Source organism: Corvus moneduloides, chromosome 4 (assembly GCF_009650955.1).
Source record: "Corvus moneduloides isolate bCorMon1 chromosome 4, bCorMon1.pri, whole genome shotgun sequence".
In the NCBI taxonomy this organism is placed as follows: Eukaryota; Metazoa; Chordata; class Aves; order Passeriformes; family Corvidae; genus Corvus; species Corvus moneduloides.
The window spans coordinates 38,649,807-38,938,164 of record NC_045479.1 but is presented as its reverse complement, the minus strand read 5'-3'; the positions used below and the strand labels follow the sequence as shown (position 1 = coordinate 38,938,164).

General features: G+C 38.4%; 4 protein-coding genes across 14 annotated transcripts; 2 read left to right on the top strand and 2 right to left on the bottom strand.

Moving 5' to 3' along the window:
• Positions 1–10,418: 10,418 nt before the first annotated feature.
• Positions 10,419–28,045, bottom strand: TSPAN8 (tetraspanin 8). The gene is made up of 9 exons (XM_032107822.1): positions 27,964–28,045; positions 27,538–27,724; positions 22,057–22,116; positions 19,362–19,484; positions 18,656–18,730; positions 18,463–18,570; positions 16,613–16,759; positions 13,250–13,333; positions 10,419–10,692 (listed from the first exon to the last, which is right to left on the bottom strand). The coding sequence occupies exons 2-9, from the start codon at positions 27,595–27,597 to the stop codon at positions 10,639–10,641; spliced, it is 711 nt and encodes a 236-aa protein (XP_031963713.1). The 5' UTR covers positions 27,598–27,724; positions 27,964–28,045; the 3' UTR covers positions 10,419–10,638.
• An 82,786-nt stretch (positions 28,046–110,831) lies between these two features.
• LGR5 (leucine rich repeat containing G protein-coupled receptor 5) lies at positions 110,832–201,147 on the top strand. The gene is made up of 18 exons (XM_032107285.1): positions 110,832–111,234; positions 148,774–148,845; positions 162,436–162,507; positions 164,074–164,145; positions 175,059–175,274; positions 177,617–177,688; positions 180,059–180,127; positions 182,379–182,450; positions 183,267–183,338; positions 183,446–183,514; positions 183,647–183,718; positions 186,630–186,695; positions 186,892–186,963; positions 187,838–187,909; positions 189,801–189,926; positions 194,799–194,944; positions 196,549–196,632; positions 197,152–201,147. Exons 1-18 carry the CDS (start codon positions 111,011–111,013, stop codon positions 198,240–198,242), a joined length of 2,739 nt encoding a protein of 912 aa, XP_031963176.1. The 5' UTR covers positions 110,832–111,010; the 3' UTR covers positions 198,243–201,147.
• Positions 201,148–217,987: 16,840 nt separating this feature from the next.
• On the bottom strand, positions 217,988–259,608 carry ZFC3H1 (zinc finger C3H1-type containing). 6 transcript variants are annotated; one of them, XM_032105453.1, is made up of 35 exons: positions 258,971–259,608; positions 254,174–254,593; positions 251,027–251,091; positions 250,568–250,766; positions 250,156–250,382; positions 248,453–248,576; positions 246,755–246,852; positions 245,610–245,813; positions 244,808–244,972; positions 243,081–243,218; positions 242,558–242,676; positions 242,070–242,216; positions 240,978–241,152; positions 240,627–240,758; positions 239,385–239,933; positions 239,192–239,301; positions 237,859–237,990; positions 236,764–236,885; positions 236,108–236,209; positions 235,619–235,735; positions 234,558–234,741; positions 232,613–232,799; positions 232,004–232,195; positions 229,868–230,105; positions 228,590–228,695; positions 228,297–228,495; positions 227,730–227,824; positions 226,723–226,833; positions 224,373–224,477; positions 224,109–224,274; positions 223,344–223,444; positions 222,062–222,163; positions 221,422–221,461; positions 218,964–219,026; positions 217,988–218,838 (listed from the first exon to the last, which is right to left on the bottom strand). In XM_032105453.1, the coding sequence occupies exons 1-35, from the start codon at positions 259,548–259,550 to the stop codon at positions 218,701–218,703; spliced, it is 5,952 nt and encodes a 1,983-aa protein (XP_031961344.1). In that variant the 5' UTR covers positions 259,551–259,608; the 3' UTR covers positions 217,988–218,700. The 6 variants fall into 6 exon arrangements, with proteins under 6 accessions (XP_031961344.1, XP_031961348.1, XP_031961345.1 ...); XM_032105457.1 differs by having other exon boundaries at positions 246,755–246,840; XM_032105454.1 differs by having other exon boundaries at positions 250,568–250,763.
• Positions 259,609–266,833: 7,225 nt separating this feature from the next.
• On the top strand, positions 266,834–288,102 carry TMEM19 (transmembrane protein 19). 6 transcript variants are annotated; one of them, XM_032106682.1, is made up of 8 exons: positions 266,834–267,241; positions 273,546–273,590; positions 276,725–276,875; positions 279,608–279,721; positions 281,151–281,288; positions 281,582–281,836; positions 282,900–283,109; positions 286,317–288,102. In XM_032106682.1, exons 3-8 carry the CDS (start codon positions 276,746–276,748, stop codon positions 286,478–286,480), a joined length of 1,011 nt encoding a protein of 336 aa, XP_031962573.1. In that variant the 5' UTR covers positions 266,834–267,241; positions 273,546–273,590; positions 276,725–276,745; the 3' UTR covers positions 286,481–288,102. The 6 variants fall into 6 exon arrangements, with proteins under 6 accessions (XP_031962573.1, XP_031962572.1, XP_031962574.1 ...); XM_032106681.1 differs by having other exon boundaries at positions 266,867–267,241; positions 276,722–276,875; XM_032106683.1 differs by lacking the exons at positions 266,834–267,241; positions 273,546–273,590 and adding an exon at positions 276,389–276,486.
• The last annotated feature ends 256 nt before the right edge of the window (positions 288,103–288,358 follow it).

Sequence of the window (288,358 nt, the reverse complement as noted above, 5' to 3'; positions counted from 1 at the left end):
TTAGCTTAAGTGCATTTTTATTTTTTCAGCAAAATGGGTCATTGGCGTAACCTGTGAACATTTCTTGGTTTGCCATGGTTTGATGAAAATTAGACATATTCCATTAAACTCATGTGATGAATATGCAAAATTGTTTGAAACAGAAAGGAAAAAAACGTATTTGAGCAGACTTTTTGCAACAAGATTTAAACTATACACAACTTCAGTCAGAAAACTTGGAAGGCAGCTTAATTTCTTTGAGCTATGAGACGACACAAGGGCAAAGCCCTCAGCTCAAGTAAATTGCTATTTCTCCACAAAACACATTGAAGCCATGCTAATGTCAAAGGAATCATGCTGATTGACATCAGATGAGGATTTGGCCCCGTTTTGTCTCCTGGGTAAATGAGATTTTTGGCATTAAAGAGAACATTATTACTCCACAAATGACACAGCACTGTTGCCCTAAACACCAACTTTCTTTTGTAATCTGTTGCTTCCCAATGATTCCTTAGTCTAAATCAGGGTAAAGAGAACAATACCGTTTTCTGTTTTCTAAGATTTTGATGTGGTGCTCTTTGTTGCTACTCTGAGCTTGCACAAATTCACCATATCTGCTTGAGCGTTGACTCCTGTCTGTGAATGTTGTCTGGTCACCAGCCTGATACTCTTCAATTTTTGTTAGAAAAAATAGAAATATTTTTCAGAAACTTGGTGGTTTAGCAATTTAAGTGTTTACAATTAACAAGTACCATCCTCTGCAGAATTCTGCAGTTTCAGCATAGAATAACAAGGTGGTTTAAAATTAAAGCATGGTTTGAAAATCTGTGAAAGCATACTGTTATCTGATTAATTCACTGTTGTTCTGCAAATCCACTTCATCTGCTAGCACGTCACCTGTCCCCAGTGTCCCTAATGTGTAGTTCTGCTCTCTAATATTTGCAAAATCCTACAGAAAAGTAAAAAAGATAAATTATAAACTGACTGTGAAAACTTATTTTCCATTCACTGTGCTAATCCATACTCGAGTGGGGTGGACACTTCTTGGCTGCAGGCAAATGCTAAACTTTAAAGCGTGGCTCAGGTGCTGAGCTGTGTCTTGTGCCTGACAGCAGGCTGCCAACAGAGAGGCTGCTGTGACCCATATCCCTAGTCATGCCTTGCATGCTTTTCAGGCATCTGGGCCTTAATAACTGTATATATCCTTGCTAGAATTTGTCACATTCTAGGCTATGTGTGACCCCTGAGCTCTGCAAAATGTGTAGCCACACATTGGCCAGAGTAATAAGACACATATGACATACAAAATATAAGCTAAACATACTCGCTGGAGAGGCAATGGAAAGTAGTATCCTGGGGCCACAATTTTTGTGTGTTCTGCAGTTCTAAAGCCTGAGAAAACTGTCCTCAGCATGTTGACAAGCCTCAGGACAACCCATGAACATTAATTAAGGTAGTGCTTGCTGCCTTGCTTTCTACTATCACCTGTTTCAAACTGCCCAACATTTTCCATGCCAATATAACTTTGCTCCCAGGTGCATGATGAAGTCTCGGAAGAGGAAGTGTAACTGAGTTGCACTTTGCAACCTTAAAACATTTTAGTTATTCCCTTCCTTGCAGCCTTCTTTTCCTTTCTGCTGCCTATGAAATTAATTTATTCCTAATGCCTGTGGCTTTACTGATTGCATGTCACTCCTTCATGTGAACAAAACACTAAGTCCACAAGGTCCACAAGAGCTTTTCTGTGTCTTTTCCTTCTCGCAGTCAGATCAGCTACTTCAGAGCGCAGGCTTTATTCCTTGTCTTATTTCCAGCACACTGTGAAGTCACTGTAGCCCCATTAGCATTCCTAACAGCCGGCTACCTGGGTATCTAGCCCATAGCAGCATTTTGACACATTCATTCTCTTTCAAGCGTACACCAAACTTTTCTAGACTTCTGCTTTTTCCATGTAAGCAGCCTGTTGCAACAACCTTCATAACTGGTAGTCAAGTGATAGAAAATATTTTCTAGGGAGACAGAGATTGAATCAAGAGTGTTAAAGTAAATTGTCTCACTTTAGTTCCGCTAAGGTGGAGAAGAAACCCGTGGAGGGCTGCCAGGTGTAACACAGGACAGAGAATATACATGGTCTCATCAAGCAGCAGTGAGAGCCCAAGCAAAAGCCATAGAAGTCTAAAAGACACAAAATGCATTGTTAGGTGACTGAATCCCCCTTAATTTTCCAATCTAAATTTGATAAACAGATCTACTGAAATTCAGATCAGATAAGAGAACTTCTGTATTTTCTCTTTGTGGAGACTTTAGCATGTTTGTGATGGGATGGTCAGGATATGTAATATGCAGTAGTACATGAAGTGTGCTACCCTGTGAAATACTCTCTAAATATTCAGTCTGGTGGCTTGCATTTCTTGAGAAAATGTCAATATTAATTTCTGTTTTCATCTCTTTGTGCACATTTTTAATTTCTGCCTACATAGTTCCAGGCTCTCTAATACATTTCTATTCCAATATAACTCAAAGTGATAGCCATCAGACAATAGGCATAAATTCATATCATGAATCTACAAGAACAGAAGGTTTATACTAACTTTCTCACCTATTGTTTCAAGCTTCAGGAATGGCTGCCATATGACCAGAAATAACTCAAGTGTTCCTCTTGGAAGATATAAAATGCGCTCCACCTGCAAACAAAATTCTCCACACAGTAAGAAATTCATGGCAGTTGTTCCTTTGACATAATATTGTTGCGGTTATCACAGTTAAAGCCACACATTATTAGAATGGGCTTGCATTATTAATATCAACCTATGGTCACTACCATCCAAAGAAAATTAGTCTTTCAAGAATATTTGAAGCAGAGCCAATTCCAGCTTGACAAAACTGCCCTTGAAGTCTTTTGTCCACAGCTTTTCTCATCTGTAGCACATCTCTTATGTTAAAGCCACAGGCAATTCTTTTTCTCAGATGGTTTATGTATTTCTTTGTGTATATACTTTAAAAATTACATTTAAACAAGTTCATCACAATGAAATCTAAAATGGCCTCTTTATTCTATTGATTCAAATCCTTTTTCTATTGGCTGAAAGACTGAGGAATGAGAATATGAGGAATATGAGAAAGGTAATAGCAGGAAGTTCCCCATGTCAGTAACAGTCCATGTGTAGAATGAGAGCAGAATCTTAAATCACAAGCAGAAGGTAACTCATCATAATTGTGTTACAGAGTGTTAAGCATATCAGCGATAGCACATCTGGATATTTTGTACCTCAACCACAGTACTCAAACCCATATCTGACAGACAATTTCCTGTACTTAATGTGACGAATCCTTTTACAATCTAGAATATCTCATAGAGCAGAGGACCTTTTTGAAATCCTGTAAAACAAATCTTTATTTCCTTCATCTTTCAGCACACTTTGTTGTGTTCAGTAGTCTGTAATTCCTCATTTATGCTGACAAACATCCCAGTCCTTGATCAGTTGGCAAGAGGCTGCAGGGATCCATCAGACTTCCAATCAGGTTGGGTTGTAAACTTCTGTCTTGTCACTCCGATTGCACCCCAGTTCATGTTATACACATTGTGGCTCTCTGAATTCCTCTCAGAGTTGCAATTAATTATGCTATAGAATCACTGCATAATAGAAGCATAAAATCATTTAGGTTGGAAAATATCTTTAAGATCATCGAGTCCAGTGATAAACTCATACTGCCAAGTCCATCCCCACTAAACATTGTCCCTGAGTCTACTTGTCTTTTAAATATCTTCAGGGATGATGACTCAGCCACTTCCCTGGAAAGACTCTTGTTGCTTGACAACACTTTCCATGAGTGTTTCCTAATATCCAATCTAAATGACCCCTGGCACAACTTGAGGCCATTCCTTCTTGTCCCAAAATATCTCAGCTTTGTGTCTCACCTGCCCCTTTCACCTACTGTTGTTCTCATTCACTTTAGTTTCTGATGTTCTGAGCCTTGTTTCCACATGATCCTTAGTCTTTGCCCCATTTGTTTGAAGCCAGGATACCAAGGCAGTGTGCTCCGAACTCCTTTTCTACAGCAGTGGGAGAAGAGATTGCAATTCCCTTCCTACACATCAATGCAGTGCTGGTATATGGCTTTGGTATATCCATTTCTGTTCCTGTTCACACCATTGCTATATACTATCTAGTAAACAACTTCCTCAGTCACTGGCTTTTCTTGAAAAAGTCTATTTTAATCCTGTTCCAGAGGATCTCAACAGTCTTTGCAGCAGTAGGCACTTGTCCAAGCAGGAAGCAGAAGTAAATACTGCAGGCACCAATGAACAGGAAACATTCATTTCCATGGCTCTACTTCCTAATAATTGTTACACTTAGTACACTCCTAAACAATGACAGAGATACTAAGCTTTGAAAAGCTATGTTATCAATGGTTTTGACAGAAATTTTTGGACAAAACCAAATACATTCTAAAAGATATTTTTTTAACAGAGACAGTAGTAAGTACATTCAATTTATTTCTCTTCCCCAACAAATCAAATCTACAAAAGATCCTCCCTGGTCTGAATTAACTGTAATAGTAAAGAACTTAATGTCAGGTTGAATAATGATAGACTTAATGTTTCAGAGAGTTGCTGCTAATTTAACTCATGAGTATCACGAAATAGGGTTTAGGAAACGTTTGTATTAAAGCAAAGTAATATATTCAGCTGAAACTTTAGCAAGAAAATGCATTACAGCAGTGAAATAGTCAGTACTCATATATCAACCTGGGTTTAGCTGATCTGACAAATCTTTTAGATAACAAAAACATAAAAGCACAGTTTGAAATAGTTTAGAAACACATTATGTTCACAATGGCAGACGTGAAACAGTATGCTGACACTTTGGGCCTTTTAATACAACCCCTGTAAACCACTAATTAATCTTCTTACATAAGCAAGGTCACAGACTACCAGTGTGATTTCATTTCAGCTGATGCACTGAAATGCCTTGAGATTGTTTTATGAAGCTGTCTGAGAATGCCCTTGTGTTTGTCCATAGTTTTTGTCTGGTTGTTTTAACCAGTTTCTTCCATAGCCTTGTGTGTGCAAATCCATTAGCACAATTTACTTTAATTTTCGTGAAAAAATAGGGCAAACAGTCTTTTCCAGTCTTTCACAGGTTAATGCAGGTGAAGAAACTGCAGTCTCTCTAGTGACCTATATTAGCTGAATTTGAGCTCCTCACAGATCAGGAAAGAAGAGTATTATATATCTCTTATGCCTCTTAATGCACAAGGACCTCGTTTGCCTCTTATTCCTCCATGCCTTTTCTGTGTCTCTTTTTCCTGTCTTTTAAAGAATTCTGGACTGCTCAAGAAAATTTTATAAAATCTAGGAACAAGTGGAGACTTTTATTTCTCTACAAAGAGAAAAAAAAATTGTAAGTGGATTTGAGAAAGAAAGGAAGAGGAATGATTTTTCCATTCCTCCCCAGTGTCCAAGTTCAGATAGATAAAGGATTATCACGTGGTGAATGACATCACCCCTCTATCTCCCCAAGAAACCCAAGCTAGCTGAGCATTTTGCAAAACACACCAAGGGGTCAGCTTTCAGTTCAAAAAAGAAATACTTGAAAAGAACAAAAACGAATTTAATCCAAACCACTGCACAAAAAAGAGTCTTTCAGTGAAAGGATGAGAATATTGCAATTGACAGGGGTGGGGAGAAAACTTGCCAGTTTACTTGATATTAAGAATAATCAAATTGCCATGAATGAAGCCAGAAGAGATCCAAGCCTCCCTTTGGTCCCTGAATGAAGTCCTGATGTAACATTTCCCCTTATCAGGACATCCCAGTTCCCTCGTGGAGGAGAAATGTCCAGGCAACTTCACCAGCCTGAATCTTTGCAGGGGTAGGTTTTGCTTCTGGCCTGGAGCAACATTAGATGTCTGCTCTCTAACTGAGCTCCCCAAACAAACAAAAGTCAAACATCCCCTCAGCTGAGGAGGGCTGAATCCAGTCTAAATCAGTTGAGTTTCTCCCATTCCAGAAAACCTTGGGCTAAGCAGTTAAGATAGGTCTTTCAGCAGAGCCAAAGAACTGGTTTTTAGTTTTGTAGTTTCAATCCTATTTCAAAATCTAAACTGATAACCCTCCATATTAATTTAAAAATAAATCCTTCTACCTCACTCAATCATGTCTCTAAAAATACTTTGGCCAGATCCAGTGTTCTGGTGTCCTTTCCAGAGGGAAAGCCAGCTGTTTCACCTCCTCGGTTTCATTCTCCAGGCATTCCCAGAGGCCATAAACTAGCACAGCTGTCTCTTGGTGTACCTTTTGGCTACCAGCTATGCTCTGATGAGCCCCAGCTTCTCAGAGGTCCAGATAGCCAGACAGATTGGGGGCAGATTTAGCACTGATTTAAGAATATGTTGAATTTGATTTCAACATGGCATCCAGGCCACAAAGGTGGATTGGGACCAAATTCACCTCATGATGAGTTGAGTGCAGCAAGTTCTTGGATCTTGATAATATTTAATTTTTTTCTTTCTTTTAAGTTGACCTGTCCTGTTTTGCTTTGTTCTTCTTTCAGTTTTTCAAAATCTTTTTTTTTTATATATCTGCCTTTGTCTTTTTCTTCCTTAATTTTTATTTCCAATAATAGACTTATTAATGTTCCCTTTATTGTTCCTGACATTGCTTTAATGACTCATATTTTGCCATAATTTTTTTTTTCTTTTTCTATTTGGGCTACATTTCCCCCCAGATACAATCCTTTCTGAGAGCAACGCTTTTCCCCCCCAAATCCCTTAAATGACATAACAAATCCTTCAGAGAAATTTTGACCCAGGTGGGATGTCTTATCTGTTGCCATTAAATAGATGTTTGGTTTTGACATGATAAATCACCAGTGTGTTTTAAATAGACTTGGTTTTAAGGTGGAATTTAGCTCCACTGGCAAAGGCAGGGGACACATGTCTTTCTTCCTACCACTCTTTTTTTTATACTATTTAAGACTATAATGATAAATGCTTTTTCTCCCTTTACTATTTTAAAGAACTAAGATCTTGGACATGTGTCTTTCCTCTGTATGCTCGATTTTATTAGGTAACCTTGAGATGATGAGATGGTTGTGAAAAAACAAAAACAACCTTCCCCAACACTCCACAAAAGAAAACCCTTATGGTTTTATTGTCCTGTCAAGGATTTATTGTAAAATTCCATTTCAGCAATTCCAGACTTCATGATTAAAAAGTGTTTGTGGACTTAGAAAAGTGTCCCATTGCTATTTTGAGTCAATAGCTTACTATAAATGTTCTTTGATAAGAATACCAAGAGGACATGAAGGAATGGTGCTAGGATCTCTGTTAGATCATTGTGCACACCAGATGAATCTTATCCTACCAGCCTAGAGAGTAGATGGGGGTCATTTCCTAGCAGGCTGGGTTACAACTGAGCAAAAATATCAATGAATCAATGAATAATCAATGCACCTTCATGGAATATTAAACTAATGCTCTTTCCTGACTGATCAGTGCTTCTAATGTTTTTAACAAGTTCAGTATTGTAGGGTGGGTTTCTTTCACTCCAGTTTCACCTATTTGCAATGAAAATCACTCACCTAACCTTTTGGACATCTATTTTAAAATGAGATGGCTCAAATCCTAGATGTGTTTTTTCTCTTCATTTATTATAGGGAGAGTTCAAACTGGTAGCTCAGATATGGCAGTGGGGGTGGACTAGATGGTCTTTAAAGGTATCTTCCAATCCAAACCATTTCATAATTCAGTGATACGAGTCTCTACTCCATTGTTTTGCATGTGGCCAGATTAATCTTATCCAGACAGATTTCTTTTTGTTTTTATTCTTTGCATTTTGCTGTTTCCATTGAAAAAAATGAGGGAGGAAAACTTCAAGAGGCTACAGAATATTAGAAGTAAATAATTTTTTGCAACATCAAAGGCAATGGACATGTTTTTAGTGGCAAACCCACTTCACCAGCAAGCTGATAATATTCTGAATTACTTCATTGGCTCAATCCCATTAAACAGTCATGGTAGCATATAATCACAGTGCTTTAGTTTTATTTCTTAGAGCTTTAGGTAATAGAGACAAATTGCCTAAATAAACAGAGGAACTGTTCACCTTAGCTCCAGATAAAATGCCTGTGTCGAAGTACCTCACTGAAGACGTTTTCATGCTGATTTTAATGTTTAATATAAACAGTTTTAACTGGTTTTAACAAAAAGTCTGATGTATCAATACATCATTATTTTGATGCAAGCAAAGATTATTTTGAGGATTATATCCAAAACCAGGCAGTAGACAACCAAAATTTAGGTGTATTAACAGCTTGGTTTTACACATCTGGATCCCCCAGAGCAGCTTACAGGACCAGACTGGTGTCTGAGCCAGCGTACATTGTCAGTCTCTTGTCAACGTTCATTACAAATCCATGCTGGTAATACTCAAGTTTACAGCTGCCCGAAGTTGACTCCTCCTGGCAGCACAGGTGAGCTGTAATTTCCCCTTCATGTCCATCCATTAGGCATCCACAGCTCTAAGACCCCTTTCTGTGGGAGTCCCTCTGGTGCCTCATTCAAATAAGAGACTAATCCTCCTGATGGGAAGGAGGAGGAAGAAGAGGAATGTGCAATTCTCTCTCCATGCTGCCCTTATATTCCCCAATTTTTTTTCTGTAGTGATAATCCAGGACTCTAGGTGCCATACCATGATCTGGGTGATTCAGGCTCAGCTCCCAGGACTTCAGATCATGGATAAGATATGCAAAGAAAAAAACACTCTGGGGAGGAGAAGGAACTAGAAGCCAGCATTTCTTTTTCCAGTTAGTACAGCTGGGTTATGGAGTCATGGTTTTTTTCTGGTCCAACAAAGTTTGAATTTTTCTGGCACAGCTTCTGAGGTTCAGCAGAGGGAAGGACAAGTGCCAGAACTGTCTGGTAGCTAGATGACTTTCCTGGGAGACACATGAATTACTGAAAGCAGGAATCACTGCCTGGCCTAATGGTCTGAGTGCTAGGGAAGGTTGGGAGATGGGACAGAAATTTCCTCCGGTTGAGTTTTAAAAAAATTCTGGTTGCTGCAGATTAATTTTACCTGAACCAGTTCTGTTGGAATAAGGCATGGACAAGGTCTCTGATCTAGGAAAGCTTTTAATGCATTTGTAAGCAACAGTTGCATTGCTCTGTCAGGATGGGAAGCAGTCAGGGTGTGCTTTGAGATGGTTGAGGGCACCTGAGGGGTCTTTAACTAGAGGAACATGATACATGGTTTTCTCTTAAGAGCAGCTGTGTGAGGTGTTTATCATTGCTCCTAATATGAAGATGGGGGTCCAGTGGAGCTGAATAAATCAGTTAATCCCACACACACCAGGGAGGCCACCAGCCTGCTGTTGTAAAAACCTCAGCAGGTCCCTGTGGGCATCATTAGACCCTCCCATACGTTAAAATCTTGTCCCTGATGCCATCTACTTTTTGTTAGAGGGTAACCTACGCCAGCAGCTCCCCAGGGGCTGGGACCACATGGGGTCCGCTGGGGTGGCAAGGCAGAGTCTGGCCCATCCCTCCATCCCAGTCAGAAGTGGGGCAGTGCAGGGCACCAGGGCAGCCCCAGTCCCTGGCATCAGGCACTTCCTGGGCATGGGCTGAGGCCACACCAGGACACATGGGTGGGCCCATCTTGGTGGGACTCCATGACCAGGCAGGGGAGCTGGAGATCAGCCCTATTGTGACATTGGTGGGGCAGGGACCAACTGGCCCAGGAGGCTGATGTGGTGTCCTTGCCATGGGCAGTGTGCAGAGTACCCCAGGCAGCTGGGCAGGAACAATCAGGGCTGTCAGTACCTCAGGGCCCAAACACTTGCATGCAGTGGTCAGTCCAAAGGTAGGCAGGCTTTATGTGGCTGCTGCTGTGCTGCCGGCCATGCCCTGTGTTTGTCCACCCACTTGCCTCAGCCGCCCTGGGCAAAGCCTTACCTGCATGACTTCTGTGTATGCTTTGCCTCCACATGGTCTTGGATTCTACCACTGATGCTTATTTGCAAAACATATACTACTACATCCAGCTTATTTATGCAACCTAAGCATCATTTGGGCCAGACAGCGACCATCTCAGCTGCCAGGATACTGATTTAAACATCCCTGAAAGGAGCTGTGGCTTTCCTATTTGGACACGACGCAAGTTAGTCCCTGCCCTTTTCATAGGTAACAAAACCCTGACCACATCAAGTGTCAAACTGACCCACAACTCTCTTAATGAAAACACCCTGCTCCACAAGCAGAGGTGCCCAGGGGCCTGAGTTCCCTGGAGCAGTCAGCCACTGCATGATGGTTTGCAGCTGTTTATGGTGACTCTGGCTGTGGGTGGTTCAACACTCATGAGGGCACACCACATGGTGAAATCAGACTCTCAGCATGACATTATTGCTGTCTTCAGACAAAATAAACACCTCAGAAACATAAACAAAGATGTTTATTGCAAATAAAAAAATCATATTCACATCATTAAGTCTTATGAATGATAAAGACATCATGTGGACAAGGGCTGCTGTTTTCATCAGAACAGCTGCCTGGGACATGCATATATTTGTCTGAATGTGCCAAACCAAATCTCTAGCCTTCTATCTAGAAAGGTCTTGATTTGACTGGTGACATCATTCTGACACTTTGACAGTTTCATTTTCTCCTGATCTGGCAGTAGAGGGTCATAGAAAACACCAAACCAAGAATCTGGAAAACAAAGATATTTCTGGTATTACTTGGCAGTGCTGGAAATCCCAAGATACAACTGATACACAATGGGAATATTTTGTTTGAAAATGTCTTGGATTCACATGCGGGCTAAATCTGCTATGCAGAAGATTTTTTCCAATGTGGCTCTTACAGAGTACAACTCCAGAATAGAGACATTTTAATGAAGTCAGTATATACCACAGGTAAGACTGCAGACATCATGGAGAAGTTTCATTTGTTTAAAGATGGATTGCCTCTGTGGATGGGGAACCCCATACCTCTGGGTGTTTAAAATGCAGTTGTTAGCTGTAATGGAGCAGTAATTACTGACAAGTTCAAGGAATTTGGACAAAAATTGAGCATTTCCTTTTCTGATAAAGTTAGAGGGATGTTCACTGTGTATTCTAAGGGTTGTCTCCCTTTGAAATCTTCTTTTCTAGTGTCACTCTCTTTTGTGTAACTATATGTGTGAAGCGTATGTATACAGGTATACACATACGTGTGCATACTGTATACAGGTATACATCTGTACACGTACCTCACTGTTTTGAGTTGCAAATGATCATGCAACAAGTATTTTAAATTTATCATTTATGGACTTGGGTTAGAAACAATAGTGAGTTCACTGAAGAAGCTGTTACTTGAAATAGAAAATTCGGTAGGATCACCTTCTGTATTGGGAATTACTGGGTAAAATTCCATGAATTGTGGCAGACAGCTGGTGAGATCAGATCAGAAAGCTTCCTTCTGGATTTAAAACTAACCAGTCTGTGAAGGTGTTCCACAAAAATGGAAAGCACCCAACTGACACCTTTGAAGCCATAAACACTGGAATACTTTATTTACTTAAAATAGAGACAGAGAAGAGCATATGTAACACAGAGCTAAGACAAAGGGATGGACTCACTGCTAGAATAAACTGACAGGGCTTCCCTGACATACCATGCCCACATTTGTCCTTGCACCCACATGAAACTGGGCCCTTCTTATCTGTATAGTTTTCACTAGTAGGGTGAGCTGAAAGCAGTAGCAGCCCACAAGTGGTATAATGAAGCAGGCAGAGGAAGGAAGACCACTTCTTTTTATTTGGGATTTTCTGGAGCAGAGAGGTGGTTAAGCAAGAGGCCAGTTGCTTGAGTTAATATGGAAAGGCCAAATGTTTATCAAGTGTAAATAACCATCTCACAGTTTGTGCTATCTGAGTCTCATATTGTTTATTCTTTTTTTTTTCTAATCCTTTTATGATTGGGAGAGGCAGCCACCACAGAAAATGCAGCTGGAAACAGGAAAGAATGATGGCCAATGAACTAAAGGCTACAGCTCACATAACTGCAGTAACTAGAGCAAAGTGACTTATAATTTGCCTTAGGGATACAGAAGCAATTTTACACTTCTTTTATATTTTTAAGGCCATTTAATATTGGTGTATTTCACCTATTTTCCCCTCAAAGTAAACATATGGGTGAGAGATCTGACCCCCCACATATAGCTTCTTAAATACCACAAAGCCTGTGCTGAGTAAGAAGTTGGTGGCCTGTCCTCTTCCAGTGCTGCAGCTACATAGTTCTTCCCCACTTACTACTATTTTCCTGGAAACACAGTTTTCCAGTTTTCCTGGAAACACAGAGTTGGGGCTCTTGTCCACTCTTCTACCACGAGGAGCAATCCTCTGCCAATGATGTTAAGAAGTTTTTGCTTTGAGTAACAGACTGAACTTTCCACAGCAATCTTTGTCATTTCTTTTTTTCCCTCAAACATCCATTGGTGGAGAGTGAGGGTGGAGGAAAAAGAAGGAGGAAGAGTGAAAAGAAAAAAAAATGACTGAAGAAAGCATCATGATGAAATTCCCTGTTTCTTTATCATTTTCTCCTATTCAAATCAAAATCAAGTAGCTGACTGGTTAGCCTCACTTCTTTTCCACCTCTCTTCAGAGAAAATCTTGCATGTTATTCTTCAGTGTATGGTGAGGAAATTAAAATAAACAGTTCACATACTCTGTGGTGGTTTACACACAGGAATATATGGAGCATCACATGTGTGCACTCAGACACATTCATGCAGGATCTTGATGCTTAAAGTTTTAATGCCTCAGCATTATAATTTTGCATCAAAACTTCTCAATGATAGGAATACGTACTTTAGGGGCTAAGTTTTCTTAGGAGTTGACTTTTTCCTCAAGCAAAGATGAGGAAGAGGAGGAAAAGTCTGGCTATTCTCCCTCATGTCTTCTTGTGCTGTTTATTCGCACACGTCTCTGTACACAGGGCCTCAGTGTCAGGGCACAGCGTGGCCTCAGGACTGGCAATTTTTTTGAAGAAAATGTCCCATGTGATACACTTGTACTGGCAGCAGGGTGGTCTGGTCCCACCTGAAGTTTGCATCTCAGCAGCCATATACTGTTTATATGTAATAACAGTAAGGTTATAGCTGAGAGGTGGTTTTCCCTTGTCTATTTATTGAGCAAGCCATGTGTTTTAATCCCATTCCCAATGTATTTCCAAGTAGAACATATTTCCTGTCAGCTACTAAATATTTTAACAGTGTACATTGGTACCTCAATAACAGCCAGTCCAAAGGAGATCCCCATAATTATGGCCAGATTGTCTTTTAGTATTTTCATAATCACTTCTCCACAAGGCTGAAAAATAAAACAAAATTATTAATTATAGGTAAGCAACATTATTCTATGGTTATATAGGAAAGAATCTTCTAAATAAACTCTCTCAAACTCTCTCTTTCTCTTTAACTCTGTGCTAAAGAAAGGCTATTTGAATTTACTCTGGCTTGTTGCTAATGAACACAGAAAGCGCATGTGTACTTTATGCTCTGCGAAAGTCTTTGCCTTCCCAAGCATGAAGATTTAGTAGCTGACCATAAAAAGTTACTGTTTCAAAGGAAGACATACAGCTGTAATGCCTAATGTTTGCATAATTTTCAGTTAACAAGGAAAGAAGTGTTTTTTTCTTACTTTCCCTTGATGATCATTCACTACTAGGAAAGAGCCAAGGCAGCCATGACCAGATCTGAAAGGGAACTTCAGTTTCCCACCAATCTAATCTTTGGATTTGAAACTTCAAGGTTTATTATTAGACTTTGGATAAACTAAAAATATTTGGTTATAAAACCTAGCTTAAAAATTAATTTTGTCAAATGTTTGGTGTTCTTAGACTGGGGCTGGATGTAAGAGAGTGATCAGCATGGCTTCATGAGGGGAAAGTCCTGCTTGTTGAACTTGATTTCCTTCTATGACAGGATAACCCATCGAGCTGATCTTGGAAAGCTGGTAGATGTAATCTTTCTGGACTTCAGCAAAGATTTTGATGCTGTCTCACAGTATCCTTCTGGACAAAATGCCCAGCATACAGCTAAATAACCATGTTATGCCATGGGTGAGCAACTGGCTCATGGGTCAGGCACAAAGAATTATAGTAAGGGGGGGTAACATCAGGCTGGAGTCTGGTTAGTAGAGGGATTCTGCAGGGCTCCCTCCTTGGTCCAGTCTCTTCAACATGTTCCTTTAACAACTTGGATGCAGGACTCAAAGGAATATTAAGTAAGTTTGCCAACAGCACTAAACTAGGAGGAGCTGTTGACTCCCTTGAGGGCAGAAAGGCCCTAGAGAGAGAGCTCGGCAAAACAGAGGGATGGGCAACCACCAATTATATGAGGTTTAACAAGGTCAAGTGCCGGATTTTGCAACCCTGGTTATGTTGTGATTAGACTGGCGAATGAGATGCTGGAGAGCAGTGCCATGGGAAAAGGACCTGGGGATCTGGTTGGTGTCAAGTTGAACATGAGTCAGCAGTGCCCTGTCAGCCAGGATGGCCATCCCTGTCCTGGAGTGCATCAGGCACAGCATCACCAGCTGGGCAAGGGAGGGGATTGTCCTGCTCTGCTCTGCACTGGGGCGACCTCACCTCGAGTGTTGGGGGCAGTTTTGGGCATCATAATATATGAAAGATATAAAGCTGTTAGAGATTGTCCAAAGGAGGGTTGTGAGGACAGTGAAGAGCCTTGACGGGGGAGCCGTATGAGGAGTGGCTGAGGGCACTTGCTCTATTCAACCTGGAGAAGAGGAGACTGGGAGCAGAGACATCTGGGTCTTCAGCATCCTCATGAGAGGAAGCAGAGGGGTAGGTACTGACTTCTTCACTCTCATGAACAGTGACAGGACTCAAGGAAAGGTCATGAAGCTAAGTCAGGGGAGGTTTAGGTTGGATATCAGGAAAAGGTTCTTCACTCAGAGGGTAGCTGGGCACTGGAAGAGTCTCCCCAGGGCAGTGGTCACAGCACCAAGCCTGACAGAGCTCAAGAAGTGTTTGGACAACGCTCTCATGCACATGGTGTGATTCTTGGGGCTGTCCTGTGCAGAGCCAGGAACTGGATTCAATGGTCCTGATGGGTCCCTTCCAACTCAGCTTATTCTATGATTCTACTACTGAAGTTCTGAGCAGACTACTCTCCTTTTGCATATATGCATACATCTGTTCTTACAGTGACTACATTTTCTCCAGGCACTGACAATCCTCGTTCTGCAAACTGGAGGGAAAGTCAAGTACAGCTTAAATCCATCAAAATTACATTGCTGTTACAACACTATGACTGTCTTCCCTCCAAATGTAGTTGTATTTTTTCACCACATTTCCTCTCTCACAATAAACACATGGGTCTTCTAGTTCTTCCAAAAAACCTCTCATTTAAGCTGACTCATAACTGCACTGAATTTCAAATCTTTTTTCCCATATCAGAAGAGTTGGATATCTCTATTAGAATCTCATACCACCAGAAATCTGTGATATCTTGCACCTGCAGTAATTTCACAGATGGCTTCTCATGTGTCCTTTGAGGGCTTGCCTGAGGCCAAAAAGATACTAAAGTGTGGCCAAAACAGCCTCTTTGTATACATCTTATTTCCAGATTGGGTTCTGGCATCCTCTACTTAACCAGACTGTTTCTTTTCTTCGAAATAGTATTTGCTTCTGTGGGATTACATGGGGAGGAACTTACTGCTCAGGCAGGACCTGACTAAGCACCTGTGCAATTGGAGAATTATACAACCAGAATGGACATTTGCTAAAACCTGCTTGGTGCTAGGTGCACACTGGCAAACTTTGCACCACCTGCATTGTAAAACTTCAATTATTTTTTGCTATTCAATTATTTTGCGCACTTATTTTTTCATATTTTTTTTCATACCCATGGAGTCCAGATTTACTCATAAGGAGACAGGCAAACCATGAAATTTATTAATTGGGATCTCTACTGTCTACTAGATGGTACTCTCCTGAGTGTGTTTTCTTGTTGCCTGTCACCAGATATTTTGCCTTATTATTATATTAATTGTTTTAAGATTTTCAAAAGGCTGTAGTTGTAAGAAATCACTCTTTGAGTATTCTGCCATGAATCCTACAATATACAAGATTTCTTTCCAGCAGGTCCTGCAAAACGAGTGTGGGTTTTTTATTAAAGGATTATAAAACCCCAAAGGTCTTGAATTTATTGTATTTGATTTTCAGTATACCTTAGGATTTTGAAATTCTCTAAGTCAACATTTCTACTACCACAATGAGCCTGAGTGGGAACATAACCTTCTGGGAGGGGAATGAGGGCCAAAGGGTAGCTGGTGTGCAGCTCTGACCCAGAGGCATACCCTGACCCCAAAGTCATGATTATTTTCATCAATAGTAACCGTGCAGATTGCTAAGGGCCTAAACTGGAAGCATCTCAGGAAGAGGAAGGAGCAAAATTATGAACAGTCATTTCTTAACACATGGCACAGGGGTAATTCTGGCTAACAAAGAGAATGCAAAACCTTCCCTTTTCAGAGAGATGCAGAACTGCTGACTTCGCCAGTCACCAAAGATAACCTTGGGTTAAAACTTGGCTCTTTGGAAAGAAGAGTAAACATTTTTCTCACCTTTTTATAGATGTATCTGCCTTGATATTTGGTGCAGAGGTCTGAACTAGAGGGGTTCTCTAGTTCACACTCACAGATTTTTGAGGCAGGTTTGTTAAAATTTTTTCCCCAGTCTTCAGCTCCATTCAGCAATCCACAGCATTGGTTCTGCAAGAAAGGAGTAAATGGGGAGAAGAGTTAAAAAAGAGGTGATTTTCAGTTTGAAGAGAGTAGGTGAGGGAGCTGAGAGGAACAACAAAACCCAAATTTTATCTCATCTTTTTCCATGTGGAAGTTGTCCCAAATTGGTATGTCTCAAACACCCTTTACATTTCCATACCACTTTTAAGAATGTAAGTGCACAAGTCAAAAAAAAAAAAAAAAAAAAAGAAAGAAGAGATAGGGGGAAAAAAGACCAAATTTTCAGTATAAAGTGCTCAATAAACATTTACATACTATAAAGCTAGTAATTATCAATGCCAGAATGGAACTGGAACACTGGGTGTAGCATGTTTTGAGAATCAAGACTTCTTTCTGTCGGTTATACTTGCAGAAGGTAAGTTGCTGGCTCCAGTATCATCCACATTTCACATCTTGAAAAGCCAGGCTGGAAATGTAAAATTCAGGCACATAAAACTCCAAAATCTAGAAAAATAACCACTTTGAATGATGGTTATCCCTTTAAATTAGAAATGAACTGAGGAGACCAGGGCTCCATTTGGGGTTTGTGAAACCTAAACCAGGTGCAGTTTCACTTCATGCTCCACTATATTGAAGCCACTAAAGCTCAGGGGTGCAAAGTTGGGTTTGAGGTTCTCCCTCTATTAAAAACCAGCTGGAAATGTTCACATAATTTTGTATAAAAAGCAAAGGCTGTGGGACATAATATAGCAGTTCTGGTACATTTAAAAATTAGTGCAGTAATGATGGTATTTTTCATTTTGCTCATCTCTCCAGAGAGTTGCTTATTATATCAGAAGAAATAAGCTGTCTCAGAAGCAGAGGACAAGGCTGGAAGTGGAATGGGAAGGAGAAGTGGAGGTAACATAAGACACCTAAATATTGTTCCTTGTTTCATTTTCTTTCATACAGCAGTCTTTAAAAGCATAAGAATTAACTTTAAGCCTATCCATCAAAGTCATCACCCATCAGGGACTAAAAAACACAGAAGAGCAGGCATTCCATCAATGTACAGGCCCAGGTACTTGTGGGAGGGGAAGGGGTGTGTGCTGTCAATTATATCAATGAGATTCCAGGGAATTCTCTGCATGATACCCTGGAGCAAGCTCACACTAAGTGTCGACCATCTGGCATCTTGCAGGGTGGGGGCGCCAGGAAAAGTATAAACAGAACAAAAATAAACTTCTCATCATATTTTCTTCCCACTTGTCACACAGTAAAGCATGACATTTAATGACTTTATAGCAGTCGGATATTCCAAATTAAATACACTCCTGTGTTTTCCTCATCCCTGGGGTTATCTTTCCTTAAAAGTACTGGAGTGTTCTTATTTGAGATATGGTGAAGGATTAATGTTCCTTCAGAAGGAAAAGCTGTAAGAAAGGGCCATGCAGTCCTCTCATGAAAGAGCTTAGCTAACTGTCAATTTCACTTGCATGTGGTGTGTCCTTGCTTCATTGCTCTTACAGACAACACTATTGCACAAAGAAATCATCACAGGAAGACCATGTCCTATCAAGACAACAGAAGCTCCTTCTGTGGTATTTCAACTTGCCTTTAAGTCAAACCCTTCCCTATCCCCAGGGAATGAAATTCAAGTCTGTGACAGAGTAGTCTTGAAATGAAGCAGAGACAGATGCTAGAGATGAAAGAGATAACAACCCTTTCATTTTTTTTTACTGTTTAATTACCTCTCTCTCAAACTTCTGGAATGTCTCTTGATACTCTTTCTCTGCTCCTGTAGTGCTTTGCAGTGCTTCCATATTTGCCGTTAGAGTAAGGTTAAGGGCTAATTCCACCTGCAAGTTAAAATATATTATTAATTTTTTGGGAAGAAACAAAACTATATGAAGACATCAATGAAAATCTTGAATAATACTGTACCTGAGATTTGTACACTGCTCCTAAAATACCTCCTGTGACCTGAAGAATCACAATCAGAAGTAGTCCAATGAAAAACTGGAAAGAAAACAGAAGGGGTAGAAAACTATATTACTTTTGACCAAGGTGATAGAATTTCTTCTAAGTTAACATTTCTCTTTCATGTGCTTGAATAACCATGTAGGTAGAATGATGTTCCAGTCAGAGCTGCTCCAATTATTTCTTCTTTAATGATGAGAAAAAGTGGTGCTTGAGACAGAGTGTGCTCAGCTGGTGATCAAAACAAGGCGCACACCAGAATAGTGGCATGATAACAGTGTGTAGGTGGGAGTTGGGCAGGAGGACAGGGAGGACATTCTAGGTGGACCAGCAAAGGGAGCAACTGGGAATTTATAAAATTAAATAAGATAGGTAATGGGGGAAAGTTGATAGAGGGAACTTTGATGGTGTCTGGATAGAAGAAAAGCTAGTGACATGCCCAGGTCTCTCTGGACCTTGTCTTCTTGCTGATGAGACCAACCATCATTTTTACCACAATAGAATTCAGAAGGGGCCCAAAATCAAGGTAAGAAATGAAAACACAGGATCATAATCATGCATTTGGTTAAATTAAAAGGTTCTCATTCTTGTTTCATAATACTTGCAAGGACTCTATCCATCAAATGAAGCTGTGGCCTGTTAAAGGCAGACAAATGGGTTTTTTTCCTACCAACATCAGCATGCACCGGCTCTCCCTTACAGCACCGCAACATCCCAGGAACCCAAGGACCATAATGATGGAGCCCACGGCTATTAGTAGATTAACTCCTGCAAGCATGCCGCTGTCCATCCCCTGAAAAGAGAGGGAAAAAAAATCTTCCAGCTACAAGAAGGTCCTCCTAAAAACATCCGTATTACCCAAAACAAGATAATTATTTTGTAACTGATAAATATACTGAGTAACAACTATGGACAAATTCTGATCCATAAATAAACAAAGCTCTAATGCTCCCTTCTCAAATGTTTTGGTGGAGAGCTTTGTAAAATCTGTTTTTTCACAATCTTTGTTTCTGCACAAGATGAAAGTCAATTTTACAAAGTAAATGAATAAAGATCTTCTGTCTTTAAAGGGGCTTTCAGTTGGTTTTCAGTCAATGAATCTTTGCCTTTTACTGGAAGTAGGAGACTTGATTATCTCAAAACCTCTTCTACATTAACCAAATGTTAAAGAAAAAAACTCTCTGTTTGTCATTAGAAGGCCAGGAATATACTCTGTGACTGTTCCTGAGAGAACACTTCTCAGAGCGATGCTGGATATATTAGAGAAATAGTTAGATGTATTTTCCAAGGCAGCTTTCTTTTTTTTTTTTTTTCTTTTTTTTTTTTTCCCCAGGCTTGCTCTCCAATATTACCCTCAGAGATAATAACTTTATTTTGATGTGTGGGACATTCAACTAAACAACTCATATACCTCAATATTATTAAATATCAAATTATTCAGTTCCCACAGGACTGACTAAGGCCAAAGGCCAAAATAGAGAAAAGTGTTCAAAGAATATTTTCCAGTGTGACTGGTGCCAAGATTAGCAAAAATGTCTGGAAGTTGTCACATGTATCTTCTGATGGAAATTGCAAAGGTATATAGACAAGTATAATTTGAAGAACGTGTTGTTCTTTCCCTTTCCAAGTTGGACTGAACCTCCTGTTATTTATTCTTAGAAAGCTCTATTCATCTACAGCCAAATCCTTATGCTCTGCTCAGTTATTACTGAGGTGAAACATACATTGGTTTTGAATGGGAACTTTGCCTGCCTTGAGGCAAAAATGTGAGAAAATGCTTTCAGTTTTTGTCCTGACTCTTAATTCTAGGTTTTTGGGGAGTACTAAGTGTCGTTTCAGGAAAGCAGTTTGTCACACATTTAAATATTCCTTTCTGAATAGGAAATCTCTCAAAAAAATAAGATATGGTAGTAGTTGTGGTTGTCCAAGCTCCATTGTATCGTTTGAGGCATCATACTACAGGTTGTTAACTATCAAGTATGGCAGTTTTAGCTTCTAGTAAAATGTTGATTGAGGAGGGAAAGTTGTGATTCTTCCTATTCCACAGAAGAGAATGGCAGAACTCTCCACCATGACCTAATTTACCCGATGACACAGTGTCATCCTGAACAGAGTTCACTTGCATCCATGCTCTGCCAGATGAGACATCTGAGACTGGCTAAGGGAAACAGTGTCATCAGCCAAATGGCAGGAAATATACAAAGCTATCTTCTTACCTCCACCATCTTTTTATTTCCAGGTGGGAAAATACTGGCTTAAAAATTATTGTTCTTAACTGACAGACTGTGCTAGAGCAACAGGGGAGTTATCTGAAGAACTGCAACTTGATCTATACTAAAGGCTCAATCTGAAAGTTGAAAAAAAAATGCTTCCATGACACACCTGGCCATTTTTTCACTTCTATGGCCAAAAACGTCTTTTTGAAAATAGAAGAATTCAAATTAAGCTTTCAAATTAATTTGCATTTCTATGGCCAAAATTCATTTGAAGAAATGTACTGCTTAAACCTTAGAGTCAGTGCCATTCGGTACACTCTGGGCAAAAGGGCCTACAGGACCATGGGGTCTTTGCAACAACAGGACCAACCTCTGCTGCATGTCTGCAAGATTAAGAGCTCCTCAAAACTGTATTTTCCCTAGCTTTGCAGAAAATAAAAGTCATAATATCCAAAGTAATTTAATAACCCATACAAAAATCCAGGCGGGCAATTCAGGGTCTTTCTTCTACCCTCCAGGAGGACTTTTAGGACATTGTAATGCTAGACTCTTGAGCATCTAAGACTCTTTATATATAAATATGAGGGGAAAAGGATAAGGTGTTTTTAAGGAGCTGTTGAAAATTCAAGGGAAAAATCCTTTCTCCCTTTCAAAGTTATAGTTACTAGGGAAATAAGAGTTGTGTTATTGAATATAGTGAGAAAGATAAAATATTCCCTAAAAACATACGAAGTAACCCTAGGAATAAATATGAATGTACTATTTTAATAGGGAAAAACATTGAAAAGTCTATGAGCTGCATGGCTCCACATTATTCTCTCTAACACCAAAATCATTAACAAAACCATAATTATTTTTCACTAGAGGTGAGAGACACATTTTCAGACAGAAATCTGTGTGCATCTGCATGAAACTACATTAATAACACTAGCAGCTACTTCTCATAGTCACCTATCTCTGCTTGCATCAATCACTTTATCTGACTACCTGCACCATGATATTTAATCTTAACGCCATAAAATGCATTCCTCTTCACCCACACAAACCACCTCAACAAAAACATAGCAAATTTGTGCAAATGAACATGGGAAATTAAAGTGTATGCAGAGGTTTCCACCTTTTGCGTGGTGCTGGTATGACTGCATTTACCTGCTGAGCACCGCTAACACGTATCCATATAGAGACTCCCAGAATAATGGAACCACACACCTGTGGGAGAAAATAAAGACAAGTAAGAAGGGTCAGCAACTTTTTTACTAACATTCAGTATCCAAATTGCACCATATGCCGTCCAAACTTCTGAAATCATTTGTCTGGCAAAGCAAAAGAAACATGAATTGCTGGAGCAGAGAATATTGATTCATTTCCAGGAAAATTCATAAGTGTAGTTAAATCTTCAGGTATGCACCAAATCCCTGATGTTTCTACCTCAGAGGACTATGAATTTTCATGATGATTTATACATGTGTTTGGGAAGCACACAGAAATTCTGTCAGGTGAGAGAGTAATATAAATTGCTATTGTATGTGTAAAAGGTGTCTGTAAAGAATGTTGTTTCTTGTATAATGGAAACATGATATTTGATAAGGGATGTTTGCATAATTGTTGTTTCTAGATTTATTCAGGACACATATCTGGAGACATTCTCTAGGATAAAGCTATCAGGAAAAGTTCTAAATAAATTCTTTCTGCTGTTTCAAATGCAGCAATATCTGACCATCTCCAATCCTTAGAATAGTCCTCATAAAATGCCTAGAGTAATTGTTTCCATTATATTTTTATAGAAAACAGCCAAGTACAACTTGGTCTTGTACATGAGAATGTTTGGCCAGGATGACTTGCCTTAAGATGTTGAAGTCAGGGAAGATGAATCCCAGGTCCAGACACATTCCCTCATCCCTAGTTGTGCTCCTATTTCATCGATCATTGAGGTACCATTCCCCTGTGTGCCAGTCACTCTATTCCTAACCTTGGTGCTGATGATTCTTGCACAGAATTTCTCTTTATTAAGTGTTGGACATAGGTAACCAAGAGACTACTCAGGTGTAAGGTTTGTGTCTACTGAGATGACTGGTAGGAAAGAGACATCACTGAGGACCAGGGACTAATCAGATTTAGAATTATCTCAGTCTGCCACTAATACTCAAGTCATAAATGGCCCTGAAATGTTGTTATGAATTTCCCTTGAAGACTGGGACTATTGAAATTAAAATAGTTATTTTTATATCTTTTAGATATTTTTTCTTAAAAATACTTCCCTTACAGAAGTTTTCACATAATATTCAGCGTCAATGACTTTAGCAGATTATTGAATATGGAATAGAGCCAGCACTCAGACATGGGTACCACACATTTTCCTGATCTAAGTAAAGCTCCTATAGGCACATTTTAAACCTGAAAAGGAAAGTCGTACAGTCAATGACAACTATAGCATGTTATCAGATTTAACTAGAACTCCCCACTGAAACCTTTTGAATCCTGCTGAATCTGCCTAGAAACTGATGGTATCATATGACTGTACATTTTGGTCTTGTTCAGCAGCACTGTGTGAGTGGTGTGGCTATTCACTAGATAACATGGGCTTGCTAATGTGAAAATTTCCACCGAAGAGTCTACAGGTACAAATCCAAAGAGAGTTTGTCACACTGTCTTTTTTATTACATAGCACCTCCCATAAAAGTACAGCAGAGTAGTAGAAGAAAATTTAGCTAAATGTACAGGAACTCATCAATCAGATGCAAATGTTACACTATTTCCTCCACGTAAAAATAGACACATCATTTATAAATCAAAATTTTAGTAAGATGTGCACATATTTTAATTTTTAAAATAGAGTTTTTAGGTTGGTAAAAAATGCTCCATTTCAGTAAAATCTTAATGGTTTGTTTCTGATTATTTTCATAGTATACAAAGTGTACAAAAACACACAACGAAAAGCAAATAAATATTTTATTTGCTATTGTGAAATAGCAAATAAAAATGGTCTGTTCCCAAAGAGCCCAAGCGGAACATGTCAAATTTGCTGGAATACTCCATCTTAATTTTTGAGTTTTCTTAAAATAAAGTTTCAAGTAAATAAACTTCATTTCAGGAAATTTCATTTTTAATGAACCACCAGTGTTTTCCAATGGAATAAAATTAGCTTATTTGAAAATGTCTTCACCCATTTTCCCAAAACTAGATGGCTATGGTATTTTTGCCTTAACCCTTGATAAAGAATCACTGGTCTTATCTCAGTCTCATAAACTGAACAGCAATAGTACTGCTTCCCTCAAATTTGGTAGGTCCTCCTCAAGCTTTCAGTTTTGGTGTGATGAGGAAATACAGCCTAGTTAGTTAAATCAATATCACCTCAGATGAGCCTGACATAGTGCTGAACCAACAGTATATTAAGACTCTGCAATTCTCATACACACAAATACCAAATTTATGGGGAATTTCCTCCATTGGCACACCCTTTTCAAACATTCAGTTCGAGGATATCAGGAGGAACTTGTACAAGGTTGCTTCTGTTAAAGAAAACATTCGACTGGAACACTTCCTTGAGACACCTGAAATTACAGCTCTAGGAAGGTCCTACAGAGAATGTGGTCTCTGGCTCAGCAAACCTGCTAAGCATGCGTTGCTACTTCAGGGATTGAGATGTTCACATCAAGGTTCGGGGAAGGGGCCACTTTGTTTGTAGCTGGGACTGCAAGTCTGGTATTAACAACTGATCAAAGATGCTCCGTCACTAACTATGTTGCTTCAAACTAGTGTCAGACATCAGTATTCGGTGGGAAAAAAAAGGTAGTTCTACAATTTTGCATGATGTGGAGTAGCAGAAGTTGACACAATGAGGACAGCAGGTAAGACTGGATATCCTGCGAACTCCAAAGAAGGGAAAGAAGAAAAATCTGACGTGTTAGAACTAACAAGGGTTAATTTAAGGACTGTTAGAAATTCCATATAGGCACCTAGTTCCAAAGCACAGGTCTTTAAAAGCCTAGTCAGCTATTTTTCACCAAACTAGGAAGATGAAAAATTCTATTTGTGTGCTGGAGCCCAACATGGGGCTCGTGGGTATGTAGATGCCCAGGGCACACATGTTATGTAGTGAAGCCAAAGTCAATTTGCAGAGCTATCTTAGGCTATTCCAGGGCTTGCACATTTAGTGTGATGCTGCATGAGCTGCTTAGAAAAAGTAATCAGAAGGCTAGGAAGACCATTCCTGAGTCTTCTAAGAGGGGCCACTCCCTGATAGATTGCAAAGGGCATAAAATGAAAGGACACCAGGTAAATAGGCAGCCGTCATTCTTATCTATTAAGGTTAATGTCACCCTCATTTCCCAGTATCAATAATTTTCCACTTGTCAACTGCCTTGTACACTAGAGAAAGCAGCTGTGGGACAAGTGGCTGAAAAATCATCTCTGTTCCCTCTACCTTACTATTGCAGTTTAATGATTTCCAGGAATTAGAGACAGGACTGTGAACCAAAAAATTCAGTTTTGTCAGCCCATACGTCTGTTCTTCCTGATCTTGATCATGCTAAACTTAACATCTTCCTAAAAATAATTAACTATAGCTGCATTCCTGTCCTTCTCTGTTTCATTCTTCCCTATCTTAATAGTGCTAAACAGCTTCCTTTAAAAGAGTTAACTACAGTTGAATTCCTGTCCTTCTCTGTTCCATTCAGGCAGTCACATGCACAGCGAATACTCTCAGCATTCTCTTACTCAGAATACAGTATGGGTTTTCCAACTTTGGTATAAAAATAGGAAGTTTGTTTCACACATGCTTGTTTCAAGGCTCCCCCAGGATCCCACCCCTTTTTTTACCCTAGGAAATCCATACTGTCTCTGGGGGCACGGGACATTACTCCAGTGTTCGTTCTAGAAGTAGTTTGGAGCTTTTCTGATGCTAGTCTGAGACATTTCCCCATGTTTTAGCTTACAGTAAACACAGATGAATGTGAACAGGTGTGCTGGTTTTGGCTGGGGTAATTTTCTTCACAGTGGCTGGTATAGGGCTGTGTTTTGGATTTGTGCTGAACACAGGGTTCATAATATAGAGAAGTTTTTGTTATTGCTGAGCAGGGCTTACATCGAGTTTTCTTTCTCCTTTCATACTGCTACTCTGGTGAGGGGACTGGGGGTGCGTGGGAAGTTGGGAGGAGACACACCCTGGACAGAATACCATAGCTGACCACAGGAATGTTCCAAACCATTTGACATCATGCTCAGTAGATAAATCTGGGAGGAAGAAGGAGAAAGGAAGAGGATGTTTGAAGTGATGACATTTGTGTTCACAAGTAAACATTTCACTTTATGGGGCCCTGCCATCCCAGAGATGGCTGAACATCTGCCTGCCCATGTGAAGCAGGGAATTAATTCCTTGGGCTTTTTTGCTTGCATGTATGGCTTTTGCTTTCCCTATTAAACTGTCTTTATGTCAACTCATGAATTTTCCAGCTTTTAAACCTCCAATTCTGTCTCCGATCCTGCTGGTGGGGGAGTGAGTGAGCATCTGCGTGGTACTTGGTTTCTCATTGGGGTCAAACCACAAAAACAGGAAAAACTTCCTGAGGAACAGGAATTCAAATTCAGAAGCTTATAGATTCTTGTAAGTATTGTTGCATAAAAACTTCAACACAAATGTCAAAAATCTTCAATCTGCCTTGATAGAAGTGGAGGAAGAAACTGGGGGACACAGTCCAAACCATCGCTGGTCTGTCAGGAATTTCTTTGTGAGGTTCATAAGCAACCAAAGAATTTGGTCTAGCCACAGATTTTCCAAGGCTACTGTTTGTGGTCCCTTTTGAATGGTATCACCTTTTCACTTGAAAAAAATCCCTTGAGGCAAAGCCCATAATGTGTCTAGTAGTTCCTCTTCTGGTTTCAGTGAACCCCTGGTGAACCTGAAAAATCTCTGTCAGGAAATCTGACAGTGAGGTTGAACCATGAGAGAAACGTTCTTTAACTCAAACCTTTCCAGAGCTTCCAGGACCTGAAATTCTTGCAACCCAGATAAGATGTGATAAATAAACAAATATGGTTCAAATAACACCCAGAAACCTGCCTGCTGTATTGGCCTGTGCTGTGCAGTATCGGCCTTGGTACAGCTGTTGGCAGTACTGCCAGCTCATACATTCTTACAAACATTTACTGCCCACCATCAGAAACTAATTATGCACTGAATGTAACGCAAAGAACCACAAAGAAGGATATGAAAACCGTTTATCAATTAGGAGGCTAAAAATTCAAGTGAATTTTCCATATTTTCTGTTGCAACTACATATTCAGGATCTTGCATGCCAACAGCAGCAATAAAAGGATGAGAACTGTGCATTGTTATTGGAGAGTCTCTTACATTCTGACTGAGATGAGTGATGTCCTTTAACATGGGAGGCACAAGATGAGCAGGGAGACAGACTTGTGGCTTGTCTACTTTTGAATGCAGAGGGAAAAGTGTTTAGATGAAAAAAGACAAAGAGAAGGGCAAAAGTTAAATATATTCTCCCCTCCCTGATTTAGAATCGTACTCTGGTTCCACTTATGCTCTATTTTCCTTACAATTCTTTTAACTACAGCATTCAGACAATGGGAAACACATTTCATGCATTACTAATAACAGTTTAAACGCTAACTTACCCAAAATAAGAAGTTGAAGACAAACATGGAGTACTTAATGCAGCTGCTTACACCCGCCATTTTCGACAAGCTGAGACAAAAACAAGTGCCGCAGAAGAAGCTTTCCTAAGAGTTTGACCTTGATATAAAAGTTGTTCTTGTGTCTTCAGAAAACCTCTCAAACCACGTCAAATTACACCGTGCTCTGCTACCGAAAGCAAAAATTATGACCGAGTTATCCACAATTGCTTAAGTAGTTGCTTTACCACAGGTAAACATTAACCAAGCATTGGGGAAGCACTACAAGTTGTTATCACCACAGGCTCTTACTGTGTCTTGTGATTTGTACTTCTCTGTAATAATCCTATTACTTACCCTACACCTCAAAAGTAAATAATGAAGCAAAAGCTATAGTTCGGCAAGTGATCATAAAAATATTTTACAGACCTGCTTTTAAGAGGAGGTTGAAATGATTGCAGTTCTTTACATTGCAGGGTTTACTCTTTCACTGCCTTGTGTTCACTGCCAGCATTCATTCAGTTGTGTTCACACTTCCGCTTCAGATATTCAACCGGCATAAAGGGATGGGTCTGGTTTATCCTAGCAGAGGTGGGGCAAGGCATCTGCCAACATTTTCTCCCTCTATCTACTTCAGATCCTTTTCCCCTTCCTCACCAAGTCAGGACCTCAGGACTCTAAGCATTGTGCACAAAATGTCCGACTGTGCAGGTTTCCAGAAGTGTTTTGAACCCCAGCGTGGTAATCCTAGTTCTGGCATTAGATGCAGGATACCTCTCAGAAATAGGAACTAGACTCATTCCAGAAGGCAAGGCAATAAGCTTATTTCATTCAGTTTGGGCTTTGTCTTGTTTGTTTTCTTCTGTGTCCCTCCAACTAGGAATCTTGAGGGAAAAATAAAGGTATATTTGTTGGTCTTTTTAATCAGCCTATTTTCTGAAGAAGCCTCATAGAGCAGTGCTTGTAGGAATGAGGGTCAGACACAGGTTTCTCTGAGTTTGTCACAAAATAAAGAAGCTTTAATTTTGGAGGTGGACACAGTGTGAGAGATTATGGGCACACTGATCTGAACGGTTTTATCAAGTCCACTCAGCCCAAACCCTGTTTTCAATGTCAATTCCTGTTCCTCGGTTCTGCTCTCTGTATTTGAAAAAAAAATGGGAAGTGTTAGTATATAACACACCTACAGATGGTGACAAAAAGATGTAACTTAGAATCTGGCTTCTGTAGGACCCACAATAAAATCACCAGTACTCTACACTTAAAACAACTCCCTCCAGCTGCTCTCTTAACTAGCTTTCCCATTTTCAGGAGTGGATCTATACCTGCCTATGACTTCCTGTGCTCCTTTCTGGAGTAATACTCTTCGTTATAACTCTAGGATATCAACTGTCTTACTACCTGATTTCAAGTGTTCACCCTAATTCTGAGAATGTTCCTAAAAATAATTGCTCTCATGAAATACAGATTTTGTAAGGATTGGGAGAAACAACTGTGTGGTACAGTTTAGATCTAACACACTCCACAAATACGTAAATTGAGAAATGTGGGTGACTTTACGGAGGGATGCCGTAGTCACAGATGAATAATGAGAAAAGTTTAAACGGCCGTATAAAAATGTATCAAAAGGACCATGAAAGGTTGTAAGGGAATCACAGATGATACAGGATTTGAAAAGATAAGTCTGCAATCAGACCATACAATTGCAATAAAATAAGTTTATTTTAAGTGTAGTTCAGAAATGACATTGTGTACCACAAACTACGCTGCAGTAAATCTTCACACAGAGTAGATACTGATCAAGGAAGGCTTGAGATGCAGCACTGTTGGCTAGGAGGTGCTTAGCCCAGACATTTAGTCAGAGATGTCTGAGGGAAAATGTGCTAGAGCAATAATAATATAGGAGGCAAGCATGAGCATTCCCACTGGCTCTTCAAAAAAGGACAGTGTGCAAGGACCTTTCACACACAAATGCCCAGAACTTCTGCTGTTTCTTGGTTTTGGTTTTAGTGGGTTTGGGGGGTTTTCTTGGCATGGGTTGGGGGTTTTGGGGTTTTTAGGGGGTTTTTTTGGGGTTGGTTTTTTTTTAATAAGCCTATTGAACATAACAACAAGCAAATTCTGGTAAGATCCCAGTTTACAACATTCTAAATTACAGCTGCGGAGTAGAAACTCAGTTTCTATCTGTCTTTCCTACAATTCCTACATCTTTCATATATATATTTAATGGTACCTAAAGTAAAAATATGCCATCTAAGTTTAGAAACAAGCAAGCAGTTTACAATAAGTGACAGGACAGATTTTCAGCTTAAGTCTTCCATATGATTGCCTATTTCTTATTTCCTGGCTACACAGCGCTTTTTTATGCCTTGGAGAAGGGAAAGGCTATGGTTATGGCACAGATTACATTCTTAGTTGTACCTACAAGTATGAAGGTCATGCAAATAATTGCAGAGGCTTATAAATCACAGGAATGGCATGAGAAATTTTGCTGCTATTTGTCTGCATATGAAATTGCTTCCACTACCCCTCCACTAACTGTTTAGATAATCAGCTATACCCTACCAATAACAAAGCCTGTGCCACAAAGTGCTCAAAAGCTTTTCCCAGCAAAGAATTTGTGAAAACTCATTTACTTGCTGCTCCTCTACAGATTAGATGAGGAGGGTTATCGGTGCAAAACCTGGGTGCAGCACAGGGCGGAGCCTGTGACACAGTACACACAGCTTCCTCCACGACAAGGGACCTCTGACGACATGCTCACACAAGACACTGGAAAGAGGGAGGTATATTTTGGCAAAAAAAGAGTAAGCCAGTACGTCTGTAATGAACCTGGATGAACCAAAGTTTCTCCTCTTTGACACATACCAAGCAGCTACAGTTGGTTTTACAATGTTTTTTATCTTCCTTCACCTCTGAGTCTTTTTCATCTTATTTTATAACGTCCCTTTTCTCTTGTGAGGTGCCTCCACAACGTCAGGCTGTGAACAAAGCCCCATATCAGATGATTCACTGCACAGACAGAGCCCTATAGCAGATGATTCACTGCACAGCCAGTCATACATTCAGGTTCAGACTTGAAAATTTGTTTAGTCCTGGGTAGCAGTGAAGTCCTTGAATGGTGGGGTGTGAATAGTGGAGAATAAATGGGGTTTTGCCTATCAGAATTTCTGCTCAGTTCAGTGGTAAATACACAACAGAGAAGATTGGGAAGAACTATATTCAGAGTGGAGTGTGAAGCTTCAAAGGGATCAGTAGATCTCAGGATCTGCTGAATCAGCAGAGTCAGCTTACATAAGGTGTGCAGGGATTTCAGGCTGTCACTGCATCTGTCTTTCAGCCAAACGGATGCATCACCTCTTGCAAACTCACTTGTTGCTCTTAGGTCTCTACTCAATACAAGTTTCTGCATTTCCTGACTAAGCTCCTGTCTAAACAGAAGTGAAAATTATAACATCCTTTTCATGCTTTCACAGCAAGTTGCCTACCCATAATGCCAGGTGAAGCAAATGTTGAGTGTCATTAGCCTTGTCAGCATTTCAACCCCCACCTAAATGGGGTGTGCTGCCTAACAAAGGCATGTTTGCAGTGCAAACAGTAGGACAAACACTTTCAAAGCAGGGCAAAATTTTAGTATCTGTTCTTGTCCTTGACTGTACTTGCAAGGCGAGGTCTGACTAAGCTTGTCCTTAGTCTACTACAACTCAAGATTTGAGTTACAACCTTAGCAATTAGATCTTACTGCAATATTATAAAAGCTCATAATACTTCAATTGTAAAACTGAATACTCCTATGTCTGATTCTTAGCAAAATAGTGCAATGTCCTAACAGATCTTATTTTTGATATGTGGCGCTGCCATGACAGCTGAGTTTATAATCAAATCCCACAGTCAAACAATTACGACTCCCTGCCTCCATTTTAAACTATCCTTTGATTTAAGCCTTGAAATGAAGGATAAGAGGGGAAAACATAACAAAAATATACCCAAAAACTCCAAAGGCTGAATAAAAACTGGAAGAAAGAAGACAGCAGTATTGCATTTAATCATGTTTCTTAAACCATTTTCATGATTTTGGGTAGCTGATTTGTGATTTACAATACTATGAGCACCTAAACTTTTTGGAAACTTCCATGTCTCACAGGGTTTAGATAGCTATGGTTGAGTCCACGGCTGGTACTGCAACTGACCACATGAAAAGCAGTAGGAGTGTTTTCAACCAGTGTTGGGCATGTATATGGGTGGCTGTATCAGCTGTCTAGCATGCCTTCACAGCTTCTTCCAAGGAGTGGAGACTGCTAAGGAGTGATTAAGCTTATCCTAAAATAGGCCTGAAAACAGGACAGGTGAACTGTGCCCTTGAATGGCCTGTTTCTTCCCACTGACCAAAAAGTGATTCCACAAATCTGAAGACATTTGAGATGGATTCCACACCAGAGTTCCCTCAATGGGACAGCACTCTGTTCCACAGCAGACATTTTTTGCTCTTAAAGTGCTATAAAGGAAGAGTGTGTGTCTCTCACTTGTAGAACTTCTTTGTTCTGTTAAAGTGATGCAAAAAGTGGGGAAAAAAGACAACAGGAAATGAGGATCTGGTCTTAGTTACATTACACTGTGGGCATGTCTGCAGAAGTTTTGCCATGAGATAGATTTGCCCTGACCCAAAGCTGTGTAGTTGCTGTAGCAAGGTGTGTAGCCCAAAGCTGCAAGCCCATTCTTTCAGAGGCACTGACTGACTACAGCTCAGCGGTGCTCTGACCCCAGCCCCAACCCAGTAACAGCTCAGAACAAGCTGTAATCTACCCAGAAAGCTCTCTGGTGTGACCCCTGCCAAATACTGTTACTGACTTTCTTCCTTTCTTGTCCTCTGTTCTACCACACCCTGAACTGTTACAACGATGAGCAGAGTTGTGTCTCGGAACAGGATCTGAAGTCTCTCCATTTCCTATAGGCTACAAGAGTGAACTGGGCTCCTGTTAGTGTCCTACTGGGAGCTGATTTCTTGCCTGTTAGGGTTTTTACTTTCAGTTTTAAATAACAGGTGGTTGTAGCCATTGGCAATGTAAACACTACTTTCATGATGACTGTTCTTCTGCACTCCAGCCAAGAGATACACAAATGCTTTATATAAAAGATACAGCCCAAACTAAGTTGGTGAACAACCCAGCTCACAAGAGGCAGTGGCCTGATCATCAAAACAAACCTGGATGTCCAGGACATGTCCATACACACAGGAGCAGGCAAATCCTATTGTGTGCCTTGCCAGCCCCAGCTCTGGGCTGGGAAATGTAGAGCTGGGTTACCCTGGTGCTCTCCTCTCCTCAGAGGCCCAGAGAAAGGCAGTATGGATGTACAATACCCCTCATACCCAAACAGGCCCTCAGAGGGCACAGGCATTTCTGTGGACCAGGTGAGTTTGTTGGCCATCAGGGTGCTGGTCGGAGGTGTGTCACACCTTCCCTCTGACCACACTTTTCACATTAGCCATGTAAATCTTGTCCTCAGGGAGAGAGTTTAAATGGGAATATGTCTTCACAAAAAGTTCCTATTCTGACAAAAGTTTCATCAGAAAAGCCCCATCCAGCTCTGTGCTAAACTCTTACCCAGGCACTCCATGGCCTGGCGCCAACAACGCTCATATGTTCCTGTTTTAGCAAGGTCTAGTGTCTCAAACACTCTCACTTCCCCTAAAGTAACAACTCTTCCAGAAAACAAACCTCAAGCAGCCGATGATCTGCTCTCCCTCCCAAAGGGAGCAGCCTTCTCTTCCCATACAAAACCAGTTTTCTTCTGAGCCTTTCATCTGAAAACTCTCTGAAATACATGTCTTTAAGCTTTGAGTGATACTTGGCTAGTGTTAAAATAAAATAAGTCCTTAAATATGAATAAACTCACATACCTAATCCACATATTTCTCTTTACACCCTCCCTGCCTCTCCAGACCTTCTTGTTTACTGCTAGCTTTCTTGGCTGCTTTACATAATTTAGCTCATTTTTGTACTTCATGAACTAAGCTCTTCTTTTATGTCAGAACTTATGTCAGGGATTTCCTATTTCCCAGCACCTGGTCAGGATTCATTTAAACTGTATGTCTCCAAGTTTAAAATGTTTTGGAGGTTTCAAATTTAATTCATCACAGATTAACATGATAATCAGTGTCAGCAAGGGCTTCACTATCTAGCCTGGAGGTATATTACTAACTTCGTCAAAGAAAAAAATTCTTGCTTAAGAACCCATACTGAAAAGGTTTCTTGTAGGTTTGTGTTATGTAGTCAGGGCTTCACGTACAGGAGCTGTGACTAAAATAAGGGGTGGTATTACTGACATTTTCAGCATATCTTGAAATTGGTTGTATCATGAGGTACAGATCTCTGTGAAGAAAGACGCCTTAAAAATGCAGAGAACAGCCTGTGTCAATGAAGAATCAAAAGGTTTCATACGCATCTTTAGAATATTGTCTTCTTTTTCAAGCAGGGGGGAGCTGATCTAGGAGTGTTTTTCCTGGAGAAGACATGAATATTTCATATTTGGGTCTAAACACCAGGAAATAATTGTAATTTTGCTTATGCCTTTGTAAAGCAAAAGAAGTTTATAAGGCAAGTCACTGTGAGCGCAAATTCAAAATAATATATCTAACCATTCTCCTGCCATATTTTTTCCAAGGAAAAAGAATAAACCTGTTAGAGAAACATGACACTTTCTCTCTCAATTTTCCCTGCTGCCTTCCAGCCATGGGTGGAAAGTGTCCCAATGATATGAGGCCCAGACAAGTATACAGTCATTTTGTGATCCAAAACCAGATACTTACTGGTAAGAAAATGAGAACAAGGTCATTCTGTTGTTGTTTTATAGACATGAGTTATGCAACTATAATTATATTATTCCCTATAAAGATGCTTTCTTAATGCTTTATATTAAAATTCTACATAATACAGGCAGGCAGGCAATGTGCTCACCAGTTATGTTTAGAGTTAGTACACAGGAAGTCCATAACATCTGCCATGAAATTTTGCTCAAAAAATGCAGGTTTGATATTTATGTTGACAAGTGTATTTCTTCCATTTCAGGATAATATGACACTCAATCCCCTCTTTCAGTGAGGCATACCTCTGTTTGGCAAAGTAAGTAAGTACTAAACACATTAAAAAAAATTATAAACTAATACAAGTAAGCAAACTTTAGCTCTCAACATTATTAATTCCATAAGTTTCATTTGAGGTAAAACATCCATGCTCTGAAAGTTGAATGGGAGCTTCTTTATTTTCTATGGTTTCTGTAGACAAAGTGATGCTATCAAAATAACACAGCACAGCAAGTGAGCTTTGCAACCCCCTGGAATTCAGAGATCCTCTGGGAGTATTCTACCAGATGTGTATGGTCTTTTCACAGTACAGAGAAGAGTTTCCATCAACCCTCATCTGCTCACTGACCTTCGCAATCCCGCTGACATTAAACTCTGCTTCTCTGGAGCACTTTGTGGGCACTGGGGTCTTTTCTGATTCAGATAGTTGTACTGCTTTTTCAGTTTAATCCCCTCACACACAAAACTCTCATTTCTACCCGAGTGCTGTTTTTTACAAAACTTGACCATGAAAATTCTGTCATTTGCAGACTATAAACAGTTGTTGAAAAAACTCCTATTTCAATTTCCATTCATCTTTGTCCCGCAAGTGCTATTCATCTATCCCCTCTATACATAAAAAGATTATTTTCTTTCCAAATGTTTTTTCTGTAGCTGAAAGGACAGGAAGAGAACTGAAGAGTATTACTGAAAACTTTATAGTAACTACCAAATAGCAGAGTTAGAGATTTTACCTACTGGCAATGACCCAGAATTATAACTTGCACATGTGCAATTTACATTTGCACTAAAAACTAATTTCCTTCTGAAGCCATTGAAGAAAGATGCTGTAAGGAGCCGTTCCTCCTCAGAAAAGCTAAGAAGCCCATGCTGAGGGACTACTGGCCTCTCAAACTTGTAATCAGAGCTGAGAGTGGTGAAATTTCCATTCAGAGGAATCTCAGAACCATCCAGCGCTAAGCTTCAAATGTTAACCCCTACTGTAAAAATAGTTCCTCTTTTTTTTCCTCTTTCACAAATTGTCTGGGATTACCTCCCTCTGATCAGACAAACACAGGAAACTGGGATAGTCCTAGCTGTTGCATAAAGATGAGTCTGTTCAGTGCTACAAGAGGTGTCCAAGACCTTCTTTTACTGAGATAGAAAAAAAAAAAAAGCTGGAATAATCCTGGGGCTTTTGCAGCTGTAAAAGTTCTTAGGGACCAGCTCAGGCTTTTGTAGGATATGATGTGCTTCCTCACTTGCTGTCTGATCCCCTTGACTCAATTCTGTGACAAACACTATGATAACACAAAGGAGGAGCTTCTGAAGATGAGCCTTTGATTGATGCCATCCATGAAGGATTTCAAAGCTCTGCACACAGTTGGTTTTAGACCTGACTCTGAAAATTTAAAATCGCCCTCTGCAGGGCCAGGCAAGACAAGCCTTAGAGTCTCTGCCGCAGAGTATCTGTCCTGGGTAGGTGCTGGAATGGCAGAGACCTCTCTGTCAGTTAGAGAGTTAATGTAACAAAAGCCAAAATTCAGTTCGTATACTCCTTATTTTACGTTATCTGAGTTGCTACAAGAACCACTTGCCCCTTTGAAGGTACTTGGCCAAAGCCAAATCTTGAGGAACCATGTTTATATACATGGCATGAGCCAGAGGAACTTGAAGCAAGTGTGAACTAAAAGAAAGGCAAGTGATGAAACTTTAGTTTTAATTTAAAATAGAATCTTTTTCACAGACAACATTTAAAACAGAGGTGACAATAGCAAAAGGAAAGGGACAAAACTTCACAACTAAAAGTCAAACAGGATCATTTTCATGTCATACCTCCTTGGAACACAGTTGCTGCAGTTAAGATAATAAAAGACACTCTTCCATTAAGCTGTAGGCTTCCCATCAGCTTAAAGTTGGCTTTGTGTCTTCTCTTTGCTAAACCATTTACTCTCTCAAAGTGAAGAATTTCTTCCTTTTCCGTGTCCATAGATGAGATTAACAAGCATATACACTTTATACACTTCATTGATCCTTGTGATGATTCATGCACATGGGGGTCAGACTCTAATCCAAGTCAGACCTCTGAAAACACTTGACCTCCAGATGTCTGTGCTGACTGCTGTAGCTAAGAGCAGAGTTTGGACACATTGTCTTTCTTTTCATAGCACCATAGTACAGATTAATCATATTCAAACTATCCTGACAAAAGACATACTTAACAGTGTGCTGCTGATACCTAAAAAGAAAGGACATTTAGGCAAGGATTTTGATTTTGGTTTTAGTTCAAAACCTGGCATCAAAGCAATTTTCCTTTTGAAAGAGTCTTTGGGTACTAAAAGTAAGGCATAACCACAGTGCTGCACACAATAAGCTTGTTGCTAAAGATGTCAGCCATCGTGGGAGCATCCTCCAGGGCGCAGCCTGTTGGGTGCACAGGACTGTGCTTCAGGGTGCCCGAGACCTCTAGAACAGGTGTCAGGGAAATACTACAACCAAACAGAAATGTTGCAAGAGAAGAATAACCATGATTCTAATCACTATTTAACTATGCTTGGATTTAGCTCCATTCTTGGGTTTTGAGGTGCACAGTTCTTCACGAGTCAAATTTATTCACAGATCTGAAAGGCTTTTTCTCCTGTCCTTTAATCCAATCACACAGAAATCAGATGTCTGCTTGCATCTGAGTACTGCTATGTTGGTTGGTTTAGTCTTACTGCTGCACTACTCCAAATTTATTCTGTGACAGCCACTCAGAACACCCTGTCATGAGGATATTTCTTTTCCATACTTTTAAAATATGATCCCTTTCATTTAATGGCAGCCACTTAAAAGTTAGTTTTCTAACCTGAAGGTGATCCATTCTGTGTATATAAAACAGGTGAGATGGCTTACTGTTGGCAAGAATATCTTTTTTGTTAGAGATAAATGTCTTAGACTGAATTTAAAGGGTTATCTCAGATTATATGCCAAATTTAAGAAGCTAATATTAAAGGAAATAGGTATTACCCTAAAAGCTTTCTCTCTGTGCAAGAATTTAAATGTTGTGCATTACACAAATCATACCATAAACCAAAGTCTGCTGGCTTTACTCAGAGATAAGATATATAGATATAACTATATATAAGATATATGTATGATATATAGCTTACAAATAAGGTATTTTCCATCCTGTTGCATTACTTAGAAAATATTTACTCATCTCGGTAAGTCTGTTAATCATGTGCATAAAGGATCATATTTTTACCTGGTATAAATGGGAATAACTTCACTGATGTTAAAATTGGTCTTAGTAGCAGAAGAAACATACCACAGGCCATTAACTCCTGAAAATATTGAAAAGGAGTTCATCAGATCAGTATAGATGTAGGAAGTTTAATATCTTCCACAACCATCCGTCTGATGTATTTCCTCATAAAGCCTGTCAACAATGGCAAAAAAAGAAAAAAATCACAAAGGTCAAAAGCTCTTCTCTCAAACCATCTGCATTGCAGTTTCAATAGAGGTTGCTGTTAAATGTGGTGGTTTCTACTTCACTTGAAGCACTTAAATTAAATCTGAATACCTTTCTGAAAAGATGTGCTATAGATCAAAGAGAGGCACTGAGCCTGGAGCGAAAAGGAATGAGTAGGTTTTTATGGGCTGCATTACATTAAATTTCAGAATAGATGATCTTAATGCTCTCTCCTCACCTGAACATATGAATCCAGTCTCATTTAGCTAGATTGTACTTCACTGAGACAACTATGATGATTTCATTAGCTATAAAAATATAATTTTTAATTTAAGAAATTGGCCTTTGAGCACAGTAATACTCTTGAGTCACACAAAGCATTGTCTTGTCAATGCAGATATCATATTATATCCTTTTTTATTATTTTCCATTTTAGCAGTTTGTTTTCTTCACTTCCTCTGCTCCTGTTGCTATCCTGGTTAGGAATGGTCTTCTAATTTCCATTCTAAACGTGCACATGGCCAGTTTACATTTATATACTTGATTTCTCTCTTTTCTTACAACTACGTCTTTTAGCCTAAATACATATATTCCTTCTGTACCACCTTTATGAACTGAAAGACTGCTTTGTCCAAAAGATGCCACATTCTCCTAGTTTCTCCTCACAAGATGCTGAACCTTACCCTGTCTCTCTGCATCACTGCCGTTTGAGTTCGTCTTTGCTGAATAAGGGACCTCCACAAAGGATATGGAATTCCAAATGAGGTCTGAAAAATAGCAATAGCCATCCCTCTTTCTACATGTAATTGCTCTTCTGACCAGAGCTGTCTTTCTTGTCTGTATCACAGCAATAATACACACTTATCCTGGTAAATAATATACCCAAGTTCCCATCCTCAGATATTACCAGATTAATTTCTGGTTTACAACACAAGGTTTTTTCTTATCACTGTCCAAGCTAAATACCTGACATTTTATTTTGCAGAAATTAATCCCATTCTAATCCCCCAGACCTCAGGCCATTCAGCTTTTTCTCTGTATTCTTGATTGTTCATATCTTGATCATCTCTCAAACCTTTGTGTCACTGTCATTTCCCATCAGGTTCTCTCATTCTCCACACTACGGGAGAAATATTAAAAAATAAAGATCCCAAGTCTGCTCCTTTGCTTCTGCTCTGCTCCTCTATAAAATAATTTGCTTCAATGACAGCATCTTCCTTTTCAGCACTATCTGATTATATCTCTACTTTAAGCATCTCCCTACCCACCACAGAGTGCTTCTATTGATCTCCATCTTCACTGATTTAACAGATATTCCCCTGCGCAGCATCCCATCACGTGCTTTATAGAGATGGGATAGAAAAGAGCTCTTGCATTTCTGCATTTATTCTGCAACTTATCTGGAAGTACAGCCTTGAGATTGCTTTATGCAGCAGGTATCTGCAAATTCTGAGTTTTCTGTGAAACATTTTATCTACCATATCTTCTAATATCCATCTGTACTCTTGCACCAGTTGATTGTACAGTCTATTGATCATTTCTTGGAGCTCTGTTATGCTTAATGCATGTGATCAGATATACATTCTGTAATCAGATATACATCCTAAATTAATGAAAAACATGAAGTGTCTCCCCTAACTAGCTCTACTTCTTCTATAATTCTTTGCATTTCTTCTCCTAGTAGTCTCCTAGCCACCATTGTCTCCTCCAAGTAGTCACTGCTTTTAAAGGCAAAAATAAATAATGTTTTTTAAGAAAGAAAAAAAGAGCTATATAAAATTAGCATTTCACTACTTTTTATTTGTTCCTGCAATAACTCATTTTTGATTACTGGAATGTAACATCTGGCTGTGATCTCTCAGCATCAAACTAGACTTTCATAACCAACTATTGTGTTTCCAGGCAATGTGTCTCCCAAATTATGACAACATACCAATATAGACAAAATGTGTTTATGAGCCTTCAACTGCAGTGGAGGATGTGAGATCATTGGACTGAGTTCTTAACCACATTAGGCTTGTTTGGGCGTCACTGCAGATTTCATGAGAAAACTTAAAGGCAGTTAAAGAGCAATCCCAGTGTACTTGGTGCACAGAAGAATCCTCTACTTTTGCCAAATTGGTATAACTACTTTGGCTCCAGCTCTGGTTACAGAAAGTCTTTTGGGGCACAGCCAAGCAATACCGACCCTGACTGCTGCACTCAAAGCAGGCTTTTGCAATCCGACACTTCTCCAAAACCAAATGCTCGGCTCCAGTATCAGGAGTAGGGGAGAGAATAGGGCAAAGAGTCAAGGACAGGGAAATACTGGGGAAATCAGGGGAAGGAATAATATCGTGGGCTACTCAGGGCAAGGGAAATCAAGAGAGATGGGGGCTATACATGGACTGTGCTGCACAGTAAACTGTTAGCAACAGAGAACAGAGACAGATAAATTAAACACAGCTTTAGATAAACATTCACACCCCTCAGTTTGTGAGTCATGTAACCTGAAGTTAAGCAAAAGAAATCCTAGTTTGAAACTGCACCCAATCTTTCTCCTTCCTTATTCTGTTAATAAATAATTTTGGTAGATAACAATAACTGGTATGTGAAACTCATGTAATGATGGAGACTTTGCTCACATATGCATTACACATTATCTACTAACACACCTTGAGGGATGATAAGAACTTGTGTGTGATGATGTGTAACTGTTGGTGCCTGGCACATTACTGTTAAATTAAAATATGGTGTGTACTGTAATGCACACATTTGCTGATGAAACAGGAAGGAAAAGGTACACTGCAGCAAACAAAATGTTCCTTTACTAAACTCTCTTTTTTCAGCATATGCTCAGCTTCTTTACTAGGGTGAAATTGATACTGCATCTTTTAGCAAATTTTAGTAAGATAGTATTGTTCCAGAAATTTTAAGCTAAATATAACTTTTTCATAATGCTTTACACCTTTTAATTAATTTCTTGGAGGCTTTTTGTCTGTTGAATATATCTTATTCTTCAGCATATAAATAGCATCATTTTACTTGTGTCTTTTCATTACTTCAAACTTTGGCCCTGTGCTATGTCAGAGCCCTGCTTAACTCCCAGTGACCAGCGCTGTATGCAAAGCTTTGCTTGGAAAGGTTCATTGACACCTGGGCTGTTTGGGCAGCCAGGTACAATAAACCCTACATCTTACTCAGAACTGCACAGAGACTGCCCCCAACCACACACACACACACACAAAAAAAAAAAAAAAAAAAAAAAAAAAAAAAAAAGCAAATAATGGATATAGTGAATATTTGTACTCATAAGCAAGGGAAAAAAACCTTACAGGTTAAGAACGCCCAGAAAGATTTGGTCAAGTAAATTGTTTTCTGTTAAAATAAATTACAGTACAACCACAAGAAAAAAAATTCCAAAACCTCTCTGTATTTTGAGATCTTAATCAAGGTTTACTTAGCTTTTTTTGTCTCCACTCTTATGACAAAATTAATGTGCCAATGTTAATTAGATGTGCTTAACAACACATGAAAGTAACCCCAAGCAGAACTGGAAAAAAGGTCAACTTTTTTACTTAAGCTAAACATTTGCGGTGAGAAGAATTTTATTGAAAACCTTAGCACAGCAAAATCACACACACAAATAAGCTGTAGTCTGTAAAAGTCACAACCATTCATAAAATGTAGTACACAAGGTGTTAGAAAGAGCTAAGAGAAAGACCTTTCTATTCCAAAACAAACTTACAGTCAAAAACTAAACAAAGACTGGTGGAAGGTAAGAGAAAGCAGAACAGAAAGCATTAATTATTTTGTGAAGGACAAAAATGTAACAAAAGAAGGGAAATGAGAAGCAGCATTTTGCCAGGAAAGCCGTCATTTGAGCTTTTAGAAGCAGTTGTTCATAGAAATTGGCAGGGAAGGAACTCCCACGTCCATAGCTCCAAGCCAGAGGTGAATGGGGTTTTAACCTTACACTTCTGGGACAATATTTGTAAAGAGACAAGAAAGAGACACATCCAGGGCCAAAATGAGATGAGGAAAAACATATGAGAAAACAGAACTCAGTTTCTCGAGAAAAAACAGAAAATAACTGAACTCCTCCTTCTCAGGTAGTGCTGTATCTTAGACCCAAATTGCTGGAACATAAATTGGTAGCTGTCACTGTTATTTTTGTTTAAATGCCAGCAGTAAATGCCTCACAGAGTATACATGTAAATATAGCCTGTAGCTGAGGTTTTCTCAAAAGGTGAAAACGTTACTTACAAACTGATAAGAAAACAAATGCAGCAGAATGCCAATGCAAAACCTGGATCCTGTGAGATAGCTAGCAATAGGGTGGATGGATACAGCAGAAAGTAAATAATGCCCTTTTCATTTATGCAAAATATTTTTCAAATATTCATAACCCACCCAGCTATGACAGGCACTAACGTGTACTGAAGTGGGGGCAGTGTTGGGAGGTATCGCCTTATCCCATACTGAATGCCATTGTTCACTCTGAAAGTCTAAAAGGAAGCGGAGCAAAGGAAGGTCATTTTTGTTACAAGGAAGCAAAACATCTGAGCATCTACAGGAGTGCGCAGCCGTTTACTAACAGTGTGAAAGTAGATGGTTTCTTGCTTTCTTCTGTGAATGCCCTCTTGGTTGTCTTGCAAAAATGCTGAGCACCTTACCTCATTGGGATGGATGATGCTCCTTCCTCGACAGGAGTGGGGACAGTTAGCACCACAAGCTCAAGGTGAAAAAACCTCACAGAAAAACCTTTTCTCTTATATTTGTGAGCTATTCTCTTAATGCATATGTTCAGACAGGGTTGCCTAAAAGCACTTTAGAGCATTACTCCCATAATGCATAATTACTATTGTAAACAGGTTATTTTCCACTTTTTCCTGATGTATGACTGTGATCAGATCATCTAACCTCGAGCAAAAGCCCAGGTCCTGCTGCCTCAGACCAAAGACCTGTGCGTGAGGCTGAGCCGTTTGTTCCCAGCTCGCAATACTGCGAAGGGGCAGAAGATGGCAGAAGGAAGCCCTGAATTGGCATCCCACCAGTCTGGCGGGAAAGCCCTGCTGGGAGCTACTCATCAGAGGACGAAATAGCCACGTCTGACCTCCGTGTGAGGATGGCTTTTCATCTCGGAATTTTGGAGTGTTTTCTTTGTCTTTGTGTATTATCCTTCATTAGCAGGGATGAATGATTAAAGGAACAGGAAACCCCGCATTATCAATGAATGGCTTAAGGGATGGCGCAATCAGTGGCATTTCTGGGTTTTTTGTTCATGGGACAAGCTGAAAACCAAGTGGGAGCATAAAATACCTAATCCAGTAATAATCTGGGTGTGAATTTCTCTTTTCACCCTGGTATTTTGTTCTGCTTTTGTAACTATTGCTGGGATCAGATTCTGGTCTTTTATGGCACCCTTTGGAGAGTCATGTTCCAAAGGACAACTATCCTCTGAATTGTCAAAAACTGATGAAACACCAGTTTTGGATCTCTTGAACAGCTCAGTTTGAATGTTTTAGCCAGGTACTTTGTTTAATGAGACCTTCATGCACTTTCTGCTTGCAAGGGTTCATTTGCAAACTGGTCCAAACACACCATCAGAGAGAACACCAGCGCAGTGCCAGTGCCAGTCCTGCCTGCCTTCATTCAGTGTTAAGCAACCTGTCAAAGGCAATGGTCCTCCCTTTCAAGTGAAAATTTAATGAAACCACAAAACCTTTTCATCCACGTGGAACTTTAAAGGAGAAGTTACTGGATTTTGACAAAACTGTAGAGATGAAGACAGAAGTATTATTTGAGCCATGAACATTGGCTGATTTCTTGCCAGTCTCCTCACTTGATCAAATACGTTAAAATGAGAGTCAGCAGCTAAACTAATCTGTTCTGGAACAGATCCTACAGGCAATGCCCAAGTGAGCAATGACCACAGATAAGTCTCCAGAAGTAGCTGTAGGTTGCAGCACAGAACTATTGCAGAGTGGATTGACTAGGAAACTCTCCTTTACCTGCTTCTCTGCTCTTTTCTTTCTCCCTGCTTCAATCTACCTGGAGAGCCCAGTACTCTGACTGACTGTCATCACTGCTTTTCTGGCAAGCTCTTCTTTGCACCCTTATTGGCTCACATATGGAGAGGACACGGAGCAGGAGACTTTTACTGGCTGCCTCTTATGGTGTGCCTGCTGCCTGCAGCACCCCAAGCTTATGGCAAATACAGGCAGCCTCTGCCCTCAGGGCTCTTCATGGAGCTCTGCATCACTGCAAACAGACCCATGCTCATAACAGCAGTAAGAACTGAAAACAGAGGTGCTCAAACTTAGTGGCACTTACCCCAAATCCCCTTCGCACAATCTGATTGGTGTTAACCTGACTGCACAGGCTAAGACGAAGGTTACGCTGGTTTTAATTAATTTTGTTCAAGAAGGAGCAGCAAGTAGCTAATCACATTTTTAAAGGAACTGAACCTCTTTAATGTGTCTGTCCTCCCTTCCAGGTCCAGGTAACCAAAACAAGAACTGCATTGCCTTGGTGCCCTCTCAAAGGCCAGCCTAAGCCCAGCACCACAAAGCAGCAGTCCCCTGGTGTGCCCACCCAGCATTCTATCTGCTGACACTCTTGTCCTTGCTCTCACTGCCCTGAATAAAGTGTGGTACAAATTGGAGTTGTTTGGGTTGTTAAATAAGACCAGCTGTGTTAATTTTATCTTCACTCAAAACAAAGCAAAACAAACACACAAAAAAGGGTTTTGACAAGGGAAAGAGAAGAAGGAAATCAATAGGGAAATAAATTAATGGGTTTTAAGCTTCTAAGAGGGTATTAATGCAGATTAAAGAGCAAACAAAAAACTCTGCAGCAAGCTGACCGGTGTCCTTTCAAGTGAACAATGTGTCGGTTTTATACATTCACATATGCCCTACAGGTGCACTTGCCAGCTATCCAACCACACCGTATAAAAAGTATGCATGATTTTCCCCCCTCTCCCTCAACCCCACCAGACATGTTTACTACAAAAGAAGCTGAACAAGTTTGGTCTCTTCCTAATAAAAACTGTTAATAATTATTTCAGGTATACAAAGCCTTGCCTCTTTTCTTTTTCTCTTAAGACAAAACCGTCAGTAAGGTGTTCTTAGTCTCAGCACTTCAGCCATCACTCTGATTTTTAGACATGTCAAGAAATTTTTTTCATAGGAAGAAAGAATTACTACTGTCTCTTCAAATAGTTTCTGTGAGGTTTCTCAGAAAAATCCGTGAGAATGTTGTTGATAATCTTTGGTGGAGTTAAAACCTATCATAAGATGGGTCCTGGAGCAAATTTGAAGGCCAGCTCGTCTTGATGTCTCACATCAGACACCAAGTCTGCCACTCTGTGATGAAATGAGTGACCAAAACAGAGCACAGAAGCCCCTACTGCCCCATTTCTCTTGAGACTGGCAAGGAGAGTGCCATGTCCGTCAATAAGAATGACTGAGGAGGGGGGCAGCAAAGGAAGTACAGAAAAACTGAAACCATAGCATGGTAGTGGGACTTAATCCAACCTTGCTGCAAAGCTGGTGGTTTTGATGGGAATGACATGTCCATCAAGTATTTCCCTGTCAACTGATTTTATATAAAATCTATAGAAGACCAGGCCCATTTTGCATCCAGTAAATTGTCACATTTTGGGGTGGGTCTTATCACTGCATGGAAAGTATTGTCTTTTTTCATATAACCACAAATTCTCTTATGACCATTATTGCAGTAGCCCTCATCAGTATCTGGAATATCTGCAGTTGAGTCAATTGGCCACATAACCAACGCATAACCTGTTGTAGAAGTGAGAAAAACATAACAAAATTAAGCAAATTATGTTTTTTAGTAACCAAAAGTTTGGTGATGCCATGACTTTTCCAGCTGCTTAGACAACAGGAGAAGAAAGAGAGGCAGAAAGATTTCTTTAAAGATCTTAGCTCTATCTCATTTGTAGGTGCCCATCTGCTAAAAATTTACCTCTGCAAATCTCTCTCTTCCTCTATGTAATCCTCATTCTAACAGTTCACTTCCACATCACTGAAAATTTTTAATGTCTAAAACTAAATCTACTGTCAATTTTTCCCAATTTTTTCACTGCTCTTAAACTCATACTTCCTCCAGCCCATGATCAGGGAAAATTTTAGATTCTGTTCCTCTTTCAGTCAGTGTATGAGCCAAGTCAACTTGCCTCCTCCTACATAGTAGCTCACAGATTCATCCTTTTTTTCAGCAGCCAGCTGAGGCTCCCAGGAGCATCCCATCTTTTTGTACTTTGTCTGTAATGATCTGGTCTCCAGACATGTTCCAGCAGTACAGTTGCCTTCACTTCCATCCAAAACAGCAGGATTAGAACCCTATTCCCAGATCATTGCTTTGGCTGCACCGTCACTCTCTTTGTGTCCTTACAGTGGCTTCGCATTTTTGCACACCAGCAACTTACCTTTTCCTTTAAGATCCTTCACACTTAGCCGCACTCTATCTGTCAAATATATTGGCCTATCAAACTGTCAGCTTCTGCCTCTGATCTGACAGAGATGACAGCCTTGATCACCACTTCTGCTTCTTCGTCACCTTTATGCTTTCATCTGCCCATCCCCTATGTGAAAAGGAATAGTACTGTGGAAAATACTTAATTTTCACCTCCCCTGCAGGCTTGTCCATCCGGGGACAGAGAAATAAACTCCGTAACTCCCTTTCTGCACTGGCCTAGCAAATGCAAGGCTGGCATTTCAGCATATCTGCTAAACCCTGTTTAGTTTGTACTTGTCGTATCCTTTCATCTAACTCTCACTGAGGTCATCCACCACGACTGCCATTGGGAAGAGTTGTAGCCTTTGCCACCTGCCTCTCACCTGCACATCACATGGCAGCCTTTGCTACTTTTAGAAGTGTTAGCAGTGACTGTGAGGAATCTCTCCTTGGAATTGTTAGTAAGGAATCCAAATCATCTTATTTTTGTAAGGATAGGGAGCCATGTCCATGAAAGGTATTAAGTGCCTACCTTAAATTTTATATGCCTAACCTATGGAAATCAGTAACAAATTAGTGACTTTAGAGAAACTAGACAGCCTCCTCCCTCCAGCTCTGAAGATATGTTTTTGAGACCTCAAGCCTCAAATGGATGCAGCAGAGAGTGTGGGTGGTTAGCTCTGCCTACACCAAACTACAGTGCAAGATTTTCTCTATAACTGCATCTCTTCCCAGCAAGGGAAGCTCATTCTCTGGGTCAGTGCTGTGTTAACCTCTGCTGCTTCATCCGTTTTGTCTGTCTTACACATATTCTCTTTGTCTTCTCATCTCTTCTCCTGCCAGTTAGCGAACATGAGCCCTAGATAATGGCAGTATCTTATAACCATAGCAGCATTCCTGCTTACACTTTGACATGCTGGCCAGTTCCAGCTCAGATTGTCACTCATAAGGTCTTCCTTCCTTGGCCTAGTTATGACCTAGGAAAGAACAGCTTCATGCCCTCTGCATGTGAGCTTTTTTCATTATGGTTGCTCAGCTGCGACATCAAGACCTACCTTTAAGGTAATGACCTGGTCACACACTCTAGCACTGCAACGATTAATTTTACTGAACAAAGGTGTTTATTCTCAGCTATCATTATTATTCTGCTTGCTTAGGTCTTTGGAACCTCTTTGGGCTGTTGACTTGATGCACTTTGGGAGAGGTTATGGCATTGGATTGCTCAGGACTTTCAGACAGCTAAAATGGATATTAATGACTAGACTCATTGTTGTATAATTGCAGACTATCAGGAGGCTGTTACACTCAAGTAGTTTTGGTCACCTCCCCTTCTTTCACAGAAGCCAAACTCTTGTACCTGGACTGTGTCGCCTAACAAAACTGTGCTCTTTCTAAGCCATTTTTCATTTGCTGCTTCTACTACTATGAATTCTTGGCAACGAATCTTAGTGTAACAAGAGTTATGATATGGACTTAAATGACAGAGTTTGGAAGAGGTTTTAACTTTATTAACTCTTAGCCACCAAAGTGGAATGGTGTTATATTTGGACTTTTTTGTTCTTTTGATGTTTCTAGAAATCCCACTGAAACACTGTTGACTGAAGTCCAGTCACTCATAAAACTTTATAGATCGTTAAAATTTCTGTTTATTCCAGCTCTGAGGGAGATGTAGCTTACACTATTTTATATGTTACTAACCTTTACTCCTTAACAACCAACAAAAATCTGGTCCAAATTAAATCCCAGAGATTTAGTTTAGAGGTCAATTTTGCCAGTGGACAGCCTGGAAAATTAAGTTTTGTCCCAAAGAAATCATAATAATTTATTCAAATTTATTGAATGCAGAACATGGACCAAAAGTCAAATAGGTGGGAATCCTTGTGGTGGTCTCGATTCTTCATAGGCGGAGATACTTTTTAGTCTAACACAGTAAGTTGAATTCACTTACTTCACTTTCCATTTCACTGGGCCTCGTACTCTGATTGCTCACATTGAACACACACAAGCTTACTCTGGTCCCATTTTGGATGAACCAAGTCCCTGAAAATCAAAACCTTTGAAATTTCTGGATTACAAGTACTGTACAAATAAATGTATAAGCTGTGTTGTGCAGTTATGGCAAAAACATCTATCACATGGCTTGTGGGTTCTTTGGACAACCCCAACAAGCTCCTTCAGTCCAACAAATGTTTTCAGCAGAATGTCCTGAGGAGGAAATGCCCCTGGTATACTGGCTTCCATATGTATGCAGACCTGTCCCAGGTTCACACTAACCTTCAGCCTGTGAACTGTTTTCGGGAGACTTTAGCTTGTGCTTAACTGTAATGAATTTTCGGATCAGGATGTTTCAAATATTGAAATGCTGGAAAATATTCAGATAAGAGTATCAGGTAATTTTCTTCAGGCTCCTGCTCTCTTGGTACAAGTATTTCAGGGTAGTTATTTTTAGGTGCTGTCTGCATGTAAAACTGAAAAGCGCCAATGATTTTCTCATGCTAAATCATCTTCCTGGTCAGTGTGCTCCTTTCCTGTTTCAGGTTTCAGTGATGACTAAGATCATAGAGAAATCTTCGGCTACTCTGAGGTCAAAAAGATCTCAATTGGAATCTCTAACATTTAGCATGCACTGTTGATGCTGTACTTCTCTATAGAAAGCTTTGCATAGTAAATGCGAGATTTACACGCTGTCTGTAACTCACCAGTTTCAAAGGATCTGCTTCTTAGTTCAAGAGCTGCATAAATACATGATTTTCCTTTTTTATAGGATTACTTTAGAACAAACACATTGTGTTATTATCGGTAATTAAATCAATAAATCTCTGAAACAATTCACAGCTTTTTGATTTATTTCAATGGTCACTGCAACATCTTGTGTTCACATTGAGCTCTTTGAAAATTATATATGGTTATGTTGACAAGTTAATTTTTTCCATTCCATCTCCTTCTCACTTCCTAATGAGACTGAAGACTGCCTATAGCTCAACTATTTTTTCATAATGTACTTTCTAGAGCACTTAGCACTTATGTTTCATATCAACTTTTATTTTGAGGATGAATTAGCGCTTCAACCCCCCAAAATCCCTCTGACAAGAACTTGAATGCACATGTATTTTCCCAAGTATTACAAATAACACGTGCAAATGTGCACACAATATACATGTGTGCTCATCAAGGAAGAGAAGGAAGGTCTATCAAAACATTTGGATCTTCATTTCAGGCAGTCATGCTGAAGTTTGGATGTTTGTTCAAAGTCTATCCAAATGTAGCTGAATCTTTTGGCTTTGGAAATCAATCGGAAATCTTGCAAGGTCAAACTTTCTCATGAGATTACCTCTAATACCTCTCAGCTTCAGTCAGGCCAGTAAAAATACCACAAAATGCTCTCTTATCCCCTTTTTCTCCCAGCTGAAAATGGAAAAGATGAGGAATGTGAAAATTAAACAATTAATCAAATTTTTTTCAACCCTCAGGAAAAGGCTTGGTTCAGTTCAAGTTTGGGGTTTTTTTACAAGGTTTCAGGTTTGCTCTTGTTTTATGCAAACTTGTTCACAGAATCCAAGTCTGTATATGAATTGCACTAATTCTCGTGGTCAGAACTGCTCCTGTTAGCTTTAATGAGCTTAATAACAGCACCACAGTCTTTCGGTTTCAGAGTACAGTGTTTACTAGGGGTTTCTATCCTTACATGCAGCCACATTCCCAGTTTTTTTCCCACTTCCTGATACTATGGGGTACTTTTTTTAAACAACTCTCCTGACACATAAGGAAAACACTGATCTATAAATCTATTTTAGCTGTGCAGAGGCATAGTCAAGCCCATACATCACACACATTATACTGGGCTAATGTGGAATTTAATGTGATACAGACATGCTGTTCAGGGATGTTGTACATCAATGTACCATACATGCTTTTGACCCAGTGATGATTTCCTGAAACATTTCTCTGCTGAGAAGGAATTCCAGAAACACTTTTGCTTTGATCCTAATACAGCAAAGATCTTCTTCAGAACTGGTGAGTTCCTGAGGTTCTTTTCAGTTCCTAAAGCCTATATCTCATGCAGATTAGGAGCAGTTTTAGATGATTCATCAAACAACATGTCTTAGGATGACTGTGAACTGTTACCTCGAAGCTGCATGTAAACAAAACATACTGTAAAAGTTTTTTTTAAATAAAATAAAATAAAATGAAATGAAATAAAATTTAAAAATATTAACACGCAAATATCATTCTCTTTTGTAACTGAGGAAGATTTTGAATGGCTGCTGGTTGTCACAGAATAATGGCAGCATCAAATAAAAAGTTTACAGGTGGAAGTTCTTCTTTTCCCCTCTTCATTCTTTTTTGCGCTGGTAAGTGAAATGCCAAGGAAGTTATTCCAAAATAAAGTTTTGCCAAAATGTTCTGTAATGAAAATAGAATAAACATGCTCTTCTTGACCACTTCACAAGAAAGGAAGTTAAAGCCATGAAGTTACAAAAATTTTATTATTGGATTGGGTTTTTTTTCTCTGTAGAATAGATTAAAGATCTGAAATACTTAAAATAATACAGTTGCAAGTATGAATTTATATTTTCTCTTTGTTTCAACAAATGTGAGAACGCCAAGCTTGCACTTCTGAAGGTGTCCATATAGCGATATGCAAAATATAATTAGTTTTCTTTTAGATTTTAATGATATTTGTTCATTTTCCCACTGGGACTGAAAATTAATCATAAAGAGTTGCAGTTTTCCAGTCATCTTGCTTTGTTCTGAACACTACTGTTAATTTCATCTGGAGTTTGATGATTAAGTTCTTTGTAAGTCGTCTCTACACAGAAAAACGTACATGTACTGTAAAAAAGAAAGAAATAAAAAGGATTTATCCCAACAAGAAGTCTTCACTTTTCCAAGAGGTCTGTTGAATAGAAGGTGTTTAGGACACTCATGATGCAATGAAAATTACTCATTGTACTGAAGTCAATAGCTGGCATTAGGCAAGTAACTTTACTGGGATTAGTCCCAGTTGCATTTCAATTCAGCTCCCAAATTTCAGCTGTATTGAATTATTCCTGGTTAGACAAAGGAATAGAGTTATGGGAAAAAATGGAGGGATAATATTATTTCAGCAGTCTAGAGAGATGTCCATCATTTGTTTTGAAAGTTACATAGATACATTTATTCAACATTTTCAAAGGCTTGAGTTTATTTCTTAATGCTGCTCTTACTTGTCTTCACCATTTTTCCTCTGTTCCCAAGAACTGGCAATCTTGAGCGAGACTTCAGTTTAGGTCAGAAAGACCAATGAGAAATCGTAACACACTAAAATTCGCGCTTGCCATGCAAACCAGTTCAAGTGTACTCCTTAGTGTTCCAAGTTTAATGGGGTGGATTTGAGATATTTTGGGCCACGTTTCTGCTAGTAAAAAAATTACACTCAGGACATTGGTTTGAACAATTTCCCAGGATGATCTGTTAAATATAATTGTTAGAATACTTCCTAGTTTTGACAAGACAATTAATACTCTCCCAATAGTGCTGAGGGGTTAGCACAGGACAGAGACTTTTCCCAGGAGGAGTATAGACAAGGTTGTCCTGTTCTGAGAAGGGAAACATTTTTAACAATCACAAAGTCTGCCGTGGCACTTGTCCCTGTGATTGAAATCTGTCCCATTTTCTCTGCTGTAGGGGTCAACTGTCCATATGCAGGGCAGGGAGTCCAGGTGCCTGCTCAGGATTCAGCGGTCAGTGCAGCTAAAAATGAAACTTAAGTGAGTTACCATGAAGAGAGAAAAATCTTGAACTGCATTCTCTACCAGCAAAGACCAAGATGCATCTGAATCGGACGTGTTTGGAAGAGTAGTGGCAGGTCTTTTACATGTCAGTTTTTTGACAAATGATCTAAGTATCTTTCCTTATGCCCAAGAACACAAATTCAATCATAGCAGATTAAACTTTAGCTGATGGAAATGGCATTTATTGCAAATGAAAAATAAATCTGATGCTACTTTTATACTTAAAACTAAACAGTATCTATATTGAGCAGAATGAAATTACATACGACAGCAAGCAAGAAGCTGAATTCCTCATGGGGCTATTTTTTTATGCTGAAGACTGGGATAACCTCTCTGTTATATTTTGTTAAACAGTTACAAAATTCTTCTTCCAGTAGTTTGTGCATTCCTTGACCACAATAAATAATTCTTTTTCTCTCTTTCTTATTTTTCTTTAAGGGAATGTAATCATTATGAATGGTTCCATATTTGTAGCACTGGAAAAGGAAGACTTCAGCTTTATGAAAGGTAAGCCAGTGGGTAGCAAGAATACAAATATATTCATGATGCACTTCCACTTTTTAGCTTCACAAGGAAAAATACTCTCTGGGGCATTCTGTTTTTCACACTTCATTAAGAGCTTCTACTATGCTCTGAATACATCTGTGTGTATGAGCGTGTGACAGAGTAGAGGATGGAAATATTTATGTATCCTTTTCTTAGGGTTTCCTTTTCTTTCTTCAGTCAGAATGAGTGGTTGGACAGCAGAGGATTGGTTGTGTCCCCAAACCAATGCCTCTCTCACTATCTAGTGTTCAGGAGGTTGCATAAAAATCAAAAGATTACAGGTAGAGAAACCATGGGAACTCAGCATTGGTTCCCAGGTCAGATTGCAGGCAGGCTTTCTGCCACCAAAAGAATCTGTCTGTTCTTCCCTGGAACTTGCCTTCCTGATTCTTCCTAGGAACCTGCACCACAAAGGTGGGAGGCAGCTCTATGAGCCATGACAGTCTCAGCATCCACCAGCTACTAAGGGTTTAAACAATGGCTCAGATGGATCAACTAACAGTCCTTATTTCATAGTCATCTGTCCTCAAACCAGCTGCACAGAAGAACAGGAGGGAGGGCTGAGGCTGAAGACAAAGGACAGGACAGTGCAGCTGACACTCTTGTCTCTGCACATGCAGTACGGCATGTATGGCAGCCTGTATCTTACACTGGGAACTGTACCCAACTGCATCAGGAAAACTGAAATTTATGTGATGGGAACAAAATACATAAATTAAGAGCTAGACTAAAACCAGTTACATATTTTGCTGGGTAATGTCAATGATAAATTACCAGATTTGGTATCTAGATTTTACAGAAGTATGAATCTTGTATGTGTCCAGAAGAGAAGATTTAAAGTGAAATGGGATACAATGTGGTAGGAAAGAATTCCAAATGGCTGCCACTAGTAAAAACACAGTTTGAATCTGTTGTCTAAGCAGAAACATGCAATTTTCCAGGCTATAAATAGAGTTGGTGAATTTCTGTGACAACAAAAGGGCAAAAATGGTTTAAGGTAAGTTAATAGAAAGGCCGTAGTTCAGTGCCAGTCATTTCAAGTCAGAGTCCTCTGATTGCATATCAAATGTATACAGACTGCTCTAGTTTCAAGCTAATTGGTTTGGGATTTTCCAGTGCTCTGTACTGCTTGATCAGGAACACATGAGACCATAGAAGTGTCAAAGGATCTCACTGGCAATACCCCAGTAGCAAATCTTTCCTCTTTTCTTGCATGGTCCATTTAATTGAACACTCATATCAGTGGCAGATTCATTGCAAAACACATTTTTTATTTTTATGCCCTTTTTATGAAAGCTGTAAAGTTATATGCTTAAAAGACTTTGGCTAAAAAATTATGTGAAAATGGATAACATTTACTTTTCCTAAGCTTGGGGTGGAGTAAGCAGTTCACATTTATGAATATCCCTGAATGCAATGCATTTTTATTAACATTTCTACTTACAAGCTATTACCATATGTCTGATTTAAAATGCATTTTTGAAAGAATAAATTCAAAATACCTACTATCTTTATGCATATGAGGGGGTCCAACAATTCATACAAGATGCATTAGGGAAGACTGAATAAAAGGCTGGCTGATGACTTATTTTTCCATATTTTACCTCTTTATGCCAACCTGAGGATATCTTAAATACATTACAGAGGCATTCTGCCCACCAATGGGTGTTTAGAATAATGGCATTATCTGAAGTGGTCCAAGCTGACAAAACAAACAGGGCCAAACCCGAGCCCCCATTTTTTATGGAAGGAAAATTCCCATTGACGTCAATGGGAGTTTTGCCTGACTACAAAATAAGGAAATTGGCCCCAAATGATATCTCCAAAGGGGGCTTTACTCTCGGCATAGCAGCTGTATCTCATGAGCCAAATCTCTAGGTTTCCATTATTCTTCTCCCAGCCATTAGTGAAATTACCAAGTGAGCCAAAGTAGTAATAATACCTCTGCTCTGGGAAGTGAGGCTAAAGCATGCGCCACATATTCTGCATGTACAGGCACAGCTTACAGTCATGTCACTGTTCTCAGAAAGAAAGTTACAGTAACAGGCCACCATGCTTGCTACAGCAAAAGGAAGGGAATTCACAGCAGGGGCATCAAAGCAATAGAGCACCATAAAAGTTAGCAATGAAAGGACGTATGGGTAGATTCAAAAATACTTAGGCCCCTGAAAAGGGTTTGGGTTTGGGTTTTTTTCAATTCAGTTCTTTTTATGCAGTGACTTCTTGATATAATAAACAGGAATAGTCAACTGAAAGTACAGATCAAAAGTTCAGGACTCGCTTCCTTCAGGAATTTGCCCAGATCTACCTCTTTTTCTCTGGACTTAGGTCTCTTTATTGCATTTATTTTGACAAAATGAACTAAGTTCACTTCCCTTTGCTTCCCCACAGCTAGGGTTTAAGGCACTTGAGTGGGAGATCTGAATCTTCAAGTCTTTAAGATTAATTTATCCAGATTTCCTACCTCAAAGCTGAAGGGTAACAACATTACATTACTAAATAGAGGAGGATGGGAAGGTTGTCATCTTGCTCTAGCTTTATAGTGAGGGTAGCACCCACAAACAAATTTTGTGAGGAATGCCTTTGTTCATACATTTTGAGTAGATCCTGCTTTCCAGACGAAGTCTCTCAGTGTGCTTTGGAGGAAGAGGTGGCTAAGTTCTGAACCCCAGGCAAGCTTATGCACAATATCTGTCCAAGACTCCTTAGTTTGCTGGGATAGTCTTCTCCCGTATACTCCATTTCTGTCCCTTACCACCCCTGACCCATGTATCAATGTGGAGTGCCAAATGACAATTAGCAGCTTAACAAGAAAAGTCAAAGAGAAGTCCTTTGTCACCAGTACAAGGCCATGAAGCCTTGGTGAATTAGCCCATTTACATACTCTCTGTGTAATAAATTTTGCTCCACAAAAGAATAATGCTAAGCCACCACGCCTGCTACATGAGGTCTTCTTATCCAATATCCCCCTGACAGAAATCCTATAATGCAACATGTGTTCTGGGTTATGCAACCTGCGCACTGCTGTTTCAATGAGCAAAATACTGAATGCAGGTTACGGAGAATGCAGCCCAGTTGAGCAACAAGATTACTGAGTAATGACATAAGGCGTTTTTCCTGATCTTCACTTCTTTTGCCATCACCAGCCAGAATAACATTAAAATAAAAGTATGGATCAAAAGTATGAAAGAAATGGAAAAGCAAGAGTTCTTTTCAAAGTCCGTTGAACATTCATCTTGAAAATATGGGGGCTTAAATACCAGGATGTTCATCAGAAATAGCTTGTCACTATGACTCAGAAACCCTGTAAGGAACAGAACCTTAGCAATCCCTTTTTATGCTCCATTACTGTCTCCGGTAGTCAGCATTGGTATTTGCTTAGCTGTTCTCAAGTTGTGTGTGATAAAGGTCTGACAGTCCAGTGACATGCTTACTGTATGGTCCATCCACATACCAGTCAGCTTCGTGGGAGCTAGCACCTTGATGGCCTCTGACCCTCCTTTTTAGCAACCAGGATATGTCATCACGGATTAAAGCACGGCATTCTGTTCATTTCAGCAGCTGAATGGGCTGCAGCCACAGTAACGCTGGCACTTTCCTGGTCAAGAAGTGGGCCATATAGGCACAATCCAAAGAGCAAACACACATGTCCCACACAAACATGTTCAGCATTACTGTCAGGCCGTCCTTGTAGAGAAGTCCAATAAACCTGTTGTATCAGCCACTCCTCCTGGCTTTATGCCATGAGTGAACTTGAGGATACACTCTGTCCCCTCATCCAGATCTCCAAAGAAGTTCTTCGCTTCATAGGGTGAATAAACCTTGCAGTTTTTTCAAACTGTGACCCAATTTTCATATTCTATTGATGAGTTCTCAACTATGGCATAAGTTTAAACTAATTTTCCAGTTAAAGTTAGGTATCTGCCAAAGAGAAAAAGCAATTAGTATATAGAGTTATGCTTTTAAAATTGATGTAAAAATTTCCCTGAGATTAAAATGAACATCAAAAGTGCTGTGATCAAATTGGTCTCTTAAAGATGAAGTAACAACACGTTTCACCTTCACCAGGCTTCTTTCACAACATGCTTCTTGCAGAAAAACAACTTTTTTCAGCTTTCTGGAGTCAGTGAGCCTATACTGCAGCAGGCCTGGGTGACAGCCAGAAAGTGATTGTCTTCAGAGGATTGTGGGTAATGCCTTGCTAATTAACTATAATGGTAACCTGGTAGTGTTTAATAGTGGGTTAGGCATTGCTTTCCCCTCTGTCAGATGTTATCCGTTCAAGGACAAAAAATATTTGTAAGGTGATTTCACTTACGGTTTCAACATATTCTAAATGAACAATCTTTGTTCTCCCACAAATGGTATTGTGTTGGATAACACAGTTGACAAGGTTTCATAAATCCTTTTCCAAGTTCAGCTTAATTGCAATTCAATATTCTTTTGTTTCTATTAACCCAGGTAAATAAATAGAGTGAACTGGCAATTTTGAACTGTGATCTATGGCACAGTCCCCGATGTACTGGCACACGCTGAATTTTTGCAGATCACAAATCTGCAAGAAACATTTTTGTGTCTTCCAAAAAAATGTCATCAAACCTCTGAAGGAATCCATATTTATACTTTGCATGGTGTGCTACAGCTTCACATTAGAAGCAGGCAGGCAGGCAGACTCTAGAGCAGCAGGCTTGAAACAGGGAGAGGAAAGATTCCTCCTTTGAACCTCCTCTTTCCAAGTACTAATATCATAACTTATTTAAAGTAAATTATTATCTAATGAAAGCAATAATCTTTTTTTCCCATTCTTTCCCCTTTCCTCACAATTCCTCTATTTATTATAAGATGATCTTCTGTGCTTTTCTTTCACTACCCATAACCCCAGTTCTCGGATAATGCAATGTATATTTTACAATTCATTTTATCCCTCTGTGGTGAAAAGCCCCTTCAATTCCTAACTAGCAAATACTCACCATAAAATTTAACAGACTATGGTGAGGTCCTCTGTCAAAGAATTTATAAAAAAGCTCAGCTGTTACAGGATAAATAACTGCTTAAAATACACAAAGCAAAGATTGAGGCTAAGAGGTCACTTTTCATAGAAGTATATCTCTTGTCCATTGTTAAACTGCTCTGGAATCTGTCCTGTTTAAGAGATTTATTCAGGAACTGGATGAACAAGAAGGCAGCAATATTTGCAGATCATATACGATAAACCAGGGTATCCATAATCAAGATAAATGCAAAGAATTGCAGAAGAATCTTCTAGGGCTAAGGGATAAAATAGAATTTGGAATTTATTTGACAAGTGTAAAGCAATACACATAGGCAAAAAATTCCTTATGATACATTTATTTATTAATTCCCACTATTAAGGAAACCAGTTCTGGAGTAATGGTAAATAATTACCTACAAAAATAGTGTAATACACAGCAGTGGTCAAAAAAAGACAGCTAGAATGTTAGGAAATATTAGGAAGGAATCTAAGAACAAAGTACATCTATATGATCCAAGCAGTACATATGTGTTGAAGACATTAATAGAAATAGAGAAAATACAATAAAAAGTATCAGAGTGATTAGACTGAAATAGTTTCTGTATGTGGGCAAATTAGGAGTAGTAGGACACTCTTAATCCTGAACAAGAATCCTGAACCTCAGAGGACAGTTTGATGGTGAGGGCTAGCGGGATACATGAATTCACTGGCCTAGACAAAGGCATAGAAGACATCATTATAAGCAATGATTCAGGGGGAAACCTCTGGTACATGGAGACTGTAATCTGCTGACTACCAGAAGCTGGGAGAGTATAACAAAGAAAGCTACTGCTTGCCTTGGTCGTGCATTATTCTTTAAGTATCTTGTCTCAGGCATCAGCCTCTGGTGGTACTAAGCTAGGTGGTCTAGCCTTATGTGGTAGTTTATCTCTTCTTAGGATCTCCTTATGTGAGATTCACTTCATCTCCCTTTGGATAAGGATTTCTAAAGTGAAGAAAACTACACCTGAAGTTGTCATCAGAGGCTCCTATTATGTTGAGAATCAGGCATTTTTAGGACATGATTCGTACAAACTAGTTTAGACACTATTGTGGTTTAACCCCAACCAGCAACCAGCCCCACACCATCACTCCAAAGAGCTCCTCCTTCTTCCCCCCACTTTATACACTGAGCATGATGTCATATGGTCTCAAATATTCCTTTGGTGAGCTGGTGTTACCTATTCTGGCTGTGTCTCCTCCCATCCTTACATGCACCCCAAATCTCCTCACCTGTGCAGCAGCATAAAAGGAGAAAGAAAAGGCCTTGGGTCTGTGTAAGCCCTGCTCAGCAACAGCAAAAACTTCTCTATATTATCAACCTTGTGTTCTGCATAAATCCAAAACACAGTCCCATACCAGCCACTGTGAAGAAAATTAACTCTACCCCACCCAAAACCAGCAAAGACACCCACCTAAGAATGAGATAAATCATACTTTATAAATGTTTGTTTCTCTCCATTGACTACAAAGGCAGCCAGAAGTGATTATTTTTATTTTAGGTGTTTATATTTAGTCAGATAAATCTCATCCATTCTTTTTTTTTCCTCGACTGCTATTAGAATAATACTGGTTAGGAGTACAGCAGAGCAGAAACAAGGCCAGTTAAGCACTGTAGATGCACATTCATGACAATTACCCAAATCACATTTTGAACTATGATTTCCAGGGATTTAAGGGAACTTAATGGGCTCGTATGGCAGTTCAATTCTTGTCATGGCTTAACCATGGTAAGCAGCTAAGTACCATGCAGTCGCTCTCTCACACCCTCACAGCAAGATGGAGGGAGAATCAGAAGGGTAAAGGTGAGAAAATATGTGTCGAGATAAAGACAGTTTAATTATTTGAAAAGCTGGAGGGGAAAATTGACAACTAAAAAAACCACATGACTCAAAAGAAAAATAATTGCACACCAGCAACCTAATGACGTCCAGCCAGTACCTTAGTAATGGAAGCCCCCATGGATCTTCCACCTCTCAGATTTTATTGCTGAGGGTGACACCACATGGTCTCAAATATCCCTTTGCTCAGTTGGGGTTGGCTGTCCTGGCTGTGTCCCTTCCCAACTTCTTGCACATTCCCAGCCTACTCACTGGTGGGGCAGTCTGAGAAGCAGAAAATGCCTTGACCCTGTTTAATCACTCAACAGTAACCAAAACATCCCAATGTTATCAACACTGTTTTCATCATAAATCCAAAACACAACCCCCCCACCATCTTCTATGAATGAATTTAACTCTCTCCCAACCAAACCCAGTACCAATCAGAATAAGGAAAACCTCCAGGAGGCAATCAGTAGGCATCATCTACATAATGCTCTAGAGGAATTTTGTAGCTGCATTTCTGATCGGGATATCTATGGCATAAGGAAGCCCTTCCCAGGATTCCTCCAACAGCTATTGGGGAAAGGATGAGAGCAGTCCATTTTGGCAGAGCCTGTCAGTCACTAGTGTCAGCCACTAGCACTGGTGGCATGCTGAGTTTTGTGTCTATCTATCTATCTATCTGTCTGTCTATCTATACTATACTTAAAATGCAGAGAAGTGAGAAGACTTTCTTGCCATGGACAGGATCAAACAGATACCTTCCAGAATTCGCTTTTCACAAGGTAACTATAGGTAATACTATCTGCACATATGTTGTCAACACACAGGCAAAGAGCTGTCAAAATATTTTATCATGCACATTAAAATGCAAACAGCCAAAACTTCCCAAGTGCTAGACTGTCCTCTGCTTTAAGCAAAACACTTCACTAAAACCATTGTGGTTCTGCTTAAAAACATGACAATAAGGTCAGGTATGTAGAATTTCCACCTTCAGTGGTGGTCCAAATTTCTCTAGTGCTTGAGTTTAAGGCAAAAAAGATGTGGTGCTGTTTATTCTGGTTTGGATTAAAAAATGAAAAATAAATATTTTTCATGGAGTCTTACAGGGCTTTTGGCCTTCCCGAATGACATTGCATCTGGATTTCTCCACCCTTTTATTTGGGTGGGAGACCCAAATGGAACTCACTAGCACAACCTTTGGCATCTCCAAAGTTTTGGCAATCTGTTTAGGCTAAATAGGTCAACAGGGTGGAGATAGCTCTTAGAGCTTCAAACTGCTCTTGAAAGTTAAAATGTCACCAGCTATTTCTATCAACATGTAGGTTAAGATCAGAGTCACATAAAGCATAAGAAAAACTTGTTTTGCCAATGGTCAGCAACTCCAAATTGGAGAGAGGTGGGGGAAAGATGGCCTGTTGCAGCCCCAAAACAAATTTTAAAAGGTTTAAAAGGAGGAGCTAAGAACGATAAGGACAGTATTCTGGACTGTAGTGTTGGCTGCACCACTAGAGGCAGGCAGGCAAAGGCAGAAGAGGTGTGGCTGAGCCCTGTAGACAAGAATGATGTGACTCCAATGTTTCTGGAAAGAGAATCGCAGCCAAATATTTGGAACCTGATGAGCCTTCTCAGCTGCAAATAGCAGTTATTTCAACAGGCAAATGGGCTTTATACTAGACTTTTCAGACTTTATGGTCCTCTGTGCCCCATCTTACTTCCTCATTCAGAAAATCCTCTTTCACCATTTACACTTTGTAAAAAACATTCCACAAACACTTTCAATATATGAAATTAAGAGATTTCCAGATGCAAGGGGGTAGGAGCACAACAGATAGCCTACTCTTTCCTCCATCTTTAATATTATTCTTGCATTAATAGCGCAAAAAAAAAAAAAAAAAATTGTGCAAATTTCAGTATTTACATGCTACAAGGTAGTGATAACCCAAATCATTGTATGCCAGCAAAATAGCACCTGAGAGTAAATGACATCTGAGAAACTTGCTCCTGTAGTATAATCATTCATCCCAAATGCCTCTTAGTTTTAATGAGTAGAATAAGGACTACAAGGCCACTCCAAAATTATTCAAACCATCAGAAAAATTCTTTGTACATACACGTACAAACTCCGTTCATCAGACAGCAATTGTGGTCACATGATGTATAAGTTTCGTACAGTTTCTTAAAAGCTACAGCATTCAGATATTTGAGTAGCAAACTATTTTAACCAAGGAGACAAACACAGATTAATTTGAATTCTTATATTTTAAATTATTAGCAAAATGAAAAACACAGGTCAGTGATATCTCTCTACATACAAATACAAGTGTGTGCTTGAGAACACATATTACTAGTTAAAATTAGTAATTATGGGAAGGTAATTTTGTTTTAAAATGGCACATGGCTGGATATCATGGAGAATTTGGGACATTTGGGTGCTATAGAATGAAAGAACTGTCGTTGCTGGTATTGCTTTTACTTGCAGTATCATCCAACATAAACATTTCCTTTTTTATTTTAAAATCTCTGTTTTTTGTCTAGAATCCTGCTGAGATTATACACTCTCAGACTTAACTTTGTTCATCTCATTTGGTTAACTCATGATTTCAGTGCTGTCACATGTACAGAATTTTGTGTTGGCTGCACATGTTTTTATAAATGGATTTATATTTTTAAACTAGCAGTAGGAGCTTGCATACCCCTAAATTATGTGAAAAATCCCAGCACATAAATATCTGTCTGAGTACATGTGTCTAGAAGTCCCAGCAGAGCACGAAAAGTGGTTAACCTACCAATATATAGGCACATACCAATTTTGTGTACTCAATACATTTGCACTAAGAGTTAGATTTTCCACTCTAACTGGTCTATATTTGGAGATGGTAGAGTAAAGGGTGGAAAAAATAAAAAATCTGATTTTAATTCCTTAATCCCAAGAGATCTGTATTTAGAAGTAGGTCCTTTTATTTTCCACTGGATGAAGAGCCTCAGCAAACATACCTCAGTGCTAGCCTACTCTACTGTTCACATATGGCAAATGGCTTTTATCTGCTTCAAGTGTGGAAACACGACCAGTGCACAAAATGCTTCCATAATGCCATGATTTTTCTGCAGGCAGAGGATTCTGTTGCAACAGGAAAAGTTCTGCTGGTTGCTCTAGTAGTTTTAAAATCACTTAGTACTTTATAAGAAGGCAGAAGGATTTAGCCAAGCCTGTTCCAGATAAAGCATTGAATACTAGAGTGAGCTGAGGTTAGGTGTTGCTAGGAGAGATGGAGGCATATCCTCAGCTGGCATAGGCCATTCCAAAAGCTAAAGTCGTTTATATTATCAAAGAATCTGATATTTAGTTCATTTAAAAAATGGAAAACTGAGTCAACTGAATCCTTGTGCAACATGTTGTGATTAGATTTTTTAAAAAATGTAATTCAGGGAATGTACTCCCCAACACTCAGTCATATTGCAAGGAAAGCATCAACAAGCGCATTAATGGATGTAGCTCTTACTTTCAACTGCATCCAAGACACAGATGATATGCTGTGTCGTGCAACAGGATAGATGCCTGGTTCCCATCACAGGTTCTGATGGAGGGTTTTACAGTCCTCCATTACAGCATTGGAAAAGAGTTTATCTCCTAAGTGGAAGACACAGGAAAAAGTGTTGCCTTCATGAAAATTCAAGAAAAGTAAGCATTCTGAGGAGTTTCAGCCAAATATGGGGACGACGTTCTTTTTCTGAGACCATCCAGACCAATTTGGCCATTAGAGCAATGACTGATTTTTCCGAACTTTTTAAAATATAATTTCAGTACTATAACCAACACAAGTATTATTGGGTCTGGGTCACTGAGTCCCCTACATTCCAGACATGTCCCATTCAGTAAACTGCTCTTAAAACTGCTAGCATCCTGCCTGTTGCACTAGCAGGACTGCTCCACAATCTTGCAATTTTAGTGACTAAAATCCTTCTTTCTTCTTCCCAGTTTGATTTGAACACACAGTGTATTTACCACGACATTTTCTTTCAGTCTTCTTCCTCTTTAGAATTTATTTTAAATTTTTCCTAAGAATCTCAACTCCCCGTCAATCAGGCATCCCTTTTCTGCTTTGGGGGCGCTCACTTCCATGGGTATGGGTGAGGGCAGTTGCTCAGCCAAGGATTGCCTTTCTTCCCCATTCATTAATAATATGTCCTATGGTCACATGTGTCTTCTCCAACTTCTGCATTGCAGGGTGGTCCTGTGTTCAGCCAGTGTTACTGATTCTTCTCAGCCCTAAGTGAGCACTTCCACATCTTTCCATCTTTCTGTTGTCTTTAGCTAATGAATCCCTGGTTCATTTCAAAAACACCTGCACCTTTTCCTTGTAACATACACCCATTTCCATCTGTCATTGTAATTCTCAAAGTATTACAATCTTCCTCATATGACAGTCTGATTGTGCTGAATATTGGCAATACCTCTTCACTTTATAGCATCATGAGACATCATAATCATCCTCCAGACTTTTGTACCACTTTCTACAGTAAAACTGCTAAATAAAATCTGTCCCCAAATGTGCTGCATTGTTCTCTTCTCAGCACTACTGATGGTCTTAAAACTACCAATAGCATTTGCTCTGCAATTTGTGTTAGGGAAATTAATGTCCCCCAAGACAATGCCTAGTAAAATTATTTCTATATTTAGGTTAAAGGGAACAGTTGCAACATGTGAAACTGACCTTCAAGATCTGTTCATAAAATAATTTTTTTTATTTCTTCCCCAGATTGAATATCTAATGTCTTCTATATAAGCTCCTTTATCTCACTGTTTTTCAGCATTCTACATCTAAATATGTCATGCTTGCCCGATGCATTTGCTTTCTTCTCTGAATACCACATATCCTTCAGCAAGTATTTCTCAGTCCTTCTGGCTCTTCTATTACACATCTTTTTTCTCTGTAATACTTAAATTCACGTGCATCCACTGTTCACATTCCTTCATTATGTTTTTTAGGTTCTTTACCTTATTTCTTTCAGTCTTTACTTGTTTCAATTCTATTTTCTGATTCCATTCAATTCTCTGGCTAAATTACATTATTTTAGCTGCAGCATCCACTTGATTGTGACTCTACTCATTAATAATTTGTTTTTATTCCTAAACTTTCTACCCTTTAGGTGTATTTTTTCTACCCTTTACCTAGTTTCACTGTTGCTGTGAAATAAAATATGAGCTTTCTTTGGAGATTATGTGTCGCTCAACCTTCTATCTGCATCTATTTGTTTAAAGTTTTCCTTGTAAATTACCAACTTAATTCCATAACCTGGAACCCACAAACCATCTCAGCATCCCAGTTCTTTATATTGTCATTGTTTTTTCCTCTTTCACTAGAAAAGATAGCAATGCTATTGAGGCTCCCTGCTTTGCTTCTCTTAAAATGCTACCTGTCTGGCCTAATGCAAACAGCAATGCTGTTTATATTTTTCCCACAATAAGGACCTTTTGTCAATTTGTCTCTACTTCTATGCATCCCAGAACCTAAAAACCAGCATGCCTTTTTGTTCTCTGGGCCTGTTCTGGACACAAGCCCACGGATTCTTCTTAGTGAGGAATACCAATCACACAATCATTTTCCATGAGGGCCCTAAAGAGGGTCCTTCTTCTTGTTTGAAACTCATTTCATCTCATCTGTGTTTCTCTTTCAAATCAGATGTGTGTTGTCTATTTTCTCCATTGGGTTCTAATCCACAGCTATCCTTCATACTCATATCTTTTTTTCTTGCATCAGCACTCTCTTCCTCCTTTCTGTTCTGCCTTTCATATTTTCTGTAGCATTTGTGTTCTGTTATCCTATTTCTATTCTAATATCCTGTTTTTCTTCTGCTAGGTAGTACTACTTATTTTTGGATGTTTCTTTGGATCTTTCTTTCCACCAAACTCTGTTTTCCACATCTCCATCATCAGAAGTTATCTGCACCTCTGCCATTACTTGTGCCATATTCTCCTGCTCCATAATGTCTCATCCCCGATGTTGGACTTGACTTTTGGTTGCTCTTATAGTAGTCCCAACTTCCCTTCTAGGAGTGTGAGTAACACTTCGGCCAAAAGTACCTTCTGCCATAAATGCTCTGGAAGATAATACTCATCCCACAAATTCTGCAGCTGGTAATCTTTGTCTCCTGTCTTACTTGAGGCACTAACATCTTTCATTCCCAATCCCTAGCATTAGCAAAATATCAGGGCAAAATGCAGACCTCACCACATAATCCCTTCCTGTATCTTCTTTAATGTTTTTACACATTTTCCATTATCTAAAAGAGTAGGGACACAGTAGTGGTCCCTCTGCATAAATCAAAATCTGTAATTAATGTGGTCAAAGTCTTCAAAAATAGGAGTTTAAACTCCCAAGTCTGTATTTGGACAATGGCTGGAATTTCCCAAATGCATGGCTGTCCACATTTCCCAGTGATTAAACTGGAGCAAAATGGAGACTTGAGGGCTTACCCTTAGGCACCTCAAAAAAATCTTGCCCAAAGACGATGTACCAAAATTCTTATAATTTAAAAGAACAAACATTGTCCATATAAAATGTGGAAGTGAAGAAATGCCTGCAACAATGGACACGTAATGACTTAGAAAGGATCTGCAAAAAAATAGGGATCAAAAAAATGCAAAATTCACTTCTATGATATTACTGGGAAGCTTTGCATTTACAAGGACTGCAAATTAATTATACAGTCTAGCAGTAGTTGAAACTGCAGTTACATAGGGAAAAAAAAGAGGACACAAACCTGACTGTCACTGTATCCTCATGGTCCTTGACCAGACAAAGGTAGCAATGATAAATTGAGACAAACAGCGTTACACTAACAGTACATTGTTATGATGCGAAGAAGCAGTGACGTTTTCAGGAGGAAGTTTACTGAATATCAGAATAGCCACCTTCAGGAATTCCCAAAGTGTAATTGGGAAGGAAACAGTGCCAAAAAACTCATAAACACCATGATACAGCTATGAGATATCTATGTTATATAGAGAATGCATCCTACTAGAAAAATAGGATAATCCTTGACACAGAGGTGTACAGACACTGTATTTTTAGCACGTCTGGAATTCCCAAGAAAGTTAGTGGAAATTTCCACCCAATAAGAAGGGCTTCTAGCTCCTTTTCCCAAAGAAAACTTAAGAATTATTTGGTAATAAGTAAATGTGTTTAAAAAATTCATTCTTAGTATTATTTTTATTCTCCTAGTAAAGCAAAATTATAATTACTTGGTGAGAAATCATAGCTGTGAATAGCTAGTTATTGTTGGCATCACACCCAAGCATCACAACATTTTTTCCCACCTACTGTGTAGCATAGCTGGCAACTCCCTGAAAATTAATGACCTACTCAGAAACAGATATTTGGACAATGTTTTGTGAAGGCTGGAATGGTCTGTACTGCTAATATTGAGGGATAAGCAGCTATGCAGAACCAAGAGAACTCCAGGAAAGACTACATAAGTGTAACAATCAGTCTTCTTCATCTTTCTTTGTACCCAGCATAGAGGAGTCAGTCATTGACTCCTGACTTCTAATGTGATCTACTAAACTCCAGTATAAAGATAATATTCTAGTAAAACAAAACACACTTAAAATCAAATTTATGGTGAAAAGTGGTGAAAAAGAAGCCTAAAGGGCCTTTTTTTTTAGTTTTGTTTGCCCACTTTTGTTTCTTTTTCTCTTAGAATATACAGATTTTTTTTTTTTTCACACACACACAAATCCTGAGAGTAGAAAATGCTATTTAACAAGGCATCAAAAATATTTCTTCCTGGCACAGCAATGCCCAGGAACTTGTGCTGGTTATAGCACAATGCATTAATATTGCACAATATTGCACAATAGTATTAACCTGTCCAAAATTCTTTGTGTGGATAGCATAGCTGCCCTAAGTTACAACATTCTTCACAGGAACTGTAGTGGCACAGGAACTGTAGTGGCACTGAAACTGTAGTGGCACAGGAACTGAGCAGACAGATCTCTCTAAAAGCAGAGTGAAACAAAGAAATTGCCTTTTTTCAAGGGAAATTGTTGCTATTAACATCACCACATTGAACATTTACTGAAAAACTATGTTAGATGGTACTGATCATGGAAAAGAACTTCACTGGAAATTTAAGTATGCAGGTGTCATATTGTGGTAAAAATATTTCTAATTCAGTGTAACAGAGGGCCTGTGCAAATCAGAATCTGTTTGTTTACCTGATACACCCTCTTACATCTGCAAAGCTGTAAATTACTATATGAGTTAGCAGGAAGAGGAGAGCCAGGCCCAAAAATTAAATACAGGAGTGTGTGAGAGTATATGCACAATCTGAAACATTTTCAAATTTTCTGAAATATAATGAGTTCAAATAATTATGGACTTGGGAAACAAATAATCAATCTGTTTTCTATCAAGAAGACAATTGCATCAAGAAGACTTAGTTGGAGCCCAATGCTGAGTAATAAACCACCCATGCAGTTTCCATTTTTGACTTCTTGCTTTTTGGGAGGTGTGTGAAATAAGCTGCAGATGACAGTCAAAAACGCAGACTTTGATAGCTTCTTTCCAATGAATACATTTTCCTGGACACTTGCTGTTCTGAATTTTTACAGTGTGAAAGTAAAAAGAAATAGTTGTGCAGTTTAACTGAGGTTTCATTTGAAAGAATTGCATGATGGTTTCATTACTGAGATGGCAAGTACAGCTCAATCTAGTCAATATGGAATTTCCTTTTTCCATTCTCTGGATATAACAGGATACAACAGGCAGTGAAATAGGCACTTAGTCACTGGGATTTTTCACAAATCTTTTTAATTCCCTTATTGCCCAATCTTGCAGTTGTTGTGAACTTGCCAACATTTTTCTTGACATAATTCCTGCAAAAGCAGGCCCTTAAATATGAATTACAATTAAAATAACCTTTAGCTGCCATACGTGGATTGCCATCCATAAAACTAGAAATAAAAAATATATAGATATTAACAGAAATAATGTGACATTTCTTTAAAGACACCATCTAACAGGCTAACTAAACGTGATAACTATTGGCCTGGTTCATGACAACATTACATCATTTTATTCTTCACAAGTCTGACCACCACAAGAAAGTGCCATTGACAGAATGGCCTTTCCTATATCCAACATATGCCTTAGGTGCTGCAGGAACTAACTTTTGAGTACTCTCTGAAGGGTATAGTTTCCAAGAAAATGCAGAAGCAATGAGATTTGCAGCTACAGGCTTAACTCTGGCTGCATAGAGATAATTATACAAAATTTGATTCAGAGCCTTGGAGTTACTTTTTTAGTGACTGAACATATACTGTACATAGTCAGATCCACACGCCTGTGTCCCAGGAATGGACATCTGTCTCACCTTTTCCCTTCTCTGAAGAAATCCTACATTTCTTACTTGGCCTTTTACAGGTTCTTTCACACCCTTTCTTTAGAGTTAAGTCTACTGAGGTTTTTGTCTTAGGTCTTTTGTCTTTGTACTTAGGTCTTTCCTGACCTTAGGTAAACACACATTTGGATGAACTCCAAACTACTACTTTTATGAATAATAAATACTGATGATGAATAATAGGATGAAAGAGAAATATAAACACTTAAGAAAAGACTGCAAAATTACTGTACAGAAATTTTCTATTGGTTATTTTGTAACCTTTTCTAATGCTGTGGAAACAGAATAGACCAAAGCCAACCAGGAAAAAAAGACAGCTATTTTTTCCAAGTAAAACTAGCAGAATTGGACTGGTAACACTGAAATATGAGCAATATCAATGATATTGTACAAAATTAATGATTTGTATCAGAAACAGTGGGGCCAGTAGGACCAGGCAGAGATAGTCTCACTGTACTCAGCACTGGTGAGGTTGCAGCTTGAGTCTTGTGTCCAGTTTTGGGCCTCTCACTACAGGAAAGACATTGAGGTGCTGGAGGGTGTCTAGAGAAGGGCAATGGAGCTGGTGAAGGGTCTGGAGCACAAGTCTTATGAGGAGTAGATGAGGAAACTGGGGTTGTTTAGAGTGAAGAAAAGGAGGCTGAGGGAAGACCTTATTGCCCTCTACATCTACTTAAAAGGAGCTTGTGTGAGGTGGGAGTTTGTCCCTACTCCCAGGTGAGAAGCAACAGGATGAGAGGAATGGCCTCAAGTTGCACAAGGGGAGGTTTAGATTGGATAGTAGGAAAAATTTCTTCATGGAAAATGTTGCCAAGCATTGGAACAGGCTTTCCAAGGAAGTGGTTGAGTCACCATTTCTGGTAGTGTTCAAAAAACATTTGGATATGACATTTGAGGACATGATTTAGTGGTGAACATGGTGGTGGTGTTAGGTTGATGGCTGAAATTGATGACCTTATGGGTCTTTTCTAACCTCAAGAATTCTAAAATTCTTTTTTTTTTTTTTTTTCTGAAAAAACCAGTCATGTCTTGAAATTATTGCATTGCATGACCTGGTACTGGATCCACAGTGAGATATAATTACCAAATAGAATTTTTTTAAAAATAGGTAATAGAGACTTTCATTAATGATGTCACCAGCGTCTAGATCTTGATTTCTTATCAAAGCTTCCATCCAATTTCTTCAGTACTGTTCCATGACTCTCCTCCTTGACCATTTGACTATCTTTTAAAACACCTTATTTCTTCTGAGAAGGAAGAAAATAGGGAAAAGAAGCAAGAAGAAACAAGACCTTGTCTCTGATTGTTCTAGATTGTTCCCCCCTTTCATACATTTTTGTGCTGTACTGTACCTTCTCAGGCACTGTCCTTGTGTTAGTTCACTTAGTGGTTTATTAAAATCTGTATATTCAATCAAATCTGTACCAACACATTGCTTCCATTACCTATTCTTTTCACACCAATGTTAATGATCAGTAAGAGCATCATCAGGATTGCAAAAGTATTGATTCATTCTCTAAGTCAAAGGCAGTATTCATTTGTTTATATACTTTTTAGGCCATTCTTTTTACCAATGGTAAGTTTTCATATGTTTGATTCTAAAGACAGATAATGTATGTGAGGATTCAGACATGTTTTGCACTCTCCAAATACATTCTGAAAAATAGAGTATGGAATTTTTTCCTCTTGCACTTGCCTGCAGCCCCCTCTTCTCAATCTCTCACCTTCATACATTTTTTATTAGTGCCGTAATTTAAATATAAAATGAGCTTACCTTTCACCTAGGCTAATCAGATCTGACTACATTTGAATGATATTTGGTATTATGCCCTGCATGAGGACATTCATTAACTCTCTGAGGTCATAATTTTTCTGTTGAGGTTTATGATCAGGAAGACTGATCAGTCTTGTGATGCACACTTCAGGATTTCATTACTATGAGTTTTTTTCTCCAACTGTTGAAAGAAACTAGAAGTACAACTCAGTGTTTTATATCCATTTGATGGATTATTTCATATTTGTTTTTCCTTACTCTACTTTAGGAACCAGAACTGTGTTCTAAGAAAAGAAAGAAGAAAAAATTTAAAAGATTTCATGAAGTGTAAAAAGTGCTCCAGCCTTTTTGTGTGACACATACATAAGACAAGAGTATAAGCCCAAAAAATTTCACAATGGTAGTTCACAAGAATCTTCAACAGTATGTGAAGCGGGACAGCTTCTTGCCTGGCTATGTTCTCAATGTAGGTGACCTACATTGAGAAATACTTGAAGAATCAAATTCTTTTCAAGATCCCTGAAGTCCAGAGATTTTATCCATGCACTCAGATGCACACAGTTTTGGAAAGAGGAAGAAAACAGCTTGCATTTTCTTCTCATGTCCTGTGGAATCTGAAAACAGACAGAGGAGTTACACAGTGGTTGGTCTCAATTTTCCAAACAAATTTACTTTCCTTTGTTATCATAAGTCCAGTGTCCTCTTCCTCCATCTTTTCCAGTGAAAAATATACTTAATTGTGTAACATCTTGTGGGCAAAGGGCCTGAATTGATAGTACACTTTCACATCCCAGGATTTTAATGCCTTTTAAGCATAGAAAGACCCCATGGCAGTGAAGTTCTGAATTCATGCTGACTTTTAAGCAGATGTCTGTTATCACAGCTTAGCACAACACATAACTATGCACTGAAACATATATTGGACTGGTTCCTAGCAGTGACATGCTTTACATGCTTGAAGGGCAGTCTGCTCACATGCCTTGCTGAATCTCATTTACTTATCTTTGGGGAAAAAACCAAAGTATTTCAGGGTGCCATCTGAAGCATCACTGGCAAAGAAAAGTAAGATATTTAGCATATGTGAGCATATGTGGTGTATTTTGTCAGGGAGTAGAATGCATAAAAAGGTTCCACTTACATTAACTTAACAAATAGGAGCCCTAGCCAAGGATCATGACTGTAGAACACAACAGAAAAACAGTCTCTCCTCCAAAAACCTTACTCTAAAAAGATGAGAAAAGTGATAGAGACGAAAAAAAGGCTAGAAAATATTTCAGATGGTGATAAGAAGTGAAATTAATCTTCATCTGCTACACAGTTATGGTTGCATCCTAGAAGTCTACCCACTGATGGTTTTTTGTAGGTATCAGCAAGGACAAGTTTTGAAGAGAGCTGTGAAAGATAAAACACAGAGTGGCTTGGCTTTTCAAGTTTTACAGGGAGCTCTTCTCAATTATATCCTGCAGCATCAGTGGATAAAGTTTGATTAGAAACATTAACAACCAAAAAAGCCCTTTGCAGTGAAATTATGTAGGATGACCATCAGGGTCTCTGCTTCCTTTCCTGATTAGCTATTAAATGCTGACAGTCGGCACTATACAAGACTTAAATTTATTACAATCATACGGGAAATCATCAGAGAGGAAGAAGTAATTTATAAGATCCAGTTCCTGGAAAATTTTTGGTGGTTTTCCTGAATCTTTCAGTAACCTCCCTAATGTTTTCCTCATTTGATAATTTTTATTTACCTTTCCTTTCCTCTGTAGGCTCAAGTAAAAAATCTAAAGTTCTACTTCTAATCAAGTAAGCAATCTAGCATTACTTTTGTTTTCCGTATTTTTAAGTGTAACTCAGCATGAGGTTTCTAGTACAAAAATTTACAGCAGTTGCCTATAGAACTTTTATTCTTCAATATTCAAATAATTTAGCAGAAAAAAATTATTTTCTTCTGGGTCCATTAATACAGGCTAAATTCACTGACAGAAAGCAAGCAGCTAAAATTGAATTCAAGATATTAAATGAAATATTTACAGTTAGTTCCAAAAATAATAATAAAAATTTTCTTCATACACATTTTTTAATTACAAACCGGTATCTTATTCTAAAAAATATTTCAAAACTGCAGACATCTCTATTTGAATTATCTCTAGGTTTATATTATGAAACACAGATTAGCAGATTTTTCTTTGATACAAATGATTTACAAATATGCCACATCAGCTCCACACTCCTTGTTTTAAAATGATTTATAGTTTTATAGCTCATACTTACAAAGTTATGGCAGTAGAAATGGCTTTCACCAAAGGGCTTAATCCTCTCCACGCTTAGCATCGTCAGTAAAAGACAGAAGAGCTCAATGGTTCCTCATTTTTATGTATGTAAAGGCATTGAATATGTAATTGTTTCTCACTTGAAAAGTGTTGCATAAAATTAGTTGAAAGAAAGGATATGTAACAAGTCCCTATTTTGTTCCTCTGTCGGTCAGATCTGTAGTCTGCGGTGTCATGCCCAGCAGCTTTACTTGATTTGAGTGTGATTCATGCACATGTAAACATGAAGTTTGACAATACCAGGGTTTATTCTGAAATGTTCAATTGGATTTTACTTCAATAAGAAAAATGGAGAAAAAAAATCAAGAATATCAAGAGTTGGCACAAGAAGAACTGCATATGCAAAACTACAAATACAATCAAAAGGCTGGATTCAAGCTCTTTTGAACAGCAAAGCAGTTTAATATGGAGGAATCTTGATCACATAATGGCAATTAATTCAAAAACACATTCACTCCTGAGGATTATGGTAGAGGAAATTATTTGGGGCCAAGGGATCTTAGAGTGTGTGAGATTTTATCACCATTAGTACGTATTATCCTCAGCAAGAACAGAGGGATTTAGCCAAATACAAAGAATCTCTCACAATGTTTTCTTAGCAAAATGTGGCATTTTTTAAAGGAAAAAAGGTTTGTATACCCAGGCAGTTTTGGAGATAGTAATCCCCACCCCAAACTCAACTCTTAAAGTGCACGGAAAGATGGAATGTGGAGGCTGACAGGAAAGATTTAGAACTTCAAACAGGAAGGTAAACAAAGCAGTGCAAGAAAAGCAAAACAATTTCCGCTGACTGATCACCACAGCCTAATTAGAGCACCAGCATTGTATCCAGTTCCCTCACCTAACAGCCACTGAGGCATAACGACATAAAAGAAATCACCAAGAGAGGAGGAAAGCAACGAGCAATGGAAAGTTCCGTGAAGTGTTCCTGCTGCAGATGGCTTACAGGGATGCTCAAAAATGGACAGTTCACACGTATTTTGTCAAAAATACAACACTCAGGAGATCTGAATTAGAGTCAATGAAATCTGTATTGAATGACTTTGACAGTAATGAACTGCTCAGTAATTTTATGTTTAACATAGAAAATTATTTCCAAAGTACTTTTTGAACACCAGCTCAAAACTTTTTAAATTGTCTGACTGAGGTATACCTCTCATAGTGCATAACGCCAGTAAAACTGTTTTTCTGAAGTTAAGTCTTTGTTATGACTATTTCCCATTTTAATTTCATGGAAAAGTTGTATTGTTTTTCCAAGAATCTGTTGCCTGGCATAAGAGATAATAAGTTACTCAAACATGCATTACATTTCTAAAAATGAAGGGCCTAAGCCACATCATGACTTATAGCTCCAATTTGGTGTCCTAAAGAGTACCATATTTTATTAGTCTAACCTTGTCACTGTCATTCATGGTGATAGAATATGACATATCTAAGAGAAATGTATAGATGCTGAACCATGGACATAGATGGTACAATGGCATTTGGCTTACAGTGAGTTGGTTGGCTGTGCCTCCTTGTCCACTGTGGAACATAAGCCCTTCATTTCTCACTTCCATGTGACGATCTTTTTGTCTCCAGATGCCCTTTTAATGGTTTTTCCCCCTTTTTTTGGCATAACCTATCGTATCTTTTGTCTGAGTTGATGCTGCTTGCCTAGGGAAAATGTTGGGCTTAGGCACTGATCATGTAGGTTGCTGTACATGGCATGAGTTGCAGGGACTGGAAGGACAGTGTCAGCCTTACTCTTCACTTTCTCTGTATTCTCAGGAGGAGCTGGGGCAGTGAAAAATATATGGGCAGAGAAAACCACCTTATTTCCTCTGCAAGCAAGGAGACCTGTAAAAGGTCAATGGCTCAATGGCTCTACCACTACTACCTGGCCCAGGTCACTTCCACTCCCCTTTGGAGCAGCAAACAGCAAAGGTGTCTACTTTTTGGGGGTACTCTGGGCAGTGTGGCAAAAAGTAGTTCAAGCCAATTCTTGCATTTTTATGATGTTAATCGTATTTTAGCTTCCTCTCATTTTCCATTTCATCTGTCTCCAAAACTTTTCATTTGTGATCGGTTTTTGGGCACTGGTCTAAATGTGTGTGGCAGGGCATATCACCCCTCTCCCCACCAGAGCCGGTGCAGATAGGAGAGATAACCCAGGCAGGCAAGACCCAGCGGGTATCGTCTCCTGGCACCAAAAGGTCTGCCAGCCTAACCAAGAATCAACACCTTGGTATGGAGAACAGCTGTGGGAAGAGATAAAAGAAAAAAAAGACCATAGGTGACCAACAGGCCTGCTTTACATTATAAAAGTACTGCAGATTATCAGGGAGGCAGAAGTCTCTTCACATTCCCTGGGAACGTGCAAGACTTCTCTCCGAATCTTGGACACAACTTCATGGTTACTTTTCTGGAAACTGAGGGAAAGAGTTTCAATGTGTGCTCCATCACAATTGGATGGTAAGAAACATTGAATCCTAAGTTATACTGTTTCTTCACCAGCTGTAAAATTAAGGGTACCTTTCACCCTGCATGTAACACTGGTTGTCTCTTTTTGTCTTATTCCTGAGTAGTAACAGTCTGTTTTGAGTCTTATGTCTGTTAGTTTTGTGTCTATGAAATAAATAACTCACTCTATAATAGACTGAATCAGTCATTATTAAAGAACTTGCTAACGAGAGTGGGTTTGGGGTGCTGGCCGTCCCTGTAAAGCTACTGCCTGCTGCCAGAGGCCTGGGCAATAGGCAGGGAATTATTTAAACCCCTACATCCATTCATAACAATGTGCCTACCCATACAGAGCCAGCCTAGAACCACAGTTTATAAAGAAGTGGAGTTCAGGTAGCAGCAGCTTTCATATGTCTTCAGGTTGCACTGCCATACAGTAAAACAGATTTACAATGGTAAAAATATATCGGATTTAATTCTGAAGGCAAGATTTCTGTTTCTGCATGGCATATAGCTCTTGCTATTCTAGTCTTAATGTCAGTTCATAATAACTTATCCTATTTTTAAAATTCATGAGAATTAACTTACTGGACTTATTTGTTAAGGACCTATTAATTAATTTCATTATTGAGGATTATTATTTTTAATACTAAGAATTTGGTAATAAACAAGATCAAAATCTCATAATCTTGGTGCTTTATAATGGGGATATCTATGAAGACTTACACATATCAACACTGTTTTTAATTATGTATGCATAAAATAGATGAAGACATAGCCATGTATGTCCTCCATATATATATGTGTACATACACATACAAAAGACATTAATAGATAAATAAATAAATAAATAAATAACAATAATTGATACATAAAGATATCAACAATTTTGGATCCTTACTTTGTCACCAGTAGGATCAATTTCTAATAAAGCCAAGGAAAATCCCTTTGTATCTCAACTGGCATTTTATTTTCACATCTTATTGCAAATAACCTTCTACTTAATACAGGAAAAATGTGCAAAAGTAGGGTCAAACCACCTCTACAGGCTGATCTTTATTGCTTCATAAATAAACAAGCTGTTTAGTATGACTAAATAAAAGGAGAGAGATATGAGGAATGAAGACTACAAGTAAAATTGAAAAGAACAAGGTTATTATCCTAAACCACAGCATCACGATTCATGATTATTGACTAATGTCTGTTTCCAGTGTGGTATAGACAGAGAACACATTCCTTGAATAGAGGGATGTCTACCAGTGTCAGGAGCGGTAATTTCTTAATAATATGGTATTAATGAGACCATTGATGAAACACAGGTGGCAGAGTCTCAGAAAAGAACTACAAGAATAGAAAATGTTCTGGGAATAGGCTTTTTGCACCGAGAGAGTGACAGAAGCTCTATTCATTGAGTTAATTAAGAAAGTGACTGGATCATATTCTTCAAATATCCACGTGAGGAAGAGATTTTTGATAACAAATCAATTCTTAGCACAGCAAAGGAAGGCATAAAAAGACCAAAAGATTATATTTTAAATGGTAAATGGAGTTTTCCAGCCATCTAGTATTTTGATAAACAGAAATCAGGCTTCTCATAATCTCCATTTCCAGTTGACAAGTTCTCAGCTTACAACAACACTTTATATTTTCTCTATAGTACCTTTCTGAAATGCTTTTCAGCTCTTACTGCTGAATCTCATGTGTAGTTTCCCAGGTTTTCAAGGCAGTGAAGTTATTTTCGTTTGCTATCCTGATTATCTAAGCTTCCCAATACTGTACTATCAGGATACTTCATTCCCACTTTTCTTTTATGACTATCAGGGAAAACATTTATCTTAATACAGGTTGTTCCTTTTCAATATTGTCCTAAATCACCTACCATGGTCATCTCACAGTTGTACTCTTAAATTCCACTTTCTCCAAGCAAGTAAGCAGTTTTCTTCTCAGCAGCATAAAGAGTGCATTGTAAAAGGACAGACAGAATATGCCCCCTTTATTTCCTGTCTCTAGAAAATGAAGTCATTCTATTTAAAAGAAAAGAAAAAAAAATAGAAAAGATCAAGTTAGTTTGGCACATCCTGCTTTGGTAAACCAATATTCCACTTCCCTTTTATCTGTAGCTTTAATGGTCTTTCCCTTCAAAACATGTTTTAAAACTACATCCTTTACTGAGCCAGACTCACAAACGTGCAGTTGCACACAGCAGCTTCCTCTTCTTACACACAGGCAAAGCACTTGTCTTTGGACCTAGTACTATCACTAATTCAGCAAGCTTGATTTATAACAGTTACTACTTGATCTGTATTTTGGTGCAAATTCTCTAAGAGGACAGCCACTGCTGGATTTGTTACCCTCTGATTAGAATCACCTGTAATCTTGTTTGTATTTCTATTATAGTTATTTCCATTATTTCATTCCCATTTATGCTTCATTTTTCTCCTGTAGCCAGTAATCATCAACTTACTAAAAAGCAGAGCAAATTAGTCTTTCATTTTGTGTCAATAGCTATGGTTTCTTTAACCTCTTTACCATTCAGCTAATTATTTTAGGTCTTTAGCTTGTCTTCATCCCTAGGTGTCTCTATCCTGCTGTTTAGTGCATCAACACAGTGAAGAATTGCTGTAGAGTAATCATCTTTTTAACCTATAGTTTGTCAACTGCTTCTCTGTGGTCATCTATGCCCACTTGTGGTTAAATGCAAGGCAGCTGACTACTCCCAGTGAGGCTTGAACTGGTGTGTTTTTTCATGATTGAGGTGTGTTTACAGATAATTTCTGTGCTTCAGATGACAGATGGTCACTTATAGAGCTGCTGCTATTCACCAAAGGCATGTTCTGTACCCACAGCTTGCCAAACTCTGGCCTTTTGAAATACTAAATCCACCTACAGGTCTAAATTTCTGCATTCTTCTAACTGAATTTCCAATTGCCCAATCTAAAGTTATTTTTTATAATGCCTTCCCAAAACTATTCCAACTACTTATAAGCTTATTAACTCTTTCAAATGTCTCCAGTTGTGTCAGAAATTGTTGGTGAAGAAATGTGTGTACAGTAACAGCACAGAGATGTAACTCTGTCTTCAGAATGATATTTTTTAAAATACAACTAAATGAAATGTTAAATGAAATCCTGTCATAAGGACATATTCTCACCAAAATATCCTTCCCTAGTATAAGCAATGAACCAGGTTATTTGAGTAAGCAATTATATTTTGCTGCACGTAAGAGTGGTAAAAAGCATGATTCCTTGCACTTTCATTTAAAACTGTGGGAAATGTGAAAAAACCCTCAGACTGTTGTGGAAATGGTTGACTTACATTCGGTTTTCTAATCGTTTTAACCCCAGCAGTGTCCAGGAGGCATCACATTGCACTGAATAAAGAACACAAACTATAATCCACTCCAGAAGCTGCCTTCTTTTAGTAGTTACTTCCTTTTGTCCACTTTGCATGCTTATGTGTGGAGTCTGTGGAACTCAAAACTCTTAAGTTTTGGGCTAAAATTCCTGTCTCTTGTGATCTCCTCATGTTATCTCTCCCTGCCTTTTATTTAAGTGAAGTGATTCCAGAACAAAAGCCAACTGCACTTTCTACACTTTTTGACTATGGAAGGTGAAACACATACTTCGGGCTGCAATTTTTAAGCATTACCTTGATACTGGCTCCTGTTTATTTCCAGAACTAAAAGAACTTCTTAAAAAATTAACTACAAAATTTTATTAGCTTCTCTCAGTTATTGACTAATACTGTCCCCAGGCATGCATTTTCTCATACTTTGACAAAAGTACCTACCTGAGTTTAACCATGGGCCTTTTGATGTCAAAGACAAAACTAAGTTTCATGACTGGATTTTACCCTCTGGGTTATATTTTCAAAATATACCTTTCAACAGTATAAAATATCCTGAAAATCCCATGCCAACACAACCAGCACCACACATAGTAGAACATTTTTGCATTGGCATGAATAATGCTGGCACCTCCCTTCCTGTGGTTTTGCTTTTTCTGTACATAGGCATTTAGTTTTAAATTTGGGGAGAAAATGTTATTTATATTTGTATCTACATAACATCTACATCAGTATAAACAATACTGGTAATAAATAACAACACAGCTATTCTTGGTTTGCTTTATATATTGCTTTATGTTAGCCCTAACCAATGCTGTATTGATTTTACATTTCTTAAGTGTTTTTCTATTTTGAAGTCCTCTGCAGTGCAGGCCTTTATTACAGCAGAGTGGCTCTTGACCCCCGTCATAATGGGCATGTTCTCAATAGCAACAGCCATTCCAGCACTTTCACTGGAGTAGAGTGCTTGTGATACATTTATTGTAGTGTGGTGAGTAATACACATTTAGAATTTGGTTTACTCCACTATTGTTCACATCACTGTAAAACCCACCAGAAATAACTAAAGTACTTTTTAATGGACACTGTATTGTTTCTATAATGTATATTTTTCTTGAGAAGAGATTTTCTTTACCCTGTTAGACTGAAGGGTTCCTTTTGATCACAATTCACTCTTCATCTGACTGAATGCAGACCCCTACTTACTAAAAATTCTCATGGGGTTGGCTCACCATGATATTGGTGAACACAAGCCTTCTTCAGCATATTAAAGATACTAAGGAATAATAAAATGCAATTCAGAGAGGAAAAATTACAGGTTTTAACACAAGGATCACATAAAGATAGCCCCAGAGAATCAGGGATGATGAACCAGTGCTCTTTCTCCAGTCTTTTTTTTTGACAGAATCCTTCTACTTAGCAACAGCAATACACATTTTATGAAAACAAAAAAAAAAGCTTTTATTCTATCAGAATGATTTATTGTCATTAGTATAAGTTGAATAACAGGTAACTATGTTTCTTAAAGAAAAAATAGCATTTGGAAATTATTCTAGAATAATCTCCTGTGGTAAAAGACCCTCACAAAACTAGACATGAACCACAGGCACAAGAGCTTTTGGCATAGATAGAACATACTTATAGGAGCAGCACTGAAAGGATTACTTGACTTTTGGGAAAACTTGTCTCTTGCAAGCATAGATAATCCTCACCAGACTTGAATAATAGAAAATTTTATTTAATATACAATCCATGGTTCTTATGTTTAAAAATGTTATCTTTTTTAACCAATCACCTTGAGTGAGCATGAATATATGGAAAAGTATAGAACTACATGGGATTTAAACAGATGTCTTACCTGTGGAGACTGATCATATTTTCCCACTCCCTATAGTGTTTCTGTATGTAGTTTTACAGCATGATTTACAATTCTAAAATGCCAGAGAACTGTCATACACTACACTTGTTTTCATTAGGTGGGCATTAGCCAGAGCTCCTTGATCAAACACCATGCAACAGTCATATGAAAATCTATTAAACAGAACAGAAAAAAACTTTGCTATCAGCATTCACGCTTACTATAAATATTATCTTCTTACTCAACTGATCTGCTTCCTCTCTGATTATTAGGTTTGTATCTACAGACTTTATTGACATAAAAACTTTTGCTTAACTTTATTTCTATAAGCCCCACAAACAAAAAAGGTGCTTATTACTACATTTACTCACATTTGTGCAAAACTAAAGAGTTGCTTGTTTGTTCTAGTCAGACTTATGTTTTTCAATCCTATTAAGAAAATAGAATTAAATGGAAATGACCAAGAGACTAACTTACCCACATTTTTATAACTGGTGAGAAAATGTCAAGAAAGATCTCATTTTTATTGTTTGCTCTCACAATTTGCAGCTTTGGCAGTTTATACAACACTCTTTTTTTACTTTATAAACTGACCTCTTTTATTTTTGGACTGTTGAGACTCAGCAAACATGAAACATAAGGATATCAGTTTTGTTCACTTTTCAGATTAAAAGTAAGCTTTAACTGTTCTTGAAAATCCATTCCCAATTCTATGGTTCATGAAGCACAAACTGGCCCACCATATGAGCTGTGCCTTCATGCACACCTGACCTACTCCAGTTTCCTGGCCTATCTTCACAGCTCAAAGGGAATTACAGAAGATAAGTTCTGATGCAGTCAAGTGGCTACAGGGTACTGAAAGCAACATTAAATAAATGAACTATTGTTAGCTATCAGTTTGACTCTCTGCCAACCAGCTAAATGAATCACTTTGAAAAATTAAACAAAAAGAGGTTTAATTTGACATGACTGTTGTTTGACTTTCCGCTTTTTTGTTTTAGTGGGTACCCAAGGCTGATGCCATGCCACACTAGGCAGAGAATAAGCACCACATATTTGTCCATTACCAACCCATAACTAATGCATTAAACCCTCTTATTTTTCACTTCTATTGTTTGCTATTAGAAATCAGTAGTGCAGACCCATAAGTCTACAATAAAGCCTCTGGATATTTTACAACTAAAACTTCTCTATCCTCTTAAAATATTTAGCTGGTTTTCTTTGCTCTTTATGTAGTAAATAAGCCTGTAGGAATACTGAATACAGATGGCTAAACAATTTTGGGTGTTTTAGCAGTTTGTGTGTGCCCTTCAATCTCTTAGAAAAGGCAAAGAGCAGGAGAGGCAGGGTTGCTGCAATAAAATGTTTTACACAGTGAATTTGGCTTGGTTGCGCAAAATGTTAATGTTGGAGTAAACCACCAGTTTGGCAAATAAAGTTAGCATGAGGCCTGTTGCCTGGCCATTTACAGTTTTGTGTTTCTTCTCTTCAATAGGTTTCTTTTCCTTGTTGCTACTTACAATAAACACTCTGGGCCAAATTTTCCACCCTGCTACAGCATGTGACCACATTGGCACTAATTCGGTAACACTGGTGTAACTGAGGCATAAGAATTTTCTCTTCACATTTATAGTCTGCCTTTCATCTGAGGATATCAAAGAACAATCCTGACCAAAATCAGGTTCCAAGATCTAAACCCTCCAAAGCTTTGTGAGAGTGTAGAGCCAGCCTTTGCAGCTAGATCCATTTCTGATCCATATTTAAGGTACTTCTGCCTTGATCTGAGAGATGCAATTAGTTACGACACTCCCTACACAGAATGGGAACCTGAAGGGAACACTGAGAATTATTAGAACCCGTGGCTTGTTTCAAAATCAACTTCTTGATAAGAGACATAATTGTGGTTCTAGAGGGCTTAAGCCCAAAACAGTTCTGAAAATTTTATTTTCTGCTTAGTGCAAACCCAATTGCATGAATATTTTTGCCTGAAAGAAAAAAAAGCCTATCTAAGGAATTTGAAAACTTAGTTCAAGCTGCCTGTGGAAAGAATTAAACAAAATAAACTGTTGCTATGAAACACATTATTCCATGCCTTCTAATCAAAACAGCAGTAAACCATTTCAGTTCCTTCAGTCAATCAATCAATTCAGTCAATGTGATACATTTACTGCAGTGTTCAGAAAATAAAAAGTAAAAAATACAAAAGTTTGATCCCTACAGAAGAGAAATAATTCATAATTTTAAGAGAATCTGCAGTAGGGGTCATTTGGATTGAGCTGGCTTCCATTACAAGGGTTTCTTTAAAACATGGCCTGTCCTGCATAGGGACTCTGACTTTGCCAGATGCAGAATTCACCTGGGTAGATGGCTGGGCTGCTCTGAAGACAACACAGCCTGTTTCAACCTGTGGGGATGGAAGTAGCAGGCATAACTCTTTCTCCCTCTTTGCAGAGAAAGCCAGGGGAGGTCAGTGAAGTTTCCTATGACCTTGTTCACGAACAGACACTAAACCCACAATGCTTATTATATAAAAGCTACTATCAATTGTATTTATTTAAAACAAAAAAGGAAATTGTAAAGATGAACATAGGTTAGGGAATGACTTGGTAGACGTAAATCTTGGACTGAACTAATGGTCGTTAAGTTTTCTCACTTATTTCTAAAAGCTGGGGTTGCACAGGGGTGGAAAGGGAAGAATGAGATCTAAATATGCCAGCCTTAGCACAGCGTAACACCCCTTCTCAACACAGAATTCAGCTGTGGGGCAGATGAGAGCAAAACAACATTTTTAAAAGCTGTAAGTCTGCTTATGTTGTCCTAAAGTATGACCAGAATGCTAATGGGGCAGAGCTAGGCTCTGTTTCATGGACCTCCCACTGAGTTTATGCTTCACGCACTACACAGAAAGACAAGTTTTGCATGTTAGACTAAAAGTAACTCTTCCTTTTCTTCCCTCTAAATGAAGAAAAGAGGCACTATGCATGATGCTGCTGTGGGCCTGGGAATCCATTTCCCTCAGCTCCTCTCAGCACCACTGGCCAGACTCCAAGCGGCAGCATAGCTATCAACAGCAGCTTCTCTGCCATCCGTGCTGCAAGCTAGGTAGTCCTTCCAGCAAGAGGATTTCCAGTCACAGGATTTCTGCCTGCCTCGATCACCCCTGTGAGCTGCTGGAAAGCCATGTCAGAGATGACTTCTCTGGCACAGGTTTTTATGGATATACAACACACAAGTCCTCTTGACAAAGGACTTAATTCACATTAAAGTGAATTTTAATTTTGGGTTAGAAATGAATAGATGTAAACCAATGTAAGTATCAGACACACTTGTCTCTCAGAATGAGTGACTGAAAAATGGCACCTATCTTTTTGCAGTCTTTTCTATGACTCAAATATCTGTTCCTCTACTGCTTGTATTTTACAGGTTGAAACTTTTCATTGGATAATTACCAAAAGGCAACATGTATCTTTTTATTTTCTGTGTTTTATAAAATGAACCTGAGCAATAAGCTCTTAAACCCAAATCAGCTACTTTCACAATTTCAGTGTTTAGAATTTGAGAGCAACCTAAAAGGTTGATGATATCTGTCTAATGCTTTAGTGCTCTTAACAGACTAACTGCAGGTTCTCTGCTTTGAAAGGAGGGGGAGATTTATAAGAAGTTTTAGAATCAAGAATATTATTTTCAAGTTACTGAATGTAACACGGTTTCCATTTTAAGTTATATACATATAATTTTGAATATTAGTAATATAATTGTTACTTGAAGTTTCCGTGAGAAACTACAGAACTATTGTATTCACCTCTTAGAACATTTCTTCTAACAAAAGAAATACGTGTACACAGCTTCTAGGTCAATGTTATTGGAAAGAAGATCCCTGTGTATTTTTGTAACAACTGCCCTTTCTTTTCATTTCATTCACACTACAAATCTCCGATTAGTAAATGCTAAGAAGTAGGGATTTTGTAGGTATTTGAGATTAGATTAATTAGCTCCAAAAAATCTAATTTACATGCATGAAACACATATTACACACTCTTCTAACTTATACCTTACTTCACAAAAGCAATAATGAGACCTGAACAAAATCATATTGGAGAAATCAAAATACTCCAAACACTTTGGAGTAGCTGAACCCTAAGCGTAGGGAAAGGAAAAAACTAATTACATTTGAGATCTGTACAGACCACCATTAACCTATCAGGTTTTTTTACTCAAAAGTGAAAAAGAGACAACATATACCATAGTACAGAGCCTGAGAAAAACTAAAGAATATCCTCTTTTCCTCAGGGCCTCCATGCAAAAGCACACATGGACAGAGGCACTAGTGTTCTCTAAAGCCTTTGTGTTGTAATCAGGAAGGATGCAAACACTTAAAGCAAGACTGAAATTGAAACTGAGACCCTGAGTCTAAAATTGGAATCCAAATAAGACTCATCGACTGTTGCCTTCTCTTGAAGTTGCTTAAATTTACCCAGTATATGAATATCTGATTGATTCAGTGCTTTTTCTGATATTTCCAGCCTATTTATGGTCAAGATCAAGAAAAAAACATGTTCCACTAGCTTAAAACCTCTGAGTAACTAAATGCAACAGACATTCAGAGAGACATTTAACACATATTTATGGAACTGGGCTTTCTAGAGGCAGGAGTTTTGAGCCATCACGTTTATTTTTTTTAACAACCAGAGGTGGGTGCACTCCTTTTTAAAGAAGCTATTACACCATTTACCCAGGAATGTAGAAATGCAAATCCAAAAACTTAAGAACATAATTTGAGAGCACTTGGATTGTGCCCTTGGCGCTGTTGGCTAACATGGAGGCTATCATGCATACAAAGATCAGTTGTGACACAGCAATTTACAGCACAGAGTATTTTTCTGTGTGGTGGCAGTACAGACCACTTGCCAACCAGATGGAGTATTCTGTTTGCTCCTGGGGCTGGAATAAGGACAAAAATCCAGAATCATCACTATGATGTATGTAAATAAGAAGCATACCAAACAGGTTTCTTCTTGGCTTTTTTGGATCAATGAATTTTGAATGCTTTTCTGGATGGAGTCACAACTTCAGTAGTATAGGCAGGGTGTTTTGTGGCATTTTGTGGGAAGTAAGAAATTATCATTTCCTGCCCCTGGTTATATGGAACTCTTGAATCTCAGTAAACGCTCCACCACATCAACAACCCAAAGTGGAACAAACTGCAGCTCTACACCATCACCTCCATGTCCCCCTGGCAGAACAAAACTCATGAGTACAGCCTGAATTCAAAGCCTCTGTGTGTTATGGCCAAGTTCCTGATGAGATCATAAAGAGATCAAGACTGCAATGTCCATTTCAGAGTCCACTTCCCTGCATGCAGATTTGCCCCTCAAGACAACAGCTGTGATCCCAACTCTTTCAAGTCCTCAGGTTGTTATTCCTTAAGCTGTCAGCCAATTAAGAGAAGCAGATGGCTGTCACACTAACAGTATATGTGTAATCAAATATGGTGAAATTTGAAGGTCTTTCACGAAAAGGGTTCTAGACAGGCACTCAAGGTTAGAAATATAAACCCTTTGAAGCTGTAAGTCGGAGCAGAGAATCAAGACTCCTAATGTTTCTTTCTGGCCCTCTGCAGAAAGTTGCCTATACAGGTCTCTTGCAGATGGCTTTTTTTGGTTTTTCCTCTCTCCCCATGGTTAGCACAGCTAACCCTAGCACTTAGCACAGGATGTGGGATACAGTCTAGAGTGCCTAAGTTAAAAGTGCCTAATTTTTAAGCAACATTTACAAGGGTTAGCCCTTAGTCTCTGCACTGAACCAACTATCAACTCTTATGAAAGTATAAGTGTGTTCAAAGATGCTCTTTAAATAAGAGTCTGTGAATAAATTCTATGCTCTTCTGTTATGGCTCAGCTAGATAGTATCTGCAATACTCTGTGAGACTTCTTATGTAAAAAGCTCTGAAAACCTTGCTATTTCAGGTCAGTAAGTCAGGAACCTATCTAATACTTAAACCAAGAGAAACATCCTCACAGAGTGCTTAACTGGAATCTATTTAAAAATTTAAGTTAAACCAATGCTACATATTTCTACAAGCTCAGGGCATGCTGCCCTGCATTTATTCTGCATATACAGACTTCTCCAACGGGAGCACAGGGCATAAGATTCCAGGTTTGAGAACAGTCCATTCCATATAATCCTGAATTAACTTCCAAAAAGGCCAGCCAGTGTTGGTTAATGCCATTCTGACTACGGGTTTAGTACATGCTGTTCCCTCTAGTACCTTATTGCTCTACATTCTTAATTCACTTGAGCACTGTGCATGCTCAGTTTTGGTGCAACATTCATATCTCACCTATCATGCAAAATTCCTCCTTCCATCACTAGCAGGCCTACCAGGAAATCTGGAGATATTATAGCCCTTATTCACAGTTCTAACAAAAGGCAGCTTCGTTTATTTGTCTGTACCTAGCAAAGTATTTACATTCAAAGCCATTATGTGCCAGAAAGCAGGCACAAAGTAGACTGTCTTTATTTCTCATGGCTGCTAAAAAACAAAGAATGTGAGAAGGGAACTAAGGTAGATGCAGCAAAGGACACATCCTCTTCCGTGTGTCACCAGTTGTCACCCTATGCTTGCATAATCGGAAACCCAATTTTTAAGAAAGGTGAAAGTTTAGAAATAAAAAATCTGCTCACTTTTAAACTGAAACTGAACTCATGTTTCATGTGTGGAATTAGGAGACTTTCGTAAAACCTCGTCTGGCCTTGGATGATTCTGAGGTATTTTTGTTGGGCCCCAAACTCTATAAACTAGCCACTACTAACAGCTTCCTTCTGTGAAAGGCTCTGGTTTGAACTACAGCAAAACTCAAAGGCTAAGTCCAAAATAAACAGTTCCTGTAAAAGTAAATTGATAAATAGCTCCCCTGTAATCATATAATTAGTGGTACAATGTGCTAACCGCTTTTGTGAAAGCAATTTTAACGCTTACCATTCACATTGTCAAAAATATCATTGACCCAGTTGCTTAAAAACAATTGCTGAAATGAATGTTGGTCTCTACTGTGGTTATTAATGCTGGGGCAGATCTTGCTGTATACAGACTGCAACAGACCCTTCATTGGTATACATCCATGCTGTGTTTTTTATTATTTCCTAAGAAAATCTGGAGATTGAGGCAGGGTGGCAAGGATCCACATCTGGCCTGCTCACTTATCCCCACTCTTGGGATCCACTAGCCAAACTTCCTACATACTGAGGATCAGTAGCTGGTAGGAAAAATTGTACGGCAACAAATTCAGAACTTTTGATATCTAAAGCTTCAGTAATACAATCACACTTCATAGAACATAGATGTGATCCCCTCCCTAAAGGCTTTCTCACCATAGAGAGACTCTTACATTTACAAATCAGGTAAAACCCAGGCTGACAAGAGGGACTTTAAGGAAATTTTGCACCCCTTACTGCAAATAGAGATCAAGATGTTTAGAGCTAAGTACAATTAGGTCTGAAGAAATGTTGGAATTCAATCAACAGAAGCAAATACCTTCATTTTAACTTTATCCAAGATCATCATCAAGACTGCAAAACTTCTGCAGTCTGCAAAATGTTTTATCTTTGTAAAAGGTTTAGTCCTCAAGTGTGAAAAGAGTTTTCCACTTGCCTACCATTAAGTCAGTAATTATAAAACAACATTTCTCAAGATGTAGAACATTCCTTAGGAGATAGACTAATTTTGGTGGGCAACTTTCCTAACAGAGGCTAAGAAGCCATTACTAAAAATCAAAGCTCTAACTCCTGTGGTTGTGAAAGGTGCCTGCAAAAAAAGGAGCAATGGTCTCAGAAGGGTCTTCCTGCAGCTCTTACTCTTAGATGTGCACTAAATCCACCAAATGGAAAAGGTGCTGATGCCAGTACTGCCCACTGTTTCACTACTAAAGCAAGAACAAAGGAAAATGTACCTTAGAAGGGATCCTTAACCCAGTGGTTCTGAGTGTAAACAGTAAAAAATGGCATATAATAAGGAAAAACCAGAATATACATATGTTAAGGTATTTGAAGTAAAAAGCTCATGAAAAAGCAATGGGATCAATTGATTTCACTTTGGAAATGAGCTCAGCTTTTAAAAGACTGAGAAGTACTGTTACAGGAAGATGTAAAGATTTTACAGTAACAGCAGATGCCCAAATAGCAACAAAGCAGTACACACAAAACTCCTGACTTGCAAGTAAATAGCTGTGCAACCCATGCCTATTATTATCAACTCTCAATTTTCAACTCCTTGCCTCCTGAGCTTGAAAGAAAATTCCTTACTAATAAACCAATAAACCTACCTATAAATAATATCTTCCATTCAAATGTCATTTAACCGTGGTTTGACCCAGATAAGTGACTCCCAAGCTCTCTTTATCAGCACACCTAGTTTCAGGACAATGAACTCAATTCTGGCTGATCACTCCCCATAAAAGCTACAGCTTCCCTGTCTGGGAAACACTCACCTTGACTCTAAGACTTATAGAAGAATAAGCAGAAATGTCAGCACGGTCAGAAACAGGTGTATAGCCAATATACCTTTCACTTTGAGTTCTCAGTATAAATACAGACACGCTCAATCTCATACACAGGTACACAAGTGTTCATTCATCCAATCTATATCCTAAAGAAGATCTTTTTCCTACACCCTGGACAAAGAAAAAGGAAAAAAGAATAAGCTTATATTGTTACAGATATTTTTATTTCTAAATACTCAGGATGAACTTCGATACTTCAGTGATGGGCTAGGAGGACTTTAGAAATAATTGTGCAAAAAAATCATATCCAGCGCAACAGCATCAGTGTTTGACATCTAAATAAAACAGTATTCTGGCATGTGCAGCTCCTGTGATGGACTTAGAAGACAAACCAAATTTCAAAGGAATAGCAGGCCAAACCTATTAAATATAGACATGATGTTGAAGCCAGTCATTCAGTCCTCACGAGTTCAAATGGTCTTCCATACCGACGGGGCTTGCAACACAAGTCATAGCAAAAATGCCATTTAGCATCAGTGGTGGAAATAAGGAAAATTAAGACTGGAGATGTAAAAGCAAATGGAAAAATGTGATGTAGGATCAGGATTGCCATGTGCTGTTTGTTGTGGAAAATAACCTAGAAAGTAACTTTGTGTATAAAATGGACAATATATAAACTTTTACAAGAAAGACCTTAAAAAAAATAGCTCTAAATCAACAGGAAACACCAAGGGCTGAAATTTGGATTAGTATTCAACCCTTTGATGAGTTCCATTCTACAGTTATTCTTGTTCAGAACAACTCCTTTTCTACACGTCCATACCACTAAAAAGCACGACTTCCAAAGACCATCATTTGGAGGCTGGCTGTCTGCTGCTCTCACAGATCATACCATGAAAATACTGTAATTTCCACCCAGTCTCGAGAAATGCAGCTTAGCACAGATCTAGGAATAGATGCTAAAGGTAAAACCAAGACACTCTTACATCAAGCAGGTAGTATTTCTGCTTGTTTGCTTTCTACTCCTTTTCTCGCTTTGAGCACATACTGCCTTTTGAAAAAGTAGAATCGTTATCTACTCAATCTTCATATTTTTGTACTTTTAACAGAAAACAAGAGTTAAATTCTTTCATGACACAGCTGTGTAGAACAGAGTAGAAGAAAACTTGATCATGTTGGGGAAGGCATGGGGGGAAGAGGAGGCAATAGACTTTCATTGCATTATTCCGGACATGCAGGAAGAAAGACAAAATGCAAGAGATGTGGTTTATTTTGGCTGCAGCTTTATTAACTCAGCTCCTCTGGGAACTACCATCAATAACTTGTACAGTGCACGTCGTCATTCTTTCCATAATCATTCCCACCTGCTGGAGAGCTGCAGTTGGTCTCCTTTCTCCCATCACTCCTCCCCTCACTCCTCCCACCCCCACCTCCACAGCTGGTCACCAGCTCACTACTGACCACCACTTTCCCCCCAAAGAGAGTAAAGGGGCTGGAAGAAGCAACTGATTCCTTGCTGTTACACACTTCAGCAATTCTTATTCTCTCTCAGCTTTTTACCTTTCTCCAATTCTTCCTTCAGTTCCATTTTTATCATACATGAAGATCTTCGTGGAACAAATGCCTATTTTGCACATCTGCCTAATGGAGGTGACAGCAACTAGTTTGGCTGAGCTTGTCCACCCCTCCACCCACTCTGTTTCCCAGAGAGTTAACGGTACAGATTTGTGGCTAAGCATAAAGCTGCTATCAAACTCTGTGTATACAGATTTAGCAAAGTGCCTCAAATAGAAATAAACACCTTTTATCCAGAATTCTGATTATCACGACATTTACAATTGCTGTAACAATTTGAAAATACCATTATAAATAGCAAAGGAACTGGGTTTTTAAACTGGTCAGAGAAAGTGAGAAGCAGAGAACAATCTAATTTCCATGATTTTTATATACATATCAGAAGATCTGTTGACTTGCACATTCTCAACTTCATTCTTTGGCTCTGAGAATGGACATGATACCTGCAAAGACAGAGACCAAAGGGCTTGGAATGAGAGGGACAATGTGTTTCACAAATGTCAAGACTGCATCTAAGGGGGGATGTGCCTATTGACTATCTGCACACACAATCAATCCCTTGGGTTGTTCACACATCAGGTTTATAGAAACGTGTGTCTGCATGTAGACCTGCTCCCCATGTTTTCTGGCAGGAAGATGGGTCCTGTGTGTGCAAATTCTGTGTGGAGGAATGAAAGATGAACCAATGCAGCAAGATTTACACTCCCATCAAAAGTCTGTCTTTTAAGAAAATAGCAAATATACCATCAAAAGCACACACAGAAAAGGTTTTCTGATATAATGCCAGCCATTTATCAGGTAAAAGCCACAAGAGTGTCTGTGGAAAATTCCATCTGGTATTCCAATGTTATGACCACTGCATCTTAAAAAGCAATCAGTCTATTTTTATCCTTCTGTTCGTCTATTTGTTTTGGCAATGTATCTACATTTTCTGTGAATTATCAGTGAATGTGGGAAAAGCTTTCTAGGACCTTCAGTGCAACAAATGTGTTTGGAAATACTTATATTTTGTAAGCCATTAAAATGCAGTTGTAAGCAGTAGCTATGCTATCACTGCCATGTCATTTTAGATAATTATCTCCCTTCTACAAACAACAGCCAGTGCAGACCCACTGACCCTTCTCCCTTCTGAACTAATTCTCTTTTCTTCTCTCTTTCTGCTTCAGTAACCAAATTGAAATAATTAAAAGCTATACCAGTTTTAGAGGCAGTGTAAGACCAGAAATTGAGCTATTCCCATTGACTTTAGAGAAAATGGGACATCAGTATGCACGATGCTGGCTCCAGGAATACAAAATTAGGAGGACTTCGCACTTCTGCTTTCATATTTATTTATTTTTCATGCAAAATTCATTAGTAAAATCAACTGCATAAAGGAAAAATGCATTAATAAAAATGGAACACATTTTCATCTGGGTTTTATATTTTCTAAATTAATTCCCTTGAAAACGAAATACATAATTGAAACAGAAATTATATATTTATTGCTCACAAAAATATATCATGTGAAAGATGTTGAATGTTGAACTACTCTGAGATATTTACTCCTTTGCATTTTTCACGTGAAGTTGCATTATGGGAATTGATGGATCTTTTCTGGAATCAAGGACATTTGTCTCTGTTCCCAAATGCAGAAGAATGGAAATATAGTATTCTATCATTATGCTGTGCTTGGTCCAGGTCCATTCAATTTTTTTCCTCGTGTTTTGGAAACACACAGACATGAAAACCAATGTCTGCCTGGCCCAGCAGGAGATAGTAAAATACTTCACAAACACCAGATGGGATTTTAACAATGTTTGTAAAACATAAAACGCTTGAAGCATTCTCTGCAAACCGAAAAACTGAACATGTTTCATCTCATTATAAGTCTTTTTTTTCACCTGGTGGATTTTTTAACATTTTTATTATAAGACTGAAACTAACAGATCTCTGATGTTTAAAAGGAGACCTGAAAATCAATTACTTTGGAAGCTAATATTGATACAGATACTTGTGTGATGACACCAGCGCAAATACTATGTTATCTTTATAATGTGACTGCATGGTCTCAATGCCGGAAAAAAACAAACTATATTTTTGTTTCATTCTTCTATTAAATAACAAAGGCATGTGTGGGTTTCAAGATGTTGTATTATGTTTATGTTTCTAACCATCAGATAACATTTTAAAAGTACAAAAGTAGACTGCCTATCCATCATCACATTGGAAGAAATAATAATGAGCTCCTACTCCTCCAGGACTAGGAATGCTGTTGAATGGAAAATTAAAGAAAGCGGCTTTTACCACAAGATACAAAATGATTTAAACTGAAATTGTCTGGGGGAGATGAGCCAAAGGCACCGAATTTCTTATTAAAAAGGGGAAACATTTCAAAAACATTGAGTAAAGTTATTTAGACTATTTTCTAACTAATTTTCAGTTAGTTCAGTTTTCCTTTCAAAGCTATCATCTGAAAATGTAAGGCAGCAATAGCTGAAATAATACCCTTTAAAATGGAATTATATATTTAGAGACAATAAAAAAGAGCAATTCATGTCAAAGTAATAGTTAAGTTCACAACCATTCTGAAATTTCCATATAGTGCCCTGATAATGGATGAAGAGAGCCATCAAAACCTTGAAAGTCTTCCCAGGATGGAAAATCATTTTAAGCTATATGAAACAATTAAGTTAATTTTCAGGCAATATAATGCAATGTAATTCTCTAAAAGGAGAGACTATTTGTTCTCTTAAAACCAAACAGAATTCAAATTAACTGAATAGTTGAAAGCATACTGTACAGAAGTATTCTTATTGCCCTTGCTAAACATTTCTGCTTATAGGGTACCTGCTCCTTCCCAAACAAAGGATATGCAGCTCCTGTATAATTTGACAATTTGCTGCCTCCATCAGACAAAGCAGTTATTCCAAGCCTAGATCTGTCACTAGCATTAACAGGCAGAGGTGTGTGCTCTCCTGATCCAGGAGACCTGGTCTTCCCAACTTGGTAAGCTGCAAAGTCACACTTTATTGGTTCCCCTTGGATGCAGTCTCTTGCATCCCCAGCAGCATAGCGATCTGAGTTTAACCAAAGGGCTCTCTTTTTGTCACGCATTGAAGATGGAGCTGCTGCACTCCCAGGGTGTGACAGGCAGCGAGTGATTCCAGAGAGCCTGGACTTCCTCTTTCTCACCTCCTGGCAGAACACTGTAAGCAAACAGGACAGTAGCACTGGCGTGGCTCTAGAAGACAAGAGGTCAGGGTGTGACCACTGACTGTAAATGGAAGGGTGGCTTTGTGTGAGGCAGGAATTCCAAAGTCCTGCAAGCCAGCAGAACCCAGACGTGGCAAGCTCTTACACACCCTGGGGGGCACTTCTGCATAGGCCTGGTGGCAACTTCAAGGGTAATCAGGGTCACACTGGAGAAGTATTAAGCAGCACAAGATGTAATGGAGATAATGGTGGAAAATAGCTTTTTTGGCTGCTTTTCAAGAATTAGGCACCTCATTTAATGCAGTTTCAGCAATCTTCAGCTTAGGGAACTAAGTGGTGGTAATGTAAAATAGCTTAGCTTAGAAAGATTTAATTCCAGACATGCCTATTGCCATCTGAAGGTACTTAGGAGAGTGTGGCAGTCTAGATATTTTTGCATCAGGTTTACCAGATTCTCCCAGTTGCAATTTATATTTATCATATAATTTTAAAGAGGTGTCAAAGGAATTATGGCCCTCCAGAATATGCCCCTTTTAGTAGTGACTCTTGGATGACTTTATGCATAAAAGGGCAGGGTGTTGAATGAAGTAAAGCCACAAATGAGTTATTCATGGTCATCTTTAAACCAGAAGAGTATTTAGTGCCTTTAAGTTTCCCTATCCCTTTGCACTGCAGGCCAGATTTTCATAAGGTGAAGCTTGATAGCCATGTATTTTATGAGCCTAACTTCTGCATCAGAAAATGCCACAATTGCATCCTTAAGCACAGCTTTATTTCGAGAAAACACGTGGATATTTGTGTGACTAAAGGACCAGTGAGGTCTTACTGAATTCAGTATGAACCTTTCCACCAATTTCAGTGGGATTAATGTCAACAGCAAAATCATATTTTTATTAAGAAAGGAAAGATTTCTGTAGACAGTTGCATAAAACAAACAACAAGGATGGAGTCAGATACGTTGTGATGTCTGGCTTGCTTTGTGAAAATCCTACACTGAAGGTCATCCAAGAATGATTTCAGGAGAGGCAGTGCTGGCATAACATTTTTGTTATGTTTTTTGTAGAGTTGGTTGTTCTATTAATTTCATAGCAGATATTGCTACAGCAACTGATATGTTATGAATTATTAATTGATTAATTTCATTCTCTTTTCTTGTGGTGCATTATTGTACTTTCTGAGGGTTTCACGTGAAGTACAGTTAGTGCATTTTGGTTAAATATTTTTAAACTAGTAACACTATCAGGATAAAGAAAAGCCAAAATAAATTCTACTCATGAAAATTTTATTTTGGTTAAGTAATGTATATATATGTACACATGCTACACATTTGGCTGCATCCATTTACAGACAAAATCTGCCTTCATAGAAATTTATGTGCTGAAACAAGGGACAAACTTTAAAAGCTGGAACACTTCAATAGAAATCTTTTTATAACAATCCTATAATTTGAGTTACTCAGTTCCACATGTGGCACCCCCTTGACAACTACAGCAATTGTGAGTCTAAAGTCACAGAATTAGGAATATAGCATATATTCCTTAGTGATAAAGATATAAACAGTCAGTGTCCTGAAGGAATTCACAGGATAAATCATACCTCACTAATGCAGCTCTTTACTAAAATACTCCCTGTAAAACTCTGGTCTTTGAGTGTTTTTTGTTTCACAAAGACATCGTACATTTTGTATCAATTTAATTCAATTTACAAGGTAAAATACATTTTTGCTTCCTTTTGTAAATGGCACTCCTCCAAACTAGGCCTGAAATGTAAAAGTCAAAATAGATTTTTCTCAAGTTTATTCTCATCAGTATCACCAGTAGAAGATGCTTCACAGCTGAAGCTCCATTAGAAATGCTATTGTGCAAGACTGAAAATGAATCAAATCCCTCTCATTAAATTCATTGGCTCTTCAGAAAAAAAAAGCAGCTACAACATCCTGGCATGGCCTGTGCTACCTTTGGAACAGCTGCAAGCACCGCTGCTCACACATGGCTGTAGAAGGATCTGCTGCAGCCTGCTTCCCAGGGCCTGCCTGGTGGTGCCTCAGCTTGTATTCTGTCCTCCATTGGCTTGCTTTCTGTGTCATTTTAGGCTTCAGGGTTCCTCAAGCAGTGCTTCAGCGCCTTCAAGAACCCTGGAGAAGCCCATAACTATAGAGCACGAGTCTTGTGGCCCTCTGGCAAACATGAGAATGACCCTCTAGGGACCACACTCATCTTTAACGTCAGCATAGCAAGCTGGCAAAGATCACCAGATAGTAGAGGCAAACTATCCGAGGAAAAAAGAATCATTTTTAGTGCACAATTACTGTGAATTTGAGTTTATTCACAGTAATTTTCCTCAGAATTGCTTACATGCAGAGGAGTAGGCTCTGAATTTCAGTGGGAAATGGGAAGCTGTGTCTCCCTTTGCCTCCTTTGAAAATGGCTCTCTGCACATTAGTTTGGAAGCAGCAAGAAAAAAACATCAGATTGAAAGAACCCTTTTTTTCCAATTTCTTTTTGGCCCTAGAACAAAACTGTCGATTACTTTTGCTGTGTGTGTATGTGTCCAGATGCTGCTTTTCAAGTAACACATCCTACCCAAGCTCCACATTATGACTCCATCCATGCCCAGAGCCTTCAGCTGTACTAAACTCTTATTTCCATCTTCCCTTTCTCATCCAAAAGAGAGTATGAGGCTGCATGAGTCCTGAACTACATCACTTTTAATGAACGCAAATGCTAACTGCCCTTTCTGCATTTAAAAATTTACATCTGGAAACAATAATAAAGTAACTCTGCCTGTAAGTAACTCTATCCATGCTACTTACAACTTAAAGAACATTTTAATTTTTTTTCTATTTAAATAATTTGAGTAAGGTATGTCTGAGATGCTGGCTGGTTCTCTTTGTCTTGGCTGAAGGATGCAGTGCACCCTTTCAATCTCCAAATGTGGTCTTTCTGTCTCTTCTGAAAGAAGTTACTAAGGAAAGCCAGTGATGTTGGTTCACCTGCCTTCTTCCCTAAAACCTATTATTCATAATTTGGAACACCTACTTGATGACTGTAAAGGCACAGGCTACTGGCTGGGATTCAGTACATTTCAGCAAACATTATCCCATGTTATTATTACAGTAGAAAAACATAATGTGCAGAAGAAATTATTTCAAAAGAATCTACAATTGCAAAGCAGATACACCTAATATAAAATGAAGCTAGAAAAAAACCTAGATTTCATAGAATATATACTGTATTTTAATGAACAGTGCATACTTCTCACAGGATTTTTTCAGGCAGCATATGGAATACTTTTATCTTTTGCATTTTGTGAGAGGATGAAATAGGCTAAAACAGATAGAACTGAGAGTTGGGTAATCATATTCATATTTTTACACCACATCTTGAAAACCCAGGCATTCATGTCAACAGAGTATTGCATTCTCCAGTATATCGAAAACGTGCTAGAAAATAAAAAGCCTAATAAATCTAATGGCTAAACCTGTGCTCCTTTTTTTGGTTTCAGAAAGCAACATCTTTGCTTCTTCAAGTGCATCTCTACTCTGCAGAACTATTTAATGCAGCCACTTGGCAACTCACACAGCTTCTGGATGTGGTGCTTAGGGACATGGTTTAGTGGGACTTGGCAGTGTCAGGTTAATGGTTGGACTCAATGACCTTAAGAGTGTTTTGCAATCTAAATGATTCTGTGATTCTATGGCATGAATTAGCTCAGCTTTGCATGTGTCCTGAAAGATTTATCTGCTCAAAGCCAGCTCAATACAGAAATACAGAGACATATAAACACCCCTATTCTGTGCCATAATATAGTTCTTGTGAGCCAAAATTTCCACTGACTTAAATTAAAATTGGCATAATAGAGTATGGACTGAAAGACTGGCTTTCTATTTCTATTATCAGATTTTTTTCTTTGGTGACAGAAAACCCAAATCTTGAAACCTCACCCTTCAAATTCCAGTATTTTCCATCGTGTGTCTCAAAGATGGGTATAACGACAGAGAAGTACCTTAGGTGAGGATGCTTTCAAAGCAGTTTTTTTTTCTCCATTCGTTGCCTGCATAGAGCTTAGAGCGGCAAATGGTGCCTTAATGGTTTGAATGTAAGTGAATTGTGCACAGCTATCTAATAAATGCTGTTTACATTGTAAGCTTCTAAGGTAATCACATAACAGCAGTGAGTTCTAAAAATCTCCAGTTTATTAAATCCATATACATACATACATACATGCATATATATTTTATAATATGAAGACTAACTATATCTGTATTCTGTTGTCCTGGCAACATCTAGGTGACTGCTGAAATACTGAAGATGCAGGTGCTTAACAAACCTGAAGGAATATTGTCTGGTTTCTGTGTAATATCTACTACTATCATGCCCATTTAAGTATCAAAAGGATAAAAAACTTACAGATGTGCTATTATAACTAAAATTACTTGAAGTGCATTTACATTATACTACAAAGTAAATCAAAAAGAGCTATTGTGGCAGGTGTTACAACAGCATCTGGAAATGGTAATAGCAGCTGCACACCTTTCCTCACTTTTCTGATAGGCTCCATTAGGGGTCAGTACTACCATCAATCCCTTGGACTACATTGTAGGTTCAGCATGTTCAGCAAGTATCCCCAAACATAACAACCTGTAAAACATACACTGACTTCAAAGCCGGTTTTACAAAGGACATTTGTAATGGCAGTTCCTCTGGGTAAATAGAGGGGCAACTTGTAAAAATAATGAGATGAGGTTTCTCCAAGTTACCTCTGTAGCTTCTGATTATGATTTTTTTTTTTTTCTCCCTGAAAAACCATCTAGTAAATCAAGGGTATTGTGACCAGGCTATCTGAGGATACAGTGTTCTCATCAGGACTATCATCATAGAACTATCAATTTTTTTAACCTTCCTTCTCATATTTGTTTACCTTGTAGCTGGGTTCCTCACTGCTAACATGTGACAGATTTAGTCACCCTGTTTCTTAAAAAGTTCAGAGGGTTCCTTCACAGCTGCCCCTTTTATATTGGGTTTTAGTAACTCCCCAAAAAAGCCCATCTTGAAATATATCTCATAATAATTCTGGCATCACATTTGTAAAGACAGTTTTCCAGAAGATAAGTAGAAAAAGCTTGTCCTATCTTTGACAGTTACCCTTAATGGAAATCAGAGCACAGGCCCAAACACACCTGTAACCTGACATGGCCATGGCAGGATGATGGGAATCTGTTGTGTCAAGATGTTCTCACTGCTTTTTCACATATAATTCAAACTCATCAGGTGAAAAACAAACTCCATGTCCATCCACAGCCTAAAGAAATGAGAAAATCGCACTGGACACTGGAGTGAGAGAAGGAAAGGAAGCATTCACAAAGGCTAAGTTTAGCCTTCAAAGACCAGACTTTCAAATTAATTTCACTGTTCATAAAAGGAGAAAAGCAGTCCTGAAGGGAAATATCAAGAATGCCTAGATGATGGCTTCTACTTCTGTACCATCTTCTTCTTCTGGTGTATTGTATGGTGCCCTGTTTTCCTCTGACACTGGAAACCTCTCTTTCAAACAATGTGCTTCTGTTCACTATTTTGGGGAATTAAGGAGAGTTCACATTCATCTGCTTTCTCTCCCATGCAGTGAATGGCTGTGTCAAGCAGGTCTGTGATAACTGTTGGTCACAATGAAGGGTGTTAAAACCATTCCCTTTCATCTAGCCTGTGATGCCTTTGTGTAGAAAGAGGAGTCCTGAGTACCTGAGTACTCTGTCTAAGAGATAATGTGCAGGATTGCTTTTGAAATGAGCTGTATGTGGTTTTCCACAGCTTTATTAATAGATGGTAGTTAGTACAGGGGGCATGCATCCATTTTCCTTAATGCCCGAGGAGGTGCCCAGTCTGCAGCCTTGTCCTCTGCACCTGTATCACACCTCTCCTCTAGCAAAGGCCTGCCGGTATGTAAAGGGTCAAAGTGAAGAAAGGGGACCTAGGAAGAATTCTCTTTACACAAGCAAAATACCATTTTCTATCTTGGACTCTAAAAGGCCTTTCAAGATGAACATGGGATTAAAGGCTATATTATACAAACTCTTGTTCAAAAGTTTAATCTTTCTCTTACATATAGATCAGAAACACAGAGCAATGTATGCTGGAAGGACTTAAAGAGATTACCTTGTTCCCTCTCCAGCTCAAGGACCAAATTTAGATTAGGTGTCTCATGGTTTATTCAGTTAAGATCTAAAAAAAAATTAGTGGATCTTGAGATAAATTATCCCCAGAATCTAGGGATGGCTAAAAAGAAGAGAGAGAGGGAACATTAGTGTACTGCTGAGTTTTACAGAAGAGCTAGGAAGAGTTAGTCTGCATCCTCGCTTCTCTACTTCTCACTCCTCTCTTTTAGTACCTGAACTCACAGAAAGTAAAAACTTGTTTCTGTCAAGTATTTTCTTTTCTGGTCTATCTGGTGCTCTTTCACCATAAAACTACTATTGCTTCAGAGTACCTGAGCACTTCAAATGCAATTTTTATATTTCTGATTCATTTTAAAGATTATATTTAATCTATTTTAATAGTCGCTTCATTATATTTTTGCTTCAAAGTGTAATTGGTTGAATTAAGCTGCAACTCGTGTCTTTTCAATTCTACTGCCGGGAGCGGCTGGAGGCGAAAGGGCTCGGAGCTCGAGCAGCAACCAGGAGAGGGAGCCCATGCTTTTAGCTTGGTCTTGTCTCACTGACGGAGGGAGCAGTGAGAAAAGGCAACATCAAGCGTACAGATTCTGAACAGATAAACTCTAGTTTTGATAAGACACGGTAGCCAAATTACTTTTTAATTCAAGCAGAAGTATCTCTCTCGGGTGTGTGTGGTTTTGGCAAAACAATAAATAAAATCCACACCTTCCAGTAATAAGCTGTTTAAAAAAAATTAATTGGTATGAATACACAAATATATGGCAAACGATTCAACTTCTGCACGGATAAGCTTGCAGATATGGTTGGAATCTATTAATTAGCCCTTGGCCTCATATGCCTTTTCATTTGTCACTTCTTTTTCAAAAGTCAAACTAACTAACAACTTCAGCTACTGCTTCATCTTTGTCAGCTCAACCACAGCTTTAGACTCCAGTGCTACAAGCAAATCGATGCACTAATTTTGTTCATATGAAGATTCCCAAAGAAGTAATACAATGTACAAGAAATATATTTATAATACATACCTGTGACTTTTCCACAAACTAGTTCATCCTTTTAATGTCTTAATGAAATCTAATTGCTTGTGTTTGGTTTTAAGTTTGTTTGGGGTTTTTTTTTTTCAAATAGCTCTTTTGCAACACAGTCTTTGTGTGAAAGCAACAATAAACATGCTTTTCATGTATTATGGGTATGTTTTTACAGAAATTTCTCTGAACAGTTTCAATTCACTTAAACACAATTCTAAACTTGCTAGGTTTTACTTTGGCAAGGTACTGAGATAGAAAGAAGAGCTTTGCCAAATATGATGGCACTACCACAAAAGCCTCTATAATTTAGACAGACCACAGTAAGCAGTAAGGTTGCATTTGAGAAATATCTATGTACCTGTTATAACATTTTCTTTGTATCTATCAACCCAAGGCAGCTGTAAGAGATGAAATAACTCAGTCTCACCACATTAACTTCTCTACATCAAAATAATTTGATAAAATTAACTTAATGTTAAATTTAATACTGTCCCTTAGATACATATTCTCAAAAATAAAAATTAAGAGTTCTTACTACATAGAAGAAGCTTCTCTTTTAAAATGGAGTGGGAAAAACTTCGCTGATATACTGCTGGACAACTCTAAAACAGGAGGAAATTCGAAACATTAAAGCTCCAAAGTAAAATATATCATAAATAATCTAATTCAATCAGCACAGTAAATCTGAATTTAGGATTTCAAAATACCCTTACGTAGTCTAACTTTTGAAACTCCTTTTAAGTTGTTCTCATTAATTTAATTAACTTGTTCAAAGTTAGAAAGTAAAAACTGCTTGTGTCAAAATTAGCAGTTAGATTTTGAAAGTGCAAATAAATAGAAATACCACATTTTGAAGATTTCTGAGCACAAATGAGCATTACTAAAGAGTGGTGTCTGATTTGACACCTGTATTCACCCAGAATTCACCTGTAAATAATATGCTTCTGCCCTAAATAAAGTTTAATACAATGTTAATGTATACACATATTATAATGCATAATCTGACAACTCATCCTTGACTTCTGACACTGTATAGAAGGGGCAAATTTTTCTCTCTGTTACAAATGGGTCAAGCTGTAAGTTATCGAGGGGGTAGAAGTCTGAAGCAAAATAAGAGGACAGCTGAATTCTGTTGCATGGCCACAAGCAACACAACATCCCTTATGCAATCTTCCTCTCCTTCCAAATCATTTCAATTGTGTTAAGTGCCCATGTCCAAAGAAATACTCCCTAAGATAATCAGCCAACAGACCTACCATTTATTACTTTTTCTGTAATAGGATTTTCTAAAATTCTGGATGGGGAGTAATACTACTACTACTACTACTACTACAGTAGTAGTAGTGGTTGTTGTTGTTGTTGTTATCATTATCATCATTAAGTGCATTAAGTGTGTGTTTGTTTTACAGATGAAGATGTGTTCCCTGAAAAGGAAAGGAAATGAAAGTGGAAACATACAAATACATTGCTTTTGACTTGTTGCATTTGAAATCCATTCCAAGGGGCCAAACTGAAAAGTAGTTATTTTTCAATATGATGCATTGCTTTCTCCTTTTGTCATTTTCTTTCTCTTTCTAAATTTTCATTTCCATCTGGTTTTATCATAGTTCACAGAAATATTTCAGAGAAAAACTAAACTTGACCTAGTGCTCCTTTCTATACCACTGCTGCTTCTGCCAGATTCCAAGAGGCATTAGACCAAAATGATAAGTACCGATTTACTTTCAATCTTCTGTTTCACCAGTCTCAGGGGCTCATATATTGAGCCAAATGCAGACCAAAAAATGTACATAAACAGAACATACTAAACCTGACCTTTTCATATTAGTCCTTGTCTGCCAGTATTTCCTGTATGTAACTTCTCAGGGTTCTGATCTATTGCAGCAGCAACACCAATTTTAATCAGTGCCAGGATACTTTTGCATAGCAGCTCTGATTTAACTATCCACAAATACATGAAATCATTAATGTAGGTGCTTTGAACCACCTTCTGGAGGAGTGTATTACACTTAATCAGCTTCAGAAAGATGCCTGGGAGATTAAATTGGGTGGTATAAACATTCTCTCCTCATATCCTACTGTCTCCATTAATTGCTAAAGAAATGTAGCCAAACCCTCAGAGGAGCAAGTTGTTAACAGAAATAAATACACTGGCTTCTGTGGTCCAGGTCCATATAAATTTGGAGTTCTTTCAGGCAGTCTTTTAAAACAAAATTCCTGAAGCAACTATGCATTTGGAAATTTCAGTTCTCATGACAGCAATTGGAGGGATATCCCAACCATCCAGCATGGGAAACTGTATTAGACGAAGAGGCTCTAAGGTTCCCTGGGAGATTTCAATGGACAGAGAAAAGAGTTCTCCCAGCTTGAAGCCAGAAGCCAGAAACTGCCTTGAGCAGGTACCACTCTGTCTTTGATGATGATAGATGAAGCTAAATGAAGCAACACCCTGCTCCCTGTTTTGTAAAGAGGTTAGTGTCATGGCTCTGTGCTGGGACTCTGTTAAGATGGGATTTATAAATATAAAACTCTCTCAAATAAGTAGCTTGCTTCAAAGACAAACACATCACAAACAAATGTGCCTGCCCTAAAGTCAGCTATCCAGCCTTGCCAAGGAACAGAAGGGCAACGCAACGCAATGCATGTTATAAACATGTTCATGTTATGTAAGGCCTCGATTCTGGCATTCAGTCCAGAAACATATCTCTACATCTTTCAAAAAAATTTAGCACAAATACACGGCAATTCACAGAGTATTAACACTATCAGGGCAGTGTTTGTAGAAGAAAGAGCATAGAAACTTGAGAGCTGTATATTTCAGCTGACTGAATTCATTGCATGTATCAAGACCTCTTGCCTCTTTCTCTTGCAAGTGTTTTGTGGGACACCTTCTCTCCTCTTCTCTGTAAAGATCTCCCTATCATTCACCTGCCCTAAAACTCCTATTTTCTCTGAGTGTCCCCATTCTCTTTTTCCAAACACAAGGGATCATCCAACTCACTCTCATCTTCCTATAAACATGTGTGCTGCAATCATTCTTCCTCCTTTTGCTTTATGCCCCTGTGCATAAGGCTCCTTCTCTCTTCAGGTCCTTGGCAGCTGAAGAGATTCCAGTTTTCCTTTCTGATGGTTGCTCTACCCAAATTCTTGACCTTCCTCCACCTACAGCAAGAGCTTTGCATGATTGCCAGCCATGCAGAAGAAATAGCATTTCTTGTACATCCATGTATCTCTGGCAGGCACTGGTGAAAGCTTTGTGGATATGTTGAAGGTCACAGATCTATATTTTGCTCCTTCCCTCCCTTTGTGTAATTTTACATTACTGCAGATGGGACTATATCAGCTTCAGAGACTCAACAGAGGTGTATCCTGACAGCTTATCACCATGGTACAAAGTGTGGATGAAGCACAGATACAAGGACACTTCAGCGACTATTCTGATTAACTATAAAGCTTTGGGAATTAATTTTCCACCGGCCAGTATACAAATAGATCTCAAGACCTTCTTAGAAAATTAAGTCCCATAAGGCATTTCCCATCTGATTTTTTCCAAAATTCTAATCAATAAGAGGAAAAGCTCTGCTGTCAAGAGGACAGAGATGTTTGAAATATTTTCATCTTACTCATCAATAAAAAAATCTTGACTTCCCTCCCTGCAAAGAAATTTGCTTTTTCTATGCTTACACCTCAGATGACAAATACACAGAGAAAGAAATAAAAATACAGGCCTCTCCCTCCTTCTGGAGGGGAATTTACAGGAAAACAAAGTATTACACCACATATAAAGCCTTCTGACAATTTGTCACAATTAGGTGATTCTTTCTTACATACATTTCTTCCTTTTGTATGGCAGCTGATCCCAGAATGACTAAAGCTATTACAACCACCACAAAAAAGAAAAAGAAGTACAAAAAATATTATTGTGACCTCCTTCAAACAACTACAAAACACTGTAATCACTCATTATACAGTATCATGCAAATATACTTCAAAACCACAGGAACCCCAGGGTGTTTGCCACACAGACACAGTGGGACAAGGAGGAAAGAATAGGACAGAATTTCTAAATTAAGAAATTACTCTATTCATATGCATGGTAGGTATAAGCTCTTGTCTTTTACCCAGAGCAGAATGCAGATTAACACAGCACATACCGGACACAGAAATACATCATGCCCTTCCACATGCATACATATTCAAATGTTTGACATCTTACAAGAGTTTAAGGAAAACAAAAACAACCCTGCAACCCTCTGTGAACTGGAGTTAACTTCCTCACGGGAGTGGAGGTACTGACTTTCCATCGGAGTGATGAACTTTTGTTGCATTAAGTAAAAAATATTTTGAAGACCTCCCTCAAAGTCCCACTGACAAACACCACAGAATGCAGAGGTCTCTGAACATAGCTATAGTGCTAAAATGCACAGTAGTGCATTTCTAAACGTTTGGTTCTGACACCTGCTATTATGTGGAACAGGTAGTTACTGATTACTTCTGTGGGGTGAGAAAGTAGAGATCCAAGACTATGCAATTCAGGAAACTGTCAATGGGATTTCCTCCACCACAGCATACCCTTCCAAAATTCACGTCCTTCTTTCAGTCCTTTCAGAGAAATATTTGAGCCCACTCAGCGTTGGGATTCAAACCTACTAGGTGTTCTTCTGTCCATGAAAAAACAGGACAAATCAGTCCAGAGACCTGCTGCAACAATTTACTGACTATAAGAAGGCACGGTTAAGGCTACGATATAAACACCTGACTAGAGGAAGGCAACAGCTGATTTGACCTGCCTTGCTGCCACACTCCCAGTTCTGCACCTTTCTGAAGAAACTGTATCTTAGCTGTGGATGTGAATGTCTGGGGCTACAAGTGAGACAAACTTCGAATGTGCAGTTAGATGTATCTTGAGAAAATAAGACTTAGTGAGCCAAAAAGAAAGCTCTTGTCTGTTTTCAAAGTTTAGTTGTTCTGATAAAAATTTTGTTACTCATTTAATGCCTTACCATTTTTCATGCATCTTTAGACATAACTTACATGTTCTCCTCTTTCTTCTTCTGGCTTTACCTGAGACATGCAAGGATAAGGTAACAGGCCAGTAAATGTTAGAGTCTGAAAGTTTCATTTAATGTAAAGTTTAAAGCACATCGTTTCCGTGTTGGTGAAATACTCACTTAACGCTTTTGCTGCCTGGCTGTGATTCTCTGAATGATATCACATCCACCTCAACTCAAAATAATAGGAGGTTCTCTTCATATACCTTATTTTCACCCTAACACATGGATTTTATTTCCTAAACAGAGAATTACTGTAACAATCAGCTTTCATTTCCTCCAAAAAAAGTTCAGTAAATCTGCAGCCCACATATTTACATTTTTCCCTTGTTTCTTTCCCAAATTTCTAACTATTAAAATGTGCCTGGGTAATCCTGACTTTTGCAGTAATGTTGCCAACTTTACAATCAGATATTTTCAGACTAAAAATGTTTCTGCCATCATTTGCTTCAAAATCATATGTATAAGCCAACTGTCACCTCATGAATTGTAACAGTAATAATACTTTTTTTCTATTTTTGTCCCTTCTTCCCAGAAGAAACTTGACTATTGAAGCATATTTCAAAAGAATCCAAGTAAATCTTAGCTGTCAGAGGTTTCACCTCAGTCCTACCGTCACACTGACTACAGAACTGCGGAGGGAACCTGCAGGTAGATGGCAGTGTGCCAAACTAAAGAATCAATATGAAATTGACTATTTCTAATAATGTGTGACATAGTATGCCTTAAATAGCATGAAAAACAAAAAAATCAAATCCATAATGATAAGATAAAATCTTCCACAAAATCATTTTCACTGAAAAGCTGTAGCCAGGTGGGAAATTGAGCCAGGGCACTGAAAAATCTTCTATTTCGTTCTGGTTCAAAGAGTGACTCTACCCTGACCATCCTCCATTTCAGGTACCAGCTCCTATCACTATGTAAAACAGAAACAGTGCAATCTGCCTTGGTTTGAAGAACACTGTATGGCTTAATAAAGGGATGTAAATACTCATGTTAGCTCAAGGTCCTCCACGAAACGGGACAGATAACGTGATGCAAACGAATGTGAATATACACCAATAGGCAAATGAACCCAGCATATCAATAGCCTTCTGTTCTATCTATAAAAAGCCTGTATAGTGATAAATCTTAAGGCATGACCCATTCTCCAGGGCTAGCTGGGATAAAAGGGCAAATCAGGGGTCATGCAAGGAGGAAAGGATCCTTCTGCTCACGTCACTGGGCAGTTGCTATACTGCTCTCCGGCAGAACAGCCTTAGGGCTGTGGAGCTGCACACTTGCCCACTGAACCCTTGCAATGTAAGGACTTCAACACATCCACTGAAGAATTAATTTCTTATCCCATTAGGCAGAAAAATAATTCCCACTGTGCTCAGGATCTTTGTTTTCTCCACAGTCTAAACACACAGTTGTACTTACTGCCTTCTAGGAAACTACCCTTCATCCATAGGCAGGAAAGGAACAGACATGCTACAGTCAACTATAAACTATCTTGTCCTCTGCTGCTGTGCTTTTTACTTTGGCTCGGTATTGGACTTCCCTTAATATTTAAACTAGCTGCTACCTTTGCTAGTCCAGGATCTGTTAACACTTCTGCTTTAAACTCCATTTTGGCTGGGACAACTGATCATTTCAGGATTAAGCATAATTTTCCATTGTCAAATGTCTTAGCCACACTTTTTAAAAATAATTCTATTCAGTTTAAGTTTACGAAACAGAAATAGCAGTGAATATTTTAGATAGACAGTTTTCTTTTTACAGTCCAATATTTTAAACACAAATTTCACATAAAATCTAAAATCTGCCATGCTGTAATGATCTAAAAGATTCATGTTAAATATATATACATTATATATATATCTGCTGTGACATATGAATTGTGTGCTAAGAATATATAACACAACATACAATTTTGTTTACTTGTAGGTAACATTTCATAAAGATACCTTTGATACTGTTAGACCTCAGGCTGGAGCATCATCACATCATATATCATATTCAAAAGATAGGGGGTTTTCCCTGAGTATCAGGAAGACAGATTCAAGAGAGCATTCTGCTGAGATCCCTGAGGGATTTTATTTATTGCCTCGATGAAAGCCGAAGACCATTGATGGCTGTACCATGGATGTCACTTCAAGTGACCAGGACATTATGGTGAGATGTTAGAACCTGCAGGAAATCTGACAGTCCCAATGGCCTTTTGGAACAGTAACAGCACCTCCCAGAGACATTGCCAAACAGACTGTTGTTTTTCCTTTTCCCTTTATGGAGAACCAGAGACCTACAAGAAATATGATAAGGAAAAAACTGTACAGCCTAGTTTAAAAGTACAAAGGTAGGAATTACCCATATCTGTTCCTACAAAATCCTTCTTTTAATCTTCAAGCTACTTTTCTTTCAAAAAATCTTTAAGTATAATTGTATAGAAGTACATTAAACATTTTAAAGAAAGTCACTAGCTCAACAAATGTATTTATGCAAAATAAACAACATACAGAGAAGGACTTTTACAGTTGAACCCTCACTACTAATTAATCTATATCTGTCTAACTTCAAGTATCTTGTGCAAGCTGATAAACCCTCAACAGAAAATGAAGAAACAATATACTCCTGGCTGTCTAGAACATAAAAAAAGAGAAGTGTATAAAAGCCTCAGGTTACAAAAAAAACTGTTTCACTACACTTATGAAAAATATAAACTTATAGACGTGGGCAAAAGACAGCCAGAACTTTTGGGGAAAGAGGTCTCCTGGACACATATCATGGCACAGAATGAAAAATCCTCTTCCTCGAGAATTTTTCTCTTCGGGCATTTCTCAAGGACGCCTTATGCTTTCAACCACTGTTGTTATTAGCTTAGGACAAGGTGATGCTTGGGGAAAAGTCTCACAGCGGCCCAGTAGGCCAAAACATTCTGGCCTGTCTAAGTAGCCAGACAGCAAACTCCTCTTTTATTATTTCAGATAAAAGTCTTGAGTTCAAGTCTGTAGTTCAGATTATACCAGAATGTGGTCCAGAGGTGAAAACACGTGTTACGAACTGGGTAGAATATAAAAGCATGTATTTTGCTGGCCTTTTCATTAGGCTCTCATTTCAGACTTAATTGTAGATTCAAAGAGTGTAGCAGAAAACCTTTAACTAATGTTCTCCAATGCAAATTGAGTAGCCGGACCAACAATTTAGTAACCAGTCTAAACAGGAATTGGGCCGGGACTGGGTTCTTAAACTCTCAGCTAGTCTCAAATCTGGAGCTTGTGGCCAACTTTGTTCACTCTGAAAACTGATTTGGAGGAAAAAGGTTTTAAAAAAACTTGCCATCCTCACCTTTACCTCACTCAGTCACAGAAGAGTAGCACTACCTAAGGAGAACTACCTAAGGAGAACTACATAAGTGCACTACCTAAGGAGAACCTCTGGCAAGAAGATGGGTGAGGAACATCTCAAGAGCTTTCAGTGGCAGCCCCACTGTGAACTCAGTTTCCCTCAACAGCCAGTCTCCCTTAGAAAATTGTTGCCTGTTGGCAAGCCTGTGATTTGACCCTGTGATGAGGGAAGCGAGTGGATCCCCATCATTGACCAGGAGCATGGTCCGCAGCTGGACTGCTGTCCAACTAAATAAGGCCTTAGAGTTTAGATCTCCCTAACAGCCCACTGGAGCACCCAAGCCTTTGTCCCATCTCCCCAGAGACCCACCCCTCACCCCATGGCCTCAGGACCTTACCCTCACTTCCACAACTGCCTGTTCTCCCACTTTCCAGAAACATCCACCACATGCATCCCTGCCCCGAGGGGACATTCCCCCTCAAGAAGAAAGGACTGAGAGGGGACCTCATTAATGTGTATAAATACCCCGACGCGGGGGAGGGAGTGGCAAGAAGGTGAAGCCGGGCTTTTCTCAGTGGTGCCAGCCACTAGGACACAAGGACACGCGCAGAAGTTGGACAATGCTCTTGCACATGGTGAGATTCTTGGGGTGTCCTGTGCAGAGCCAGGATTTGGCCTTGATGGTCCTGATGAGTCCCTTCCAACTCAGCTTATTCTATGATGCTTTGGCTGTATGATGCACAGAAGTTCCACCTGATTATTCTTTACTGAGCGGGTGACCACGCATTGGAACAGGTTGTGGAGTCTCCCTCAGTGGAGGTATTCAGGAACTGCCTGGATGCCATCCTGTGCAGTGTGCTCCGGGATGACTGTTTGAGCAGGGAGGTTGGACCAGATGCCCCACTGCCGTCCCCTCCAGCCTGACCCACTGTGTGAATGTGTGAGACCACGGCCCGAGGCGAGGGCCGAGGCGCGGCCGCCGCCCGCACGGAGGGCTGGCGGAAGGCGGTGTTCCCCCGCTCCCTCCTCCCTCCTGCCCGCCGGGCCCGCGGCCGCCCCCGCCCGCCCGCCCGCTCTCTCGCACGGCGGCGCGGGCAGGGCCCGGCGCGCTACAGCGGGCAAGGCTGGGGCGGCGTCAGCGGGCGCGCGGTGCCGGCTCCAGGGCTTTAAAGCAGCGTGTAAGCTGAGATGCTACCACAGACAGCGGCGCGGCGGCGGCGGCCGCAGGAGCTCCTCGAGCCCAGACGGGCGCCCGCCTTTCGCCCCCGCCGCGCCGCGGGGCATGAGAGCGGCCGCCCCGCGGCTCTAGGTACCCCCGGGCCCCATGGCGACGTCCCGCGCTGCCCGCGCCCTCCCGCTGCTGCTGCTGCTGCTGCTGCTGCTGTGCCCGCCGGGGCTGCGGCGGGGGGCGCGGGGCGGCGCGCAGCGCCCGCGGGGCTGTCCGGCGCCGTGCCGCTGCGAGCTGGACGGAGTGCTGCTCCGCGCCGACTGCTCCGACCGCGGGCTCACCGCCGTGCCCGCCAACCTCAGCGTCTTCACCTCCTACCTGTAAGTGCGGGCGGGCCGGGCAGGGCGCGCCGGCGGCGGCGGGAGGGCTCGGGCCGGCCCCGGCGCTGACAGGCGGCGCTCCCGTGCCCGGAGAGAACAGCCGACTTCAAATAAGTTTCTAATCGCTTTTTAATCAGCGGGCGCGTTGTAAAGGTTTGTAGGTATCTGGCTATCGCGGTGCCCGGTCCGGCGCCCGGACGATCGCTGTGTGATGTGCCGTTTGAAGGGTAATTAAAAGGGATTGCAACGGCAGAAACTCGATGCGATCCGCGGGGTCGTTATCTTCACCTTTGCTTCCCGGGACAGGGCTTTGAACTGCGGCCGCTGCTGATTTAATCGTTAACAGATCTCCCCTCGGGTGGAGCAAAGGCAGTGACTAAAGCGCGCTCCCGGGAGGCGGGCAGCGCTCGGGGACCGGAGTGCCTGTGCCCAGATACAGGTGCCTGTGTCCAGATCCGGGCTCGGGCCGGCGCACCCCGCCCCTCCGGAGGCTCCCCCGGGCCTCGCAGTGCCCGTCTGACAGAGCATGACCGCCGGGACGGGCTGCGGTGCTTGCGGACTGCGCTGTATCTCGGGCGCGCTGAGTTAACAGCGTGTAGGGACAGAGCCGGCGAGAACGGAGAAACTTTGTATTAGCCAAAAAACCCACCCAAAACTGTGGTGAAACGTTCTTTGTTTCCTTATTTTTGGCTCAGTGTTCATCGTTTAGCCTCTCGTGATTTCGTGTGTTCAAAGTGCTGGTGCGCTAAGTGTTCCTTTGGTGTTCTCCTTACTGATTCCATAGTTTTTTGTGGTTGCATGACCAGTAGGTTTATTTACTGCTTATTTTCATATCCAGCATAAAGTATGTCTGTTTTGAACGTGTTTGTCCAGTCTCCGTATTTTGACATGGTGTTAACATGCTTGCTGCTATAGTTACTGTGAAGATGCTTTCACAGTGTTATGTGTGTGGGGTACTAAAGTGATCATTCTGAGCACACTTCTCTGTTAATACCATACTTCAAATGACATAAAACGTATCTTACACCTGAAAAAATAAAGTAAGCTATAAATGGACTTCTAAGAGAAGTATAAACATGACAACATAGACAAGGTGGAAATTAAATGCAACCAACCAAATCCAAGTATATATTAGGGGAAACCCTAATTTAATGAAAATAGCATTAATTTATAAAGAAGATGAGCAGCTGAAAGACTTTTTTATATATTATGCATGTAAATACTATTCTGAAATTTTTCTTAAGATCAGTTTTAGCTTATTTTATCAGAAACATTTCAAAGTCCAAGCTATTAATAATGTTAGGAGGCAGGAGTCAGCAGTCAGCATTCCTGAACAGCCACTTACAGTAGAGCAAAACTTTGGCTATGTGTAATAAAGATACAATCCTTAAGAGACATACAAGGTCTGCCACTAGTTCCAAAAGTAGCAGGTCAGGATTTTGGGTATACATAAGATACTATGTTTTCTGGTGCTTTGGAAAGCCATAAGCAGAAAGGTAGATAGTGATGGTATAAAGGTATACTTAAGCTGCACATATCCTGTGTTAAGGAGTAGAGACCCTAAATTCTTCATTGTTTGGAGGAATGCTAAAATGAGCAACATGAGATAATCTACTGCTTGACTATTTATGAAGAAGAAGACAGCATATGCATGATGATGTCAAAATACCATTGCTGGGGGTCTTCTGGCTCTGATAACCTGCTTCTTGGGAGGATTGTGATCTAGTCTGCCCTTTTGTTTTTAAATCCTTCTGTCCTTCAGAAGGAATGTCTTTCTCCAGTCAAAAATCCTCTGTTGTTCAGTAACATATGCCCTGAAGTGAAAAAATGTTATTTGGACAGGCAGACTTTTAAAAGACCGAGACTGCGTGCAGGCAGTATAAAGCATAAAACACTAGTTCATACACATAGGCAGCTACACTTACCGTTTCCAAATTCACAAGGTTGCTATCCTCGGATTGGTTAATTATTGCCTAATTATGCAGAATTGTAGCTCCTGCCTGCCTTCCGTAAAGAACTGTCAAGTCTCATTGTCTGTAGATGGCTAAGCAATGGCAAATTTTTAAACATGCCTGCTTGTTACAGGCATGTTTGCCTCCCTGAGCTTGGTAATGGCCAACCAGCTACTCCTTGATTATTCTCCTTTCTGTTTTGGGTTTTTTTTCCCTAAAAAACCAAAAATGTCTCTTTCCGCTGTGAAAATTTTTACCCCTGATCAAAGCAGGAGATTAAAATTATGTACTCACATTTAATCTCTTTCCAGAAAAAAAAAACCTTCTTTAGTCAATTCTGTTCTTGCACCATAGATATACCTGACCAAAACCAGTGTGTAGTACTGCCTTGTATTAATTTTGAGCTTTTAAAGCTTTGGGGATTTTTTCTAAATTTCTGACATTTTTACCTTAGTTTAACACTTGCATAGGAGAAAAAGATAACTGTTTTCTTGGTGTGTACTGGAGATGGTGTGAAAAGCTGAAATGCTGAGGCCATTAAAGGTTTGTTTTATTTTAGGACAAATGTCTACAGAATATGATATATTATGGTGACTGAATTTTGCATGTACCATCATTTTTTTTATGATGGTGCTTTTGCAGCAGAGCTAAATGTACTCTACAGATGGACCTGCTACAATTTTCTCCATTCTCATTTATAATCCCAGGCAGCAATTCTTGCCTCCCATCAAAAATATTTTTATTTATGATTATGTGTCTTCTGTCATGAACTGTTAGACTTTTTAAGAACAGGCAAGGAGAATCCATGAGTTTCTTTCCGTTCCTTTTTCTTCATTTACTTTTAGGCTAAGTAATGTATTCAATGTATTCAAGGCAACTCCTGTTGACATAAATGAGAATTCCATGTGCTGATGAAGGGCAGCACTGAGTCTCTTTTTCAAATTAAGAACAGGTCACTTTCCTATCAGTTCAGAGTGGAAAGAAGCAGCCAGAATCTACAGGTCTTTTGCACATGGGACCCTCATTAATTCTCAAACCAAACCCATGAGTAAGTGAAATATTGTTACTATTTGCTGTGATGCGGAAAACTGAAGTGGAGCAGGACTTGCTCAAAGTTAGAGGTAAAGCCAGTCATTAAAGAAAAAATGCCTTATCCTAACTCCATTGTTTAACCACAGGCTTGTCGTTAATTACTCGTTAAAAATTGTGTAAAATCTGGAATCTCCTGTTCAAGAATATTTAGTATTACAAGTGATGAAAACAGATTTTCTTTTCAGTCCTGTGTGGTGACAATATAGAAGACAGCACTTACAGATTTTGAGGTTCTTTGTTATGGGCCTGGACAATACAAAAAAAGTAAATTTATTATAAATACTATGGCTGTCTAAAAATTCGTATGTCGTGTTTGTGATCAAAACCTGTCAATGATAAGCAGAATGTTTGCAAAATATTGTCATCATAGACTGACAGAGTCATGCATGAATACAAATATAAATATTGCAGCATATTGCCTTTTACATTATAGTTTACTTTAAAGGTTTAAATTTAAGTACATTTTAAATATGTATGCTAACACTTCATGAAATATGATCCATATAATTTTTGATTTTTCATAGAAATAATTTATTAAGGAAAAATTATTTCTCAAAACTTTAATAACATTGATATTATTACAGTAGAACCTATGAAGAAGAAATCAGTGCATATTATAAGGTTCCAAACTTATCAGTCTTCAAGTAAATTTTGACCTTCCACTTTATTCATTGCTATACTATTGTATTTGATGATTACTATTCCTGTAGAGCACAGTCAAAACCCTTTAGGATATCTGAAAGTGTTTAAGACTACTAAACATAAAAAATGAAAAGAAAAAAAAATACAATGAACCTGAGAGAAAAAATTACTTACTATTTTAAAGGTAAAGAAGTATGTTCCCAGAAATTGACAAAGCTTCTGAAATAAGAAATATAGTAATTTCTGTGACAGGAATACCCAGAATCATTAAGACCAACCCTTTGGGGTAAATTTGCACCCTTTTAGTCATTCTGATCTCACAGTGCAAACTCAAGTCTTGTCTGTGTCTTCATCAGAGGTATTTTAGGAATGACCATGGTTTTTCAAAGCGATCAAACAGCAGTGTATCTTCTTACAAAGAAGTGAGATTTATAAAGTCTCTCACACCTTCCAGACCCCCTGACAAGATTTAGGAGTTAGGTATTTCATAAAATGTGTGTCTTTTCTTAGAAAGTTCTTCTTTACATAGCTACAAACTTTATAGACCTTAAATTAACTGATTGTCATGTGGTTTCAGTTAGTAATCTGAATCTTGTCCTGATTGAGGATGGAGATGCATCCAGGTTCTGGATTTAGAATTCAGTGCTAAATGTCCCTTTTGAAAAGGAAACATAGCATTTCCTCTCTACTTGTGGGGATAGCACATATGCAAAGGTGAAATATACACAGAGATAAATTAGAGGTAAACAAAAACTGAAGAAGTAACAAACTATGTAAAGTTCACATTTGACAGTTTTCAAGAGATTTGCTTTAAATTTCAAAACGTACTTTGTCAAGTCAAAGTTAGTTTCTTTGAGAAAAATTTGGATTGAAAATGTATTTTGAAGTGTCATTTTTCTCACTTGAGAATACAGTGCTAAAAATAACTCTTTACACTGCTTCCTAAAGAGGCTCTTGCTGCTCAGAGGAGAAAAAAAAAAGGCTCTCACACATTACCTCTTTCCTTTAGCATTTGCTCTGTGGAAACACTGCATATATTGACAGGGAAAAGGAAGCTGTCTTTAAACTGGTAGAATATAAAGCGCTGACAGAGTGAAGGCACCTTCAATTTGGTTGGTATCTCAAGTGCATAGGACAATTGGCCGGGCAGAGGGAGCCTGACTCCAGCTGAGAACGCGTGCACCGGGCTGACCTTCCCAGTCAGCATGCCAGCGGAGATTAGACTTTCCTCAAGTGCTCCCTTGTTAACCCAGTCTTTCCTGCAATACCATTTGTCTTTCAAATGCTTAAAATTGCTACCATTTTTTCAGTAGTCCAGATCACTTTGTTTTATTCTGTTTGTTGGCCAAGATAATATTTCATCTGCATGTACTGCTTTCTTAATTCTCTGCTGGCTATTTAAATGGTCATGATTAAGACAATTTATGGTGTTTTCCCTGACTTCTTTACTTGAACTGTCTAGCAGATCTGATTCTTTTCCCAGTAAAAATCATGGTAAATAAGGTGTGGTTACTTTGGCTTCAAGTAAACTGATTGAAGGCAGGACGTGATGTGGTGTTTTTGACATACCAGAACAGCTTTAGACTTCAGTTAGAAGAAAATACCCTAACATCTTTTAAAAAAATAAGATGTGATCAAAGCATGCTTGCTCCTCAGAGATTTAGCAATTCATGTGGCCAATCCATATGCTATACGCTCTGTACTGTTGGCTGAGAAAACCTGAGAATCTCCTGTACAATTTTACTGATCAGATGAGAGAAATTTATTGCCTGGAGAATTATAAAAGAAATAAGTGTGGTTGGGGAGGGGTAGGGTCTGAAATTATGTTGCTGACACTTGTTGAAGAAGTGCTACCTCCTTCTATCTTTCGGAATTGAGGTTTAAATGCGAAATGTACAAAACTAACATAGTGAACTGTTTCAGCTGTATAGGACAGCAGCTCATGGTACCCTGACATAGTCCTTGTGCTTTTTTTTTCCCCTGAAAGTCTACAGGGAATAGCTTGTTATTTTTTAACTGGAGACCTTAGAATGAATATTAAAGCAGCAGTGCCCAAATAAAATACTGTCCTGGAATGTCTTTGCCATTTAGATGAAAAAGACCCCCAGCCAGCTCGTAGTATACTAAGCACCAGCAATTCCTGGAACTCTAAGCAGGAATGCAATGGGATTACAGTGCAAGTCCCCAGGAACTAGTGCAGTTTTATATGGCTTTGCTGGGACAGTACATTCTGTATCACCTTCCAGTTTTCTTATTTTGCTGTGTTTTATTAATTTTTATCTATGAGCTTTGGGTTTTGGAGGCCGTGGCCACAGCACTGAGATCATTCCCTGAAAGGACAAGTTATATTTTCATGTCTAGTGCAAAAAATAATTAATCTGAAGTGCAGTGTTATCCAACAATGATAATTATAATAATCAGCCACTCTCAAACTGGGATTTTATTGGTAACAAATGGGCTCTTAGTTTGGGTCCAATTGTATGATTTGGCTTCAGTCCTGCAAATACTTATCCAGATACTTAACTCTACTGTCAGGAATGGTTCCACGGAAATCACATGTGCAAATGTTTGTTGATCAAGGCCTTTGGTAATTCTAAAACAATTATCCGTTTCCCAAGTATCAGTTCATTTGTGGGGAGTAGTTTCATTAAGCTGTTCTGCTCCACTGTCTCATTGCACAGCCTAAAGCATCATGTATATCATAAATAATTTAATACAATTTTTTTTCAAAAATTTTCAAAATCTTACACTGATTTGAATTTAGTTTTATCTGGACTGCACTGTCTTCCAACAGTATTAAGTTATGTAGTTGCAGTGAAATAATTTTAAGGACATATTTTGGTTAAAAATTGCTAAAACATTTTGCATTATATTTTAGAAGCAGAGTCAGTTTTGTACAGGTGATATGATATGGTGTGCATGTAGATGTGTGTGTATAGACAGACTTTGGACAAATTAAAGAAAGAATCTATCTGTCTAAAGCAGCACAAACAACTATACCTCCCACCACACAAAATCTCTCCCCTCTTTTGATGGCACTTGATTAAATGATTTCCTTTTTATTGAGAGTAATCATGCTTAGTGAAATTATTATACTTAAGCATTAATTACTTAAGTAATGCAGAAGTAGTTTTTGGATTGGGACTTAATGTGTATGATTGTGAATAAACTTAACCCTTTTTTTGTGCTTGTGCCATACAGATTTTCCCATGAAAAGTGTACAATAATTTGATACTGATATTTATGAAGGGGGAGTGGGAGGTAGAAGAGTAAAGCTGATGTTTGGTACTACTACTTCTCTTGGGGGGTTTTTTTTGTTTTTTTTTTTTTTGCTGTTAGTTTCTTTACCTAACACTTCAGCCTGCTTTGTTTGAGGATAGAACAGTTAACGCACTGGTATTACACAGAAATAGGACTTTTCCTAGCCCTTGTTTCTGCAGCAGTAGGCATCTTATGATGCCAATTAAACCATGTCTTCTGGATCCTGTGATAATAAAAATGCTAGTGTAAGTGAATGAAAGAACAGATGTGAGGTGATGTCAGCATCAAGGGAAGTGTAGCTGCACTGATTTGGCATTCACTGAGTTTGTAAATGAGTCTCTGTGTACCCTGAGGGGAGGAGTAGGTCATAGCTGGCAAAGGAAGCAATAAGATGAGACAAAGCTCTCTCTCATCCACAATTGAAAGTTACCTTTTCTGAACCACCTTGATGAGTAACTTGCCTTTGAGCTTGATCCTTAATCAGCTTGGTGTGGAGGCTGCCTCAGAAATCAAATATTTCTCCTGTTGGTCTCACACATGATGAGGTTGCATTTATGTTTGTGGTGGAGGGTGAGACCAAGTTCTCCAGTGTCCAGAAATAATATTCATCCTTCTGAAGGCATAGAAACCAAAGTTTCTTAAACACCCTGGTTCACTGAGATTGTCATTTTGGAAGCATGAGAAAAGGGCAGAAACTGCTTCTGGGAACAGGGACTATTACCAGTTAGCCATAACTGGGATTCAGGTAGTGAGACCTTTAAGTTCTGCTCCTGGATATAGTAATTTACGAATTCAAGTAAATCATGCAACTTTTCTCTAGTCTTATTCTACATATGTGGTGGCTGGGACAACTACCTACGTCTGAATTTGACTAATTTGGTAGTAGCTGAAAAAAGCTGGAGATTGGCAGATTGAGTACTTAATTAGATGCTAATTATGAGTATGACATGGTAAAACAGGGGAAGTCCCAAGGAATTTTCTTCTCTTCACAAGGATGTATGTTTGCCTTGCTGTTTTGCTCCTGGCTGTCTATGTGAGCTGAACTCTGTGATACATAAGATTCTTATTGGAATGACTAAAGTCTCTGCAGGCATCTGAGAGTAATATTTGACCTGCTGACAAGAAAATACAGGATCCATATGCTTGGTGCTATATGGAAGTATTGCCTGCGCTTATGCTGAAGTTGTGCAAAGACAAGGATTTGGAAGCAATCCAAAAGAGGTGCAGGTTCAACCTTGTGACCTGACAAGGGTCTCAGAGAGAACATTCCTGTCCTAGAGTGTCCCTGTATAAAGCGTTGCTGTATTGACTGTAACCTGCAACAGGCACACACAATTACAGGAAGGTTAACAGAGCAACAAAAAGTACCAGGAGAGCAAAGAGAAAGCAGGTTGCTTGGGAATCTGCCTATATCGGTGCCATAGAGTAGTGAAATGTACCTCTCATCAGGCAGCTTAACCAACTTTAAACATTTTAAATCCTCAGGAGAAGTGGCACTCTAGTCTAGCACTGAATTCTAAATTCACATTTGTGCCATGTGTATGCAGTAAGACTTTGTAGCGTAGTTACTGTGGTAGAGTTATTGTCAGAAACATTTGTTTCTTTAGTGGAGATAAGACCTGAGGATATAGGTGTGGTGTGGTGAAGAGTAAGGATGTGCAGTACTCCTGATAGTGTTTTTAAAACTTGAGCATGAGGCACTGTGGAAGAGTAATTGGTAGCGGGAAAAGGGGTTTCATGTGGTCTTTTTTAAGCCTCTCACTGAAAAGGGATAATGTGAAAGCTCTTGATCAGAGAATAGCATCTGGGAAGACTGTGAGTTCCCCAGCATATGGAGGCTTCACGTTGCCTCTTAGCTGTTGCCTGCACATATGTAAAGTAGCGTGAACTGTCAAGTGCTAGAAGTTTACTTCCTTCTGGCCAAGACAGAAGATGTGAGAAGAAAGACCAGAACAAGCACTTTGGAACATCCTAACTGCCTGAAGGCCAGAGACAGTACAGAACATAGCTAAACACATTCTTAATATCTTGATGTACATGTTTTTAGAATAAAAAAATATTTACTGAATATGCACTATGATCTCAGAAATGCTTGTTAGCCCTCAGCCTTGTTGAACAGCACCCGGGCTAGCCTCATTTTCTTCTTATCGGAAACCCTGTCTGCTCCCAGGAACTAACTAGTTCTGTCTAATGAGCTCCTGTTTTTTAATGAACAGCCATGGAAATTTATTTTTCTTGCTTGAATGACAATCCAAGTGGAACAACATTTTTGTTATCAAACTTTCAAAGGAAGTTACCGACCCGAATTGTGACCACGATGGAAAATTACTGTGACTAAAGCCAACTCCTTGCGACCCTATAAACAGCAGTCCTAAGTGAGACCCTTTGAGCTCTCCTGGTTCACCAGGAATCTCCCTCTGAGTGGGACACCTCTCAGAGCCAGCAAACTCTCAAGTTTGCTATACTTGCAGGATCACTGCCAAATGCCGCCCATGGAACCTGGGTCAATATCCCCACTCCTTGAGACTCAAACCTTCACCCATAGAGAAGATGCAGTGGCATCTGATATGGGTACTGCACTTAAAGGGGAATTTTTCACAGATCGATACCTTGTGCATGCTCCTTTAGGTGTTCATGTGTGTGAGTGTGACTATGCTGTAAAAATGTGCTGCAAATGTTAGATTTTTAAATAGGTTAGATTCATAAGGTAGCTCTATAATGGAGGTGCTATTGCACTTTTAGTAAATTCTATTGAATCTTTTGATAAATTGTCTAAATTTGGCTACTGGTTAAGTGCTGCTAAGTTTAAGTGTGGTTAAAATCTTTAGGCATAAGACACTGATCAAGTCTAGGGCTCAGTTAGATTTCAGTCTGATTTTTCTCTGTGTGCTTTAATCTCTGTGTGTAAGCAGTAGAGTGAACCTTGCCAATGAGCTTTGTCACACTTTCACTTTAATATTAAACCTGCTTTTGCCAGTGATTCTTTGAGCAACCTAAGACACCTACAGATCCATCTCCACGTGCTATTCCATGTATGTAAATTAGTAGATTTATGCCAAGGAAGACTTCACGTAGTTTCTGGGGTACTTATACTAATGGAACTAACTTAATTGTGTGGAATTGGTACTGCTAAAAAAAATTGAATTTGAAAAATTTGAAGATTTTTGAAAAGTATCAGTGAATATAATTCAATCTAGGCATCTGCTTTGGTTTTAAAGTGCCAACTCTTGACAGAAAAGCTTCTATTATGTCATTAGTATGCACAGTGTCTGTCTTTTTGAAATAAATAAAAGTCAATTTTTCTTTAGAAAAAAGATTTTAGGCATACAAACAAGTGATCATTATTATTGCCTTGTTTGCATGAGGATGCAGACTCTGGCAGGTGAGTTGTGTTGTGTCAGGGAGTTGTGTCAATTCTACAGATTTTGCAGGAGTTTGAGGAAGGAAGGAATTTCTTTGGTTTTCAGTCCTTTTGTGGCCATTGTTGATAGCATTCAGTGAACAGAGCAACAGTTTTTTTGGAGGATGCTTACACAGCACTGTGGTACATTCATTCCACTTATCATAGGCAGAAACAACTGTCTTACCAAATAGAGTTATCAAAATCACATTTCTGAACATACTGGTGCCTCAGCTGTTCTGCCTTCAATGGCTGTCTCTGGTCAATTTGTGAAGAATCCTGTAAACCTGAAGCCAGATGTGGTCTGTTTTCTACATTTGTCATCAATCATGGACACGGCATCTTGTAGTCATGCAGCTCTATGTTCCTGCCTGTCTTTCCATAATGCAGTGCGGGAAGAGCATCAGATTTCACAAGGAATTTGTAATATCCAGATTTACTGGATGGTATTATTTGCAGTGTTGTATCTCTGTGTGGGAAGTCTCTAAGGAAATGCTGCCCGCTCTCAATGTGCTGCTAGTTTAATCCCTTCTGATAAGGGTTTGTGAAAACTAATTATGAGGCAGTTTAGTTCCCAATGAAGCTAGAACTGAAACTCCTTTCAGTCATGTGGGTTGGACCCCTGGTATGTCAGAGTTAGTTTTATTGTAGAGGATTCTGTTGGTATGAGTCTAATCTAAGGGAAATTACTCACTCTTTATCCAAATATCTTCGTATGTTGAGTACACAAGCAGATATTTTTTTAGTATTTGGTGAATGAGTAATTACCTAAGTAGCAATTATAGTAATTAATTGTTAATGACATTCATTAGAGGTTTGGATTATCTTAGCATGAAGAGCTTCCATTAAGTTGTGTTCACCGTATTTATAAAGCAGTATTAAGGTGGTTGTTCAATAATGACCAAATGAAAATAAGAAATCTGTGTATCATCATGTAACTATGAATTTGGTAAATGGATGGATGTCCCAGCCACAGGAGAATTATAACAGAAAGACATAAAGGAAAAAAAATACACCTTACCAGCAAAACATTATATCTGTGTTCTTTCAGTTAGTAATATCACTACTAGTATTAAAGATAAATGTTTTTTCTCTATCTGTAAAATGGTGTTGCTTATCAGAAAAAAATTCCAGAAATTAAAAGGCTTAGTAATTTAACATTTATTAGCAGGTTTAGACATTAACTGAGTGTTCCTCTGTGTTGCTGAGTCTGTTTACAATGAAATGCCTTGGGCCAGCACTAACCCATGGGACACTAGAAGATGGGTCTAAGAAGTGGACCAAGCAACTGGTGTATCTGTATGCTGTTTAACTCTCGGAGCAGCTCCTGGCTCATTGGGCAAACTGAAGTCTTCAAGCAGAGTGAGAAGCAAATGCCCAAGTCAGTTCCCTCAGGTGCAATTACATCAGGCCTGTTGCTCCTGCAGTGACCCTGGATGCACTTTGGGAATGCACAGTCCGAGGCTGTGCAAGATGACCTGAAACAAACAGGGCTGGCACCAAGTGGAAGAATGACAGAGGACAAAGGGAGTTCAAAATTTTTCTTTATACACTATGGCACAATTATTGATGAAGACAAAAAATGAAGTGGAATTTCTCAGCAGTTAAAGTACGAGATAGAAGCTTTGAAATTGCATCATAAGATGATTCTGCAGTGCTGCTTCAGAGCATTTAATTCCTGAGTTAGTATTTAAATGATGTACTATATATATGTTTTCACTTCTAGTTAAAAAAGACATGTTTTGAGTATTTTATTCCATGTTGGGGGAAGTATAGTGAAAGAACTATGCACAGAGATTGATTTCAGTAACACAGGGTTTTAAAAGTGGAGAAAGAAACCCCAACAACATTCAGATATTTATGTTCCTTTTAATGTCATCATCCACCAAAATAGATAATGCAGGTCATGTAAAATCAAGAGTTATTTCCTGCGAATATTGATTTTATTTCTTTCTTTGTCATAATAATCTTGTTCATGCAGTTGTCTCTGACTGCCAGTTTTAGTAAAAATACGTAATTAAATGTTTTGGTAGGCAAGGTGATGGTTAGGTTTGCTGATGGCATGACATCATAAACTAACTTTAAAATTATTATCAAGCACTCAGAGAATAAATTGTATTAACATAATATTTTGAGTATTAACATTAATTAACATGAGACACAATATTGATGGATAAAAATTCAAACTGGGCAAATGAAAGTGCACGTTAGAGCAATGGAATAATATCTTTAAACATATGACATTAAATAGACCTGCAGTTTTCTATGAATAGATTGCTGCTGGAGAGAAACAAGTCTGGGATGTCGCTGGGTAAGTATATACATAAGGCTGAGTGATATTAAAATGAATAAAAGGTTGATTACCAGTTTGAATACCTGTTCTGTCCCTCATGCTGCTCTATCAGTATTTCACAGAACACATGATGCCATTGACTGCGCTAGTTACTAAGAAGAATTCAGTAAGGGATATTGGAGTAGAGTTCATGCTGCTTCTAAAATTCAGGAGCAGGGGTGGCTAGAAGTATATTTTTCTATTTTAAAATACTTTCCTTTGTAGGTTACTTAAGACAGCAATACAGCTCACAAAGAAAGGCTTCTTAGAAAAGCGGTCAGCTCATGTATATATAGGGAATTGTTTCACTAGTTGGAACTGTCAAGCAGAGAATGTAAAATGTCTTTGTCTGGCTTCTGAGGAGGTTTGCCATATACCACTGTCTTGTCCCAAGAGAGCTACTTAGAGGTGAATGAGGACTGTTCAGACTGATCCACTCTTCCTCAGTTCTGTTAAAAATGATGGTCTGTCAGAACTGTGAGTTTAGTTTAGTAGTTCAAATCATTGGCTTTTCTTGGACCTTTAAAGAAATTACATTTATGTTCTTAAACTTTCACATGAAGAAGGCATGACAATTTAACTACAAGCTTTGCTAGTTCTAAGAAAAGCTTGCCAGTAAAATTATTTGATTTATTTTACATATTCCAATTGTAGGCTAATGCCAATGTGTGCATCTTCAGGGTAATGATTTCAGCCACAGTGCTTCTCTATAGTGCAGTGCCTCCACATGGCCTTTAAATCCTACCTTTCAAGTGTTAAATATGTTAAGATATAAAACTTAGTGTATCTTTTTCTCATTGTCTGAATCCTTCATTCCAAAGGGGAAATACTACTCAACTGTACATTAAATTTTCCTTGGATGCCAAGATATCCTGTGTTCATGGGAGTCTGGCAGTTACATTATTTTGGATACAGCTGTTGACCTAGCTGGTTTGTATCTGGAAGTGATGCCATGAAGATTTTTTGCCTTTTCTTTTATACCTTTTATACCTTTTCTTTTATACCCCTGTTATACCTTTCTTCCAGCTTCTGTATTCTTAGTGCTTTTTTCCTACATTCTTGGACTTGTTTGTCAAGCTGAGAGACTAAACATTTGAGAAGCTTCGTAGTTAGGGATCAGTGTGCCCCAGACCCCAAGGTCCTCTCCAGAACACATTCTGTAAACCAAGATAGAACCATCCAGGGGAAGGCTCCTTGGGGAGGGGGGCTCACTCAAGCCTCTCATTGGGGAATCTTTGATAGATCTGCTAATTAGTAAAACCTATAATGTTATACCTGATCTTTTGGGGGGGCATTTTGCGGGGTGCATTTCAGTGCATTCAACCTGGACGTGTGCACCTAAGGATCCTTAAAATAAATACCAAGGTAAAATCCCTTTTCCCCTTCTAACCATGTATGACTCTTGATTTTAAGACCAGGAAAAGGCATCAGAAGGAAAGACGTATTGTGCTGTGACTGGGGTGACATCAGGCAATCAGCTGTGGAGACTATTACCTCCATATCTTCTGCTCAATGCCTGGTCCCTTCCTAGTATGTCTGTGTTTGCCATCTGCATCTCTAAGTGCCGACACAGCTTTTAAGACCTTTATCCATCCATCTTTACTGCCCTACACCAGAAAACAAAGCTTTTTCAAGCTTCTTAGATTACTATTCCAGATCTAGGAAGAGACTTTTCCTAAGATTTTTGTAGCTATTGAATCTGAATTACATCTCATTTTTTTCAGACATAACCTGATAAGATAAAGAAGACTATTTCTTTTCTAAGTTGTGCTTGTTGCAATACATATTGTATGTGCCTGTATACAGGCTGGGAAAGAGCTTCTTGGCATATGTTTGAGCCTTATAATATTTATTGTGTTGTATGCTCTTATGGTAAGTTTTTTGGGATCTTTAAAATGCCTTTAAATTAAAGTTCTCAAAATAAATAGTGAATGTCTAGTGAATACAATTTTTAAAAAAAAATTATTTACTTACCAAAATGAAAAAAATACAGAGTAGTTGAAATCAGTGCCACCATTGCAGAAGCTGCCTTTGAGAGCCAATTTGTTCTCTGCTCTAACTACTCTGCCTGAAAGGACAGCAGAATGAAGACACTGTGGACATGTAGGGTTCAGTCCAAAGATTGTACTTGAGGGTATGTAATGAAATCTTACAGCATTAGTGCTTTAGTGAAAGAGGGCAGGAATAGCTTGATTTGTATGCTTTATTTTCTAATAGATTTAATCTATACACTTTCAGTCCCATGAGCACAGAATTTCATCATTCAAAAGTAGAAGAAACCAAAATGGGCTCTTTCTCCAAGCTATGAAAGGAAACAGATTTAGGACTGGCTAGATCTGTGAGGAAAAACAACTTAGAAAAAGTAGAGCACCAGAAGTGAACTTCCAAGGTGCCAGCATGTGTGCTGACTCCTGAGAGCCCTGGCTCAAGCACAGTTGATGATTTTGCTTAGCAGGGCAGGGCACTGGGAAAAGAACTTGCTTTCCGCAGCAGAATTCCATGTGTATGAGTTGCTTGTCTTTGCTAGTTAAGTTTCTGAATTCACAGAAGTGGTAGAAGATAGTGCTCAAAATTTTCTGGAAGATTGGAGTTGGAATAGGAAACTCAGGAAAAAATGTGCTTCCATATTAAGAGTCCCTCTGAAACAGAGATGTGTTTAGGTGTCCATACTGGCCTTTCCCTCCCCTTGGAGCCAGTTGTTCCCACCCTCCTGCTCTAGGCTCCATGTCTTTCAGCTGCACTGACTCAGCTCTGTTGGACTGTGCTCCTAATCAGTTCTGTGAAATAATCTAGTTTAAAAAGAAACACATTTCTGGTTGAAAAGTATGTATCTCATTTCACTGATATGCTTTAGAATGTAGCCACAGAAGCAGCCAAACCAGCAAGGCTGAAGGGACAGGGACAACAGATTGGGAGTTCAGTGAGCAGATGAAGGGGATCAGAAAGCTTTTCAAGTGCCCTTGCACCACTGCAGATTCCTGTGCAAAAATGATCCTACAGAAAACCATAAGGATGGGATTTTCTTATCCTTGGTTTAGTTGTAGTCATGTGCCCGTTAGCAAAAGTCTTTTCCCTTGATTAACTTGGTATAGTTGATGAACAGTATTTTGTAAAAATTTCATTGGCGATGCTTATAACAGACACAGTATAAATTCTTTAGAGTATTGCAGATGAATCTAGAATTCAGGAAAACTGAGCAGCTAAACATTTGTAGAGAATCTGAGTTCATTTACAGTGCTTCAATTTAGTAGTCAACCGAGAGAAATATTTTCACGCAGACTTAGCTCTATAAGTCACAGCTCTTGAATTTGTGAGTCTAGAAATTGTGAAGTATATACACCAAATTTCATATATATACACACAGATAATTCCAAAATAATGACTGGGGAAAAAACTTTTTCCTAAATAAGAAAAAAAATCCTCTTTATTCCATATTGAAGTATGGGAAAAACATTTTTGTCACCCTAATGGCAAACTTCACCCCGTATATATATATATAGAGAGAGAGAGATATATAATTAGCCTAAAGAGCACACAAGGCCATGTCTAAGAAAGTGAAAGATTCATCAGATATGACCTTACAGTTGAAAATGTCATCTTGCTCTGAAAAAGCCATGAAATATATCATCCAGAACAAATTATTAACGTAATAATAATTATTAACCCTGTAGAAAGAAGTATGGCTTGTGTGTATATGCTCAACATCCTGCTACAAAAATAATTTCATTCCTTTGGATACCATAGCACTATCATGATACAATAACAGAACAAAAGCATTTTAAGAAGTGATTGCAGCAGCCAGATTCAAATATATTTGCTGGTTTTACCAAATTCCATATGCAGAAAGGGAATATTCTCTTCTTTCTTCCAGGTGCCGTTGCTTGCTGTGAAAATCAACCAAATTCTGCATCCACAACCAATGCTCAACAAATAAAAATACCACAATCAACCAAATTAATAGGTTATCATCTCATATTATCACTTTATCAAAAAAACAAAAAGGCAGACATGTTTGCTTTTAAAAAAAAAACCCACATAAATCTTCCAATTTTGTGTTTTGCTTTTCTAAAATTCAGGAATGTGAGAAATGGTACACTTGGGGCACTAAAGAAATCTACCTTTATAACTGAATCATCTCATTGTGAGTCTCTTACAGTAGCCAGAAACTGCACTTACATGAGACATACAGCATGACAACATTCATCAGAACTGCTTTTTTTTGCTAAGATTTGTATTTCAACATTTTCAAGGCTGTTCTGTATTTCTGGATTATCAAGTATCTAAACCCTCAGATACATTTTAGAATCACCCTTAACATTTTAAGAAGCTATGTTAAATGTATAACCAGGTAAGTAGGGCTGTATTTTAGACTCTTATTTCTCTTATGTGGTGTTTAAGGCAAAGAAAACTTACATATACTTCTGTAAAAAGTGTTTATTAAAATGGACTTTGTTTTACAGTTTAGAAAACTCTGCAGGTAGCCTTAAGAGCCTGCTCGATTCATTATCATTAAATCAACAACCAGATCTTCTTTCTGCCGTTCCCTGGCAGGATTAATGGATTTTGGTGTGATTTGTGTATTTAACAGTGAAAGCTCTTGCTGGGTAAGCTAGCAAGCTTGACTAATTCTCAGTTGTGCTAACTTCATAAACCTATTTTAAGGTTTTAACTTTGGCTAAAGATTAAAGATAGTGACACATGCTGCTGCATTTGAATATATCTAACATGATCATGGTTATTAAGTGTAACTAAGACATCAAATTTATATTGTATGGTACACACGAATAGATGTATGTTACAGATATTTTTCAACATTTTGGGGTTTAAAGTAGATTCCACAAAACTATCGATGTACTAATATTAAAACACTTGCATATATTTAAATGCTTGAAATATTAAATTATACTTTTTAATTACAGAATTACTAAACTCTGTAACAGGAACAGATCATTAGTATTTCAAAATAACTTACACCTGAATAGAAAAATGAACAATTATTATTTTATTTGATCTAAAGCTGGTTTGCCCAGCAAACCAGTTTTAACCCATCAAGCATTCCAGTTTCTGTCGTTTTTTTCACCCTTCCAGACAATCCTAGAATCAGTATTCAGAAAAGCCTGAAGAAAGGAGAAAAGAGAGGAAAAAATATTTTCAGCCTGTCTGACAAGACTACATAAAAAGCTTGTGATCAAAGGATCTTAAATACACGTTACTGGTGTGGCAAACAACATTTTTGTCCCTTTATTAGATTTATTTTCCTTCTGAAAACTGGAATGGCCAGAGTATAGTTTGTGAAAGAAAGCTGGCAGGGTTGTATTCTTTGATTCCTAATTAACACCTTCAGTCTCAAAAGAGAACTAACAGAAATACCATAAAATGTTGCAGCTGCATTGTTATTCCGCTTGGTTGGTTTGTTAAAAGTCGGCTGGGCATTGGCAGCTGCAATAAAGGAAAAGCTCAATGGATGTTTTGTATTGTGCCCACTGAAGTGAAAGAAGGCAACCATTTTATTTTCAAATGGGCAGCTGCATAGTGATGTTTAAATGGAGCTAAATGTGAGATTTACTGTTAATTTATAGTAATTGGTTATAAATAAAGTAGCAGTATAGCTTGGCTTTAATCTATTAAAGCCATAGAACACAAATTGAGAGGGAATGAGTTATGAAGGGTAAAAAATGAAGGGTAAAATAGTAGAGTGATAGAAAATGCAGTTACTTAGAAGGAGTAATGGTATTCAGTTTTGCAATGTAATGCAGCAGCCACCTTGGGAGCAAGTAGTCAAGCCTTCTTTAGATAGTGCTTTGAGAAGTAAAGGTAGACACCACTTTGTCCCAGTGTAGAGGAAACCAATGTTTTAGTGCTGGGATTAGAACCAAGTGCAACTCTGCCTGAAGAGCATAGGTTTGTATTTTCAGTAGTATAATAAAGGAGGCATTTAACTCTGGTCAGATAAATCTCTCTCACATTCAAAAAATGCAATTAGGGAAATATGTAAATCTAGATGTTTCATCAAATGCTAGCTAAGGGGTTACCAGTTCTTTCCTTGCACAATGACTGAACTAAAGAACTTCAGTGTCTGTGTAAGAACCATTGTCCCAGCCCCCGAGCCCGTTGGAAACCAAGTCCAGACTGGCCGTGGGAAATACCTACATATTTGACACAGGCCCCATTTCTGAGAGAAAAGGGGGTGGAATAGAAAGTATGGAGATTTTACTGTTGCATTCTAATCAGCCATGATCTGCCTAATTTGCTTTGATCAGGAAGATAAACTAATTTTCCTATAGGCTAGATAAAAGTAATTAGTAATCCAATGCTTTCATGCTTTTGTGAAGGGTAAATAGAAGAATAGCAGAAATTGTAATGGTGGGAACAAAGTACCCTTTTCGGCTCATCTGAAAGCATTGTTAATTGAAAATAGGATGGTGCCATAGGAGAGAGGCCCTGATTAAGGTGCTTTTTGGGGCTGGGATATCAGTTCACCATGGTCTATGATGTTACACAGCTAAATGTTTCTGAAGACTAATTTCACATGAGTTTTAGTATATTTAGCTTCTGTTCTCTTTTATGGAAAAAGCATATCCCATGTAAACAGTATGTCTGCCATTCTGAGAGGATGCTGTTTGATTTCACAAGGCATTTTAATATCTTTTTCCACAATTGCATTAGAATAATTCAGTGGTTAGTTAACGTCCGGATCTGCTGCTACCATAAGGCTTCAAGATGAGGGTTTCTTTGGCCATAATAGTGAAATGAAAAACTCTGTAGCCATAGCCAAAGCCAAATTACTGGATATCTAAGTCTCCTGATTCTATTAGGTAACAATTGTGTGGTTCTGTGTCCCTGAACTGTGACTGTTAGCCTCATAAATGCACTATGGTGTAGTATGCCTCAGCTGAGTTTCCTGGGAGCTGTCACTCCTCCTTGGCTTTGGCCATTCTACTTCAGTATAAATCAAAATGTCTTGCAAAATGCTAAGTTTCACAGTATAACCCTTAATATGCAAACATAATGGAATGCCATCTTTATCTAGGCAAACTGTTCATTCAGATCTTACTGAATTCCATAGGCTGCAGAATACCTAATTTTTAATGTCTTCCCCTATATTTCCTCATCTTTATATGAATTGATTAGTTCAACAGGCAGTTACAACCAGCTTGCTTAATAATTCTGTCCACCTACCTCTTTGTATTTTCAAAGTTTCATTTAAAAAGTCAGATAGGCTTAAGGACTCTGTTTATCATTAATGGTACAGTTGTATTGCAGTCCACAACCATAATTGGGATTGTGGATCCACTATGTCAGGAACAGCTAAAATATAGGGGCAGGCTCTGTAAAAGCTTTCATAGGAAAAAAAAAGCAGTTATTGGTGATGAATGGGAAAAACATTTTATGGTGTGGATAGAGAAACAGGGGCATGTGTTCTATCTCAAAGACGCTCCTATTAAAAAAATAATATCCTTTAAAGACAAAGTTTGGAAAATTAATTTCCCCTGCCAGCAAGATGCATTGAATAGTATTTGGAGGGGGGAAAAAAGCTCTGTTCCTGTATGATAGCAGTCTTAAACTGAAGTACATAAAAATTTTTTCAGTTGTCTTTCAATGTCCTAAAATATGCTTACATTGTGATCATCTGCAGTGTTTGTATTCCAACCCATGTGATGGCAAAAGCTATGTTAGTTTGAATGTGAGAACATGGTAACAAAAATAAAAACTGATGTAAGAGTTATAAAAAAAGTAGAAGCATTTATTGAAATACCACTGAGAGTTGTGTTTAGCCTGGGAATATTCATTCGTTTTGCTTAAGAAGGCAGCACCACCTCATAGACAACGCACTGATTTGATATTCAAACCTATATTTTCTTTATTTCCTTATTGCATTGCTTGGTGCCACAGCAAAATTGTCTCCCACTCTACCGTCTCCTCAACTCCTACTTAGCAGTTAACTCTTTATGTTGTTCCTTGAAAAGTATTGTGTAATTGAATATTGCTGTACAAAAAGTACAGGAGGGAAAAGACAGCAAGCACGTAATTCCCCCCACCTGTTGGCAATAAACATCCTTCTTGGATATGGGCGGGCAGAAATTGCTCCCTCAGCCCTCTCAAGAGAAGACACAGCAATTCTGTTTCAGACTTTGGAATGACATCACTTTTTCTGTAGGATGTGAGCTAGAGTTTAGATTCCTACAACTGTTATTCACAGACCTGAGGAAGGACTGGAGATTACTTTTGTGCCTCTTTTTGAGTTGCACAGAAATTAGTTTCCTAAATCCTTAGTTTTTCCAAATGAAAACCATGAGGAAATCTGACTATCTGTAATTCTTATGGATAAACCCTGTAAAACACTGGCTCTAATTATGAATGTTGTCCTTCTTCCATAGTGTTCTGTTCATTATGAGGCTGAGCTACTACCCCTTTCTTGTGGTAATATGGAAATACACAATTGTCAAAATGGTGCAGAAAAATAGTTTTACAAGTTTGACAGTTTTGCAGTATCACTCATTTCTAGTCCCAAAGAGTTCAATACACAGATGAAGTCAGATCTACGTCAACTTTTATAGGAAGATATGCATAAGCTCTGCCCTTGTTCTGAGCCATCTGGAAACCAGCAGCAAAACACTCAAAACACTGAGCCTGACCTTACCTGAGCACTAACCTTACCAAAAAGGATGGTTTTTATCTGGAGTCTCCTAAGGAACTGCATGGGAGAGAAACTTATTCCACCTCATTGAGCCTAAAGGAGTCTGCCAACAAGATTGAAACCTACATGAAACTGGGCTCTCTAAGTTCTGCTTTTGGGAAACACATACTGATTTACAGAGATGAAAGATTTCACAAGTGTTTTAATTGTTGTTACAGCCTAAATTGCATTCACTTTCTTTAGGGTTTTACTAATTTTCATTAAGTTTCCTGTATTTCTAGGAATATCTACCCATTTATATTTTATAAAAGAAGGCCCAACAATCAAGTCACAAGTCTTAACATGTACTAACAAGAGTAAAGACAGCTTCTCACTTTTCCATGTAAAGAAAACTAGTTTCTTCCACTAAAAGAAAAGCTTGGATAACCAACCAGGCATTACAGTATACATCTGATGTCAGAAAACTTGTATTGGTGCAGATAAGGAATCAGATTCCTTAATCTAATTTCCTTGTTCTACCACTAGTATAAATATTGGGCATACATTTTGTCTTCTAATATAGTTGCTCACCCATACTTGCCTTATGTCCTTTAAGATACTCCAGGTTATCTCCACGGGATGCATATGATATGGACTCTACAGGAAGTGCATCCTTTACTGTGTGAATAGCATTGGTTGGGAGCCAGGCAAGTGATCTCAAGAAGTGATGACCCACAGCTAAAAAGATCTGGCAGTTTGGTTTACTTTTACTCAGCCCAGAGCCATGGCATGATTCCCCCAGAAATCTTAAAGACACACAGAGAATTGCAGTATTGTTAACACAGTAACCTGTGTGAGGGGGGAGATTTGGAGTAGAAAACACCTTCTTTTTAAATTTGTGCGACAGGCTTCGTATAAGTTTTACAGTGAGTTGGGCTGAGCGTGGATGATCTATTGTGCCATATCCAAGCTCCACAGTTTTCAAATTTAAATTACAAGGTTTCTTCCTTTGATAGCAAAAAAAGTGTGGGACATTGTGATGTCACACCGCTGACCAGAAGGGAGCACCCAATATTTGTAGGTGCCCGTGGTTGAAAAGGAATGACAGAAGTCAGAGTGTCTGCAAAAACTTACGAACTTTTATTCGTAAAATATAAACTTGGCATGGAAATTGGTATGTTAGTCCTTTATCTTATAGTATAATCCACATGGTCATTGATTTTGAATGAGGGGTAGACAGGAGAGGAGAGGAGAGGAGAGAGGAGAGGAGAGGAGAGGAGAGGAGAGGAGAGGAGAGGAGAGGAGAGGAGAGGAGAGGAGAGGAGAGGAGAGGAGAGGAGAGGAGAGGAGAGGAGAGGAGAGGAGAGGAGAGGAGAGGAGAGGAGAGGAGAGGAGAGGAGAGGAGAGGAGAGGAGAGATTTGACTAAGCTCTTCCCTTTCAAAAGCCCTAGAGGGAAGGATAATCTTTGTGTATCCTGGTGAAGGTTGTCCAGTGAGCTTTGCTGATCCCCAGGCTATGTGTCCTTGACATACACAGTAAATTTTCCAATGTGGTCGAAAGGTCGACTTGTTCAAACAATGAGACCCATCTGGATTGGGGGAAATTTGATGGGGTTTGAATTTTTTTTTCTTTTAATACTGAAAAATTTTACTAGCATTGCATCACTGGCATCTCAGACTTTGCCTGGGGTCTCCAATGTGTGATGTTGTTCTGTTTTTCTTCTTTTCTGTGGTGCATAAACATTTTTACCATACTATTTCAATAACAGTAATAATAATAATAATAATAATGCCTTCTGCCTGTCAAAGTATCTCATACCTTGACTCTGGTTTAAGCCATTGGATATAAAAAGAAAAAAAAAAAAAAAAAGAAAGAAGAGAATATAAACGTCCTTGGGATGTAAGAACAGCCTAAAAAAAGTGTTTGTGTGTGTAAGGGGCACAGGTTTTCAGGGTTTAAAGCCTGTCCATTAGCTTTATTTGGAGAAAGTTAAATTAAAACTGTATTGTCCTGAAAGACAAACACAAAGCAGTATGTAACATATTAGAAATTATTAAGTATATAAAGTTTTTATAAAATATCATAAATTATAAATGTTGAATAAGGATTAATATCAATTTCTTGTCTGTACTTTAAATATAAAATAAACAAAAAACTTTTGACATCTGATTAAGGGAAATTTTAGACTGTTTCATTAGATAAAGCAATCAGGTTGTGCTGTAATCAGTTTCTTTGTTGAATTAGAAGAAACATACCTTCCAGTCTTAAAATAGTAACATGATTGTAAAGTTGTCAGTCTAGGGTTTCTGTTTGAACTGATTACACTTGATAAAAATAACAAACCATGACAAATACTGGGGCTAGGTTTCAGTAATTCACTGAAGAATGTCTCTACCAAGTCTTTGTCGCAAAATGTCTTGTTTGCAGGACAAATGCAGAGTTGAAATAACAACCCATGAATACCACTGGTGAAATGGCTATGTACACAAGGTGAATGCTAAAGTTTTCCCTTCTGAATGGATCTTTTAATCTAGGCATTATCTAGGCTCTGAAAAAGTCTTCAGTGGCCTTACGTACAGATTAATGAGAAAATCTGAGACTTGGGCTATTTGCAGAAACAGTTTTCAAGATTTACTGATGGTTGACAAATGCCATTTAAGCTTTCAAAGCCATCAATATGCTATTGAAAGGGATTTAGAGGGAAATCCTCCCACTATAGAAGACGAGGACTTTGAAGGATCTTGGTGGAAGCCCTTGGTCTCCCCACCCCTTCAAACCTTTCACTGGCTTCCTTCAGCATTTAGAGCCCTGAAACGCGTGGCTTTGGGAAGGGGGGGTGGCCCCTTTGAAAGGCGTTTGTATATAACTGAATGTGCCAATCTGCTTTTGTTCAGGCATGAGAACTGAATGGAAGTGTTTCCAGAAAAAGTCTCTTGTGCTCATGGTCAGTTTTTCAATGGGCTTTCTGCTAATAGATTTTTAATATAGGAGCTGGAAATGGCGAAATACAAGTTTGAAAATTCTGGTGAATTGAAAAATTGCCCAAGAAAGACTCTGTGCCCTATAGCATTTGTTAACAATGCTACCATTTCCTTCTCTAACACTGGCTTTCAGAGAAAATGAACTTCATACATTATACATGTATGACAACACAAATCAACTGAGTTTAATTTTTTGAAATAGTGGCCTTTATTCTACAGACATTTTAAAACCTGTTTCTATGTTATTTCTTTTCTTTGGTTCTTTAAAAACTCATTTTCAAACCATATGTTTTTATTAAAATATGTCCATTATGGGATTCAGTTAGGAAAAAAAGATGATGAATGTTAGATGATCATGTTTTAGTTAAAGGGGTTTTAATTTAAGGTCAGGGTGGCTTGAAGTCCTTGGTTTTGCTCATGCTGTTCTGTATCAGCAGGATTCAAGATGAAAATTCTGAAGAGCTCAATAAAATTGTACAAATGAAAAAGTGGCAGAACCTGCTGCACAGTTCTGGAAAAAGGGATCTCTGGAATCTCTGGTGGATTATGCAAGGATATACTGGGGCTTTATTCATTAAGTTCCTGAGAGATTTGTGGTTTTCAGTCAGAACAAATGCCCACTGTGGTCCTTTTAATAGGAACAGTATTTATGCATGTAAAACCATGTGGTGCTGTCTTCTTCAGTCTGTCACAAGTATGTGAAAGTTGAGATTCAAAAGCCAAGGCCATGACTGAGGGGGCATCCTTACCTCTAATCTTCACATCACTCCCCACATGGGACAGGAGAACAAAGCCTGGATGTCGGCTTCTGTAGTGTCTTTATACTTGTGTGAGGCGTGGAAAAGAACATCATTGTACATCCCATGAACTCCAAACTCCTCATGAAGGGAGAGGAAGGCTGACAGCATTCTGCAGAATGTAGAAAATAGGCCAACACCTCTTAGCAGACGACTTGCTTCTGCTTAGTGACGGCTTTGACTTTACTTCTTTATTGACTTTGACTTTATCTCATTTCTATCTGCACCATTTTCAGGCTGGCATCCATTTTGCCACCATTTGGGGAAGGAGAGCAGCAGTAACAGCGTGTGGCAGGTACTGTCTTGTGCAAGGTGACCGGTGGTCATAAGGAGCTGCCGTCATGTAGCAGTTGGGTGTTGTGGTGTTCAACTGTGCTACTTGTTCATCACAAAGCAAATGAAGCCTGTAGGAGAAATCCCAGATTGTCTAAGGCTTCTAATTCCTAAAAAAGGATGGTGCACCCAGATAAAACCATCTGTTAAATCCCACTCCACTCCACAGGTTTGGGCAAATGTTGTTTGATTCGCTCTGGGTAATGCGCGGGAGTAAACAGAATTCTCAGGACATTCAGTACCAAACTTTTACTTGCAAACTTTAGAACATTAAGGTAGAATAAGGTACTTGGCAAATTTTAGATAAACTTAGGGAACTTTAACTTATCCAGACATACAAAGGCACTTACAAGGCATTGACTGAATTTTTTTTGTCTAGCTTGCAGTATATTTTGAGAAGAAGAAGAAAGAGAGAAAGAAAGGATAAGAGTAGAAAGATTTTACCACCCGTAGATCCAGCAACAAAACTTGATTGTTCCAATTTAGATGTCTGCTGATCCAAGTGATGGTCATAGGCTTGATCTGCCAGGGGTGGGGGAAGCCCACGAAACACAAAGTTCAATGGGTTAAGGTACGGTGAGGTTCAAGTGGGAAAAGTGGGAATGCCCAGGTACCTCCTCTGGGCGGGGGGGGGGGTGGGGTGGGTTGTGGAATTTTACACTGTCAGATGCAACACTGTGGATCATGTGCAGTCTTCTGGTGAAAAGACCTAGAAATGAGTGGGGGGTGCTTCAGGAGTCTTTGATGGTTTATGATGCCTACCTAAGACATGACAGCTTCCTCTCGTTAGAGTGGTTGAGCCAATTATGTTCCATCAGAAGAGATGAACACCTTCAGACCTACATATGAATGTCCCAGTATCTCCCCAAGAGGGAAGTGTTACACCTGAGCCAGTTGTGTCAGCAAGGACATGATAAAAACAGTACCCCACCTCCCAGGATCTGCTTCTTATCAGCCTCTTCCCTTACCTGGCTCAAATCCCAGCTTCTTGCTAAACAGAGGGTGATTTCTGGTGGTCATCCTCTGGTGCTCACACCCTCTGCACCTGGGCTGTTTGCTTGCACGTTGTCAGCAAAGCACCCACTGCTTTTGCAAATGGCCGATTGTTTGAGTCATTAACCATTAACATTTCAGTCTCTCACTCCATCAGACTGTACATTATTCTGAGTAATCCTGGTTTTCTGATGGAGCTGACTGGAAACCTGAACTTGATGTTAAAGACAAATTGAGCAAAGGCTGTGGAAAAGAGAGGGTGACAAAGGAAAAATTAGCTGAATCAGCTCGTCACTTTGAAAAAACACCAGGAATGAAAAGTTAAGTACTGAAAAAATTGGATCAGGTGTGACAACCAAACAGAAAACAAAGAAAGGCTGTAACAGCACAAAATTTCCACTCCTTAGGGATCCACATGACATCTTGCCTTTAACTCAACAGATTTTAGAAATTATAAAAGGGCTGAAAATATATGTAGAAAACTTCCCCATGAACCTATCAGTACAACATGCTCTACTGCAGACACACCAATGTGCTGTCGCATAATTTCCACAACCATGAAATACTGCCTATTGGATAGAACCTGGCATTAGGAACTCATAGGCCTGGGATGATGTCTTCCATCTATGGGAGTCACTGGGAGTTTTGCTACCAGCATCAGTGGAGCCAGGTGTTTACCCCCAGGCACTGTTCTCATGCTGACATTGGCTTGCTGTATTAGAGGTTTTAAGACGTGTAAATAATAGGGCAGCTGATTGTTCCCAACATTTTTATAACATTTGGAATAGCCAAATAAAAGAGATCTTGGAAAGTTCATTTTTTGAGCAACATAGGCAGACCAGACAGGTGCAGTATAAGGACACAGTATTTCACATGTGCACACAGGTGCAATAGAGTTGGCAGCAACAGTTTACATTTGGTGAAGGTTTGTTTTGGCTACTGATGTTTTGGGATATTGTTCAGTATTGTCTCCAGGAAGGTCCAGAATTCATATTTAAAGCCTGAATCAGCGACAGGGCAATGGATTTGGCTGAACAACACCAGTTAATTGCTTGCCCTGAAGAGATTTTCTGTTGATCATCATAACAATCACAAGAAGTGTGGGTCATTGGCCTCGAAATGAGGTTGCCAAACAGTGGACTATGTAAACTCTGTGAATAAAAGGAAGGAAACAGGAATCATTTTTTCTGGATCAGTGCTGCCTCTACTCCTACTAAATACTGGCTTATCCTCTGAACAGCCCAGCTGAGCTCAGTAGAAATAGTTCTGAAGTATTTCGCCTCCATATATTAATTGTAAAGCTCTGATCCCATTAATTTAAGTTGTAAAAGAAAATAATTTCTCAAAAGAAGGCATTTTTATAGTAGAAGGAGTGCAGCTCTTTTCCCTGATGATTATGCTGGTATAAGCACATGAAAAATATGTGCCAGTCCAATACAACACATGAGGTCTCTTTACTGGAGATTTCTCCTTGGTAAGGGGACTTAGAGCATCTCAGCCCTGCTCCTTGACCTGAATTGTTTAAAGTTAGCTCAGGTATTTCAGTAGTCTGCCTATCTGAAGGGCAGCTGATCAGTTACAAGCAAAGAAAATATGTGAATACTGGGTCTAAGTGATGCCAGTATAAGATTAAGGACGTGGTATTTGTGTATATTAAGACTGTTTTATACCAGTCCATGTGAAGGTATCTCATGATGAAAATGAATTTTGAGTGCTTAATAAAAAAGAAATCATTACCTGATGGGGAAATACGGTGTTTTCAAGTGCATTATCTTTGTAAGAACCAAGCTACATATTTCTTGGCACTTCCTGTTGCAGAAATTTGGGTGTTCAATCTGTCAGGAAAGATCTGGCAGCTTTGTCCTTCTCTGAGCTCTGTAGGAAGTGTTGGAAGAGGCTGTCAACTAGCCAGGAGCTGGCATATCTGGCGGCCTATTGTGTTTCAGCAAACAAGCTCTGTCAGACATAAAGGGAAGATGTGCATATAAAAAAAAATCTTAAACTTCCTATATCTGAAGAATGTTTACAATATTTACATCCTAGGTATAAAATCAGCCTGCATTAGTCCAAGCCAAAACTGCCAACTGAAATAAATCAGTTCTGCTTCGCCTTTCTTATGTGTTTCTCCTCTGTATTTGGGCTTGTGGAGGCACAAACACCAAGGTACCAATTCAGGAAACTGATTTCTATTAAAACCAAATTTTTTTCATGATGGATATTTTTTTAAATACAGATCAGTTGCCAACTCTGGTTCAATAGCATCCTCACAAGTAATGAGCAGTTCTGGATTAGGGGGGAGATAAGGAGAAATTCTTTTAGTAGCAACATTGAATGGAACTGAGTGTGTTGATAATATGACAGCCGTTGGGTTGTCCGCACAATAAAGAGAAGATTCTGTAAATAATTATTTCAGCTAAGCAACAGCACAAAAATGATCTAAATTGGTACTTCAAAGTAGAACCCTAGTAGGTGTAATGTAGCATTAGCATCATTGTCTTTGCTGAAACTCTTCGATTACTGTTCAACAACACAAGGTACAACTAAATGGTAATGAAAGCAGAAGTGACAGTGCTCTGCTAAAATGATTGGACATGATAATATTAATGGCCTATTCCAGCCTAAACAGTTCTTTGATTCTGATGCTATGATTCAGCACCCATGTATAGGAAAATGGAAACTTATAGGATAAGAGTAGCAAAAAAATCACTGGAAAAAAAAAAAAGAAAAAAAAAAGATTAGAAGATCAGTGGAGATCAAAGGGGTGGACTCTTGTCTTGGCTGACTTATATTTTTGCCATCTCCTTACCAAACCAGAATTTCACCCAGAGTATGTGTATTTTGCAGTGAACTATTTTGGGAATACCAAATGTGAATATTCAGAACACCTGCTACATTATGTCACACAAAGTAGCATTGTGAAGAGACCCTGTGTTGTGAAATTGGAACAGTCATAGCATCATCCTGCTGTACCTGGGATAATTAGTCTCTCTGGGGGCACCTAATATGGTAATGTATCTTCCAGCTCTGGACCCAGCTCACTCATCTGTACCTCTGGGACCTTTGCACTGTGCAGTGTAGGACATGTATTTCCTGCCCCGAATACAGATCTGTTGTGCACAGATTTCCAGATACTCATGCTTACACCGTCACTGTTGAAATGTGTCTGCAGCAGATGCTCTCAACGCTGTTTGAGTTTAAATTCTTCAAATCCATGCTGTGGAATTGAGTTGAGGCAAATTAGGATGCACAAAATAAATTACTTACACTGTATCTTGTTACGAACAAAATCAGGCTAATCATGATTAATTTTCACCCTCAGCAGCCTCGCAGAAGTAATCTTGGGTATTTTGGTGAAGATGAGTTTTAAAATTGGTTTGTGTAACATACAATCTGTGCTGCACATGATTTATGGTTAGGTATTCAGACCAACTGGCTGGTGACCCATAATACCTAATTTAGAAATTTGCACTTTATAACTTTAGGGTTATATCTTGAATCTTTGTTTACACTCAGATATATTTTGATTTACTTTCTGCTGTAGACAAGATGTTGTATGTCAATAAACAAACTATGCTGTGCTTTTTGTACATGCTCCCCTCTCATATAAATAACCATAATTTAGGAAAAGCCTCATTGAAACCAGAAGGATGAAATTATAGACAGGTAATTAGAAGAAAATTGGACCCCCAGTTTCTAAAATGGATGAATGTGTCCAGTCATTTGGGGGGGGGGGGGGGGCGGGGGAAGGCATTTTAGTAATTTATGTTGCAAATAGTTATAAAAATAAGCAACATCTGGGGTGGCAGAAAATATTCTGAAACCAAGGGTTTCTTCTTCCAAGACTTGGTCACATCTAATAAATATCTTTTGTCAATTTAATTGTGCTGTTCGTCATCAAAATAAGATAAACAGTACTTGATAAACAAACAGCTAATGATGAAAAACACAATAACCATGCTGGTAGTTGTCTTCATAAATTACAATAAAAACGGATATTATATTCCTGTTGTATATTGTTTCAGTATTTGAATAAGATTAATCATGTATGCAGTACTCATACAATCCATTTGAACTAGTGCAGCAGAAACAAGCAGTAACTCACAAAGTAAAAATGTAGTAATACAGTCTGTGGGCATGGGTGAAAGAGGAATTCCATTCAGTCCTCTTTTAACTGCTTCTGCTGGCTTCTGTGTTATAAAATGCTCCTTTAGTTATTTAAGTTTTTTAATATGTGAGTTAAGTACAGCAAATGATTGACATGTTGGAATGTTTTTGTAACTTAGCCTGGTAATTGCTCCTTAGCAAACTGAGTCTTCAGCCTCAAATGAACAACCATGAATCAGCTTTGAAAGTAAATGGTTAATTTCATCTAGTGAGCAACATGAATTTGATATTAAAAAAAAGCAGACAGCCAGAATCTTTGTACCTAAAATGAAATGTCAGATACTTGTCAGATTAATTCAGCACTGGGTGTGTTTGATCTGATCTTTGATCTTTACTTACCTTTTTTGTCCCTAATTGTTTGCTCTGCCCTGCTCCCTCTGCTGGAGTCTTGGATAAACTGAATGGCAAAACTGTTTCCTGCAAAGATTAATCATGCACATACTGTTTGCTTTACAAATGTTCTGCAGTCTAGATATAAGTAAGACTTTGATGGTTGTTTATATGGCAGAATTGTTCAGGAATAATGCATGGTGTTTAAAATGACTCTGTTACAGAGCTTGTGCAGTAACAAGCCAAATTTTGCTGTCTGTGACATCAGAGGAAGTCAGTGACAGGTGTTGGGAGTGCAAAAGTCTGGCCAAAGCATTTTGTTACGTTGTGTTGAATCCAGATGTGACCTATCAGCCTGATTTGCCAGGATCCAATGTTATGGGCCAATACACAACAGCACAGAAGAGATGTAGACAGAGCCCTCCTGACCTTACTGGATCACCTTTGAGGTGTCCCTAAGTTCAAGGTGCTTGATCCTTACCATAAATATTTATTTACAATTGGAGTGGCTGGAACAAGCACCACTGGTGTGCCGAGGAAAGGTGTGAGAGGGACAGAGGGAGTACTGTCCATTTACTGGAGTAAAACCCTCTGTGAGGTGTGCAGGCACGCAGACCCACTGCAGGGGCTGTTCTCACATGACCACACACCGTCATTTGCTTTTTGCAAGGCATGTTTTAGTACAAAGGAGTTGGGTCTCTGGAAAGAGTGAGCTTCAATGTCAAGTAACAGAAATTTTCTGTAACAAATGTGTAACAAGCAATCCTCTTTTAGCCTTACACCCCTTCCATGTAAACCTGTAGCACAGGATCTGGTGTTGTTCATTTGCTATTGCAAATAATATTACATAGGATAATGAATTTTTAAATACTTAATATTAGCATTTGTCATTTTCAATATGAAGAAGGGCAGAAATGTCCATGCTATTGCCACTTGTTGTTTACCTTGAATACCTTGATGGTGAGATTTCCTACTCTGTGTAATGTCTATAATAGCTCTCTCTACTGCTTCTTCCTGCTAATCTACTACTTCTTCTTCAGAAGATTTTTCCAGTATCAAAGATGTACTCTTCAAATGTGAATCATTTAGTGGAAATTCATATCTTAATCATAGTTTATTACAGGATCATTCAAAAAACCACAGATAAAGTTTGAAGCTAATTATGACAAGAAGTGCTACGGTTTAATTGTCAGAAAGCACTTACAATGCTTATTTATTCATGCTCATACTTTGCCCTGTGCTGCTCTGCATGGGTGTATTAAACATGCAAATACATGACTAGCAATTTTCATGTTGACTTTGAAAGATAATGTAATCTAGGAACATTAAAATGAAAATACGGTCTTTTTTTCTGAGTCTGTTGACAGCTTATGCATTGTACTTTGGTAAATTGGTGTAAATTCCATGGTTGGACAGTGTGATCTAATGAAAAGGGTGCTGGACAAATCATCATCAGTGTCATTTTCCTCTGTGTTGTATAAACATCTGTTTGACCATGAACATGTCACTTAGCCATTACGTGTCTTAGTTTCCTTTCTGCAAAATGATGGTAATTCTTACTGTATTTATTTATTGATACCCTCAAATGAAAACATCTATAGCTATTTATTTGTAAGAAATATGAGCTACTATTACTACAGTGTTGGCAAATAGACTTACTTCCTTAAAGCAGATGTAGCAGATGAAGATGTTTTCCATAAAAGATGAAGCATTTGCATTAATAGATGACATGCAGTTAATAGGCAATGTATTCTTCCATCATGCAGTGGAGTATTCTGCCAGTACTAGAAACAAGAGTGCCGTGTTAAAAAGATAGGCAGAGCAAGGAAAAAGCAGAAGTAGGATTCACCTGTTTCTGTTATTTTGTGTTGCTACGTGGAAGCTAGTGTCAAATTTTGCTGTAAATGAATTAAGGAAATTGTCTTAGTTTAGAAACTGTTCTCAGCTGGTAAGAACTGAGGGACTACATTCAGTCTATTGTCAGTATTCTATGCAAGTGCTTTATCTTTCAAAGACTTTCATTAAAAAGTGTTGTTAACACGTCTTGTTGGGATAAGACAAGCTGAGAAGAATCAAAATTAATGATCCTAATAATGTCTTGATAATTTTCTAAAAATCAAACAGGTTGCAACTGTTTAAAAAAAGAGACTACAAAATTATCTTCAATATTGGATTATTGTATTAGACCTGGAATGAGTAGACAAGTTGGTACCATTCAGTATAATAGACATTTAGCCTAGTAGAAGTTTTGCATGTATCCCTAGGCATACTTTTGTTCTCCTTTAAAAGACATAAATATAATGTGAAAACCTGATCTTCCAAGATGAAACATCATCTTGTAATGAAACATCACTTGTAATAACTGAGAGATCTCTTGTAATACCAGTTAATAGAAGGTTGGTAATGTGGCCTGCAGACTCATCTATTATATGTTAAAAACTAATTCACTTAACTTGTTTTACTGGCTTTCTGGAATTCATTGTGAACTACTCAGTTTTAAGATGGTAACTGGATATTTTTTCAGTGTGTATATGCATGAACAATAAAACTGGGGGGAACAAAGGCCTGTCACATTTGCCTTCTTGGATGCTGTTTTGCAAATGCTCAGAATTTGTTCATCTGCTCATCAATTAAAAAACAGATGCATGGTGGAGTTTTCAATATTTTCTGGTCTTCAAAGATTTCATCAGAGATAGGATTCCTTTAACAAGTCACCAGAGGCACAGCATGGTGATTGATTGGCGCAGAGTATAATTAAGATATCGTTATAGTGAGCCGTGTTGCCGATGCAGTCGCTGAAGCAAAGCTTCTTATCTTTTGAAAAGATGAAAGTTTCATTTGCTGTTATGTTGCTTTTATAGTCAGCAGCTGGAAACAGGCTGGAGGAATGCTGACGGGAGAAGGGACAATGTGCTCATCTCACTGTTCAAAATAACATATTACCTTCTCAGTACAATATGGCAGCTCATGGTGGTTTTCACCAAGGTAGATCTGGTACTATCGCTGTCTCTATTAGGAGCATTGGTAAACTCAGGGTATATTCATACCATGTTGCTCCTACTGACATCAGTGGGCTTTGTATGTGCTGTGATGCTGGGAGATGGGAGTAGTTCTGTTATGCTGAGTTATTTAAAGGGTTTCAGTATTCAAATAATTCTAAGTTTTTCATCACTATAGTTTGTAAGAGTCTACCAAGATTTGATACAAAATCAGAACCATTCCACTGAGGATAGTTAAAGACCCAGTACCTTGATTTTAATTTTTTTTATAATTTCATTGCAAATGCTGATGCGCAAGCCATCTTTCATGCCCTTCTCTTTCCTAGACAGAGAAAATTGCTTATTTTGACAGGCTAGCACTGAAAGGAGAAATCAGAAAACCCATTTGAAGGAAAGAAACCATCATAGGTGCAGGACATAAGACACACCCACTGCAATTGTTATTGGTTTTCATAGTAATAATATGTAACCCTAGAGTTTGCCACCTAGCTGTGTCTTGCTGTTAGCTGTGCTTGTTCTAGCTAATGGCTGTAAATCTCATCCTAGCCATGTCTTCTTGGCAGCATGGTTCAAAATGCTAGCAAACCAAGATGCTGAGAAACTCCTTTATTTGTCTCTAGAGCTCTGTGAGGAATTTCTGTTCAGAAGCCCAAATTTTGCGGTATTGCTCACACGAGACCCAGTGACTGATTGCATTACATTAACTCTTTTTGTTTGTCTCACCTCTCTGAACATCCCCCCTGAAGTAGCTTTGGGTCACGGCGCTTCTCTCAGTCATTCCAGTGAACAAAAATTAGATTCAATGCATCCATGGTAATTCTGAAACAAAAGAATATTCCGAATCTAAAAACTGTGAGCACAGACAAGCTACTGCTTTGCCAGTGTAAAGGATGTGTGGTTTTTTAGGCAGAAATAATGTCACCTATTTAGCCAACTGGTACAGCTGGAAGAAATAGAGAGTTTTGATTTTTGTGCCTGAAAGTTTCTCAGTTTTTCCAGCTGTATCAGCTAGCCTCATCAAATATATTACCCCTCCCTGCCGTAGTCTGCCTTATATTCTTAAACCCTTACAGCTACAAGAATAGCACATTGCCAACATAGACTGGAACATCCTGTGTATTAGTTGCTGGTATGTTAAAAGCTAATTTAAAAAGACATTATTCAGCAAGAGCTTGGGAAATAATTTCTGTTACCTCCACCATCCCTGGAAGTATTTAAAAGATGCATAGATGTGGCACTTAGGGACATGGTTTCGTGATGAACACATGGCAGTGCTGGGTTAACGATTGGACTGGATGATCTGAAGGGTCTTTTCCAACCCAAACAATTCCATGATTCTGTGAAATATGCATAGATAATGTTTAGTAGTTCTGTTGCACAAAAACACCTTTATACGTTACGTTCCAAGAAGAGAATCGTCTGGAAAAAAAAGCAACCAATCTAGCAGAAGGAAATTATTTAACTGGTAGGTTTAAAAAGAGTTAGAAATTGCTGTGGTGTACTGGAAAAAGGAGAGGTTCTCCTCTGTCATATGATGCGGTACACATACTTTACCGCATGAGTGGAGTCCAAAAAGGACACTAGGACATAGCAGGTCACTGTTGGCAAATCCACCTCTGGGGTCTAAAGATGTTTTTAAGGAAAATACACTTATTTTTTATTTTTTCTTTGGGCATCAAAGCACGTAATGAAAGCCACCTTCTCTTATTCTAATCCTCTTAAGATATTAGGGTCTGGTCAGTAGACTGCTTCTGACTGGTTCATCATGGGATCCTGCAGGTGATACAAGCAGACAAGTACTGCTTACTAGTAATAGAAGTTAATAGGCTAGAAAAGCAGACTTCAGGTTTTTCTAGTCAGCCAGAGCACTAGTTAATTCTGGATTTGTAGAATGCCCTAAATATGTGTGTATCTGAAGATAAATCGTTCCCATCTTCCACCAGGGCTAGCTTTTTAAGTCTAAAATGTGATTTGGCATGTTTCCAAAAACCCATTAAGACATGTGTTGAAAATATCATAATCAGAATGATCTTGTTAAAATATTGGCCTTATCTTAATATTCAGTAGTATATAATTCACTACCTGGATGAGTTTTTCTTTTGCCAAATAAATCCATGTTCTTGTTCCTTTGCCAGAATAAATCCTTTGAGCCTTTATCAAAGTGAAAGGGCAATAACCTGCTAAACAGTATGAAAGAATTAGGTGATAAAGTATTACAGTAAAAAATGAATTTAATAAGTATACATTTCTCAAATTATACTTTGATTTTGAAGTGAATGCAGAAACGTTACTCAACAGTGATTTGATAATTGTTGTAAAGTATTAACACATTTCCTTTATTTCAAAATCTCTATGTGAAGTATGTTTTTAAATTATACATTTTAAAATTCACCAAAAGATCAAACGTCTAAATTAACTATGCTGACTACAAGCATATATTCTGTAATATGAAACAGACTGTGAGTAATAAGAACTAGATGGAGTAGGAATAGGATGCCTACCCACCAAAGTACAGATAACTTACTTACCTTGTAAGCTCTCAACAGCTGGAAGAAATAAAGTTATCTAAATAGTACCCAAAGTAGCTGGAAACTATAAGTGCTGCTACAAATGCAAAGATACGTTTAAATAGTGGGGAGTTTTAAGTTACTGTATAACACTTGCATAAAATATGCAGCTCTTAATTTTATTTTAAGAATCTACAGAAATTTTGATACAGTTGTATCTTCCACACAGAATTTTATTATGCAATTTGTTTACGGTCTTGGTACTTAATGAAAAGCAATTACAATGATACTGTGGGGCATGGGGAAGACAATGGAAAACAACGAAAAGGCAAGTTAAGAATAAAAGGGTATTATATGAAATTTAGTCTAAAACATAGCTTGAATGAGCTCTGACAGAGCTGATATGGCTGGTAGTTTCCTGTACCAGGAACTACTGTGGAACCCCACCAGGAAGTGTGCTACAGAGCAGGATCGCATTACACTCTTGTTTTATGGTTCATTTCACTTATTTAATGCAATTTGAGTACCTGTAACAAAAGAGCACTCAAAAAGAGAATGTTTATTATTTGAAAATATGTCATTTCTATAAATCAGGTTGGGTTTTGGGGACACCTGATGTGCCTGTGTGAGGCAATGCAGATCAGTATGACCATGCAACAGGCTGTACGGCAAAAGCAAAGTGTTTCCATGTTCATGAAATTTTAAGGATGATGCAGATATTTTGTATCTGTTTGCTTTTGCCTGTCTGCTTTAGTAAACCAAGTGTACTACAGTGCTACAACAACAGATATCATAGTAGTTTTCTTTACTACTCCAAGTAAATTTTAATACAGTACAGTGGTTTATTAAAATTATGTCAACTAGAAGTGTTGTTTAGTGTTCCAGCTGATTTATAGAGCGTGATAAAACATTTCAAAATCCCTGGAAATGAGGAACATGCTACAAGCCTGTATTTGGTTTAACAAAGCTGTGCTCATACGAAATAGGAATGTTGAACGTGCTAACTAGATAATGATTTATCAATTCTGGCAGAGGAACTAATTTTTATTAATGTAGTGCTTAAAAATGTGTGGAATGAACAGCTGGATGCCACAGTTGTGGCATGCCATATTAAGTCTCTGTCTGTTTTCCCCTACAGTGATCTCAGTATGAACAACATTACTAAGCTGCCCTCAAACCCTGTACACAATCTCCGCTTCCTGGAAGAGCTGTAAGTATCATTGTATCCTTGATGGGCATAGTCAGCTCTAGACACATTCCTGTGTTTGTCTCTCATACTTACTGTGGGAACCAGATAAAACAGTGCAGGAAAGCTGTCAGCCTGACACTTTTGGCACATGCGGAAACACTTAGTTAAAAAAAAAACAATTGCTTGTGATTCTGGAAATGAACTTATAAAAGAGTTACCATGAGGCTACAACTTCTCTAAGCAGAGACAGAGCCAAACAAATTAAAATTTTTAAACAAGGACTGTTTAAAAGAACTGGATTGCTCTTTTGGAAATAGTTAAGCAGCAGGATATTAAAAGTTTGAATACTGGCTCATGTTTATTAAAATCCCAAGTAAAGCTGTAATCAAAACCAAAACCTGCTGCCTTGTTCTGCATGTGTCAAGGACAATTGAGTCCACATTTCATAGTATTGAGGCTTCTTGTCCTAATCACTTTCAATTACTGTTTCCTTACTCTTAAACTTAACATCCCTGAAGGCTGACCGTAGAATGCAGAATCCTGCAAAAAGCTTAGTTACGCTATCTACTACATTCACTGCGGGGAAAAAGTGCCTTGTGGAAACTAGCTGATCAAGCACAACATCAAAAGAGGAATGTTGGCTTGAAGTGATGGTGACTAACCAAAAGTGAAAAGTATTGTGCATTCATGAGACCTGGATTTGGCAGTGACTCTAGTTATAATGGCCCAGGCTTAAAAGAAAATGTATGTTTCTGAGGAGTGATGGAGACTCTATAACTGATGCACCATAGATCTTGTGGAAAAAAGCTGGTGCCTGTATTTGCATGAGTACCTCTAAATATTGATTAAAAGCCTTTTATGACATGTGGCTTTTAAGTGTTTAGAAGTGAAAACCTGGGGGTTTTTTAGCATGCTTGTCTGCTAACACACCATAAAATCCATGTAAGACATGCAAAATCATGTTCCTACCCCTCTTGCAAAGACATGGTCTGTTTTAAGCTATGAAATGTGTACAGTCCTCTGCAATTTAGGTGTGTATTGTGCTGACAACTTTTGGTGTCCTTGCTAATGCTCATTTGAATTTTGCCACCTGGCCTTTCCAGCCAGCATCTACAAAAGCAGACAAACAAAACAAAACAAAAGAAATAAATTGAAAACATTTTGTATGCTAACTTTGGACAGTACTCTATTTGGAGGCAGGTTTTTCTTTTCCTGTATTATTTTTATTACTCTCAGCACTTCTATTTGGAAAGCTTTCTTTCATTTTCTTTTCTCTCTCTTCCTTTACTTACCCCTTTTCTTTGATTATCAATATCTGTCTTGCCATTAGTGCAACTTCCAAATAATGTAACAGATAGGAACATAACACAGAGAGATGTCACACACCAAGTGTTAACAGTATCAAGTGCATATGGAGTGAATCATGCCACAAAGCCACTGCTTGTGAAGTTCTTCGTCATGTTCATGTTCTCTTGTCCAATCTCCTGTCAATTGTAATAACCCTTCTAAAACTGGCCAACCCAATTGCTCTCCAGCCATTAAAGAAAAGAATTTTTTTTTAAAGTTTGGGCTTTTCCTGGAAGGAAATTCTAATACAGCCAGGTTACCTTCACTCTCATTTCATGGTTAGATCACAGAATCTTATGAGATCTTTGCAATGTTTCATAAAATTAAATCCATCTTAGAAATGTCTGTCTGGTCTTTGAAGTACAACAGCAGGAGCTTGAAATGCAGCTTTTAGGGGTTTTTAGTGTTGAAAAAACTAATTAGCATACAATCCCTTTATTAGAGATCTGGTTCAAACATCTGATAAAAGCTCATGACTGAATCACTGAATTTTAGCTTAGATGTTACGTACTTGATGCCTGGTTTGGCAATACTAGTAAGTGATTACCCTGAAAGAACTGAGATTTTATTAAAACAGTTAAACTAATGGTTTTGTCTCCAAAGCAGAAGTGTATAAGACAGGTCTGTTCAGCCAGTTCTGACCTTCCAGAGTGAATCTGATCAACTTTTACAGCCAAGGTTAGACACCTCTAACTGCAGCATTCTTGCAAACCTGGTGATCATTCCTGGTATTTATTCTTAACCAAAGACTATCATCACTGAAGTAAAATATATTGAAAGTGGTTTTGAGGTGCATATTCCTCTGAAAATTTTGGAAAACTCTGAAATACTTGGAACTTTCTAACTGTCAAAAAAATTAATTCTGAGCAAAATCTTTTATTTGTAAAAATTATGGGCTTTTCAGATTTATTTTCTCTTAAAGCGTATATGACAGAACTCCCACCAAGAAAGTGTGTTTCAGCTGCTTGATTATCAGCAAGTTGCTCTGCATGAACTTGTACAACACTATTAAGTTAAATTCTTCATTATAAATTCAAAATAACTGCAGATATTTATCAGTCTGACCGAGTCCAAAACTCGCTCTCATTTTGATTATTTCTAGACGTTTGTCATTATACAGGATGTGTAGAATGCCTGTTCTAATGGAGAAGTGAATTAGAGTAATGCATGGAAAAAAGGGTTTTTAAAAAAATCTAAAGACTTACTCAGGGTGGGACTCTTAAGAGTTTTAGAGGCAACTACATCTGAGTGCAGACCTAACATTTTGTGATTAGATACACTTCAAAGCAGTGCCTGAAACTATTTTATTTTATAAATTAATGTCTCAATGAAAAGTGAGGAAGAAAGCCAATAATAATTTAAAACTATTTGAATCAGACCTACCTACAAAATCACTCCAACTAGATATATATCCACATAGCCATACATATGCATAAATATATGCACAGACATCCACGTATGCACACATATAAGGCTTTCATTTTAATTTTAAACATAGGAACACTCCACAGATAAGTGAAGCTTCAAGTGATTTTTAGTAAATTGCTATTTTTCAGCAACTTAAATTGGGTGTTTTAGTAAAACAGCAACAAAAGACTGCTGTGTTGCAATTACTTTACTACAGAGCAGGACAGTCCTAAATAATCTCTTTGCTACAAAATCAAGCAATGAAGTCACCCTAAGTTATTTGCAATCTACATACAAGTGCAAGAATGTTTTCTGACATGCATGATAATTTTAAAACAATCCTAAAATCAAATAAATATATCTACAGATCTTGTCAGATTGAACATTATTACAGTAGTCTTTCAGGCAAAAGTGCCTTTAAAAGCACATTTTACTGTAATACAGAAGTGCAGAATTGCAGATACAATACATAAGTGATGTATTATATGAATCTTACCATTATATCTGTTGAAATCCCTCTGCACTGCAAAAGTGGTCAAGAGGCCACTGTATATGTGAAAATGAGGTCCTAAATTACCAGGCATGATCCATTATCAGCTGTTCTTATTTATTTATTTTCTTTTTATTTCTCTCTCTGTTTGCTTTTCTCCCTGCAAAGAGGTTTTCAAAGTGTTAATGGGAATTGGGTATTCTTTTCCCCATTGACTCTGAGTTGTGGGACTGAGATCTCTGGTCATGTACATTTTTGAAAACCGAGAGCATTTGCTCTTGGGGTCCTGTACAGTCTTTATTTTTGTGCTGGTGCAGACACATTGTGACTAGCACTGAAAATGGATTTTTAACTATAATGTAAGTTGGTAGAAAACATGAAAGTGCTGCAACCATAGTCCAAAACTTTTTTGACAAAGTGGGGGAATCTTGTAATTTATTTCAACAATCTTGGAACATTAGCGTTAAATACTAAAATATTTCTTAAAGGTTAATCTGCATAAATTTAAAAACCTCTAAAGAAATAAAGTAAAAATGCTGGCAGCTGACAAGCAGAACTAAAATAAAAATAGAGTATTATCTAGTGGTCTCAAACTGCCCACACATTCCTATGTCGCTTCAATACCAGTTTTACAGTTCCTGCACAGCAGGGTTTAGCTGGTCCTGGTGGAAATTGGTTTGTGTCACCTCCATCAGCTAAAGTTTCAAGAACTGTCACTGCAAAATGACTTGTGATCTCCTAGATAATTTCAGAGCGGTGCACAATCTAACACCTAAGTTGTGAGTTCAGTTTCTTCATATAAATTGCAAATTTGGCTTCTTCACTTAGTGTGCGCATCCAAGTGGATCAAACTGTGTCTCTGTGTTTAATACATGGTGTTTGTCAGCCAGAATTACCTGTCACCAGCCCGGCAAGTGGCCCATGGCACATTGTGAATTCTCTTGCTGTAAGACAGACTTTGTTGATACCTGAGGACTGTAGTTTCCCAACTTTGCTTTAATATAGGGCTGTACTCAAAGTCCTGACAGAGGGAAGTGCACCAGTTGTCTTGAAATATGTTGGCAGAAACAGTAAGAAGATGTTTACCTAGTTAATCAGTTGGAAACGATGACACCACTTTCCTCCCCTAGTTTTTACATGCACAGTTCAGGTTTACTAGAAAAGAACAAACCCAAGCACAGAAGATTCCTACTGTATGAGCTAACAACTTGTAACCTTTACATCCACAAAACAAGAGCCCTGGTGTTCTGGAGCTGTCACTGCCTTTGATGCCGTCCCTTTGATGCCACCAAAGCGAGTAACAACAAAGAACTCGCCCATGTGGATGTGTCAGCGTGACATCCTCCAAACTGCCCTTTTTGCCATCTTATCAAGAATAACAAGATGAGGAACAGAAAAAAAAAAAAAAAAGAGAGAGAGAGAGAAACAACAGAGCAAATGCCTTATTAAATCAGAGCTGCTTGCATTGCTTGTTGAATAGCTTGTGCTGACAGATAATTATTCTGGAAATATTAATGCAAATTGCATGGAGCAGCCTTGACACTGGGACTGCTGTGCATCCGTGGGGTAAAGGGGAAGAACGGGAGATGATGGGGTAGGAAAAAGATAAAAGAGAAGTGAAAACGTTCAGATATGCTTGCAAGTAGAAGCAATAAATGTTCTAGGTTGATATCCAAGAAATCTTGTCAGTGCTGCTACGTTACTCTTATGAGTGTCTGTTGAAGTTTGCTTGTGGCTTGCAGCTTATAAATGCTTTCTGGAACTTGTAATTTATTTTCCAGCAATGTTCATTAGGAACTAGTTTAGCACATCAAAAAGAGTCATTGGAAGTGCTTTTTGTGTTTTGCAATCAATACAGATAGTGACATTACACTTAATTAAACTAGGGTGAAGCATGCTATGTATCTGTAGATCCTGAGGCAGGATTTTAATTTAAGGCTTACACATTCTGTGCATACTGCAGTAGCAAGTATGCAGAAATAATTTCCTTTTTTTGTCAGTGGAAGTTCAGTCTGTTTGTAGACTGCTTGATTTCAGTGTGGTGAGAACTTTTGGTACCTACATGGGTCAATTTTTTTCACTTGCTTAGGATTATGGGTAAGGAATTCAGACCGCATCAGATTTATATCTAATAGGTTCTCGAGCACAGTAGAACCAACTTCTTCCCTCTGTTTTTTTGAATTCCCAAAGAGGAGTAGCCATAATTCCTCCAGTAATTCATTGCTGTTGCCTCATTGTACCACTCAGAAAACAGCAGCTGCCTCAAAACTTGGATCTACACAATTTGTGTTCTTTGCCTATCACACTGAAATGACTAAACAGCTAACACATTTTTCATTATTTTCAGTTTGATCATAGTGTGTGGTGTTGCAGTACACTTCAGCCAGTTCCTGCTATTAATGATTATTATTATTAATTTCTGCCTTTTCTGATGATACTGACACTACTGGGATAAAACCAAAACCAGCATCAGAAGTGTAAATGATACTTGGGAGACCCAGCCTAGGAAATATTATGTATATGATTCTCCATTTATTGCTCCATCTTGCTGTAACATTTAAATACTGAGAAAGAAATTTTAACAATGTTAATATTGGTCTGGGAGTTGTGATTTGGTGGCAGCATTCTTCAAACACAGAAGCAGTGCCTCTTAATGGTTGTATCCATGGGATCCACTGCTGGGAATCAGTGTGGGATGTCCTGGCTGATGCTGGAGTCCCTCCTGAAGTTGTCCTTGCTGCAATTGGAAGGCGGGTACTTGGATACCTGTTCAGCAGAAGGACCCACTTGTTGTCAGCGCTGGCTAGGGACAGCTTCACAAAGGAAGAGATCAGTTGTCTTTAGCAGTTATTGGATCACAACCATGCCAGATGCAGAAAGAGTCTGTGCCTTTTATAAGTGGAGAAAGAAACAGTACGTTTTAGACCATATTCTTAACTGACAAAAATCTATGATCTGTTTCATCAAAGCCAGTTCAAGATCAAATACACACTGATTTCATTCCAACTGCTTTAGGTCACTTGGAGTTATTCCAGTTTACACCCTATGAGAATTTGGCACAAGCATTTTAAAAGGCAATTAGGCCCTAAAGCAAGAGCAGACTGTGTTATATTTGAATTTCCAACTAAACTGTAAGCAGCAATAAATATAACATACAGCACAATTATGACTTGCACACTCCCCTCCCCTTATTTAAAGAGAGTATTTTCTTCTTTGATCTCTCTGAGCATCAGATTTTTTAATAGATCATTTGACTCACACTTCTTTTCATATTACTGTAATTTTATAGTTTTAATTAACATGACAGATTGAAATATAAAAAGATAATTAAAATACAGACTAATATTTAAATTCCTAGGCTAGCAAAGTAATTCTGAAAAAACATTTTGAAGTATGTGTTGATGTCATCCGTGAATTATTAATATTATAATTAATCACCCATTAATTCATACTTTTCTATTGCATTAGCCTGAGAATAATCATTAATAAATATAAAATTAAACTCTTATCTCAAAATTTTAGTTGACTTTGGTTAAGTGCTATATAAGTATCCATATTGTCAAAGCTTTTTTGATGTAAGAAGCCAGAACATTTCATGTTACCTTTTTATTGATGTACATGTAAGCTGAAGAAAATTAGGAATAAAAATATATGAATTATATATTGGCTATATATTTATATAAGTGGAGTAAATATGTGTGTAGTTGTGTGCTTGTGTACTTTTAACAAAGTTTGACAGGAAACAAAATGGAGGCAAGATCTGAGATTGGTAAATTCTTCCTTGAACAAAGGCAATTTTTTATACCAGAACAAGTTGTTTTAGAAAAAAATTTGTAAATTTATGTTTTCTTGTTATACTTCTATGTTGTTCCTCCCCAAATAGCCATTTTCTCCATTAGAAATTGGTGTAGTAGGTTTAGGATTGGTAGTAGTGTTATTGGTGCCACTCCTCAGAGAGAAGTAAATTACTGGCAAATGTGATACTGTGGTAGGATGCAAATGAGAGCCCCATTTTTACTTGTGTCAGCACAAATTTTTCCCCAGACTTCAATGAGACTGATATTTCACCATGGATCTTTATCAGGCATTCAGAACAATTAGGGCAGTTGGAGGAGGCAGATCAGGCTTTTAAAAAAGAAGTTTCAAATTACAAAAGAGAGTCTCTTATCTGTACACAAGGTATAAAAGACACAGTCCATGATTACATTAATTTTAATGGAACTTTCTGCATCGCATGCTAGTGTTTTAGCACCAAATTCAGGAGGGTACCACACACAGCAGAACAGTCCCAGCTGGTGGGGTTTTTCACTGTCTCAGGCTTCAGTTTCTATCCACAAAAACAGATTTTTTTTTTTCTACAGTCTTTAGGTTCTTCTACACAATTTCTTTTCACTTTCTGTCTGGAGAGTTTGTTAGCTGTAGCATATAATGTAGCAAATGATGACTAGAACATCTTTTCCAAAGAAACAGACAAATATAAAACTGACTGGATTGTGACTCTGTTGGTATTAACCTACTCATATATATAAATATAGATATATAGATATAAACATATCCATGATAACATTGTCTCAGCATGTGCAGTTGTTGCTCTCATTCCTTAAATAAAATCAGCACACCAGTTAGTGAACAGAAGTAAAATGCAGAGTCAAGGAGACGTAAAGAAAGTCTACTAGTTCACAGAATTATTGGTGTAGAAATCCCTCTGTATCTTTGCACAGTGGAAGAATGATTTCAGATGGCACTCACAATTACATTCTGTATAGGATATTGCACTACATGGGAACTGATTAAATATAATGCAACACAAGTGATGCAATGATATATAACCTAATCTGTATTAAAGGGCATGCACTGGCATTAGTCTAGAAACATTGAGACAGTCTGGTATTCATATCATAGTTTATTAGCAAATACTGAGTCCAATATATTTATCAGAAATATGAGTGTAATTAATTTCTACTTAATTGTATCTGTTCTGAAATACAATTACAACACTATCACTGTATTTTCATTTTGTAATAGTGAAGCTTGACTCCTTTCACATTGTTTATTCCCATTATATGTTGAGCTACACTGAGATCCAGAGTGTCATCTATTCTCCAACATTTTAGCACCTTGCAAGATTTGATAAGTAACTTGTTCCAGAAAATTCCATTGTGCTAATCTTGTTATATCGCAGCATGAGTATTGATCAGTGTAAACATATGCTTCTTCTCAAGGAGACAAATACCTCCCTTTCATGTCTTTTCTTTAGTTTTGATACTACTAGATTTGGAAATACACTTCACAGATGCTTGATCAGCTTTTGCTGGACTAGATCTTACTTAAGCAGAGAAGGAAAGCAGCCACTACCCATGTTGTACTGTCACTGTCTGCTGCAGACTGAGAAGTAGCTGGGTTAGTAGTGGAAATGTGTTTTATTTATTAAATGCCACAGTTTTTGGTCTGTAGAGAAGACTTTTTAGTGTTTGAAGTTCACCTTCCATCCCAGCAGATACAGAGGAGATGCTTGGTACGAGGTAAGGTTTGTCCTGATGCAGAAAACATCCACACAAAAAAGCTGTTTGAGTTGGCAAAGAAAAATTATTGTACTAGAAATGTAAAGGAAATAGTTGACTGTTCTCAGTCACAACTGATATTTATTTGCTTCTTTCTGATGAATGAAGTTTTTCTTTTCAGACAATCAAAGGAAAACAACAAAAAAGTTTCTGATAATTTTTGGAGCTTTAGTTCTCTTGTCTGGGAATGTTCTTTTGACTGGATAACCACCATTTCTCAGAACTATGATACTGCAGGAGAGGTCAGAATATGTCAAAGGAGTCAACAAATGGGAAACACTCAAAGGACAACCCAGACACCTTTTTTCCTAGATCTGACCATAGGCCATGAACCTGACCTGCAGCACTACACCCTATTCCAGCAGTGAGCAGTGATTGCCAGTGGGGCTTAATGGCATGGAAAGATATTTTATAAATTGCTGCCACTTAAAGTATGGAGGCCACTTGTTTTTCTCTCAGCTCATTTATTTTACATCTTTTAGAAAGAAACTTGCAGTAGTATAAAAACTATGCCTAAGCCAAAAGTATCTTGACACCAAGCATAGCAAATAACAAATGCTGAAGGAGATGTGTGGTGGCACTTCTCTGTAAACTTTTCCAGACTCCATTTATTTGCAAGATTATTCAAAACAGTGGAATTAAAATCTAAATCTAAAATAATATAGCGCAGAAAAAGGATCCTTTTTGATTACTTTTTCATTAAAGAGATGTGATACATATAAGCCTGAATGTACTTAATGAGATACCTCTAATATCAGAGATTTTTAAAATAATGTCAGAAATGCGTAAGATAAAAGTACTTTTAAAAATGGAGATTCAAAATTGTTCAAACAATAAAAGTCAACCATTTGGTTATGTAAGTGCAATTTCATTCCTGCTCTCAGAAATCAGTAACTAAATGCTCAGCTATAGAGACAGGTACTGTGTCCATTTTCATTTTTTCAGGGAAAATTATACTTACCCATTCAGGCTAAAATTACTATCCAAAGTACCTCCAAAATTCAATAAAATACTGGGCAGCTTCCCTCAAATAATTTGGGTAGTGGAAAACAAAATCCCCGAAGTGGAGGAGTGAACCCTGGTAGACACTTGATACAAACTGTAGTGTCAACAAAGGGATGAATTTTCCCTTATGCCAAGGTTGAGAATAGAAACACAGTAATAGCAAAAAAACGTTGCAAAGAAGACATTAAAAATTATCAGGAATAAATAAGCTGAATTTCCTGAGCTTTGCAGCATGCCATAAAGGACTGATGTGCTAACTTTCATCCAAGAATGTTAAAAGAATTAGACAACCATCCAAATGAATAATTCTTGCTGATTTTTACCAAGTACTACAGTGCTGGGGAATTCTAAAGGGCTGGGAAGATGCCACTATTGTGCCAGAAGTGGTTTCAGAGAGCATCTTGGGAATAGGTAGGTGCTTTTGCTGAGCTTGTTCCAGAGAAAATCATGAGAAGTGCATCATGAGAAAGAATTTAGTATGGTAAATGAAAGTCAGACAACATAATTACATCAAAAATAATTGTTGCCAGATGTCTGCCTTTTCCTGACACTGTCAGGTTGCTTGGTGAGAGAGCTACAAGGACATACTTGCGTTTTGGCATTTGTGATATACTTGATGTAGCCCTGTGCTGAAATATGTAGGGCTGTACATGAAGAGCGTGATCTGCTGCTGCATCAGCAGAGGAATATCATATAAGATAGTTCTAAGCACTGTCTGTAAAATTAGTGAGAGCTCTTTCCAAACTGAAAAATATGCAAAGCAGAACTTCAAGAATTACCTGAGACTGAAAAAAAGCTCATAAGGAGTAAATACAGAAGTTGTGCCTGCGAAAAAGTTTAACATGTTGTTTCTAGATCTATCTTAAGTGTTTGTACAAGACAATTTTAATAATTAAGAAGTTGTGATCTAAAAGGAAAAGAAGCAAAATTTTTTTAAAAGGGTTGGAATCTGAAAAAAACCCAAGAATTAAAAATCACATTTCAGTTTAACAGTTCAGGTAACTACCACTCAGAACAGCTCAGGGACATGGCTGTACATTTTCAAAAAATTCCAAACATTAGGCTTGCCACAAAGAGCCACAAAGATGCTCCAAAACTGGGGAAAGTGAGTGCTTAGACACTGAAACGAAACTTTAAATCTGCACAGTGTCCCAGTCATATTGCTGCCGTCCTGCATTTGCAGCCAGGTGGTGGGTGCATGCTTGGTAATTGCCACAGCCCTTCTCCAGGAGATCTTAAATACGTTTGATTTTCTCAGCTAGCCCACTTTATAAAGAGTATTACAGTTCCAACACGGGGTATTAACATGTAGTGCATTCAGCAGTTTGCATTGCCTCAACCATGAATGAAGAAGGGACAGCAGCCTGAAAGAGCACTCTCTTGAGTCTTCAGATGTGTGGGTTTAGTGCTCTGCTCTTCATCAATTTTTCCATATGACACTTACAGCAGTAACTGAAGTGAAAATCCCAATACCTGCACCTTCTTTTTTTTCTAGTAAGGTTTTGCAAACTCATTGTTTCCTGGTTCATGCCAAGCTCATGTCCAGAATTGTGTCGGTCATGTCATTAAAGTGGCAGAGCAAAAGGGTGTTGTGGGGGTGAAGCAGTCTTTAGGTTTTCTTTTAAAAAATTATATCATAAAAACTGAAATCAGAATTAGACAGGTTCTCAGCCCCTTCTGGTTAGCGATTCACAAAAGGCATTTACTTTCAGGAACACAATCTGTTGTGCCTAACCTAGCACTTGCCTGCTTGATCCAGTAACAGCCCAGAAGTCAATGCCATTTGTGTTCAGAATGAAAGCTGAAGCTTGCAGAAGGCCCTCACACATCTGAAAAAAGGCCCTCACATCTGAGCCTGTGAGTGCCTCATCTTGCAACAAGAGTGAACCAGGTTTGGTTTGCACATCTGCCTGCAGGAATTCAGCTACGTGTGCCCAATTCTCAGATGCCTGGAGATCGGACTCCAGTACACTCTGCAGTGAGAGACAAGCCCAGCAGCTCTGTCTGAAGCTGATTGTCATTGCAGAGCACAATTACATTCATGTAACAGAGAGGCGTAGCTCAGTGTTACGGGTTGCCTAGCTCAGCAGGGATGTCTGTACAGGAAAGAATCTTTTCCACTAACTGAAAACTCCTGAAAAGTCTTTGGAGCGAGGATCTAGATTCATCCTCTTTTTCTTTTTCTTTTTCTTTTTCTTTTTCTTTTTCTTTTTCTTTTTTTCTTTTTCTTTTTCTTTTTTTTTTTTTTTTTAATATGTAACCAAATTTATCTTGTTATTTTCTGTATGAAAGTGGTGACTAAAAACAAGGTGTGCACAGGACCCTGCAGTTAGGTCAGGGAACACTCAACCCCAAAATAAGACAGCATTTAAGGGCCAGTCCGTGCTGGATCTCTGGGACTCCAGTCAAAAGTACTTGGCCTTTTCCATGATCAGTATTGGCAAATCTGGTGCCTATTTCAGTGCTCTAGGTTCCTCTGTGGCAGCATGGCACCTAAGGAATTCTCTGGAACTAGTCCTGTGTTCTTTCCTAAGGGGCCAGAGGCCGAATCAAATATCAGCTCTGTTACCACATCAGCTGGGGTATGGGCTCTGCAATTCCGGTGCAATATCTTGGCTGATGGGACATGCAATTCCACTTGGCTTAACTTGTTCTGCAAAGGGGGTTGCATCATACCAATTTGCATTTTTTGTCAGCTAGGAGCACACACTGTGGCCCTGCTGACTCAAAGTAACTTGACTGGGAAGCCCTCCCTTACCAGTCAGTTTTCCAGGCAGGGTACAGGTATCACAGCAAATTCAGGCTGAGTTGCCATGTCAGAAGGCTAAATGCAAGATCAGAGTGGGTTGGGTTGGAAGGGACTTTAAAGACAATCTAATTCCAATCCCCTGCCATGGGCAGGGACACCTTCCATTAAATCAGGTTGCTCAAAGCCCCATCCAACCTGGCCTTGAGCATTTCCAGGATCATCTGGAGTTGCACTGATGGGGAACATGGAAATGCCATTATTTCATATCAAATAGATTCTTTCTTTCCTAGACACAAACCTTACAGAATGATGCAGTTGTTTTTTTGGTTTGGTTTTGGGGTTTTTGTTTGTTTGTTTGTTTGGGGGTTTTTGCTTTTGGTATTTTGTTTGGTTGGGTTTTTTTGATCAGAGTAACATGCTTTACAGAGGTGTTTGGTGTACTTACCTAGGTCTGTAAAATGCCTTCAGGCAATCTGAGAGCAAGATGCAAGCCCTACAAATTTTAACAAATACACTTTCTGTCAACCTGTTCCATATCTGCTCACAGGGCAAACTATTATTCCAGCATTACAGCAGTTTTATGTGTAGTTATTTCAAAATAAACTGTAATCATCGCTATGTGGATATATTTTTATATTAGTGCAAATTAATTAAATGTTCACAGACATCATACATGCACAATTCCAAAACTGCATGCCTGTAAATCCTATGACACTAATAGTTGTTGGTATGTCTGTATTTTAGTTGCTGGGATTGGTCTAATTCCTGAAAAGAATATGAAGAATTCAATGTACATTCTAAACCATAAACAAAATTTGCAGTGAAATTGAATTTTTTTCTCTACAGTCCAGCTGTCAGTGGATCAACTGTGCAGTTACAGGCTTCTCTCTTTTTTTTACTTTTAAAAGTGTATTAATGACAAAGCTAGGCTCTTAAACTACTGCCTCTGGCATCAGTTGCTCAAACATAGCTGTGTTGCACTTTTTAGCAACCAAATTAATTCCACATGAAGAGAAAAAGTATTCACTCTTTTCCTTTTTCAAACTTTGCAGACGTCTTGCAGGAAATGGCTTGACATACATTCCTAAGGGAGCATTTGCTGGCCTTTTCAGTCTTAAAGTGCTGTAAGTAAACTGTGTGTTGTTTGATATATTTCTGATTTCCTAAAAGCTCTAGGGAACTAATTATCCAGTGAAGTTTTGATCAAGTAAATTACGTATTTTGATCAGCTCATTTTGAACAATTCAATTGAAGATACATATGAACATCATTAAATCTTTGTTTTTTCACATAGAAAGTATCCTAAAAAAAGTTGGAAAACATTAATGGCATTCTAAAAACAACTTGCTGATCAAGTAGATGTCTCTGTACAATATCAAAGGTAAAAATTGGTTCAGTTAATAGTTTCTTTATTATCTCAAAAATCCTGATTTAAGCTGAACTTTTCATGGTCACACAAAACTGGGGGGAAATTGCCTTTTCCTTTTCTTGAGAGACATGGGGGAAAAAACATTATTGTATACAACACAATGTAGTTTAGAACACTGGTCACATTTCCTATCTTGTTCTTTGCAATGTAATGACTATTACATGTATTATAAGAACATTACAAAACCCTGGATTATTTGGAGTAATAAGACATTACATACAGTTACTAAAATTATTAGCAGGCCACATCTCACAGTGTTTACACTAGAGGGGATCTTTGCCCATGTAAAGTTCACAGAAACTATATTATTAGCAAGAATACCGACCTCCAATCAAGCCAGGCCTGAAGCTACTCTACAAATCTCTACTGAAAAAATACTGAGCTGGAAAAGAAGTATGAAGGGATTCCCACTCCATCTGCTTTTAAATTGGCAAGCTCTAGCTCTTGTTGGCCCAAGCAGATTTAGGCCTGCCAGAAATTATTTAATTTACAGTGTCCCATTAAATATGCCTCCTTTTGAAGGCAGCATGTACTACTTCAGAGTTATCCACATAGAATATTTATATATGTAGGAGCTGGTCCAAACAAGGATGTTAGGTAGTATGAATGAAACCATATTGAAAATATTCTTTAGGAATAGAAGGTGATTTTTCAATCTTTGCAAGCTAAATGATGTGATATTTCAGAAAAAAGTTTAGTCAAGTCATTGCTAACAACCTTTGTTTTGAGAAAATTTATTTCATTGAAAAAAAATAGCAGTTTATTTATAAAGATAAAATTTTATTCAAACTAAATCATAAATGCCTCACACAGGTCAAAGTTATATTTGCCATTGTTGCATTTTCCTGAGTAAGAATTTCAAGAGTCAGTCCTCCACAGCTTTATCAGAATAGAATCACTTCAGAAGGAAAACAAAATCAGTACACGAGAATGAAAATTTCGGAATCACTGGAGGCAATTAGGAGGTTATAAGCCCTATTGAAAGCAAATCGGATTTATCCTTTTAACTTCCTTGGCTGCTTTGAAAATCCTGCTCAAAGCTGATGTCTAGCTGTTAACAAAGCTAATATGCTACAGGTATTTGTTTGCTTTGAAGAGAGTGGGCTTTTGACAGGGGCAGGGATATGGAGTATTTGTGTAACTTTCTTTGTAATTTTGAAGCACAGCCAGTACAAAGAAGGTAAGCTTGGAAGAAAATTTGCAGTAGGAAGAAATTATCTTTACTGTGTTGATTCTGGGTTTTGTGCTACTCAAAATGTAGGATGCTGCAGAATAACCAGCTACGCCAGGTTCCTACCGAAGCACTCCAGAACTTGCGCAGCCTGCAGTCTCTGTGAGTATACCTGATTAATCAATTTGCAACCTTGCATGAACAGCAATGTACGATTACCTAATAATTATCTGTTAATACCACTTTGTAATGTGCTGAATCAACTTTTTCTTTTAATTGTCTTTGAGCTGCTTTTGGAGAGAATTGTACTCTCAATTAAACATCAAAAGTGGCTGATTTCATTCCAGTAATTTCATGACACTGGCAGCTTCTTTGCAGCGTTATAGACTGGTTCAGCATCTGAGAAGACACTCCTTGGCCTGCAATGCTTTCTGTCACGAACATGGTTTCTTGTTAGTATTCTTTACCAGGGAAGAGACAGAATCCCAAATTACTCCCTTCTTTTTTTTTCATCTGGTGTAATTTTTTCTTTTTAAGCAGTATGGAAAACACTAATAACTCATGAAACAAAGTGTACTAGAGGATGCTTAATTATATTCTGTGCTTCAGGCAGGCCTCTGTATTTATAGTTCTTGACTGTCCATGCTGACTCAGTCCACAAGCTTCAGTTTTAACAGACCTCCTGCCAGAACTGCTAGACCAAGAGTGAAGATTGGCTGTTTTCGTGGTATGAATAAAATTATTTGATGTGCTTCTACCCTGTAAGAATGGTTGTACCAGGTTGTGCTAAAAGCTGACCTAGCCCAGCATCCAACCTGCAACAACAGATGCCAAAGGAAAACTAGAAGGTCCAGCTAAAAGTTTAATACTGCTTTGGTAAACTGTTCCAGCTGCCGGAGATTTGCACTCAGGGAGTCACTGAGTCTATATAGCTAAAGGGTCTTTTTCTATGAGTTTGTACAATTCCCTTTTGAGCCAGTGAAACACTCATGATTTTTTTGTGGCAGCATGTCTGGTGATCAGCTAGCCTGTGCAGCATGGTGAGGTACCTCCTGATATTTACTTGGAACTCCTCACCACATTTGATGTACTCTGCAGCATCAGAAGAAAGTGGAAGCAGCAGTTCCGTATTCATGTACACCAGATTTATATACTGCTCTTTTATTAGTCAATTTTTCAGATGTAGTCTGTTAGGATTGTTTCTCCTTTGGAAGCTATTCCATTCTTCTGGTCATCCTTGTCATGTTACTGAACTTTTTTTCAGTTCTCATGTGTTTGATCTGAGACAAGTGAAGGAGGGATAAGTCTTGCACAGCATGGTTAAAGTGCTTGCTCACCATGGGTTTATAGAGGGCAAAAATGGATGCTTTTTTTTTTGCTTTCCTACTAATTCAAAACTCTATTTTGTTTAATTTTTTAACCTTTACTGAATGCTGAGCTGTTATTTTCATACGTACTGCAACTGCAGGACCTCTTTCTAGCATGTTAGTAGCTACTCAAGAACTTGTCCTGTAAAGTTTGAATTGACTTTTCCCTAAGTACCTCTCTTGACACTGATCTATACTGAACTTCATCGGCCATGTTCTTGTTTAGGCAATTTGGTGTCAGGAGTTTCTTCTGCTGCACTTGCAGTTCATATTTGAAACTACAAAGACATTTTTGCTTTCTAAACACATGATGCAGTAAATTGAGTTAGTTTCTGAATTATCCACAAAATTGTATTGTCACATGATACAAAAAATTACTAAATTTTCTAAAGGATCTACTGATTTTGAACCTGCAGCATAAAGTATCTAGATGATTGAAAACAGAGAAGCAGTTCTTTGGTCAGAGATGTCAAAATGTCAGCTGACTCTTCTCTATGCTTTTGTTGCCCACCTTATATTGTCACAGAATTACTCTCAGATAAAATTATTTTCCTAAAACGTTACAAGATCCAAATAGGGAATTCAAGCCAGAAGTTCAAATAGCTTTCACAAGAAATGTTGCTACAGTGTGCACTGATCACCAACATCACAGGTAAAAGTCTAACAATGACAAGGATAGAATGAGCATCTGTACCGATCTGGTTAGAGTTAAGGTGTGTTGGTTGAAAAATGTGCTATGTTGAATATACTGTTCTTTTTTGTGTAGGTAAAGAAGTTCCACCAGAAGGTTAACATATTTTGCATACATTTTGTTCAGCCGCAATCTGAAGACCAAAATTAATGAAATTCATTTATTTTCAGAAAAATCATGTCATCTGTGTATAACTTAGCACTACACAGATACACATTGTACTGTAATAGCTCCCATGTTCTTATGTCTGTCTTGAACTACATGTACCTCCTTAATATACAAAGCATTTGTTAAGGTTTCTAAAGGTGAAGCAGCCCTAAGAATTAATTATCTTATAATTGTTATTTGGTCAGTGCCTTTTTTCTTTATTGACCAGACACAGACAGAAATATCTCAGCCATATGCTTTTGAGGTTACAGTTCTTTCCTTTGATCTTTGAAAAAGTCATGAGAAAATGCTGATCTAGTGACTATATTAGATTTTCTTTCTACTAAACAAATAAAAAAAATCTTGCTGAGATCACATCACTCTATACACATTCTGGACCAAAACATGATAAGCCAAGCCAACAAGAGTTCCTTTGTTGCTCTGAAAGAGATTGTTGAATTTTCAGTACAGTTTCTAAACAAAATGACAGTCTCACTCCGTCTTTGTTGCAAATATTTTTTTTCCTTGGGTGAAGTTGAAGAAGTAAACTAGAGTTTGCGCAGTCCATGTAAAGGACTGAATTAAAACAGAGGGAGAATAGGAATGGTCAGTAGAAACCTTTAGACAGCTGTCTAGCAGACCCAAGATGGAATGATATGGGTTTGTACTATCACCTGATCACTGGTAAAAGAGACCTCTTTGAGAAAAAGAAAACTATTATTCTTTTGTTTGCTTAAAAGGGGTTGTGCCTGTCAGATAAAGGTGTGCACAGATTCAGTTTCTTGTTTCGTATAGTCTAGGAATTTTCTGTTCACAAGGTTGTTTTGCATTGGTTTCTGATTTACAATAGGAATTATTTCTTGAAGCCTTTGAAATAGCAGGAGTCTTTTCAAGAGTGTAATTAAGAGGTTAAAAGCCTTCTCAAAAGCAGTTTCTATAAGATAACAACTTCTTCTATTTATTATGTTTAGGTCTGCAGGTGGCATGATTTCTCAAAGCCTCATTAACCCTTTGCTTTAGGTTAGCATATATGCGGGGGAAAAAAAGCTGGTGACAGGACTCAGATCTCTGCCTTTTGTGGTTTTACTCAAGAAAGGCAGTCATGCAAAGGAGCAAACCATAGCAGCTGCCTTGATACCTTAATCAATGTGAAGAGGATTATGTTAAAATTGTTTTTATAGAAGTATCCATATATAATTGTGCATGCGTACACAATATATACATACGCACACTCTAATATTCCATGTTCACTCATAATGCAAATTCCTCACAAATTTTTGCATCCAGGGTATTTCTGGATGATATGCTCTTGCTATTATCTCGTTCCAGGCTAAAAAATTACAGTAAAGCTGTCAGTATTAATAGAACCGTTAATTGATGTTAAATGGACTGTGGTACAGAGAACAAGAACTGATGTATTGCAGGAGCAAGCAACAATTTATTCCACTTTATTGTCCAAGTTGTATTATTGCCAGTATGCAGAATGGTATGATAAGTTTGAGTGACAAATATTCATAAATTTCTTAAGGCTTGACCTACCTCTAGAACAAATCAATCTTCTTCAGACAGCAGATATTACTCAATAATTACTATAAAATGAGAAATAGGCACGAAAGTTAACCAAAAACATGTAAGATTTGTGAATTTCACCTTTGACAGGAAAAATCTGAGAAAACTTTAACAAATGAATGACAATTTTTTTCTGTCACTGAAGCAAAAAAAATAAGATTGAACAATGTTAAAATATTCTACAATTTTATAAAAGTCTTTGTAGTTTAATAGTCAAAATCAGGAATGTGCTGCTTTGATTAATAAATGCGTTCAGCTACCAGAGCTTGGACAATGTTTGCATAGGACTCAAGTTCCCTTGGTGGCAGGAGGAGTAAGGAAGTTACCGGCACATGTTGATTTTGAGATGTGGTTTTGAGCAGAAGGGTGTCTGTATTATTGTGTAGGCTATAATTTTCCTCTGAAATCTAGTGTGAGCACAAATTGTCCAGATTACTAGTCCTAACAATTCAAATTGATTGAAAGGGAGGAACACACAGTCTCTGATGTGTCACAACTCAGTACTTGGCAGCAGGGTTCAAAGAGTCACTCGAATGCTCTCATCCCTATTAGTCACCTTAAGCAAATGTATTTCTTTACAACAGACTATAAGTAGGAAATCTCTGGATTTTGTGTTTCCCACATCACCAATATCTCCATTCTGTGTTTAAATCAAAAAAACTTTTAGTGATTTTTAATATATACGTGTAGTTCAAAAACTTTTTATGTATGAATATTGATTTGTTTTTCAAGTGTCACTTTTAATGAGCAGCTTATTTTCTGTCAAACTTTTTTCATTTAATGCATGTATTTGTTTAAATAGGTATCTTTGTTTCTCTAGTGTAATCATCTTGTTTTTAATTACACTCCTTATACACCAGAATTGACATATAATTTCAGTATTTTTGAAGAATCAGGGATAGGTCAAAAACTGGCAATGACATATCAATAATATTTTTACTTTTTTCCTGAACATATTAATATATATATTATATTACTAGCCACTGAAAAGTTGCAAATCTCCATTTGCAAATATTGCTAAAAAAAGGAGGAAAGGGTAATTGGCATTGCAGATGGAAAAGCAAAGCTTCTGCTATTCTTTTACTGGAACTATTGTAACACCACCCTTTGCAGTGAATAGTACAGATGAAACTTCATTCCCTGTTTATTTTCTTGTTTAGACGTCATTGTTAATAAGCAGCTCTTACTGCTGCATTGTCACACACAGAAGTAGTCAAAATTAAGAACAGGTTGGATTCTTAATCTGTCTCACTGCCCGTGTCAAACCAGTCATGAAGGACATTTAAATGCAAGCATTATTTACTGTATCACCTGCTCTCATTCCTGTGATATTTAAAGAACTTCTACTTTAATAGCAAAGACAGGGGAGAATGCAATATAGCCCATTTTCCAAAGCACTTTAAACAGTTGACAGAGGGAAAAAATAAACCCATCTTTTCTCCCTTAACAACTTGCAAAGTTTCAATCTAGTTAAGCAAATTAATTGGACTTTACAAGTAACAGCAAAGTAGTATCAATGAAATTTTTTAGAATTTTTCAACATAATTTGTAGGTTTCTTAAATTTTATTTATAAAATATTTCAGTATTTATAGACCACCTGATGGTGACACAAGGTTTTACACTAAATATTATCTAGAATTCATCTCAGATGTTCTCAGTAGTTGCTTGGCTGGAACAGGTCAGCAAATGGATTTTTCACTGGCCCCCTACTCCCCCAAATATTTGACATTTCAAGGGAAGTTTCCATGCTTGGCCTAAAAAGGAATGGGACTTTGAGGGCACATGGTTCTGAAGTGCTTCCAGTTCAGGCTTGAAATTAAAAAGCCACTTTTCTTTTTCCCCCAGAAATGTTAACTTTGAACAATTATTTTCCAATTTGATGCTTCTGTTAATAATCCTGATTTTTAGTTGAAAGACCAAACAACTTTGATGAAATTACATTCTCTCCAGAGAATTGTTTTCATGAAAAGACAGGAACCTTAGTTGTGGTTTTCCATGTCACACCCATGATAATGAAGGCTACAGAAGGTATTATCCTTCTTAAGAAAGCTGGTACCTCAACAGGTACCCACAAACTCCCAGAGGAGGAGTTTCCCACATTTTAAATTGAGGTTGTTTGTACCCATGCAGATGTCTGTACACATACACAAAGACATCTCAAAAGTCGCTGTTGCAGTCTCGTTCTATTGCACAGCTTCACCATGTGAGCTGCTACAGCCCCAGGGCACTGGGCAACAGAAGAGTGACTGAAACATCAAGCAGTAGTACAGTATCAGACCACCCCTCTCTGTCACAGATATTTTTCTGGATTGATAACCAAGGGGAGGAAGGTAGAGGTGCAAGGTTCCCTAAAATGCATTTGCTACTATTTTTTTTATGTGCCTAACTCAACCAGCCAGTTGCTCTCAAAGGGGGGTGCAAAGAGACTGTATTAGATTAGCAATTCCAGGCCACCAGGTGATGTTTTCTTTCATCCAATAGAAGGTACTAGGCATCTGACTTTTTCCTGTCTTATGAGTAACCTCAAAAGAGGAGGGATTTATCTCATCTCTAACACAGACAAATTTCTCAACCTCAGAACTGCTAGCCAGAAATCATTCTGCATGGCTGAAGCCCACCAGAGCGTACAGCACATCTGGGAGGCCAAGAAGCTGCTGTTGGAGTGTTTGGCAGTATTTGGCAGTGTTTTACAGCAGATTTCCAGTCAGGTCCTGGGGGCCATGCAGTGACACGCTGCGGTGATCGCACCCAGCCGAGCTCAGCAGGCAGTGCTTCAGAGCACTCCCGGGCTCTGGCCACGGCCGCCCGCCCAGCTGCGCTATTGGCAGAGTCCTTGGCACACGTTTGACCCATGCCAAATTCCCCTGAACTGGGAAATGTATTCCTGGGGTTCATCTGGTAAATCACATGCCCCTGGGACTGTCTCCAGCAGGTGACACCTTGCTTGGGAGGCTAGGAGAGGTCACTTGGAGCCAGTTGGATGAGGACCTGTGAGTGTTCCCAGACACACCAAACATGCCTGCCTAGCTGTGGGGTCATGATGCGAGTCTGCAGCCAGACTCCTGGGAGAACCCAACAACTCCAGCTAGTCCCCACTTTTTCCCAGTTGTGGGGATTGAAAGTACCCAGTATCAGAGCCAATCTTTGTATAAACCCAGCAGTGCTGTTGGCTTCTTGTCTGTATGTAGTGGGCTAGCATCCATCATCTTGAATGCAGGTTTAACAAAACCCCTGAGCAGCACATCTGGATGTGAAGAGAAACACTACAGATTGAAACTCCCATGGCTGCAGAAACCTCCTCATGTTAAACAGAGCACTGGGACAGAAACAAATGCTCCTAAACTGTGACTTGTGATTTGTCTTTTTTGGTCTTCTTGTTGCCATACAGGATTCTTTGTATCAATACTGTAAAAGTGAGATGTGAGAACTGCTGGGCTGGTGTGTTGTAATTAAGCTTTTTACAATAGTCCTAGCGTTTTCCCCTGTGGACTGAAGGGGATATCCTGCATAAAAGACCAGGTTTGAAAAACATGGCTTACAATAGCCAGCAATATTTTCATTACATTCACTTTTCAGAGCTAGTTTAGATGTCACTTGCCATTACTTAAATGAGACTTTAGTTAACCCTATGTGAACAAACCTTTAAGAGGGTCTGTGTGCCCACACACTAACAAAGATGGTGGGCTGTAAGTGACCCTCTCCTGCCCTTTATGCCCTCCCCAGACAGGCCCTGTCCACATCCCCTGTCCATCAGTGCTCCATACTTCGTGGAGAGACTTGACTGAGGCTCCCTGAATGACAGAGCTGAGTCAGGAGAAGAGGAAGGTGATAAGAGAGGGAGCAGTGCACAGCTTCTTTAATCCACCATGTCTAAAATCAGTCCTCCTGTGCTCCCACTTCTCTGCCTCCCCTACCTGTTACGTACAGTCCATTTTCCTTTGGTTTTACCTGTCCTACTTTCAACATCAGAAGAAACATTTTATCCTTGGCTTCTCTATCCATCTTTGTGGCTTCCCTCCTCTCCAGACCTTTCATATTCTGGCCCTCGTCCATTCAAGATGAGGCAATCCATGTAATAACTGTTTATTTCAGACGGAAAAACAACCTGGGAGAAATCTCCTTCCTGATCCCATATCTAGCATTTGATTTAAACCTGAATGAATGAGCAAGGCACTCCAACAAGACATTAAGGAATTTCTTGGTCTTGAGATACACCCAGGTTGTAGCTGTTTTTGAGAGAAGATACCAAAAAGGGGGGGGGGGGGGGGGGCGGGGGGGGGGGGGGGGGGGGGGGGGGGGGGAAGTACATATATATTCCCTTAGAAACCTACTACTGGCATGAAACTTAGATCCATTCATAATAAATTGATTAAAAAATGCAAATCAAATCTTTTTCAAACATCTCCCTTCGTCTGTACCAGTAAACGAGTCCAGTTTTCATTCTACATTAACAATATCTTTTCACGATTTGTGCACATGGTCATAGTATTCACAGCGTGTCACAGGAAGCTCTAGTGGGTTACAGTCCACACAGCTCAAGCATTTGCTTTGAAAGGTTTAGACATTTTAAGTGTGCTCATGGTGAATTTCATAGTGGCTGCTTTATTTACATGCTGCCTATCAGAAGAGATCAAGTATTTCTGTTTCCCTAAATTAGCCCTCTCTGGAATATAATAACAGCTTTCAAACTCACCACATGTTATCTATATATATTTTCAGTTATAAATAGGGTCATGTGTGTGAGTTAATGGGTTTAGTTCTGAAAGTGCCAAAACTTTGATCAACAGATGTAAAACAATTGGCTGGAAAGGGTGATTTTGATCAGTGTTTTATACATCAGTGTGCATTACCTGCAGTATGACAGGAAATATAACCACTACTGAAACCTTTTAATATCTGCAAGAGAGAAAACGGTGCTTGGAAATTTAAAAAAGATTAGATAACAAAAGAGCACTTGAGGCAGTACTTCTTATACTACTTGCAGGATATGTAATCCAGTTACAGAACCTGAAGCACAAATCATTGCAGCTTTTTTGTTTCTTCCAAGCTTTATTTAAACAATAATTCAACTATCTAGAATTTCATTTACAGTACAGCAGTTCTATTTTTCTTTCTGTTCTGTGTGTTTTGTTTACATAGCCAGTGGTGGGTTTATATTTGGAAACTTCAGCTACTAAAAAAAAAAATCAGTCCCTTCATTTGCTACAAAATATTGGTAAGATAAAATTCCTGGTCTCACTGATGACAGCAGAAATATTGCCATTTCAGCCACAGGGTCACATACAAACAAGTGACTGTTGGCTTCTCCACACAGCCAGGCATCCTGTGAGTAACTCCTGTGGAGTCAGTGGGGACATCAGGGCTGCACAGGCAGGCTTCCTATTGAACAAGATGTTGACTGCAGTACTGCAACACATGTAGTTTGAATAAAGCCTCCATTCTTTAATCAGTGAAACTGTCAAACTAAGGCAACTGTAACTTCTTAGTTTACATACCAGCATCACCCAGGGAAGAAATTTACTTCTGACTGAACACAAAGAAACCTCATCTACTCATTAAAATTATACCTTATTTGAAAACACAGGCATAACATGGTTGTTGCCTGGGGAAAGGGGGAGGAACAACATGAGTATTTCTAAACATTTCCAGCCTTACCCATTTGTTGACAGACCATTGAGTTATTTTGGAAGCTCTGTCTCTGCTGCCTGACATGTCAGTTATTATACTGAAAATTTAATTGTACAAGGGCTTTGACACTGAACCTTATAAATTTGTTCCAACTGACCTTGTCTCAGTTATTTGCCAGCCTGGCACGAAGCCTTAGCAGTCATTATTTGTTCTCATGCAGTAGGTAGGGCCAGCATGGAACAGGAGATAGAATGGACCTGACATTTTACACGACTGTAAATGAGGAAGCAGCTTTAAATAAAGAGATTAGTATGCCCACCACAAAGAGTATTGCATTTCTCTCAAACAGACCAAATTTAGGTTGTACAGAACTACTTCTTTGTACCCTGGGTGCGGCTGTTTGTTCTGTAGTGTTTTCAAACATTTATTTAAATTTATTTCTGTTTTAGCATTCACTTAATTATTCCTCTCTACACATTTCATGAAAATTTTTAGAGCACAGCTTTCATGTTATGGAAAAGGTACAAGTCACTGCAACACATTAAAAGCAGAAAAAGTGTATCGGGGCCCATATGCCCAACTGGATATTTCACGAAGTTTCAGAAATCTGAAGTGCACTTTTAAATCTTTCCCTGAAAGAATCACAATGAAAAAGCAAAACACAGCAAAAGCAAAAGCCAGTGAATAAATGGCATTATATTTGAAGCACCACATCTGAAAAAGTTTCAGCAGATTTAATCCTTACTTACCCAAGTGTGAGAACAAAGCATCACCTGCAGATTCTGCAAAGGTACAGCGTGCAGTTGAGCTCCCTCTGCTGCTCTGCAGCAGCTAAAGTGCATTCAGTAACTTCTTTCTCAACACAAATAAATCACATTGGCAACACTAATCTCTAATGTAAAAAACATTATGTTCCACTACTAAAAAAATGTGAACTTCAGTTCTCATTAGAATCATTAGAATAAACAATATTTGCGCTGGAACGGGCTCCCCAGTGAAGTGTTCACTGCAGCAAGCCTGACCAAGTTCAAGAAGCGTTTGGACAGTGCTCTTGGGCACATGGAGTCACTCTTGGGAGCAGTCCTGTGCAGGGCCAGGAGCAGGACTCAATGATCCTTGTGGGTCCCTTCCAACACAGCTTATTCTGTGATTCTGTAACTCTGTAATATTTACGAAAAGGTAAAGCAGGAACTTCCAGAGACTCAGAAATGAGTTCTATTTATGGGTCTTGGAATGGATGTTTAGCATATAGAAATCCAAATTATCTTGCAGCTCAGTGATTTATAGGTTCTGAAAGAGAATCTCTGGATGAGTTTCTTGCACTTTTTTGTTCCATACATTCAAACAGTTGGGAAGGGAAACAAAGTCATACCCAGTGTTTAGAGAGACTGCTCAAAAATTATCAGTGTGTGCTCTCAGTGAGTTGATGGCCCCAAAGGAGAGGTGTCTGTGCAGACCCAGCTGAAAAGCAGACATGTAAACATGATTCAAGATCTCAGTGGTGAGGCTGCAAGCAAGATGGAAATGTAGAATCTCCAGGAAATGAAAACTGGAAGTGGCAACCCATGTCCATCCTTTGGGGTTATGTTTATAGTGATAACTTCTGATAGCCATTGTGCAAAGCTGCTGTTCTTTTCTTGAAGTCAGTTTTCTCTGTTTCTTTTTCTCCTAGACGTCTGGATGCCAACCACATCAACTATGTACCCCCCAACTGCTTCAATGGCTTGGTCTCCCTTAGACACCTGTGGCTAGACGATAATTCCTTGACAGAAATTCCTGTCCAAGCTTTTAGGAGTTTACCAGCACTTCAGGCAATGACATTGGCACTGAATAAAATTCATTACATACCAGACTATGCTTTTGGAAACCTCTCCAGTTTGGTAGTTCTGTAAGTTTTATTGATTGCTTTTTAAACACAATGTGTTTTTGCAGGGCTTGGCCTCTTGGAGAAACAGATTTTATTGCACCTTCCTACAGTTTGACTAACATTTGCTAAACCACTTGTTTTGATCTAGCTCAAAATTTTCCATCTTAATAAAAAAATATTCAAGGGAATTAAAAAATCACCTTATCTGGTCAGCAAAACAAACAGGAAGGGATGAATTGTATGCTCTCTAAGATTGAATGAGGGAAGATTAGAAACAGGAAATGAACGGAAATCTTTCTGGGGGATGTGGAAAGAATGCCATCCAGTAGAAAAAATATGCATTTCCCTTCATAGAAAGTCTGTGTAGTTTTGTATTTGGTTATGTTTGCATACTGGTTCAACTAACTGAAACATGCACAGCTGGCACCAAAATCTGGAAGGTATACTATGAAGCACATGGTTTCAGCTTTTTATCTTCTGGGAATGTACCAAGTGGAAAAAATCTAGACTGGCTGGAGAAGTAACTTCAGGATACTTTGGAAAATGTTAGCATTATTAAAGAGAGAATTATATATTTGAGGTTTACAGGCTGTCAGAAACCACAGTCTTATGTAAGACACTTAACATGTTTTAGCATACTCTAGCCCTAGTGTAAGCACTGAACCAGGCACACATCAGGGTTCTTTATTGACAGTTATAGTCACTGTCTTTGCTTACATGGGGCCCCAAAAATGGGGGTTAACAGCTGACTTGTGCTGCAAAACCTTTGCCTTCTCTTTACATTAAGTATCAACCCATTCAAGTTAAAGAATGGATGGACTTGTCATTTGATTGACCTTCTAGGCTTATGTCAACAATGGAAAAGACAAAGGCTGTCTTGAACATTGTTCTCTAGATCCCCACCAGAAATGCAGTGGTAAGAGGACAGTTAAGAAATGCAGGAGAAAATAATTTCCTTTCATGCCATGCTTGCTTCTGCTCAGTTAGGTTTCTTTATTTGAGGTCTGCCTTGCTTATTTCTAATCTTCTGGGCTTTATAGTAATTAATAATTGAACCATTCCTCATGACCTGCAACATCTGATCTTTTTGGCTCATCAAAATCTTTGTGTGTGGTTCCACTTTCACTGGGTTGCTGCTCTATACAGTCTGGCAAATTTTCAACACAGTGCAAAAGTGCATGGTCAATTGGAGCAGGTTAAAATCTTTATAAGTAAAGATCCAAATGGAATTTGAAAATGCACTCTTCATACTAACTAAAGCATTAAAGGTCAGAGTAATCATTAAAAATAGAGTTGATTAGGTTTCTTCCTAGGGAAGGAAAACTCCACAGAACATTTTCATTTTGCTGTCAGAATCCCTGCCTTTGCTGGACAGGTAGACTCGATTTCTGTAGGTTCTGCAGAGCAGTCAGAGAGCCTCTGATCTTTAACAATATTTTCAGAGTAGAATGAAATATTTAAGGGGCCTGGCAGCCACTCATTCACAGCCTTTCTTTTCTCTTAAAGCAACTCCCTTGGTTTCCCTCCACTATAGGTGTAGGATTTTGAGGACAAAATAAAAGGAAAAATCTGGGAAGAAGGCATACTTTTTAAATTAAATGACCTGAAGTGGCTACAAGTTGAATCTACTCACATTAATGAGCTTTACTCAGAGTATTTTTTCCATGTCAGTCTAAAAGACAAAAATGGGCAGAATTCAGAGTCGTGGGGAGTGAGGGGGCAGAATTGGTTAAAATATATAAAATTACTTTCAATTGCTAAATATTTTAGGAAGCCATTACTAATTTTTATAATTTCAAAGAAAGGCAAGTTACAGTGCTTCTAAGATTACTTAGTTTACTCATCATGGGGAAGCTACAACTTTTTGTGTTACGGCTTTTTGTCTTTTTGCATTCTGCACACCTAATGCTCCTTACCTGTCTGCTGTGTTATCCACCTCCTCAATGGCTGCTCTTTTGGGCCATACCCTTAACACCCCCTAAATATATATCTTCCAAATATACACCTCACACCCCACACATGGTTTTTAAGACATGTTAATTAACTAATTAGCTATCATTGAATATGTCTACTCATTATGCAAACCCCAGCCTGGAACTCCAGGGTATAACACTTTTGAGCTATCTAGGTGGTTTTAAAACAGATCCCCTCTGTGAAACCAAATCGAAGGGTGGAGAGGTATTGGGAGAAAGGGTGGAGGGTGGTAGAGGTGCCTTCTATACATGCTCTTGCAAAAGCATGATTGCATATAATCAATGCATGCCTGAAAATAAGTTTCTTTTGATTTAACCATCAAAATGTTTTGCTTTAGTCCACTTTGTGCAGTGTGCTTTCCTGACTGCGTACTTAATGTTCCCCTGCAGACATCTCCATAACAATAGAATCTATTCCCTGGGAAAGAAATGCTTTGATGGGCTCCACAGCCTAGAGACATTGTGAGTTGACCTCTTATTTGTTTCTTCTTTTTTAGAGTGTTTTCATTAATATTCTGAAAGAATAAAAATAGCCCAAAAGCCAAATGCAGGGTTTGGCTTGCCTAATCGCTACAGGATCTAAGTGATAGTTCACAATGACTCTATGTAGTAAATCCTATTTTTGACTATAAAATTAGTTTGCCTTTTTAATAAGCATTGTCAATTGATAAATTGTTTGAAAGACAGTTTTCAACTGTGTTGAGCATTGAAAAAGAAGTGACTATTCATGAACTTATGATTGCCTAGCTTAGTACTATTTGTCTTGTTCAATCAATAAAGCAAATAGCGAGATTGGGAAATTGTCACAGTGAAAAGCTTTAACATTAAGAAACTCTTATCATAGAGGAGAGTTATAAAATTAGATGGGTTTATTTTTTTATACCTGGAAAAAGCAAAAGTTCTAGGTAGTCAAATTATGCATGTGCTTTACAAGTGAGAGAAGAGAAATGTTTCAGTTGTATACAAGTTTTTGTCTTTAGAGAGCTCTGATAAAGAATAGCGCTGGTAAAGACTGAAACTTCCTCAAGTTTTTGCTGTAATTCTTTTTAGACCAATTCAGAATTTCTTGAGTTTTCTAGCAAAAAATATTCTCCATAAAATGCCGAACAGGAACGCAGTGTTGATGGTTAGCAGAAAGTATTTTGCTACAGTTAGTCAAATACAGATGTTGTCTGCTAGAGTCACCCACAGACCCCAGAAATGATACAGGGACAGTAAAACTTTGCGTGTGCTTCCCCCAGCACCTGCTGCAGTCAGCTGCATCATTTCTAGAGATTTTGGATGTTTTACCCAACCAGGACAGAGGTTAAAAACCCAGTTATGAGAAAAAAATAGTTTCAGACATGGATATTGCTAGTCTAAAAGTGACTATTTGCTTTCTCATCCACAAACCTGTGTACTGAGCACTTTCATCTTTTATTAAGATCAGGAAGCAAGAAGGTTTGGGCTTCTTGGGTTTTTTTATCCCCGGTTTTGATTGCATTGATCCCTTGCCACTGAATTGCAATTTTACAGTTTGGACTTTTAGCAGTCTGTGAGTTGAGGGGAAGTCCCTTAGTGTAGCACCGGAAAGGGGGACAGGAAAGGAAGAAGGAAAATTTAATGGTTTGGTTTGTTTATTTAAGTGATATTCACATGGCACTTGGTCACAAATGGGGAAAAACAGAACAATGGAATAAATAATTGCAAGCCCAGTCCCAGCCACCTGGCATGAGCAAGATGAAAATACAGAGGACAGTCACAAACCTGGGAATGAATGTAGGTGCAGCCACTTCCCTGCAACAGGACAGTGTAGCACTTGCCTCAAGCACAGTAATTGCATAATGTATAGAGCAGTTCCCAGATAGTCTCAAGATAATCTGAAGAGATCTTGGTGTAAATGACGGACGCCAGCTTTAACATCATTTGTTTGCATTGAGGCGTAGGTCTGGAAATCACATATCACTGGAGGGCAAAACCAAACCGTACATGCCTGTAATCTCTTCTTGTCAATAAGCAGGAGAGATTTACAAGCAGGAAGGAAAGCCTTGTTGAGTTCAGACAGCAGTTTCCTGCCTGCATTACTTCAGCCTGATACTATTTCAATTTCAATCTATTGTAAACTGTGGCTTGGGTTTTGCCTGTTTAAAAAGACTTTTGCACCAGTTTTTCAGACTGTTTTCCTCACAAAGCATTGCCAGAGAGCACCACAGTAAACTGGCATACCTCAGTTTTAGTTTCAGCCATCTCCTAAATGCTAAAGGATACACATGTCATGCTGAGGGCAGAAGTAGGATTATAATCCATTCAGCCTACCAGAATAAAATCTAATTTCTGCTGCAGGATGAGCACTTGTTAAAGCAGAGGTCACTACCTTTTTACAATTCGTGTGGTTAGAAGTATTCTCTTGACTATTGACAAGTCTTAAAATTAACAATTCAGTTAGAAATCTTTATAGAGAGATGTATTAGGCATGTAAAGCACAGCTCACCAAAGTAATTGAATATTCTTTTGAAAGACTTTTTCCCTATTAATACTTTAATGTAATGAAAAGTTTGGGCAATTTATAAAACAGAAAATCCCTTAGTAGTACTTGAATTCACGTACATTGTCTTTATTACAGAATAGCTAAAATGTGACTAAAAATAGAATGCTGATAAAAAACAGGAATGATAATGTGCTCTAAAATAAAGGTTTTTGGAAAATATCCATACGCTTTTGAGGATTTCCTGTCTTTTTGCTGTATGTATTTACTCAATGCACAGAAGATGGTAGTTCATTACAAATGCCAACAATGCTATGTTATCTGTTATGCAGTGCATAACCGAAATAATAAAATTTATTTTTATGCAGAGATTTAAATTACAACGGTCTGGACGAGTTCCCCACTGCTATCAGGACACTAACAAACCTAAAAGAACTGTAAGTACAGAGCTCATATTAGGAAGAAGGATGTTTTGTCTAGTATGTGATTTTTTTTTTTTAATGCTGGTGATTTTATCAGCAATCCTTAAAAACTGATATCCTAGGGAAAACTAATAAACATGCCAACATACATAAAAAATAATTTTCAATGTTCAACTTAGACCATTCAAGTTCTGACAACTTTTATTTTTATACTGCCTTGTGCAGCAGGTTTTTTCCAGGCACTTCCTCTTTGGAATTCAATAAATAATAAACACAATTAATTCACTTTTAGTGCCAAACATAACAGTTAGATTTTGCAAACAATCCAATAGTCTTCTAGCTAAGAAGGCATGGCATCCTTATTAAACCAGTCCGTCAGGTTTAATTAAATTTTACTAACTTCCCTCCCTCATTTTCATTAAATTAAAGCAATTTCTTTTCAATATGTATAGTCACTTCTTTGTAATGTTGTGAATAAAACACTTTTGTATGCGCAGGTATAGTGTGCATTAAGAAAATCAACAATTAAATGAAATTAATCAAATTTATTTTGAAAAACAGTTGAGTTATTAAAAATTAAAAGTAGTTAAATCATATTTATACATCATACACATAATGTATACATCAATGCATGTTTTCAGAATTCTTTCCATTTGACTAATTTACCAAGTTAGTGGTACTATCAGCATAGATTTTTGACAAAAATAAGTAATCACATACTAGTTGGACACGGTTGTACTCCTGCTACATCACAAACTGATGTAAAAACCGATTTTAAGTAGCTACCTGAGATTTTTTCCAGAGCAGGGACCCCTGGCCACTGTGGACTCCTGCTCAGCACCTCCAGTGTTGCCAGAATGCAGCTCTGGAAGCGGCAGCGGGACTGTGAGTCTCTCAGCCCAAACGTTCTCAACTGCTGTTTGTGCCATAAAGTAATTGATGTGAAATCCAGTGACCTCAAGGGATTGCCTTTTCGATGACCTCTGGAGTCAGTAGCCACAAATGGATAACTCAGTTTGCGGCAAATGCGCTTGGTCCAGCAAAGTGCCTGATGTGCCTGAGGTTGCATGCTGGCCCCCACAGGATTTCACCTCCAAGGACCAAACTGTTCCACCCAAGCTCCTATGTGCAAGAAACATTTGGGGGCTGAAATTGCAACCTGACATCCCAAATCCAGCACAGATCATGAAACCATGTGGTTCCGTGCTTTGTGTGGGCCCTGGGAGCTGATCTTGTAAGGATGGGATGTCTTCCACAGATCCACGTGGGAGCCCAGCCCCACAGAGGCTCAGCTCATTGCAGGGTCACCTTAGTAAGGGTGTTTCTGGGTGGGACCTCATGTCTCTCTCAGAGTTTCTGCCTGGGCTGAAAACACAAACTGCGACCTTTTTGTCCACAGATAGTAGCAGATATTGCTCTCTGAGCTAGTCATGGCATTTCCTTGTTTTCTGCCTTGCAAGGAATCCCATTCAAAACCAATCAGTTTGCTGGTTCTACATGAGATGCTGTTACTGCTTAGAGTCTGCATCTACATCTTGTTACTGCATGCAAAGCAAGTAGGGATGTAAAGCCTTGCTCTGTAGCTCAATGCCTAAACAAGTAAAACCAATAATGTGGGACCTGTTCAAGTAATGGCCAAGCGTGCTTGCATCAGTGAACAATTGGAGGCTTAGTAATGCATAAATTTAATCTGGGAGGCATTCTTCATACCCGACTGAACTAATGGGAGTTTCCCACACAAATCATCATTGTTCTTTTGAAATCTTAGTTGTTCCTTTTGTTTTTCACAGTGGAGAATTACTCATATGATTGAAATCCAGTAATTAATGATGAGACAAAGATTTGGCTTCCTATCCAGCAAGCACAACTACATTTTGTTTGTGTCCGCATTTAAAATATCTCAACAAGAAGGTGGTTGTGCAGGGATCAACATTACAATATGGTGTATAAATAATTTACTTGATAAACTTGGGCCATCCAGCAAAAGAAGTAGTTGCAGTTTAACAAGCACAGGGGGAAATATATTGTTAGCTACTTAATTATTAATATCTAACTATTAATGTTATTAGCTCATGTACATGTGTATATTTACATTATATCTATATACATACATGCATATACTCTGAATTTTAAAATGCCATTTTGAAATTTGCTTCTTCTGAATGGTTTTGTTCATTTAGAAAAGTGCAGAATTTCAGCAATTTTGCTGCTTTTCTTCTTCTCTTTTCTTTTTTCCTTACCGTATGATCAATTTTTTCTTTTGTAGGGGATTTCATAGCAATAACATCAAGTCAATACCTGAGCGTGCTTTTGTGGGTAATCCATCACTTATTACAATGTAAGTGATAAGAATATTTTCAATGACTCTTTGTATTAGAGAACATGGAACTAAGTATCATATTTGCAGCTAATTGTCAAATAGCTTCTCTTGTGAGTACACTTTGTAGCACCATGCAAGCATACAAGCTCATATCTTTCCAGCTTCATGGAAAGAATGGCAGTTTGCGTGCCCTGTTTAAGGGAAACAAGTAGTGGTCTCTGGCTCTGACCTTTTATTCAAATGGTTTCTTCTAAATCTCTTAGCATTACTGGCCATGTAAAAGCTGGTAAAAATTGCTCTTGGTGGACTCTGGACTGAATTCCAATCATCTTACATGAAAATGCACTTAATGGACAACTTCAAATTAAGAAATTGCAAAATAAGTGTGAGAAAAATAATGACTCATCTCGAGTAATATTCTATGAGCAAAAGCAGCATGACTTCAAAAGGGCAAAGGAACCTCTTCCTAATAGGGGAAGTAGTGACTTCTTCATGTGCTATCCTTAAATTTGTCTCAGATCATAGGAAAATTCTGCGTATGTGAATTTCTATCTTTGCAAACCTGTGAGGAAGAGGGAATATTTTGTTGACTACCTTCTGGCTTTAAAACAGGAAGACAGTGACTACTTGAATATTCAAAATGTGAAATGTGGCAGGTGAATATAGATTAGAGGATGAGAAAAGCCCAGAAGTTCACCTCTGCTACAACCAGAGGGACAGAGTCTGTGATTCATCACAGAGAGTTTACTCATTTGTTTATAGTATAACAATATAATATATTTAGAATCTTTTAAAATATTTTTCATTAAATGTTTTTTTATCCTCTTTTTTCAGACATTTTTATGATAACCCTATCCAGCTCGTTGGAAAATCTGCTTTTCAACACTTACCAGAACTAAGAACTCTGTATGTGTTTATTTTTTTATTTTAGTTGTCTTTTTATATTGCAATAGTAGAGTTGTCCCACACATCCATCACCATAATTTTATTGAAATTTTTTTTTTTAATTCTAGGACCTTAAATGGTGCTTCACAGTTAACAGAGTTTCCTGATCTGACAGGGACTACAAGTCTGGAGAGTTTGTAAGTGCTAGAAATGTATTTTTGATTTGTTTTATTTCCTTCTATGCTGACTTATTGTAAAAAAAGTCCTAAAATTTTTTTTTGTTTTTCAATCTTTAAAAAGTTCTTTTTTTTCATAAATTCTTTCAACAGGACACTCACAGGAGCACAGATCACCTCTCTCCCCAAATCAGCTTGTGACCAGTTGCCTAATCTCCAAGTGCTGTACGTTTCAGTAAGATTATTAACATGACATTAATGCAATAGATTAATAGACAAATGAAACTATTATGATTTCAAAATTACCTGATTACTGCTATTTCTGTGTATCACATTACTTCCTAGGAATTCAGCTCAGGGAGCTGGCCGCTGCGTTATTTAAAAACTTTACAACCCACTAGCAATCAGGATTTCCCATACATTGTTGAGAAAGATGATTACTTAGCGTATTTTTAGGAAAGGATAAAAAGGTTCTTGATTTTGTTTGAAAAAACACAGAACTACCTTATTTTCATGCATTCTGTCTCTCATACAGTACTTTGGGAATTTTTTTCTCACTAAGGCAAATAATTCATTGAAGTGAATAGAAAATATAACTAAGGACTGCAGTTATGAGTTATGCTCCTCTTTTAGTTTCTTTCCCAACCAGACATAAGTAGCTGACTGAAATTTTAATAAACTATTCCTTGACATAGTTGGGCATATTTGATATGCTAAATATACAATATTATTTTAACTTGGAAATTTCCTTGGAGTTTGCTTAATCACTAAGGAAAGTAATCATTGTGTCCACTTCTTTGAGAATGAGCCAAGAGCACTTTCCTCTATGTATTACATCACTAGGAATGTATTTGGTATTAATTCTCTGGCCAACATTGAAATAGCACTAATTACAATGCATTATATGAATACCAGAGTGAATGTCAAGAACATTTCCAGAAAAAATTAAGTTTTAGTTGATGGACTCAATATAATCATTTCCAGAGTGATAAAACACAGAGTCTGCTGCCAGAAGAAAGTCTACCCACAGAATTAAGTTTAAGTATGTCCTGTATCATTCAAAAACAATAAATAACCTCAAAACAGAGGACAAACAAATAATATAGCAATTAATAACTTACAGAGTTCATAGTAGAGTAGGACTGTGCATTGGAAATTCACATTTTTTATTTTTGAGTATTACCCTATATTATTACAGCTGATTCTTAAAAGATCAGGGAACTGATTTATCAGCAATTTCAAGTACTCAGGAGCTGCTCTTTCCCCATTGCTGCCAGATTGGAACAAGCCTGCCAAGTCCCATTTCGGTTTGCACATCAGTTTTGGCTGTGCCATGGAGGATAATGGTGCACTGAACCCACGAGTTGCTTGGAGACTGAGACCTTGCAGGGGGTCCCTGGCTCAGATGCACTCTCAAACACAACAAGTGCAAACACTGCTTTGAAAGGCAATGTGTGCATCCTACCCAGCCACCAACACTTCCAAGTGTGGATTAATGTACACAGAGGCTTCCTGGATGTGTGCACACCTGCAGTAAAGGTGTGTGTGAGAACACTGTCCCAGCAGTCCTCCAAAGACTGCCCTCAGCACAGCTGGGAATGCACCTCAACACAGGAAACAAAACCACATGCCCTCTGCTGCTGCCAAGAGCCTCATGTATTAAGAAAGTGGGGAAAAAAGACCTTAAAAATAAACAAGTAAAATATTTCCTGGCACTCTGACAGAAACTGAGGGGAGATTGCTCTCAAGTTCAGGGGTTTTTTCGGTGTGTGAGGAGGGAGTGTCAGTATGTACAACATTCAAGCTGGTAACATATTTTTAAGAAGACCTAAGTGATAAACCTGTGGATGACAGAATAGCCACTGTCTGCCAGACATACAAAACATCCTTTACCTTGGCCTGAAAGCTTCTACCTCACTTGAATCCTCCTCTGTAATGTCTGATTTGGACCACAGTGCTCCTTTTTTTGTACACAAAAAACCTCCCAAAACAGAACCATGTTGATGTTTGCCTTTGCACAGAGTAAAATCAGAGTAGAATACCTTAAAGACACACACAGTCATTACTTGCACTCCTTCCACAAATCATATATAAAATAGTCCAAATGCCCTTGTTGGAACAATAACAGTGAAAATACAGTTTTACCAAGGAATTAAATAGGTGGTTATGAACCAGTTTTAGAGAATTTGAGAAGTGAGAAGAATTTCAGAAGTGAAAAGTGATTACTCTTTCATGTGATAGTACTGGATAACTGTGAAAAAGGACATTTTTTCTAATTCTAGGCATAAGCTTTTTTTCTCTATTCTTTTCACAAGCGAATTTCCCATTTAGGTTTCCCTGAGCAACACACACACACACACACACATACACATATATATATATTGGATGAGACTCTTGGGTGGTGGGGGCTGGTGTTTGGTTCATTTTTTTTTTCCCTTCGGTTTCTGCAAATTGCCTGAGCTTGGTTTTGATTAGTTATATTATACTATAAATCAGTCCAGATGTTTCAGTTATTCTGTAATTTGTTGTGTTTTGGCTCAAGTCTTTTTAAGGTTTTTTTTGCCCCCATGTAGTGATTGATTTCAAAGTTAGTTCCAATATTTTTTCGACCATTTCCCTCAGTTCTAGGATGTAGCAGTCTAAGGATCAGAGGCAATACTGCTTAATTAAAAGTGTAGTGGGAAGCTGATTGTGATTCTTACCAGAAAAATACAGGATCTTCTCTGAAAAAATATGAGTATATATGCTTAGTAGATTATTTTAAATGGTTTAAATATTTATCAGAATGTAAACATTATAAATATGAAGTCTGTGATATAAATCCAGATGGCCAATATCATTACTGCAAAACACTCAGCAGAGCTCTACAATTCAGGCAGGAGATCTTCAGACAATGCAAGGAATTTGCAAATGTGGATATGGAGTTAATGTATTTTGCCTTTTCACCTCCTCTCTCCTCTTCAGTTAGAAATCAAAATGTGACAGATGAGAAATAAGTGAGTTTGTACACTTCTATTCTTCTGTGACTGTGGATAAAAACAAATTATTTTTAATTGACCATGAAAGTATACAATGAAAGCTATTTTTCTTTTAACATGCCTTTGATGTTAATCTGTTTGTTTCTCATATTATTCAGGGATCTGTCTTATAACCTGCTGGAAGATTTACCCTGTTTTACTGCATGTAAAAAACTCCAGAAAATGTAAGTGTCAAACCACCCAAAGAAGCTTAAAAAGAAGCATCTATGTGTGTTTGAGTATAATTAACTTGGTTATTGCTGGCTGATTTGACATACCCCAGATACACTTTACTGAAGTGGATCATGAACACAATCTAAAACACCTCAAAGTGCCCTCCAAGTATCTTTGAAACTGAGGAAATTCTTATTGCTGTTTCAGTGACTTGCATCACAATGAAATCGCTGAAATCAAAGCAGACACGTTTCGGCAGCTGGCTGCTCTTCGGTCTCTGTGAGTACCCCCTAGCAGACGTTCACACAGGTTCTCAAAAATATGGGGTATACAATGTCTGCTCGTGATGTACCCCAAAGGATCCTTATTTCAGTTTTTTCTCGCTATGATCTTTTGCCTGAGTTCATAACTGTGAAAGGAGAGCAAACATTGTGAAGTTTAGCATCTGCAGCAACGAATTAAAATATGTAAGCTTATAGCCATAAAAACTGTTACTTCTAAATGTTTCTAATGGAGGTGGAGAAAGTTACTGAGCCAGAGCTGGTATCTGTTGGAAGGTTCACGTTATAATCAGCTCTAGGGAGTGGGAAATCTTTTTACAGAGAACAGCATCTTAAGACATAGAGTCCAGTCACGTGCAGGTTTCCAGTTTTCACACAGACACATGCGCTAGAGGAGTAATTTTGTCAAGAAATTACTCATGGTTGTAACTTTTTGCAGAATTGAACCCATACATTTTTTTAAGAGTTGCTCTCAGTCTTTTTGACTTTTCAGAGGCGGTGAAAATTGAGATTAGGAAGTTAAGCCTATTGACCATGGTTTTGGTGTTCTTAGTCACATGAGAACATTTTAGAAGACTTAGTCCGTATAACCCACCCTTCTTTCTGCTGTCTTAAGAAGCAGTGAAGGAGATTGAAAAGCCTTGGGCTGTGGTGAGCATTAAGACATTTTAAGTTGTCAGTTTAATAGCACCACAACTGACTAACAATTAAAAAATGGAAAAAATACTTTGCACTGTGAGGTATGCAGGAGCTTATTGAAAATATTGGCATGTAATTAATACCTTTTTTATATTTAGGCCTCCTAATCAAGTGTTTGAAAACTTCCATATTCACTCAGTGGGTATGTAATTTTCTACTCACTTTTCTTGTAGGGATTTAGCTTGGAACAAAATTAAAATTATTCACCCCAATGCCTTCTCCTCTTTACCATCTCTGATCAAACTGTAAGTATTTGTATATCTTATACATTCAAATTTTTCCATTTTTCTTGCAAGAGTATACAAAAATCTAGTAACTTGGGTGCCCCATCAGAAATGAAGGGTTTCTCTGTTCTAATCATCTGGTCTCTTGAATCCATATCTAAATGTCTGCTTTCTTGTACTTCCCCAATTCATGTAGGTATTACAGCAAAGCTGCATCCAACACTGTGTAATGATTTGGGGTCCATGAAGATTATCAGTGCATCTGCCTCTTTTTATTCAATTTGTTAGCAGTTTAGTCTGTTTTAGCAGTGGGAAATATTTCCTGTTAGTTGTGTTTCAGGCCTCAGGAATTGGATTAAAAATTAAATAACTTTTTCCAGAATGCATCTTTATTTCATTGTTCCTCATTTGATGAAATAGTTTTCCTTCTTTAGTTAGTGCAGCCAGAGCAGTTAGTGGTCAAAACGTCAGCAGACATTTTTGCAGGCCTTGTTCACAAGCACTTCTCAGTGCTTAATTTTTTTCTTTCTTCCAACTGTCACTGTAATGCTTTTTTAATATGAATCCCTGAGGCATTGGCTGTATGGGGAAGATGTGAAAAGAAATTCCTCTGAAGTCATTGTGCTGTATGGTTGTCACAAAGATATGATACTGGGCATTTGCTCTCAGATAATTTGGTAGCTGCTAAAAAGCCTAAATTTGGAGAGGTATTCATTTCTGTTGATGTGCAAAGCTCTCTGAATGGTGCACTGACAAATGTCCACACAGACAATTTTGTCTATAATATCCCTTTTGGGGCCCTCCTGAGAGCTTACCTACCTTGTGAGGTGAGCAGTAAATTGTAGCTTTGGACAATAACATATGACAGTCAGAGAGGGTTAAAGAAAAAAGCTCTCAAACACACAGACAGTAACACGGTGTACCAGTGTTTCCTGAAATGCTAGTCTCTAACCTTGGTCTGACTCAATCATTTTTACCATTGCACCAGGACCTGAATTTCACCTTTGGTGTTTAATGGTGCTGTGTGCAAGACACACACTAAATCAGATAGGTAGAAGCCCAGTCCATCAACATACCTTATTTTATGCCTAGGCCTTAGATTTCAGTATATAGTCCAGACTTTGCTGTTCAGCCTCGGACATAAAAGCATTTCAACTGCATCAGACTCCACTTCTTTCTCCTTGACTGTTGACCATCTAGAATATTGCAGAGTAGATAATTTTGAGGAGGACTGAAAAGACTCATTGAATAAATGGGAGAGAGAGCGAGAGAGTGAGAGAGCGCAAAGTAGAAAACAGTACCTCTGGACTCCCCTTCTTTCACAGCTTTGCAATATCTCCTTGATCACTTACCACTTTTTCATTCACCTGTTTTACTTTCCTCAAGTTATGTATCTGTGTTCATCTGCTCTGTCTTCCCTCAGCCACTCAGACAAACCTCAGCTTGGAAATGTCATCTCCCTCTGCTCCAGCCCAGACCTGTCCTTTCCTGAAACGCACATCTTCCCCATACACCTGACCTGCTCTTTGGGGAGCTTTCAGGGCAGCCATGCCCTGTAGCATCCCACTAAACCTTTTAAATTGTGGGAAGCTGTTCTGGCTCCTTTGAGTTCAAACAGTCAAGTGAGAAGATTTTAAATTCACTTGCTGGTCTCAAAACTGGCAGTATGAATGGAGTCAAAATCTGGGAACAGAGTCCCAACCAACTGCTAGATGTTACTGTTAGCTTTCTGCTAGACATAAAGGTGAGTACTCCTGAGCAGTGCTGCAGCTTTGCTGCGTTCACTGGGCCTCTGTTTAATACAGGCATTTTTTATTGAGTTAGAAAACTTTAACCTGTTTTTTCAATGTGACACTTCTAGTGCTGAAAAAAAATGAAAACTGTAAGCTGATTTTTATTTGCTGTTACGCAGGGATGTGTCATCCAACCTTTTGTCGTCTTTTCCTGTGACTGGGCTACATGGTTTAACTCATTTAAAATTAACAGGAAATCATGCCCTACAAAGTTTGATAACATCTGAAAATTTTCCAGAACTCAAGTGAGTATATCATTAAAACTAATAAGCCACATTTGTGTTCATGTGCAATGGAAGGTGTGTCAGTGTGTAACGCATGTTACTTCGTACTGTCAGTCTTTGATCTGTGCCATTAAAAGTAAAGCAAATATGATAAAAATGATAGACTTCTTTTATTATGCTCACTTTCAACTGAAGAAACTGTGAAGGTTTTGAAATATTAACCCCAGTACTTGCTTAGTACGAGCCACATCTGCTTCCTGGTGATATGTTTCAAAAGCTGTTAAAACAATATCACTGGCAGCTTAGTGATATGTCCTTCTTCTACTGGACTGTGCTTACAGAACTCCCATTATATGTTATGAGAACACAGCAAATACAAGGGAAGAATATACTCCTGAAAGACCAAAAGATTTGACCTCTTTTGTTTGAACATGATTTTTCTGTAATCTTTTGATTAAGATTCAGATAATACTTTGCCAGTATTACTAACACATTTTGATACTAATAATTTCTGCGGGTCCTCTGCAATATGGGAAGGAAGCGTCCTCTAAAGATCATTTGCAGCTCTGCCAGTCACTGGGTGACCATGGCCCATGTGGGGATTGAACCCAAGACCTTGGCATTATTAGCACCATGCTATAACCAACTGAACTAATTTCAGGGTTACAGCAAAGAGGATTTTGTCTCTGACTTCAGGGTATTTGGGAGTGTCCCCTAACTCTCCTTTCATTTTTATATTTTAATTAGAGGATGCTAAGTGCAACATATATTTTATCACGTTTTACTGTAAAAAGTTTGGTATCAGAAAATATGAAACAACTAAACAGTGTGCACATAGTTACAAAATCACAGAGTGGTTGAGGTTGCAAGGGACCTTTGAGGCTGTCTTGTTCCAACCACCTGCTCAGGCAGGGGCACCTGGAGCCCGTTGCTCGGGACCACATCCAGACAGCTTTAGAGTATCTCCAAAGATGGAGAGTCCATCCTTATGATGTTTTCACTGGATTTGCCTTTTGCACTGGAAAAGGCCCAAGAGTCTTAGCAGGCAGACAGTTCAATATGTGACCAGTAATGACAAGGACTGGAGTGTTTGGAGTTGTCAATAAGGGAATGATGAATAGAAGTGTGGAGCTGATTAAAGCTCTGTGTACAGCACTGGAGGGATCCACCCTAGAACAATTCTGTGATGGCACGTTAATACAAACTGAGATAAGAGCTGCAAAAAATGGTACCAAGGTTAGGAAACAATGCCCTAAAAGTCTTAATAAACCCAAAATTGGTAGTTTGTCACAGAGGAGATTAGGCAATGACTTCATCAAGTGCAAGATAATGTTGCACTTTATGTTAACTATAATGTTAACATTCAAGGTACTAGTGGTCTCTTTTACATTAGAGATCTTGAGATAGGTCTCAGAGGCCAAGGAGCAAGTACCATAAAAATCATGATTGGTTGAGACTGGGCTTATATCATACTTTTTCTTCTCTCACTGGCTTTGCCCAAATGCTAAGACAGGTGACAATTCTAAAATAATTGAAGTTTCTTTAAAAGAATGTACACACAAGAAAATGGATTACTTCCAACCTGGCAAGTATGTAATGATGTATATACCATGACCTAGAGGCATAAGAGGTGCTGCAGTAATCCTAGAAAAATCCATTATTCAACTGAATTATGTATAACTAAGATTTTTTTAATTCTTTTCTCAAAATTATACTTTATATGAATTTCCCATCAGTAAAATGGTGTACATTGCTCAAATGAAAGTACAGTGTATTTCAGTGTAACAATTGTTAGCAAGGATGTGTCAAACTAACTTAATTCTTTTAAAAAATTTATTCAAAGTATGATTAATATATCTAGAGTCAATTACATCTGTAAGAACAAATTATATCCAGTCAGCAGAGAATAGAGTAAAATCCTGACCTACAGTCTGTGTGACTTTTACCGTAAATCAAAATGAGGTCAGGATTTCACAGGATCACTGCACAGGTAATGCACAAAGCACCAAACTTGAACAGAGATCTAAAACAAAATGAAATTTCACCCTTTGCAATTGTTGTAACTAGCCAATGGTTACATTAAAGACAAATTCCTGTATAAAAACTTGCTACTCATCTAAATTCATCAATACAGACACATCAAAGAGCTGAGCATCCCCTTACCCATCATCAGCAATAGCACTAGGACACTCTACAGAGCTGAGCCCAGCCTATTACAGCAAGCCTTGAGGAAGCAAAGTCAGGCTGCCAGCCACTCCTTCCTTCTTTATCTGATGCTTTGATTCAGCGCTGAAAAGAACTCAGTGCTTTGCTCCATTCATCATAACTGTGCCTTCCTGTTCACCATTAACTCCACACCTTTGTGAGGGAGGACACGACCTTGTGTTCTCTGCTGCTTAATCTAAAAACAGAAAAAAGAGGCACTCCTTGCTAGAGGAAAAAAATTATCAAGGATACAGATATCATTAGTAAGATAAGGAGTATATAAAAATAAAGTTTGCCAGTATTTCTAAGAGTTTAATTTGACAAAGTCCAAATCTAATCACCCACATCAAATAAGCACCAGCCATAAAAAGGACTGCCTTCAGCACTGTATGCCTGAGAGCTCCTTCTTTTTTTTTTTTTTTTTTTTTTTTTTGTGTTAAATGTAGCTTTTGCGACAAAAAGCTCCTCTGTCACCAAGATCTGATACTTATTAGCCACTTTGCAAAGTATGGTTTGTCCTTTGTGTTCTGGGTTGCAGCCACTGTGTGCAGTTGGGCTTTGCGCACAGATTAAGCAACATTTGTTAATTTAAGGATTATGTGTATATCCTAATAACACAGGCTAGGGGGAAAAACAAACAAAAACTGTTCAGATTTAAGAATGGATGCTAGAAATACCTACAGAGAGGATAAGAAATTGGAGTCTTGCTCTTTAAAGATCATTTAAAAGCCATGAATGTTTTTTGCTACATCGTCAAAGTAGTGGACCAGTACAATGTGGGACATCCACATTTCCAGTGTATGACAGACCAGCAGGTTGGTAGAAGCACAAGAGGGTCTGGAAATCTGTCATTATTGAGTACATAGAGCTGTTTGAATAACCAGAGAATAGAATATATTTCTGTTAGTCTCTTGTGCCTGAAATATCCATTAACAGTTCATTCCCCCAGCTATATCAATGTCCTTCCAAAGGTCTAAAGCCACAAGTTGCAGGGATTACCTCACAGAACTGTCAGTGTTACTTTTGATAATTTTTTTTGTTCCAAAAAAAGGAAATTTCTGTTTGGAGATTGGGATTGGGTTTATCCCAGATGATTAGCTATGGGTTAGTCTAGTAATCGGTGGGTTTAATAGTAGTTTATTTAAGAAGGGCTTCTGGGAAATGCATTCAAAAATGTTTAATCAAGATAATCTCATGTTAAAAGATGGAATGCAGATGAATGAGTTAGAAATTAAATATTTAAATCTGCTGGCCTGAGGTTGCTTGACAGTTAGATCTTGGTTATCTTGAACTTTTATTGAGCACCCTAAAAATTTTGTATTGGGTACAAGGGTACAGATTATTGTGGTTAATTTCCAACAGAAATGTAAGGGCATAGAATCTAAATGCCCCCAAATGCACTAATTTAAAAATCACTTTAGAACTTAACATTCCATTTGTTCCCCTTTGTACCAAGCTTTTGGCTAGTGCACAAGTTTAAAGTCTTGTTGGCACTGGGCCTGATTCAGCTTGGTTTCTCTGATTTCCTGGGGGTTAGAGGTTGCTTATTACACTCATTATGTTAATTTACATGATTAACCTGTTGAAAGTAATCTGATAGGAGGATCTAGTTCTACTTTATTCCTTTTAAGTTAACTCAGAATAACTTCTAATCACTTCTTTATCTTTGAACTTTTTGGTTTATTGGGCTTTCAGAATTAAGGTGAGTTGTTAGGTTTTACTATGTGCTATTGGTGAACTGTGCAAATTAAATCTCTCTGCTTCCGAAGCATAAAATATATCTATGGAATAGAAGTAGTCTGTAGAACTCAGATAGTAGTTCTTCTATGCTCCCCCAGAACTTGCACATTCCCAAAGGAATTAAATTTACAGCATACCAGAAATACGCAATTTTTTGACAACAGAAGCCTTCATAATGATTGGAACTCACTGACATATATTGTTATGTCAATGTTATGTTAGGAATAGCCATGATATTAAAAGAATTAAGAATTAGTATCCTGTGTCTTGCAATGATTGTTCTCATTTTTAAGACAATTAATAAAGTAAAACCTTTCTCTCAGTGACATCTATTTCACACACAGTGCCTGATTCACTTTTGGTGTAGAACACTGCTTTCTTGATCTTCTGCAAAGAAACAATCTCCTTTTTGCCATCTTACTGTGAAAAGAGTTGAATGTGGAAGGAGGTGAATAAAGCTTGACTTCCAAAAGATCTCATTCTCCCTAAAGTGGAGAAATTCAATTTGGGAAGTGTTTTGGTTTTGCCCGGTAGACAGGTTGTTATCTTTGGATGTGTTAGGTTTTTTTTTTAAACAAACCATTATGAAAGTAGAAAGTAACTGTTGGAGAAACTGTTGATTTACACAGTAAAGTCATTGAAAATCATAAAAATAGAAATACAACTCTGAGTAACATTCACTCAACAGCAAGACACAGATCTCCCACTTTCATGTCTCCTATGAAAACACATAAGAAAACTTCATTGTGTCTTTCCTAAAATTAGCCTAAAAACCATTGGCATTTCTGATGAGGAATTTTATTTGTGAATCCTCATTTTGTATTATCATGATGGATTTTTACCCGGAGATAGTTTTACTTTCCTTTGTGCTAACTGTAGAGGAGCAGTACAATCCAGTAACTCTGGTGCTTAACCAGTATCATGGCATGCTTCCTTATTCTTCTGCAGGGTTATGGAAATGCCTTATGCTTATCAGTGCTGTGCCTTTGGAGCTTGTGAGAACCACTACAGAATCTCCAGCCAGTGGAGTAAAGATGAGAATAGCAGCATTGATGACTTTCATAGAAAGGATGCTGGACTGTTACAAATGCAAGGTAACCATCATCTTAGGCTTTTAAGTCTGCCTGAAGGCTGGGAGCAACCTGTGATGTTAAATAAATCAAATACTCTTTACAGTCACAGAGGTGGCCTCTCCCTCCCTCTTGCCCAGTAATGTTATTTAAGCGTTCCTGTGCTTAGCAAACTCATTATTTTAGGTCTGCCATTCAAAAATCTCACTCACTCATGCACTCATCTTTTCATCCAAATAATAGCTATAGTAATGGGGTAAATTAAATCTTGCCTTTATATGAGAGACAGGGTAGTTCAGCTGGTATGTAACTCCATATGAGAGCAGGCCAGCAAAGATGTAGTTTCTTGCCAGCCTCAGAATGGAACACATCCTTGGCTTACCCACACAGTTCAGGATGAGTCATAGCCAAAGTATGTGGCTACTTTGGCATATTTTTTCATAGAATCATAGAATATGCTGAGTTGGAAGGGACCCACAAGGATCATCAAATTCATCACCTGACCCTGCACAGGACAGCCCCAAGAGTCACGCCATGTGCATTGTCCAAACACTTCCTGAACTCTGACAGCCTTGGTGCTGTGACTCCTTCTCTGGGGAGCCTGTTCCAGTGCCCAGCCACCCTCTGGGTGAAGAACATTTTCTTGATATCCAAGCTAAACCTCCCCTGGCTCAGCTTCATGACATTTCCTTGGGTCTTGATCGTGAGAGGAAGAGTTTTGTACCGGCCCCTCTGCTTCCCCTCATGAGGATGTTGAAGACTCGAATGAGGTTTCCTCTCAGTCTCCTCTTCTTCAGGCTGAACAAACCAAGTAACCTCAGCTGCTTCTCATACACCTCCTCCAGACCCTTCATCATCCTCATAGCCCTCCTTTGGACAGTTTCCAATAGATGTATATCTTTCTTATATTGTGACACCCAAAACTGCCCCCAGCACTTGAGGTGAGGCTGCCCCAGTGCAGAGCAGAGCGGGACAATCCCCTCCCTTGCCCAGCTGGTGATGCTGTGCCTGATGCACCCCAGACAGGGTTGGCCCTCCTGGCTGCCAGGGCACTGCTGACTCATGTTCAACTTGCCATAGACCAGGACCCCCAGGTCCCTTTCTGCAGGGCTGCTCTCCAGCATCTCATTCCCCAGTCTGTGCACATAACCAGGGTTTCCAGAGAGTGCGTTTGTTCTCTAGGACACAAGACTACTGTATTTTTCATCCCCTTCAGCACTAGGTCTGTTACTTGATCTGTTATGTAGGTGCACACATACATTTATACCACCCTGTTGCTTTCTGTGCTATCTCTGCTCCTGCAAACCAGTCTCAGAGTTCAGCAAGAATACAGCCAAGAATACATGGTAGAGTCATGACATAAAAAACACAGATAACTTGATTAATTCTTAGCAGCATGGCACAACAGCAGAATGCACATTTTAAACTCCTTCTTAGGCAATCATCACACCTCAAATTGGGCGATAGAGAATGTACCTGTAAGTGATTATTTTCAGAGAAGTAAAGATGACAATCCCTGGCAAAGGGACAAGACCAGGCCTTAAATAGCACAGGCATTTTTGCAACTTTTACTAAGAAAACTCTTCCTGAACATGCAGTAACAATTCTGGGTATTTTCTCCCCTATAGATGAACGTGATTTTGAGGACTTTTTTCTTGACTTTGAAGAAGATTTGAAATCCCATCATTCAGTGCAATGCTCACCTTCTCCAGGTATGAAACTGCCAGACAGCAACTCTAAGAGAGATGCAAAGAGAGACACAATTTTCTTGGACTGTGTAATGACATGTTATAAGGTAGCCGAAGTACATCTGTCTGTACTCATTCCATCACACTTCACTAGGACTCATTAGGAACCTGTTCTAATTTAGTGAGAGGTAACGTTTTCAGCTTTTTTCACATACTGACAAACATCACAGCATTTCTTGAAACTACAGGAGTTGACACTTGCAGCAGTACTGCCAGGCACAAAAAGAAACTCACAGATTACTCATGATGAAGGACAAAGACTTACATGCACCAGTAATGCAACATGCATCACACATTTAGCAGCGTGTTATCAAAGTCTCAGACTCCAAAGAAAGAGCAGATTTCCAGCTCACTTTTTAGACTAACATCCACTGTTTGGCTGTGCTGAGAACCTGCAAGAAGCATGAACTTTAGTGTCTTAGAAAGCACGAGGTTTTTTTGGTTTACGTAGGTTCCCCTTACCCTTTTATTTTGTCTTTTCAGGTCCCTTCAAACCATGTGAGCATCTGTTTGGTAGCTGGCTGATCAGAATTGGAGTGTGGACCATAGTGGGTTTGACCTTTAGTTGCAATGCACTGGTGTCTGCTACAGTTTTCAGATCTTCATTGTATATGTCCTCCATAAAACTTCTGATTGGTTTAATAGCTATTGTAAATGCCTTGATGGGTGTGGCCAGCGGAGTGCTGGCTAGTGTGGATGCATCCACTTTTGGTAGCTTTGCTCGGTACGGAGCACAATGGGAAAGTGGAATTGGTTGCCAAATAACAGGCCTTCTCTCCATTTTTGCTTCAGAGGCTTCCATATTCCTCCTCACCCTAGCTGCACTCGAACGAGCATTCTCTGTAAAGCATGCTTCAAAGTTTGAAACAAAATCCTCCATTGCCAGTGTAAAAATTGCCATTTCCTTTTGCTTTATGTTGGCACTAATCATTGCAGTGATACCCCTTCTCACTGGAAGCGAGTATGGGATTTCTCCACTTTGTTTGCCACTCCCATTTGGAGAGTCCACTGCTATGGGCTACATGGTAGCACTGGTACTGCTCAACTCCCTTTGTTTTCTGGTAATGACTGTTGCTTATACAAAGCTCTACTGTAGTTTAGAAAAGGGAGAACTAGACAACATTTGGGATTGCTCCATGGTCAAACATATAGCCCTGCTACTTTTTACTAATTGCATTCTTTATTGCCCTGTGGCCTTCTTATCTTTTTCCTCTTTACTAAACCTCACTTTTATCAGCCCAGAAGTGATTAAGTCAATACTTCTAGTGATTGTCCCATTGCCAGCATGTCTAAACCCACTGCTCTATATACTTTTCAATCCACATTTTAAGGAGGATTTGGGAAGTCTGCGAAAGCAAACTTTGATGTGGAGGAGATCAAAACATGCTAGTCTGATCTCTGTGAATTCAGAAGACATAGAAAAACAGTCTTGTGACTCAACACAAGCATTGGTAACCTTCACGAGTGCCAGCATATCATATGATATGCCCACCAGCAGTTCATTAATGCCACCATCTTATCAAATGACAGAAGGCTGCAATCTTTCGTCAGTCGCATTTGTTCCCTGTCGCTAGTTGCAGTAGCAGTACAGAAAATATCTCTGTTTACAAAAGTTTTAATCCCAAAAGTAAGTGTGGATGTGTGCATACGAGTTTAGAGACTGCCTCTAAATTATTGTGACACGCGTCAGAAAACAGACAATGACAAAACTTGCAACAGGCTGAAAATCCAATACTTGAGCCTGCTCAGCCTGCTCCCAGAATGCTGGGATGAAGAGAGGAAAAGAAAGCTGTTGAAGTTTGTGCAGTTGTATCAGCTGTTCTCTTTTAAAGTAGCACTACTCAGAAAGGGCATCAGTTGGTCAAGAGCAAAAATAGCATATTAAATTTGTAACATTTTTTCAAAGCATCACCTGATGTTTTCAGGGGTTGGGTTATTTTTTTTCGTGTTTATTGCAATTTGGTTTTAATAATAATTTTTCAGTGCCATGGTTGTTTTTATAAGCATCTGTGTATGGCCTTTGTTCAGCAATGTATCTAAATGGAAGAGTAATCCTGTTGAAGTCCTAAAGGTTTCTGCAGAATACCCTTTGATGAAGTTCCATGTTTGATAAAGCCGATTAAAGGGTTTAACTGGCATTAGGTTTGGATTTTGGAAGTCATCTAACTTGACAAAGCATTTTTAATTGTCAGCGAAAGCTAAAAATTAGCATGATGTGAAAGAAGGTAGTCAAAATCCTGTTAAGCATTTAAAATGTAATTGTAAATGGCAAGGCATTGTCACATGGGTATTTTTCTAATGAGGTTCTGCACAGTTTGGTCCTGAATTGCTTTCATGCCGGTAGAATTACTTCCGGAATTACTGATGATAAAATTGGCAGATGACTCATATAATTTGAAGGTGGAAAATACTAAATAGAAAGTTACTGATATAAAAAAATTGGCATGCTGAGAACTATTAAAGGACACCAAAGGCACTCAGACAGAAACATTCATTTAAGGTAGTATGTGCAGGAATAAAAACTGTAGTCCTGCTCATGGAATGATGTCTGTCTCATGAAACAGTGATTCTAGAAAGCTGCTAGTTCATAGTCACTAGTCAGTTGAAGATTTAGAGGTCACTGGGTCTTTTTGGATAAGGATAGCCAACATCCTTAGCTAAGGCAATATCAACTAGGAGTGAAGAGGTTGTGTGATCTGTCTTCTTAGCACTGATGCAAGCACTCCTGGGATATTTCAAACACTTATTGCATTTGCATGCTGGAAAGAACATTGTGAAATTGAAAAGGGTATGAATATCATAAATTTAAAGGAACTTAAAAAATAAGTGATTTGATCACAGTTTATAAGTAGCTGCTTCTGGGATACAGAAGTTTGAAGGCAGAGGACTGCTCATCTGAGAGGAGAAGAATCTGGTAAGGTCAACTGGAAATTGACATTAGGGATAAGCAGCCTAGAAATAAAGGTGCAAGTTGTTGATAGAGATGGTCATTAGCTAGTGAAATTATCTGTCACCAAAAATCTCTAAATTCATATTGGATATATGGCCAAAAAAGATACTGGAGCAGCTGTTGAAATTCAGGGGCTTCTGATGGCTTCAGTTTAGGAAAAGGCTTGATTAGATTAACAGAGTTCTCTGACTTTGAATCTGTTAATACTTTGCTGAATCAAGGCATGTATGTTTACACATCAGAAGCATCCCAGTTAGAAAGAAGAGACTTCACGTCCTTGCCAAGTCTACTGTTTAAATATCTCAAACAGAGCCACCTAGAATATAATTCTTTGACCTTGTCCAAGCCATCAGGGGATATTCCAATATTCTTTTCTCAGAGCTGGCACCTTTTGCTTAAGTAAGCTGATCATTTAAGACAGAAAAATGCACAAATTTAGCTTTTGTTGTTGTTGTTAGAAAGAGCTCCCTGAGGAGTAACATTTAATAACCCAGTACTCACTACTCAGTTAATGGCCACTCAGCCTCCAGGTGAACGAGACTAATTTTTTAACATCACGAAGGTTAGGCTAGGCCCAGCAATTAAGGTAATCAGTTACAGATGATCTCTGTTGTTCATCTGTTCCTGTATATAAAAATTACTGGGACTCCAAGGATGGATTTTCACAATGAAGAATTTGCTGCCAACAATGCATATGCCTTGATTTTCCTGTCTATTCACACTGGCGTATTTTTAGTTTTGCAGTTACAGATGGCATCAGTTGACTTTGGCTGACATATTCATCCTTCAGGGAAAAAAAATGAACCAGTTCTGGAATTGTGTATGATAAAGTCAGCTGGGTACTTATCTTAATCCTTATCTGTTGTGGCTTTTGAAGCAGTGCAGCACACAGCTGCAGAAATGATGCCTGAAACCACTTTGGATTAAACAGAGGATCAGTCAACCATTGCACAATACCTATTACCATGTTTACTTAGCTTTAATTTAACTGGGGTCCATCTGTGCTGCTCTGCTTGATGTCAGTGAGGTTCCTTTCAGCTTGCTATATTTAAGAAGTTTGTAAAGAAATTTGAGAAGCAAAATAATGTTATAATTCTAAAGACTAGTTAAAGAAAGCTTCTTTTATCAGAACTTTTATAGCTTGCAGAAGGTCCTAAAGGCTTTGTGTCTTATTTTTATAAGCATGTTTGAAATATTTTGATCAGATATTTTAAACTTGAAATTGTTAAAATTCATTTAATAGATTTTTAAAGTAAAATGTGTAAATATAGAACTGTATTTATTATTACAGTGAAATGCAACTACAGTAAAGGACATGAGATTAAGCCCTGTACAGTTTCTTATTGATATTTGCTATATTTTCTGCTCATATATGTTACTAAATTCATTATCTGTAAATAATATAATGTAAATGTGTAGTGATTGTAAATAGGTGACATGCTTTCTTTTCTATGTGTTCTGAACATATGAAAGTTGTAATAAAATGTGACTCCACAGTAAAGAGCATTTAATCCTGACCTAACACCTCACAAAATGGTGTGCATTCTCAATTAATCCTTCCTGAGTTATTGTAATACTTACACTAACCTCCCTAGGTGTCTGAAATTCTTCACAAAGTATAAGTTACAGGTTATGTGCTGTAAAAAAAAAAACAAAAAAAAAAAAAACAGAACAACAAAAGAATAATAGTGTTTCATTTCAACACATACTAAATCTTTTACCAAAATTTCACTCGCAGACCCTTACGAACAGATCCTGCTCCCTGTGCATGCTGCCGTGTCTCGCTGATGACCTCTCAAAATTGCCACAGGTGAGACCAGCATCTCCAGCTGTGTGACAGGGGTGTGCATCAGGTCAGGCACAAGTTACCCACAACCTTCAGACCACAGACATGAGGGGTGCAATTCAACTGCACTAGGCTGCTGCTTCTAATGAGACAGCAAATTCTCCTGCATCCTTCTTTATTTTCTCTCTGACCCCTAATCTGGCAGGTGAAGCAGGTGAGGGGATAACCAAAGAGGCTGGCAAAGTTCATCTTGGCAGAGAGGCAGTAGCACCATCAGGTTTGAAGTGGATGGAGTTGCTAAGGGCAAATGAAAGGTGGGGCTTAAAACACAGGACTTAGCAAGAGCCAGGTTGCTCAGGCTGCACCAGAACTTCCAGCTCAGTTGAATTAAAGGCAGGCAGCAGCTAAGCACAGCCTTGTCATTTTATAGGCAGCAGGGAGAGGTGAAACAGTGCATGCATTCTTGTTAAGAGGCTCTGCAGCACAGGACAGTTAGATGTGCTTGGTTTTTCAGAGATGGGGATTTTAATTCATTTCTATGATGTACTTGAAAGACAGAGGTAAAATACCAATGAAGCAAAAACTCTCAGAAAGCAATTGTTTAGTCAGGACTTCATATGGCAAGTAACAAATTACAAAGATTTTAAAAAAAGAAAGTAAAATTATCCTATATGTAAATGGATTTTAGCAAGGAGCATGCAGGTTCCCAGAGTAGATGAGGAGGCTAGTTTGGGGAAGATCATTTCTGCCAGAAGGGCCTGTGGAGAAGAAGTTTGTTGGGTGAGTTTTAGAATAGTCTTATTGAGGTAGGACAGGACCAGCAGAGAACAGGAATAAGAAAGCCATTAATTATCTTTAGGAGAAAAAAACAGAAGCGTGACAAAGCATAGGGGAGTGCATAACTCAGGGAGAACAGAGGGCTTCAAGAGACAGGATGCAAATGGGTTGAGTTTTATGAGGTACTAAGAAGCGTGATGGAGTTTTGTGAAGGGTGGAGAGCTCGAAGTGGATACAAAAAGATGGAAGCATTGTGATGGCTGGGACATTGAAATGGTGAGAAAACAAGCAAGTAAAGATGATTTTACATGCATGTATGCACCACAGGGTAAGCAATATTAGAGCCAGGAACCATAAGGAAGAAGAATGAAATTGTGTTATTTTAGGAGGAAAATATTACAACTTGAATAATGAAGGGAAAGAATACCTACAAAGGAAGAATGAGCTGGTTGATGAGAGCTTCAGTGCAGAAGGGAAAAACAGGCACCAAGGTTATACATCTTGATACATGGAAGAAAGACTCGTATTAATTTATGTACCGAATAGTGAGCAGTAGTGCCTGAGGTCACAACTTCAGTGTTCTGGGCAATGTGCTATCACACATGCACAGGGGACTTCTCCTTGAAAGCACTCGTGCCACAGACATGTAGTGCTCTCTGCAGTAACAACTGAAGGAGAGTTTACTGCAGGCTCATACAACAGGTTATTTAGGGAGAGAAGCCAGAGCATGCCATTACTCTGGCTCACTAGATACATTACTGAGTTTTATTCGGGAACTCTGTCCTCAGAGAAGTTTCAGATGGCCAAGAAAAAAGAGCTAGTAAGAGATACAGTGAAAGCCATAAAGAACATGGGATCACCTGTAAAAGAATGGATGGGGATAAAGGCCAAGCCTTAGCAGACACTAGCAGAGAAGCACAGAGAATGACACCACACAAGTAATGCTGTACCATGTGGGTGTGCAGCTTCAGTCTCCACCCCTAAAAGAGGGGAGAACATCCCTGACTAATCTGGTGGTCATAATTGAACTCAAATGGAGACCAGCCACTTGTGCAGTCCTTGCTGTTGCTGCTGCTCCATATTTGCTTCCTGTCTCCATGACCTATATACACTAGACAGCAGTGACCTATATATACTAGACAGTGAGAGAGCTACTACCATATGAAGTATCAAACTATCTCCTATCCAAATCATCTGTAATAGGAATTTCAGCACAGGGGCACCACTTACTTCCTCTGACTATTGTATGAAGTACAATATCATAATGAGACATTTCTCTGTCATCAGTTTAGGTTGCTATATGAAAGTTAAGGTGCTGAAAATTTCATTGATCAATCACTTAAGAAGGGCTCAAATAATTTAAAAATGTAGCAAAAGTAATGTCTTCCATAGGAAGACACTGGAATACAAAGGAAGTGGAGACAGAGGAGTAAGAACATGGATATGAAAAGCTAACAATATAAAAACAGAAGTAGGATCACACTGGCAGCAGTAGTAGTGTCAGAAAATTCTTTCCAGATCCATGACGCATAGTAATTGTGCAGATGCTCAGGTGCTGCAGAAGACAGCTCTCAAACTCCAGGAGAGCTGTACTGCTTCCACCAGCAAGGGAGGGACCAGTATCTCCACCAGCCATAATAACCACCTCATGTTCTCTTTCATTAACACGTGCCAAATAAGGGACTAGTCTGTCCTTCTGCAACAATGTTATTGTAAAAAATAATGTGAAGCTAAGCCTAGAACACTGACTGAACTCTTTATATGTCTTTGCTTGAACCAAATGCCAGCTACATTAGATTAGACATTTTAAAGAAAAATGCAAATTTACCCATGCTAATAAGTAAAGCAGAAGAGACTCCATGTGTTATACCCAACCCTTACAAGTATACTGGGAAGAAAAGGCAGTATCAACATTAAGAACATCTTGTTCATATAATGAGAATCACAGACTTGTGCTCCAGTGACTCTGGAGACATAGGAAACCTGAGTATGTTCTCTCCATAAAAAAAAAAAAATCTGTTGTGGCATTGTCAAAATTATCTAAAGTCCGATCTCAGTCATAAGAAAAAAAAAACATTAAGAATATTCCTCTTGAGAGTTGGCCTTCAGCCAGGATTTTTAAAATTCTTAGTCACAAAGAGTCCACTCAAAATCCCTACTTAATTTTTTCACAGGTGGCAACATTTCCACTTGTCAAGTAAAAAAATATGCTTTGTTTACAAGAGGAAGACTGTCCATCTGTGAATCTAAATACTTCCACTAAGTTTTATGCATGCACATACCAGAGTCTTCTGCAGTCAGCCTTGAAGGTCTCAGGACTCCAAAACTAATTCTTGAAGGAAGTTTCAAACATCTCCTTCTGCATCTGGTATCATTCTCTATATGCAATCACTGTTTTGACAGGTGTCTGCAGTTACTAATTTGGTTCCATGCATAACAACAGCTTCTCAGGACTATCTATAGAGGTCACTGCAGTTATTATCAGCATTTCCCATTTATGATCTAACCTATTCCTGGAGGAAGGAGTTCTCCCAGCCTTCCAAGAAAAAAGTAATAGGGGAGATTTTTCTACTCAAAACAGGTGTTTCATCTCCCATAGGAAGTACCACAGCCTTCTGGGAAGTCCTTCTAGGTCTCTTTTCTGGTTGACTATGAAAATGAATTCCAGAGAGGTTTGTGTGGCCAGAGAATGATTTCTAGAATATGAAATCAGTGCTTCAGTGTGAGACACTGAAATGCTGATGGTGAATGGCTCAAACAATTGGCCACTTGCAAAAGTAGTGGGCGATTTGCTGACAATGACATGCAAGGGAACAGCCCAGGTGCAGAGGAAGTGCACACCCTCCACCAGAGGCTACAAACAGGGTTTTGAACCACACAGGGGAAGAGGCCTGTAAGAAGCAGATCCTGGGAGATGGGATAGTGCTTTTTATCATGCCAATATCCTACATTACATAACTGGCTCAGGTGTAAAACTTCCCTCTGAGAGAGATAATGGGACATTCACAGGTAGGTCTGAAGGTTCATCCCTTGTGATGGGCATAATTGGCTCAATTGTGCTGATGTGAGAGGCAGCTGTCATGTCTTAGAAGGTGTCATAAACCATCAAAGACCCCTGAAGTGCCACATGACCCACAGCATTGCATCAGACATTGTAAAACTGCCCCCCCCTCCCCCCGGGGAGGTACCTGGGGGTTGCCACTGAGCCTGAGTGTATATTAACACATTGGCCTTTTTGTTTCACGGGCTTCTCCCACCCCTGGCAGATCAAGACTGCCACCATCAATTCAACCAACAGATGTCTAAATTGCAGCAATCAAGTCTCATTGCTGCATCTGAGGATGGTGACTGTATACCTTTCTCCCTTCTTTTTCTTCCTCTCTACTTTTTCTTTCTTTTTCTCTCCCTTTCTTCTCCTAACTTCTCAAAACATTCTGTAAGCCAGACTAAAAAATTCGAGTCAATGCTTTAGTAAGTGCCTTGTTTTGTCTGGATAAGTTAAAGGTGGCTACCTTTAAGTTTGCGAAGCTAAAGTTTGTGAAGTTCCTTACTTCGTCTGGATGTTGTTTTGAAATGTAACAAGTACCTTAGTCCACCTTAATCTAAAGTTTGCAAGCAAATGCTTGTTATTGAACCTCCTGAGAACTTTGTTGTTTCTCCTGTGCACCATCCAGAGTGAATCAAATGATGTTCCCCTAAACCCATGGAATGGATTGGGACACAACAACATCTTAATACCCAAAGTGGGAAAACAGTTTCCTGACATAATTGAATGCCTTACTGTGAATGCAAAGTATGAGGAGTTTTGCTTTATTTGATACATATTTGCCCCAGTATGCAGATAATTCCCAAAATTGTTGGAATTTCCCATGGGTTTTTTGTTAGGGGGGTTTTGCTGGGATTTGTGTTTTTTCTCGGTTTTTTGGTAGGTTTGGGCAACAGGACATATTCTAGAAAATCTTCCACTCCCCCGGATACCCAGTCCTGCTCAACCTGGCCACCCAGGTGGGCTTCTCCATCCTGGAGTCCTCCATTCTGGAGAGCTAAAGACACCAAGTCCTAAGACATTGAAGAATATGTCTCTAAGGGACAATGACGTTCTTGCTGAGCTGAAATAAGGCAATAAAGCACACAGGATGGACAGCAGAGTTTGGCATATGTTCATTAGCACAAAGACAAGGAGTCAATGTGCTCTGTCAGAGAAAAATACACTTTCACTTGGCAGAGAGGTAAAGTCAGGGCAGACTGGAAACTCTCTAGGATCACCATGGGCCAGAAAGCTTTTGCAATTACCTTAGAAAAATAGAGACTGCATATCAGAAAAATATTCTCTTGACACTATTCTTTACACAAGACTGTGGGTGTATGTAGGTCTTTCCAGGTCTTTAAGCAATTTCCCACCACCCCACCCCCCCCAAGAATTTTACAACTGTAAGAAATCCATTTTGTGATCCATAGGTGAATCAGTATCAATTTCTCTCTACTTTTATTATTATCTGTGTTAGGAGAGCACTTTGGAGCCTTGGTCTCAGACCAGAATCTGAGTGGTCTAAGCACTGCAAAAACACAAAAAGAAAAAGCCTGTTCGGAAGCTCTCAGAGCTATATCCTGAACACACGTGAGCATAAAGAGAAAGGAGAAAAATGGGTAAAAAAGTCCACAGACCTTTGCAGTGTAGAATTCAGAAGCTTTCCAAGGACCTTCTTCCCTTCAGTGGATTTCAGCAAGTGTTTATTCCCACACCAAATATTCCTATTTGCACAGTAAAATTTCTCACGTTTATAGGCAGTTAACTACACCATAGTCCTAAAAACTGTTGCTTTATGGTAGAGTGAAGCATTTCTCATCAAATGTTGGACCTCAGAAATAAAACATTAGGTCTGATTTTTAATTTTTTTTTTTAAATAAATGACAAACAATAGAGCTATTGTCCACTAAGTACCATTCTTACACCAAGAACCTTCCATAATGACAGCAGCATCTTAAAAGTGCTTTGATCTATGAAGGATCAAATATCTTTGTTTCCTATTAACATAGCTCTCTTTCCCAACAGAGCACAGAGCATTTCTGATAATGGCACTCTTATTACAATAATTAGAAAAAGATTGTTCAGCTCTATTTCCCTCTTAGAGCTCCCTGGCAAATTTCTCCTTTCGTGTCATTCAGATTTTCTACCCCAAATACCTCTGTCATAAGGGAAAGATTTTAAAGTTTCACATTTTATGGCTCAGAAGTTTAGGCTGCCAGTGTGATGTTAACCAGCCATTAAAAGTTCAGAAGAAGGACTCAGACTAAAAAGTAAGCCATCACCTTTTAAAAATAATGTATTTTTAAAATGTGAGCAAGATTTTCAATAAATGTCATAGATCATTTAATAAGGTAGCAGAAATGTGCCCTGGCTTTATTTTCAAGGCAGACATGAGAAAACACTCCAGGAAAAGCTTGCCCCAAGGGATTTGAGGGTGTAATATGACCAGAAGCAGAATTTGCAAGACAGATGACAGACAGAGGAAGACACTTGCTAAGAGAGTATTCCCAGACATCCTACTGGAACCTTAGATTTCTTACTTTGTCTTGCCCTGCAATACTCAGCCTTTTGCCTCTTCCATCAGGGGTGTAGCTCTGAGGTCGCAGGCAGTCAGAGCTGGATGGAGAAAGTCAGCCTTTTTTTGCCAGGCACTTAGTGCCACCACGTGCCCAAGTGTGCCTCACTGCCGCTGGGAAACACTTATTTTCCTTTTCAGTTTCTGATTCAGCGAGTCCTCCCTTTTCTGAAAGGGTCAGAGGGACAGTTTGAGAAAACTCCCTGTGCAAATTTGAGGAATTCTGGGAGAAGGCAGGCTCCCAGCCTCTCCTGCCTTGGTGGTGGTGGAGACGGACAAAAGGCTGGCAATGGGAGCCCTTCCGCTTCAATGGTTTTCCAATCTGAAACACAGCATCCTTGATCGGCAAGATGGTTTCAAGTCACAGCAAAACCTTTTACATGCAGAAGGGAAACAATCAAAGAATAGATCAACTGATAAACTGATCAAAGGGCTCCAGCATTATAAGAGAAAAGGATCTCATAAGCAGCACAAGGAAAATTACATCAAGAAAGTCAAAGGCACAGAAAACAGACCCCAACCAAGTAGATCTGGGAAAGCAGTGGCTAGGAAATCATGTGCAGAGGACTCCCATGTCCATACAGAAGAATGGTCAGGAAATCAAGGAAACTAAGTGTATTGACACTGTTATTCATATCTATGTATTTATTATTCTATAAAAGGCACACATTCCTATTTTCTTCAGCTATCTAAAAAGGTAAGCTGTAAATCCAGAGTATTTGGAAGGCTGAAGGTAGGACAGGGATGTCCTGAATCTACTGATGTGTTACAGCTCACGATTCCAAAAGCATACAGCAGGTGGGACATTAGAAAGCGTGTTGGAGAAGCCAAGGAGATGGTCAATACTGCAGCTGACTTTGAGAGCCCATGTGCACAACCTAAATACTGGCAGCCCAGCAAATGTGCAGGTGGGCAAATTATAGTAAGGATGTATAACCAGAGACTCCTACACTCCTCAGAAGCAGAAATGTCCTAGAAAAGAGCTCAATCTGCACACATTTGACTGCTCAGTCAAACTGGAATCTTATTGCCATCACCACCGCCACAGTTTCTATAGGCCTTACAGAAAAACAATCATTTTATTAGGAAAGCATCCCCTCTTTCACCCTGTATAACTGTTAACATACTTGTTCTTTTAACCCTACAGTCCTGGGAAGGTTGACATGTCATGCTAGCTCAGAGGAAAAGAGATGTGAGCTGCACTGGAGAGCTTCAGCTGAAAGAACACTCAGGCAGTGCCAATGGCCCAGCTGCTGCCTCCAGGAAAAGGCATCAGGATCCGATCTTCAGCACTTTGGGCACTCAGGACTTCCAGGATCCCAGTTCCCTCCAGCAAAAAGCCAGGAGGCTTCAGTCAGTGTGCTTGGTTCTGTGAGCTCCTCTGGCTCTGGGGTCCCACCACACAACTTGCCACCTGCCTCTAGACACAGTGGCTACTTCTGTACTGTGAATTAAACTGTCTGGGGTTATTGTCTGCCCTCAAAGCATTATCCAGGTCTACACACGCTCACTCCAATCCCTCTTTCCCCCAAAATAGAATGGTCTTGTCCATAAACAATCTCAGGAACAGTGTCTGATCTACACATTAGTTCACCAAACAAAACTGGGACAGATGCTGTACAGCCCAAAACCATGTCAGGGAGCCTGCTAATGGCAGGTTGAACTATTAGCCTCAGCTTAAGTCTGTATCTTGCCCAATCCCATTATTACAACCGATGTGTCTGGAGTTCCTGGCACAAATCCAGTGGTTCAGAGGACTAGAGTCCAGGGTGTAGGCTTAGTATTCTATCAGTTTGTCAAGCAGAACTGGATGCAGGATATCCAAGGCTACTGGGTGTATTTCTTGATTTGGCTTAGAGACTTTCCAGCCCACTCAATTGTCCAGTTGCCTGCAATCTAGGAAACACAAAACCCAGTGCTGGATAAGGCCCAGTAGCCAGCCTCATCAGTGGGTGCTATGTGACTGGATCAAGGCTTCTTGACTCCAGGTTTCTATGGATGATTCTCTATGCAGCCATTTCTACATATTACAATTTACGACTTCCACTACATCAAAAATCAGTGTTCAATACACAGAGTGAGCTCAGGTCCTGGCGTTGTACCTGCATGTTCTGTGCTAAGTGCTAGTTGAGAAGGTCAGGCTGAAACAGTTTTCATTTCTCCATTTCCACAAAAGCTTTTCATTACTTGAAGCCTCTGGACTGCCTAGTAGAATTGGGCAGAAAAAAAGGCAGAAAGACACACAAAAATAATAATCAAGCCTAACCTTTGATCTCAGTTCATCTGATAAAGTGCTGGCACAAGGCTTTCAAAAATAACTCAATATAGAACTCTGGAAGGATTATGCTGACCAAGTGATAAAAGCACTTTCGTATTAAAGCATAAAAGCATTTATGTTCATTGGCACTTTACAGACCCTGACCCTCTCATGTGCTGATTTCAGACAAAAATACTTACTTTTTGCTTCCAAGATGAATTCCACTGGTCATTTTCTTGCCTCCCACCATGTAATTATAAATCCATTTACATTATATATGGTGTGGTATCTTTCTCTCTCCACAGTAATCTCCAGATAATCCATCAGATTATGCTGTGCCTTTACAGCCAGAAAACATGAGGAAGCAGGACTTCCTACTTACAGAGTCAAAACTACTCCACTGAGCTGGTGCACAAGCACCACATGCCAATCCTTGGCATTTCTCAGCTGAAGTAAACAGATGCACTCTAAAACCAAGTTCTTTGCAGTCTGAACAAGGTTGTTACCCACAATTCAGCCTTTAGCTTTATCCAAGTCTCCTACATTTGGCTTCTGACAACATAGTACTGTAGGATGCACCTGTTACAGGACTTGGTCTTGCTATATGCCATCTCCTCCATCCATCATTAAACCCTCAGCACAGACTGCATGGCTGTCTTTAGGCATAGCCTCAGCTGCCCTAAGACTTCTGTGATAATAACTTTTTTAACTGTGGAGTTTGTCCTCTGGGTAGAGATTTTTAGTTGATCCTCTCACAATCACTTTAGAAATGATGGTATCACACTTAAAATTGCATTGTTTGGAGCCACTGCTCTTTTGAAAGCGTGCTTCAGTCTTCTTGGTCTACGTACGGTGATGTAAGGAATGTACTGCCACTCTTTCCTGCTGTCCCAACAAGAGTTTTCAGACAAAGTTTGACTTTTCTTGACTCTACAGAGGTTTGAACAGTGCAGCTCATGGCGTTAATCTTCTTATTGAAATCTATCTAATCTATCCTGTCAGAGAAAGGTGCCTTAAGATGTCTTCTAGAAGAAAAATTAAGTTCACAGAATGTTTCAAAGTCCTGGTTTTGGCTGGGGTAGAGTTAATATTCTTCTTAGTAGCTGGTATGGTGTGTTTTGGATGTAGTATGAGAATAATATTGGTAACACATTGGTGTTTTGGTTGTTGCCCAGTAATGCTTATACAAAGTCAAGGACTTTTCGGCTTCTCCTGGTCAGCCAGGACAGCTGACCCAAACTGGCCAAATGGATATTCCAGACTGTATGGTGTCGTGCTGAACAATAAAACTGTAACTGGTCGGGATGGGGGGATCCCTGCTCAGGGGCGGGCTGGCCATCTATCAGTGGGTGATGAGCAACTGCATTGTACATCACTTGGGAGTTTGGGTGGGGGGATGGGGGAGAGTGGGTTATTTCTCGTTTTCTCCCTTTTTATTACAACATGTCACTGTTATTGTTAGCATACTATATTTTATTTCAATTATTAAAGTCAATTTGTTCTTAAGCTGTTCTTACACCAGCCCATGGGTTTTACCTTCTTCCTGATTCTCCTCCACTCCAGGGAGGGAGGGGGCGTGACTGAGCAGTTAGGTGGTACTGAGTTGCTGGCTGGTGTTAAACCACAACAGTCCTTTTTTTTTTTTGGCACCCGACATGGGGCAATGAAGGATTGAAATAACGACAAATATGATCACAACATGTTAGAACAAACCTGTTACAAACATTCATTACTAATAGTCACTGATCACAATGTTGATTTACTTGCTCTCAGAGTTGTTGTGCTTGTTATCTGAGTTGCATCATGTTGTACTTTAATGCTGGCTTATGATATGACAGAATTGCTGGTTGTGAAACTAATCTGTTATTTGTACTCAGCACTGCTGTCATCTTCATACTGTGTGAGCCATCTATTGGAAATTATTTATAATGGTATCTTTTACCTTTTCTCTTTGTGAGACCCAATCCATGGGAGAGATACCTCCATTCATCTTCCTCTTCTCCTCCAGGCTAATTACTACAGCTCTTGCAAATTTCAAATATCCTTGGGATGTTCAAACCAGCACGGTTTTATTGCTGTCTTCTGACTGTGTTCCAGGTCTTGTTGAACAACTCTTTAAGAAAACCACCCAGAAATCTGCACTGAGATTGGGCAGCTCTGAGTGGATGGGTGTGTGGGATAGTATGGACAAATGGCTAGGACAGTGGGTACCTCCAGCATTTTGGAACTTCCCCTGAACAAGTACAGGATCCAAAAAAAAAAAAAAAAAAGGAAAATATTTGGGAAAAGGATGCCATCAGCCTGGCAATTCCAGAGTGACACGAATCACTGCAACGCGCTGGGTCCTGGCCCAGGCCTACCGAGCCCTATTCAACACTATTGAGGATCCTCAAGGGAAAAGAATCTCCCTGGATTTGATGACAAAGTGACAGGCGCTGCAGCTACTCCAACCCTGGCCCCAGGCCCTGTGGCTGAACCAGAGCACCAACCCCTGCCAATATCAGTCACCCCTTTCCACCAGAAGAAATGGACATGAGAGAGCTTGTTTAGTAAAGGAGAACAAAGCAGGGCCATCACAAGAACAGGAGGAAGAGGCAGAATGGGTGAGCATGTGACCACCTGACTGCCCAAATGCTGAGTAACAGGGCTAGTACCGTGGAATTAGATAGGAATTAGAGCAGCTGGGATCACCTTCCAAACTCTGGAACACCTGCATTGATGACATTGATGATGTCATCATGTGAAGCACTAAGCAGCGGAATCTTTTGAGAAAGGAAGGAAAATAATAAAAACTATTATACATTATTAAACTTTTTTTATCTCAACCCATGGATTTTACCTTCTTTCCCATTTTTCTCCCCAACCCAATGGGAAAGGGAGCAGTATTAGCAAGTGGCTGTGTAGTACTTGGTTGCTGACTGGGGTTAAACCATAACACAGAGGAAGAAGAAAGCCTCAGGAGGGAAAGGTGAGAGCTGATGTGATTACAGAAAGTAGGTGCTGAAAAAATATGGGCTATTTCCACATCACATAAAATCACAACTAAAACTTCCTCATGGAAGCTAGTAGAAGCAGTTCTTCTGTCTTCCTATTTATGCTGTATTAACTCTGGTCAATACAAGCAAAAACATCACTGCTCTCAAGACTCATTCTTAAAAGTTCCCCAAGAACCTTTCCTCAGCCACAGTTTTCTCAAACTGACCAGAAAACCTAACTCCAAGGGTCACAAATGAGAGCCGGATTGACAGCTGTCATGAAAATAGAGAAATCAATGAGCATTATCTAAAAGAGCAGTTCCTCACAGATCACCTGTGGCCATCACACGTTGTGGCAACAGTGAGAAATTAAAAATCATTACCTTTTCCAAAGACATAGAGTTTTTCCCAGCTCAGGCTCTTTGAAGCAAGTCACTTACAGAACAACATGAGTGTGTTTTCTGTGCTATTTTCTGCCAGATGAGGCCCTCCTGACTGCACTGAAAGGCTTCTTCCCATTTAATCTTTGTCAACGTTTTACTGAGCCATGATATGGTCACTGCTGCCAGTACCCCAGGTGCAGCAGTGCAAACTTTATGGTGGCATTTTATGCTCCCATTAACAGAGAACAAACAGACACATTGATAATTCATTGCTAACAGCTTTACAATGTTTAAGTTTCAGTTACGGGCCATTATCTGCTACTCTGGTAAGACAGTAACAAATAGTTGCATGCAATAAAAAAGAAAAGTAGCAGTTAACGTTTATATCCACTTTTAAGCCAAATTTTGATCTTGGGCTCCTTGCAAACATTAAGCCATCTCACAGATAAGGATAAGCTAACACTCCTGCTCTGTTCTGGAAAACAAACCTTTTCTGCTCTCACCTCCCTTCTGACTGCTCCCTAAAATAAGCGGTAGGATGCTTCCCAGTCTCAGGGGAATGGGAGGTCATGTAAGGACACGGTCTAGATTCCGCAGGTAAGATGCAGCTCACTGCTCTGTAATTCCAAATGACACTTAACGGGATGTCAACTGAAATTACCTGTGAGGAGGAATGGGCTTAGTCAAGGTGTGACCAGCATAAGGAGAGATTCAGGCTCCCCAGGGAAGTGGTGGAGTCACCATCCCTGGAAGTGTTCAAATAAATGAGTGGACTTGGCACTTTGTGGTAATGGTTTAGTGGGCATGCTAGTATGAGGGCAAAGGTTGATCTTGATGATCTTGCAGGTCTTTTCCAACCTTAACAAGTCAATGTGAGTGCTCTTGATCCTCAGGGACACAAACTCATCTCACAGAACATTTATACTAAAATCCAGGAGAAAAGGGAGCTAAGGAAAAACACCCTGTCTTCATTATCAGCACAGTCTTGACCGTGGTATACTGTGAAATTGGATCCAAGCATCCAATTGGACGTGGTATAAATGCAGGACAGCACCACAGACCAGTGAATGTATGGCGGTTTGAGCTGTACTGGGCTCTTCAGGGAAGCTGCAGGATGTGGAAGTTTTCACAGCCCCTTTTCACTTAGCTCCTCTGAAGATGATGTGTATTTCTAATGTTTGGTGGGATATTGCCACTTTGAGAAGTTAGCTACTCCTTTGAGTAGTAGTTACTGAGCACAGCAACAGCAGTACACGTGCACAAGGAATATATGCCTGAAGGATTTTGAATAAGCCTGTTCTATACCTTCCCCTCTCAGAGATGAGGTAAGGTCTCAGACACCTGCTGTACAAGATCAACACACCTCCTTAATCTTCTCAATTTAAAGCATCCATTTATTGTTTCTGACAATCATCTTAACAAAAACTAACAAAAAATAAAAAAAGCCACCCTAAAATACAACTTTCATCTAGAATTAATAAAGCCAGGCAGGAAGTCTCTACCACTAACTGCAATCAGTGCACTCACTATATAAAACAAAAGGTGCAGTGGGGGAAGACCTCAATAAAAACATTAAAGACACTATGAAGTCCATAGCTAGCTCTTCAGCTCCTGGATATACTACGGCAAGAAGTATTCACAAAGTTAGAGAAGTGCAGAAGACCACACACTCATAGCTCAGTCTTGACCAGAGATGGTCAGAAAGGACCAACACTGCTGGCCTGGCCCTGTGCTTTTTGCCCTTGACTACAGGAGCATAGAGACAACCAGGGTGGAAGGTGAGGTTGGTAAGACAAAGGTGGTGAAAGCACACAGGTTTACGTACACCAGGAATATGACAGCATCATAAAATCACTGAAGCTGGAAGGGATCTCTGGAAATCATCTGCTCCAACTCCCCACTCAAGCAGGGAGATCTAGAGCCAGTTGTCCAGAAACACAGCCAGGCAGCTTTTTCATGTCTCCACAGCCTCTCTTGCCACCTGTGCCAGTACTCAGTCACTTTCACAGTAAAAGTGTCTCCTGACATTCACCCAAAACCTCCCACATTTCAGTTTATGCCCAATGGTTTTAGCCCTACTACTGGGCACCACTAAGAGCTTGGCTCTTTACAGCCTCCTTTTGTACACATTGATAAGCTCTTCCCCTGAGGAGTCCCAGCTCTTGCAGCCTGTCCATATATATGGGATGCTCATCCCTTATTCGTCTTTGTGGCCACTCAGTGGGCTCTCTTCAGTAACTCCGTATCTCTTTTGAACTGGGAAGCCAGACTAGGGTGCATGCCTGCAGGAATGGCTTCATCAGTGCTGATGAGAAGGATCACCTCCCTGGACCTGCTGGAGATGTCTTTCCTAATGGAGACGAGCAGGGGGACAATGGCCTTTGCCACAGCACAATATAAGAGCACCAATGTAAGAATGTTAAGAGCTGTCCCACATGCATTAGTAGTGAGCACTAAAATAACCAACACCAAATGAGACTAGTAGATTCAATGTAGACCTACATGAAGATAAACAAAACAAACACCAATTTCCATTTATTCTTCCTAATAAATGCAGTTGAATGTTTTGCTCATCCTGATGTGTCTTTGCAAGGGGCCAGGAAATGAAAAATATTGTAGTGGGAGTACTTTGGTGCAGTATTATTAAAGATCTAGACTTTATTGCCAGAAAGACTTAAACTAAAGACCAAATAATCAACTCACTCTTCATAAAGTAACTGTTCTGAGCACAGAACAAGTAGCAGCACAAATTTATGGTATAAATTACTGTGGTTTCCTGTTATTTTTCCTCTTAAGCAGCTAGTAGTTTGCTCGATTGACCGGAATTACCCTTTATTCCCAGTTCTTCACCACTACTGCCTGTAATAAAAAACTGCTTGTAGAACAGAAGTCCTTAAGAAAGATCACCAATTTGAAAGATTAGTATGTAGATTAAATTAATGCCCTTGGTAAATTTAATTCCTCCTGGTGAATAATTAATGAAGTTTTGCAAATGATAGCTAGAAATCCCCTTGTTTCTGGAACAGAAAGCCCACTTAGTAGAATACCAGAGCCTAGAGAGGATTCCATGCTAAGTGCAGACCTGTGGAAGCACTAACTCCTTCCTGGAACTTCTACATTAGCCAGCAGGGCATTTTTCTTCTTTCTTGGAAAAAAAAAACCCAAACAAACAAAAAAAATTTGTGCTGCTCTGAAGACCATACAGCTTCTTCATATTTTTTCATTTCAGTTTCTAACTTAACAATTCCTATTATGATTAGCCACTTTTATATACTGTCAAGCAAGTTTGGGTCAAAAGGCCACATGCATAAACCATGAGTATTTTAACCAGAAAAATATGAATTAAGGCCAATGGAAATCAGAACATTGTGGGCTTTTGGTTTCCCCTGCCCTATCTCCAAGTATTTAGAGAAGCCATTAAGGCAGAGTATACATGATTAATCCTTGATGAAAATGTAAAGCTTAATGTCTTCTTTATAAAGGTCTTTTGCTATCAAGTCACGGTACAAGAGGGCAAGAAAAGGCTGTTCCTTTGTGACCTAAGGGCAAGATGAGACTAAGGTAAGAGTCATACAGGGTAGCATAACAAGCACCGTAACCCTTGACAGCTTTTCCACTTTTAATAGTGGAAAAGGTAAAATGGTATCCCACTAAAATAAACACTGCTGCAAAAAAATATCAACTGTTTATCTGAAAAGTTTTAAAACAAACTGTGAAAAAATACTTGGCCACTGTATGTAAGCCAGCATTCATCAAACTTAAGGGGGTTTTTAATAGAAAAAATTAAATACTACACTTTTGTGGTCTGTGCCATATTACATAAGTGTGAACAAAAATCAGGATACCACCCTACTCCAGAGAAGAACAGGTTTGAGTCAGTTTTACAATACTGGTCTTGTAGTCTGCAGGAAAACTTGGCCATTAAAGTGAGTACTTGAAGTTTTATATTTAAGCATGACTGATAAAATTAAGTATGAGTTGTTTAATAGGACTTAAGGTACAGAAACACTCTCCATTCCCCTGGATGAAAATCAGTGTTTCCCACTTTTACCTCCTTTAAGAGCCGCTTCATGTTTAGCTTTAGATAAAGTAAGGGGTTTGAAAGTTACTGGGAACTATATGTCACAAACTACTTTGCTTCCCTCTCCTACCATGAAGACCACTCATTTACTGGCACCTTAATGAAACACCAGTGCAACAGGTACTACAGCCACCTTTTGATACGATTTGGCACATATTTCATCTCTCTCTCCAATGTACACGTAGCAACTTTGGAAAATGGGCCTCATTTCATTAAGGGCAAAAAGGACAATATAAAATGCATTTTCCATTACTGAAGTGGTATTATTGATAAGAATAGCTGTTACAGGACAAACAGCTGTGTACCTGAGGCAAGGGGATGAAAAAAAAACCCCAAGGGGACAGTTATTCTACCTCCACAATAGGCAGCTCAACCACATTTGCTTATCTCTTGATCAAAATAACAAAAGACAACAGATTTTTTTTGAAAGGTCGGCTTGTATTGAAAATATCTCTGCAAGAACACCTGTAATAGCACGAAGTAGTACCAAAACAAAACAGATGAATATTATCTTTCTTTAAACTGTTAAACTTTATTATAAATTAAAATTTCTTTACAAAAAAATTGCACATAATTGACCACTCTTAGGTTCTGATGCACTGGCATTTGCAAAAGTTTCTTTAATCTTCAAGTTTAATAGTCTCTGCCATGAGTCCAATGCAGAAAAGGGCAGTAAGCAACCCTCTTAGAGCCTTCAAGTGCAAGAAGCATACTTGTGGCCACGGCAGTTACACTTTCCTTAAGAGCGGCTGCTTTTGTTTTAAATCCTGTAATGAAAAGGTCTCAAAAAAGGTTTAAAAAAGGAAAAACCCAAAATGGACTAGTTGCTTTTTACTGTAAACACAGCCCAGTAAATTAATCCCAAACACAGATCTCTCAGGCATCAGCGAGAGTGTCAAGTGAATCAGGAAGAGCAAAACAAAAACAGTAAATAAAAAGAAAACATAAAAAAATAAAGTCTGTCATTTTGATTAACTATACTTACGTAGATGACGTTATGAGAATCTGGAAGGGCCCAGAAGCAAGGCCAGACAGGGAGTTCATGTTTCCAGAAGAAGGTCATGTTAATTGTTTCCAGGTTCAAGGAAAGCAGACTGGAGACTTGATACGCTCAGCAATACTCATCTGCCTTACATAGATCTTAGGGCATGGATCAGCCTGAAGAACCATTCAACTGATTTTGGCATTTTATAGGACTTAGGGCTGACCATACCCAGCGTTCAGTGATTCTTGTTTTCTGTTCTGTAAGTGTTTAAATTTAAAAGCTCATCTAGGCTGACTCCAACCTCTTGGCACTTGGAAACTAGTTTTCTCAGGTTATCAGTTTTACCTCCTCCTGATGCTTCAAACAAGAGTTGCTGAAAGAGATGGGGAAGCAGATATAAGATTTAGCCAGAGCCTGAGCATCACCACATCTATGGATATGGGATATGCAGAGAATTTATATGAAACCTCAAACTGAATCATAAGGAGAAAACATTACATCTTTCCACAGTGTTGCACATAGAGGTAACTTCTGAAGGGCTCTCTGATATAAATGATGGACCTGTAAAATAAAGGCAAGTATTAAAAGTCAGCACAATTTCATGCACTCAAAATGAAATATCTGAAGTACAAAAATCTCTTGCAATAATTTTTAAAATAGTTTTGAAGTCAAGCCTTAAACTGGTACTAAAAGCAAAGGCAAGTTTATGTCTGACCTTAATTCTGACCCTTGTATGAACATGACTAGTTACACAAGGACATGCTATTTTTCTTCACAAGATTCTTGCCTCATTCATTGCACAGGATGGAACATGTTCAGGGAATGAAGAAGCTTACTGAATATTTCACCACTCAATATGTAGTCTCAAGTCTTGTTTATTGCATATCATCACAATCCTGCAATGAAAATAACTGTTTCATGGGCTTTTTTTCCTTCAGCATCTATCTATCTATGCTTTAACCATCAGTATGAGTATTAGCAACTCTCAAAAAAAATGGTTTTACCATTTTATGGTTCAAAATAGAGGACCAAAATATTTAATACTAGTACTTACTCAAGTGTCCTTCAACTACTGGTATCTAAAGTCCCAACTTCAATCAGAGTCACTAGGGGAGGTATTTGCTGGCATTTTAAATACTTGTACTCATTTTCATACTCTTTTAACAAACCTTTACATGACCTCTGAAGGAAATAAATGACGGGTTCTCCAGGAACAGGAAATCCATAATCTGAATCACAATTCAATTTTAAACCAATATCCTACTTGTTTACTAGAAAATCCAGTTATCTGGACCAATCACTGATTTGTGTAAACAGTTGTAAGTGCTCACTACATTCCAAGCCAAGACCCCCACAAAAACCCAACTGCATTGTGTGTGCCTACTGAAGTGATTTTACCACATACCGTATAATTAGTGAGGTGGTTGCAGAAGAAAATCACAAGATTTCTTCTGGGTGTAATCCAGCTACAATGTTTCACGTATGTCTCCATTTTAATTGGTTCATTTTCTCTAAGGGCCCTCTTTTTTATGCATTTGACATATATTTTTCTAACCAAACAAACCAGCCACCAGCCTTACTAGAGGCAGTGTCTTAAGATGTAGTCCATCTAATACAATGACTGAAGCAGGGATCTGTGACTTATTACAGATTACACCAAACCAACACAGAGACAGAATTAAGGTTGAAGAGGCAACCCAGTCTTTGGTATCTCCTGACTTTGAGCTATTTGATCTAGCGAAACAAATAATTCTGCTTAGGGGACGTTCTTTTTAAACATTCTAGGAGACTGTAAAAAAGGAAGGAAAATATTTCGTATGTGAGTCTAACAACAGCCATGCTACCCTTTATGGATCAGCTAAAGCTTTAGTATTGATTCAGAAGACCACTGACAAAACCAGAAGGATGCTAAGAATAAGTCACAACAATGACACAAAACCAGATACAAGCACAGAAGTAGATCAAACACCACAAGCAAGTGATGAATCACAAATCCAGGGCCTCATGACAACCCCCACCCTCAAATACACATCTTTCCACAGGCAGAAGAGTATTTTGAAGGTAACAGCAACAATACCAGGAAGAGCATTCTGTTTGAAAAGTGATTCAGTTGCTGTACCCAAAAACCTCTTCTGTGTTTGTACATAGAGTGGTATTTCCCTACCCTAAGTACTAATAAGTAAACCTATTATTTTTGGCAAAAAAGGAACTGGCATCTTTTGTGTCAGGAACTATGCAAACTCTTTCCATACATTAGTATGGCAGACCCACCCCTCCAACTACTTCCCAGAACCAAAGAATGGTTTGGGTTGGAAGGGACCTTACAGATCATCTAGTTCACAAACCCCATCGTCAGCAGGGACATCTTCCACTAGACTAGACCAGGTTGCTCAAAACCCCACCCAGTCTGGCCTAGAAACCTCATCCCTACAAGAGATCTAAAACTTCTCTGGGCAACCTGTTTGTGTCTCACCACCTCACAGTAAAGCTGTTTTTCCTAATATCCAATCTAAACCTCCTCTCTGTCAACTTGAGGCTATTCCTTCTTGTCCTAGTATGACATGACCTTGCAAAAAGTTCCTCTCCAGCTCTCTTGTCCACTTGTAAAGATAGTAACTAGCATCTTCCAGCACAAGTCTTGCTTCCCTCTGCTAGAACTTAAAATACAACAATCTCCTCCAGGTAAAAAAAAGTAAAATGGGAGAAGAATACAGCCTTCCCAGTATGGGAAAGATACACAGAAAGACTGTGCACTCATTATATAATCCATTCTACTCTGACTGACAAAAACATTTCTCACACTTGAGGCAAATATTTTGGTGTTCATAAACTAGAGTACTTCAACTAACTAGAAATCTTGGATTTACGAGATGACCATTGCTTTGGGTAAAGCCAAGGTATGAGAAGTTTTACAGTATTTCATAATCACTTGTTTTAGTACACTGTATTGACTTACTTCTCTTTGTCCCATTAGAAAGCATTCGGCAGCAATGGCTCTGAGGAAAAGAAATATATAAAAACATTTATTCTTGAAGTATTTTAAATGCCATTAATGGCAAAATACTGACTGCGGAATGGAATTACTAATTTCTTGAGAAGAAACTAACTTCCAATGAAGTTAAATCTATTGTGAAAAGATAAAAATAGCCATTTTTTAAAAACAACCTTACATGAGCAAGACATTTCAGTGGTTCCCCATTATGAACAAACACTGAAGAAAAAGATCAGTTCAGCATCACTGGATAATGGAGAATACTGCTATTGTGATATATAAAGGGGAGGGGTAGAGAGGGGGAGACAGAAGTCAATAGTTGAATTTTAAAAAGCAACTTGTAAATACATCATTCATATTTATCTGCATAATATCCATTCACTTAAGTTTTCCCCAAGAGGGAAATTTCATTTCTCATTTTAAAGAGGTGACAGTATCTCTGTCTGCTGTAATGAACTAATATTACTCTCTAAATAACAAGCTAACGAAAGAGAAGTTTCCAGTACAAGCCCAACTGGAAGGACACTTCTGATTTACCTTTGTGAAGTAAACCTTACAAACAAAAGCAATATCTATGAAAACAGATGTATGACTGTTGCATTACATTTTCCAGATGGCCAGGCATGTTGGGATATTATATGTAAACATCTTGGCTTGTAGTTTCAGAATCTGAACATTGCTCTCCTCCCAGTATTGCAGAAGCAGTCTGTAAAAGGCATTCATGAGAAAGGAACACTGTTCTAATCACTTGGAACAGAAAAGCTATCCAAAGACACAAACACATTACACAAAATGTATTATACCTAATCTGAGACAAGAGCTGTAAGCAGGAAAAAGCCCAAGCCACCATATACAATACTGACTGATCATGCTCTCAGAACAAAACAAAACAAGGTAAGATATGCTTTCAGAGAGTAACTAAGAAGTGTGAAATCAGAGAGAAAATACAATCTTGGCATATTACAAGATTCCAAGTGGATTACACATCCACTTTGAGCATGCACAAGGTAACTGCACATTTGAAAGGAGACAAATTAGTTTTATAGTCATGTGGCCAGAAATGCTACTCAGTCAGTTCTGCTCACCCATTTCATGCAGTATCAACATTGTCTAAAGGAGCTGCAAGTTCCATCTAGACAGAATCGCAACTTGGTTTAAAATGAAGCCATTCAACTCCAACCTGCCTAAGGCAGGTGTGTCACACTCTCCCCATGCTCACAACCACACACTCACTTCAAGCCTTGCTTTGAGTTCTTTGGGGTCACTGTTGATGATGAATAGTGTTTTGGGACTTTTCAATATTACTCAAATATTCATGTGTTCAGTGCACCTGAACACAGTAAAATATCAACTCTCATCCTGGAAGAGCATGTTTTGAAATACTGTTCAAGTAAGAGTCAGTGCAAGAGTCAGTGGTTGTTTCCCATCAGATTTTGTTTAAATTATGATTTATCATTGATAAATAAATGTCAAGTTAAGCCTTAAGGTAGCATTGTTATAGACTGGTATATCCATTTTTATTTGTTCTGGAACTATACTTGTGTCATGGGTTAGCTAGCACTACAACTTGTAATAGGTCACCAAGTAACAACAAGATTTTAATATATATCTGATGTTTCTCTACCCACTTGAAATTTTGACCATTTGTAGTCATCATGTACAATGCAGAGTTAGTTCCTGTATAATTATAACCTGTCTGTAGATAGAACAGAACATTGTCAAATCTAAGATTGAGATGACATCAGAAGGCACAATATGCCTCAAGCAATATGCAATAATAGAGGAACAGTTTTACTTCCATAGTAGAAAGCAAATCATGCATGACTTGCACAAAAAAACGATTGTTATGTTAACCATCTGCCTTGATTAAAAGTATTTTTACATACCTCAGTGCAAGTCCAGGATTAGTAGGCATGGTAGAACAAAACCGTTCCAAGGTTTTGGAATGCTGAGATTTTGGAATGCAGCTCAAATAAAAAAGAATTACCTGTAGAATTTGAATTATAAGCATTAAACCACTTTACAGCTCTTATTTTGCTAAGAACAATGGTATCACACACTATGAACACTATGACTAAAATGAGTTGCCACCTTCAAACCTTATATCCCTCAAGGATACAGAAATCAATTTGTATAATACAGTGTCAAATTGCTAGCACCACATATTTTAGTCCTTCTAGCCTGCATGTCGTGCATAAAGATCAATGCACTGCTTGTTAGCAAAATGGGATCCAGGATTTCTATAAGCTTTATTCTGTCTGTTACAAGTGCTCAATTTCTTCCTCCTACTTTATTCCTTCTGTTTCTCAACCACTATAATTTCTATGATCAAAACTGTTTCCATCTGCCAGTGGTACTCTTGCTTAACCTTATCTTCCCTCCCTTACACATTTTCTCTTTTCTCTAGAAAAAAAATCATTTGTCATTAACATGCCATAAAGTTTCTCTTTGCATTACATGACCTTTATTTGAAAAGGTCACTGCTAGATACTCTTCTGCTCAAAACACTACTATACTCAGACACTTCTTTCTTTTTCTAGCTCTCAGTGTTCATATACTGATGCTGTACTTGAATAAATAGATTACAGGTACCTGCTAACAGGTCATCAGCCTCTTTGTTTAGCTAAAACTGTCCACAGACACATTTTTACCTTATTATGAAACTCATAATTGGTCCAATAATCAGCAGTACTAAACGGAATTGGGTATCTCGTGGGGATTGTCACCAGACATCTGTTCACTAGATCAGTAAAAAGCTTGAATTCTTGAACTTTGTTGGTGGATTCAACAACTTTGCTATTGAGAAAAACAAGGTAACTGGAAGAAAAAAAAAAAAAAAGAAAAGAAAAAAGATGGTTCTGGTAGCCTTCACTTAATAATTGAGATTAATTAACCTTCTTCCCTTAAGAACTTACTCCAACCAAATGTTCTGAACAGTTTCCTGCTGCATCACTGCCCCCAGAGCTGCTTCATAAGCATCCAATGCTTCACCAACACTTGCATGAAGAGACTGGCACAAACTGTTTATATAAAAAGATAAGAACTGTTGTATGTCATAAACAGTATGTGTAATTACATATTAACAGTAAGATACAATTAAGACTTTCCCATTCTCAGATGCAAGAAAAAAAAAACCAGTGCTTTCAGTTTAACAGCATCATGGACTAATCTATCAGTCAATTTATTAGAATGGGTAAGTCTCGCAAGCAAGTAACAAGGAATAATAAAGCAACCATGAAGTTTAAAATGCAATCCTTAAGAACAAATTAAATATTACAAACTGTCTTCTACTCTTGTAAAGTACCCTTTACTAATCCTTCTAATAGGAATGCTCTAACTGGAGACAAGTCTTGAATTTCCATTGGGAAAGCTCCAAGTGATAAATTTCAAAGTCTGATTAAAGCCACTTGGGAAATAGTATCAGTCTCTGGCAACAAAGTTAGGATTCTGAAACAAATATTATCAAGATCTGGGGTAGAAACATACCAATTGTGTCAGAGGAAAAAGAAAACTGACAAGAAAAGGTCAAACCCCCCCCCCCTTAATTTTGTTAAACAGCTTCTCAAAGAAACATACAGCTAGACCAACATACAAGACCTCATCAAAGACAAGAGCGGACACACTCTTAGATCAAGACATGGCGAAAAATCCGTATTTCAAAGTGTAAAGTAACAATAAAAAAAAGGCAAGACTTCCAGTAAGTAATGGGGGGCAGGGGGAAATCTAACAACCTCATAAAGAAGCAGAATACAGAAATATATAAAGTAAGATAGGGCTGACCTTGCTACCTTGCTGTAGAACCCTCCTGACTGAAGTCACATAATCAGTGCCTGATTCTACTCCTGCTTTCCCCAGGAATTATGAACTAAATCACCAATTTGCTACTCTAAAATAGTGTGTATACATTTGTGTGCACACACAATAGGATCTTTCCAAGTAAAACATTCTAACAAGACCTTTAAGACTTTGCTGATTTCAATCTATTTTCAGTTGGTAAAAGTGAACTTTTACGTCTTTTGTCCTCCATACCTGAAGAAAGGAAATATAGATACACAGGCCCAGGTACCTAGAGACTTACTGTAGCAAAACTCAAACAGAGAAACACTCCCATTATCTCTGAAAGTAATTTAGGCACTTCTTTCACGAACACTTACTTTTCCTCTTAGAAGCAGGTGTTAAAAATACAGGAGAATCTGAGTTTAAGTCAAGGTACCTTATGACTAAATAGTGATCTCAAGTGTCTTAGTAACAATACTTCTACTGTGTAAGTGGGAAAACCCAAAACTGAACTTCTCAAGAGATATTTTGGTTAAAAAAAAAAAATTAATTTAAGTTGATATTAATAGACAATGTAAAAAAAACCCCATAAAGGTAATCTTTAAAAAAGGTTTAGATTAAATTTTCTTGAAAACCATTCATTTTACCTGTAGGTTGTCCACCAACTAAAAACAATAAGCAACAGTGTTGAAGAAGTTCTGAGGAGTCTTCACTCAGTATGTGAAGCAATACCATCTTTGCCTTTTTACTTATCTGAAAAGCCAAATAGGTACTTGTGTAGACTGACAAACCCAGACCACAAAGTGGTAAACTTCCTAAACAGCCTAAGCAAGCACCTTAGTAACCACAGTTAAGTAGCTAGTATAAGTTACAGATGGCTAATACTGTGGTGTCTGGCAATCCTGTAAAAGGCTGCTATCAAAAGGAATGATGGAAGAAAAAGGAAAAAAGATTGTGTATACATGACAAAGACATGTTCCTTTACAACCTCTTGCAGAGGAACAGGTCACCCTCCTGCATTAACTCTGCTGTGGAGCTTCTCCATGAACAGCTGAAACAATGAATCAAGGAGCTGGGGAGATCAGGACTAAACAGAATGGAAACTTTGCGAAGTAGAACTATTGTAAAACAGAAGGGAGACAACTGAAAGCCACAAGGAAGAGGAACACTACTAGCAGCAGTAACCTAAACCAAAAGTAAAACAAACAAAAAAATCATTTTGAGATGAACACACCTTTTACCATTCCCGTAGGTCAGAACTTCTGAAAGATTTCTCAAGTGGAAAATTTAAGCTGACGTGCAACTCAGTTTCATAAAATTATCTCCAATGTGCAGCAGGCCAGTAGGTTCTCTAAAGACTGGCCAATCACTTATTGAGAGAACTGAAAGTGATACACCCTTAGGCAAGTTATGAATACTCTGCTTTTGAAAATGCTATTTACTCAGACCCAACAGCTGTTTCTCAGAAATTCCTTAGAAAAATCTCACCAGTAGATCTGCCACAGATATGGGATTTGCTGGTTAACAACATCATCTGTAAGATGTTCTTTATAGAGAGGTGATGTAAATTCAATCGGCATTGGAAAATTCAAGAGATATCTACAAGAGAAAAAAGGAGTAGTAAACAAGAATATGCTTCTACATGGAAGAATTCTATGTAGACGTAATGTTCAGTTACGAAGTCCAGTTCACAAAAAATACTAAAAAAACATGCACTTTTCCTAGATTTCAGTTTAACTCTATCCAGGCAAAATCTGTACAGAAAGCATTACACAGAAATGTAGAATTAATACAGAAGGAAGGCATTTACTCTCTCATTATGCACGAAGTTAAATATTGCCTTATATTACAGACTTTCCCCTTCCTTCATAAAATACATCAAGTACATAACAAACGTAAGCAAGAACAAAATCTAACACCTAAGAGATAAAAACATTTCAAAAGCTCATCTGAATGAGCTCTAGCACGGAAGGTTTTTGCTTTGAAGACCTTCAGAGGCATCTATTTTGCTCATAGGGAACTTGCAGATTCCAAAACTTTTGTCTTTCAGTTAGGTGCTAATATTCAAGGGGAAAATCATCAGGCTATATACGAAACCTGCATCTTTTAATCAATACTAATGTGATTAATAACATGCTGGATGTCTTGACTGAGGTCTTTTACAAGTGCCTAAACAGTGTATTTCAGATACGCCATTTTAGGCTCCTAGCTTTAGGGGGGAAAAAAAAACCAAAACCTACTTTGGTATATATATGATTGATTTTCATTGCCCAGATCCAGACATTTGACTTGCTTGCTATTTTTAGATGCTCATGGTTTTATAAATTAGCGTCTATGCAAAAACAAGCGTAAACCTTATACTAAACCATCATTCACTGAAGTTCTGGCAAAACACACCATGCTAAAAAATAGAGTTTGAAAGTTCTGGGCTACCATGTTATTCATGAAAATGCCAATATTGCCAAAATTTAAATTAAAAATTATTCTAAACATACCTTAAGAGATCCATGGGACCATGCTGTTGGCATGTATTCTCAAAGAAAGCTGCCACGAAATCTTGCAACAGTGGAAGAATACTGCTTGACCTTTCCTGTTTTGTTGTTTGGGGGTTTTTTTTAAAAATAAAAAAATTAAAATCAAACATCAACCTGGAATATGGTGAGAGTAATTTAAGCAAAATAAGTAAGTGGCGTGTTTATCTCTGCAATGCTCCACTGTCTTCATTCTCTCAAGAATGAAGTTTAAATGGGGAAGTCAGCAGTAGGAAGAAGCTGAAAAAATATTACAGGGTGTTTTTTTTACTTTCTGTTACTCTTTCTTAAGATTAACACTGAATTAGAACAACCCAAACTACAAATTTATGATTTTACGTAATTTCTAAGATTATCTTTTATCATTTCACTTGTCTTGACAATTATACTTTTCCTATTTATATAAAGGAGTACTAGACATTACAAAAATATCACTAAGTTGAATCACTTTGACAAGCTTTTCAAACAACAAAAACCCCAAATTTTATAGAGCTAGCAGACCAGCAAACAAGTTTTGACATGGAGTATTACCTGTGAAACAAGAAATTTACACAACTGATAAAAAACTTCTGCATTCTGAGGATTCCTCTCAAAAGCTCCAATCCACACCTTGTGGGCATTTTCACTCTGCTCCATCTGCAAATACAAGGTGGCCAAACTCTCCAAGAGCTGACAGTTGTTAGGGCAGAGCTCCAGTAAAGATCTACAAAGTTCGGCAGCAGATTCCCACCTTAAAGAAAAGTAAAGGTCAGTTAAAAAAAAAAAAAAAAAAAGTGAGTCAGTGAGTCAAATACTTCAGTTAAGAATGTCTTGAAACAACTTACCTTTCAAGAAGTTTCAGCAAAGCTATCATGTTTCTGTAGAGAGGGAAGCAGACAGCTATTCTTTTGTCAGCCTCAAGGCTTTCATCAGTACATGTTTTGACTGCATCTTCAAAACAAAAGTAAAAAGTGAAGCCTTTACACCGCAAGCAGTGTCAAAGTTATGTGAAGCCTTAACATAATAAAATGTCTCCTTTAACATAAGGAAAATATATAATCTGAAAAGATTACTTCTGAAGGTGCTGGTTTTGCAAGTTATTAGAAATAGATGATCATCTTTGGAAAAGCTCTCTTCACACTTATCACCACAGTACAAAAACAAAAATCTTTGTTTCATCTCTTACTCATTTTAAAAACAGGAAACATCCTAACAATGAAACATTAAAGCAATGTTTCAGATAGAAGCATATGCCTAGATTTAAAATCACACACCAGGATTTCCAGTGTAGCTGCTGAAAGCTATTGAGACAAACACTAATGCAGGATATTATTTTTCTCCTCAGCATAATAAAAAGTTACCCAACAATGAACACCCCATTACCATAGCTAGACTGCCCTCACTCACACAGCTGGGCTACTCCATTGATCCTTGAGTATTTCAACACTGCACTACCACTGGAAGCATAGGTATATTCTCAGTGGCAACTCAATACTGCTGCTGGCTAACACACTAAATACTGACATTTATAAATACTATATAACAGCACTTGCCTGCTACTGTGAAGTCTACCTCTGACAGCACCACCATAAGTTAAAATTTCGATTTCTTCTAATATCTCCATTTTACACTTTAAGTAAATTGAATAAATTTTTTAAACTGTGAATTAAGATAAACACATGGATTGTTCTGCCTCTTTTAAGGAAATACACTAATATTTCAGGAAAGTAACTTTCCAATAAATACATCCTAGCGAGAGAAAGGGGGAAGGGTAAGAAAGAATGACAACTGAAGCTTGGCTTTATGCTTGCATAAGCCCAAAAAAATAGCAATGTCATACAATTACAAGCCACTGTCTGGTCTTTTTCTCTGAACGATCATATTCTATCAAGCTAAAGCTGTGGCTTGGAACCACAGACGCAAACCTCATGTTTGTTAAGCACCCAAGAACGTGGATTTTCCGCACTATTCTGTTCAAATCAAAATGAATACACTGGATTAATTCAATGGCTTAACAAAGTCATCAGCAATATTGCACTGCCTTGAAATTCCAGAAGCTGAATAATACTTCTTGAATTACAACGTGTGAAGAATGTATTAAATATTTACTGCCTTAATCTTACCTTCAAACATAGCTAAGAGTGTATCAGGATCAGTCTTCACATCTTGAACTGTCTGCCATGGTATTAAAAACGCCTCTTTGTGCACAATCCTTGAAGGACTGACATTAGCTGGATCATAGAACTTGACTGGGAGAACACCAAATTCAATTAAATGTATGTAAGCCAGCCAAGCCAAACAACGGTCACTTGCAGTAAGGTGTTCTGATATTATCTTTTCATTTGCTGATCTTAAAGCATTCTGTAAAAGTTAAAAGAAATACAATGCACCTCAACCACAAAGTCTTTAGAATTTAAGAATGAGAAAAGAAAACAGGAAGAGTAGGCTTCAATATTCTCCAAATTTTTCCATAGAAAAGACAGGAACTAATTCTTTATGTAAATCAGGATTATATTCAGCTTATGTGAAAGGGTGGCTATTCAAATTATGCCATTTCTAGTAAAAGGTTTGGAAAAACCACAGAAGATTCTTATTGCAAAAAGTGAAGAGAGACACTTTGAAAACATGCATCTCCCAACATATATGTTCCCTTTTCCTTCTCTATTCTCCTATTACCTCCAATTCCATAGAAGTAATACAGTAACACCAGACACAACTCATCTACAACCTGGATTCAACTAGGTTTTGTGCGTTTGGGGTTGTCTGTTCACCTTGGCATTTTTATGTATTAAATTCTAGTTGTAAAGGTACTAAGTTACAGCTATTCAAGTCTACTGAAAAGGCCACCATCTCTAGACATGATGTTTTAAAAGATGTTTTGAAATCCTTACTGAGAACAAGGATACTATTTCAAATTTTTCTACTAGTCACATGCAAAGATAGAACAGTCCAGTTAAACAAGCAGATCCCAAATAAAATAATTAGAGCATGCAATTAAATAAAGTCTAAACATAAATTCAATAGAACCTCATGACTAGTGATGTGTCAGCATTTTCCTGGACAAACACAGTATGATCAAAGAATGCATTTTTCAAGGGAATGAATGTACTTGCAAATTTATGCAAAATTCAGCAGGACACATGCCCTGAAGTAGGTGAAAACTGGTGTTTCAAAAGCATTTCACTTATTCACGCCACAAAATACTTAGAAATTGCTTTCAAGTTTTCCAATACACACTGCTATTTACTCTGAAGTAGCAGTTACTTTGAAATTATTTTCTCTGAAATATGATTAAATAATCTCTTGCCATTCTTTGGCAAGAGATTATTCAAGCCATTCTTTTCAATTACACATTTCAGATTCATTTAGAAAAAAAAAAGTTTAGCTTTGTGATGATGCTTTACAGAAAGGTAAGGGTAACCAACCAGTGTTATTCTCCCTGGATTCCCATGTTGATTTGACACAAGGAGTTTTTTCTCCCTCTGTTCTTTTTATTAATTCAGACTTATGCGTCTCAGTACCTTTGGAGAAAGCCAGCATAGCATTGCACTCTCCCATTCTAACTGGAGCCAGACAAAAGCCTGAAGGCCTAAAACTCTGTCTAAGGACAGGCTGCAGCAAGCAATAGGCGGCACCTGCTGGCAGGAATGAAACACCTTGCAACTGAAAGGACAGAGCTCCCACTTTGGGAGAGGATAATGTCCATTTCTCACCCTCAGCCACCACTTTTATCATCTACGCAACAGTTAACAGTCACCTAAATTATTTCTATATAGTTCTGGCCTGAGATAACTCAATGACTTCGGAGTTCATAGGAGAAATAAAATCTGATTTAACAGTCTCCAGATTGGAGAGCAGGGCAATACTGTTAGATAACTACTATATTCTTTCCCAAGAACTACTGGTTTGATAATTTCTGTGGCAATTTTGAATACCTAAGGCATTACTAACAGGCCCTTCACTGCAAAAACCTGATCTCTGGCTTACTAGAAACCAAAAAATAAAGCATCTCCCAGGGCATTATTTTGAGACATAGTAATCTAGGCTATTAGCTACTCAAACAAAAAAAGTAGGCAACGAAACCCCCAAAGGTATATCCAGATTACAACAGCATCATAGCTCAACACAGAAGCCTCTATTTGTTGAAGGAATTCTCCTAAAGGAAGGCACAGTTCCTCTAAAGTTCAAACTATCACAGTCACAGGCATTAAAAAGGTAAAGCTATGGAAACACTCCTGAGGTGGTAACTTGGAAGTTACCTGCAGCAGAACAAGAGCATTCTGATGTCTTCCTGTAAACAGGCTTAAATGAACCCTGTAGAGCAGAGTCTCCAGCAGCTGAAAGGACACAAGATTTGGATTTTCTCCTCCTTCTCTCACTTCCATTAGGAACTGCAGCATCCTCCCACAAACATAGTCCTTTCCATCAAAGGAATTCTCCAAATTCAAAAACTAGAGAGAAATAAATCATAATAATAACAATCACAATACAAGTAAGGCTTCTAGGTTAAAAATCATACAGATCACAAACTTCGAATCGTATCTTTTGCTAGCTTATGAACCGTGTTACCCTCCCTCACAAAGTTCCATATTAAACATATTAAACATATTAATTTAATATGTACAAGAACAGCCAAATTTTGCAATCAATGTAACATCTTGATTTTAAATAACTTTTACTACCTAAGGAAAAGTTATGATTTCTACAAATAACCTGCAGGAACTTGATTTGTTTCATTTTCAACTTTTGAGTTTTTAAAAAGGTACAGCGCTTTTTATTCTACAGTTTCCCTGTCATACATACTGACTTTATACAGTAGAAACACACTTACAGGAACATTTCACATATACTTCGAAATTTTTACTTACTGTCCACCAGATTTGATAAGAGGGAGCGTATTCCACTGCTGTTTCACACATTTCCTGTATTTCCTCCTTGGTTCCTCTTTTTGAGAAAAGTCTGAGGTAATGACACCAAATTTCAGGATTTTCTTTGTTGTTCTCAAGGGCTCGAGCCAAAACATTTAAAGTAGAATCTAAACACTCAGATGATGAGCTGTAAAAAATAAAAATTTTAAAAAAGCACTCTCATCAACTGTGTTGGTATTATGACTTGCACAACATCAAATGTGAAAATAGATGCTTTTAATTAGAATTAAAGTCACACACAGTACGCCATCTTTTTTACACGTTGTCCTTTACTATCACCAGGTTTCAAAGCTGCAGCAAGTTCTCAACCTTCAGAAGTTATCAGGTGCAATTATCATAGTGCACGGAAATAAGTATTCTATGAAGACTGCCAATTCTAATAAAAGAGTCCAAATTATTCAAAATGGGTAAGATTCATCTGTAAGCAAAGTTCTCAAGCTGCAAGGATATAAAGGCATTTACGTCATACAGGCTTAAGGACTTAAGTAGGGATTTTAAGAATGTAGTAAAGTAAGCTGTATTTTTGTTAAATATTTAATAAGTAATAGTAAAAGGATGAAATTTTCTACAGTCACTAAACAAAAGCCTTTACTTCAGCATACCATGCAGGTTCTCTAAGACATTAAAAAAAAGAAATTTGCTTTTTTGAGATAACGAATCATGAGATGACACCCACCAAGTAATATATGATTAGCTGAAATAACTGACTATACTGCAAACCACAGAGCTGAGCTTTAATTCATAAATACATCTTGCATAAAACCACAGAATACTTCTGAGGTCCCATTTGTTCTGAAATCATCTTTAGAAATTATTTTGCATGGACATTTATGAGAAGAAAAACACAAGTCTCAAAAAAAACCTTAACACAGCTAACCATGCATATGTCTGAAGCTTTCCCAATGCCACTACTTTCACCTGCTACAGCAGTCAAATTTCTTCAGAGTGCTGAGGAAGTGGGGAATGAGAGAGGTGGCTGTTTTATGAAAAGGATGCATATCTTCCACCAGGTTTTCTCCCTTTTCTTGGTTGTTTCCCAAGTACACTTATTTTTAGAAGGCATGCTCTTCTCATGCTGCCGCTTGCTGGTAATACTTTGATTACTGGTCTTTCCAGTTCTACCCCTTCTACTGCTCAGGCACCTATTGATACAGCTAAACTGATTTTTTCCTACATTTTCCATTATCCACAGTTTAAACAAGGCTTTTAAAGTAGATCTGCTCCTCTCCATTCCCCTTGCTTCCTGTTGCAGTTGCTCAGCTGTACCTCACTTAAAACTGAGGTTAATCGTCATAACGGATGAAACCACCATGACAGAATTCCTATTGAAATGATCTGATTGCCAACAGAAACACGGTACCCTGCAGTGTAAGTTTAAGGAAGAGAAGCTAGTGAAACTTAGAAAACCAACATTAAAAAAAAATATCACAAACTAAGAAACCAAGTGCTCAATTAGACCATTTCTACAGGGATAAAACCAACTAGCAGAACTGTTCTTATAAGAAAGTTTGCTGATGAAAGTAATTTCAAACATTATTCCAACCATCCACTCTGCAGAGAATGATTTGAGTTCACTGGTCCACCTTTACTGCAACATTCCACTGAGCACTTTTCAAACATGAACAATTACTTCTCCCACACTACCTTCCATCAACTTCCGCTCTGAATCAGAACCTACCCAAAGATAAACCATCAGTGTAATTTATTACTCATATACTACACTAAATACAGTAGGAAATATAATTTATTTTTTAACCTGAATTAAAGTAATCAATTATTTGTGCCATTGTTGGAGGAAGTTCTTTAACATTAAGTAGGAAACTTTATCATAGCATTATAGGTACATAGCTAATAGGTAGCAAGTGTCTAAAATGTAGCGACATACCCTTCATTTTGATTCAAGTATTTATATGCAAGTTTAATCCAAAGCTGTACATCACAGGGGTTTTCTTGGACACTTGCTTCCAAGTTGGAAATGTCATCAGTCTCACTTGTAAAATACCGGACATCATCTGGAGTCACCACAGCATCAAGCACTGGAACTCTTTTTTTATGTTCTGTGGGATGGGCTGTAAATAATACACAAATTTTAGAAAAAAAAATTTTCCTTTTCAAAACAGTAGTGATCTGTAACTCTCACAAGAGGTGGCATCTATATATTTCAAGCATAGCCATTGATCAGAACTAAATAGCATTATCCAGCATCCTTCAAACTGTATTGCCTGTAGAGAACTGGTTATATTTCAAATGTGAAGGAATGAAACAAATAGCAGCAAAGGCTGCCTTGATCAACAGACACCAGCTGAGGCAGATCATTAGGCACCATTAGGAACTAGACACATTTGACAAAGAAAAATTTTTCTCAATTCTGAGTCTCAAAAAATCCTTTTTAGGGGATCTGCTAACAAATGCTAAAGCTCCTACTTGCAAGAGTCACGTGTGAAACACTGGCAGGTTACTGATGCTCCAGCAGCTTCAAAATGCTGTTTAACAGCAGCTTTTTTTAACTCCTGAGGTCACAGAAAATACTAACTCTGTAAAAATTTAGGATGTTCTTCCACTTAAAGTTCGGGGGGAGGGGGAAGGAGAAGGTGGAGATGCTGAGGGAAAATAATTTTTTTTTTTTAATCCCAGGAGTGTATTGGCAAGGCTGAAACATTCTAGGGAAAAAGGTCTTTATGTTCCTTTTGAGAACAGGTAATTACAAATTCCACCTTAATTTCCCGTCACATTAAAGGAAAAAATCTAATAGAATTACAAGTGTAGGTCAACCTTTACCCATAAATTTATGTAAAATAAAGTTTGCATACAGGAAGTATAAAGTCAGGAGAACTATTAAAAGCACTGATTTTCTCAAGAACCACTTTAAAAACCAAGTGTTAGAAAGAAGTGGGTGGGTATTTTCCTCCAGTACTCTTTTTAAAGGCCACCACACATCCAGATTACCATATTTAATAGGTCCAACAAACTGTTCCTCTTCACTGCTGCTACTATCTAACAGAGGTTTTCTCCAGTACTTTGGTCTCCATTTCCGTTTCTCTTTCCAAGTTGTATGTGGAGGTGCTGTAAACAAAGTAGTAGAAACTCTTTCACTTTTCTGTATTCAAGAGTAAAATATTTTTCCTGATAAAGGTTTTAGATAAAAAGATTCTGTGAGTTCAACAGAAGTGTATAAACTTCAATACCACTCATTTAAAATTTATTGTGCTTAAGTGCATAAATAAAGTCTACAAATGGAACTCAAAAGCTATTATATTATTGCCTTAAAACAAACTCTGTGTTGTCTTGAATTCACCATTATCAGAATTTATAATACTAAGATAAATAAACTAAGCAACAATAAGAAAAAATATTCTTGGTTTACAAAATCATCGGGGTACTTACATAATTTTTAAAAGTTTATATATATTGCATTTAATCTACCAAGTTACTTACTGTGACTTTTACTCTCGTTGACATTGCTGGCCAGAAGAACAGCCATCTGATCCACTGACATACGATCTCGGTTTATACCAAAAAGTTTTTCAACATATTTTTCTGAAACAAGAATATGTGTAGCTTAAGATAAGCATATGGATGAAAACAGTTATGCAACTTAACAGCAACTTAATACAATCTATGCTAAAATTATGAACTATGACTGCTTTAAGATGCATGGCGATTTAACACACTAGCACAAAGAAATGAAAAAGAAGGAAGTGCTGTTTCGCAACTTGCCTATATGGCAAAGGCATTGTTATAAAATTCCAGCTCCACCAAAACAGGTCAGTCCAGTAGTTGCAGAAAGAACGGAGGAAGAGGAGAGTAAAGATTCCATGCTCACTGCTCCCCAACACCCTGAATTGCAGCAATTATATTTTTTAGAGTGAAATGTTTTTCAGATCAGTGATTGTTTTCGTTTTGTAAGATAACAAGGTAACTAAGTAACTACCCACTACAAAGGGCAGAAATGGACAACAAAAGAAACTTCATATAGCTGTATCTTATACATTGCTTCACATCAAAGTCCTTGCACCCACAGCTTTTACTGAAACCTATTCCTTCAGAAATGAATTTTTAGATACAAAAGAGAATAAAAGACTCTTAATAACCTGTGGCAGCACTGATTTCCTCATCAGTGCTTTTTTCTGAACAGCCAATCAGTTCCAAGTTGTAAGACAGAATATCCTGAAAGAGCTGCTTACGGCTAAGAGTGCAATCTTTCATGTGCTGCCTAAAACGAATAAATAAGCAATTAATACGTTTATCATAGCAACGAATTATTATGAAAGTTTTAGTACACACTTGGGTGAGGCATAAAGAAAACAATACCCACAAAAAAACCTACTGTTTGCTTTGATGTTTGGTTAAATATACCTAGGCCTTTTCTAAACTTAAACCTACGTAAGTAACTTATTCCTAGTCCTCATTATTTCACTACAGCCTTACTCTTTAAATTACATGTCTACACACTCATTTTGCAATAACACAAAACCACAGCACTTAGAACCTTCCACTTCAAATAAGGTAATTATAAGAATTAGTTATCGCTTTGTATTTTAAAGAGTCAAACAATGGTTTGATGACAACAGCTAAAAGCTGATCCAGAATAAAGCTCACTCCTATTTTTCCAGTAGCTAAGTTTTCATATTGAGTTCATTCCTAACCAATTCATATCCACTTGTAAATACACTGCACAACACTGTTAAACAAATTAATTTTTAATAAAATTTAACACCAGCCTTTAAGGAAACAAACTTAGCCAGTATTTTCCGATGGAACTAGAATTACAGTATTATTGTTTTTTTACTTAATCATGTATTTGATATACACGTTTCATCTCAAGTGTGCTTAACAGTATCAACCACTATGTGAGGCTCTACAATGTGTTGAAGTTATGCTGAAGTTGTATGAGACCAGTTCCATTTAAACTACTAGAAAGGTGAAATATTCTATAACAGGCCATACTACTTTTCTAAATGTACATCTAAAGAGCCTCCTCTTTTTTCACGGCTTAGATGAAAGGAGTTTTTCTTCCAACTTAGTATCTGCAATAGAGTATTAAAAATAACCTTGTCTAGAACTTGTGCATAGGATCACATACCCAGATCTTTCAAAGAAAAGAAAACCATACTTATTTCGGACTCAAGAGTCAGACATTTAGAAGAGAGGTTTAGTTTAAGTCAAGAAAATTAAAAAGTACTCACCACTGACAGTCATCATCATTACACGTGCCTGTTAAATCAAAGCGGCAGAAACACTGTTTGGGCTCTATCATATTACTATACGTTATTGAACTGAGGAACAGCTTTTCCTTCGTACGAAAATAAGGACTAAACCTAAAATGAAACAGTGAATTATTGTCATAAAAGTACACAAGGCAAGACATCAGTTTTCTAAAAAAAGTAATTAAAAATCACTTTCTGTATTAAATCTCATTATTTCCAAAACCCTGCTACTAATCAAAAGCATCATTAACCTACAGGCTAAGAACAAGAGGGAGAGGAAGGGAACAAAGGAGTACTTCTCAATCTAATCAAGCTCTCCTCTAGCATTCTCTTCTTTAGGTGCAGAACTTCAGGAATATGAAAACAGGAAGTGCAGTAAAAACCCAGTACAGAAAGCAAACTAATGAAAGTGCATTTCAGTAGTTTATAGAAAATCTCATCCTCTAGTCAGGATGACCAACATCAAATAAAAGTGTAAAGAGAACTGTTAAAGATGAACTTGAAGAAACAGTGGGGAAAAAAGACAAAACATATCAGCCTTAGAATGTATAAAAAAATGAAACCAGTCGTAGCTAAGCAGACTAATGCTTATTTTAAATCTTTAGCTGAAGTTTGACTACAGCAATTTTGGGATTTCTAGCTCCTTCAGGAACTGAAATCATAACCTGGAAGTCAAAATGAATACTCCTGCAAAGATGGCATACTCCATCTTCCACTACTTAAGAGCAAAGCAATAAAAAACCTGAAGCACATGGTAGGATACAACTACTCCAGTTTAAATTCCAGACTTTTGTTTTCTAAAATTTGATGTGCAGGAACAAAGTTCTCTCTAGTCAAAAGACAGATGTTCCAAATTGATTACACTTGCAGATGTTACTGTCAAGTCAAGATGAATCACTGTGATTATGCCTCTTTCCACTGAACAGGAATCCAAAAATAGATGATTGAGCCAATTTTGACTCAGACAATGTAAATCCTAGCCAAGTTCAAAGACTGCATAATTGAAATATGCTTCTTAGATTTGCATTATTCATACTGGATATAAAAATCCTGTTCTCAAACGCTTAACTATTTTTTTAGCTTAGTTGTATCAAACAATGTGCAATACAATGTAAAAGCAGCATATTGCATGGAAAAAATGACTGAATAAAATGATGAGATTCCCTAGACCAGACAATATTGTTTAGGGATAGCCACGTTTCTCACTAGGACTTGTCTTTGTGTACATGCCTGGGTATCAAGGAACAGCCCTGAAGAACATTTGAACAAGAACACCTACGCATTAGTCAAAGAGCTGATACAGTCTTCATACCTGTAGGATTTAAACAGTAGAAGAGGACTATGATATGGTCCAAATGGAAATGGTTTCACTTCAGCTTGTTTACTTTGTGATGTAAAAAAATCCATGTCCACTGAAATTTCCTAGGAAATAGATAAACAGATATACAGCAATTGCAATACCACCTAATAAAGACAAGCTTCATGTTTAGTTGTAAAACATTTACCTGACCACACAACAGATCTTCCTTAGGCACAATAAAGGCAGTACTTTTCATTAGCAGTTCTTTCAAGCTGTCAGCTTTAGCATAAAGTTTTTTCAGTTCATCAATATTCAACCCAAGGAACAGCTCAGGCTCCTCTGAAGCCTTTTTAGAAAGTTTGTTTATACTTTCTTGTTTTGGAGTGTCCATGTGTTTAAGATTTGGTTTAGTAAAAGAATTTGATTCTCTGAAAGATCTCCTTCGTTCTCTGTTTGTATTAGACAAAACTTCATCATCAAAGTAATTTTCTTCACTGTCCAAAGTCAATTTGTCCTGTGTAAGATCATGAAGCGACGGCTGAGGTAACGCAAACTCAGATTCTTCTTCTACATGAGGTGCAGTATTTGATTGCTCCTTGGTTTGAAGTGCACGGGCCTCCTTCAACTTCTGAATCTTTAGAGCATATTCATACTCTAGTTGCTGCAGTCGTTTTTTCTCTAGTGCAATCAATTCTGCTGAAGGCTTTTTTGGACTTGATGCAGGGGAGGTATCCAATTTCAGTATTTTGCTTGGCTGAAAAGAAAAAAATTCTCTTTATTTCAATTTTCTCATCTACTGATCTATCGACAGGAGGTAAAAACATAACAAAGATATTTAATTCAGAGCTTATAATAACATTTTAAACTCCTGCCTGAAGATTTCACCAAACAGCAGAAAAACCACGTAGGAGTTTGCCACAATTCAACTGGCAGATTTGCAGGTTTTGCAGTAAAAATTATCCTGCATCATGTACGGGGCTTCAACAGAAGTTCTGGCCCCACTTAAAAGGCGAGCTATAAAACAAGTACACACAGTGATGTTGGGAGTGGCAGCATTAAAATTGACAAAAATATTTTAGCCTTGTTTTCGTATATTTTTTCAAAACAATATCTGATCCCCTCTGCAGCAACTTTGCCTGATAGTTTTAACAAGATTATTGATGTCTACAGACAGCAAAGTATTTTCTTCCTTCTTTCACAGCCATACAGCTCCTCTTATTACTTATCTATAAATGACATTCCCCTAGCACAGAAATAAAGGTTTTGAAGAGTTTTCTTCCTCAAATCATTAATGCCTTTTTTGTTGAATTCTCAAAAACGCACAAAATCCAGTAGGAACACTCCCTACAATGTTTCTGAAATGTTTTCCTGAAATTCCACTTGAACTTTGTTAATCAAAATTTATACCCTTTTCCAAGTAGTTTGGTTTAAAAGCATGCTAACTTACACCAAGATGATCTTGCTCTAGCTTCCGTTTCCCAATTTCCTTACTTGCTACTGCTTTTGCTCGAGCAAGTTCTTCTCCATATTTTAATGCCAGAGCTTTTTTTACTGTAACTCGTTGTTGAACTTTATGTATCTGAAAAAATAAAAATAAAAACTAAATATTACAGCAAGATGCAAATTTACAGATATGACCAGATAATAAAAATATAATTACATGGAATTAATGAGACATAATATAACTAGATGGGAATTAATAATTAATTCAAAGAAAGCCTACTGCCTCCAAAAATCAGGCATCCCTTTTCAAGATTTCCAGCTCTAGGAAACAAAAACATTTCAGAGTGCAAGTTACATGTTCCTGAATCCTCTTGAGAAATGCCTTGTTAGCATTCAAGATCTTCTCTGTTGCTTGTAGCTGTTCAGACAGTTTGTTAATTTTATTTTCAGCAATTCGAACATTCTCTCTCTTCTTGGCCTGTTGTTGCAATAAATTTTTCAAGACAGACTCATCCTTCATCAACAGCATTCTGAAAGTAGAAAAGGAACATAACAATTTTTTCCAAAGGTAAGTTGCTTAGAGCTACCGCTGCTCCTCCAAAACTCCAGTTAATTAAGAACACAGCTCTCCTCACTTATAAAGAGACTACACATTAAGCCTCTCCAGATAGTCCTAACATCCGTAAGACAGTAAATACTGTCAATACAGCACATTTCATCATCCCAAGTTCAGCATGTAAGTATAATGCAGATGTAGTTACAAGGACAGAAGAAGGTAAGCAAATGTTCTATCTTTAATACTGTTTTTAATATAATGACAACCAAAACACATGTTCTTGCTTTCTGTTAAGTAACAACCTAGTTCCATCTTAGGGCACATACACACATTATTGGATTACAAGCCATAATATTATGGCACAACAATAGAGTAGATAAATACAAAAAGCTATGCATCAAAGGAAGCAAGATAAACACTTAGGTAGATGGGTGTGGATAAAGAGAGGAGGGAATACTGTCCTTCAGTTGATGACTGACCACAAACCAGTTTGTTCAAAAGACCATACCGTAATAATCAAGTGGCAAGAGAAGCTAAGTAGAGGATGCAAAGCACTTTTACTTCCAACCATAACTTGAAATTAGGGTGAGAAACATGGAAAAGGCATGCCACAAGAGAAAAGCTGTATTAGGTGACACAAATCATATCTGTCACTGAACATAAACAGCTGAAAACAGTTAGCATGAAAAATCATACGTAAAAGTTATCAAACACCACACTGGCACTACAACACAATTCCTTTTGCACAGCAATAGGATTAAAGCCTGAATAGTTCAAGACAACAGGAAATCAATCATTTGCTGTTTTTTAAATGCTACACATTTAAAAATATTATTTATTCTTTTCATCCTGCTAAGCAAAAGGTAGGACTTATGACAGTGAAATGCATACCGGTTTTTCTTCAGCTTTGCTTCCGCTTCTGTGACTTGTTTTGTCACTACTGCTATTCTCCCAATTCCATCAACTTCACCATCAGAATTTGCAGGGGACGAACTGTTCTTCACTGGATCAGACTTAATTAAGCGCTGTTTCTCACGACTGAAACAGAAATGTTCAAAACAAAGATGTTCAGTAGCTTCAACATTCATTTTAACGTGTACTCCCAAGAGCTTTTACATCTCCGAAGAGAGTAGCAGGACAAGATTTCAAGTTAAAAGAAAAAGTACTTTCCACAACTGCAATCAGTTACTATAAATCAGTTCAAATCCAAGGATTTTCTTTAGACCTCTATGCTGTCTTACCAAAAATTGCATGGGGGGAAAAACCTGAAGGTGATGGCAAGGTTTTCAAAATCAGATTTACCTTCAAGTTACAAAAGTAGACTAGTGAAGGGCTACAAATAAAACACATTTTACATTAACAATTAATCTAAGTTGCACCTGGCAATCTCTTCTTTTAGAAGTCTGTATTCTATTTTCTTATCTTCTGGCAGAGCCTCTGGAGTTCTCATTGGATCATTTTCTTTTTCTGATTTTGGAGGGGCTTTGATTTTTGATGCCTGTTACAATGAGACTCAAGTCAGTACCAGACACACTAGTTTAAAATACAGCTATCAGGTAGTATTTATAAGAGGAATTTCAGCACTAACTTAAAGCTGTTCAAGGCTAGTTATATCTTTTAAGCCAGTACTTTTTTGCTTAATAATGCACTGAATTTTAATTGAAAAAAATCAAACCAAAATATATTACAAGTTCTATCTTCAGGATGCCATCTTCAACAAAAAATTTTTATTTGCTTGTGCAATCCAAATTATAAGGTAATTGTCCAGACAGGAGTAATGTACACACTCTTACCTCCTTCTGATGCAATTCAGTATTTCTTGACCAAATTCTAAACTTTAGATTCTATATACAAAGAAAAATGATTACAAAATAAACCTATTAAAATCCGGACAGCATTTACCTCAACATTTCTCCTTGCTTCTTTTATCATAGATTCTAGTCCTCCAAACACACTGCTAGTTGAGTTAGAGGGCTCTCCATCAGACTCACTGTCATCTGAGTCATTTAAGGTAACCACAACAGACTTGTGTTTTGGAAGCTGCAGCAAGAATGTAAAAAGTTTTGTAGTTAGAAGAAAAAGTTAGAGATACAGGTGTAACAGAAGACATACTTACAAGATGAAAAAAAGAAGGTTAACTCCTTTTGTTATCACACACACCAATTCCACATTGTAAGAAAAAAAATAAGCACTTGAACATCTCCACAAGACAGTAACACTGTACATAGTCTTGACATTGTAACATGAAAGGTACTCCAACATCTTCAACCTACCCCCAAAAGTATCTGCAGCACATTTATGGCTCCATGGTCATAGCACAAATCTCAAACATCTAACTCCTACAGGTGATTAATTATTTTAATTGCAATTGAAATGATCATCTGTCACTTAGAAGGCATTTTTTCAAGTAACTCAGGAGTAACAACCAATCAAATCTGCATTAGAAATGGTGTGGCAGACATACCAAAACTCCCTCATCTTTCTGCTACACAGTTGCAATGTCTCTTGTACCACAGCTGTACTTAAGCTGATCTCACAGCAAGCTGCTCAGGCAGTTTAATTGGCAGAACACCAATAGAATGTAACAAATAGATGAAATCATGATTAATCACCTTTTGCCAACATAAATTTTAAAAGCTCACTGAAGATGAGGTGACTGCCATTCCAGCACAAAGAAAAATGCAGAAACAAACAGACAATCTAGATTAACCTCAAATGCTCTAGGAGTTACAGCTTGGAAAAAAAGCAACTTATTTCACATTTCCAGGACTGCTCCTCTGATCTCTCACGGTACATCTGGACAACTGTATTTATACATTACATCCTTTATCTCAGGATAGAACCTTGATCAAAGCTCTAAGTGTCTTTTAAAGCATTAACCCCATCAAAAAACCACCATTTTTAAAAATGAAAAATATTCAAATTTCCACAATCAGTTCTTTTTGATACTCCTTCTGGGCAATTCTCAAGATATGGGCTGTATTTACTACTTCTGAATGTACTCCAGCTGCATCATTTTTCACCACAACAGGACAGGCGGGTGAAATTCTAGTTTATGCTCATGCAAGGCACTGGTCCCTTCCTCACAAATACTCTCTTCCAGCCACACTCACAGACATGCTAACTCTGACATACATATACTATCCACTGAAAAAATTCAACTCCTCCTAGAAGGAAAAGTACTTTTCCCCCCACAGAAGTTAGTTTTCTAACCAATCTAGCATGTTAAAGTAAGTTCAGCCACGGGACTGGTGCTTCAGACCCCACTGTAAAGGAAGGGAGACACCAACTGACCAGGTGCAGGAGGAAGAGCAAGACTACCTCTGCTTCAGCAACAGTGTCTGTGCTAGTCTGGATGAGAAAATAACTGAACTGTATTTACAATCTCTTAGTTCACTGCATGCTGGCATATTTTGATGCTCTCTTCAGCTATAAATTCTTGCTTCAGTGTCAAATTCTTTCTAGAAGAGAATATGGATTATCAAAGTGACTAATAATTCAGATGCTTAACTGAAGCTTCACTCTTCCGTGCTGTATCACTAGAAAACCTAAGTCTAAGTCTGCTCTTCACTTCTGAGCTCAGTTTCAACTAACAGTCTTATTAGTAGGAAGCACCAGTATTTCCTTACTGTGATCACTGCTCGTGGAAGCCTCGGTACTCTAACAAACTTTGTATTTTGCACCCGTGGCTGAGACACAGTATTAATACTGACAGCAGACAGATTGCTTCTTGGCACAGGTTGCAAGTTGTCTGGAACAGGAGGGGAAGGTGGACCACTGTTACTTGACGTTTCCTAAAAAATAAAAATATAGTCTTAGAAATACACACCATCCATAGCTATTTTAAAAAGTATCAGTATAAATGAGACTGTTTCATACATGCTTTGGAACTTGAAAATGTGATTTAGGCAGACTATCCAAATGTATTAGACAAATGTTGCAATTCTGCAGTAATATCAAAACAGCACACAAGAACAGACCAGTTATTCACAGATCAACTGCAAGAGACCTTTAAATAAGGGCAAAATCAACATATACTTTCAAAACTACAAGCTTAGCTTCTCACTACAAAAGAAACCCTCAAAACAACAAAAAACCAAAACAGTTAACCTCTCCCAATTCCTTTTCCTGGAAGGCTGAAACAAATTTACTTGTTTTACTTTCTAACTGAAAGTTGAAAAGTAGTAAACATTTTCTAGCAGAAAACCCTCACTCCCTTGAACTTACTCCATTATCAGTACCTTGAACTTTCTTAATTGCTTCAGAAATAACAGGCAAGGTGCAATTTGCAACTCCAGAGTGGCTCTTGATTTTTTTTAAGTCTCCAGAAATGCAGCATAAAACCCCTGTAAGCCTGACGTTAGCAAGTCACATTGAAATCTCGATCAAGATTGCCATCTAGAGGCTTACATTCAAAAAACAATGGAGTACCTCAGCTCTGAAAGCACGTTTGTTGGCTAGAGACTTGAGTAATTCTTCTCGTAAGAGCATCTCCTCCTCCTCTTCCTCATCAGCAAATGGAGGTTTTGGTGGCTGTTCAGGTTCTTCAGGGGGAAGAGGGGGAAGAGGTGGAGGTGGCTCAAGAGAAACACAGGGAATACCCTCCATGTAAAGATGGCTCAAAGATGGTACAGGCTGAGAATAAAAAAGTAAAACAAGGGTTTGAAATGTGAAAATAACTACTACTTTAGCAGAGGTTTAGACCTAAATTATTCCATGGTTTAAAAGTAACGTAAACTGTGTCAGTTTAACATTCAAACTGCATTTACATGACTGTCAAAGGCTGTCACTGAACTGTTAGTAATGTCTCACAGTGGTTAACAGAAGCAATAAAGTTAGATTTGGATAGTGGAAGCTGTGGAGACATACAAACTAAACGTAAATGAGAACTGGAACCAGAGATAGTCTAGCCAGGGAAACATAGTTAACCAGCAGTCTTTAAACAGTTTTATGAAACTGTCTTAGCTAACAAAATTACAATTTCCCTTAGTCAAAAATTCAGAAGCTGTATGTGAGAGAGAATGGTACATTTCTATCGCTTTTCTAAGAAGAGTAACAATCATTCAGTGAAAAAAATTGGTAGTGAAAAAACCCCCACACTAATTAAATTTCCATGTGGACTCTTAGGTGAGAAGACAGAAAACACAGCCAAAAAGCACAAAGTTTGAATGAGTGATGAGCTGTATTTCTTGGCTTTTCCCCCCTCTAGGTAACAAGTCAGAGAATAAGCTTGTCTACCTACATACATGGCCTAGAGATAAGAGGCAAAGTTGCCTTATGCTAACAGTCAAATTCGTTTTTCTTTATGTGCTTCAGACAAGTTTTGCTTTCTGTATGAAAAAACGCAGCTCTAACAATGAAGAGAATTTCAATTCAATAGGGAAAACCTCCATTAACCAACAACTGCATCAGCCAAAAGATAGGTGAAATAAAATTTTAAAAAAGCAACCACAAGTCTAACAGATAGTTCAAGGGAATCATTAAACAGAGAATTGTATCAAAACCAGAATCTAAATTTAATCCTAGCTTTAGCATTAGAAATCAGATACCAAATGAGAATTATCAGGGTTACTTACTGGAATTGGAGGAGGTAGTGGCAAGGAAATTGGTGGTACTGGAGGTGGAAAATATCCTATTGGACATTCAAAGAAAGGAGGCTGCACTGGGGAAGAAGCTGTAATTAAAATACTGAATGTAAGAAATCTGACAGGTATTTACTAAACAACAACTCACACTTTACGTCAACTGATTAAATGAAGCAGGAGGAGACAAATGTTTTTACTATGCACTAATTTCAAACTTAACACCAGACACAGCACAGCGCATTTTTTTTTACACATATGTATATTTTAAAAAAGAGTAGTTATGTTTGCTTTTCCTGTTTTACGTACAAAATATAAGTGCAGCCAACCAGTACTGCTGAGGTAACGCAGCCCTCATACTGGATTTATATTGCAAGAATTTACCTTCTAAAACAAGGTATCTCAGTTGCCTGACTACTGTCTACCAAAATGACAATACAACACAAACTAGGACAGAAGCAGACCCAAAGCACAGCTGATAAATTCTGAAACATTAAATGAGAGATTGAGATGCTTTATCAAGAGAGATTTGTAGCTTACACATACAAAACACCAGGTGCATATTTTAGCAATGTAAGGTATAAGGAAGGCTGACCAGAAAGGAGAAAAAATAAGAAAAAAAAAAAAAAAAAAAAGAGTGGAAGATGAAAAGCAAGAGAAAAGAAGTAGCCAATCAAGTAGTGTGCTTAATGAAATTTTCTCAACTCTCCACATGTTGAGATGGAACACAGAAACCCGACTACCTTAAATGTACCTCAAACTCAAGAGTCAATTAATCATTTAGGCTGGAAGAGACTTCTGGAAGATATATGACCCAACACAAGTGCCCAAAGCAGGGCTGCCCCCAAAGTCAGGTTATTAAGTTCCAGGTATACCTGACGATGGAGATTCCACAATATTTAAACCTGCTCTAGTGCTTGACCATCTTCTATCTATGCAGAATTTGTTTTGTTACAATTTAAGTGTTGTTACTTGTCCTTCTGTTGCCTACTTGACTGAAGAGTTTGGTCCTGTCTTTTCTGTAACTGTCCACTAAGTAGCTGAAGACAAGAGCAAAAAGCCTTCCTTAGTGTTCTCAACACAAATGCAGCTTTCTCAGTCTCATGCTGTAAGCCAAGTGCTTCAGTCTCCCAATGAACTTTATTGAAAACCAGGCCTGAAACAGTCTCCCTTAGTCAAAAAGGTCTTTTGCTAGGCTCATTTTAGAATGTCACTCTTTTGTACCATGAAACCAGAAAACTGGCAATCTTGACAGTGTTTAACAGCCCCCTCCAATCACTGACCCCCGACAGTCACAGTGCTACAACCCAGGCTACGGTTTGCCTGTCGCCGAAAGCCACACTGCTGACCCATGTGCCACTCAATGTCCACTGAGACACCCAGGCCCTTTTTTCTGCAAAGCTGCTGCCTGTCCAGTCAACACCCTGGGGCCCTCACTTTCTGCACAGCTGATTGAGAATATACAAGCATAAAACCTACAGTACTGCAACGAGAAAAGAATACCCTGAAGACCTTAAAAATACCACTACAGCAGAGACAGAGAGTCAGGGTTAAAACAATTGGCTCATCTTAAAATTTTAGTTCTATAATTCAGACAGCTCAAAACAAACTCTTTCTAGAACAGTGGCTTATTTCCAGCATCTTACCTATTTTTACCAATCACCATAACAGAAAATTGTAACTAAGTCTTACCTGGTGAGTTAGTTTCACTGTCTGTATCCATAGCAACTTCATCATAATTATCATACTGATATATGCCTCCTGCACTCTCCGTAGACTGCTTATCCAAAGACCATCTCAGGTCTGTATCTGAAGACTAAACACACAAAAAAAGTATTTTATTTAGCTGGTCTTACATCATTATTTCAGAGTAAACCGCTAAGAAATAAATTTTGCAAAAAGGCCTTTACAATTTTTTCCTCTAATTGCTTTATAAATACAATTTACTTATCTTGTACAAGAAGATGAAACTGAGTATTACCTTTTAATCAAATCCACTGCAAGTAGCGACTAGACAAATTGACAGGCAGTTTTAAAACTGTATCTCTTCCAGGATGATGGGGTGGGGGGTGTTATGATAGAAAGAAAGAATTTTTAAATACCTAGTAGGTCCTTATATATCTGTTAAATTGGCATGGTTATATATTTCTGAAAGACTGCAAGAGAATTAAACGCTTTATTATTTCTGGTAATCTGCCATGTTAACTACCAAGAATGCTTGAACTACCCTTGCTAGAAACAACTCTCAGGTGAAGAATCTTTTTATTGTCCCAGAAGGAGGCATATACCACACTGAGACAAATCCAGAGACTGTCAACTTAAAAATCAGGTTGTTTAAAGAATTCCTAACACTGTACAGATGCCAATCAATGTTCCAGACTGAAAACATGCAGAACACCTAACTATGACCTCTTAGACTCCTTAACTTGTATCTTTCAGAGGCCTACAGAAGACATTTTGGTAGCTTTTAGAATATCTAGTTTACAGTCAAACATTTTTAGTCTCAATTTTCCACTCAGTATTACTGTAAATATGATTCTTCTACAACACAAGCTCAAACAGGGAGCCCCAATTCCCTTAGATGCTGTTTCTTCTTACAGCATTAAGCACCAAGCACTTGAAGCATACAGCTGCAGCAGCTGTATTGCTTCCAGGCTGCAACAATTAATGCTGAAGAAACAGTCCTTTTTTTTCTGTAATGTACCAATGTTTTAGAGACAGAACATTGGTTACTCAAGTGCCTTTTGCTAATCTCAATATGAGAGAACAAGTACAGCCTACAAGTGTAGCATGATGACCACTGCAGTGACTCTAGTACTTAATCAATTTGACACTATGTGAGGTTGAACTAATTATCTTTTGTCTGGGCATATCTTATGTCTCAACAAAATATATTAAATACTACAATTGAAAAATACTACAAAGCAACCAAGCCCTCCAATGACATTTCAAAAGAAGCAAGCCACTGAAGTTGTATACACAGAAAAAGTTTGAAAATGTGGGGAAGAAAACCCAGAAATCTAAGGGAAGAAAGCCAAAGAAGTTTCACTGATTGGTTAGTGTTAAATTACAGGCTGCTCTTTGATCACAATGTTCAAAATGTCTTTAGGAGAAAAATGCTTTACCAGTAACTTACAAATGTACAACTCATACAAAACTGTTTTTCCAAATCCAAAGGGAACGCTTGTCTAGCATGGGATTAAAACATGGTAAACACTGAAGTATTTTGACCTTTTCTTTCATTGCTCTGTTTTGATTATTCTAGGGGTAGAGAAAGCAGGGAGAAGAACAGGGGGATGCAGACAGGATGGTGACACAAAACCAGGTGGGGCAAGATAGAAATCATTCATGAATCCTAAATGTAACACCAGAACACCATGTAAGAAATTTGTTACCCTGCTTCTTGATCTCCTCTTTCCTCCAACTAGCTTCATGAATCGATTGTACTGCTCTTCTTGATTTGAGAGGTCCCTAATTTTTCTTATTTCTTCTTCTCTCTTTCTTCTCTCCTCCTCCTCTTCTTGTTTCCTCTGGTCTTCCTCTTTCTGCCGCCTGTCTAGCTCCTTTTGCTGCTGCATCTTTTTTGACGTCTTTGTCTGTTGCTTCCTCAAAGTTTGCTTGCCTTTAAATAAAAAGGTATGTGATTAACTCCATTTTACCTAATTGGCTCCACCTATTCCTAGATTCTTCAAGAGCTTTGAGTAAATGTAAGAGTTTAGAATGACTAAAGGCTCATTGCTCACGTAACTTTTTTTTTTTTTGAGGCCACAACACTGACAGCCATTTCAGTAACATTAAACTTATTACCTGTAGTGCTAGGTTTTTTTGTTGAATGTGCTTTTGTACTGGCTTTGACTTTCTGTGTTACACTTTTCGTTTTTGTTAATTTTTCTTTGCTTTCCTTCATCACCTGTTGTTCTTTTTGCTGCCATTTTTTACTAGCAGACTGAAGTGCAAGAAGCCTAAGTTGCAATTCAGACATCTCCTCCTCATCATCAAGCAGCTTCTTGAAAAGAAAACAGAAGAAAGGACAAGACAAGAAGTCAAGAAACATAATTTAACAACTTTTTCTTCACAAGGTCCTTTGAAATCTTTCCCAAATATTTTTACTAAAAGAAAGCTCAAAAATCCTACTTTACTGGTAAGTATAATTTGTTAAAAATTGACAGTTCCTATTACTGGACTGTTTCTGGACTGCCATTTGGAAAAAGCCATCAGAAATTCATAATGCAATCATGCCTCATCTATGGAGGAATACTTTCTTACCTTTTCAGATGCAACATCGGAACTGCTAAGCTTTCGCACTGATGTTTGTTCTTTGTCTTCTGTACCTTTCAAGAGAAAACATACCGTATTTTTGAACAAGCTGTTTCTCTTGAGACAGAGCTACATTAAAATGATACATGAAATTTAATCTATACAAACATATTCTATCAGTATCACTGACACACAGTATAAAACAATAGCAGTGGTACATGTAAGACTACATGAACAAACATTTGTAGAAAGTTGGTATGTCTGATAAAATCCACATCCTCACAACTCCATAAGCCTAAGGCAAGATTTGTCATTTCTTAGTAACTCCTGTCTTAAGGTTCGCATGTAGTTCCTCAAGAAGCAGAGAAAAAGAGATTTGCAGACAAGGGGAAAAGAAGACTTCTTGTCATGTGTTTTATACTACCATCTCATAGCAGCTGCTGTCCTGGGCATCTCATATTTCACTGGCAGCTATTTTGAGTAACTGGTCGTTCTTTTGCAGAATATAAAGGCCCAAAGCAGCAGTAAGAACACATTTGCTCCATTTCACACCAAAGGAAAACAGAAAAAAGTTATAATATGGAAATGCATAGTACAGTACTCCTTTCCCACTAAACATTTAGATGTTAAAATATTAATTTCTTAGACTTCCCAAAATACAGCCAATTCTCATAGTGTATATATGTATATACACACATATTAACATATTATATTTTACACATAGTATATAATGCTGTATATATTGCAGTATTACCTACTTTATTATAGCACAATTATATTATAGTAATATAATTGGCAGCAAAAAAAGTAATTATGGACTTTTTATATAACCATACATATATGTTTATATGCATCAGGCAAGGAGGAAACATTTAGAGAAACTTGGAGTTCTTTTCCTATATTAGTCTTTCTTCAAAGAGAGATTCCTTCCCACAATTCAAATTGGTGGAAAATAAATTCGGATTCTGTACAGCTTTAATTCTTCCTAGCATTTTATGAAAGCTTCATTCAGAAAGCCATGGCTTAAAGTACACCAAGATCTTATACATAAACGAATATGAAACTTAAAAAATGCTGAACCTCCTTGCACATGCATGTGTTTGTTAAAAATGCACATACAAAAGAAAGAGTAATATCTAATACCCATATGAACTATAGAAGAAAATTCAAAAAAGTTATTATACTAAGTAAAGTTCCTAACCATCCAGTTCACAGGATGGAAGTAGGAAGACAGATAGTAGTTTTTTTTGATGCAGGCATATGAAGGGACATTCTGTACACACCAGAAGGGGACAACATGGACACAAAAAGCTAATGCACAACATGGGAAGGAAAGTACGGAATACTGTCAAAGCCTGTCAGAGCAGCTGAACCACAGCGAATTCATTTGAGAGAGACTCAAACTTCCCTGAGTTTTAAGACAAGTTCCTCAACTTTTACAGGTCCGTAGAAACATCCAGTACACCATTTAAAAATAAATAAAATGGGAAAATCAAATTTTGCTGATTTCCCAATACATGCAGCATGTATAGTGGCAGTAAGGAGATTAATGTAGTATACATTCACTTAATACACATGAATCTGCAATGACTCCAATCAGCTGAATTCTTCTTTGGAAGCCTGCCTTATATTGTCATAAACATTCAGTCATACATAACCTGTCTGCTTTCACATCATTCATGTATCATAGATTTGAGTATCATGTAAAAATTAAATGCTCTTAATATGCATATTACAGCATCTATTTTTCACTACCATATGAACTGTATTCTCAACTCCAGTGCTTTTAAGTTTGGAAGTTGGATTTTTGAGACTGTTTTGCTTTTTAAATAGCTGCTTTACTCCTGTCCTGCTACGTTCTCTTCCCACAGGCTATTAGTTTTTCTTTTATCACGAAAATTTATTCGTTTTCTTCATCTCTGTCAATAAGAACTGTATGACTTCTTAAAGAACACAAGAAAAGTTTATTATTAATGGGAAACACAGGATGGGGAGAAATTACCTAGAATAAGGTGGTTTGACTACTAATTATCAGTTTTCTCTTTTGTTTTCTTTACAAGATCTGTCTCCTAAATTCTCATTCTGAAGTTACACATAAATCATTCTGACTTTCAGTGCTCTAGTCCAACCTTTCTTCATATTCCTGCCAATTACTCACCTGCAGTCTTATTCAATCCATTAACTACTTTGTCTCTTCCCACTCAAATTGATAGTTTATACACACTGGCAAATTAGGGAACATTAGATGACAAGTGATAGCCTCAAGCACCACCCTCAACCACAGCAATCACTTACTAAACTAAATGAAGCCTCAGAGTAGGAAGCTTAAGTCAGCTGCCTTATTTTGCAGCAGACTTAGTAGTAAGCTCAAGTGCTTTTACCACAAGTCAGCTGGAATATATATGATCACTTCTTTTTCAGTAACTGGCTAATGCATCTCAGCAATTACCCTCTTCAGTCAGCAGACCAGAACAATCTTTGACAAAACACTTATTCTACTCTTTGGCTGCACTTCTTCTATAAATCCTTTCTATTTCTGGCCTATGATTTCTTGACTATTTGTGAATATCAACAACGATGAAAACAATTCTCGTGAAAACATCTTATGGTGTTAATAATGCCAAGGTCGTGGGTTTGATCCCTGTAGGGGACATTAACTTAAGAGCTGGACTTGATGATCTTTGTGGGTGCCTTCCAACTCAGAATATTCCATGATCCTAGTCCTCCACTTCAGAAAACACACAAAGATGAAATGCAGAAAAAGGGATCTCTAAATGTTCTCTTTTCAGCTAAAAAATAACCACATATTGCTTCTGCAGAAAAGAACAAGGCAAATAAAGAAGTAAAACTTTCAGGGAAAAAAATCGGTGATTTCTGCTGTGAACAGCACTTTAAACCTTCAAGTCTTGTCCTCATGCTTTCTGCCAATCGGTCTAAAAGAACCACATTATTTAAAATCCAAAGCAAAAACATGCTTCCAAACATGTTTATGTAATTCAAGGAATTACAAAACACAAGAGTTAAGTATGTTGAATCTTTAACTTGTAACTTTTAACATTTTAATGGAAGTTTTCTCTGACACCTAATAAATACAATAGATAATAGCAAGTAAATAGAACTTCACAAGCTAAAATAACTTTATAAGTATTTCTTTACCTTGGCCAGATTCTGTTAGTTCAGATTTTTGCGAGGACTGCTTCATTCCTTCTTTGCCTTTTTTCAATCTGCTCCTCTCAGCTGGAGTAGGCAGTTTTTGTCTGAGAGGTTTCAGTTCAAATGCTTGAAAGCCCATAACCGGATTTTTCTCCTCAGGAGGTACTTCTTTTATAGCGTCCGTTTTAATACTGTCATTTTCTACAGTTATTTGGTCCTCAGTGTCCACTGTTTTTTCATCATCTTGTTTCTCATTTTCTTCCCTGTTGCTCAAAGCTAGTCTTTCATCTTTATTAATGTGTTCGAGTTCTAATTGTATCTGTTTATATTTCAAGAGCAGATCCTCAAAACTTTCTTCCACAGAGCTTTCATTTTTAGAAGAGTAGTTCTGCTTTCTAGATGGGGACCTTCCAAAAGTTTTGGCTGAATTACTGGTCAAGAAACTTAAGACGAGAATTTGCATAATCTTAAAACAGTGGCACTATTACCACGGAAGACTAAATTAAGACGAACATTAACTTATAGGTCATTTTTGTATATTTTATCTTAAGGTTAGCTTGAAAAATAGCCTTAATAAATACGAGTACCATGCAAAAGCTGTAGCCATTATTACATATTGACAAACATTTTCTCAAACCAACAATTTCAAATACCCTACTTATGACAAGAAGGTCATGAATTGCTGAGAAGTCTCATCTCTTACTCACACCATCCTCCTGGAAACAATAGCTATAATGCCGAGATGGTTCTCTATCATAGAAAGTCAGACTTCCAGAGTCCATAACTCCAGTATTGACTCCCCATCTAACATTCTGAAAAAGACAGGTTAAATTCCTTCTCAGTCATTTTATCCTTTCATAAAATGCCACGTCTAGCCAATACTAAGTCTGGCCATAGCACCATTACACACTGTCATATATGCAGTACAGCAAATGAGGTAAGGCACAGAAGAATCAATGAGCAACTGAAGGGAATAAAAAAAAGGGACTAAGACTTGTGATCAAAACATTCAGAAATGCTGAAGACGACTGGGAATTACTCAGAAAAGGTTGCCTATGAATGTCCAAGGCAAACAGTGGAAATATTCCATGCGGCACCTCTACCCACAACAAAAGTTGTCACTATTAGAGGTTCAACTCCTCTTACCTTAACCTGACACTTGAAAACTATCCTGTAAAATAATCATGCTCAAGGGGAAATCTTTTAAGATACCAAGTCAGGTTTTACTCATTTGACTCACAGTATCAACCCCACTGTGATAATAGCTGACTCACACCCAGTTACGTGAAATACTTCTTCAACAACGTCTTAAACGTTAAACGGCATGTCTTAAAACAATAAACAGAGTAAAACTATAAGCTAAAATAGGTATCCTCTGAAGACAGACATACTGAATCCAGAAGAAAACATTTTTGTCTTCTGCTCATAACAAGCATCAACTACTTGGATGTTTTGCTATGTTAAGTTCTAACATAAGTATGAAGAATCTTGATATGTATACTACAAAAGCTACTTCCGTAATACCAGGAAATGTTTTGCTATACAGTGTTTTCTGAAGTGTCAGCACAAAAAGCAGAAACTAGCAAAGATAAAGTACATAGAATCCAAAAAGCAATCAAACAATCTATAAATATGCTGAAAATACTAAAAACTATGTGCAATATAACACCAAATCATGCAATAAGCATATTTGTGAAATTCCGTTCCAACACATTTCCACTTTCAAAGAGCCAGCTACTTTTGTAATTTTGTAAATCACAGGAAATTCTGAAGTTAATTGACTTATCATAATTTATAAAAGTAAGCCGCACTGTTATTTGCTATTGAAATGCTTCAACAGCTTCTAAAGTCATCTGGAAATGGCTAACAAGACAGTTTTGAGATGTTTTTCGTGCTCACAATAATACAATTGCTAGGAGCTCCCACAATGGTGTTAACCAGAAATTCTGTGGTTCACATATGTAGAAATATTTTTATGTGGTTCTACATATAGAATGCAAGACTCCATTAAGTGCTTTGAAAGGCAGACAGGCATATATATATATTAAAACAACAATGGTGCTTCAACCAACTTCATCTGAGAACCAAAATGAAGAAATGGGGCATTAGAAATGAAGAAAAATGTACACTGTGAAAAATTCAGAATTCAATGGAAACAGAAACTCCCATTTAGGTTCTATATTTCAGACTCAAATTCCACACTTCTCTATGCAAGAATTCCTGGAGAATTACTATATAACAGCTTCACACTAACGCTGCCAAGAATTGAAAGAGAAAAGCCTATTAAAAGCTAACACCCTAAAAAAAAGTAACAAGAATTCTTGAAGTGCTCCACCATGTCCTTTACTCCACTTACATATATATTCCGCCAAAACGTGGTGAAAAGCACAACTTCATAGGTTAAATCAAGTAAAAAAAATCTGTCTTACCAGACTGTCTTGGTTTAACACCAGTCAGCAACTTATTACCACACAGCCACACTCTCACTCCTCCCTCCTCTCCATGGTGGGATGGGGAAAGAACTTGGAAAAAGGTAATGTGGGTTGAGGGAAAGTGGGTTGAAAAAAGAACAGTTTAATAACGGAAATCAAGTAAAATAGTAGTAACAACAGAAAGGGAGATAACAAAAAGAGAGAGTGGAATAACGCCCAAGGAAGGAGGGTGATACAACATACGATTGCTCACCACCCACTAAGAGATGCCCAGCCCATCCCCAAGCAGCAATCAGTGGCTCTCAGCCACAGTTTATACACCAGGTTTGACGTTCTGCGGTATGCAACACCACTTTGGCTAAGTTTGGGTCTCAGTTTTGCGCACTACCAGCTTCTTGGGCACCTCCTCACTGGCAGAGCATGGGACACTGGAAGTCAACTTAGTGTAGGCACTACTCAACACCTAAAACATCAGTGTGCTATCAACATTATTCTCATACTAAATCCAAAACACAGCATTGCACCAGCTAGTAAGAAGAAAAGGAACTCCATCCCAGCCAAAACCAGGACTCAATACACTTAAAACATTTTAGTTTCTGGGAGGAACTTCTAATACCATTCCAGGCCATGAGGCTCCTTGCACCAGTTGATATGAAAGTCTCCTCTGAAGCCACATACCAATGAACTACACTGGTACTCCATTAATGTTAGCAACATGAAGGTGCCTTAATATTTATGAATTCTCTAATACTGACTCTATTAGGTGGCAAGGATGTGACAAACACAGAAAGTAGCTCATATTGAGAGAAAATCATGGACCTTCCTTAACTACATGATCCATAAACAACTGAATGTTCACTTATTAAAGAGCAAGAGTAACAGAACATTATCTACCATGTTTAAACAGAAGAGCAAATCTTAAGTGCCAGGAGTAAAAACACATCTAACATCCGCATTCTCTGCTTTTGGTTTGAAAATGGAATTATTGGCTTCTGAATGCTCTTTTAATTAAAGGGGAGAAGGAGACTGCATCAGTGTTAAGAAACATTGCAAGGTCTGTTTAGGACAATACAAACATTTGCTCTGCAAATTACTGCTTATACAGAAAGTAACCACTTTTGGCTACTCAGAGCAACACTGCAAATTAAGTGTCTTGAAAACTATTTTCAGCACTAGAATTGCCTTACTGTGAAAACTTGGGCAAATCACATCTTCACTCGTTGCCTCTCAAGATAAAACCCTTGAATGAAAGGTTCCGATGAAGCCTTCAATAATGCTGCAACTTTACCACGAGACTTAATAAAAACATCTCTATTGCTATTTTACATATTCCATCCACATTTAAACAAATAAAAAATATTAATGACATAAATAATAATATAAAACACAAGGATCCGAGGGATCAACCTGCACAGTCTAGCAAACACACATCCTTTGATATTGATATGAAGGACAATAAAACACTGCAAAATTCTGGAGAACAGGATTTAACCGCCATCTCTCTTGCTCAGTGTTTTTTACCTCTCATCTACAGCTTCAGTTAGGCAACAATGCAGTTACATGAAGTAACCAGGCTGCCCCAAGCTACACTCAGCGTCAGTTCTTTACATTACTTGTTACAGCAAACAAGAAAAATTGGGGAAGCTTTTCCCACCACTTTCACAACTCCTGCTCCTAAAAGGATGAAATATCAGAATTCTGAGAGTCACCTAAACCTCTTAAGAGCAATCAGTGGAGAACATCCTACAAGGAATGTGAATATGGCTTTTATTTGAATGCCCACATAAACCACAGTTTGTGTATGCAGACCCACTTCAGCTTAGCTAAAACTGACTAAAGCTAAACCTATGTACAATAGCCTCTGAAGGGATGAAAGTGAGAAAGAAAAAAACACAGTAGATCCTTCGTTGCACAATATAGGAAATTAACAAGCTTAGCGTTTTAGCTTTACAATTGCGACACTAATTATACATATTAACACTGCCGCACCAAAGACTGACCCCACCTCACAATCTTCACACTTCGGGCTAGAAAAGCAGCCGCCTGGAATCCAACCGACAAAAGCTTCCTTTCAGGCTATGCTTTTTCTTTTTCCTTACACCCGACGGATCGGCCAAGCCGCAAGCCAGATCACGGCAGTAATCCGACTTCCCAGCAGCCTCTCCTTGAACAGGGCCGGCTGCCCCAGCCAACCCCCAGGATTAGCTTGAGAGCCTTCCTCTCCGTTACCGCTTCGGGAATCCCACTGCCAGAGCGGGAGGGAAACGCGACCCTTCCCAGGGCTTTCGGCCACGTAGCGCGGCACCGCCACACCCAGGCCCACCGCAGCAGCACAGGCCCCCCGCCCCCGCTCACGTCTCAAGGATACATTTTCGAGGCGAGGGCTCCCTCCAGCCCTGGCTGCTACTGAACCCGCCGCTGCCTCCCCCTCCGGGCGGCCTCCCCGGAGGGTTGCCTGGCCGATCGCTGCAGCCTCGGCTCCGGCCCCAGCGCCCACCGCCCCGGTAGGGCCGGCCTCGGAAGCGGAACCGGTCCAGGGCGTTGTGGCTGCGCTCCCAGAAAGAGAGCCGGGGGCCCGTGTCGGAGTGCGAGCCCGGCGGCATCCGCGGTGCCGGTGGGTGGGAGCGGAATGAGTCCTTAGGCCGGTAGCCGCCGTGGCCGTGCACGTGTCCCGTGTCGGGCGGGGGCTGGTGCCGCGAGCGCGGGAAGGGCCGCCCGGAGGAGGACACGGAGCCGCTCCCGTGGAGCCCGGGGGGCGGCCGGCGCCTCGAGTACGGCCTGCTACTGCTGCTGCTGCTGCCGAGGCCGCCGGCACGCTCGGAGCCGCCGCCACAGGGCCCGAAGCCGTTGTTGTCATCGTCGCTGATCTCGCCGTCCTCCAGCTCCCCTTCCTCCTTCGGGGAGAGCCCGCTGGGGTCGGGCGCGGCCGCCGCCTCCGCGGCCGCCATGGACCCACGACAACGGTCTCGGCGCGCCCTGCACCCCCTCCACCGGCCCGCGCGAACTCTCGCGAGACTGCGCCCCGTCCCTCCCACCCCAAAGGGGACAGAGATACGACGCGTAAGAAAAGAAGAGGCGCGGGGCAACGCCCTTATTGCGGGGTATCCTGGGTAATGTAGTTTCCCGCTCAGGGCGAGGCCTCGCAAGGGGATAGCCGGCGCCTCAGCCTATCGCGCGGCGGCGGCGGGCGCCAATGGGCGCGCGGCCCGCCATGTTGGTAGAGGAGGGGAGCGAGGAGGCCGCCATCTTACCGAAGGGCACGGCTCTATGTGGGCAGGGAGTGGTGGCGGGGCACGGCAGCGGGCTGGGCTGCCCTGCCCTGCCCTGCCTTGCCTTGCCTTGCCTTGCCTTGCCCTCTCCTCTCCTCTCCTCTCATCTCCCGCTGGACGGTCAGCGGCAGCTCTCCTTGGCGCTGTCCAGGCTGCGCCAAGTAAGGTGCTTCGGGGGCTTGGGCCTCCTGGGTGTTCATTGCGGGTGCTGGCTACCATTCCTGTGTTGTTTGGGCCCGTGTCCTACTGCTCCCCCCCAAACAGTGCACAGGCTGCTAAAGAAGGGAAAGCAGCGGGTGTTCAGGCATTAACCCCCAGCACCCTCCCAGTAGCTAAGCTAGTGTTAAAATCTTTAAGACGGAAGTTTCTGTGAAGCTTTCCAGACCTGTAATTGCCTAGAAGTTCAGATTGGCCCTAATGCCTTCAGTGACGTAAGTGACAAGCAAGCATCGGAGAGGGTAAAGCAATTGCATAAACACCTTCACTTCAATCATTTGTTCTATTTTCATATCTCTAAGTAGCATTCTGTTGCTACCTAGTTGGTTGTTAAGGGATGCAACATCCTACCAAGAGTGCTGACTGGAGAGCAGTGATGACTTTCTTGTGCAGAAGGAACCTCATTTTAAAAAAAGCCTTTCTAGGTTAGATCGGTGTCTCCTGTAAAACTCAGAAAACCTGACTTTTGAAACTGAGAAACATGAGAGATTCTTTTCCATTATGCATGCTAAATGTCTTTGCAGATTTGCCATGATTTTTAAACTTGGAGAAAGATGAGCGCATCTTTGTGCCTTTCCTGAGAGTGAATGTTTTGTTGGGTATTTTTTAGTGAGTAACATGCTATGAAATCACAAGCACCAAAATAAAACTCGGTATCATGTTACTATTTATTTTCCTTTGCCTTCCTCTCTAGACTTAGTTTAAATCCAACAAGTATAGAGGGAGTGGATAATACATATGCTTTGTAAAGTCCAAAATGTTATGCTAAACAAGCTTACTTTTCTTTGCTCAAAACACTTTCTACCCTTTTTTTGGTCTAACTGGACAAACGACATGACTCAAAATAGATTCCAGTGACTTCATGCAAAACAGGGTAATGTAATGTGTACATAATATCCAAAATTTCTCAGTTTTTTTCTGTTTAAAACTGTGCATTCTTTGAAGATATTTACAGGGAAGCAAGTTAAAGGTTTGCTGTTTCACTCCCCCTCCTCACCCCACATATTTATCATTCTACATTAATGTGCTATTTGTGTCAGTACTTCTGTTCAAATAGTTGGTATCCCTAGGAATATCCCCAGGAATCAGGCTTACATTTTTACATATCTCACAGTACTAAAAACACGCAAATGTGACATAGGACATATTAAAAACTTTTTCAAGTAGCAGCTGGACAGGTCTCTTAAACATTGCTAGGTGCCTATGTCCATCTCTGAAATCTAATCCACTGTAGTTACAAAGCAGTTTCAGTATCACTACATGTAAGCTGCAGAAATTTCCCTCCTGCCACACATGTCCTTACTTGGCCATCCCGGAGCTTTGCATACATCTGATTCCAGTTGCCTTTGTACAGTTACCTTTATTTCTAAGTGTTTTCACACACCAGTAGCAGGAAATTAGTATCTTTTAGACTAGAAAGGAAAATGTTTATAGAACTGTAAGGTATTGGCAAAACATCAGCTCTTTTATGGGAAATTACCCTGACGTGGGTATTCCCACTCTGTTGATTGTTATTGTATGTTTGCCTACTGTTCATCCAACAAGTGTGCTGAGTTTATTCAACAATGCTACATGATCTGTATTATAAATTTCTATCTAAGAGAAAACTTAACCATCTGTGCTTAACCATCTGTAAAAGAAGACCCTGAGAATCTTCCAGTGGTTTTGCATATCCTGTGGTATCATATATCCTTTCTTTCATTTCAGTCATCTGATACTCCTAGCTTTTTCCTATCATCTAGGGTTATCATGCAAGGAATTTTAAATTTTCAGAAACAAGCAGATTCACCACAGTTAATCAGTAGAGAAATTGATAGTGTTAAATTCTTTTCTGTAAAGGGTATAAAATATCATGTGTAAAAAGAATATTTTTTTCGGATGGTTTTGCTACCTACACATTTGAACAAAGGTCATAAATATTTGAAAACTGCAAGGGAGCTGTCATTCAAATAGAAAGAATAAATATGAAGAAACTTCCTTGCTTATGACATGAGTAATAGATTAAGAAATTTTTTGTGAGGTTTCGTTGCAATGTGTGAATTTAAGACAAAAAATAAAGAAATTTTATTTTAGCTGCATTTGACTTCATGCCTTTGAAACAGATTATATTGATGCTGGAGAAAAAGTTTTTGTATTAAATACTGAATATATTTTCAGTAAAGGACAAATAGAATCATTTAAAATACAGAAGACCATACATTTTAATACAGGAACACAGAATTTGACTTGTTTCAAAATTTGAGGCAGGAAATTAGTAACATGTTTACCATGTAAATTAAATTCAATGATAAAAAGTAAGGTGAATTTTATTTTTACAGAAGCACAGTCTGAGTTATAAGGACTGGGCCAGATTTCAGAATATAAAAGATGTTCAGTATCTTTTGGTACTACATGGCTTAGGCAAAAATTTTTTTTCTCTTCTTGTTTTGCAAGTGTCAATTACAATCATAGGTTCAGGGTGGATCCCCTGGTTGGTGAGGTAACAAAGATTTATGTATTCTTTGCATTTCTTCTGCAGTTTCATGGTTGATCCTGTGCTGTGCCTGTGGCAGCTGACACGCTATCCAGTTAATCGATAATTTGATATGTTCGTTGCATGATCTCACATAATTTTATTGTTCTGTTTCTTAACTAATTTCTTCTGGATTTTTTAATTCTTTTTTTAACAGAAACCTGTGTGCAATCTTCCAAAGAAGAGAGCAGTTTCTATCCAAGCAGGAACATCCAACACCCAGTTTCAAAATAAACACTAAATGTAGGTAAGTTCTTATTGAACAGTCTGACCACAGTGTCTTGAACACAATATATTCAAAATACATACGAAAGTAAAAAGAAGTAAAAATTAGAGGAGACTATAAGTTTGAAAAACGGAACAAAGGATCACATTCAAATAGCAGGCAGAGCTGGACAATGATAGATTGAAATGCCTCATGACATGCTTAAAATCAAATATTATTTCACCAAGAGATATATCTGAACAGAGTATAGTACATATCTAAAAGAATCTTTTCTTGAATGAGGTAAAAGTACGAGATATTTGTTTGAGATAGGAGATTAAAATGAGATATTTTACAGAAGATTATTTATAAAAGCTTTTCAAATAAAAAAGTAGTCTGTAATCTTTACTTTGGTATTTATGGTGAGTTAATGCTAAAATATGAATCAGTGACATTGTTATGTTCTCAGACATGCACTTGGTGATGAGAAAAATCTCCTTTTTATGACTGTGCAATTATTTAGTACCTATCAGTTACTAAAGAAGACTTCTTTAAAATCTGGAAGATGTCAAAACGTTATTTTAGGTTTTCACCTCAGGTACTAATAGTCTGATGGAAGAGCTGAGAGTTCTGTCTTTCCCAAACTGCATACAAGAAGCTTTTTTCTTTTGGAAGAGGTTTTATTTTTAGGAACATGAAATAGTCACTGCAGATAACTTCAGATGGAACACATTCAAGTAGCAGTTAACTCCCTCCTGTTAGATGTTGCTAAAAAGAATGGCAATTCCCTCTCAGGAATCTCAGCACCCTTTCCTGTATCCCCAGAGGTTTTCAACTGAGGATCTTCATTGGTACTTGAGACCCTACATAAGCCTTTGAGCAAGGACTCCTAGAAGTGAGCAACATGTTGAAGAGAAGTAAGCAAGCAATGTCAGAAACTGAACCATAGAACTTGTGCCCTCTTTAAGGCAAAGAAGACTGTGGGCTTCTTCTGTTGAGTTTGTACTTGCATTGGACACCTAGACCAATGTTAACCCCAAAGACTGTGATGAGTATGTAATGCTTTTTTTTTGTCCTTTGATGGGATGTTTGGTCTTGCTTAATTCTTCAAATTGTGTACATGATTGATAATAGTTATTTATATTGTTATTTATAGGGTGCAGATGCTACAGCCCAGTTAGAGATATTTAACAGATCAAGTGGCTGTGGTAATTTTTCATGCTTGGTTAGATATGCAAGTACATATATAGTAGATCAAATGCAGCACTTTCCACTATTTTGGTATTTTCCTCAGTGTTTTTTAAACACTTCAGATATTCCTCAAAACATAAAGTCTGAAACTAAAAGCTCAAATTGGCATGATTTAAAATAATATAAGCAATTGTAACTTTTCTATTTGACAGGTAAATACTGCAATGGATTTGGTTCCATACAGAATGCTGGAAGGAGAAAGAAGTGAAAAAATAAACTTCACAATAATTTCCTGAGACTTTTTTTTCTGATGAGGAGTGTGAAATTATACTGTAGCATTGTCATCTATGTATGGAAGGTACAATACCCTTCTTTTTGTTAAAAACACTGTAGAAACGTACAGAAGCAATATCCTATCATGTCCTGCAGTTTTGGGAATTACTCTGTCCCATGTGGCATGTTGCATTTGCTTTCAAGTAACGAGTGTTCCCAGATGCAACTAATCCCAGGTGGTGGGTAGGAGTTGGAGCTTCATGCATATCTCTATTGGATCAGCTTAGAACAGTTCCCATTTGTGACCTTGGAAAAGGAATTTTTGCCTTCAGGGTTTTTCAGATTGGTTGTTTTACTGACAAATTACATGCTATGGGAAGCATGATGACACCTTCACTAGAGTGAAGAGGGATATTGGAACACACCCAACATTTTGAAACATTTAAGTCTTTAGCATAATGGTAGGCCAACAGAAGAAAGGTATTTTAATAGTTTATGCAAAGATACAAAGACTTTCAACTGTTTGAGGACAGAGCAAACAGTCTGGATTGTTGATGGATCTGATGCTGTTGAATTTGAGTCGTGCATGTGTCACCTGGGTGTAGACTCAGGTCTGTGGTCCCCAATGGTGGTACATTCAGAGGCAAGTTCTGGAAGGATTTTTTTCAACCTGTGAGTGTATAGTCTTCCCACTATTAGAGCTCACCTGTATCTTGGATCTGTGTGGTGGATTAGGTGAGCTCTAATTAAATTGGAAAAGTGCTGCAGCATTGCTGCGCTCTTACAGAAAACTTGGGGCAAACCAAGCTTGTTGTACTGATGCAATCACACTCCCTTGCTAGGCGAGCCACTAGGTGAGTGACACCAGCAAAGTAAGTGAGAAGAACCTGAGGTGCAACAAGGTGGTTATCCGGGGAGGGCCATGAGGAATCAAGGTGTAACTGGCACAGCCAGGGAATGTTTTCATCTCCCAGGGCTGGGTCCTGCAAAACAGTTGTGAAAGAGAATTAAACTGATATGTAAAGAGGTGTGACATGACCCTCAGTGCCAGAGGGTCAGCTTTTCGAGCAGCACTTCACTGTTATTTTTAAATGTAATCTCTACTATAAATATGTAGGAAAATCAAAGAATTTTAGATGTTTGTCCTGCTCCAAATATCTTTTCTTTATACTATCTTCAGGAAAGTTCAGGAACCTTAACTTGGCAAGGAAACAAGTTGAAGGGGATGGTAGTCACAAAGGCCCCAGTTTAAGGCACAGAGGGTTGATATTTGACTTTGCCTGTGCTGCCAAATAACTGGGCTTAGATCCAGTCCCTCAAGACCAGTTGGTGCTTAGGACTAGCCCACTCTCTAGGGACTTCCTGGAATCGTCTCCTCAGAAGAGTCCAAATACATCTGGAGAGTAAGTTTACAGTTAAGCAGTGTCAATTACTGAGAGGTCAGTGCTTCAGCTGCTCCCAGCTGCTATTTATTTTTTTTTCGTTTAGCAGTATAAATATATCATCGAAGTCTTCTCTCTTAGTGAACGGAGAAAGAAAAATTTCTTTACTGGTTGTTTCAGTTCCCCTAATGTAAAGTGATTTCAGAGAGGAGATACATTGCAGGAATCTCATTGTGTTAATTAGTAGGAGGATGATGACATCTATAGCCTCAAATAGACTCTATATATGAAAATGTCCTAAGACAAAGAGTTCTTGAACATCATGCCATGAGCCATTCCTGCAAAAGTTTCAGTACCTTATGTCAGCCAGCAGTTACTAGTGGCCTGCTTATTGTACAGAAATCTTTTCATTACTAGTCATATTTGGATGTGAGCCTTTTCTAGTGGAACTGTAAGATCAGTTTTCAGGAAGAAAAATAACAAATTCAGAAGCTCTCCATGTGGCAGATCTGACTCCGGAAGAGTTCTCGAGTTGCTCATTTTCACAGCTTTTGACATAAGTTCTTTTGGGTTTGAATCTTTGGGGGAAAAAAATGAAAACCAGCTCCAGCATGCCTAAGGCTTACAGCTAAATCAGTGTCTGACATAAATTAAACATATAAGATGAATTCCAGACAGCTGGACATATTTACAGGGGAAGTCTCAAATAATTAACATAAAAGCAGGCTGGTAAAATCTCAAGACAAAAGACTGCAAAATATATTTTTTTTTAAATCATAATCCATTCTACTGAAATAATTATGGATGTTAAAAATGTTCACTTTTTAAAATTTATTTAGATTTCTTCTGACAAGATTCTGTTTGAATCCTAGTCATTCTCATTTCTGCATCCATATTATCAAATGTCAATGTCATCAAGAAAAAATAAATGTAGCAAGACTTGGCAACTGGGAGATAACATCCTGTTGGTATGGTGATGTTCTAGACTTCATAAAACTGAAGGATTTCATATACTGAAAAGCAGAGCACCAAGGTTTATGTTTGTTATGACAAAGGCATAAATAAGGCATAAATGCAGATTCCTTTCCCAGATTAAGAACGTGCTTCTTCCACCCCCCCACCCCCAGCTTGTCAAAACATTTTTTTTCAGAGATTAAAACAGTGGTGCTACCTTGGAGTGTTTAGTACAGTGTCTGGTGTTCTGGGACTTCAATACCAACTTCTGACACTGGGTGGATCTCTGAAGTCAGAAGAACAAGAAAATAAATCTTTAATTGACACTGTTTTGGCATGAGAAGAGTGGATTGGGCTCCACCCTGTTTGTTACCGTCTTGATTTCTCCATTTTTAATCTGCTTCAGGACAGAATGATTTCTTGTGGCATCACTTTACTGTTGTCGTCTGAAAGAATGGGAATAAATTATCATGGAAAAACAGCAGAATAGGCAGTGCAATATTCTTTCTGATGAGATACTTCAGTTGCTGAAAACATTGGGAATCTGCAATTCTTTGTCATAGGACTTCAACTCATCTTACTTTTTAAATACTTTTTTCTGCGCCAGTTCTGCTGCATCTGGACTGAAGAGAAAAAGGTAAGGGATATTTCTGCTTAACTTTTGTACACATGTAGCCACCTCTTTTAGGTAAAACTTTCCTTACATACTCTGTAGTTTTAGTTTTCCAGGCTGTTTCCACATTTCATACTTGATTACCCAGTTTCTAAACTGAAAAAGTCTTCAGTTCCTTAGCAGTGTTTGAAGTTGAATCTCTGGGTATTTGCCCTGGGAGAACCAGGACCAAAATTCTGTACTGCCAAAGTCAAAATATTGTATTTGCATGAGTAAATGTATGGATTTAATAAATATTCAATTATACAAAATACATTCTTTATTTAAAAGTAAATTTCCCAAAATCCAATTTATTGGTCACAAAGTACTTGCTGCTTTTGTCTATCTGCAAAATGCAGCCAAATCTATAGCGCACTTGGCAAGTGCATTATCCTCTAATATTTATCTCTTTGAGGAAATAATATTTATCTGGTTTAACAAAAAACTGAACATCTGCCCAGGTAAGACACAACATATAATTTTTCAGATACAACCTTACAAATACAAATTTACAATCTACAATAAATCTAAGAATTATGAGGTTTAATTTATATTATAAACTTCATGATAATGCTGCAGTGTATGTAAGAAAAATAATTCTCTTCATAAACATGAGACACCACTGCTGTCTGTAGTAGTTTTTAATAAGCTACTACTAAAGTATAGGGTCTTCTGTGACACAAGACCAAATCAATACAAGGTTTCTACATTGTATGACATGTGGAAGGTCCCATTGAGCTGTGGATTTGAATTTGCATTTATCCCACAGCTGGATATTTCCCTCATGAACTTTCCTTACAACTTCTTTGGTAGTTCTATGGGTAACCACTGAAGAATAATTTTATAATTTATTTTATTACAGGATCCAGAGACTCTGATTAGGGCTCAAGGCAACTTTTACAAATGTTCAATAAAACGTTTAATATAATGTTTCACAATGTATTAAAAAAAAAAGGCAGATCATCTGTTTTTGATTAATCAATCTGTTGTTGATTAAGTTTTTCATGTGATCTGGAACAAGGCATTGACCAATATTACTTCCTTTCCTTAAACTTTGCCCATTTGTGAAGTTTTTTTAACTTCTTGTGATTAACTGCTATAGAAACACAAAGTACTTGCTAATTCAGAAAGACACAATATCCTCAGTATTTATGCTGTGTCTTCGTAGTTGATGCTTGTGCCTCTCATCTGTATATAACACCCAGCCGTGGGTAACACTAATAGTGCCTTTATTCAGTTTAAAATTCGTATTAATTTTGATGCTTCACTTTCAACTATTCCATGCTTTCAATAACATAAAAAGATGAAATCAAGTTGAAGGTGATTTAAGAGGCATTTTACATGCTTTAGTAGATTTTATATAATGGATTATAAATTTAATCTAATAAATATAACTGCAGAAGAGAGGTGTGACAACTATTTTTCTATACTTTCTATACTTCTATACTTCTAGTCAGAACTGAATTAAGTACACATGCACTAACCTCTATTGTGCTTCCAGTCTTAATCAACTGAAACAGTCATAAATGAGGACTACAGTCAAAAGTGGACAAAGTGAAGTGATGGTTACTGTATTTTTTCTATCAGGATTCATCATATGGTTTTATTCATCCATTTGATGGTGTTGATATCATCTCTCTTGAGTTTTTGGGTCAGTCTTCACATAGTATCACCACATCTTCCCTGACTTGCATGGCATCGCAGCATTGTACAGCCTCAAAGGGTTCATGCCAGAGTCCATGAAGTCTGCTTTTTTTACTAAAACACCCCACCCTCTTCACATGGAAAAGGCAGAGAACTGGAGTCACTGTAGTTTAGAGCAACTGAAAACAATGTTGGCAAAAGGCAATGGGGAAGATACAAACTCATATCCGGACTGGAGACGTGACAGATGAAACACTATCACCCATTGATTACACTGGCAGAGTTTACCCTTCAAGCAGCCATTGTGTAGTTTAGTGCCCTTTTATTTCAGATCCAGATAAAGACATGATGAGCAACTTCTTGAAAAGTCTCAGTCCAAAACTATTTACATAGACACAGCATTTTGGTACTCAAGCCACTGTTCAAAGAAAGCATAATTTACCATCCTATTAAGGAGATTATTTTTGCAATGAGCCACACATTTCCATTTCTCTTCATCTTCCAGTGACTCACAGAGTGGTCTACATTTTGAACCTCTACAACGAAACATAAATTCACAAATAGTTGGACTTGATAGCCTGTTAATGTGGATTCTCTATTAGGAATAAATGTTTAGGAATATTACAAATTTTTTTTCCTTTTGCTAAGTGCTACTGAGCTAATATCAAAACATACCTGTTGTGACTGATTTTGTTTGGTTTTGTTTGTTTGTTTGTTTTGTTGGAAAGCTTCTGAAGTCAGTACAGAATGTGAACAAAACTCTTGTAACAGGGACATCCCCTAGAAAAGCCATTAGTCTGCTGGTTGGAATAGTTTAAAATAGTAAATCAAATTTCCATCCTTGTTCTGCTTAGTTCTGACAAGTAAAGACTGGTAAACATTGGTCTTCTACATGCCCAGCGATTCTCAAGTCATGGATAAAACTGTCATGTCTGCAGTCAGAAGTCTTTTTGAGCTCATTACATTTGATCTTGCTAACAAGAAGACCAAAAAAATTAAAAAATTCTTGGCAAGCCTGTAAGAATACAGGCCAGGTCACTGGAGGTGATATTTTTTTATTAAGATTTTATTCCATATCTAGATTTGGCTTTGGTTGACTGCCTCACCTCCCAATATCTCTTACAAATTATTTTAAGCACAATGAAAGTTAGTAATCTTAAATCTTCAGCAGTATTTACCAGGATTGTATGCTAAACACTCTAAATGTAAATGTGACAGAGTTCTTGAGCTGAAGATCTGTCCTGGTTTAGGCTGGGATAATTTTTTTCTTGGTAGCTGGTACATTGCTGTGTTTTGGATTCGGTATGAGAATAATGTTGATAACACCCTGGTGTTTTGGTTGTCGCTAAGTTGTGTTTATCCAAGGACTTTCTTGGTCTCATGCTCTGCCAGTGAGGAGGTACACAACCAAAAAAAAAAACAACCCAAAAAAACCCCAGCCCCAAAACAACTGTGAGTGAACATAGTTTGGACAGCTTATCTGAACTGGCAAAAGGGATATTGCACACCATGGACCATCATGCCCTGTTGTATAAGCTAAGGGAGTTACCTGTACTGGGGGCTAATTGGGGTTCGGGGATGGTGTCTGGCATCGGTCAGCAGATGGTGAGCAATTGCTTTGTGCATCACTTGTTTTTCCTTTTTATTGACATTATTATTACTTACTATTTTTTTTTAACTTTATTTCAATTATTAAACTGTTCTTACCTCAACCTACGAGTTTTGCTTTTGATTTTCCTCCTCATTCCACCAGGGTGGGGAGGAGGTAAGTGAGCGACTACAGAGTTCTTAGTTGCCATCTGGGTTTAAACCCCAACAAGATCCTAAAATCTAATTATGATCAGTGTGGGAAAAATATATATGTGCATAGTTCCATCACTGCTTCTCAGTCTACTTAAACAAGTTGAACTGCTGATTTGCATCATTATGTATGATAAGCTACACCTACTTGCTGTGCAGATGTGGAGGACATGAGTTTTCACAGGATAAAAATGTAACTTAATGATTCTGAATCACTTAAATGTTTTCTCAATCTTAAAGCCAGCCAGTCCTGTTCCTTGCATAGCTGTAATTCTGTCAGCATAGACTATGCTTTACATCACACAGCAGAGATGCAGCTCTGATGTCAGTCAGTGGTACTCTACCAAGCAGATCCTTGAAGAGATCCCTCTCCTCTCCTGAAGTCCAGGGCAGTGAGCTTGCTCTGCACTGTCCTCACTGCCCTAAGTATCTTGAAAGCTACCATTCCATGGTCACTTGCAGCCAAAGCTGCCCTTCAGCTTCATGTGCCTCAGCAGCCCCTCCCTGTTGGTGAGACCAAGGCCCAGCAAAGCACCTCTTCTTGTTGGCTTCCGTGTCACTTGGAGAAGGAAGTTATCATCAACACACTTCAGCAACCTCCTGTATTGCTTATGCTCTGCTGTGTTGCCCTTCCAATAGATATTGTTATGGTTGAAGTCCCTTGTGAGGGTGAGGGCTTGTGAACGTGAGGGTGCTCCTACCTGTCTCTGAAGAGATGCATCCTTCTGATATGTCTGAGAGTCTGTATCCTTCCATTCTAACACTCCAGTCATAGGAGCCATCCCACCATGTCTCCATGATTCCAGTAAGACTGTAGCCCTGCAGGCATGTGCACATCTCTCATTCCTGTTGTTTATTCCCCATGCTGTGTGCATTTGCATAGAGCCATTTAAGTGGGACCCCCCCGATGAAGCCAACTCACTGGCTGGAGTAGCTGGAATTCCTTTGTGCTGCTCTTCAGGTGCTCTCCTGCTAACTTCTTGTTGCCTAAAAGCGGAAGAAAAACAATATTAGAATGGCTAACATAAAGAGCAGTCTTTTAATGAAAGCTTTCAGGTGCACAGATTATCCCTATGTCCACATGCAGCATTAAATTTTCACAATTTTTATAAGTTCAACTAATTAGTACATCCAATAGGAGACTGGTTGCCCTGGTAACCCACCCTTGGACCTGGCCTGCTGGAGTGTCTCCAAGGGGTTCCTAGCGCTGTATCTTGTTATGTCTCCCAGGCACTGGTGCAAAGCAAGATGTCCTTGTTAGAAGTTCTTTTCCTTGAAAATAAGACCAAACAGCATTTCAAGAATGTGACATAATATGTAAGAAAGGATAACTACTGTTCTAAAGTGTAAGAAAGTGCTAGAAACTATACAGCTATATATTAAAAATCCACAAAGCTACAAATATATAAAAAAGCTAAAAATATTTAGGCATCACTATGATCCTTCCTCCAGATTCTGGGCATCTCTTGCGGCGGCACTGGCATCAAACCAGTGGGACTGGGATGGAAGGAAGTTCTCCTCCCCTGGCAGCATGTTTAAAGCCTCTTTACCATCTTGGCAAGTCTATGACTGAAGATGGTCATTTCTTGCACATAGTCCTCTTAGATCTTTACCTGCCTTACTTACTGTTACCCTTCCCCATTACTGAATTACCCACTGCTGAAACCTTTATTTTTTCATTACCTTGTTTTTGCACTCTAGTTTAATTATTTAAGTTTCTCCTCTGTAAAATGCAAATATACTAGAGCTATCACAATCCTGAACACATGCTACTTTCAACATGTTGGTTCTTTCCTGAATTACTTGATAAAGTAGAAAAACACAGCATAAACACACAGGAAAAAGGTGGGTAATTTGTAATAAATGACTAGAAAAAGGACACTATGAATAAATTTAATTGGTGTCATTGTCCTTGGATAAACTCATTTAACACAAAGCTAAAGCCTATCCACACATATTTAATACATTTAATACTTAAAGCTTCATTCTAGGTTCTGCTATTTTTTGGTAAGCCATTTGGATATTTATTCTTCATTTGTTGCTTTATAGTTCACAATCAAAATCCTGGTATATATAGTTTTGCTATAGTGTTAAGCACTGACATTTTTAACTGCTTCAAAAACGTTAAGAATTCGTCTCTAAAGCAAATCCTTTGGTATGAAATCTACTGTTTGCAATACTGTTTGGTATTTCCACAGGCAACTACTAATTATGAATGCTCTACTTAAGATAAATATTTATCTGCAGTGTTACTTTTCCCTTCCTGCAGTATAACTTTTTCCTGTCTGTTTTCTGTAACTAAAGACATTATCAGCATAAAATTTTACAGTCTTACTATGCTGTCTTTTCTAAGAGTGTGAATATTATTCAAGGCCCTTGTGACCAGCTATACTTAATACAATGTTAACAATGTTTACAAGTTTTTAATTTCATGTATTGAACAGTATTTTGTCTTCAATCAGTTTTTGGTTATTGAGAAAACAACATTAACAATGGAGAATAGAAGATGTTTAAATTAGTATTTAACTTTCAAGCTTTATTATTCATAATGCATGCTATCAAGCATAAATATGAATAATGTTTTAAGCAGTGAAGAGAAATGGAAAGTTCTATCTCAGAGATACAAAAAAATAAGGCAGAAACTCTACTTCTAAAATCTTGTTGAAAATTTAGAAATGTTATGCTGTATTATGGCAAATCTACTAAATTCCTAGGAAAAGAATGAATGTAAAAGAATTATTAGCAAGCTATGTACAATAGCAGTTATTATCTTCTTTCTGTTGTGCTGCTTTTAATCATCTCACATTCCTGCCTCTTATTAAATCATACTTATTTTTACTTCTAGACTCTGCACTGGCTGTGCTTTGCATCCTACACATTTAGGTAAAAGGTAAGAAGAAACTCTTCTAAATATTGGGTAGTTTATAATTCTAACTTTTTTAAATTTAGACTTCTCAGATTTTTCTTGTTCTAAGTATGAATTTGGATGGAAAGTGTGAGGAAAACCTTTCAGGTCTATTTGTCATAAGCAACTGTTACTTGCTGTTTTTTTAATTCTCAAGCTTATCACTACTATTAGGTGTGAATAAGGAAAGGGGGGGTGTTATAAGTAAAAATTGATTGTGAAATGAATGTTTTGCATGTATTAAATATACATACTACTTTTGTGATGGATTCAGGATTAATTAATTAATTCTGAATTCACAATATTGTAAGCATCCAGATGGCAATTTAAGTTTTTTAAAAACACAGCTTTTAGTAATTTAAAGTGGTGTTGGTATTGTTGTTGGTGGTGTTGTTATTATGATTATTATTATCATTACTAGAGGGCCTAGTGAAAATAGGGCAACATCTAGAACAGAGGAGTTTAAACACAATATATGGGCCAATTACAGAACTGTTGTAGACATTACTTTCAAAACTGTAACTACTTCTTTCAGCTTCCAAATGTAGAAAGAAGTCTAATTTTGTGTTCCTTTCTTTCTTGTTTTCTAATCTACTTGTAACATTTAATGTGTACCAAGCTACTGCAGGAAATTTGTTGGCAATCAGAAACTTTGGAAGAGGGATGTATGAAACCACATTTAACAAAACACTCAGAGCTGAAAAGGGAGTCAAAGACAACATTATTTATGCACTGGCTGTTAAGACATTTCCTGACCAGAACCACCTTTGTCACACCAGGGGTGGAAAGCTTTGCTCCCCTTTTTCTGTTCTTGTTCAGGTAAACTCCAGCAGCAGCAGCAGCAGCACCTTTGGCTTCAAGCCAAGATGCAAGGTCTGTAGATAAACCAGTGCAATAGTCTGGTATGTCCCTAAATCAGCACCAAGTGCTACTTCACATGGGTATGGGATCTTTGAAGGAAGCTGAAGAGTCCTTTAGAGCTTCACAAACCTGCCCCCTCTTCACACCAGCTTATGTGTTACCATTAATCACAATCCCACAGTTTTACAGAACCACAGATAACAGCCAGGGCTCTAGGATTCCTGCAGGAACGTTTGTTTCTCCACCAGAAATTCCAGTATCAGTCTGTTACAGTTTAGAAAACAAAAAGTAAGCAATAGATTAACTAAAACAATTTATTACAGTTAAGGATGTATTTGAATGAGTAAGTTTATGGGAGTTGGTTATACCAGAACAAGCAGCTGCTTGTTCAGCCTCCAGTTTAAGTAGAGTTGATCTTGTTCTGGTTGAAAATCTCAGGTGCTTAGATTTTGGCAGAAGAACCTAAGCAATGTCATGTCAGTGTTATACTTGAAAGTTATACTTGAAAGGTGTCTTGTTCTTACAAAGCAGCCCAGCTACGGAGTCCCTGATTCTTAGATCTCAAATTCAGACCTCAGATGGAGGTTTAATAAAAATTTGGGAGGTAAGAAGGAAGACTAATATACCAAAATCAGTACTCCTACATTAGTATTACTGTTTTAGGTATCTCTAGTTGAGACTAATTTTGGGTGTTACCAGTATTTGTTACCAATAAATATTGCAGAAAATAAGATAAAGCCTTGACTAAGGCACCTTTTCCAAATTTTGTCTCTAATTGCCTGGAGAAAATACATTGTAAACACCCAAGTATTAATTTAAGCCTCTGGAATAGGCCTACTTTCTTCAGCTGAAAACAGGAATCTGTAAATCTTTGCAGAGTAAGTTTCTTAGCTTAGGCAACATCTGAAGAAGTAGCTCTGAGTGATAACTGAGTACTGCTTTCACAACAACACAAAAATATATCCAAGTTTCTGAGTGAAAAGAATGATGTTGGACATGTGGACTGTGTTCACACCCTGATAGAAACCTACTCCAGATGCTGAATGAAAAATAATTGAACATCCCTCAAAAATAAATGGGTATGACAAGCTGGAAATAATCTTAAACTCAGTAAGGAAATTATCATCTCTTAAATTAAGATTGCTCACTTGACTTTTCTAGCTTTAAAACTACTTCTATCAAAGTAGTTGATCAAAGATCTTTTACTGTTCTTTTTTGTATTACTCTGCCTCTCACTGAATACTTAAATAAATACTCTGTTCTGCTGCTGCTGCTACAAGTCCATGAGAAGAAAGCACCTGAGGTTATTGGTGTTCATGAGGTGATTCATCTGTACAACTTGAAAGTTTTGGTCTACGCTCCACTGAACAAATGCTGAATACATAAACACTACTTCAGCATTATCTCCTGGGATGCCTGAAGTCTTATTTATTTCATTTACTTCTTTATTTTGAGGCTGTTGCCTCAAAACGATAGGTTTTTGAAAAGTTGTGAAATTTCACCTTTCTGTGCTTTGTTGACAAAACCTCTAATGTGTGGAAGTGAGACCTATGGAGTCCTTCCTGTAAGCTAGAGTTAGCTTATTTACAACTCCAATGTTTTGGGAGTAATTCTGACGTGCCCCAAGAGAAGCTACCAGGCAGGTTTGGCATGTTTTCATCCCAAGTCAACTTTAGTAAACGTTTCAAGTCTCTTTCTTCTGCTGTTAATGAATTTCGAAGTGCTCCGACAAGTTTCAAAACTCATCCAGGTACTCATTGGTCTCACTAATTATCCACAGACTTCATGCCTTTCACAGGCGTGTCGTTCCCGTTTTATTTCGCAAACTGGAGCCACACGGTCTGTCGGAGGGACGCTGCCCGGCGGCAGCCCCGAGGAGAGCAGGGCTCCTCACTGACACGCACGTGCCGCGGCTCCGCCCCTCTGCCGCGGCGCAGGCGGGCCCGCGCGGCTGCCGGCCGAGCATGCGCGGGGAGGCCGCGGGGCGGGATGTGGGAGTGCCCGCGGCCCCAGGGAGCAGGTCAGTGACGGGGCCGGGCGGTGCGAGCACCTCCGGCCGCGCAGCGCAGCCGGGGTGGGCCGGCCGGGGTGGCCGCAGCAGCCTCTCCATGAGCACCTCGGTGCCTCCCGGCAGCGCCCCGGGGGCGGTGCGGGCCAGGCCCGGCCGCGGCTCCGGCCGGGCGGGAGGAGAAAGAGAAGAAGAAGAAGGTGGTGGCGGCGGTGTCGCTGATGCCCTGCGCCTTGTGCTTTCCCAGCAGGTGTTCTCCTTCTTGATTCCCATGTCCTATTACCAGGAGGATTTCTTCAGAGAATACCTCAAGATGATGGCGAATATGGTCATCCTGAACTTGCTCATTTGTATTTCGCTGGCGTTCTGGATCGTGTCCATGACTGCAAGTACGTACTACGGTGAGTCCAAAGGCCGGGGACGGGCTGGCGTAGCACGGCCAGGGGCGAACCCTCCCCTCCGGCCTCTCCAGGCAGGAGACAAAAAATGGGAAGAGGGATGTGCACAGCCCGTTCCTTCATCAGTAGAGCTGATAACCTCACCTCTGACAGTAGGTAATAGTGGTTTAGAAGATGCTGACAGCCGCTTATTTGCAGCTCCACCCAGGGATCACGTAGAATTTAAAATGTTGGTATCCTTTGTGATTTCTTTCTCTGAAAGAAAGCAAATAAAAATTAAGAAGTGAAAAGAAAGTCCAAGCTGACAGAGATCTCTCTTTATCAGGGAAAGTATGTGACAGTACTAGAGGAACGTGCTAGCTTTCAAAACTGTTTTAGGTATCAGCAGCATCTGCAACATGCAGAACAGGGAATGTGAGAAGACTTCCTTAGTCGAGGAACAGAGAAACAGGAAATGGTATAAAGATAGGGATGTATGCATGGAGTGGCTGGCTTAGGTGTTTACTGTCAGCTCAGCATTCTGCTCAGGCAGCTCAGGCTGGCTGTGACTTAGTTGTGTGTAGTTGCAGGGACACAAGTTCTCTCTGTTGTCTTTCTTTTTGGCTCTAGGACCATTCTTACAGCAGTGTGCAAAAGCACCTGATAGTGCCTGCAGTATCAGTTTAAGCCTAGAAGAATTTGACTGATTTTCTGAGACGGGTGACGACTTGTCATTCAGACCTCAACCAGTCTGATGCAGGAAGAGCTCTGGTGTCTTTGCAGTGTTGCTGAGAGTGCCTAGGGATGCAGTAGGAACACCTTCAACTGCCTAGTGTCACCCTGGATCCAGAAGAAGCTATAATAAATACCCCACCAGTATCAGGTGACTTTTGTAGAGGCAGTTGCATGTCTCTGCTTAGTGTTTTCCAGTGCTTCATGTTTTAGGATGGGGTATTAGTTCTGGTACAGCATTAAATCTGTGTTGTCTGGACACTTCTACTTTGGCTTGTAGTGAGATGCCAGACATTTAGAAAGTATGCAGGAGCAGGCTTCACAACCAGGCTATTTGTGTCATTTGTAGCTCCCCAAGTTTAAACATGCAACTTCATTTATGTGTATCTGCTCTCTAAAGGTACAGCTTTTCTGACGATTAGGATATTCTAGTCCCTGTTCTCTTATGTGAGTGGGAATTTACAGTATAGCGTGGGGAGACCTGGTATCAGGTGAATCAGGATAGGGCCTAATAGGAAGGAGAAGACTGTGGACAAATCCTCCTTTTTATATGGAATGGTTATGGAACAAGAAGGACATAAAATTTCTGTGTTCATTTGCCTGAGACTGTGGAAAGACATTGGCTTTTCAAGGTAGTGAATGAAGCATATAGTAGTTAATGGGCTTAATAGGTTCAGCCCGTAAAAGGGGTGAAATTCACGATCCGTAACATAAATGTAAAAATACTACAATCATACGTTTATTAATATACAGTTTATAGTAATTCTTAAGCACCGAACAGTGGGCCAGATGTTAGTGACACCAGAGTGTCAAAGAACGCATTCATTGTTTTATTGTAGATTCTATCTTAGTCTTAACTGTTTACATTTAGTAGTAATTTAATACAAATACTTTTCTCCCCTACAAGGAAATCCAAAAAGGTTAGTTTAAAAATGACCTTGAAGAGATGAAAATTCTGTTTGTTAGGCAAGCAAAAGGAACCCCTTTGTGTTCCAGTACTGCTCATACTCAAGTTTGCAGCAAGAGCTGCCTTGGTTTGTGATAAGCAATACCAGGCTACAGCACTGGGGGGCTCTTCATACACAGCCAGTGCTTGTCTTCTGGATTTCTGACTCAGCCCTGGGCTGCAAGACCCCCACTATGGCTTGTGGCTCTTCAGTACACAGAAGAGAATTTTTTTCATGTGAATCTTTACATTGCAATGAGTGTTTTACTGTGATTTCACAGACACGTTTGTCCTGCTTTGCACCAGGGGGCCCGTGTTTGTGCAAAGGTTGGGGTACTGCTGACACAAAAGTTCTTGTTGAAAACCATCATGTTTATCTTTCCAGCCTATGTGCCTGTGTGAAATCTTTCTTTCAGAAGACTGAGACTTACTTTAATGCAACATTTGTGATGTCTTGTATTTGTATAGGAGATGTAATAAATAACTTCTCAAAAAAATATGTTTTTAATTTCAAAACCTACATTAACTGTTGGCTTTAGCTTTTAGAAGTTTGTGGGTTTTTCAAACGAAAACTGTCAGCTTCAAATCTTGCTGAGACAGTCATCAGCTCAAAGTATATTTTAAAGAGCCTTACATCAAGGTCAGAAGAACTGAAAGGGCTTTGTTTCATAAAGTGGTCATGCTCACTTTCACCTAGCAGACTGCCTTGGTTGTCTTTTTTTGGTAGTGGAATTCTATCACAGTAAATTCAAATGTTAGTTTTTGAAGTTCATAAATCCCTTTTAGAATGGAAAGTATCACCATATTTATTTCTTGTCACATTTTGCTATTTTTTGGTAATTAATTTTAATTCATGAAATATATTTTCTTTTGATAGCTGAATAGAAAAATTGAGTAGATAGTTGCAGATATATGTTCTTCTGTTCATATGAATATCTTTCTTCTGAAGGATTAAAAGTTTTAATCTCTATTAAGATTGAAATTTAAGTATATACCAGGAAATAATGACTTTTCAGACATGAAGACATAAAAAAAGTTTTATGAGGATCATCTGTAACCATGTTATTTGATTTATCAGGTACTTTACGACCCATTTCTCCGTGGCGCTGGCTTTTTTCAGTCTTGGTTCCGCTAATTATTGTTACACAGGGTTTTAAAAAGAAGAGTCTTGATCACAGTGGTGCTTTGGGAGGTATGTTTTTTCTGAGACTTAAGCTAAACATTTAGTAAACTAAAGGTCTTTTTTATTGTTTGCAATCTAAGACTTTACCTGTCCTATTATAATAAAGTATAAACGTAAGCATATATACCCCAAATTCATACTGGGGTTTTTTTCACTTGCCTGTTTAAACAGTCAAGTTAATCCTGTGCTACTGTTTGTAATTGATTTGATTAATATTATTATATTCATATAAACCTGGAAGATTCTTTTAAACTTCAGTACAGTATGCAGTTAAATCACATGGTTTGGTTTAACATACAGAAGGATTCACAGAGAAACAAAGAAATGGCAGAGGTAGTGGTAAAGAAAGACCCTAAACCCATTGTGTCAGCAGCCTTCCTGCCTGGTAGGAAATCAGTTAAGAGAGCATGGTTCTCCTTTCTGTAATAGAACGGTTTTAGGCATTTTTTGCCTCGTAAAAAAAAGAAAATTAAATCTGTACTTCACTAAAAACAAATGACTGTTCCTACAGAGTTTTTCTTGACCACATGATAAAAAGCCCAGCATAGTGTACAATAGTGTTTATTGAAATTTGGTGCAACATTTCTGGATGAGGTGATTCACCCTTGTCTCGTGACATTGTCTGAATTGATGTTCGGTGGAGTGGAACAGGGCCTCAAATCCTTCCTGCCCATGTCACCCATTTTGCAAATCTTCTTCTGTCTGTGAGAGTTAAGGGAAGCATTTTCTAAACTGACAAAAATCTTTTCGACTTCTGTGTTCCTACCTCTTAACAGCTCTGCTAGCCAGTGTATACTGGCATTTGCTCTTAATTGTAGCCATTTTTCTTTCAGTCCTTTAGAACTGTAATGTCATGGTGAGGAGTGAAATTAGGCCTCCCCTGTGAAAGGGGACATAGAAATGAATCGCATCAAAGAGCTCAAATACTTAAGAAAATTACAGAAATAAAAAGGTGGCATAAAAATCAAAAACCAAAAAAGAAAAGGAAGAAAAGAATAGAGAACTAGCATCTGCTAAGATATGGAGGAGGGTTTTACAGAGAAACCTTGGATGGGGAATTTGATAACCCAAACTGATTATAAACTTGCTGGTAGAGCCACAGCTACAGCTATATATCTGCTCCTTATACAAACAATAATATTCTTCAGGCAAAGTACTTAAATTTCAATTACATATTCTTTGGATTCTGGGTGTTTTATTGCTTCTCTTTTATTTTTGCACAGTATTACTGATTTGTGGCAAAAGAAGGTCTTAAAAATCACATGCTTCAGCAGTTGCAATAAAATTAGCAATTTGGCAATAGAATCTCTTATTGCATGATTGTCTCAGGTTTATCAGGAAGATACTCTTCATATTCAGAAAATGTGAAATACTTAATTGCTTTGCAAAGTGACCATTCTTACTGAAGGAACTTTATATACTTCTTTTTTCTTCGTAGGACTGGTGGTTGGATTTATCCTTACAGTTGCAAATTACAGTTTCTTCTCTTCTTTGTTTGTATTTTTTGTTACTTCTTCAAAACTTACTAAGTGGAAAAAAGATATAAAGAAGCAAATAGATTCAGAATACAAAGAAGGTAAGCCAAAATACTTTAATTCTTTCAGATCCCTTGTGGAGAATAAATACTGCACGTTCTTGTTCCTTTCAAAGGGTCAGATGAGATATAACACCTAGAATAGGGAACACTGTTGTGACTGCCCTACACCTCTGTGAATATTAGCAAGCCACTTTGCTTTTGCTTTTGTTCTGTTTAATAAATTGCCATGTAGTTTCTGTTTTGAATATGTCTTTTTAAATTTATATATGTGTCTTTTACTTTTGTCTCATGCTGTTGCCTGAAATAATTCAAATTCGGTTTTTATACTTTAGGTGGACAGAGGAATTGGGTTCAGGTATTCTGTAACGGTGGTGTTCCTACTGAGCTGGCTCTCTTATATATGATAGAAAACGGACCAGGTGAAATTCCTATCGACTTCTCAAAGGAATACACAGCATCGTGGATGTGCTTATCCCTTTTGGGAGCTTTGGCATGCTCTGCTGGTGATACGTGGGCTTCAGAGATTGGTAGTGTTATGAGTAAAAGCAAACCAAGATTGATAACAACCTGGGAACAGGTTCCGGTAGGTAAGGTGTTACCTCTTCTACATGTTCTTAGTATTTTGTTAATCTGTTTTGTATTACACATCCAACTTGAAAAGTTCCGAGAAAGACGTAGAAAAACAAGTATCAGAAATACGGGATTAGAAAAGGTTATCAGGAATGCATTCTCTGGAATGGAATACACTCAATTGTGTTTCTCCTGCATCTTGTTGATGAGATGCTTGAGCATAGCATCCACAGATCTAAAATCATCCTGAATGCTGTCACTTCTAATCTCTGGTAATATTAAAAGTGTTTCTATTGCTAATATGAAGAATACAAGTTATCAACTGATTTTTTTCAGACATTCTTTTAATCAGTAGAATACATATATATTCAACACAGATGCTACAGAAAATTCACTTCTTAAGCAAATCACTCATTTCTTTTAATATCCTACCAAGGATGAATAAAGTGAACTTTCTGTCTGTCAAACGTTGTCTCCATGGTGGATGTCATTGCTGCTTTAAAGCAGTGTGCTTTTTTTGAGCCTTGCTGGCAAGTTGATTAGAGGTATAAATCTTGTTGGATAGGATTTAAATGCGTGGGAATTTCTTTTTCTTTATATGCATTCTTCAGATTTTTATTCAATGAGTTGTAAAACATCTTCTGTCTATGGATGTGTTTCTTTTTAAATGTGTTGGTGACATATGTCTTAGTATACTACTTCTGAAAGGGGACATTGCTTTAATAATATGCCCATCTCAAGGTCTGTTTTTTTTTAGCAAATCTTTTATTAACCTACCACCTAGAGCAGACAAATACTGGGTGACATTGTGAGGTGTGCTGTCTAGTTTTATTTAACTTAATGCTGGTGAATATTTCTAGAGAACTAGCCCTAGAGACAGGAAAGGAGTAGTAACAGGCAGTAATAGTACAGATTAAGCTGCTCAACAGCATAATGGGAATTATAGAAAGCTGCAGTTAGCAGAGCCTTGTGAATATAAGAGGAGAAAATCACTAGGAACAGTTTTGATTTCATGTAAAACATTTCAATGAATACAAGTCTTTTAAAACCAGTAAATCAGCTTCATTTTTTTTGGTTTAGGTACTAATGGAGCAGTTACTTTAGTGGGCCTGCTCTCAAGTTTGCTTGGAGGCATGGCAGTAGGCATAGCCTACTTCGTAACACAACTCATTTTTGTGACTGATCTGGAAGTGTCTGCTCCGCAATGGCCCGTTATTGTGTTTGGTGCAGCAGCTGGCCTACTGGGATCAGTTGTTGATTCGTATTTGGGAGCTACGATGCAATACAGTGGTAAGAGTCTTCTTTTTTTTCTTTTTTTTCTTTTTTTCCCCCCTTCTCCCAATGTAACATAAAATTGGACTTGAATTTCAAGAAGGGCTGAGGATATGATTTTTAAATGGAAAGAATACAGAAATAGCAGCATAAAGGACAAAGGGAGCAAAAGTAATGGACCTGATAATGAAAAAGAGCAAGGATGCTTGGTCCTTTTCCATATTTTGATTTGTTTATTGTAGCTTATTGTCTTGTTGATGACTGAAAGAGACCAGAGATATCCAACAAGTTACCTTGAAAGAAGCAATTGCTGCCCTCTCCTTTTCTATATGTCTAATTATAGTAACATTTTATAAGAGAAAATGTCATCTTAATTTTATCCATTTACTTGGATTAAGCTGTCACTGCAGAAGCTCCATTCCTAACTCTGAAGTCTTAGCAACAGGCTCAGATTTAAGAATTAAATAAGAAAATGTGAACAATAGTTTCCCTTCTGGATTTTTTCACTGCTTCCTACATAAGACCTATAATGTAGAGCACTGTTTCCTATAAGTTAAGCTTATCAAAAACTTGCCGTGACTTTAAATAAAAAGACTGTATGCAATTTTTTTAAAAAGTTGACTGGCTGGTTCTAAATTATTTCAGTGTTTACTCATTGCTCTGAAGGATCATTGCCTGTGAATTAACACTACAGACAACCTTTTAAGCCATAAACATACCCTATGTTTCAAAATTGTTTAGAAACCATATCTGACACTGTTGTGTTTAACAGCTTGTTTACAGAGAGAAGTTTCCGGGTTTCATTGTTGGTATAGTTATTAATTGGAAGTCAAGGTGTGAATATGCAGATAAACTGCCTGTGAGACACTAGTCCTTTAGATCTGCCATTACAGTGAAAACTACAAACTATTATTGATGCTCTGGATTTGGCTATACAGCATTTTTTATGCTCTATTCCATGAAGGTTCAAAATACAAAGGAGCGTTTAACCGTTTGATGAATTTTTAGATATTTCTGTCCTAAACCAGAAACACCTAAACACTCAGACAATGTTTCAAGCTCCTAATGCGGCAAATGCATTAAGAGAATGGAGTAAACCTAGCTAATGTATGCCTGCATTTATTAGCATCTATTTCTTCTTCATTTAATGTACTTTTTCCATGCTCAGCAACTTACTTTTTTAGCTGCAGCAGGGACAGTATGCACATTCCACATTTACAAATCCATAAGCATTGCTGGAGTGTGTATACTATGTTATACACATACATACTGTGGTATATATGTGATGTGATATAAGCAAAATTGTGTTGATCACGTGATGCTTGCTCTTAGGTTCCGTGTCTCTCCTTCAACCCACTTTTTCATTCCCTTTCAATGTGGACTCAGAAGGAATACTCTAGTCTCTGCAGCGTTTTGGAAAACAATAAATATGGCAGTGGGAATAAAGAATTGTGTCCCTTTTTTTGAAAACAGCATGCTGCTACTGCTAATTCTTTCTGTCAGTGTTTTTCCTGTTGGTAATATTCCTAGATGTGGTGTATCTAATAGCCTGTGATACCCACTGTTTCTGAAAGAAAATCCACCCTTGCCTCCACATTTACTAGTTAAAACTTTGAATAGCTGTGCAGAATAAGATTCAAATTTGCCATGTTACCAGTCTATACCTATTGTGTAAATAACAAAGCTAATGGAAGGACTGTTACTTTACCTACTTGTTCATGCTCTGAATATACACTTTATGTACAATTGAGGGATATATTTAGAAAAAGTTAATTACAGTTTTTCCCCCAAAAATTTACTACTCTTTAAAACATAAGGAGTGTTGAGAGTTAAACTATTAGACCTTGACGTTTGATTTTTCTGTAGCTCTTTTGCATTATTTAAAGCCAGGTTTAAATGTGTGTTTCAAAGGTAACAGTATTACCAACTATATACCTGCCAAAGCGGTTTGTGGTGGGGAGTTTTTTAAGTTTTGTCTGAGGTGCAGAATTTTTTTTGTAATAAAGCAGCAGCTTTATTTGAAATTTCCAGGTTGTGAGTGTTGACAGTCAAATCTAAGAAGAAGAAAAAAGGTTAATATAAAATATACTGATTTGGTTTGGAGTGTTCCAACCTTAAATGCATGCATGTGCATGTACCCAGTTATACATCACTACAGTGTGAGTTAAAATCAAGTGTTCTAAATTGGTGTGCTTTTATCAGCATACAGAATGCATGTCCAGGTGCAGCTGGACAAAACATAGCATAATGGTGTGTGTACAGTAATAGCTAATGAAGCACAATATTAAAGTATTGATAATACAGAGCAGAGCAAGAAGTTACCTAAGTACTACAGTACTTCAGCTGCCAGTACTATAAAACTGTTGTGTAAATAGAATTTATAAACTAAACCTTTGTAAGGAGCTTGTTTTCTGTCAGCTTAAGTAAAAATGTTGTTTCCATAATTTTCCTTTTAAAACAAATGCATCATCTTGCCAGAAAACATGTTGCTAATAAGTTGTTTCTGTTCAAAACAGCATCCTTGGCATTAGAATGACTCTTGGAATGGCTTTTTCCTCTTCTGATTTTAGCTTGTTTCATTCCTTTCTTTGCTGTGAAACTACATAAAAGAGAGATTTGACAGAAGTGTAACTTCTCAAAAGTAGTAATTTCTAATGTAAAGTATTGCATTTATACTGCTGTAGGTACAAAAATGCTGTTAGTGAGGATCTTTTTGTTATTTTCTAAGTCCGTGAGAGACTTTTCTCTCTCACAGAAGAGGTAGCAGGGAATGTAAACAACCAAGCCACCTGCAACCTTGAAAAGTCTTGTTTATGGTATAGTAGAAAAATATTTTGACAATGGATGTTTTAGGATTTTGGCCAATCACCCCCAAGGGGGTCCAATTAGACTATGAAGAAAAAAGTCTATAAAAGGTTTGTAAAATAATTAAATAAATCAATCTTGCTGCACAATTCCTGCCTGTTGGATCTTCTCTCCTCCTCCTCCCTATGGCTGCGGGACACGGTGATATACCGTAGGAACCAGGCCTGCGGTAATATACTGCAGTCGTTGAAGGTACCAAATTAAACTGAGTGTAACTTAGTTTAGTCTGATGATGCCTTTTTACAGAGATTTAACACTCTTACAGTAAAATAATTTTTTTTTAAAGGTGTATATACTTGGTTACTAAGTTTCTCTTCATCTTGGTTGGCTTTGTTAAATGAAGTTTTTATCTTTTCCCAGGTTTTGACCAGACACTTGGCACAGTTGTAAACCACCAAACAAAAGACTCCAAGCACATATCTGGAAAACCTATATTAGACAACAACACCGTCAATCTTTTTTCTTCTGTAATCATTGCTTTGGTGTTTCCAGGCACGGCATGGTTTTTCTGGCCAAGGGATTGAAATGGTTTCAGATTTTCTGCATGTGATTCATTTATGTTCAGTGTTGCTCAGAGACTCCAAAGAGTTGTATTTAAACTGTCTTTAAGAGAGGGATCTGAAACTTTCAGGAGCCAGAGGACTTTCCATCTCAACCTGTTAAAGCTGTAAACCTCATGTGGCAATCGGCATCTCTCAGGAAGGTGCTGTGTCAATAATGCTCTTGCTGCTTCTCAGATGGATGCAGATCATTGCCAGGTGAGGTGAAGCACTTGATTCATTTATCCTCCATTTATGGAGCTGAAGTATTGGTGTCTGTTCTCTCCAGTCTCCAGCATCTGGAAGGGCAAGAAGCTGGAAATAGAAGTCTAATCTACATCAATCAGTGTGATGGAGCCTTGTGGCTGTTGTCCAAGCTAGACACAAAGTACACTTCAGCTTTATATAGGCCATAGTAATGTGGATGAAGTGGGTAAATTCTGGTGTTTCCCATTATCTACAGAATGTAAGGTCTTTCGGAAGTATTTGGGCTGGGAAGAGAGAATTCAGCCTTGTTGCCAATACTTTATCCTGGTACTATCTCCACTTCCCTGAGAATAGGATTGATAAAAATAATGACACATGCATACATAACATTTCAAGCAAAAATCTAAATTTAAAGTAGAAACTCACTAGCTGTTCCAGTAAGAATAATAAATTTTTCTGTGCTTTTTTGGCATCTTGATTTCAAAACGAGTTATATTGCAAGATTTGGCAATACTGTGGTACTTATCAAATTATTTAAAATTAAAGATGACAGTTGTGAATTCACATTCATCTCTTTAGAAAGAGAATGGTTTTTTCTGTAAGCATAGAATTGTTCCGTAGTGTTTGGCATTCTGACCAAACTATACTCCTTGGTAATTTCTCAACAGTGGAAATGCTTCCCATTTTGTTTGGGGCTTCTATTTAGAGATGATGGCCTCAGCCAAAGAAGCTACAGATGTTATCCTTGTAGCAAATGGGAGAAATCACACTTATAAACCATTGAAAAATAGAGATTTAATTTTTGATGCTCAGGCTCCTGTATTAGGTAATTCTGTCTTCCATCATTCATTTATAAAAATTGCAGAAGTAATTTGGCCAGCACAGATTGTATTTAAACTTTAGAGATACCCTCATAATAACCTCTCACTGTTGGCATTCAGAAGCATGGGCCCATACTTTTAACTTATAAAAAGCTTTTTCTTTTATTGTTAGAGATAGATGAATCTTTTGTATTGAACATCTGTTTTTTTTACAAATGTCTTGTGTATATTGCCTGTCTTAATTGACTTCTTATTTTGTCACCTTTTATGGGAATATTAAAAAACTGTAACACCTTCAGTACTGAGTTTACTCTTTTGAAATCTAGTCTATATAAACCTGGAATTCATCACTGGAACTACTTCACTGTATTACCCAATTATAAAGATGAGATTTCAAAGTAGTAAAAGCGTTCTGAAAAGAGCAAATTTTGTAGCTGCTCTATGTCTGTTCCTGTGGCAGGGGACAAAATCACAGAAGTAATGTATGCCCTTGAACTGTAACAATAAACACTTGGGAATTTTATGCACTGTTTGGATTTATGCTGCTTCTAAATAAACACTCTATTAGTTGTCTTCTAAGATGTTATTAATACTGTCATGGTTTCTAGAACTGAGCAAGATAAAATTTTTGTAAGATACCTTTTTTTTTCAATTAAATGCCTTATTTTTATATTCTTTTGTTTCCTGAAGTGTACTTCAGCCACTGAAGTGGACATGGTCAGCTTTTTCACTGTTTTATAGGGGTTCACTTGAAAACCAGCTTACCATAGTGAGAAGACATCTGGTTTCATATTTATAGCAGCATGAAATGCTTTGATCTGTGATCATATGGACG

Bases quoted from the DNA above. Each gene is read 5' to 3' on its own strand.
- TSPAN8 (XM_032107822.1), bottom strand. From the start codon at position 27,597: ATGGCGGGTGTAAGCAGCTGCATTAAGTACTCCATGTTTGTCTTCAAC. The intron at 18,731-19,361 runs GTAGGAAAAAAA...TTTTCTTTCCAG, and splicing joins GCCGGTGCATGCTGATGTTG to TTTTTCATTGGACTACTTCT. The intron at 10,693-13,249 runs GTACCAATGTAC...TTTGTTTTCCAG, and splicing joins TTGGACTGGCTGTTATTGAG to ATTCTTGGTTTGGTGTTTTC.
- TMEM19 (XM_032106679.1), top strand. From the start codon at position 276,575: ATGAGCACCTCGGTGCCTCCCGGCAGCGCCCCGGGGGCGGTGCGGGCC. The intron at 281,837-282,899 runs GTAAGGTGTTAC...TTTTTGGTTTAG, and splicing joins CTGGGAACAGGTTCCGGTAG to GTACTAATGGAGCAGTTACT. The intron at 283,110-286,316 runs GTAAGAGTCTTC...ATCTTTTCCCAG, and splicing joins AGCTACGATGCAATACAGTG to GTTTTGACCAGACACTTGGC.
- LGR5 (XM_032107285.1), top strand. From the start codon at position 111,011: ATGGCGACGTCCCGCGCTGCCCGCGCCCTCCCGCTGCTGCTGCTGCTG. The intron at 175,275-177,616 runs GTAAGTTTTATT...GTTCCCCTGCAG, and splicing joins CTCTCCAGTTTGGTAGTTCT to ACATCTCCATAACAATAGAA. The intron at 186,964-187,837 runs GTGAGTACCCCC...CTTTTCTTGTAG, and splicing joins CTGGCTGCTCTTCGGTCTCT to GGATTTAGCTTGGAACAAAA.
- ZFC3H1 (XM_032105453.1), bottom strand. From the start codon at position 259,550: ATGGCGGCCGCGGAGGCGGCGGCCGCGCCCGACCCCAGCGGGCTCTCC. The intron at 254,594-258,970 runs GTATCCTTGAGA...CCAGTAATTCAG, and splicing joins GGAGCCCTCGCCTCGAAAAT to CCAAAACTTTTGGAAGGTCC. The intron at 250,383-250,567 runs GTAATAAGTTTA...TTTTATTTAAAG, and splicing joins AAAAAAACCTAGCACTACAG to GCAAGCAAACTTTGAGGAAG.